This window comes from Pezoporus flaviventris, unplaced genomic scaffold (assembly GCF_033815535.1).
Source record: "Pezoporus flaviventris isolate CSIRO_AGI_PZ_B2104156 unplaced genomic scaffold, CSIRO_AGI_Pfla_v1 ptg000132l, whole genome shotgun sequence".
NCBI lineage: Eukaryota > Metazoa > Chordata > Aves > Psittaciformes > Psittacidae > Pezoporus > Pezoporus flaviventris.
The window spans coordinates 1,693,788-1,900,825 of record NW_026892680.1 but is presented as its reverse complement, the minus strand read 5'-3'; the positions used below and the strand labels follow the sequence as shown (position 1 = coordinate 1,900,825).

The following is a 207,038-nucleotide window of genomic DNA, read 5'->3' as shown; positions in this document are numbered from 1 at the left end:
TTGCGCAAGAGAAAGGCCAGGCCCTGCGTTATCGCTACGGCAAATAACCCAAATTGCTGCAGGTTGTCATAGTTAAGCTGGTTTTCTTCTGACCTGTGCTAAGCTGTTTATTCCAACTAAGCTGCTTATAGCTCTCCGATGTGACCGAGATCCGGGAGCAAAGCCTGGCTCCCTCTAATCAATGCTGAAATAAAGAGGCACTTAGCATTACCTTACTGTCCCCAGGAACGGTGATGGCTGGAGGGCTCGCTTAGCCACGGTGGGAGTTAGGATGTGGGTATGCAAGAGACTTGATGACTACAGCGGCTTAGTGGTAGGCATTAAAGCCATGTATTACATTATAGCAGGGGGTTGGAACTAGATTATCTTAAGGTCCTCTCCTACGCAAACCATTCCGTGACTCTATACCCCACTGTGCTTGCCAGGCTACTTATTTCTCATTTGATAAATATTTAAACTATAAGAAATAGTATCTAGATCTTAACTTGCGCAAGCACACTTCATACTTCTGACTGGACCGGACAGTCTAAAGGGAAGCATCATTTTTCTTGCGTATTACCGTTGCTGACTGTTCTAAGAAGCTTCACACGCTCTTGTCTCCTCTTAACTCATCTACAAAAGCTGTATTTGCTCTTTAAACTCACAGCATTAGGGAACGCATGTGTCAGGCAGTGCTCAAGAGGGACAGAAGAGACCAGTTTGCATTGCACCCATCCGGCAGGCTTCCGGTGCATAGCAGTGTTTCTTCACTCCGCTCTTTTTCTTACACCAAACTGTAGCTTTCTCAGACACAGTTCTCAAGCCAAAACTCAGTTTCAGCTTTATTTATAGAAACAGGAAAAGATACAAAATTATTAGAGCTGTATAAAGCACTGAAAAAAAAAACAACCCAAAACTGATTTTAGGTCAGAAATAAGCATACTGTGGATGCCCTACAAGGTCATTGCCATACTGGAGTTGGAAGTTTGGCCTGCACACAAATTGGAATCCAACTGCTCACAGCAGGCCCTTGTTTCAGGTCCTAACAGTAATGGAGAAGACTGAAGAGCAGACTCACACCTTTCCAATGTTAATTCAACTGAATTACAATGTTTAAGCTTGAGAAACTTCTTGCCCTGTGCTCAGTTCTACTCCAACATCAAGGCCAGACTTCGATCCTTTTAGTACATTCAGAGGCTGAGAGCAACATACTTCTTTGTGGCTGAGAGGATCCCTGCAATCATTATCAATCAATCAGGGGGGCCAAGTCCCTGGCCAGGAAGCATTCAAGGGAAGTCTTATTTTCATCAGTCCATGGTACCTCCTAGGAATGACTGCCAGGGGAGATGATGGCATCCTCCTGGGTGAAAAATCTTTTCCTAAACTTAAAGGGCTGGAGCTTCTGCTTTGAAACAGCAAGAGATGGGCTGCATCTCCACACAAGCAGAGAGCTGAAGCCTCTGCCCTTGTTCCTTCCAGAATAAATGATGCGGGGTGGGGGGAAAGAAGGCTGCATAGTTCTAAGCAGCAGAGACATCTAAGCACCAAGCTGAAGCCTATCGTCTCATGGACTGAATTCCTTGTTGAAGGAATAAGCCATCTCAGACTTGGCTGAAGCTGCAGCAGTGACGGACAGGAGGACTCTCCCTGTGCCCCCCAACAGGCTGAAATGGCTGCTGGGGAGCATGGCACAGGTTTTGACAGGAGTCCTTCTGCTTTGGGGGCAAGAAGTCGCTCTTGGAAGAAGCCCTCTCCAGGCCTGGTGGCCTTCTGCCTGGCCTAGGGGGAATGCCAAACTTCAGGAGGTCTAAAGGTCTTCAGAGCCCCTCTTTTGAAGGAAACCATTCCTAAGACTACCGAGAAAAGGGGCTTGTTTTAAGGTGACGCTTTACATGAAGACATTAAAGACAGAAAGCAGACTTTGCTACAGTAGCTACAAGAGTAGCTTAAGGCTCAAGTGCTGCAGTCGGTGATAACGACAAATGCTCTAGCTCGTATCAGAAAGCAATCAAGAAGAACTGATGAGCATCATGGCCTTTGGGGAGCAGCATAAGTGCAGGGCACAGCCCTGTGTGCCCCTGAACAGAGGCTGTGGGAGATGGGGCTTTCTGAGTGCTGCAAGGTGGGGAACAGCTTTCCCTCTCCATCTCACAATAAGCAGCAAAACACTGGCAAAAATAAAACCCATCTATAAAATCCCCACTGGGAGCTGCTGCTGCCACCAACGGACAGAGTCACAAAGAGGCTGCCTTATCAAAATCATTCCAAACGCTCCAGAATCCCTCCCCAGCCCGGCCACGGCCCATCAGTGTTTCTGGTTCAACTCCTGCATTCACAATCCACAATCCATTAAGTGAGCCTTTGTGTTTAACGCCTTGACCAAAGGCTTGGCCTGGCACATCCTTCTGCAGTGCAGAAAAGCCAGCCACCTGCCTCCCGAATCCCTGCTTTGTGTCATTCCTAACTCACAGCGTGCGTCTGCTCCCATTCGATCCCAACGTGAGCGTAGCAGTACAGGAACGCGAGGACGGTCAGCGTCGCCCATGGCCAGCCTACAAACAGAAAGACAGACAATGCCAGTCAGAATCATTAATGGCTGTTTCGAGTAGATGTACTCTGGGGATGACTTACGATGCTTCTCATTAATGCTGTCAGCAATGCAGTCTCGGATGGATGGAAAGCCAGCCCACCAAATTTGAGAGGGGAAATCTGCCTTGTCTGAGGCTCCAGGGATGCCTGACCCCCTGCAGCCTCAGTCTGTTCCAGTTTTAGGGAACTGGGCCAGGTTTATTCCTGCTCCGCACCTCCAAACCCTCACTGCTGAATTAAAGAGGTCTGTTTCAGTCACCTCCTTCGGGGTGAGTTTGTCTCTGAAGCAGCTCCCTGAATGAACCCCGACGCTTTCAGCTGGCTACAGCACTTCCCAGGCACAAAGGGATGCAAAGCCACAATGCAGCTCATTAGAAACCAGACCAAATCCAGTTACCTGTCCTGCGGAAACCTCTGATCAAGGCAGGTTTAGGTACCCTGCAGCTGGACGTAAAAACTGATGTATGCATTCTACAGCCCCGTAACAGCTAAGGGGGTCAGAGCACCACTGTGCCGCTGCAGAGCTGACAGCCCTATTTGCCCGTTGTGGTTCTTATGTTTTAACTAGAAAGACTGAATCCTCCAATATATATAACTTCTGCTGAGCATTAGGCCCTAGGGATTTTCAGTGCATTTTGGCGGGGAGAAGGGGAACAAAGGTGTTTGAGGGGCTTTTTGTTGCTGCTGCTGACATAAGAGTTTTGGTTATGTGTGTGACTGGTTTCTGTACGCCATCCTCGCCCTACCAGCCCCTGTTCTACTTTTTTGTAGGCTGGCTTTGTCCAGGCTTCAAGCTGATTCCAAGCTGGAAGCTGTTTAATTGTGCCGATGTCCAGCTGAGCCTTAGCTTATGACGCCGCCCTCGGCAGGGGACCAGCCGTGCTGGGACCCTTCCTCTTTGCTCTGAGCATCCCAAGCAGTGTAACATTCACCCTGAACAGGCTCAGAAAATGCTATTTTCTCCCCTTCCAACCTGCTGACTATCCCCAGGCAGAACCTGGTCGGAATATGTAGGGGCGCAATGGAAATCTTTCCTAGATGCCTTAGATTTATGGTAAGATTCTTCCATAGTGCCCACAACCTGGGTTTGTGGGGCTCCCACATGCTCTAATCAGGCTTGTGGCAATCCTCCTGGAGCACAGGGAGCCTCTCCTGTACAGTCACAGGTGCCAGGGGTTGTAGTCAGTAGATTGCCTCCTCCCGACCTAATCAGGATGAAAGGGAAGGGGAAGACAGCGTGACCCGCTGCAGGTGATGGAAAAGGGGAATTTTTCCAATTCAATCATTGCTACAGCTATTCTAGGAGGAGCTGCACACATCCCAAAGCATTTCTTGCTGCACAGGTAAGAGATAGTGAGGGCCACTGAAAGGGGGGACACCTCTGCCTTGCTGGCCCTTTCTTGCTGTACAGGAACCAGAGGTGCTGCTGCTGGGCGTGGGGACATGCCTGTGCTGCTCCCCCTGCTCAGTGAGTGAACCAAAGGCATCCCAGTCTGATGCCGGGCAACTCCAGATTAGCTCCAGTCCACACGAGAGATTTGCACGAGAGCATCCACACCTGAGAAGTGGCCCAAGGACAGCCTGAAGCAAGGAGGGGATCGTAGAACCGTCTTCACTCCTCTATATTATTAGGTATAAAAGAGCTGAAAAGCCTACAGAACTTGGTCTCCAGATGGTGCCTGTGGGAGGGACACACTGAGCACTGCTAACCCAGCAAGGATGCAGTTTCACACTGCACCCAGCATGTAAATGGCCTGTGTGGTGTCCCTGTGTGTGACGTCTCTAATCAAACAGCGGCATGAGATGCTCTCCTGCAAGGTAGGCTCTCAGGAGCCTTTTCCTTGCTTAAAAAGTGTCTCCTTGTAAACCCAAACAAGCAAACAGGACTCTTGCTCTTGGACCTGCAGTTCCAAGGAAGTTCCTCTTCCTGCCCTGGCCCAGCAGCATCAGGTACGTTCTCCCCTCTGGTTTTTGCCGATTCCCATTCTGCTTCTCTCAAACACCACTCAAGGGGCTCTTTTCTCTGGTGGCTCCCCAGCTTTACCTGAGCACCCAAACCCACTCACCCGTGCTGTCCCAGACTCTGCTTGGCAGGGAACATGCCTGTGTTCTAGATCAGTGCCTCTCTACAAAGTCCCATACGCAAAGAGTACCCTTAGAAACATCACTGGAGTCAAATCAAGCGCTAAGCTGGGAGGAAGCGACTGAGTTAACTTTGTCTATTGAAAACCATGTCACCTACCACCTTAAAACTTCTAATTTATTGCCTGTCTTAAGTAGTGAAGGCCCAGTTTCACGAGACAATGTGGAGTTCCACAATCTTTTTTTTTTGGTGGAAAATGAATTACCATTCCTTAGCATGTGCCATTTGTAAATCCAAGCCCACTTCATGTGCTTTTTTTTTGCAAATCCAGCCATGTTTCTCAGCTTTACCTCCAAAAATCTCTTAACCCAGCTGGATTTCCCTATTAACAATGGAACACTGGGCGAGGCGCGTCAATGGAATCACGAACTAATCCTCTAGCTTCTACAGGTACGCTGCTCCACAGGCCATCAAACACAAACTCCTCTGTGAAGAGGCCTGTGAATTCTGAGCAAGGTAACAGCAGTGCTTTGTCCATCTATCACACAGCCTCCTCCCAGAGAAGTAAGTCTCCAGCCATGGCTAGGCATGAGCCCATGCTCAGTCACACAGAGCTCATTTACGGCCCTGTAGCCCTGCTGCTTTACAACCCCATTGTGACAAGTTACAGACTCAGCTCTTTCAGCAGAATGAACAGGAGACTTGTTCTCATTACATGCTCAAGCCAGAATGAATACAAACTAACTGCAACAGGAACAGCTTTTGGAGTTACTCCTTCCTTGCGGCTTCCGATCTCGTCTTCAAGAACACTCCTGGATGCTTTGGGCACACTCTGCATCACTGCTCTCAAAAGACCAGTTATGTCCTCCTTACCTCAGTTCACAGAACTTGAAACAACATTTAACCGTGCATCCACAAGGAAGCTCTTTCAAACTTCCTAATCCCCTACAGTAATGAAAAAGCAGCACAACAGCAGTATTTCGAACAGAAATATCCACTGTGCTATCCTGTCACAGATACTGTTCTCCTTCAAACAGCCCAAGCTCCGTGTTACAACAAGGAGAAATGGAACAGAACGTTTCTCCTGGAGTTCATTCCTCTTCTGAAGGTACTAAAGGAGAATGTGAAAGCAATTATCATTTCCAAATCTTGGTGTTCAAAGCTAGTTCTGAAGGATGTTCTTGTCCTTATATACACCCTTCAAAACACAGCACTGGGATGCTAACCAGCAAAATCACCCTTTACAGACAGCAGTTTCCTACAGGCTCCTCTGAAGTGCCTCTACATACTAATACCTTCGTATCTGCCTCCCTTTACTCACAACTAACCCAGACAGGAAACTGGGTATTTTCAATTAGCATGTGAGGGGAAAGAGCCAAGCACAGCCTCTGTTTTCCAGCTTAAGTAATTTTACCATTAGGTAAAGGCTAACATTTAAGAAAGCTCTATGAAACTGGAACCTCTTAACAGTAAACAACACTGTTCCCAGGTGTAAAGAAAACAAACCAGAAGCAATTACGGAAGTATGACACCTGCTTGGAATTCAGTAGTTACTCCTCATGCTTTTATATGTCTCCCTATCAATAGATATCTCTATCACCCACTTCTTCAGTTTCTATAAGATCCTGTCAGTGCCTCCCATTGCAGGACCCACCCTTAGCCAGCTCTGGAGTGGTTTACAAACAGCTGATGGCATTGCCCTAAGCACTTCTGTGCTACAGCTCACCCCAAGAACAACATTCAGCGAACAACGATGCCAGCAGGGCTGGTAGAAAGCCAGGAAAAGCTCTTGCGTAGGTTGAATTGTCCCCTCTCTATGATAAAGGAAGCTTACCGTAACGTCATGTCACAGGGCCAAAAGCAGGGAAGAATAACCATGTGAAATGCTAAATGAAGACGCCGTGTGGCTGCAGCGTATCTGCACGGGCTGCTGTACCATAGCTACAGCAACAGAATTAGACTGACAGAATACTAATGTACCTAAATTACCCATCCCAACCACACCTGCCCCGTCTCCACTCATCTCCGTACCCTCTGCTTGAGCTGACGCGAGCAGGCAGGGAGCTAAAGCTGGTCTAAAGCCTTTTTCCACAGCTGATCCTCCCTCCCACTGCTCCCCAGGCTCTGTACCACGTAGGGAATTCGATGAGAAACGCAGTTTCTCACCAGTCTCTGTTTTCTAGAGCAGTGCTATTAAAAGACTGCTCCCGCATGCATGAAGTGCTGCAGGAACAGCTCTGCTCAGGGAAGCCATCTCCTAATTATTTCAATTCTTCCTGGCATTTGGTGATCAATTTCTTCTTCTTTTTTTTTTTTCCCCCTATTTCTTTTTAAAATAACCCATATTTGAGGATAGGCCCTTAAAAATACAAGCGTGTGGAGCTGCTCCTCTTCAAAGCCAGCGCGACTCGTAATACTTGAAACCTTAGCCTAAAGGCTAATTAAGGCTCCTAGTTTCTGGGTTTAAAATGTAAAATGAAGAGGCTACTAATATGTGTTATTCAAGTGCCTAACTCAGCCGTGCGAAGTCATGGCTGACTGAGGCATTCCTGTCTGCGCACAGCCTGTGTCCTTGTGTGGGAGCTTTTATTAATAAGCATCTTATTTTTGCACGCTCCCCGTTCAGCTCCTGAGACACCAACTGCTGCTGCTGCTGCTGCTAGCAAACAAGTCTGGAAGAAGGAGCCGACGCAGAGAATTTCACTCGCATTTAACTGGCTTCCCGGCTGCTGTCAAAGCGGGGGTATCAAATCACCTCCAGCTGCTCGCTCAGGGATAACTGTGAGGAGGGTGAGGTAAGACGTGGGTACAAAGAGGATAATGAATCTGGGTGCAGAAGAACACATAGGGCAAGCAAAGCCCTAACCTGAGGCACGACAGAGGGGTTTTGTGCTGCTGCTTTCAGCCTCCACATCGCCCATGTTGCAGAGGATAGCAATACGTTCTGCCAGCAAACGCACAGGCAGCAAGGTCCCAGCTGGGCACCTCCATCCTCCCACCCCACCGAAGCGGCACCCAGGCTCACAGCGTCTCTGTATTCAATGTGCCACCTCGGCCCATTATTTGCCCCTCAGCGAGCAGCTCCCGCATCTTTCCCCTCCTCCATGCACTGTGGAGCCTGGGCACGGAGCAGCTCAGCCTGGGAAACTCCCCATTGACACTGCTTAATCCTATAGATTTCCAGGTGCTGAAGATACTGAAGCTTCAAGTGTAGGCACGGTCCAAATACTCAGAACAAGTAGTGCTGGACAACAGGAGGTATTTCAAAGGAAAACCAGGGGAATGAATCACAGAATCATAGCATCAGCTGGGTTGGAAAAGACCTTGAAGATCACTGAACCCAACTGTTCACTGCCAAGCCCACCACTAACCCATGTCACTGAGGACAGACCGATCTCCCCTCGTGGCTGCCCCTCATAATCTCCAGTCACAGCCATCCCTGATCTGCCCCCTCATAGCGACCCACGCTGCATAGCTGCCTCCCCTACCCCTCATGGCCACTCTCCATCTCCCCTCAAGACCTCCCCTCATGGCCACTGCTCACACCCCATAGCTGCCCCTCACTCCTTACTGAGGATAATCCAAAGGCTGTCCCTAGAGACAAGACTGAGAAGGACAAAATCCTTCATGTTCAGACCTGAACCCCAGCCGGGGGAACAGGCAGTGACCACAGAGGCTTCCCCCTCAGCAGATGTGCAGTAGTTTCCAACCAAAGCCATTAACGAATGTGTAACCCAGCGTCTGCTCATGTGGATTTTAAAGGACAGCATCCCAGAGGATGCTTACATCTGTGCTGGCTGGGGAGTACTTCTGACTGCTGGAAAACGGAAAATGCATAAGTAACAATCCAAGACCATCACGTGCAACACAGGATGACTGCAACTCACCCACATCAGCATTACTGAGAGCACACAGCCATATAGTCCCTTAGTGTTTCCTCAATGCAAATAGGTTTTGCTTAGAAGACAGAGGTCAGAAAAGTTGTGGCTTTTCAGTGTTCTTACTGTGCGTGGAACCACGTTCTACCACAGCTGAAACCCTTTTACTTTGACGCTTGACAGCACTGAGGGAAGTTGCATGCTCACAAGAACTTCCTTGAACAACAAGAGATCAACCTATGGTAGGGCTAAGGATGCTGGACATACTTTTCCCTACTGATCAGATAAACAATTTCATAGGTAGAGCTCAAAAGACAGGCTTATCCTATAGCTTTTATAAAGCACAGTTCCAAAGATGATGCCAAACTATTTGCATTGGATGGAGTATGTATATGAAAGAACAAAAAAAAGCTGCTATTTACACATGCTGGTAAATGCTCCACGGATGCAGGTACCCATGCAGGATGCGCCTGCCTGCACGGATTCTCTGTTCTCTTTGGAGCCTGAACCTCATTTAGTGCTACCTCACTACGAGAGCAGCAGCTCTCCAGGTGCTGTACAATGTAGATCAGAAGCATTATTTCCCCTGTATGTATCCACAGGATGATGCTGCCAACTTCACTCTGTCCTTCTTGGGTTTTTTCCTGTGGCATTATCCGACCATAATTGTACCTTAACTATTTTTACTCGTAAACACTGTATAGAGCACAAAAGAATCATACGAGTTATGCCTCTGCTTCATGTTTTAATAGGAACCTTCACTCTCTACCAGTTCTCAAGGCAGAGCCAGGCAGTGGGGAAAAAAAAGCCTGAGATTTTAGGCAGTAATCCTGGTCTCCTGCGTATCAAGTTGACTCTGGAGTAATTCCACTCAAATCAAAAGAACCATACTGGGGCTACTGCTGAATCTGAATTACCAGTAAGCAAGACTGCTTAAAGCTGCCTGGCAGCATCTTTCTGGTTGCGAGCTACGCACAGGTAATGCGAAATCAAAGCCCATAAAATACAAAGTCTCAATCTCGATGCTTTCCAAATCACTATCGTAAATAAAGATGTGCCTTTGCCCAGAAACAAGGCTAAAGAGCTACCACTTCAATGTGCTATGCAAAGAAAACGTTTTGGAGTCATACATCCGGCTTGCCATGCGTAACAACAGCACTATCCTTCCCACTAAATGTCTACTCGGGTATTCCCAGCACAACCGCCTTCAACAGGGAGTGAACAAGGGATAACACTTGCAAATATTTTAGCACATTTTCCACTCGGAATCGTTTGCTGAGTGCTAGAGCTTGAAATCCAGGAAGATTTCGGTATCAGTCTAATTGGGGTTCTTGGATTTCGATTCCTTCGTCAGCCTTTTTGCAGACAAACAACCCCTCTTTCTCTAGCCTTTTAGTGCTTGGGAGCGCTTGAGAAATCAAGGCTTTATACTCTGAAAAGCAGAGGATTTAAACCAGGGATTCAGGCAGGCACCATCAATCACCAGCAGGCAAACATTTGGGTAAAAAGGTGAAGTATTACACCTTATTTCCTCAACCCGATTTCTGGCTTAAAGTACCCTGGAGTGGTCGTGAATGTAAGATGCTTAAAGGAGCATAATTCAATTCTTTGAATATGAAGGATTATTTAAGGATGAATTATTCAGAGTCCCCTTCCTACCTGCAACGCGCTTTTGACTCTGCAATTTTTCCTTGTCATCCCCAAAGCCGCCTGTGTTCCTAGAGCACTGCAGTAATTTGATGGTGCTGCCTTGTCCCTTCACACCATTAAGGATAAGTAAAAAAGCAGAGAGCGTGACAAACTTAACAACTGTTTACAACCAGCTACACTGGCAATAAACAAACTGCAGCTTCTTATCACGGCGCTCTCGTACCCGAAATGCCGGCTGTAATGGAAACTGTATTACCTGTTAGAGCTTCATGCAGTAAGAGGAGGGCTGAGAATGCATCAGCAATTTCCAGGAACACTGCATTTGGGATAACTGCTGTGCCAGTGTAAAGCTAGCACTACAAGTGAGGCCACCGAACCAAGCTCTTATGTAACAGAAATCCAAACATCTTCAGGGATAGAAGTGCACAGATAGATAAAGTAACTGTAACCAGGCCACCCTGCGCTTGCTTACTGAGCCATAGCAACTGATCCAAGACGAAGGCATTGTTAATGCTGCTGCTCTCAGGCTGCATGAACGGAGCTGGTGCAGGGCCTGGAGCCCAAGTGTGATGGGGAACGGCTGAGGGACCTGGGGGGTTCAGTGTGGAGAAGAGAAGGCTCAGGGGGGACCTGATGGCTCCCTACAAGTGCCTGCCAGGAGGATGGAGCCAGGAGGGGCTGGGCTCTGCTCCCAAGGAACAAGGGATGGGACACGAGGAAACGGCCTCAAGCTGCCCCAGGGCAGGTTTAGATGGAGCTGAGGAACAATTCCTGCCCCAGAGGGTGCTCAGGCATTGGAAGAGGCTGCCCAGGGCAGGGCTGCAGTCCCCGGCCCTGCAAGCGTTCACACAGCGTGGAGACGAGGCCTCAGTGCCATGGGGCAGTGGTGGCCTTGGCAGTGCTGCGGTAATGGCTGGACCTGATGACCTTAAAAGGCTTTTCCAACCCAATTGGTTCTATGATTCTGTGAAGTTACCCCCCTTCCACTGGCGTCTTGTTCTCACAGCACCCCCAAAAAGCCAAGAAAATGGTCAAGGCAGGAACTCCTAGAAGGGCAGTGGGGTCTCAAGGCAGCGATCAGCCAACAGAAAACATTGGCAATGAACAATCTCCATCGCGCTGGTGACGCAGCACATGAAATGCAATTGTTACCTGCAGGGTATCAAAAGGAAAAGGGCTACACAGGGTTGACCGTGGCTGACCAGGTTTTGATAAAAGAATTGTTTCACCTCTCACCTGCACAATCTGCTGCAGCACGTGCAGTCATAACAACTACATAGACAAATTATCAGCAGAATAGTTCCATTACAGACAGTTTGTGGGTAAGATTAAATTCATTTTGGTTTGGGGGAAAAGAAAGAGCCTGTCTGCCATCAAGACCGTTTGAAACAAAGGAAAAAACGCCCCCAAAACATAAACTTACCTGAAAGATATCAATATTTAATTGATTTATTCCAGGTAAAGATTAGACAATTTGCTTATATAGCCCTAGAAAGCATATCCTGGCTTTCAAGAGTACATCTACTGAGTCTGGGGAGGAGAAACTTTATTCCCTGCTTTCTGTGTAAATGAGAAGTGTGCTCGCTGTGACACAGTGAGTATCTGAAACCAGGGGTCTACGTGAGCTGTGCGAGCGTGGAGCTCCTCTGAAGCAAAAGCTAGCAAACCTGTATCACCTATGCTGGAAAACAGAGATCAGAAACAGGCAGGCAGCTACGCCAACACGCACAACGCGCCAGCGCTGCCAAGCGCAGGGAGCTGCTTTCTGAGCCCTGCTCGGCTGTCCCGGGATGCAATCTCAGGCCAGCAAGCAGCCAGCCGAGGGGAAGGAGCCTGATCAGCACAGATCTGGGTGAGCTACCCACCGAGATCAAACGGACGTGTCAGGCCAAGCTCCGTCCTCTGTACACTGAGGGCAGCAATAGCCGTTTGCTCTGCAGCTGCTCAGAGGAGTGTACACGCAAAGATGTAAGCCTGGATGCTCTCCTTGCTGTCCTGTTTAAGCAAGCTTCCCCAGCAGCAGCTGACTGGGATTGCTCACCATGGTCCTTTCAGCTGAGATGGCTGCACTGTCTATGACTGCAAAAAGATTTTCTATATAAAACCCCTTCCTCTTTTTATTATACCTTTAGCAGCACACTCCCTTTTCTAGAAGGAAAAATACCTTCACAACCACCAACTCCTTCACATTGGAGAGGGACCAGAGGGATGCAGCACCTCTCTGATAGAGCTGGGGTTCATCCTGGAGAAGAGAAGACTCTGGGGAGACCTTACTGAACTTTTTAGTTCCTAAAAGGGGCCTGTAAGAAAGATGGGCAGAGCCTTTTGAGCAGGGCCTGTTGTGACAGGACGAGGGGTGATGGGTTTAAACTTAAAGAGGGAGATTCAGGCTGGATGTGAGGAAAAAATTCTTCATCACGAATGTGTTGAAACACTGGCACAGGCTGCCCAGAGAGGTCCCAAATGCCCCATCCCTGGAGACATTGCAGGCCAGGCCGGATGTGGTTCTGGACAACCTGATCTAGATGAAGACGTCCCTGCTTGTTGCAGGGGGTTGGACTAGAGAAGCTTTGAAGGTCCCTTCCAACCCAAACTATCCTCTGCTTACAAGAAACTATAACCGAGCAAACCAGCATTATTATGCCTTGCCAGAAACTCAGTGCCTACATTTACATTCACTTATTTAACTAAATGCAGCTCAGAGATATAATCTTCCTATGTGCTTCCCTGGCCCACTAAAATTAGCAAGCAGAGGATCTGATGCATGGCTGTTGCGCTCTCTGTCCCCCCTGTGCCCTGCTACCCAACGTAACAAAAGCAGTGCCGCAAACTGCTTTAACAAGACTATCGACAGCACTAATATACACACCTTGCTCAAAACCAACACATGCATGCACCTCTCCAGAGGGAACTGGGGACCTGTTTGTATACATCAGCTCTGCAGTGTTCAACCTCTTTCATGTCCCCTTGCCCAGGCATGCAATGAAGCGACACTTCAGTGGTCCACAGCCTTGATGGTGTTTGCTATTGATGCAAAGCAGGAAGACTGGCTGAAGCCAGCTGTACAACCCCAGGCTAAGCAACAGGGTGGAAGCCCCGAGGGCAGCGAGGGCTGGCTTGCTTGATGCCCTCTCCACATATCTGGGCCCTACGTGGCTGCTGGGGACATCACCAGCAGGCTCTCATTGCCCCGAGCAGACGTAGCAGTGGCCTCCACATTGCATTTAACTGTATAAAAGGATATTCTTTACACTTACACTGTATGCACGCTGTGCTCGATCATGATCTGACTTCCCAGCTCCACCCAGCCCTGGCTGGCCCCTTGGCTCACTCTAGTCGATGCCTCTGCCCCTTGCCCCTCTGTACAGGGTGCTGGTGGTGGCAGAGAGCAGGCTCCATCCCCCAGCCACTGTGGGCTTCCTCCTCATGCTAATTCTCTCATGGGAGAGAACGATAATGAGACCTGGCTATGAAGCAGTCATTTCCATTTGTAAATGGGATTGCACAAAGGAAGAAATGAGAACAAATTTCCATATGTACAGTCCCTGCTAAACAATCATCCCTGCAAAGCTCCCCACGGCGTGCGTGGGGCATGTGCCTTCTTTCCACTGCTCGGCCAGAATGATGAATTAATGTGGCCACTATCCCACCAGCTCAGAGCATCCGACGGAAGAGACCTGGAGCTGACTGGTTTCCTTGCAAAGCTCATGGTTCACACGCAATGGTTAGCCCTATTGAGGCTGCACCTCAAACAGGCCCAGACCACGATCACACGTCTCTGTTTATGATCACTACATGTCAAAGCACTTTCTTACATCCCCGTTTTAAACTAAACCACCAAGGTGGAGCAGTAACCTGCCTATAGCGGGCTGGCCGAGCAGCCCAAAGCCCAGCCATGTGGGCACTGGATGGAGCATGTGCTGGGAAGAGCAAGACATGAGGAACAGCTCTACAGGTCATAAAGCAAAGGGGCTGTGCCTCTGTTAGCATCATTCCTCATGTCATAGAATCATAGAATCGTTAGGGTTGGAAAAGACCTTAAGATCATCCAGTTCCAACCCCCCTGCCATGGGCAGGGACACCTCACACTAAACCATATCCCCCAAGGCCTCGTCCAACCTGGTCTTGAACGCTGCCAGGGATGGAGCATTCACAGCCTCCCTGGGCAACCCATTCCAGTGCCTCACCACCCTAACAGGAAAGAATTTCCTCCTTAGATCCAGTCTAAACTTCCCCTCTTTCAGTTTGAACCCCTTACCCCTTGTCCAATCACTACAGTCCCTAATGAAGAGTTCTTCCCCAGCATCCCTATAGGCTTCTGTCAATAAATGATGTGATTGGGCTATGCAGCTAGTATTTTTAGCATGGCATAAGAAATGTGAAAAGGGTCTATTTTAAAAACTGAGGTGATAAAATATCAGATCAGATGCACTTAGATGGGTGTGATAAGATGGCAGAAGGAAAGCCAGCCATGGAAAACAAGCCACTGAGAGCAGCAGCTGTCATTTTGCAGGGATGCAGTAAAAACATAAACCATAAATCCCAGCCTGGTTTGGGTTGGAAGGGACCTTAAAGCTCCTCCAGCTCCAACCCCTGCCACGGCCAGGGACACCTTCCACTAGAGCAGCTTGCTCCAAGGCCCTGTGTCCAACCTGGCCTTGAACACTGCCAGGGATGGGGCAGCCACAGCTTCCCTGGGCACCCTGTGCCAGCGCCTCAGCACCCTCACGGGGAAGAGCTTCTGCTTAAGAGCTCATCTCAGTCTCCCCTCTGGCAGGTTAAAGCCGCTCCCCTTGGCCTGTCCCTACAGGCCCTTGTCCCAAGCCCCTCTCCAGGTTTCCTGCAGCCCCTTCAGGCACTGGAGCTGCTCTCAGGTCTCCCCTTCAGGAGCCTTCTCTTGTCCAGGCTGCCCCAGCCCAGCTCTCTCAGCCGGGCTCCAGAGCAGAGCTGCTCCAGCCCTCGCAGCATCACCACGGCCTCCTCTGGACTCTCTCCAACAGCTCCACGTCCCTCTTATGTTGAATGGGAATGAATGGGGTTAACTGGACTGGGAGGGGGTTCATTTCAGTTAAGCTTGCCAAAGCTAGAGGTTGGCTACCCTTGCTGGTGAAAGCGTATCGCCAAACGAAGATGTCAAGGTGTCTGCCATTTACACTGATTATCTGGAGAATCTCCAAAAGGGAATACGTCCGACCCTGCTGAAATAGGCTATTTTTCTCCTGCAGGCAGTATTTCTCTTGATCTTGGCAAGGAGATTAATGCCAATTTCTTTGACAAAGAAATGAGGACGCATAACAAAGACAATAGAGGGCCCTTCTTCTCTCCCTCTTTATTTTCAGTTGGATCTTCTCCTGGTTCTACATGAATTATTTCTAAAACTCGGTGCCTCCTGCTGAACACATATTGTGGATGAAATGGAAGAGCTCCTCAAAAATGTATGCACGGTTACTGCCTGCAGCTCATTTTTGCACAGGGAAATGGGCATTTAAAGAGAAAAGTATCCATTTGTTTTATTGGTTCCTTGCTCCACCACGTATCACCTTACTCAGTGCTTTCAAACGATCTCTTTGATGGATACCGGCACACCCAGTAGAGACTGTGAAAGTTCTGCTCTTCGGATCAAATTTTCTGACACAAGTTTCAGCACTCATCATATGGGCCCAGGCTGCTCAGATGACCCTCTATTTCCCCTTTGAAGCATTATTTTGCACTGGGATTTGTCTCAGTGTTCCCTTTAGTGCAGAACTGCAAGATGACTACGGGTAAAAGACCTTCCTCTGTCCTTTAGTGTTTCGTTGAGTACCGGACTCAAGTGAGGAGCCCAGCTGCAGTCAAAGTTTGACGTAACAAAGAAGCCTGATTAAATAAGAGTAATCTACCACTTGGCAGAATCCTTCAGCAGGTTCATAAAAGTCAAACACCATACTTAACGTCTCGATCAGGAACTCTGCCTAGGTCTTTGGCTTGCATTCCTGATGACCTTTAAATGGCACGTGAATACATTTCAATTACTAAGGCAGGAAAATTACCCTGACAGATGGACCAAGGTCATTACCAACATCTCTACCTTTCCTTTCGCTGAAGCCCCTGTATCTTCTATGGCTTTAGAATAATAAATTGGGTTCCATTCTTTAGAGTGATGAAGCAGAATTTGTTTTAAATCCTAACCCAAAGTGCAACAGATGTTACAACTGTTGGGTGCAATACTTGAGAGGCTGTGGCACACCTCCATTTTGATTTGCTACTGAAGGCCTCAAAACACAATAAACCAAAGTACAGAGAAGGACAGAAGCAGAAGGGTAACTCAAATGAGTTGGCATCACTCTAGACAAAGGCTGACAAAATAAGGATCAAAGAGATCAAATGGATCTCCAGTAAGAAGGAAGAAATGACAGAGAGTCACTGCGAACCAAACCAGGGAAACAGTGACAGAGAAAAGATGGGAAGCAAGAGTCTCATGAGTACTGATCTAACAGTCCAGGTAGAAAATGGGCAAAGAATGGGCTATACATGATATTAGACAACAAATGGTCTCAATCAAGAGAGAGTAAACCATTCGAGTTCTCTTTTTAAACCATGCTGGATTTTTAGGAGACAGGAGAAAATACTAAATAACAATGTTTGGGGGTTTACTTTTTCAAATCAGGTGCTTATCCTTACTCTTCCAAGTATAAGCAAACAAAGCTTGGATGTCAACAGGAACCTCCCCACTGCTCACGTGCATGCCTCACAGGGCCACTAGCTAGCTCAACTTTGCGCCTTTGGTGCATCCCGTACGTGCAGCAGGGATGCCAAAGGTCATTTGGCAAAAGACACCCCCCAAAGCGACCAATTTGTAAACTGTGATTACTACTAACTACAGTGGCCTTTACCTGACAACAATGGGTGCAGGCTTTCAAGCCTAATTCTGTTTCAGACTCAAGACTCCAGTTAGTCTACAGTGAAGAGCTGTAAGCTTGGTACAGGCTGACCAGCAGCTTAATTATGGCTGCAATCTTACTACTGCCCCAAAATGGCATTGTCCTTCCTCCTGAAGATTTGAGTGGACTTAACCTCGCTTCTCAATCAAGCTTAAGAGCACCTTAAGTACCCTGCTGTCAGTAGCCAACTTCTTTAATGAAGGCAGCAGTACATAAAGCTGAACTGAAGTATTAATTAAATTACTCCTACAGAACTCACATGATGGTAGCAACATTCAGTCGAAAGCGCTGAGTAAATATGACCACTTTCAAACCAAATGACCACTACTTTTGAGTGGCCGAGATCCAGTCCCACTACACATTCGCTTTCAATCAGCTATAAATTCTCATGGACGCAATTAATTTGTGCCATCTTTCAACACCAACACAAATCTGGCAAAGCACCGTGTGTAACACGGAGTCCGGATGTAATTAACGCCAGTGACTAAACCGCTCTTCAAGTGTGTGTCCTTGGCTAAGCACAGCACTGCCGTGGGCTCGGTTTCAAGAGAACTGATGGGTCAGCATTTGCTGTTGTAAGAGAAGAACAGGAAGGTGCCTGGTTCCTACACCAGAAATGAAATGGTAGCTATTTCATGGAACACCACAGGCAGTGGGGAGGGACGGGAAGTGCAAAGTGTAATAAGCAGGACAGAAAATCCCCCCTTACTTTTCCACAGCCACACTGAAGGCTCAGCATTTTGGACGTGACACTGGCGGTGCAGTGGGTTCTCCTGTTTGGTTTTTCACTGTCAGTAGCCGAACGCACAGTAGCGCCTGCGCACCATGTTACAGCAACGACAGCTATTGCATTTGCTGTGTTAATAATTGTATTGGACTAGATTCCCAAAGGGAAAGACGCTTCACCCCAGGAAGCTTCTGCTGGAGGCTTGCACTGGAGCTGCCCCTGATGCTGGGCCCAGCTTTCTGCCTCCTCTGAAAGCTACTCCATGGCTCACTTCTGCATGAGAAAGAGAGGATTTTCTGTACCCTCATGGCTTGCACAATCCCTTGTAGCAGAATGGAAGAGAGAGATCCCCTTGCTGCTCCACAGACTATGTTTTGCTGCTATCCAGTAACTGTTTAAAGTAAATCAGACTTTCCAGGTGGCAGAAACTAAACCAAACACATCCTACAGATGCTTCCAGCTTGTGTTTAGCATTCCCGATGAGGGCAGATCTTCAGAGGAAGAAAACAATGCCACAAATAAAGACAAGAGCATCACAAAGGACCCTTAACGCATGGCAGACACATGCACCAAGACAAGTAATCCTAGAGGTAAAAAGGGGATGGAACAGCACAAGCTATCTTGTCTCACAAGGAACGTTTTGCCATTTCCTCTAGCCTGTCAAAGCAGGTAAATGCTGACTCTCTCTCCTTGCTTCTCCTGCCTTCATCTCCTCCTTTCATCAGCAATAATACTACTTATAAAAGAAGCATGAGCTGGAGCGTGTGTATTTGACTGTAACGCAGGAGCCAGCTTCCCTGAGAGACAGCTCAGCAATGATTACTGCAGTGCAAAGAACACACCTCTGTGTTAGCGAGCAATCATGACGTTTTAAACAAGGACTTGACCTTTCTAAACTTGGCATAGACCAAACGAATGGAGACATGCTTAATCCAGGGCAAGCCCTTCTATAGGCAACCCAGTGGATTTTTCATGCATTGCTAGCACTGAAGACTTCATCTTCAGCTCAAGAAGCACAGAAACCAAGGCACTGAAAGGGTCTTCCAGTACTACTGTGTTTCTGCTTCATGGTCACTTCTGGCTCTTCCTTCGGCGCTACTGTTCACAAACCCCAAAGAAACCGGTACCTAAGCAGGGCTGTGAAAAAGCACATCACAGGGAGGAACGGCTGCTGAACTACTATGGACCGACAGCAGCCATGAGTCCTGCTACGGACTTGCTGTGCCTCTCTGTGCCTCTGTTTCCCTCTGTTATTTGTAAAGCAACCGGAATAAACCAACAAAAAAATACAGTAGAGGACCACGAAAGGAGACACACCTGCCTACTGCCATATTTTCCTGCTCAGAAGCCTGGCAACCTACTGAAACCTTGAAGTTGGCCAAAGCAGATTCAAATGTCAGGAGAAGAAACCATGATCTTTCTCTGCAGGAGAGGCAATGTGGCTTTCTGAAGATGGATGTTTTGGGACATTTCTGAGCACATTTGTCCAGCGTGTTGCGAATGCAACGCAAGTGTTACTGCAATCAAGATAAGTGCTATTTATTTATTTAAATCAATGGCATCATGATATAAAATCTGCATCCTAACAAATACATTAGCTCATACAGTGATGTGCACAGAGCTCCAAGACAGAGTCACCATCAGGCTCACTAGAAAGGATGCCTTAGGAACAACAGAATGATATTGCTGTGGCTAGGAGGTTAACTGCTCTTACTAAAGGCTACTACCAGACTTTAACCCTGGCTGAGGGACCTGGGGGGTTCAGGCTGGAGAAGAGAAGGCTCGGGGGGGACCTGATGGCTCCCTACAAGTGCCTGCCAGGAGGATGGAGCCAGGAGGGGCTGGGCTCTGCTCCCAGGGAACAAGGGATGGGACAAGAGGAAACGGCCTCAAGCTGCCCCAGGGCAGGTTGAGATGGAGCTGAGGAACAATTCCTTCCCCAGAGGCTGCTCAGGCATTGGAACAGGCTGCCCAGGGCAGGGCTGCAGTCACCGTCCCTGCAAGTGTTCACGCAGTGTGGAGACGAGGCCCTCGGTGATGGGGCAGAACTGCACTGAACAAAGCATGGCTTTGTGTGAGATGTCACCTGGTACAACCCCTTCATGGTTATTCCCTCTTTGAGGGATGAGCCTCCAAAGAAATCCCACACTAGCTCCAGGCATTTCTCTAGGAAGTCATTAGTCCTTGAGAAACCTGGCATCTTGAAGTTACTCTACATGCCTCAGGGCTAACCTCTCCTAAATGCAGTGCACCAGAGCTTAATTACTATGGCTTCCACTCTAACTAGAGCTAGCCTCTGCCCCTTCCACCGGGAGGGAGCCATTAGTATTTTCCCCCAAGCAGCACAGTTCATTAGATGCCGCTGTCAACTATAAAATACCTCTTGTCTCTTTGAGACTGTTTTTGTTTTGCAGAGTCACACAGAATAAAAGGCACGATGTGATGAAAGGCACGACTGCCACCGCACAGGCTGAAGCGGCTCCATAGCTGAAACCAGCAGCTTCCTGCAGGGAACTGATGTGACAAAACTGGGCCTCGTTTGGGAGGCGGGCTATAGATCTTCAGCCCTGCACGGAGCAGCGAGTGCACTGAGCACGGGCTGTGGCGAATGCAGCATGCAGCTTCCCCCAAGCCTGCTTTCCCTGAGATGGCCTCACTGCTTGGGGAGGATTTCTTAGGAACAACACGTGGATGGTGTTTGCTACGGCCATGAAAGTGTCTGTGAAAGAAACAAGGCTGGCTGCAGTAAATACAAAGGTTTAACCTATCTGGGCTAAGCTCCCACTGGAATTTCCCTGTTACACTGTAAGGTGCAGCTTCAAATCCTGTGGTCTTCGTAGAAAATGGGCTTCCCTCAGGAAAGAAGATCCAGACAATTAAATCCGGTACTGACAAAGCGGTGTGGGTTTTGTCACCAACCAGAAAGGAAACAGGACCGAGCTGCTGGGAGCTGCTGTGCTTTGGTGTATGGTGACAGCCAGTCCCAGCAGCTCAGCGCAATCTGAAAGCCCTCAATAACCTGGGGGACTTGGCTTGAAAGTAGCTGAAACCTTGAACCCTTGGAAACACAGCATTTGCTTGTGACAAAGGTATGTGACATACACCTCGTAGGTTGTTGAAGGGCTTCACATCTGTGAAGACATGGCAGGACCTCCTCTAACAATGTCATCCCCCCAAACTCTTCCTGACCTTCCCATCTGAGAAAATGAGTGAATTTAGTATCTCGATAAGTAGCAACACTTGGGTACTAAATGATGCATTCCTCCAGTAAAACAGTTGAAGACAGGAAAATATTCCAAACTTCTGACCTACTTCAGTGAAAAAAGGCACAATTTTGCACAGACTCGTTAAAACACTTGTGTAAAATGAAGTTGTTCAACAAACGATTACCAGACTTCTTCTAACTTGCATGAAAAGCATCTAGGAAACAGAAGGTGACGCTTGTGTCTGCTCTGAATGTGTAAATGTCACTTGAACAGATTTTGCTGTAACTCCTCCATCTATCAGCTTTTCCAGGGCAGCATTCGGTCACCGTACAGCTACCAACTTATTTACCTGCATAATCATTCTATGCACGGAAACTCTTCCACCTTTTCATCGTCATTCCCACTGTTCGGCTCCAAAACCTGGCAGGCTCTGCTGTTTGCTCTCTTGTACAGGGGGAAGGCTGCAGGGACTGCAGAGCTCAACAGCAGCCTGAATGTAAATACTAGAGGGTTTAACACGTGAATACAGAGATGTGTAAAACAAGCCCCATCCAGGACAGCAAACACAACAGGGTGAAACAGAAGGAAGTCCAAGTAAAGCAACAGACTGTAAAGGGGACAAATTGGGGCAGGGATAGGAACAAAGGCAGGTGGAACTGTCTATGGAGCAGACAGCCCAAGAGGAACAACTGTCTGCAAAGCAGGCCCACGGAGCAAAGCTGTCACGTTGAAATCAATGAGAAAGACTGGTGCAAAGCAACACAGCATCAGAGTGGGAAAGCAGAAGGGCAAACGCTGCTTTCCACAGCGTGCAGAGAGAAGTCTGCTCTGCTGACTCAGAGCTATGCAATAAATCCAGATATGCTGGAGCCTTACACTGATGACTGACAAGTGCTTACATGCAATGCATTTCTGAACTGACACATGGTAGGCTCGAGCACTGCAGAAACCCAACCTGGAACTAGATGAGCCTCCGAGACAGATGCTAGCTACGTTTGGAGCTTTTTTGCATGTTCTTCCAAATAAAGTCATAGACAAGTTTGCATCTGTCAAGCAGTGGCCACAGCATAGACTTGTACCATAGGAAAATGGCATTCTCAGGAACAGAAACTGCTCATGTTTGGGTTTTTCTGTTGCTGAGCTGATGTTTTCACTGGGCTGTCATTAAGACCGTGCCAGGCTCTCTCCTGGATGGTAACAGTCAGCTCAGAGATGTGAAGACTTGATTTTGTTCCCTCCCTCTCCTCTGTCAACATACAGCTGGCGTGTAAGTGAACTGTAGTTAACATATAAGTGAACTAAATTTCACCTGCTGTTTTACTGCTCCCCTGCTGAAGCCCTGCAAGACCTTTCTGCACCTATTCGTGCTTGCCCCATGTCTTTTTTACAACTAATACTCAGTACCATCAGCAAAGCTGACCACCTAGCACAGGATGTGAGCAGCCAAGTAACGTGTACCTCCCGAGCACCTAGCAGTGATTTCTCCTTCCCCGGAAGCAGAGAAAGATCAGGACAAAGGGGAAGCCCAGTGGTGCCTGCCCTGGCTTCATCTCTGCCCGGACCGGTGTGCACAACCAGCAAGCACTGACAAGCAGGACAGAAGGATGCAAAGAAGCCACAGCATGTACCAGTGTTAAGGCTCTGTCCTGCAGTTCTGAGACAGTTTTAGATCAGAATCCAAAAATAAGTTAAATAACCTTAACGTATCAAAAAAAAGCAGAACTGCCCTAGTGGACTTGAACAGGAATTTCTGAGTAAGAAAAGAGTGACGGTCAATGCCCATATGATGAAGCCTGCAGGCTCTCTAGAGCTTCCATCAGGCACTGATTAGGAAACAGCAGTGGGGAAGATTGGCCAGCCTTGAAATACCAACCACGTACACTATCAAGAACCCAGCTTTCCCTTCACTTGGGATGCTAAGCACACATCTCAGCTAAAAACCACAGAGCCACACAGATGTACTTCTCCAATATGCTCTTGGAATTTCCATGAAGACTTCCCACCCCCATCTTCCCAATCTTCCTTCCACTTTAGAAGACCCCTGGAGGTGGCAGGAGCAACAACTGTCAGGCTCTCCCAAATGAGCAGCTCCAGGCAGAGCTTAGAGATAGCTCTTGATGAAGAAAAAGAGGGTTTGTCCAGAACTACCACTGATGCGCACAAAACAACTGCGACCCAAGGTCGTTTCCCAACTTAATGCTGCACTAACAATTGTAACAGTCAAAAAGAGAAACAGAGGTCCCTTCTGTTGGATCTGTGAATTCAGGGATGCATCAGTTCAGCCCCCTCCTTGGATGGCGCCTGCAGGCTGGCAGGAAGAAGAGCTCTTCCAGTTCTGTGGTAGGAGGACTTCTCCTCCATGTGATTTCCCAGGGTAAGTCCAGGCAGTTCACCAGCCACCCACAGCTGACAGTCACCTTCCCAACACCTCCTTTAATACTTAACTCTGCATTTTACCATTTTAAGCCAGGTCTGGGCAGCAGGACACCGTGTGTGAAGAAGAGAAACCAGAAAGCTTAACAAAACCCAGCCTCCCATGTCCCTGAGAACTCTTAACCTGAAAGAGCCTAAACAAGAATGCCTGGCACTTAAGTACAGCTCCACCATCAAAGTGCTTTCCAACCCAAACCATTCTATGATCCTATAACAGCAGTGGACATCAGCTTCTGCTGGTGTCAATGGCACAGGGCAGGAAGCTTGGGGCACTGCTGGTTAGCGTCAAAATAAAGTCAAAGAAAGTAATTTTTAACAGTTGCAGGCATGGTGGGATTGGATGGAGATTATGGAATTAATTTCAAATGAAGTTTTAGCATGTAAATTATGCTTTAATGCACATTGCTTTTTAAGCAAGCTTGGTTAAATTTTCATGAGAACCAACGAAGACTTGCCTGAAGAGCTGACTTCTTTGTCATCTGCTCAAGTTAATTTAAATGAGAAATATTGTATTACTGAATCATGCTGTGGAGTTTAATAAGTTAAAAGGTGATGATTTTATGCGACTCTAGGAATGGCATAAATAAGAGCTGGAGCTGTAGATGTCAATTCAAGTTCTATAAATAATGCAGCAAATAATCCTGTGACAGAAGCATCGGCGCAAACTCCTGCCCCGTTTTAAGTACTTTCCTCCCACAGATGCAGGAAGTCTCTACTCGGAGCATGAAAATGAGAGTTTTGTCCAAACTGATTTTCAGTTCCCCTTTTCTTAGGAGATAAGCAGGGAGATTTTCTTTAAAGCAGCTACAAGCTAGAAACACAATGTGACCCTAAACCCACTTCAGATTCTTTATCTCTCTCTTCCTACTCACAAATGGAAACTGGCAGAGAGTGTAAGAGCTCGGTGCTAAGGACTCAGTGAGGGCCAGGCTTTCTGAAGGTCTCAGACATCCAAAGATGCTGACGGGTTCTTTGGTGCCATTGAAAATCTCACTAAGCACCAAGCCTCCTACTGTCATTACGTTATTATCTGCTTGGGTAGAAAAACATGAAGTTTTGTACTCAGCATCAGGAGTCTCTCTTTTGGTTTTTGCCTGTTCTTTAAAGGAAAATGCAACAAAAAAATAAAGTTGAAATTAATTAAAGTTTCATTCTCACCTACTGCAAGCATCAAGTCAAGCAAGGATGCAGAAACTCTTGATTGTGATTAACTCACTTTGGACTGAAGTAAACCATTTTCTTTTCAAAAGCAATGACAACTTGGTGACTTAATGCCCACTAGATCTAACAGCTCCACAGACATGTTCACGTTTCACAGAGATCTCTCTTTGAATTTCACACTCTCCATCGCAAGCAGAGCCCCCTTACCACTCACATTGCTAGTACATGCCTTCGAGACACTTCTGCCTACCTCTGTCCTCTGTTCTCCTTCCTGCTGATGCGTTCTCCCCTCCTGCCAGGGCTGCTGTGTCCCATCTTCACCCAGGCGACTGCCAGTCAAATAAACCAAGGTTCCAGCAGCCTGTGCTGCCAAGATGTAGCATTTCCTATGAGTTTCAAGGGGCTGCCCTAGACCTGACTTTTCTGCACCCTGCCTACACAATACAGCCAAGGCGCCAAATCGCTACTGCGGCGATGCAGAGCAACACTAAATCCATTGAAAAACTCATGGATGGGCGTCACGGGTCCACCCAGCTCTCCTTTAAAAAAGAAACGAGACCTCAACGCAGTCCTTACCCTATTCTGTACTAAGAAACTTCTCTATCGAACTGCTTCTGCCACAGAATAAACAAGATATAAATTCACAGCCTACTGTTACTGTCCCCCCGCTCTTCAATTAAATCCATTCATTTAACAGGACACCCTCCATTTTCTGCTAAATTTCCTTAAAAAAGCAATGCAACAAACCCACTGAAAACCAAAGTCAGAATCTATGCATTGAGAAAGGCCACGTGGCCCTAATTATACCGGGGAACAATGACTCAGTTGAATCACTGTATCAGAAGGTTGCGTTAAGGGAACAGGAATGAACTCCAGCATCCTGCGAGAGGTGCACAATTTAAACCTGTGCAGCTTGTCAGCACTGCCCAGCAGATTCCGATATTCCCTATTTGAAAACAACAAGTGTATTTCCCAATGTAACAGTGTTCACATTTACAGTTTTAAAACACTAGAAGCTTTTCAGAGAGTTAACCCACACTCCTGAAACTTCCTTTGCCAAGGATAAGAAGCATAAAAGAAATGAATTGCCTCATCCTCCTTCCCATACTCTGAAAAGCACTTAAATCAAGATTTGCCTTAATTTTTAATGCATCTTTTCCATTCCTAATTTGAAGAAAGAGTAACAAAGCTCTGAGGGTCGATAGGAAGTGCAAGCTTTATTTGCGTCACACAGTCTATCTCATGACTTGCATGGCTACAGTAATCTTTCTACATTTCTATATTCAGATCAGGAGCAATGTCCAAACATTGGTTTAACCTTGAAGCTATGCAAAATCAAAAAGCTCGTGTCCTCTTCCCAGTGGTAAAAAGCATCAGTCCCACCCCTGTGGGATCACAAGGTGCTAAACCATAAAAATCACACCAGTTTTACCATCTCCTGTCTACCCATCACCGCCTTAGAATGGTGAGATGGTTTTAGCAGGTAAAAAAAAAAGATGACCTCAAGACCTGGAAGATAAACAAGCCCTCCTTTCACTGCACGATCTCTGGCACGAGGAGAAATAACATGAAATTCTACAAGTAATAATGTAATGAAGGGATTAGAAGGTGGTTAAAATACGAGTAGTGCTCAGACACATTTACCTACGTGCTCCTAATAACAATGTTGGATGACACAAAACTTCTGCCTTTTTTTTGTGTGGCTGCTCAAGTTTTACCAAACAGCTGCAGCTTTTTCAGAAAACCATTTCAAGGAGAAGTGCTGTTTCCATATGATAAAGAGCAACCCTGCTTATCCCTCTTCTCGGAGGTGATAGGGGATACTCCTTAATTCAGTTACGGAAGAGAAGGGCACCGGTTAGTGTTATTTAAAACTCACGGTTAGATTCTCATTTAACAGCCCAAGAACTGAGATGCGGGACTCAGACACCCATCGCTTTTAAGAACATTGCTTCAAGACGGTTTCAATCACACTGAGCAAAGGCTATTTTCTTCAGTAACGAGCAGATCTCCGCAATCAATGCTTACTGCCTCTTTGTTTGACCCAACTAGTACAATTCCAAGCAGTGCCTGCCTGAAATGCATGTGAAGGAAGTTCAGCTGGAAAGCTGAAGCTCAGCATTTCGTTTCCAAAGGCCTGAGGTCCTGTCAGACGGAAGGTCTGAGGCAGTTCTGGAGGATGCTGTTTATCATACACAGAGGCAACCAATAAATATTACTGCAGCCAGTCAGTTGTGTGACTACTATCAAACCTCATAGGATACCGGTAGTTCAACTGCCTCACTGAACAGAAATTATGTGGATTGGAGAGGATTATAAAAGAATAAATTATCCCAGCTGTTCACATTCTCTTAAGGCACTTTTATTAAAGTATTTGCTGGAGGCAGTGTTGTCCTCATGCTTCATTTTCACAGACACTTGACAGCCACGTAGAGCAGCAGAGCTCTTACTGAGTGGATGCTGCTAATATGTGGCAGCAAATACACACAATCAGTACTACCGTTTTCTTCTCTTTTCTTTTCTAGAACCAAATCAAGGGGGCTGCTGACCTTAAAAGGGTTTTTCTTTTAATGTCTTATTGGTAAATAATTGCAACCCCTTTCTGCCCTGTTTGGGGAGCAATGGACTGGACTGATTGCAAGTTATGCGCTTGTAATGTTAAGCTTTTTATTACTTTAGCTCTTCTCTTTCAGCTGAGACTTTCATTGACACCATTAGAAATGAACTAGTGAGCAGGGCAGGAACAGAGAGGTGACAGATGCTCTGCTCTTCAGCACTAGCACACAGCAGCAGGAAAAAGGGCAATGCCATGTGATGCCACACAGACCTGCATTTCCTCCCTTACACCGTTCTTTAGATAAAAGAACGGTGTTCTCAATTTCTATCAGATTTTTTAACAGCCCCCCCAAAGCAGCAGCTGGATCAAGACCTTTTCTTTCTTTTTTTCCCCTATGAGCTTTTGCAAAAGCTCATCACAATCTACCAACTATTTTTGTACGGAATAAGCTAGGGATGCTCTCCAGGTCTTAAAGGAAAAATCTACCTGGTATTAACCAGCATTACCTGGAATGAAACCTCATCACAGATAAGAGCTGAAAGAACAGAAGCGAGCTGCTTTCTCATCAGTGCAGAAAGCCTCTGTCAGCTGAGTTTGAAACAGGAGAGCACGTGCGTGCACTGCTGCACCTCTTGGGTAGACAAACAGCTTTTCCATCTCCAAATCAGATACTGCACCTTATTTGCCTCGCAGCAAACTCATCCAAGTGTGTGTACACCTGCGAGCGGAGATTCTCTTTTAAACCTGAATACCTACATATACTCCGTTACACAAGAGCATTTAACCATGTTTACTGGTTTTAAACATGCCCAGCAAGCCTGAAGAGTGAAATAGTCTTTGTTTTCCTTCCCTGAGTAGACACTATATTCGAAAGGGAGAACGGTACCAAAACCACTTGTATATTTACTACATTAAGGAAAAAAATATGCTCAACCACACAAGAGCAGGGTAAAGTAGAGAATAAAAGAGCCCCCTCCTTCTCAGTTTGGATCTTTTGTTGTATTAACCACATTCATTACCTATTCAGTGGGATTTTAATGAATGCCAGACCGAGAGAAATAACTTCAATTACTCTAATTAGTTTTCCTTCAAAACTACACATAAAAATGACAAACAGGAATGATAAAACTGATTGCCATACACTTGCCTCTTAGTCCTCAATGAGTGTGGGTTTCTCTTTCCCTCTCCCCGTTTCCTTTCACTTCTATTGTATTTCTATGAAATCTGCAGCAGGGAACAGACTGTCCCCAAAAGAACCATCCTTCTTGCACATCACCGTCAGGGATATGCTATTCTGGTAAAGCCAACACATTCATTAGTGAACTGGCAACTCAGAGTCTTCAAGTAGGGCTCGTGTCCACCTGCTGGCATGAATTAGTACATGGACATTTACTGGGGAACACCTGCTTTTAACTGGGACACTTCTTATGATCAAAACCCCAGGATCAAACCAGGAAGACAATGCTGAAGACTCTTCTCTCCACAGCTGTGTATTTCCAATCTTTTCCGTGATAATTACAAGTTTTGCGTGTATAAATACACCACGTTTTGAGAAAATGGATCTCATTGTCAAATAAAAATACACCGTGTGGGTTTTCCCTTTTAAATGTCCTACTTCTGAATATCCTGCCTGGATGCTTGTGGGAGGAGGAGGTCAAGGAAGCTGTTCAGCATCCTTTGCTGAGCTATTCTAATGAGGAAGGCAGCAGTCAATGCAAGGCCGTTGCCTTAACCCACCAAAACTGCCTTTGCTGCACCAAAAAGAGGTTTGAGCTGCAGTTTGCAGTGTGCTGCTTTCTGGTAAAGAAAAACTGCACTTCGATGCCAGTTGGCACCATGGTGCTGATGAGCGCACTGGTTCATCAGAGAGGCCTGGAGGGCAGCTGAGGGCTGCAGCAGAGCCAGCAGACCCCTGAAACGCTCACTAGTGGGTGCCCACAGCTCCTCTGCTGCGAGACTCATGCCTGGCCAGCCTGGCAGCATTTCCAGGTTCTTTGTTTCTTCAAAAGCCTGATGCCTTCAGGGCCACATTGCTCTCCAGCAGGCACAGCTCTGGCTGCCGCTGCGTCACCCCGAGACAGGCTGCAGCATGCACTGATGGACACCCGCTGCTCGGGGTCTTCCCTTCACCTGCGGCACAGGCACAGCGTGACTCACTGACCAGGTCACAGCCTGTTCTGGGGCATTTTGATGCCACTGCTAAGCTGACTCTTTGCATTTGGAGCTCGGGACACTGCTGCCCCTGAGAAGCGTCACCGCTTCCTATTTTGATTACAGATTCGTATGCAGACAGCAACAAAAGAACACATCTGTCTGCCAGAAAATTAGCAAAGGGAGGAGAACACGATACAAGAACAGGAAGAGTGCGCTGAGCTTCGAACCTGCTGGAATCCTTCCTCATCCAATGATCATTTAATACAGGTAAAAAATCATCCAGCTACTCAAGGCAGAGCGGAAGGCACACAGCGGAAACACCAGCCAGTGCAAAGTATGAGGAAATAAGAAACAGTTAGAGGCACATATATTTATATTGCACTACATGCCTGTAACTGCACCCGTATCTAATCTTGTGTCTTCTACAGAGCTATTAGAAGGTGGTACCTCTTGTTACAGATAGACTACAACCAGCTGAAAAACACTGAATTGGTTGCCAGTGGTTAGACGCAAAGACTGATGAAGGGTTGCACTTGGAAGAGGGACCATAGGTGACCTGCTGGTTCTGCAGCCTGCTGTCTCCATCCAGACTTCTAATGCTTTATAATCCTGACCAACTTCTCTCCCTCTGAAGAACCTGATGCTGAACTTGCAGGAAGGAATGTTCAAACTGAACAAGCACAAGTACGTTGCAGTAGAAGCCCACTGAAACGTCCTGGATTCAAAACAAGGTACTTCTAGCATAGTAGCTGGCTGAGAACTTTTCTGACCCAAATAGAGTGCCACAGTGACCCTGCAACTTTATATAGGTGAAACCAAATTCATACAAACCTTTTGTGTGTGGTCTCTCATTAAAACCCACAGAACCTTTTACCATTCCCTACAGGAGGAGAAAAGAAAAGAAACATAAACCTTTCCCCCCAGAATCTTGCTTTGAAATGCAAGCTAACATTTTAGTTTTCAATTAAAACAATTCAAGTCTAAATGAAATTTAAACCTATGGTAAATGCATCTCCCCGCACCCTACCTGACAGCTAAGGAAAACTACCTGGGTTGTGGCTGGGTTTATGCCACATGACGACTGGAAAGATTTTGGAGCCCATTTTCTGTCCTGCTCTGGTTTCCAAGACTTTGCCGGATTAGGACAAGTGCAACACAGAATGCTGGCCAAAGATTGCCCACTTGAATGGAAAGAGTGCCCGCTGCCTATCGGGAGGAGGCAAAGTCAGGGCTGTTACCTCCAGCCTTATGCTACCCTGAAAAGTCCAGGTAACCGCTACAAATCTGGCTGTCAGCATCCAGGCCAAAGCGTTTGCTGTTGCAGCAAAGGCGGCTCCAAGAAGCCAAGCAGCCAGTACTCGCCAAAGCACAGAGAATGAAGTGGTGCAACTGCCCTACCTGACTGATCATGCAGCTCTTTCAAAGCTCTTCCTCACTCACTTCTCTTACATCAAGCCCTGACAGAGAAGCTTTCGCAGTGCACGCTTCCATCAAGGGTACAAACAAACGTGACAAGCTTTCAGAAGCAACCTGTTAGCACTGTCCTTGCATTAGCAGGCTATCATGGAGAAATGCTCTCCGGCCATTAAAGATGAACAAAGAAGTGCCTCTTCAAAGAACTAAAGTGCTCAAACGGGGGAACTTAATTCCTGCTTAGTGATGTTGACAACACTGTGTCCCCAGCAGAAGACTGGGAGCGAGAATTCCTCGCAAAGGACTGAGAATCCTTCAAGTTCTTTTACATGGCTCTAGCAGCAGAAAGAAAACGAATAACTAGACACAGAAGCTTTACGACTGACACAGAGTGTTGCAGCTTTCACAGGTCTTTCACATTCAGAGACCTTTAGGCAAGCACTCTGTTTTCAGCGGGAACAAGACTTGGGAGGATTTGCTCCCAGCAGCTGCAGTGCAGCTCACGGAAAGTGAGGCTGCCTCCCTGCATGGTGTGATTACTGACTGTACCAGCAATCACCTAAGTGCACACTGAGCCGAGCTCTGATGAACAGGAGGATGCCAACACCTTAGAGACCTGCCGATACAGTCCACTGTAGAAGTACAGGCGCAGCGTTGCAATCCAGAAGCATGCAGGTGTGTGCAGGATCAATGTGCTCATCACCTGAAGCTTTTCTCGTTCCTGTCTTGAAGACGCACTTTGAGCACCTTAAATAGAAGAGCTGACCTTAAGAGAAAACTGGAACAGAAACTGCTATGAAAGAGCCACACGCACACCAAAGCTTCCTGTGCAGCAGCCTTACTCACAGCCAGCTGCTATGATGAGCATCAGCACTCTCATCAGCTCGTGAGTCAGCAGCACCTGCTCCCATCACCTTCCTGCAGGGTACATCAGCAGCACCATGCTCAGCAGCCCGCTGTCTGTGCTAGGACCCAGCCCACAGGATATGCACTGCATGTCAGCCACTATTCCCTGCTAAATACAAGCACGCCTTTTACTACTGCCTATAGTATCCATCTTGCACACGTGAAGGAGACACTGAACACCTCACGAGAGCATCATGTCTAAACACAATCAGACAGGAGCAGAATTAGTAAAAAACCTTTGAGAATACTCTAAGAGTTTTTTGGTTTCAAGCAGGAAATACCTCAATCTCTGTGTAGTCCTTCAGTGCTGTTTCAGCTTCAGCGCATCTCTACACAGAAACCACATACGACTGCTATTCAATTCAAAAGGGGCCTTGGAGATCATCTAGCACCAAAGGACCCACCAGCACCTTTGGATATCTGGGACCTTCAGAAAGTCTGGCCCTTATTGAGTCCTTTAGCACCGAGCTCTTGCACTCTCTGCCAGTCTCATGAGGGTGGTGAAACACTGGCACAGGCTGCCCAGAGAGGCGCTGGATGCCCCATCCCTGGAGGCATTGCAGGCCAGGCTGGATGTGGTTCTGGGCAGCCTGATCTAGCTGAAGATGTCCCTGCTCATTGCAGGGGGTTGGACTAGAGGAGCTTTGAAGGTCCCTTCCAACCCAAACCAGTCTGATTCTGTAACAAGGTCTCATCTAAACCAACAGCATAGATGATCAGCAAAAGCATTTGCACTGTACTGTGTACGCACTGCTTAACTGGCAAAATTCAAAGCTGGGTAACAGGATGCGTTAGACCAGAATGAGAATCTGATTTCCATGTGTGGCTCCACTCCAGCCTCGACAGCAAACGCAAGACAAATCCTTCACCTCCCTGTGGAGCCTACTGAAAGCAGAACTTCTCTGCAGGAGCAGAGAAAACCAGGAAGTCCATGGAAGCAACCTCTGAAAGCTGCAGGAAGGTAACGGCTTGGAAACTCTCAGCCTTTCAGGGCAATAAAGGGGACTGATGGCCAGAGCCCACCCCCATTAAGCAGTTTTTGCAGTCTCCTGAAACGACCGATCTAAAACTCACACAGTATTTTTGGCAAAGCAAGGCTTGCAGGTTGTATTTGTCACAACAGAACCGCCCAACCACAGAAACCCACCTGCTCTTCAAAGAGCACCAGGAATCGGCTAAAAACCAACGTATTTGGGAAAGAGAGAACTCAACACTGGCACGTAGCGAAGAATGCATTTCTCCTACGGCCTCTGCAAGTCCACTTGGGTGTTCCTGATTTGATTACTCCTACTTTCGACTTTGTATTTCCCTTCTCGAGCTAGAAGTGAACTCCAAGATGGAGACAGAAAGGAACAGTAATGCTCTGCTTCTGCCTGGAGCTATCAGAATCCGAACCTGTGGCTTGGAAAAACCAGATTTCTTTTAAAAGTCCCCAATGCTGGAGTTGCCTAAAACTGTCAGAGACTGCTTTCAGCCATCAGACTTGTCGAAGGCTACCTGAAACACAACTGGGCTGCAGCCAAAGCCCAAGAAACCAGAATTATGATAGAAAAAGCAAACAGAACAAAGCTCTAAAATGGTTCTCGAGGCATGAACATGGTTTTTGCCATCAGACCTCCGCTATTTGAATACTCACGTTTGGCAATGCTGAGAAGGTCCAAGTGACACCAGGTCACAGTCCAGTGTAAAATGGGTCTCCCTTAATCTGTGGCCAGATCAGTTCTTTTGGGACATCTTCCCCATAACACTGAACAGTGTTTATTCAGGTAAGGAGGGGAAGGCAGATGGGGAGTGCCTCAGTCATCTGAAATAACCCCTGCAATTCCAGCCTTTGTTTTGAACCACCGCTCTGAAAATGCGTGGTAGCTGCTTCACAGCACTAGTACAACAGGAAAAAGGAGAGGCTGTTCTTCAGGAAAAGCAGGCAGCACATTTACCAGGCAAAGCGCTCAACAACCAACACGGGAAGGGGAACTGTACAATTCTGGTTCACATCGCATCAAGTTTCCAGCTGAATTTCTCATTAGCTACAATTTATTCAAACTTGGCCTTCACTGCATTTAATAAACTATGATGTTCCCTTCTGCCCTTTAACAAAACCACATGGCAAGAAGAAGTAACAGAGTTAATGAAGGACAGCATGGAAATAGCACTAGACAAGCTGACACCCTCATCTGTACATCATGATATAGCTACTTTTCCCCCAGTGCCTCATTTTGCTCAATTAGAGAAGAACTTGGAGATGTGCTGAACTTCATTGGAAAGCCATTGTCAAACATTGTAAGATACGAAGTCTGGCTCCCTAATGCAGTTTGCATCCAGAAATCAAATGCTGGGGAAGCGAGGGTTTCACAGGGGCAGCAGCTGGAGCTGAGCTGGCAGAGCAGCACGAGGACAGCAGTCCCTGCTCCCTAAGCCTGAGTTGTGTGAAGTGCCATGGCCACCGGCGTAGCGCTGCTGCCAAATGTGTGCCACTACTGATTGTAACTACTGCAAACAGGAATGAGCAGAGAGAAGCAGGGACCCATCACTGCAGAGGAATACTCCAAAGCACGGCCTTACTTTACCTAATGAAAGACGCTTGTCACTCAATAGCAGCGTGAGCAGAATCCCACTGATTTCCAAGCAGTAAACCCAGCACCAAACCTCCTGTGGCTCATGCTCTTTCCTTCAGAACAGATGTACTAGTTAGGTGCTGCAGTGAAGTCCCCTATTCCTTTTTTATCAGCTGTGTAATTTGGGTTCAATATCCTGAATATTGTGTGGCCTTGCTCCATTTTATCCATTAACTTGGTGAATTCTGTAATAAACGAGTAACCTTTGCCCTGAGTTTTATGGATGTAACTCTTCCACTTAGGTGCCAGCCACTCAAACACTCACCAGTGTCTCCTCCTCTGTGGCTTCTGCAGCTTGAGAGCCATTTGAGGATGACGGTGCCCCGTCTAGCTAGGACAGAGCAGGAGGACACTCCATGTGCTGCATGCGCACTGTCACTGCATCTTCCTGAAGGGAGAACAATCCCTACAAGGCTCATTTCCTCTGTCAGAACTGTGGAACAGCCCTGACGACCTTACAGTTGTATCTCACGGGCAAGATGCAATTGAGGCAGGGACAAAGGGCTCCTCAAAGAAAGGTTTCCAGGGTGATACCGCACGCTCCAGCCCTGCACTACAGTGATCCTCCGCTCCTCTGACTCCAAGCACAGAAACACAGCATTCCCAGCAACTACTTCCAAGAGTACACACGGTCACTGCTCTTCCTCAGCTCCTTCCTTTATAGGACACCAGGGACACTTACCTGCTCTGCACCTTCCACCATGCCCCCATTTCTCTCCTTACCCTCAGCACCAGACTTACTGTGAGCACCAGGAGCTGGCACTGCCTACCACAACAGCGTAACAGACCTGCATTTAGCTCATCCCATGCTCTCAGCTCCTTACACTTAACTTCAGCCCTTACAGCAAGTCTGCACAAGGCCAGGATGCAAACCCAAGGTAGGAGGGGGGCTAGAGGGGTGGATTCTGCGAGAAGCTTTCCCTATGTCCAACAGAGCCAATGCAGCCGGCTCCAAGACGGACCCAGCACTGTGCAAGCCTGAGCCAGCTGGCAATGGTGGTAGGGCCTTTGGGATAACGTAGCTGGGAGGTGGAGAAAACACCTTGCACAGCTGCAGCCAGGGAGGAGTGAGAACATGGCAGAGAAACAGCTCTGCAGACACCAGGGTCAGTGCAGAAGGAAGGGAGAAGGTTCTGCAGCAGAGATTTCCCTGCAGCCCATGGTGCAGCCTATGGGGATGCAGCTGTGCCCCACAGCCCGTGGAGGTTAATGGGGGAGCAGATTTCCACCTGCAGCCTAGGGAGGACCCCTCACCAGAGCAGGGTGATGCCTGAAGGAGGCTGTAATCCCATGGGAAGCCTGCACTGGAGCAGGTTTGCTGCAGGAGCCATGACTCTGCGGGGGACCCAGGCTGGAGCCTGTGGTTTGATTGGTAACAACTCAATGTCCTCCAGTGGGGTCTGTTCTGCCTGTGCTGGTAACTGGTGAGTGTCTCTCCCTGTCCTTGTCTCGACCCACGAGCCTTTTGGTGTCTTTGCTCTCCCCTGTGTGGCTGAGGAGGGCAGTGACAGAGCAGCTTTGGTGGGCACCTGGCGTCCAGCCTGGGCCAATCCACCACAGTGTATGGCTTCTTTGCTTCCCTAGAAGCCTGTCTGTGCAACAAGCCCCAGGAGTACACACCAATGCTGATCAATACCCACCAGTGAAATGCTCATTTCATTAGCAGCGGAGGGAGCCTCTCCCACTGTGAGCAAGGTGGATGCCACCAAGGGCTGCTCTAAATTTCATCCCATCACTTGATGCATCATTGGCAGACAGAGGACGACAAAGGCAGGTAAATCGTGTTCGTTCTGTCACTGACTTTACCATTAAGAAAATAAGGCAACTTGGGAAATAAAACACTTCCTCAAGTTCTCCTTTTTAACAGGTGAAATTCAAGTCAAAACCAAAAAGGTTTTCTAGCCTGCAAAGCCTTGTTACTCACAATGAACATGACACGCACTGGTGATGATGGGCCTCTGGAAACTTCCAGTATCATTGTACTGGCTTCAGGCCTGACACTGACTCATCCCACACCATGGCTGAAGCTACAGCCATAAAACCAGGAGCTGAACACACTCTGCTTCCCTGCTCCCGTCTTCCTAAGTACCAGGTTCAGGAGCCAAAGCCGTAACTCTTTGAAGGTCTACGGCTGACTGTCATTTAGATGCATGCTCCAAGCAAAGAGGAGCAGAGAATGAAAAACCGGGGGGGAAGGGGGGCAAGCAGCCATTTACAGAACTAAGTTAGGATGCAAGACTGAAGCTGAGCAATTAAACTTTGAAGAAGCTGCCCCTGATCAGAATCCATCGGTGCAGTCAGAAGAGTGAAGAAACACGTTTTCGTATCGGGCTCATCGGAGGTGACAAAGAAGAGAAACCTGCTTTGGAAACGGCTCCTGGAACAGGTCACGTTTGACACGCTATTGTACCCCAGTAACGACGGGTGCAGATGAACCTGGGCTGGTGCATGTCAATGCTGACGATGGCTATAAAAACTGGCAGAGAAGGATAACAGAACAAAGGTAGTGAAAAACAGAGGAAAGAAAGGAGAGGAGGAAAGAGCTGCAGGATGAGCAAGTAAGCACACAGCACATCAGAAATTCTAGGGGCAGGGTGTGAGAAAATGGATGTGCAAAGGGAAAAGGAGAAGTGAGAATGGAAATAGAAAAGGAAACAAAGAAACCCCCCGAAAATTAAATAACCAAGAGAGCAGGTATTTGGGTCAGAATAAAGAGGAACACTGAAGTGTGTGCTGGCATCCTTGCACTGCACCCATCTTTGAGGTACCTCCGATATTAAGAGTTTCAGCCCGGATGCCTCTGCATCCTGTTTGCACTGTTTTGTTGCACTTGTTAAGACAAAGCTAATCCTCTGTATTGCTCCCTTTTGAAATGAGAAGCAACTTTTGAACCTGTTGAACAAAAGAGCAGAAGAGAAAGAAGCCTTTTATCTGCCACACTCAGCTGCAAGCCTCCCCAGAGAACAGCCACATTTCATTGTTACAGCAGCTCAAGTAAATCTAAAAGCTAAACTGGAATCTCAGGAACCAAATATCTATCACAGTGCCAGACAGCATGAAGACATATGAGTATGAGAAGCAAGCTGGAGCTTTTCCAGCCTGCTGCAGACTGCTGACTCTTCCAGACTGTTACACAGAGTGGTTCTGCAACAACAGCTCTTCACCTGTGATTCATGTGCAATAGATCTGCTCCTGAGTCAGTGGTACTTATCCAGTTGGTGCTGGATATTCCTGGCACAGGCCGTTAGGGCGAGTTTAGAAAAGACTAATGACAAAATGATCCTTACAAAAGGAAATACACACTTTGGAAGTGAACCCTCTCCTTGCCTCCGCGTACAGCACTTGGGTTTGCGTCACACAGTGACAGGATCTGCCTGAACTGCATTCTTCTCTGCTGAAAACTGCTATCAACAAACCCAGTCTGGAGTAACCTCTTCTCTTCACGAAGCACACCACTCAGGGATGTGTGGCTGTGCTCTAGGGCTATGGAAAAACTTAGGTCAGAAGGGACCTCTAGAGGTCACCTGCTCCAGATGCCAGCTGCACCAGCTTACGTTGCCTCTCCACATCCCCTCTGGCCAATCTGTTCCAGCGTTTAAATACCCTAACTTCTGAACCCAGCTACCGGCTGATGGAGACACAGGCATTCCCCACCAGGCTGTGTGCAGGAAGCCCAAGGACAGCATGCCCAGCAGCACTGCAGCACACTTAAACAACTATTCACTTGGAGTTCGGCTGTAAGCCATAAGAAGCTGAAGTACATTAGCCCAAATAAGCCATTCCGCACAACCTTTCCAGGAGCCAGCCGACAAACACACCCTTGAATGCAAACTCACCCCTTCGGTATTGGTTCTGGATAGGAATTAAGGAGAATTAAAAATACGGCACTCGTCTAAATGGCCAGTGGGATTTTGCCACAATTTCGTGGCCACCCCTGACCTCAGCACTAATCCAAACCTCCTGCGATGCAGTTCTGAGTCATCGCTACTTTTTCGAGGCTGAAAATCTCAGTACCTTCCAGCAGCAACTAATTGTTTATTAATTCCACTACAGAAGATGCTGTAAGGGATTTGCAGTAATTAATAGAAGCTAATTTGCTTTCTGCCCTGAACTGTCATTCCTCAACGTGAACTAACGAAGCACTGCCTGGCCCCCCAGCGCCAGAGCTGCACATATGAAGCTGTGCTCCCTTTTCCCTGCTCCTTGGGAAAGCTGCGGGCTTTGTGCAAGATGGTAACATAAACCAATTCCTCCCCTGCTCTCAAAGAAACCGAGGCAGTTGCATCCATCAACTCTCCATCCATCACCTTCCTGTCATCTTTCGGTTCCTCTCTGTCACTCTTTGTGGGAGGCAAGGTGTGTAAACGCAGCTCACAATCATGAGCCCTAGTGACTATTTATAACTGCAATCCACTCCATCGCTAATCCTTTGCAATGCCTGTTTCTGGATTCATTTACCTTTGCAATAAAGCTAAGATACTCACAGAGCTGGCTGCAGATGCAGGGCGCTCTTTGTACTGATAGAGAACAGGAGCAGAGAGATATAGGGGGAAAACTCCCTGTGAATCAGAGTCTCAATCGGCTCAGCTTTCTCCTTTAGGCATGCAGACAGCATCGGTCCCTGCCACTCATCAGATACTGCATTACTCAGCTGCACTCGTGACTAGTAAGACAAGAAACAGTCAAAAGAAGCTGTGCTTTCTGCGCTTGACCCATCCAACAGACACATCCTTGCTAACATACCCAAATGCTGCTCCATCGACCTGAGCCCTGAGTTTCCAAAGAGCTAGTTGATACACTCGCTAGGGCGCCAAGTGAGTTGATCCCCCTTCCAAATCACAAACCAGTCTTTCCTAAAGGATGAAAAGGTGGCTGCAGAGAGGTTAGGCTCATTTTAATGGAGAGCAGCTGTAAGTTCTGGCAAGTATAGTCAGCAGAAGAGCGCAGCAAATATTTAGATAACAAAACCTCTGTGATGACAAAGGTACGAGTGATAAGCAGCTATGATTTAAGCCAAACTAATCATGTCAGATAAATCTATTCTCTTTCTGGATAAAGAACATAGGATATTCACTAAATCTGCTCATGAGGAAAACACAGTGGGATGGAGTGCAGCTGCAGAAATGTCAAACTATCCTCACAAGGTTATCCTCGACTCCAAACAACAGAAACTCAGAGGAAGAATTCCTAAGTGTCCTTAAAGAACTATAATTAGTTATTGCAGGCCAAAACTGCACCAAATAGTGGGATGGTGATGAGAGCACAAGGAAAGTGGATTCTGTCTCTTCAATTTTGCCAGTAAGCAAAGCAAATAAATGGCAGGCACCCCAAAATTCAGATAGTAATACAATATTCTAGTGTGAGGTGTCCCTGCCCGTGGCAGGGGTTTGGAACTCCATGATCTTAAGGTCCTTCCCACCCCAAACCAGTCTGGGATTCTATGATTCTGGAGCAACCCCAACATGGCAATGACCATACTGGCATGCAAAGCTGAACAACTGGTTTTTACTTCGTTTCAGATATGGAATGAGATCTCGTTCTTCAACACAATTTCACTTCAGCTTCAATTCAATTTCATCTGTGCATTTTAATGTGACTAGCCAGACAAAAATGCAGGTATATGTACCTAATTGGTTTTAAATGGTCTCACAGTAACTGTTGCCTGCTTTAGAAGTAAAAGTCAAGGGAAAAAAAAAACAAAACCCAACAAAAATCTCAACAAAACCACCACAGGATATTATTTTTGCTATGAACTTCCAGCCTATGGTTTTGACAGCAATACAGACTGGATTGCAATATGAAGACAGAGTGAAAGCACGGCCTCAATGAATGACTTCAACGTATGTGCTCTTGTGTACAGTCTTCGCTTAACATCCATTTAGCATAAGGACCAACCTCATTTTCCCATCCCCTAGCAAGTTCTTTCTGCACTACAAGGGAAAACAGTACCCAAAGTTGAAACCACAACTGGGGGGGAGCAGGCTCAACGCCTTAAGGTTCTACTGTCCACTGTCTACATGCCTGACATGTAGATGCGCCGCAGGTGAAAGCCCCAAATCCTTGGCAACTGTTTTTATGTTAAACTCACATTCTGAACGATTGTATGCTGGCAAGCCTAGGGGGAAAAATCCCACAAAACCCCCAAACTGGCTGCATTACCATGGGCATCTATTTGTGGTGTAGCTATAGGGCTCCTTCAGTATTGCTCCAACAGTCAGAATAGAACTCTGCTTTACAAGAAAAACACACTTGCCCTCTGTGTGGAGTGACAGAGACAACCAAATCTCTAATGAAATACATTTTAAAGCATGCTTTTTAGCAGGAAGAACACACTCAAGAATCCCCACAAACAGTCCCTCACTCACATCTACATTGTCAAGTGACTTTTCTCACTTGCCACAACCAGGTTGACCACGACGTACCGGTTTTGCGAGTCCTTCAGTGTTCCGGGATATCAAACTCTTTGTTCAGATATAAAGCTCCACGTCACGTCTACAGCAAGCTGTTTTCTCTTTGTCAAGGGGAAAAAGCCACATTATTAGAGCTCCATTGCCAGAAAAGCAGTTTACATTTACGATCTGGAGGCCAAACACTGTCTGGGCTTCACCTCAAATATAACAAAGAACGGAGAGCTGTCTGCTCAGGAGCACTGACCAGGAGCGGTCTATTCTCTAGTAAATCCAGACTGAGTCCTCAGTTTGGAATTGTGTCATTACATTTCTACACAGACGGGATGTAAAGAGCCACTGAAATTCAAACCATTGCAACAGAATGCTTATTTTAAGAAGCAGAAACTGGCAGCGTGAGAGATTAAGAGATGAAGCCAGAAAACTAATTTCCCTCATAAAGGAAGATGGACTCCTCAAGTATGCCCATAACGTTTCACTTGAGTGATGTGGAAGTAGCAAGCAGCACAGTGACTTCCCCACTGGCCACTGCTCCGTGCGAGATCTGGGAAGGACCGATAAGGCAGGAGGTCAGGCTATCAGAAAGCAAGCAAACACAGAGACCACACAATGTAAAAAGCAAGGCCAGCACATCCGAGCCAAGCAAAGTTCCATGCAAGAAGGTTTCTTCAGGGCATCTCGGCAAACACATGGAGCATTTAAACACCCCTTTTCTCTGACAAGTTGAGCATGACAAAGATTTTCAGCCAACACTGAAGGCAGACTTGTACCCTACTTGAGCACAGGGGTAATCTCAGACACGTGATCAACCCTTCAAAGCGGCTGGGAATGCATTAGTGCGTGGCCTCGTGAGATTTCCCTCAGTTTCAATCATAGAATTCCAGGTTGGAAGGGACCTCAAGGAGCATTCAGTCAAACCTTTCTTGGCAAAGCGTGACCTAGACTAGATGCCCCAGCGCTCTGTCCAGCCCAATGTTACAAGTGTCCGTCATCGGGGAACCCACCACTTCCCTGGGGACATTATCCCAGTGGCTCATTGTTCTCGTTGTGAACAATTTTCCTCTTATGTCCAGTGGGAATCGCCCCAGGAGTAACTTGTGCCCATCACCCCTTGCCTTTTCCGTGGGACTCCTTGTAAAAAGGGAGTCTCTATCCTTTTTGTAGCCACCCTTTAAATACAGGAACATGGCGACAAGGTCTCCCCTGAGCCCTCTCTTCTCCAGGCTGAACAGTCCCAGCTCTCTCAGCCTTTCCTCATACAGCTTCCCAGTCCTTGGATCATCTTTGTGACCCTTCTCTGGACTTCTTCCAGCCTGTCCACCTCTCTCTTGTATAGCGGGGACCAAAACTGAACACAGTGTTCCAGGTGTGGCCTGACAAGCACTGCACAGCATGGGACAATGACACCCCTACCTCTGCTGGGGATGCCCTTGCTGATGTAACCCAGCACCCTTGCTGGCTTTCTTTGCTTCAGCTGCTCACTGTTAACTCACATTGAGCGTGTTGTCCACAAGGACTCCAAGTTTATGATAAGTACAAGGAAATATGGGAGAGCCATTTTAGTTTAAGATCTTGTGTATTTCTAAACACAAATAGATCCAAATATATCTATCTGGATCATAGTTACACCAGTGCTGATATTCAATGCCTAATTTTACCTAACCAAAACTCTAGCTCGATATCAGCCTAATGATGTTTTCAGCTCATTTTGGTTAAGCAAATGCAGTAATGACCATGTGAGCGCTCCTACCCTAGCCCAGTAAAACCGATGCCAGCAATGGCATAGGCAAACCTGCTCCTAATCTGTTCAGGCTAATATGAAGTACTCGGTCAGCCTCTCTTTACAACAGCTCTGGGACTGTGATTAAAGCTTCTTCCAAACGAAGTACCTGACTACACTCATAAAGTAAACCTGGTTTACCTTCATTACCTGAAATTAGCCTGTGGTACAATGATGCCAGGCAAGCATTTTACCCTTCTTCAGTTCGTGGGAGGGCAGCTGTATTCAAACCAGTTCTGTGTGGGCAGAGATATCAATCTTGAAATGACCCCACTGTAACTGGGCCAGACCATACCGCTGAGATGTTCATGAAATACAAATACTGTCTTTTTGCAGCATCACTACGTTACCCCACCTGAGCATGCAGGCAGGCTGGAAAGCAGCCAGTAAGAATTATTAAGGACCTGGAGGAAACATAAAAGAAAGACTGATGGAAAGACACATGGAAAAAATAATGGAGGGATGCAGTCAAATCTGTAAAAGGCCACCTACAACCAGAAGGAAATAATCTGCCCTATTGGCTTGTAGGGGCCAGGGAAGAAGAGCTCCTTGCGTCAGAAAGGATGCTAGGACGTGCAGGCTCCAGCAGCCTGAAGAGCAGCCTGGAAGCACAGTGCTGGAGGGCTGTGGGAGTACCTTGTACAAGTACCAGCTCCAAGTTAGCTAGGAAAGGGATGCGCATGCTGCTTGGGGCAGCAGATAGCAAGTACATTTGTTTGAAGGTCCTGCCAAGGCCTGTTTAGCCAGCTCCACACAGAGAGAGCACACACAGTTACAACTATCTACTCAATGCATACTCTCAATTACACTTTCTGGTTTGTGATGGAGTGTCTGCACTCAGTTCAGTTCTCCCTCTCCTCACCTGACACGCTCGTGTACAACAAGGAGGAGAAGAACACGTTTAATCTGCAGAGTCACACACTGGTAAATACGTACCCAGTGAACTGAACCTCTTGGTTCACTGTTTTCCAGGTATTTCCACTTATTAATGCAGCATGGTTTCATATAACAGTATTGTCATCGGTATTACAACACCAAGACAGTGAATAAAGGAAACCCGATCGCCATACTTCACAGGTATAGGCTTCCAGAAGACTTTCAATAAGGGGATTTGCAAGCAGGTACTGAAGAACCCTAAGGAGTCCAGCAGAAAACCAACATAGTTTGAAACCAGAAAGAACTGTCCAGAGCCTGAATGCAAAGAGGGAAGAGCAATTCCTGCCTGTGAGAACTACCGAGCCGCAGGCCTTGAAGATTTCACATTGGTGCCGTCTGCTTTATCAGCTTCTTCATGGAGCCACTGAAGGACTAAAGAAGATCTGGTCTTTCTCGCACCATGGGGAAACCTACTGAGGGCCCTGCAGGAATAGAGTGAATGGTGAAACCTATCCAGTGCTCCACAGAGTTAAAAAGATCTGAGGATGCTGTTTGCAGCTCACACAAAAATCCTCCCTGCTCCTGTAATATCTATAGCTATTTGGTGACACCTTTGTGAATGTAATTCATTATACTGAAATCTCCTTTTGTTCTTCTGAAATCCCATTACTGATTTACTTCCTCCCGAATACATTAGCCAAAACAATACTGCTAGTGGTGCCAAATGCAGCATTTCATTGATCATTTGTATGCTACTCAGTCTGCTCAGGCACTTGTCTGCTCTTCAATGTCCTCAGACCTCCTATTCTCCTATACCAAGCCATGTTCAGGGTGATACCAGGGTGATACCGGGATCGGGAGGGGATGACCCACAAACCCCATGATATCCTCTATGGTCACTGAGCTGCGACAATGACTGAAGAGCACTATTACAGTGACAGACCACCCATCACACATGCTCTAGCCCAGAGTGAACTCCGACATCTTTCAGTGACCACCAGGAAAATCCCAAACGGCCAAAAGGAGCAAGCTGACACAGAATTAGCAGAAATAAAAGTAGCCACAAAGCCAGTCAAGCATTTCTTTCTTCCCTGGAAAAGACTAAGAGAAAGGACTTTAAAGGATTAAAATATGAACAAACGAACAAAATAAGGGCACCGTGCCTGCTTTCATGCCTTGCAAGCACGCTGCCTGCTAAGCACAAAGCCTCGCTCATGCCCTGTGGTACTGCAGTAAAACCTAAGTGGTGATGAAGTCAAAGTTGTGGGTGTTTTCCTGGAGCCAGCTGTGCTAATAATGATGACAATGAAGGCTCACCCCAGTAGCTGTCCGTTTGTTGAGGGAATTAGGGAAAGCACATACAGAAAGAGATATTGCCAGGGACAGTGTAAATTTGGAAACATTCCAGATGATTGAGCTGTATTCTAGATGTCACTGTTTTGTAGGAAAGAACGTACTTTTTGATCCTTTGTATTCCCTCTAAGGTAAATGAAAGAGAAATACAGGCGAAAGGTGTTACACCTTACGTTCCACTTCAAAATGTTGGACACAGCAGAGAAACAAGTCACCCTACACGTGATAAACACATTTTCTTGTTGTTTAGAAATAAAGCAAAAGAACCAATGGTCATGGGTAGCTCAAGCAGAATTGATGGCTCTGCATCTTTGCTAGACCATAGCTGGACTCCATTCAACTGTGGTAGAATCTACTGCATTCTGCAGTCTCCAGCCTGCTGATAGCTGCTGTACGTTATGGACTTCAGCAGGAACTGAAAAGCTTTATAGGGGCTCTAACCTCTACCAGCAATGAAAACCTTGTCTTCATTACCAGAGAGACCGAAGAGCTGTTTGTTTCTCTCCCAGCCATCCAACTTCCTTTGAGAATCAACCTGGACAAGAAAAAACCCCGTTTCCAGCTGTAATGGACACGAGAGCTGTGGTTGCTGAAGCAACTTTCACAGGCTGGCTTCCTTTCTCTAGGTGACATTAAGAGTGATCTGGAATACTCCGTTTCCACTTCAAATAAAAGTCAGCATCCATGCAGTTCATAAACCACACTAATGCACCCTGTGCTTTGGCCTCTCAGGACCTACAACACAAACATCAAGCCCAGTATTAATCCAAACTAAACCTTTTACACAGAAAGTGGTCTTTCAAACGAAGTGTTCTTGGGTACCTACTGCATTCATTAACTAGAATTCATGGTTATGTATTGTGCTGGTCCACATTCCATTTTTAAGTAGGTGCAACTAATTGATTCAACAGAACGTGCTCTTGCAGTGAGGTGCTGATCCCACTGGTACCTAGCACTGCACAGGACATCACCCATGTACCTTGTGCTGCTTCATAGTGGGACTATCTGCTCCAAAAACCAGACCGGTTAAAAGAACTGGACAACAGCTTTTCTCCAAGCAAAGAGAGGAAGCCTGTGAAAGCCAGGGAGAAATCTGCAAAGACAGAGTAGGCACCAGGGCAGGCCTTGAAGACAAGGTTTATTTTGCATGAATTTGCAGTGAAGAAAGACCTTTTTCTTTGGCTGGATGCGCCTTGCTTCCTAGTCATTGTCTTTTGATCTCCACTGGAGCTTAAGAAGGAGCAGAGAATAGAGCTCCATTCCTTCAGAGCAGCAGTCTAAAGAACACTAATTAGCTTTTGTCTTTTCTTGTTCTCAGGCTTTAGTTGTACTTAAGCCAAAATACCTAACTCCTCTTTCAACAGCAGAAGACTGCAGAGACCAAACACGTATTTGCAAGATAAAGAAACAATGACTGTAGTTCCATGAGAGTAAATAAATCCTGCTCCTTCAGGAAGGTGTAACATTATGTACTGCCCTGTCCCTGGAGAAGAGGAGCTGTGTGGAGACCTCAGAGCAGCTTCCAGTGTCTGAAGGGGGCTGCAAGGATGCTGGAGAGGGACTCTTCATCAGGGACTGCAGTGATAGGACAAGGGGTGATGGGTTCAAACTGAAACAGGGGGAGTTCAGGTTGGATCTAAGGCAGAAGCTCTTCCCTGTGAGGGTGCTGAGGCGCTGGCACAGGGTGCCCAGAGAAGCTGTGGCTGCCCCATCCCTGGCAGTGCCCAAGGCCAGGTTGGGCACAGGGGCTTGGAGCAAGCTGCTCCAGTGGAAGATGTCCCTGCCTGTGGCAGGGGGTTGGGACTGGAGGAGCTTTAAGGCCCCTTCCAACCCAAACCAGGCTGGGATCCTATGATTCTATGCAATCCCACGGTACTGCCCAGCCCTACGGAGGAGGGTACTTGCTGTAGTCAGTCAGCAACACATGCACTAATCAGATTTTCAATGATGCTCAAGTAGCTTCCATCCCTGCCCAGAGCTGCCCCAGGCCCACCAAAAGAGAAGCATGTTTAGACAACCCTGCCTCCCCCCAGCTTGCACTGCTCAGACCGAGGTGTGCACTGGCTTTCCCTGTAACTAAAGCTTTTGCTGCCCTGCGCTCTCCAGACCAGGGCTGCTCCTTGCTCATTTCTCCCCCGAGCATCTGGTAGTAGGTGCTAGCATGACGCACTACACCACAAGAGACAGACCTTTGACTATGCTAAGACTTGCCAACGTACTAGAACTCTGTTCACGTCTGTTCAAAGTCTGCCACAATGCTGAAAGAATACCTGCACTTTTGGAAAGCCTTCTGAGGGTCTTTAACCACAGACACCCGAATCAGCCCTATCTAACTCCCAAATACGGCTTTCTCTGCTTCCCCTGCCGGCTCAGCCCAGAAAAATGAAGACAGACCCTCACTATTTAGCATGAAACATCTCCACTGGCCAAGTCAGCCATTCCCAGTGTATCTATCGCACGGCTGGTCTGCAGCGAGATGTTAATTACAGACTTCAAGCTGTAACCATCACGTTCCCATGGAAGGAGGATTTGGGGAACAGGACTCATTATTCCCGAATCCATCACCTACTCGTGCCCTTGATTTCAATCGCAACACTGGCCAGCTCCCGCTTTGAGGGCTGTGTTAGCTGGGCACAACACTGCTCACACACCTGGGTGAGAACCAGGAGGGCTTTTGGCAGGTGGACAAAGAAAGAAGGGGTGCTGAAAGAGTAACCTGCGTTCAGAATTAGGAGTCAGACAATGTTAAAAGGCTCTCTGGGGATACCGATGGGCTTCCCCTGAGGGTTTTTCCTTCTTTTGGCTCCATATAAACTCACAGGGGCACTTTCCTTTGTGCAGATACGCAGATCTATTATATCTGATGAAGCTTTAACCCATCTGTGTCAGAATAATGCTGGAAAAAGGAATCTCGTTGTGCCAGGACATCTTTAGCAAGGCTAGGAATAAGATCAGCTAGAGTGAGATTGCTTTTGCCCCTGGAAGCAGCATCTGATCTGCCACACAAATACTGCTTCTGGCACACCTGGGGTGCGACAAAGAGGAATCTCTTTTTTCATAGTTTGTATGCCATAGCTGCGGTCTCAAATAGGTCTCTCCCCTATTGACTGGGGAAGAAGTTCAGCTTCCAAGCTGGAACAGTCTGCAGATCCACCTTGATACTGCTGAGCTTCTGCTAAACAACGGCACCTTCATCCAAACTCTGCCTCTCAGGTTGTACACCGGAGGCATGGAAAAAACTATCAGACAGTACAAACTCCCACTTGCTCCCGACCTGGAAACCACGGGGACTAAAGCTAAGGTGAAAAACTGGACACGCCATTAGCAATTCTCTCGAGCTTTTCAACCGTTTCATTTTCCACCTTTAGCCAGACTGACTGTTCTTGAACACTTAAACACGCTATCTGGGCAGGAATGAGCAAGTGGTCTCCTGTCTTGATACTGGAACGAAAAATGAGATACCCACAAGTCGGATTTCATCTGAAATGAACGATGCCCATATCTCAAAGACTATCCCATTCCATGCAGATATACTCATTTCTGATTTGCTACACTGAGCATGTAGCTGAGGCAGTTTGTTCATAGGGCAATGAAGGAACGTATCAAACATTCTGAGCTGCATGTGCCAGAACATGCCAGAACAAGGACACTGTTTTAAGCATCTAAAATCAATGGTAACAGGAAGCGGGGTAACCTTCAATTCTCTGACAAGCTGGTTTTTAACTATTTACACACAAACTGCTTGTTAAATACAAGATGCCTTCACTGTAAGTATCAGAAACAGACAGGGGCTGCCAAAGCATTATGGTCACGAGATTCAAGTTGAAAACATTTTCAGTGAGGTGCAAACTATTCCTCACTTCAGGGCTGCAAATTAACCTGCAGCTAATGGAGCGATATACTTCTCTTTCCATGTCAAGAACTACTAAAGATGATGCTTTTCCTTCTGCACAACACAACTACTTCAACTAACACCTTACTACTGTTTCTAAGGAGACAAACAACCCTCTCCCACAACAGTACGCCCAGCAAACACCAGGATGTGAGAGGTTTTGTCTAATCCAGAAGCGATATAAATCTTTATTCAGACATAAAACGGGACAGTTTTTATGGAGAGCTTGTATTATATTATAATACAAGTCACTCTTCTCCCACGATTGCTTCAAAGCCTGAGGTAGAATTTGCAGGAGGATTATTCTATTTGATAGAAGGCTTACCTCGGGCTCTAATAAAAACCACATGGAAAAGGGCAGGAGTAATACAAGTCACAAGTCCAACGTCATTATACGGTTAGGAGCGCAGATGTTAACAAGACAGAAAACCCCATCATGTTACTCATCAGTTTTCACAGGTGAGCTGCAAAAATAAGGAAGCAGCCTTACACAACAACAACAAATCAAAAGAACAACATAAATTATTATCAACAAAGCCTTTTTTCTGCTCAAGACACTTAAAGACTGGCGTGCTGCTCTGCAGCTCCAAACCATTCACACCATTTACGGCTAACAAGTAGCATGGGCAGGAATACACAGCTCTGGCAGCTTGACAGGGGGTTGGGGAAAGCATCTGAACAACTGTGAGAAATAAAACAGATCTTGTGAAAACACGGAGGGCTGAGGCATTTGTAGCAAGCTTTTGAGCTAAGCTACCAAGAGGGAAAATTCAACACCTAGGGAGACAGCCCCAACTAGCAAGTCTCCGCCGGGTTTCAGTGCCTTCTTATTTCTACATTCCCTAACGTAAGTGAGAAAAGAGGAAGCCAAAACAGAAGACAATTTAAGGAATACAAACTCCCCTAACGTTAGGAGCCCCTTGCTTTCTGGGAAGAAACGTTCTCAAGGAATTTCCCTGCCCTGAAGTTTAAAACTCTTTCACTGCAGACTGAACCGTAAGCATCAGATGTAGTTTGTGACAAGCACTGGGAACGTTCACTGTGATCTCTGACTTTACAACTACATTTAAGACATGAATGGTCTAGCGTGAGGTGTCCTTGCTCACGGCAGGGGGTTCAAAGTGGATGATCTTAAGGTCCCTTCCAACCCAAACCTGTCTGTGATTCTATGAGTCTGTATTTCCTGCATTTAGTACCCCAGCCACAGTCTGTTACTTACACACACGCACACACACGCTAACAGAAAAACGTCCCCGCTCCACGATTACTGAAGTTAAGGCTGGAACTGTGCCACTGAGTTCCCCGAATGGTCACACAGAGCTTAGGCAGACCCGGACCGTGCACTTCAAAGCCACGTATTCAGCGGTCCTCAGGAGGCACCCACACAACAGCACTAGAGAACACCACATGGGTACGGGGTGCAACCTCTGCGGCAGGCATAGCTGAAGGGTTCTGAGGTACTGAGAGGTCCCTCTCCATTTCCAGGGAAAGACAGTGCTCAAAGAGATAAGAAAGAAGCAGTAGAGCCACGTGCCTCGCTGCTCATCCATCCCGTACAGGTACCGCACTAACCAGCAAGGTTACCAAAGGAGTTGCCTAATGCTGGGCAAAATACCCCAGCTGTTTAGGAAGGAGACACACACCTATGCTCATGGGGCTTCCTCAAGGACACGAGGGCTAAGCTTGCTGCACCACATGGTGCCATTTCTCACACAATTCGATCGAGTCCACGTAAAAGGCTGACGCATTCCAAGTCAGGCATGAACCGAAAGCCCAGCTCTGCCCAGTTTCAGAGCTGCGGGCTGCAACCAAGAGCACCAAGAAAACATGCCACAGCAAGTTCGCAGGAGATGTAATGACAGGAGCTAGGAGACGTTTCACAGGACAGTCAGCATTTATGAGGTGCAAGTCTATCAGTTTTATGGAATATGGTACAATTTGCTTTCCCTCTCATTAAAAGCCCAAGCTGCAAGCCCTATCCAAAGAGCCCACAGTCAAGGCAATGAGACAATAAGCAATGAGGTTTTTGCAGGATTCTTGTACTTTTAGTTTTCCTATTCTTTAAAGCAGTGGCTATTTAAGGATGGTTGAAGTCAAGTCATTTGAATATAAAAAGAAAGCTCCTGTAATAGTCTGAGACATCTGTCCTTGCTTGTAAACCTGCAACAGAATCACAGACAAAACAGCCTGAGTGTAAAAACGTTGCCTACTTACACAGCAGAACCGTGCTGTAGCAGACGAAAACTTCCTGTCAAGCCTTCTCAGGGAGAAAAATGAGCTCTCAACTGCTTTTCACCCCTGCTGCACAGGCAACACAACTTCTAGGAGGGGATCAGCCTCCTCTGCAGCCCGTGCACCTCCACAGCAGAACCGTTAAGGCCAGCTCTGACTCTGATGCTGGAGATGCAGGAGCCAGAAGGAGCACAGCTTCAATCTGCCATCCCCAGCTGGCAGGCAGGGCTGGCATTTGGAGAAAAGGGGGCTTTTTTTCCCCTCTCAGCTGAGCAAATTTGCTCCTGCAGGCTCCGAGTGGCAGCGATTGTGGAACCCCACAATGCTGCTTTCACATCACCTCGCAGGCCATAAACAACTCGGGAAGTTGGGCTGCAAGTCTGGATGATTGCAAAGCTAAATACAGCTGCTGTTCCAGCCCTGCTCTTACACGGCCAAGTTCACTTGGGAACTCAGTGAGCATTTGAAACAAGAGTCAGGATGGGTCCAAAGCTGAAGACAGATGAAAGGAGCTGACAGAAGGAAGAAACAGGATTCAGTGATGAGAAAACAGCCACAAGACTCCTGGGAGATTCTGAATTAGGGAAAAGCAGAAGATTGCATCATTTTTCAGGCTTTTTTCGATGGTTGCAAGTCTCAGCTGAAGTTGTGGCTCTTACCGATCATTAAATACACGCCACCGCATCCACGAGTTCACAGATGTGTAAGTTTCCCAATAAGCACAGGGACACAGTAAGCATAAAACAGCAATTCAAGTCATTTCTACCAGGTTAAGTGACTGTGAGTTGTTGTGAGACTTTTGCTGCGTATGGCAAATCCGCAGGGGAACGGGAAGGTGAAACCTGCAGAGGTTCTTGGCTGGAAAAGAAAGCTAATGGTCCTCAACAATTACTCCTGCTGGTAATACAGAACCACAGCATCAACCAGGTTGCAAAAGCCCTTTAAAGTCACCCAGTCCAACCACGCCCCAGCCCTGCCAAGGCCACCGCTGCCCCATGGCACTGAGGCCTCGTCTGCATGGGGTGTGAACACTTGTGGGGATGGGGACTGCAGCCCTGCCCTGGGCAGCCTGTTCCAATGCCTGAGCACCCTCTGGGGCAGGAATTGTTCCTCAGCTCCACAAAAAAGAAGGATGTGGCATAACTGCAGCCACACTCCCATCTTCCAGGGTTGCTTCTGGAAGCAACGACGTGGCTCCTTCTGGCAGCTCTCAGCCCCAGGCCCTGCAGGTAATCTACAACTCATGGAGGAAACGAGGAACGCTGCTGCTCTCTTGTTAGCAATTCCCAGAGAGCCCTTTAAAGAAACCATGCTTCCAAGGGTATTCCTACATGGCCTTTTCATGTGCCTGTCATTGTACATTACGTGCATAAAGAACCCAAACACGACAGACGTTTTAGAGGTGTTACAAGATTAATTCTTTGGAAGAGTTCTCCTGTGAATTCTGAAACCCTTCCCACCCTCCCACTTCTCTGCTGAGCTCTGCTATGGGAATTACAACCTGAATTACAGCTGACGAGTTGTCAGGAGGTCACAGCAATTTGAAGCTTTTTGAGGAAAAAAAAACCACCCAGTTTTCTTTTTTATGTTCACACTACGCTTAATACATCAAGACTCCGCTGATCCAAACTGCTTCAGGCTCTGACAGACTGTGCTAACTCAGCACCTTCTTAACCTGCTGCACTGGCAGAACATGCACAGTTAGCTGTACCATTCATTCCAGCTGCCACACCACCACCTCGGTATCAGCAACGTTACAGCTGCAAGATGGTCTTGGCCAACCCACTGCACCAACTGCTCAACATCCATCACTTTACTGGCATCATTAGAACCCCAGAACCATCAGTGCCCTCTGGAGATCATCCATTCCAAACCCTGCCAGGGCAGGACCACCCAGAGCAGGGCACGCAGGAACGTGTCCAGATGGGATCTGAATGTCTCCGTGACGAGAAAACCATGAACCTTGCCCAAGTCATTGAAATCTGGGGGCATTTTGCCTGTGATCAGCACACCCATTAAGTAGCAAGCTTGTCTTTTAGAAAGGATTGCCAAGAAGGTAGCAGGACGTAGGAACAACTCCCCATTTCCTGGGTGCAGTGCAAGTTGACTTAGTTCTGTAAGTCATGTGCGATATAACACACAAGAGCGAACTCCGTACGTGCACTCACAGCACAGACTCCCCTGCGTTTCTGTACTTGCACATGCCGTATGTAAAATGAAGTCTTTAACACGGTATATGAGAGGTGACTGCAATCATATTGATCCTGGCAGATGTGTCCTGGGACCTTCTAGACAGAAGAATCCTTCTGCACTGACACGACTGCAGGATCAGGTCCTAAGACCGTAAGGCCAAACAGTAAACTACTGAGATTCAATAGCAACGGCTGCATTTAAACAGCAATGCTCCAACAGTTTTCACACAGAATGGAACCTCAACCCAAAGCGGTTCAAGAGAAAAGGGCAGAATATGCCTGATTGTTTCAGCGCTAAAGAAATCCCCTAAACATGCGAATATTTCTTTTATACAGCTCTCATCCTTTGGGAGGTGAAAGGCGAAAAAAACAAATCCCTGCCTCCGTATGACTACAGACCAAAATCCATTTCTGTTGGTATTTTGCCAGTTCACTTCCCAATGACCTGCACCCACCAAGCAAGGTCACATGAATGATTGTAAACACAAGCTTCCTTTGTGCACAAAGAGGAATGAATCATGGGAGGGAACGTGACATCTTCAGTGCTGTTCCTGCCACTCTGCAGTATTTCCCTCAATTATGCAACCCATCAAGATAGCATTTGAAATGCATCACTGGGAAAAAATGACCTTAAGTGAGTTTCTGCATCACAGCAGCAAGTGGGATTTCTCAGTGAGAGGGCAAACCTGGAGGAACAGGGACACTGGGAGAGCGCATCCCAGCTGCCCTCCAGCAGGAGCATCTGAACCACAACAAGGGCCATCTGCAAACACAAACACTAACTCTGAACCGTCAGCCACTGAAGCAACCCTCCTCTTTCTTTCAGCTGCAAAGAAATCTGAATAAAGGCTTTGCAAGAGAGGCACAGAAAGGACAGCAAAGTATCGCACACCTCAGCTGACAGGTCTTGTGGCCTCCTTTGACACCTTTCACTGCATCATTTCGTTCCTCCTGCACTTCTAAAGCCCCTTCAGAGCTAGGAATTCACAGGTATTGCTGCTACCCATCTCAGAAGCTGCTGAAGTGCAACATGGCTCCTAATCAGTGCTCCTGGTCTAGTTGAAGGTGTCCCTGCTCATTGCAGGGGTTTGGACGAGAGGAGCTTTGAAGGTCCCTTCCAACCCAAACCATTCCATGATTTTAATATCATTGTCCATGACCTGGCAACACCAGGTAATTCGAATTCTCATAATAATAATACCAATAATAACAATAATAGAACTTAATAAGAAGTTCTAACTACTTTGCTCCAACTCTTTTTGTTAGCTTCCTTCCTTAAAACGTGTAAGATCTCTTACTCAAACTAACTAGCAATATTCAGATAGTTTCTGAAGGGAGATATGCTGTTGTATGAACCTCTGAACCACCTGAAAGGTTTTTCCTGCTCTTATTATTGGAGCACATGAGGCATGTTTATATAAAATGAAACAAATAAGAATTCCAAGAATAATCTCCAATACTGTCATATACTGTAATTAGCAAACAGCATCCTTAAATTAACATGATGCCAAAAGACCTTCTTTGGCGGTCTCTGCCAAGGCAAGCCAAAGTTTATGCATGCTACATGAAACCTGCCACACTAAACCCCTTGGTGCACTCAAACCTCTGAACCTTGTATGCCATTACCATGGAAATTCCCGCTTGCAAATCAATGCCTAAGATGTCCCATGAAGCACACTCTGAGCTAGGGCTGCACAGCCCTGAAGAAGTCCAAAGGCTTTTCTGCCTCCATAAAGTAGGTCAGGTAATTGCCTAGTAGTGATGAGAAAACCTTTTCCCTATAAATGAACCGAATAAAGGAGTTCTAGCACAAAACCTGATTTTGCTTCAAAGCAATCTGAAAGAGAAAACCAGAGGCCAAATAAGCGCTTCGCCATCTCAATGAGTGCTCAAACACTACAGACATTGAGAAACAAGCTTTAGTTTTGCATAGTACGATTGGGTTTAAATGCTCCTAGAAATTCCCCTAATGAAATACTCACATACAACACTAGGCACTCCGCCCTCGATGCTAGAAGTATGAAGCAGCAAATCATTTCAAAGCTGTCCATGGCTGTAACCACCAGCAGTTTGAAAGTGCACCTTGACTCCCACGGAGGTGCACCTCAACCACAGCACTCTGGGCTTTCCCCCACACCCAGACCATCAAACTCAGAACGGCACTGTTAGAACATGTTACTGAAGCTGCATTTCTGAGCATCCCCATTGCCCCCAACCTGCTGGAGAGCTATCAAAAGCCAAACAAGAAGCCGGCTGTGCTGCGCAGATTTCCCTTCCACGTAAGCAGCTGGATCTGCTGCTGAATGCCCAGGGAGAACAGGGCTCGGGATGGGTCTGGAGGCCATGCCAAAGCTCCTCCTACACCCCGAGGAAATCAGCACTTTCTACATTGCTTGACAGATTTTTGTCTGCTTGGAGACTGTTCTCCCGAGATGGCAACCCAACACAGCTCACCTAGTGCTTCAATGCTTTCCATGTCTTACAGCTTGAAAGGTTCTCTTGCCTCAATTAAAGCTTCCTTGTTACACTTTACAGGAGGTTATTTGTCTTCTCTGGACCTATAGTTGTTACTATTTCCTTTGTAGAAACTTCTAAGTACCTATTTCCCACTCCATACTTCCCTCTCAGAGCAAAACAATGCCATTTATTTCATCATCTTGGCTCCTCCACTTCCCATCTGACCACGTTGCTGTCAGATGATGATTATAATTTCTTTTCAATTGCAGTAACAAAACCTGCACAAATTAAAACTTTAGCCTTCAGATCATCACTAGAAGAGGTTATTTTATGCACCTTACAGTGCTGTCAATGCATCCTGGGGTAAGGTTTATTTCTGTCCTAAGTGGAATGATGCTGTTGATGCATCAAGTCTGCAGTGTGGTAGAACAGGCAGATACCCTTCACTGCAGGATTTCTGTTAGCCAGGCATTCTGTACTCCTATGGTGAATCAGGTCTAACTGAAGGTGAAATTCACTCTGAGCTGGATAGCTTCCTAAAGGACATCTTCCCAAATGCAGGACATCTAAGCTAACCTGTACGAAAGGCTCCTGAATTGAGCAGAGTGACAACGCATCCCATCCCATGCTACTGTAGATGTATATGGGATGAACTGCCCTCAAGAAAGGCACTCCTCATGATGTAGCAAGGTAAGCTGGATAGCTGAAGTACCATTTAGTGGGAAGTTAAATGATGCCTGTCCCATTTTCAGAGAGCTATTGAAAGTAAAATACACCTGACACGTACTGTGTGCTTTCCTCATTGCTCTGGGCTCTGCTCCTCACAAACCAGAGAAGAGCAGGAAGCATTTTATACTTTTATCACCCACTATACTTGAGTGCCCTTCCAGCTTGATGCCTTTGGCCATGCTCGCTAAGATAATTCAGTCTCTTAACCAAAAGCAGTGCACAACACCGGTCCCAGGAGAGCACCTTTCCAAAGAGAACCCCTCCTCAGTCTAACCCCTAGTGTTTAACTGCTTTCATCCCCATGTCCTCTCCTCCCCATGCTTAGACAACTGTCCAGGTCTTTCCTAATACTCAGTCTTTGCAGAAGAACACAGTAGATCCTCTTCAGCAGCCAAAAAGCAAAACTAAGAGTGCGTTTTGTACATCTCCAGCTTCAATAAAGCTTCCTTTGAAGAGTTAGCCATGTTAGATTTGCACCACTGTCACACCCGTGCTAATGGGAAGCTGCTCTCCAAGCACTGTTTTAGGTATTATAAAACAGAACTCCATTTCTGACTATAAAGTGCTACACATTAGGCATTTATGGCTTTAAAATACTAATAATCTGTGATTTACTTACTTGCCAGACTTGGAAAAAGCCATGCACAACACCTGAAGTTATACCTAACCCTGGAGATCTGACTTCTGCTCCAAGGTGCATTTTACTCCTCGAGTTTAGCATGTATGTTCTTGACTAATTTTGTAGTGCTCTACAAATGCCAATTCTATTTACAAACTGGGTAATGCACACCCCTTCTCCCACTTTCTTCCTCCAAGTATAACCTCTATCTTTGTGACAGAAATCTGTGGGATTTAACAAAGGAACCGACTACTCTTTGCAGCTGATGTGCAGGTGGACAGCTTTGTTTCCTCAGTGTTCTGTTCTTTACCTTACAGGGATGTTTATGTCACACTATTGCTCCAGAGCCCTGTGCCTCCTTGGTCCACGCAGCTCAAGTCCTGCTGCCCAGGCTGCTGAGAATGCAGACGTGCTCTCCACATGCAAATGTCTACTCTCTAGATTTGGTTCAGGGTGGTGCAAAACCCTGCTCAGGTTTCCTAAACTAAACTGAATTTCAAACAGATCCAAAAGGTTATAAATACAACAAGGATATTAACATTTTAACCTGAAATTCACCAAGTAACTTCTCTCTTCTCAACCCAAAGCTAACAATCATTGACTCAAAGTAACTAGATGGGTATCTAGCACATCTTAGTAATGCACTTAACATTATAACACTGATGATAGGAGGTCAGCATCTGCTCTAATTAAAGCCCTTCAACATCATATTGCACAAACAGAAGACCTTCGTGCCTGGGAACTTCATATTGCTTGCATCACACCAGAGAAGAAGCACAAAAATACCCCCTCCCAAACACACTGTGCCCCAAAGAGCAGTCACCCACTGCCACCACCCTTCCTTCTTCGAGGGAAGTCAAACACATTCCCACTTAATTCTTTATGAGCTTAAGGACAAAAACTGAGGACAAGCAGCTAGATCTCATCTGTCATTGGGTGGGCTGCCAAAGGAATGACCCAAGAGTGCATACTCTAGTATTTACTTTGGTCTGAATATACTGAAGAATTGGCTTCACCAAAACAGTGGAGACTAGGCACAGATTTATCTTTTAGCACTGCACTCTGCAAATACATGCGTAGACTTTTCTTACATCTCCTACAGAGATGCAGATAAGGTACATTCACCTTAAACTGAACACCATCGTTCTGAATAGTCCTTGTATTGTCAGTGCTTGTATTGTCCTTGTCTGGCCTTCAATGCTCAGCACTTGTCCCAGAGTAGGAAAATCCCAATGGAGCAGGAGTGTTGATGCAATAAAATCCTAGCAGATTTCAGGTTGTACATATGAGTACATAAGAATCACGCAGCAATAGAATACCCTCACGGTCATCTGCGTGATCTAAGGATACATGCATATAAAGCTTAACACTGAGATTTCTACAGCAGAATGTGAGCTGCACTAAGCAAAAGCTTTTATGTTCTAAAAGTAGTAAGTTTGGTTAACACATCATGGAGATAAAGCTGCAAATGACTGAACTAATTTGCTACTCCTATCCTAGACCTCATACTGGTACCTCATACTGAAGCAGCCACACGTACTTAAGCTATATGCAGAGCAATAGACTAAAGAAGCATTAGGAATAAAAAACAATCAGTACTTGATCTAGTTTAATGAAATACTGTTCTGCTTGCTCCAACACCGTCCACCAGATGCAAACCCCAGCATGCTGCCAACTGCTAACCCTTCTGAAGAGGAAGGCGTACTTTCTCCATTACTAATACACAAATTGCATGATGAAAATTGAGATACAAACCTGAAATGGACAGTCTCACTAGTGCTTTTTTTGGTTGTCGATGGAAAGAAGAGACAAACTTACTTTCTCAGCTATTTTGCTTCTTCTACTGAAACTATTTGCCAAGAGTTTCCCATTTAGTTCCAATAATAACGATATAATAATCGTTCCAACAATAATAATATTATAATTAATAATAATAATATACAATAATAATATACAATAGCAAGAGTAACAATAACAATGATATAGTAATAGTAAAATAGTTCCGATAATAATAAGATACTAATAGCTTCCAATAGTTCCAAGAAACTATTTGCCAACAGTTTCTTCCAACTGGGAAGAAACAATTTAAGGGAACATCAAGCCTTTTAAAGAAAATAAAACCCAAACATTTTGAGTCTTAGGAGCAAAACCCAAACACGAGCAAGTATTTCACCCCATCTTGCCTGCCCAATACCAACAAAAAGCTTCACTGTATTTTATGCTAAAAAGGTACATTTCTTAGAGTTGTTTGAATGCTTTGGGTTTTTCTGCTTGAGCTCAGAAGATAAATTGCTCCTTTTCTGTACACAACTTAAAAGAGTTCCAGTATTTGAGACGTTACATAGAACCCTGAAACCCCAGCGCTGATCTCTAAACCACTGCAAGCAACAAGAGGAGGAAATGCTGCGTGAAGGAGCAATCAACAGTGGTGGCTCTTCCCAGGCACAGAACCCTACTACAACTTCCCTCAGCAGGAAGAAATACTCCTCTACAAGACGCTTCTTTGACAACGTGGGCCTCTGGCAGCAGTAAGAAAGCTCGTCCTGCTTACACTGAGCTCTGGCTTTGTCTCCTGAGTCAGCTCCCACACTGCTGCGTACTGCTCAGTCAGCAACACCACAGGCTGACGCTGTCATCCAAGGTCCCCTGTCCTCAGGCCTTGTTCTCAACACTCAGAAGGTCCCTACCCTGACAGGCCCGCTACAAAACCCACCTCAACTGCTCAATTATGCTGTGTTCTGCAGAGCTCATTCACTACGCTTCCACAGAAGCTATGAGGTTTGCTTTAGTCTGCCTGTTCTCACTGATGTACATGCAATGCAAAGCAGAGAGAAAAAATCCAACCTGGCTAACCTGTCACACATTTATTATTCAATCTTCAGTGATTCCACTGACAGAGGAGCCTGGTAACTCTCGTTAGAGACTTGATGGGAGAAAGACAATGTTTCTTTGTAGTCACACAGCCTGCAGAAGAACCCGGCTCAGCCCACCCAAGGCAACAGCAGCAAAGTTCTGTTCTCTAGAAAGCACATAAAACCGAACTTGCCTTCCATAAAGATCCTGTTCCAGTAGATTTTTCCAACGTGATTTCCTCCAAGAAATATTAGATTTGATAAAATCAGCATTGAAGTGCTAACAGATGCGAGGCCAGCGTGAAGTCGACGGCGAATACTTGGCGAGAAGGAACGCTCCTGAGGGGAAACAAAAGGCACAGATGAAGTGAACAGCCCCTGCAGTTTTCCAAGCAACGTTAGAAGAAGACAGCGCAGTTAATAACAAACAGCTTTTATACAGAAGTTCAAATCCTTATGGTCCAGATCCCAAAGCTTTTAATATATCTAGCAGAACTCTCACCAATGCCATGGAGGTTTGGCTAAGACTTCATTCAAGGCCTGGCTGGATGTGGTTCTGGGCAACCTGATCTAGTTGAAGGTTGCAGGGGAGTTTGACTAGATGACCTCTAAGGCCCCTTCCAACCCAAACCAGTCTGTGATTCTATGATTCATGATAAATGGGGTGCTGAATAAGGTTGGAAGGATGCTTCTAGGAGGCTACCTAGAAAGGTCATTTAATCAGGGTCAGCTAGAGGTGGGGGCTCAGGATTGGGTCTGGTTGGGTTTTGAGCACCTCCAGCGATGGAGACTGCACCATCTCACTGGGCAACCTGTGTTTGATGGTCCTCACAAGTAAAAAAGATTTTCTTACATTTAAATGAAATCTCTTTTACTTCAGTTTGTGTCCCGTCACTAAATACCACTGAGAAGAATCTGGCTTTGTTTTCCTCCCCCCCTACAATTGGGTATGGATACACACAGACAAGATCCCCCTGAGCCTTCTCCTCTCCAGGCTCAACAGTCTCAGCAGATGCTCCAGTCCCTTCACCACCCTTGCAGTCCTTTGCTGGACTCACTCCAGCCACGTTCATGTCTGTCTTGTAGTAGGGAGCCCAGGACTGGACACAGTTCTACATATTCTATGTCTTAATTCTTTTCTTATTAAACATACTCCTTGATGAGTTTTTGCCGAGGGATGTACAGAATAACAACACGCTTCTGGGGAGGATAATACTGTACACTAGGTTCCAATATGGAGTAAAGCACTTCAGTACAAAACGAGCACAAAACCCCAGTACAAAACAACTTGACAAGTCGTTCGTGCTTTGGTTGATTAGTAAGACGTCACTGAAAGATTCTAGAGACAGATCAGAACTGGTTACCACAGTAAGCCTTAGGAAACAGATGCTTCCACATAGAAGACAAGAAGATGCAAATACACACAAAATCCCAATCAGAGAATCACAGGACAGGTTGGAAAGGACCTTAAGATCATCCAGTTCCAACCCCCCTGCCATGGGCAGGGACACCTCACACTAAACCATGCCACCCAAGGCTTTGTCCAACCTTGTCTCGAACACTGCCAGGGATGGAGCATTCGCAACCTCCCTGGGCAACCCATTCCAGTGCCTCACCACCCTCACAGGAAAGAATTTCCTCCTTAGATCCAATCTAAACTTCTCCTGTTTCAGTTTGAACCCGTTACCCTTTGTCCTACCACTACATTTCCTAATGAAGAGTCCCTTCTACCAGCACCGTTATAAGGCCCCCTTCAGATATTGGAAGCTGCTCTGAGGTCTGCACACAGCCTTCTCTTCTCCAGGCTGAACAGCCCCAACTTTCTCAGCCTATCTTCATATGATATATTCATATTCAATACTTCTTTTCAGTGCAAACATTATTGCTCATGTTGTAAAGTTTGGGTTGCTGCTGTTCTAATGACGCAAATAAAGGAGGTCTCTCTCCACCATATACTAGTTTGCTTTTGTTGTATTTCACATTATCACCTGAGGTGTGAGGGCAGCACAGAGACTACAAGAAGATGGTGGAAGAAGGATGAGGAGGTTTTAGCTTCCTCCAATATTCACTTGTTAGAACAAATTTCCAAAGCATTACAGCACCTCATAAGGAAATATTGCCTCATTACTGCATGAAGTAAAATGCCTTGTTCATCATGGTCCCGGGCTGAAAGCCTCATTACATAGCGCCTGAATCTCCTAAAGACTGCATGCTTCGAGTGAAGTAATGAGCGTTTGGCAAGGAATGGGAACTAAGGAAAACATCAGGAGCTGCTCAGCCTTCATGTCATGAACGGGGATGTTGCAGGGAAGAGTCGTGTGACTGCAGCATCAAACCAGTAATTAATCTTTAATAGCTGCAGCCAGACTAGGATTCATGCTCAGACACCTGAAACAACAAACAGGCTCAAACCAGACCTACAAATACATCCCCAGACAATTAAGCTGCTAGTTTTGTAAGCATCAAAATAAACGTTTCAACTACTAGATTACATAAAGTGACAATTCTTCAAACAAATGACACTTACAAGCATAAAACCACCATTCTAACAAATTACTGCAAAGCAAATCTCTGTTAAACTGAATGTTAGCCCCAATCAGAACCACATCTAGTGTATGAGTCAGCCTGAGCCAGCACAAAAATGGGGAGATACAAGCTCCAAGGAAAAGCGTTCTGTGTCAATCTGTGTGAGCAATGCAGCAACAGTCAATCCCCCAGACAATGCTATGGAAAACACTAAAATATGAAAACAGGGACTGAGATTTCTCTCTGAAAATTCTAGATGAAAACTAGGGCATGACAGGATAAGGCAAGAGAATATATATAATTATAGAATCATAGAACCCCAGCCTGGTTTGGGTTGGAAGGGACCTTAAAGCTCATCCAGTTCCAACCCCCTGCCACGGGCAGGGACCCCTTCCACTGGAGCAGCTTGCTCCAAGACCCTGTGTCCAACCTGGCCTTGAACACTGCCAGGGATGGGGCAGCCACAGCTTCTCTGGGCACCCTGTGCCACCGCCTCAGCACCCTCACAGGGAAGAGCTTCTGCCTTAGATCTAACCTGAACTTGCCCTGTTTCAGTCTGAACCCATCACCCCTTGTGCTATGGCTGCAGTCCCTGATGAAGAGTCCCTCTCCAGCACCCTTGTAGCCCCCTTCAGACCCTGGAAGCTGCTCTGAGGTCTCCACGCAGCTTCTCTTCTCCAGGCTGAACAGCCCCAATGTTCTCAGCCTGTCTCCATAGGGGAGGTGCTGCAGCCCCTGAGCATCCTCATGGCCTCCTCTGGACTTGCTCCAACAGCTCCATGTTCTTATGTTGGAGATGCCAGAATTGCACGCAGTACCCCAAGTCTATAAACATTCACAGACACCAGAAGTTCCTCAGTGACACAAGTTTTCCCCTTTCTAGTCCTTTGCACCTCCAAAGCTGCCCAAGGACTTCCAAAGCATTCTCCTTAAGTTCACAACAGGGAGGGGATCTCTTCAGTTTGTCTCCTCCTGAAATCATAAATACGTGGTCCCATATGTGAAAAATACGTGCCTTTTAGGAACGTGCAAGCATATGCACACAGACAGAATGTTTGAAATCTTGCTATTAAACCCATGCTATCAACCAAGTTTAAACAAAGAGAAGTTACGATCACGCTAACTTGAGCTTTTGTTTAAGAATCACCAAACTTACCCTCTTACAGCATGCTGATGAGCTGTGCCTGAGCTGTAGCCTATCTGTAGCACACAGCCTACCAGTGGATGGACTTATACCTCTCCCTTTGTCTTTCAAACTAAGCCACTAACCCTACAGAGAAACTTAAGAAACTTAAGGCTTTACTTAAGTAAGAGGAAGGGAACAATCTTGTGGTAATGCTGCAGAAAGAGGTAGAGCTGGTGCTGGGCTGCATTCCCCACCAAGGCACGGATTAGACCCAGGAAGTTTGTGAGGTCTGCCTGCTTTACAACCCGAACCAGTGCGACTGAACCAACACGAACAGATACAAAAGCTCTGCCATTGAAAAAAAAATGAATTAATACAGTCACTAAAAGGAATAAATGAAACTGTCATATCCAATACATCACTCTCTACGAAAGTGCTGTGTCAAACAAGGCAAGCTAACTGCGGCACAGACCATAAAAGCCTTCAGTCATTTATAAAGTCTAAGAGAGTAGACTAAGACAGAAAGAGTTTAGACAAACACTGGATCCTTTCTGGGCTTTGTGCAGTTAATTTCCATTAACTTTGCTAGGCATTGATCCAAAAAGCAGTACACATTTTCCTGGGAGTCCCTGATGTCAATGCAGTTTTTACCCAGCTGCAAAGAAGGTAAAAGAAGACAACATGCTTGAAACATCTCATGTCATCTACAACAAGCTAACTCTGAATGCACCTGAGCAGCTCTTGTGCTCACATTAATACTCTGAAAGCATTAATTTACCCACGGAAAATGAATAAGGCTACTCTAGATAACCCAGAACAACATTTGTGATTTAAACAGCTCCCCACATATGGATTTTTCGGAGTATACAGCAAGCTGGCTTCATCAAAGCAGACAAAATTCAACACACACCCCCCCCCCCCCCAACTGTTCATTATGCTATTTAATGACTTAACAATGATTTAACAATGCTCCATTCCAACGGTAGAAGCAGTTGCCACGGATTTGTGAGGATTCTCTGGATTTTACTGCTGCTTCTTTTCCTGTTGGAAACACAGCCAGAAGACTGGGTGGCAAAAGAGCACCTTGTGTTAAAATGACAACGAAGCCACGGCTGCTGGCTGAAGCCCTTGTATTTGCATCCTTCCTCCGTGCTCCACCTTAACTTGCAATCCCACATCAACTCTTCGTCATGCTTTACTTTCAGGGACACCCCCACCTCCACACACACCGAAACAAACGGCCTGTAACACTTAAACTACACAAAAGCCACTGTCAAGACCCTCTGTCCAAAGGTATGCAGCATGACGTGGGAGGTGATTTACACAGGCTGGCTCAGGCTACCTTTCCTGGGACTGAATGGAGTTGGGAATATTATTCCAATCCAATTCCTGCTCTAAAAGGACAAAGACATTATAGTGGGATGTTGGGAAAACCCTCTCTCTGCACACAGCTGGGTCTAGCACAATTGGCTGCCATCAGAGCTCTCTGAACTGGGCCTCCTCAGTCATCCTACAAAAATAAATGATACTATCATGTAGTGGGGTACCTTGGAAAGTAAACCTGTGTACGTGGTTGAGAGGGGTGGACGAAACTAAGCTTGAAAAGGATTTGCATGGTCCAAACATACCCATCCCTAAATCCGTTTCCAGCGACACTTGCATGTCACATTCAGCTTCCGAGCTCAAGCCAAGCCAGACACAGGAAGCTTGTGTAGTGGCTGTTTTTGTAGAAAAGATAGCTTATGAAGGAGAGCATGTGCCAGAACAGATCATTTAGGTTAGAATTAAGAGTCAAGCTAGAGGACGGGGTGGAATTTTGAAGTCGGAGAGGATGTGAGAGGAAAGACTCATTTCATTAGCTTTGCAAGACCATTAAACCACTATGAGCGTGAAACAAGAAAGCATGGCAGGAGAAGGGGCTTCAGACAGCAGGGCGTCTCTTAAAAGAGCTTCTTCCTAAGGGGAGTTAGAGCTAATCAGCAATATATCCCATTTCCACTGATTTACAGGGCAGTCTAAATGACATTACTGAATGGCATGAGAGATGAAGTCAAGGGACCAGAAATGTTTTCCTAATTGCATTTACATCTCCTAGCTAGCCAGCACCACAGAAAAGACTTTGGGGAATCCTGACCTCAGTAAGTCATCCACCCTCCCATGTGGAAGTTGAGGAGATACCCAAGACCAAACTGCACAGTAGTCAAAACCAGGTAGTCCTACAGAACTATATTCCCCAGTGTTTTCCCGAGGACCCACTCCTACATCTTCCCACAGTGGCCATTCTTCCAAGCTGTCTATCGACAGCAGTGACACCATGGTGACTTGGCAGAGAACCATAGATTCAACCAGGTGGAAAAGACCTTCAAGATCAACCTGGGACAGGTGAGAGAAAACTTCTACATAAAATCAGCGCCATTCTCAAACTTGCTTACTAAAAGCACTTTATCAAGTCCCATATAAGAGAATTAAATTGGCTGCAAGTCAAAAAGCAGCCGTCTTCATGGAGTAAAACAGGGACTCAACACGTTGAGTTTTTCTTGAACTACGCTTCCAGAGACGGGATAATCCAAGCACGCAGCAAAAATAAGGGGGTGTGGTAAAACTGGAGAAGCAGTTGAGTATTTCTTATGGGAGTGCATGAACTGTGGAATAAGAGTGTCAGATACTATGGCCAGAGTGACATGAAATGTGCTTGACGCTGCAAACTGCAACACTACAAATTACATTATCCCGAGGCTCATCTGCCTTTGGTTTTTAAAGGGTCAGAATAAACTAGCTCAGTTTTTAGAAGAGTTGTCTTTTTTAAATACACTGCCCTACAGAGTTCATCCTCTTCCTCCTAAACCTACCAGCAAACTTAGCCACGGTAACTTTAAAATAAGATACATAAACCGCGCTCTTTTTTGGGTTGAAGAAAGCAAGCAAATTCACTACTACGACTATAACCCCTAGTCCTGCATTATCTTTCACTGCCTAGTGTACGAGGGGAGTAAGTGTACTTCCAACAGTTATTAAAGCTCCAGCCTTTCAGTTTCCTGAAGGTTTTTACTAGAGCAGCAATGCTTAAAAGCTGATGTAATGCCGACTCACCTTCACGTCACAAAACCTAAATTCAATGTTCTTTGCAATGCTCTGTTCTATAGGGTTTGGTGGAGGGGGGGGACAGTGGGTAAAATGCTTGTGGGTAAAGTTACTGCAAGTACAGGCACTGTTGGTGCCATTATGCCTATCAGGTAAGTGCTTGGAAAAAAGCTTAAATCCCTTGCTGGTGTTGGTTTTCCCAGTGCTCTTTAAGGATGTGAACTCTGTTCTTCACCTCCACTGCATCACAGCTGAAGAGTACAGCCCAAATTTGTTTCTCTCTCTGCAGAAGCAATAGAAACCAACCAGCCAATGTTAACTTCTAAGCATCAGAAGTTAAGAAAGCACTTCTAAGGGCTGCTTTCTTTTAGAAACTGCTGCTAGATAAATGACAGGCCAACTCTTCGGTGTCTATCCCCAACCCTGGCGATCACCCCATCACACGAGAGCGAACACCTCAAGCATCCCTGGAATGTGGGTCAGCCGCAATGCAGCACAAAGGCAGGAGCACGGGTGAGAAGCTGAAAGCGAGCGAGGAGCAGATGGGGTGGTGGGAAGGGAAGCAACACATCCTGACTAACAGTTCCTGGCTATTTTCTCTAGCTGCAGTTAGGAGCACTCAAAGTGGAGGGCAGGGTGTGACTGAGCAGCTGGGGGAGCAGATGGGATGGAGGGAGGAAAGGCTGGAAATTGTGACAGAGCTCTGCCAAACAGAACGTCAGTGTCTTCAAATTCCAAAGTGAGCAGTAAAGGGAGGATGGGTTGGATCCAAGCAGAGGGGAAACTTCCACAAACCGTTGTTAATACACATTGTCAGCGGGTAATAGCCACAAAAGCGTGTTTGGGAGACCGCAGAAACAAAGGGAGGGAGTGCACGTGCTCAGTAACGCTGGGCAAGCTGGGCTCAAAAAGCAGCAGGAGCAAGGGGAACCCAGCTGATGAGGGGCTGGCATGGCAATATAAAGCCTCCTCCCGCACTCTGAAGCTGAGGGACAGACGGTGAGTAGGATATGAGTAGCGACTGTACCACACCACAGAAAAGCAACAAAAATAAAGATTTCTGGTTGAACACACAGACAAAACAGCCATTTATGAGAGAATCCAAAAGAAACTGTGGAATCCCCAGCGCTATACCGGTAACAAGATAAGGAACAGGCTGCAAGCAGAAAGTGAACAAGATGTGCTACCAGATCTTAGCCATCAACAACTGCCACACCGAATGGAAGAATAAATACCATTTCCCACCAACAGATCCTGTACCCTTCAGTATTCACGGCAATCATTCCTGTTTGCTCCTCCTTCCTCTAGCTCTAAGCCAGAGCCAGTCCCCTTTACTTTGCTTTATTGTTCTGGCTTTTCATTTTGCTTGCAGTCGTTCCCTCCCTTCTCTCCAAACTGACCGGAGGTCACCTCCTGTTTCTTTCCAAGGCACAGACTTCCCTTTCCAAAGCAAAGGCAAAAATGAGCTCCTGGAAGGTTTACACACGAAGGTGGGAACCGGCAACATTTTCCAAGGGACAGGACGATGCAAATGACCTGTAATTGCCTGCATCGCTCCCAGAAGAAGAGGACCATGTATTTAAAATCAAGCAGCTGTCAGTTAAGACCTAGTCTCACAAATAGAACTTGTTTCTGAATTTAGGAATAAATGCCATATATAGTCTTTGAGAAGCTACTCATCTTCTGTATTGATGCCTTACTAAACATTCACTCGACAAAATGCTGTCTTGCACTAGCACCAGTTCATTTTTAGATCTTCCAGAAGATCTGCATTTATAGCATCTCTCAGCAAGAGCCAACCCCCCCTTCTGTTTGAAGACAGCCTCCTACCAGCTCGTATGTATGCACTACACTTGGAGATGCATGTGTGACAGTTTGACATACACTGAAGGAAATTTCTGTACTTGCTCCTCCACCTCGCTCCTCACCCTCAAAGAACCTGCCCAAACATATTTTTGTTTTAAGAAGTGACAGCTTGTGAACACTACAAAATGAACAGCATGGAAAGGCACCATCCTCCTTCGTGGTTTCTGTTTAAAGCAGGGAATTTAACCAAGTGATGGCAATGTACATGCTCCTATACACAGCTCTCACCAAGGAGGACAGGTTGAGAGTGCCACACACTCGTCCTTGACGTCCTTGGTTTTGTTCCCACTCTGGCTCTCTCGGTTCCTTCATCCACATTTTTAACGGGTTTACCTTTTAAACTGCAATCCAACTGGGAAAGGATGTAAGTTCACCAATCGCTGGTGCTGCATGGTGATTCTGCCCCCGTGCTCCTCCCACACTGCCATGGGGAAACTGTGAACAAATAAATACTACACAGGAACAATCCCTATGGAGACTCTCAGCAAACACAGACTTGCTTTCCCCGTGGCAAGTTTCTGTAGCATACGGCACAGCAGGAAGACCAGAGTGCAACCACTCCTCAGCACTTTTAACTTGTATTTCCATTAAATGCTGACATCTATTGCCTGAGTCAGAATTATTGCTGGCAAAGCTAAAACGACTTTTAGCATCTAGGGGAAAAATCCCTGGATGCATCAGCCAGCCCATATTCACCTTTATGGTCATTCAACAGCTCGGTACAAAGCAGCACCTTGATCACTCAGCTTGCTGCTTCCAGGTACCATACACAAAGACAGCTGGCACAAGCCTGCTCTGGCTAATGCTCACATCCAGGGAAAGCAGTTTCCATTGGTTTTGAGACAGAGGGTATCTCCTTTGGATAGGAGGGATTTCTGGTTAGAGCAATGATATGGCTGAACTCAAGGCTGGGGTGGGGGACAAGCCTCATCCCCTGGTCTGGGTTTGACATTACGGGCGACACTTATATCTCAAAAGCCAATTCTGCACTAGAAAATGAGTCTGATGAGGGGACTTTGCTCAACCACCTCCCTTTCCGTTCTTACAGACTCTCGGAGAGGGAAATGACAAACCCAACAGAAGTCTACAGCAAGCACATAAAATGTTATGAATATCACTGGCAATGCTTGCCACTAAATATAATCACCGTGTTGCACCTAAAACCATGCATGAATTACATAAAACTATTGGTAAAAATGGCAAGGCCAGACAGGCTTAACAGCAGTAAACCAGTAATACAAATACTCTTCTCACCAAATGAAGCAAAACAGAGACCAAAGCCTAGTCTGTACTGAAGAACAGCTGAGAAGGGTCTGTTGTTATTACAGAGATCTTATTAAAGATCAAGGTGGTCAACAAACATAATTCCCTTGAACAGGTTCCTAATATGTGGCCCCTTCTTGCCTCAGTCAGCTGCAGGAGGAAGCTTTACAGTTCAGAGCGAGTTCTACTTGCTAAGAGAAATTCTGTCATTAAAGGAGATGGTTCCACATTTGGTCAATGTGAAATTCAAACAGCCTTTACCTTGGCTAGGCTGAATTTGGGCCCCAACATAGGTACTGCAGCAGAACCTACTTGGTTTCTCTGTCCCACCGACTTCAAATACGGAGGCTCAAGCTACTACCCTGGACTGCTTATGCACATCAGCAAGGGGGAGGTTACAGGTAGCTGAGCTCCTCCTTTTCCATCTTCTTCCCTCAGCTTTTGTCTCATAGACTGTATTGCCTGGGGTGCTGCTCAGATTCCTCTCCATGAGGCACATCACCTTCCAATAAAATAACCAGAGGACATAAAGCTTTCTGCTGGGGTAAAGAGCTAGGTCAGCTCCGTGAAGATTCCAGCAGGGAAGTCTGCAGAGGAGAAAGCGGTGAGACTGCAAAGGAGGGAGGAAAGAGATGGAACCTCTTCCCCTGCAGGAGCAGGGAGCTGTTAGGCCAGCTTAATTCCCTGTGGGACCACAACCCAGAGGTCAGGCTCTCCAGTCAGTGCTTTGCCATGCTCCGCACCAGCTGGCTGCAGGATCACTGCATAATGCATAACTTATTCGGAATTAACTGTAGGCATTTTAATGCACCTAGCAGGGGAAACAGGGCAAATCAAATCAAATCAAGGAAAAACCAGACAAAACCCCCTCACCACACCCAACTTTTTAAAAGCCATCTACAATTCTGTTCTCTGCAAAGCTGAGGATGCCTGTGGTCACTGAACACATCTCTGGTACCCAAAGCAACGGTGGTATTTAACTACAGAGACAAATACACAGATTCATGCTTCTGGAGGGGAAAAAAAGCAATCTAACAGTAACCAAAAGCACGGGCATCATACAAAACATGGGGTGGGAAGGCAACTGGAGTGCACTGAAATGGACTTCATTAGAGCACCTCGCTACAGCCAGGCGTGGAAATGGAGAAATCAAAGCATTTTATACTTTAAAAACCCAAAGCACTCACAAGGATAGCTCAAATGACTGGAAAATAAGCCATGCTTAAAATTAGTTGGCTTCAAAAATTGAATCGTTTCTGGTGTATTTAGTTTCCTACTAAATAAAGCTAGAAATAAGACTTGGAGACTAGAAATTCCTCATAGCATTATTCTTAGAAGGGAGATCTTTATGTCTTAACTTAAAAATTCTGGCTGGATTGAATGGTGTGTTTTCACTTCCCAAAAGAACTAAGAAGATCCATGTTGGTGTTTCAACTCAAACACTGATCATAACAACCTGCCAACTTCAACTCCTTTGCTCCACCTTCTTTAGAATGATTCCCAAAGACTTCTGGTTTACAAATCCATTGATTCAATGCTGTTGTCACCTCTTCTAAGGTTTAAATCATTCTAGATCTATTTTTATACTGACACCTAGTTTCTTGTATAGATCTGTAGCTTGCTTTCCTTAAGGAAAAAGGAGAAGGAATTTAAATCACTGGATGATGGCCATTAGCATTTCCTTTTTGAATTCTGACATGTTATCTATTAAAACTCAATACAAATTCTGACACTGATTTTGAACCAGTTACTACTGTGCATCTCTAAGAAACACAGAAGCAGTGAAACAAAGCACTTCTCTGCTCAATACAGGTCTAAATAGCTTCTGAAAAAGTAAAACAAAAGAACTGATAAAACCAAACTAAACTTCTCCAGTTTGCTATAAAGCTCCCAGATATGCCTTGGCTTATGATGCTCAGCATTTATTGCTGCTTTATAGACAATGTTTTAATGAAAAGATGGTAATTCAGATCTAATTTACTGATAGCTAACAAGTAATCTTTAGGGGAAAGAAGATACACAACTCACTGAAACACAGAAGCTCACAGCAGCCTAAGCTGAAAAGTACACAAGAAGGAACACGAGCTGAAATCAGGAAGCCAGCCCTGGTTTGCAGCCAGCGCAAGTGAAGTTTCAGCTCCAACCTTCTGGGTCAGGATATTTAGCGTTTTCAGTAAATATTACTCATGCCACGTTGTTCACTCTGGCTCAACATGCCTGAGATGACATTTAAAACCTGCCGGACTGCTACAGGAGTGTTAGCTACCCGTGTTGCGCTGGGTTTCGAGTGCCGAGATTTAAACTACCAGAAAATCTGCAGCAATATAGGGTCCAATTCTTTTTATATATATTCTTAGTCAGCACAAGGATTCAGTGAAGGACTAGACTCAAATGTGCTTCCTTTAGATTTCTGTATCTTCCTGTGGCTACAGAATTAACCCAATACAGTGGGGGAAAAAGGGGAAGCAGTTTTGATACAATTATTGTCATCCTTTGGGATCAATTCCATTTTAAGCCCAGCAAGATTAAAATACAACTTACTCTTTGAGCTTTTCTTAACTAGATTTTACTGATTAAACATCTGCTGCTCAACTCAATTATGGAACTCAACATGAACACCCATAGATGAGGAGGTCTGGGGAACAGAAGGGGTTAAAAGAAGCAGAAACCTGGGCTTTGTGTGTTCTTCAGAAACTCATCTGCTATTCTGAGGACAAAAGTGAACTTTCCTTTTTAAAAACAGCCTGCAAGAGCAAACAGAGCAAGGGAGCGAAGCACAAGAATGCAAAGGATTTCACCTGGCCAAGAGATAAAATGCGAATGCCACATCACCTCTTGACAGGGAAGGGTCAAAGTCCAACTGCTAGTCTGCTCCCCAGTCTCAGCGCTCAAGAAGTCAATGGGTATTTGTTCTAAGTGTGAGGAGAGAGTATGCAAAGACTGGAGCTCATGTTGCTGGAGAGAAACCTTCAAGGCACAAGGCAAACCAAGCATGATTCAACCGCAACTGAATGCAGGAAGATCTGCCTAATGGGTAATGCAGATGCCAAACCATTCATATTACAAATACTGGTGTCAGAAAGAGTTCAGGGAAAGATGGGAACGTGTCTTCTAAGGAAGGCCTGCAGCCATGTTTCCAAAGAGAAACAGGAAAGAAGGAGACATGGAAGACGTGGGATAGGCCCTTAACACTGGATGAAAACAAAGGGGAAGGGTAAAAGGCATTTGGTTCATTGTTAGGGAATTCATTTACACAAGAAAGAGCCCTACTGCCAGCATATAATTACAACTATGCTTTAGAAATTAATCCAACACATCTAACCTCCCCCTCATAATGCAACATCCTTCCCATTTCTATGGAATTTAAGCACTTAATCAAGAGTTCTTTTAAAATTTCTGATACAGTGACATCAAATACAAAGAGCCTCAACACTCGGATTTCCTCACAGCTGCAGGCCTGAAAAACTATGCTGTCTTCCAGACCAGAGGCAAATGTATGCAGCTGAAGCTCCCTTTCACCCTAGAGGGAGGATTAATGGGTCTGATAAACTCATTCTCTAGGAAGGAAAAAAGCTGCTTCCAGACTGTCGCTGAATTCATAGTGATGGCCAGTTGGATGACACAAGCTAGCACTGGCTGTTATTAGCAACTAAATGACTTTGCTCTATCAGTTGCCACACATGGGATGCCACAACAGTGAAAACTGAGATGGGCAGGAGGGACAACAAGCAGAATTACTTGAGCATCAGGACTTTATCAGGCTGCAGAGTGAGTCACCACCACCACCATCACATTATATAGGAAAACAAATTATGTGCACTTATCACTACTAAGGAAGCAAGACACAGGAATTACTTATCCTTACAAAGTCATTAGAAGATCTGGGATTTAAGGGTGAGCAAACCTGCAGACTAAAAGGACCCTCAAGATTAAAAACACTGTGTTTTGCACATGCCTGGGCTTCAAGGACAGTTTTGTCCTTTGGAAGTGACATCATGAAGGTCAAAATTATAAATATCAGAGGCCTTTAAAGCAAAATAATATTTTCATTACTTGGCTCTTGAGTGGCGTAAGATTTCCCAGTGTAAGCTTGTTCCCAGATGCAAGCAGCTGCTCCATATGTATTTGTCCAGGAAACACATGGTTAGAAATACATACTCCTAATTTTAGTGAAGATGACTATTTTAAGGGCATCCTGAGTGAAATCCAAATACAAATGTTAAAACTGGCTTCTGTTCAGGCAATGTGACAAGCAGCTTCTTACAGCAGGACTGCAGAGGAAGCTTTTAAGACCGTATTCCAGCATTTTATTTGCTGGTACTTTGCAGAATTCTAGTTACATGGCTTTCCTTAAACACTGAGGGTGGGCAAGGGAATGCTAACTCTTAGCTGTTATCTGCAACTTCTAATCTAGACGGAATCAAACTAGCAGCCAGAAACTTCAGAGGAGCACGGAAACAAGAACACGGCAGGGGGTTGGAACGAGATGATCCTAAGGTCCTTTCCAACCCTAACCATTCTACGATTCTATGAAATGAAGAAAGATTCAACTTACAATTAAATCTTGAATAGGTGAAATAGAAAGTATCTTCCTGATGCCACTTTCCACAATTACTCCAAGCCAGTTCAGTGCTCCCCAGTACCACAGGTAGCTCTGCCCTCCGTGCCAGTAGCTGACAAAGGCAAAAGTGAGGGCTGTGGAGAAGAGTGTTCCCAGCAGACTGGACTGAGATCCTCCCATTGGAACATAGATGTACCTGTAGGGGAAACAACAGATCAGTGGCATTATTTGGGGATTTCACATAAATCTGGGAAGAACGACAGCTACAGAACAGATCTGCTATTTTGTGGCATAAAGAGAGAATCTGAACAATTACCTGACATTCTCCGTTTACCTGCCCTAGTTTCTCCAAAGCTGTAGACTGCTTTACAAAGTATGTGCACGTACCATTTGGTGAAGAGACAATTTTGTAGTCACAGGAACTCCGTATTAGGCAAATACCTATCATAAACCATTCTCAAGTGCGAAAGACAAATGTTCAGGTCTTTCAACTGCAGTAGTTGTAAGTTAACTCCTATACACACAGAAATTACATGTAGTCTTAATGTGAGGGTGCTGAGGCGCTGGCACAGGGTGCCCAGAGAAGCTGTGGCTGCCCCATCCCTGGCAGTGCTCAAGGCCAGGTCGGACACAGGGGCTTGGAGCAAGCTGCTCTAGTGGAAGGGGTCCCTGCCCGTGGCAGGGGGCTGGAACTGGATGAGCTTTAAGGTCCCTTCTAACCCAAACCAGTCTGGGGTTCTATGCCTGCCTAAGGACCTTCAGAGCTCATGTACCAGCCCACCCCCTGCAATCCTATATGAAGCACCCTGCACGCAATTATATTCTGTATTTAAACTAAATCCAGGATTCAGAACCTTAGTCTCTAACTGATGCTTGTAAGTGTCCAGACACCAGTGCTCGTTCAGTAAGATTACCAGAAGCAATGTCATTCTGAAAGCTGACATTGGTTTTGGGGTCACTTCTTCCTGCCTGGAGAGCTACAGCCACTCCTGGTATTTTCCAAGTAAGGCATGGCCACTCGCCAGCCAGTCACATATTTCTGTTAACACCTGGAAATCATCAGGCAACAGAGTCACCACCCAGCTGCTGGGTACCAGCAAGGAGATGAAGTCTAGGTGAACTGGTGGCGATGGTCCTCCTGAGCTGTCATTCCTCTGGCATCACGCACTGTACTCGTATTTGAGACTATTTCTGCTTGCTAAGATAATGAAAGGAAATCTTTTTGCAATGAGATTTCTATTTCTGGTTATCAGGTTTTACATTCAGAGATAAATACCAGCTTAAAAATTTAAAGGGGAAATTAATCTGAGTGCTTTATTCCTCATGTTAGGAAGTAAGAAAATTCAGTGATGGGAAAACAAACTGATGAGAGTGACTAAAACCTAAACAGAAGAGTCATTAAAAAAAAACCAACTCTCAAATTGTCCCATTTCTCTATAAGCCAAACATCAACACAGCACTTCAGCCTGCTACAGGGAGCATGCGATTACGTTTATAGCCATTTTCGGTACCAGTGTGCTTTTTACTAGGCATATGAAAATAAACAGAAATTAAGATCAATAGTTTTCATTTCTGTTGTGCCTTTCTTCCCCCTCTCCTCCCTATGTTCTCCTCAGGTCTACTCTTTTCTCAGCACATAGATATCAAGACAAACTGACACAATCGTGCCTTCTTGACACAAGGGCACTAACTGCCCTCAGGCAGCATGCTCTGCCCTCCCTGGTTAGTGCATTCCCACCATTTCAGTAGCTATCAAGGCCTGATGGATGTTGAATGACTTCTCTCAGCCAGGGTGAAGAGCAGTTCTGCATGCGCCTGTGGGGTTTGTGCAGGAAAAAAGTGGGAAAACCCCATTACCACATCACAGAACACATCAGGAGCAAACCTACTTCTTGCCTCACTATCCACCTTGTGATCCACTTCCTACCTCCCCCATATCCACGCGTGCACACACGCTTGCATGGGCAGTCCTGTGGATAAGTAACAGGCAGCTCAGCGTGCAGCCAGGGACACAACCTGCCTCCACGCCTGGCACTTTGGGCTCTGACAGAATCCAAGCTGGCCTGCAAAAGAACCACCACAAGAGCCCTTGTTGTTACAGAAATGCGTTTTGCTTTCTCCATCTGACCATCAGAATCTTCCCAACGTTTTTCCTTCTTCTTGACACTACCATCTACCTGCAAGCTATGCCCCAGTCCCTCTGTACCCTGACTGCAAACTCAGGGTTTACACAGAGAGGTTGCTGGAGAACACACGGATCTGCTGCACCACATGCAGCACAGCATTACATAAATATCTCATGTTAAGCTTCCACGCAGCAGTTAAGACTATTCCCATCTCTAATCACAGAAAATCCACAGAGAAGCTCAAAACGCCCATTTCAGGGACTATGAGGACATAAAAGTCATCACGGCTCCTCATGGCAGACTACCACAACTCAAAGGGACACCCTCCTAGCAGAATTTAACAGCTCACAAGCAGATTACACATGTACCATCGATGTGCAGGAAAGGCAGGCAATGGCCCAAAGACGGATAAACGAAGGAAAGCAATAAAGTGTTTTTTAAAGAGAAAAGGGTGTCAAGGCAAGTAGAGTTGAGGATGATCATTGGTCACATCCCTCCAGGTTATTTGGGAGGGATGGGTAACACTGGTGCCCCTTACAAGCCGCAGAAATTACAGACAGGAAGATCAGACCTACGGAAGATGCTTAGCATCAGAAAATGCAGGCTGAGAGTATCTAAAGATAAAGCATCGACTTATGGGATCTACAGTCAATTCCTACCAGAACTCCAGAGGTGAAAGAACAGACATTTCTAGGCAGGCTGTCGGAGAGGAACTCGGGAACACCTTAGGCCAGGCTTTGCCAACCACTCCTAGGCTGGCTAGACCTCACGTCGTCAGAAGAAAAAGTTGCGCATATTAGATGGAGAGAAGAGAATGGGGAAGAGAACTCTGTGCACATTAAATATCTCACAACATCTGGGAGATATAAATACAGACAAATACTGAGAGAATGCTATGCATAGTAAGAATTACCTGAAGACACACACAGACACACCTGACCCGAGTACCTGTCCTTAGCCTTTCCCTGGCAACGATGCTGCCAGCCTGTCCCATATTTCCACAGACTCCATTCTGATTTCAACCCAAAACTTACATGCTATTAAACAGGCTGCTTTCACAAGCCAAGCATAACCTGGTGGGTCTGCCTTTTAGTCCCCCGTCCAGCAGCTTCAATCAGCTTCTCCACAGCCAGCAAGCTGTTCCACTTACACAACTGATCTTAATTTTAGCTCGCTAAGTGAACATTTGAGAATTGGATTAAATACGTAAATGGTACCATTTAAATCCCTACAGTAATGCAAACACAAACATAATAGCTGAGGTATTTAAAAGTGACATTTACTTACAAAGCATAACTTTTCAATCCAATAACCATTTTGTTAGTTTTCTTGAAGTGGGAATCTAGAGAACAATCACAGGAGAGCTGGCAATCATGCCCTGGGAAAACACAGCTTTTCTTTTAATGACATTTACATTACCAAGATTTTACTCTAAGAACTTCAGAAAAACACTAAGAGGAGCATTTATAACCAGGGAAGAATCGCTCTAAAGGGCTTTTATTCCTCCAGGCCTCAATACACTGCTTCTACTTCCCCATGCACGCAATTTTAACCATATTTAAATCTTGAAGTGCAAGTAAAGCACCTGTTTGAATGGAGTTCTGTGCAGGGGCTGCCTTCAACACTTGCTTCCATTTCTTCCTCGGAGGAAGCCATGATTTTTGTTCCTCTCTCCTTAGCTATTGCTCTTGCAACGTCTTGTCCAGAACCAGGTGAAATGTGGATTTGTTTGTAACGGCAAGCTTCCTGTAAATCAAATCAGCTCCTGAGCTGTGTTTTGTTTCAGGGCACAAATTTGATGCCTGAAATGCCAACGCCTCTCTACATTTCTGAGCATTCAAGGGTTAACCATACTGTGTAGAGCTGGACAGCAGAAGAGCCAACAGAGGAAACATTAAAAGAGCACCACTAAAGTCTTCCATCTCACATCCCAACAACAGCCGTCGCCTGAGGTTCTCGACCTCAAGTGAGGGTGCCCATTTGTGGATGTGCATACAACGAAAGTGACCCTTTCAGTGGATAAAAAGTTCTTCATCATCAGCTGTGAAAGCAATGCTCAGCATGAGCCTGAACAGCTTTGAGGATAAACAGCCAAGTTTCCACTCATGTTGTTACCCAAATTATCCCAAGGACTGTCACCACAAAAGAGATCTGATTGAAACGGAAAGCGTGGCAGGACACAGGGTGAGAACCAGAGGGGAATTCCCTCTACAGCTGGGGCTGGGCTACTTCCATTTAGTCCTTTTTAATCCTGTGTTTTCTTCTTGTGGCCCCTGACTTCAAACTTCTTCTCTGCTGCACCATAAAAAGATCTCAGGCCGGGTTCTACAAATTTACGCTTCTGGGTGAGCTCTTAAGACTCCCGTTTTGTCAGTTTGAGCTCTCACTGACTTGGATGGAGCTACAGAGGGCAGAAATAAAGCACACCTCTAAGCCTTTGCAAGACTGCGTCCTACATGACAGGCTTGGGGAAGAGTGGCTGGAAGGCTGCCCATGGAAAAGGAGCTGGGGGTGCCCATTGATGGAGCTCAATATGAGCCACCTTGTGCCCAGGCAGCCAAGAAGGGCAACAGCAGCAGTGTGGCAGCAGGGCCAGGGCAGTGACTGTGCCCCTGCACTGGGCACTGGAGGCTGCACCTCAAATCCTGTGTTCAGCTCTGAGCCCCTCGCTGCAGGAGAGACATTGAGGTGCTGGAGAGGGGCCAGAGAAGGGCACCGGAGCTGGTGCAGGCCCTGGAGCCCAAGTGTGATGGGGAAGGGCTGAGGGACCTGGGGGGTTCAGGCTGGGGAAGAGAAGGCTCAGGGGGGACCTGATGGCTCCCTACAAGTGCCTGCCAGGAGGATGGAGCCAGGAGGGGCTGGGGTCTGCTCCCAAGGAACAAGGGATGGGACAAGAGGAAACGGCCTCAAGCTGCCCCAGGGCAGGTTTAGATGGAGCTGAGGAACAATTCCTGCCCCAGAGGGTGCTCAGGCATTGGAACAGGCTGCCCAGGGCAGGGCTGCAGTCCCCGTCCCTGCAAGTGTTCACACAGCGTGGAGATGAGGCCTCAGTGCCATGGGTTAGGGGTGGCCTTGGCAGTGCTGGGGAACGGTTGGACTGGGTGAGCTTAAAGGGCTTTTCCAGCCTGGTTGATTCTGATTCCACGAATAAATCCAGTTTCAATCACAGAAACATCTCCCGTAAACGTGACTTTAAAGGCTGAGCCTCACGAATTTGCACCTGAAGTAAAAGAAATAACCAGAGGTATTTGGAATACCATGGGAAAAACTTCTAATAGAAGAGATTCTTACTGTGAAAGTCAAGCTTTTTCCAAGGTGCAATAACTTTGCTGGGCTGTTGGCACAGCGGTTTAAGCTCTGTCAGGTCCTCTCACCTCCCCAGCTTAATGCAGTGTTTAGAGGCACTTTGAGAAACGCAGACCCTTTAAAATCCCGAAGCTAATGCTGGCTCTAGGCAAGCCTTGCTAAAGTAGCTCAAAAAGGTTTAATGAGAAATTAAGGCCATTTGGGTTACAAAGCATTAATGAGAATATTCACATGCAAGAACACTGGGCTTTACAAATACGACCTGAACTGGGGTCCCCCTCCCAGTTGCTAGCATGCTTCCCAGCAAAGACCGAGCGTGCTGCTCCCTACTGAAATCTGAGATGTGTTCATTGGATGTTTCTTTCCTTGCATTCAACACAAAAAACGATCCAAGTCCCTACGTCAAGGGACAGGTAACTGGTGAACACTGAACACATCATTTTGAATTCACTCTTCCAGGGGAGGTCATGTTTGCAGAGATTCATTAAATTCAAATGGAATTCTAATGGAAATCGTAACGCTTCCTTTTAATAGGAAGAGTTTCATTCCTGATGGAGCGCTGCGTTCAGTTTTCTCCCAGCCACATCTAGGAAAGCAAGGCTACCGGCACGCGCGTGCACTCAAACACAGAGCTATCAGTCAGCTGCCTTTGATCCCAGTGGAAATGGGAGAGGCTCCCGATGATCAAAGTGCCCCAAGACTGGTTAAATCATTAAGTCCAAACCAGGGCCCCAGGCGTAGTGCTGAGGGTAGGAGCCTAAATGTTAGCTAACAGATTCCCAAAAGAGCCTTAAGTGCCTACAGCTCAGTTCCTGGGTGGGAAGGGGCTGTGTCCCCAGGTGATGGAGCAGGAAGCAGGCACCTCCTGCCTCCTTCCACGAGGAGCCTGCAAGGCTCCCTGGAGCTGTTCTGAACATCACTCCCCTGAGGGGCCCAATCCATTCCAGCTACTCTCAATGCACTTACCGTGCACTTACTGTGCTGGTAAGACCTAAGGGCAGCAGCGCAGGAATGGAGCTGCGTGCCTTTGAAAACCTGGCTGGAGGAGGCACCTATTAATAGCACTGTCACCCTTGGCTTATAACACGGTAGAGGTCAGGCTCTTTGCCAGGGAGACCAACGTATCTTGTCTCCCAGAGGAGTGCTCCAGCTCCCTGTTACCAGGCTGCCACCGGGCAGAAAAGAAAACGAGATTCAGAAAGTGAGTATGCAGGAAAGCTCCAGCTCTGCAGCTAGGGCATAACCCAGAGGCACAGAGACCCCAGCCCTGCTTTCTGCACCAGGAGTTGCTCACTCTGCCCAAAGAACCATTACACAAAACGGAGAAGCAACACCATGCATTAAAGGATTATCTTTCCCCCCTCATTTTCTTTACTTCTCCTGACTCCGACACTTAAGGGCCCAGCTCAAAATTCAGAGCTCTGTATATACCTGCACCAGAGGCCGCATCGGCATCATTTGCCCACACAAATAAAGCCTTTGCAGCAAATCTTTTCCCTTGCCATCTGCATGCATGCATTCACCACAGCACATTTTACAGCAGGTTTCAACTACAGCTAAAGCAAGAGACCACCTCTTCCTGTGCTCGTGACTGCACATATTGAACTATTTGTGGCTGAGGTAGTGAAAAACTGTCAGGTACATGTCATTTGTTGCTTTGTCCATGTCAAGAATGAAGCACTACATTTTCTTCCCCCTCTTAGAAAGCCACTACTAATTCCATAAGTGTAACGCATAAGCTATTTGGCCATCCTGCTGACGTTCGTATGCCAGGTGCATCAGCCAAAACGCAGATCCATCTGCATCTTACCTTCAGATACTTAAAATACTCATCACTGTGCGCTTAACAGCTACCTTTTCCAGCCCACCTGTGCCCAAGGAGTGCACGAAATGTAGTCACTACAAGAGAATCTCTAGTATTTTCCTTACTAAAATGTTTCTCCTTAGACACAAGGGGATGAAGCTGAACAGCCCTTGCAGTTTGCTAGGTAACAGAGAAGACTCTCTAACCCTCACAGATTCCTTCGTGGACAGCTTGATGAGTCTTTTGCATTTGCACATCACTTTGTGCACACGCATGTCAAAAGGCCAGACCAGATTTTCTTTTACTGCCAACAAGATTTTCTTTATCAGTCGATGGATAGGGATCTGTGCTCTGTGCTCATCTTCATAGGGTACCTTTTGCACCAAGCCCCCTCTGCTCCAACCCTAAAACCAGCCAAACCCAACCTCTTCACTATTTGAGGCCTGAAGAATCAAAGATGTTTCAATCCTTCCATGGTTGCTCACTGCTATTTCAAGATAAGAAAGCAGTGAATAATGGCGTGTTTGTATTTCTTTTTCTGTGTGGGTTCACATACAGGCTTTGGCTGGATGCTGCTCTGGTTTGTGGAGTTTGTGGATGAACGGATGCTTAGTAGAGCAGCAAGACAAAAATCAATTCTTTCACCACTAACCTTGTCTGGAGGTTGGACTGACAGAGTGAACTGGACTCATTTCTTCCTGTCTCAATGCGATTTTATTTTGTTCAACTTCCAGAAGATGCTCATTAAACGACTGCCATTTTAATGTTAAAAAGAACGTCTCCTACATTACGACCTCTTCATTCTAAAAGTCTGCTACCCCGTGCAAGATACAATGGCTTTCTTGTATCCCATCCTGGTCAGAATAGCTGGCCAGAATTCGGACCTGCCTGGCCAGTTTTACTCTTCTAAGCATTCCTGTATAAGAACTCCTCCTATGCTCCCCTAATCAATTTATATTTCTAGTTCCATACTGACTGAGAAGTAATCGTATCCATAAGGTGGAGAAAGCATCAAGAAAAACAGTGCAAACTAAACCCAACATCCATCAAACCTGCCAGTTACACCCTCTCCTGAGCACATGCACAGTACTAACTTTGCTGCTAAGCACCGAGGTGTCACTGGTAAGCTTAGGTTCTATTTAAACAACAAATATACTGACACCGTTCTCTGTATCTCACACTCTTTTCTGTGCCTTTATGGGACAAGTGAGCATATGACAGAGCCTCCTGAGGTAATCCCTCTTGGATAGTTGTTCTTCCCTCACCTCTCCTTTGAGCCAGAAAGCACAAGCTGCTGGGGCTACTCCTGAGACCCCAGCAGGTCATGGCTTTCCTGCTCCTGCCTGGCAGTAAGGAGAACCCAGCAGTAAGGCTGGAATCAAAGGATCTGATCCCAGACTCATTTAAGCATCTCCAGTCTCCCTTTAAAGCTACAGGGAACAGCATAAAGCCAGCTGTTAAGAGCTGGCGTTAAAACCCTGAGAGCATCCACTGCTGGCAGAAGGATGAGGATTTTAGGTGAGGCTGCTGCCTCTGGGAGCAGGAGGCGATTTTTAGCTCCTAATGTAACAAGAACAAAGAGCGGACACAAGCAAATGCAGGCAACATTTAAATTGTAAATTGAGCCCTCAGTTCCGTAATACACATTTCTTAACTACCATAACCCGTGCGAGCAAAAGGATCTTTGCACAGGGTCAGTGTTCTTCTTTGCTAGCTGTTACGTGAGCAAGAAAACCCGTTTAGTTACCATACAGCATTTTTCAACCTTGTTAATGGAGTCTAATGTTACATAGGAGTACATTGTGGGAAGGAAGCCTAGCTGCGACTCTTTGTTTTGCTGAGTAGGTAGTGTTTAAACCAACGGTAAGTGCATTCTTCCTCGTCCCTCATGCACCTTTGCTCTGCTTGTGAACGTTCTGAAGGAAAACAGCAATACAAAACACCGCCACGCTGCTCCATTCTAACGCCGAAAGGTGAGATTATCGAGAAAATGTATTTATGACCAATCTTTTGTGAACAAAACACGCAGCCAATACTTTGTGTACGCTCCAAAGACAAAGGAAGTACGGGCCGAGTCCTCCATTCAAGAAAGAGAGAGAAGGGAAAGAAAAGCCATTTATTTCCTTGATAATGGTGTTTGATACACTCTAACAATAGTCAGCCCCTTGCAGGAAAGAGCTGGTTGGCAGTGTGACACAAACATACTGCAAATAAGCTGTAACAGGTCAGACTGCTAGGAGAGAGGCAGAAGAGCCTGAGAGCGTGCAGGCTTGATACCTGCCTCTTGGGGTTTTTGCACTGGGTGCAAACAAGACAAAGGGACGGGCTGCATCACCTCTTTACTGTGTTATCTATTACCAGCAATCAATCCACATCAGTGCTGCTTTAGTTAAAATTGAAGTGGAACACAAAAACCATCCCAGCCTTATGTCAGTACCACTTCTAGTCAGGTCATTGAGATTCAGTAGTTACAACAGCGTCCTCTTCCCACATTCCTTATAGCGAGAAATAAAGCAGCAAACAGTTCTTTCCTGAATCCAAGCACCTCATCTTTTCTGTACGTAATCCTGCATGGATCAATGACACCACACAGCCTCATGAGGCTCAGGAAGACTGGCTGTACAGCATATCCACCTTCCAGCAGCAGCCTGGACAGAGAGCTTGACATGCAAGGCAAGCCTGTCCTGGCCATGCTGCAGATTTTACACCTGATGTGATGTTCTACTTAGATTTAGCATTTTGCCAGTTCAGATAAAGCCATTCTAGTACAAATGCTGTTCTGCTGTCACTGGCTCCAAGAGCCCTTCTGTGAACAAACAAGTGATTCCATAGCAATGGCATATTTAAGCTCCATTGATCCCATGTCAAGCACAGGCTCACCTCGCTTTACTGGGACAGTGTGTACACACTTAACATCAGGCATGTACTAAACCAGCATGTAGTACCCGAATCTGGTAAAGAAGCTTTCCACTTCAAAGGAGTAGTAACCAACACTCACCACTTTTCCTGTTTCTTACAGGCTCCTAGACTGCAGACACAGTATTTTTTGCACGCTGCAAACCTGCCTTTTAGTTACCATGCCTAGAGGATTCCCTCAAAACCCAAACCTTAGGATTACCAGGCATTAAATCTCAAACACACAGCCAGATCCAGCACTTGGTGTATTCAACTGTCCCACCTCTGCCTCGGAAAAGGCCACAGACTAGGACAACAGCATGACTTAGACAACACAGCAACATCAGCCCCGACACATACCCTGCATCCCTGGCTCAACGCTCACCATCTCTCATGCTTCGGCAGGAAAGCATTGGGCAGGATTTTACAGTGCGATCTCGGTTTCACCTCTGACAAAGAGGAAGACTTCCCGGCTTACTGCCAGGTAACGCTGCACTGGGCTTACCAAAGCACCACGGAGCACAGCAAGGCCTGTGCACCCCACCTACCATTCAGTTGAGTCCATGCACGTTTTTGCGTGCGCATGTGAGAGGGGAAAAAGGGCCGAGAGGAAAGCGGAGAACGTTTTACTGACAGCGCCTGACCAGTCCAGAGGCAGGCATCAAGCAGCGCCTCTCACTTCTGTGCCTCTCACTTACGTTTGCTGCTGGCAAGAGATGATCAAACACACAAAATATTCAAGTTATCAAACGTGACCAAGAGCTCTATCGTAACGAGACAGTAATTGCCTGACACGTTCACCGTCAAATGCTCGGCTTTGAGGGTTGATGATTCCAACATTAACGACAGATAAAACATGACTAAACAAATATCCAAACCTACTTTATATAGACATACAGTCCCGAAGTCTTAACCCCTACCGCACTGCACTGGGATCAGCTTCATCTAATAGTAACTGATTGAACGCATCCCTGAAAGCAAACACAGATAAGGACATAGCCAAGTGTGCTGGCACCATTTGCAAGCACCTTCTTGTTTTCATCAGCAGTTCTGCAGAAATGGAGAAAACAATATGAAAAGGGTTCTACGTGGAAACGAACTGCACCCACCGTGCTTTCTGGTCCTTTTCAGCATCTTTTTCTTCCTATGCAATTAAATGCAAGCCTTAATTTATGAAAATTAAGGCAGAGATGAAGACGGAATGGGACACAGAAATTAAGTGTATCTCCGAAATCTGCCACTTGACCCATAATGATGGAAATGGTTTTACTGCCCAGATGGTAATTATATTTTCAAATGATACCATAATTATTCCAACGCAAGTGACCTTGCCGTGTGTAGGTCTTAAGAACTGCTTGTACACTCGAAAGAGCAGATTTTAGACTGCCTGCAAGCTGAAAGTTGATTATGCTGAAAAATTGCATACCGAGAAATAATGAGCTCTGGCCCAGCGAGAATGAGCTGACTGGAAGCAACGTGAGGCACCGGTTAAAATCTGTGCAGTCCCTTTCCTTCTGCACACTTGGGAAGGGAGAGCTGCTTGCAAGGAAGATAAACTTCCACATTGCAACCACTCTCCAAAGGCATAGGAAAATACCTTTAAAGTATGCAACCTGATCTGGTAGGACTCAGCTTGTCCACATTCTCTCTTTACTGAGCTCTTCAGTAAAGCTTTCTGTACATTCAGCATGGGAAAGTTTGGTAAAGCTTCCCTTACACTGCCTGCATGAAACAGTCGTGCAAACCCATATGAAATCAGATTCCAATCAGATTAAAAGGTAAGCAAAAGAATATTTGCCAGAACTGTAACGATTACCATTGCAGATTCTATTGTTTCCATTTACATCACTCAGACACTCAGAAAGTTACACTGAACATCATCTTAACATGCTGTTTATTCTCTACATGTCGTGTGGGAGCCAGGATAGTATAGCTATTAAAAACAACACTCCAATGATTTCTGCTTGTTCCAAAGTTGTTTTCAGGCACTGGTACGTGTTCTGTGTTTTATGTGAAACAGTCTGTGCTTGTCGAACCACACGCTTGCTTGTTCTATAAAACCACTTAGCCTATCCCCATCACGCCAGCATCTGAATTCATTCTGGTACTGTATTAACAACAAAAACACACCACCAAAACCCCAGAACCACTATACCCCAGTTCATTCACTCACCACAGAGGGAATGTGTGCAATACAGCATAGCAGCGTGGCATGGAGGGAGACTATAAACACAGTTGCAAAGTGCATTTGGATAGGAACGAAGTAAGGTCTGAGAACCCTGCTCTGCCTACAGACTAAAAGGTGATTCCACGGCCCTTCGTTTGGGGAGGTGCTCACTACAAAACCACGGCTATATTGCCACAGAGAATAATCTCCTGGAAAGATCATCTTTAACCTGCACCCCGAAGGATTCATTACCTTGGAGGATGAGGGTTACTAACCCTGGTCTGCCTTCTAGAGCTTTATAATGGGCTCAAACCCTTGATCTTGACTAGCGCTTAGGAGGGCAGAAGTATAGAGAATGCAGACAAGCTCTCGCGTGCCAGTAGAAGCCCATGGCAGTGAAAACCACGCTAGAGTATTCAGTGCCAAACGGGCCACAGCATGTACATCATCCCACTGTGGTACCCAAGCTAGGAACCAAAGTTATGAGGCAGAACACTCCACAGTGTAACAATATCATTCCAATGGCACGAGACATTGTGCTGCTGAAGATAGCTTAGCTAAGGACTATCTGCATGATATAAAAAGCAATCAGTGAAAAATCCCTGCACAAAATCAAGCAGTGCTGCCCTAGAATCCAGTTCCAAACCCTACCCTGTCCTCCCCTGACTCTTGAGTTGTATGAGCTAGTAATTGGCTGCACCAAAGGAGGAAATTGCTTATTATATTACCCATTATACTTCTGTAACTATGTATGAAAATAGGGATGCCATCTATGGATATGAAACGTAGCATAATGACAGCCTATAAACATACTATTTCACTGGAGAAAAAAACAAAGATGACAAGGAGGCTGTAAACAACCTAAATCAATCTGCTGCAGGGATACTAAGAACCATCCTCAAAGTCACCCTTCCAGGGGTAAAACCAATCATTCATCGTTTGTAACTGGATCTAAAACACTTATCCTGGAGGTAGGAAAACATGAAACACCTTCTACTGACAGAATGAGCAGAGCTTGCCCCTATGATCCTCCCAAACCAGCCACTGCACTAACAGCAAACAACCTGCATGAACCCTATGGAGCCTCGCTTACATCTTCAGTGTTTCATATGCATTGGATGCTTATACATTGCTCAACACAGGGATTTGTAGAGAAACTCTGAACTGTTCACCAGGATATAGGAACACTTCCCCTAGGGTATCACAGAAAACACGGGGACTTAACAAATGCTTCCAGAACAGCCACCACAATGCCACATCCGCTGTCCCTCAATGCTACACCCGCTGCAGCTCCCTACATGGAAGATAATGAGGTGGAATTGTGGAAAGTCAGAAACCAGACTGGGAAGAATGACCCACTGTCACGGAGCAGACACTGGGATGAGCTGGAATTGCTGCCCACCTTTACTGCTGTTGTTGTTTTAATCACAGAACAGTCTGCGTTGGAAAGGACCTCAAAGCTCACCCAGCTCCAACCCGCTGCCACGGGCAGGGACCCCTTCCACTGGAGCAGCTTGCTCCAAGCCCCTGTGTCCAACCTGGCCTTGAACGCTGCCATCATCAAGAACTATTTTGAGACAGTGGCTAGATAAGGGCACCACAGCACTAAGCAGACCAGCTAAGGGGCAAAACCAAAAGCTGAGGGGCAGAAATGATAAAGGCTAGAAAAAAAACCCAGCTGACTGAGAATGAGGAAAAGAGAAAGACAGAGATTAAGTGATCAGGTGTTTTAAAGAGACAGCGAATGAATTTACCCACTACCCTCAAAATCCCAAGCTGTTACATGCACTGGAACAGGTTCTGCTAAAGAATTCAAGTTGGTTTAAGAGGCAGAGATAGAGCAGCTATCAGAGGAACACAAGCTACAGAAGCAGCTTAAAGTAACTCGCGCTGCAACGGAAAAGTCACCTCAGTGCTATGATACAAAACTACAGTTTTCAGTGATTTTCCTTGGCAGTTTTCCTTTTTCAAGCCAAAAGCCTCAAAACCTGTTTTGTCTCAGGCAAAATTTGGGACTGACAGCAAGGAGGCACAAGATGATAATGCCTGGCTGTGTAGAATTCTCTATCATGTAAACATGCTGTAATCCTATTTCTTGTCCACAAGCAAAGGCTTCTGCATCCCATTTTCTGCAATTCTAGTCAGTAGATGTACACGATGCAAAGAAGACGTTAGCAAATTTTCATCGTGTAGCAGAAAATGATGATTGGTCCCAAGTTTTCTGTAATACTAAGTGCCTCAGTGAAAACAGCCTATTTCAACATGGAGAATTTCAGCTAATTCTGTAAACACATCAAAAGTAGGATATTGAAGCTACAGTTCTTAAACCCAGGGTAAGGCACTTTATAGGCATCTCTACTATTTAATAGTATAAATAGGCAGAGGGCTTGGAAAAGTCTAAGAAAGGGAAGTATGATTATAAAAGAAAACCCTCCATATAACTAATTTACATTCATGCCAGGGCAGTGATTGTCCCCTGTGCTGTGCACTGGTGAGGCTGCACCCTGAATCCTGTGTTCAGCTCTGGGCCCCTCACTACAAGAGAGACATTGAGGAGCTGGAGAGGGGCCAGAGAAGGGCAGTGGAGCTGGTGCAGGGCCTGGAGCCCAAGTGTGATGGGGAACGGCTGAGGGACCTGGGGGGTTCAGTCTGGAGAAGAGAAGGCTCAGGGGGGACCTGATGGCTCCCTACAAGTGCCTGACAGGAGGATGGAGCCAGGAGGGGCTGGGCTCTGCTCCCAAGGAACAAGAGATGGGACAAGAGGAACCGGCCTCAAGCTGCCCCAGGGCAGGTTTAGATGGAGCTGAGGAACAATTCCTTCCCCAGAGGGTGCTCGGGCATTGGAACAGGCTGCCCAGGTCAGGGCTGCAGTCACCGGCCCTGCGAGTGTTCACACAGCGTGGAGACGAGGCCTCAGTGCCATGGGGCAGTGGTGGCCTTGGCAGTGCTGGGGAATGGATGGACTGGATGAGCTTAGAGGTCTTGTCCAAGCTGGCTGATTCTATGAGTCTATGCTTCACAACACGGTCACATTTAAAACATCCTTCACCTCTTTCATCTCAGTCTCTGATACATAGCGTGAAACCCTCGAGAGCCAAGCAGAGCAACCCGAGCTTGAACTCGGCGTAATTACCCAGGGAGCAGACAACGCTCATGCCAACAACTCCTTCCCCTTTCCTCCCATGGCTTCCACATTGCAGTGACTGAACTGCCCCTTCTGTGCAACTCGCTGGCCAAACAAGGAGGCAAGAAACCAAAGGAAAATTGGTCCCTGGAGGACTTCTCAGCTAGTGCAAGGCAAACAGTCATAAGGTGACTGGAAAACACTGAAAGCTTCACTCTCGGTTATACAGTCTGTAGCTGAAAAGACTGGTATGAACACTGAGTTAAAAGTAAGGCGGGCTATTGCAGTTAAATGCTTAGCATCTACCTTCCTTAGGATACAATGAGAGGTTTTCAATGACTAACAGTACAAGTAATTAATGAGTTGAGATCCTAATACTAAAAATAACCAAAGAATACAAGACCTCGCTGTAGAAAATCTCCTAAATCAACTTACAAATCCTATACAGCTCTTTTGGAGCATCCACAATAGCAGGAAAGGTAGGGACAAGGAGGATCCATTGGCTTTTCATGTTTCTTAGTCCAGAAGATAGTAACACAGGTCAGCACACTGGCCTCATTAGACAGGAATTCTGGATCAAAACAAGGGCTTAGGGAGGAGGCACCCAAGAAGGCCTAGAGACCCATCATAACACAAAAGAATGAGTTAAGCACCAGGAGAGGATGGATGAACAGAATTTAACAGCCAGACTGCTGAAAACCGGTCACCGGAGCCAAATGTTCCTGACACAAAACTGTCCCACGGCACCGATCTGAGATGAGGATTCACAGCCAAAAACCTGGTTCAGTCAGATGCAAAGTCACAGCCTTTGGTGTGTTGCGTTAGAAAAAAGGATTATCTATAGGCAAGTAAGTAAAGCAGATACTGCATCTATAGGCAACACACTGGAGAGTCCTACACAGACACCTATTCCTGTGAGAGTCAGCAGGCCCATCAGTTTGGGCACCCAGGAGCACAGCCAGCCAGGACTCAGCCCGCAGTACTCACCTGCTGAGCCTGCAAGATAAACCCATCACGTTTCTCTATTCATACAGCGCTTCTTGGCCAGCCTGCGTGATTTCCCAGGACTGCAGAACCCAGACGTTAGCACAATACTGACAGCAAAACGGAGGTGAGCTTTAAGGACCAGGGAAATAGAGGGTGCTGCTCTAACAGCACACGGTGCAGAGATGCAGGACAGCAGCTGGGAAGAATACTCGTGCCTAAAATGATCAACAGAAACCTGCTTCAGAGCAGGTCTTGAGTAACCTGGAAGGAGACTTTCTGTAGACCTTTTCCAAGCAAAGGTCTTCTGTTCCCAGATCAGAAAGGCAGGCTTGGAAGATTTATTCATCTCTGCCTTTATTTAAATAATTGAGAGCCTATTAACTACAGTAATTGTGGCAGTCTCCTGCCAGGCCTGAAAGACAGGGTGATAAGCCTCACATAGCTAATTACAGCCGCAACCATCCTAAATCCTCTCAGAAGCTCTTTCATAGAGATACCACTTTTCTGTGGAATAATTACCTCGTACATGCCCAATCCTATTCCTGACATGCATATTTTAATGCTCTGACATTTTAATGCCATCTGCTGCAAAGAAGCCCAGCCTGCCACGCTGTCAGAACTCAATCCACGCACCAGCTTCCTACTCTCCACCATTTCACTCTTCCCCTGCATGCAGAGGAATTGCTTTTCCAGTGCCCAGTGTTACAGTTTACCCTCTGGCATGGGTAAAAAACACCACCAAAAGGAAACAACGGCCATTCTCAGCCTATTTGCACATTTAGTGGCTATAGTTTCTGTAAAGTGAAGAGGAATTAAAGCCCGCTGCTCTTGGATCATGTTTTGTGAGGCACTTGTGGACGCAAGAGAAATTATGTACCGTCCCTGAGAGTGTTCAGGGCCAGCCTTGGATAACATGGTCTAGCGTGAGGTGTCCCTGCCCATGGCAGGAGGATCACCTTAAGGTCCTTTCCAACCCAAATCATTCGATGCTTCTGTGATTAAATGGTTTGTCTGCCTGATCCTAGGACTGACTTGCAGAGCAGAGCATGGAACTCCACTGCATTTGCTTCTGCAGCTGAAACACCTTACTGAAAGCACTCGTTGTACCTGTAATTTACCTGTGAGCTCTTCAGAGACACCATGAGCTGAAGCGAGACACATCCTGCCTGGATACTGCTTCCTGAGCCCTTTGTTATAAACCACGCTTAAGGGGAAAGGAGTTTGAGAACAATAATCCCAGGCTTTCCCTGAGAGCACTTCATCAACGCTTGTGTCACTGCTCCCTGTCTGAGGTGCACCCAGTTTTCATCTTTGCTCTGAGAGAAGAGGAGCAAAAACCCATTTAAAACTGTAATGCGAGGCACAAAAGTCATTTAGGAGGAACTAAGGGCACGTGTGGTAGCAGACACTCACCTTTGGAAACCCGCTTTTGAGCGCTGTGCCTCTGCTTTGCACACCCTGCCCTAAGCATTGTCCAAGAAGCAGCAAAGGTTAATGTTCTGTAATATAGATACTTGCCTCCTAGCACAAAATAGCTTTTAACTGGGTTAACATTAAGCAAGTAAGATCATGTCTACTTTGAGCAATCCATGGATCACTGCACCACACGGGCAGGGGTTTTGGCACATGCCATAACTCTTCTTCACAAATCGTGCCCAGGAATTCAGCCACAGACCATTCAATCACAGCTTCTCCCGTGGTTATAGCTGTGCTAGCTTGACGCTGTTCTTTTCTGAGAACAGAAATAACCCCCACAGACACTCTTGATATTACATCTATAGGAGAATACAGATATGAGATTAGCCTGCAGGAGCAATTTCTGCATGGTGTCGTCAACATTTTGTCCCTATTAAGGCTATTTCTCATACAGAAGGGAAGCACTGATTGCTTCTATGCAATTTTTCACTTGAAATCAGGCTTAATTCCTGTCTAACAACTCATAAAGGCAACTAGAAACCTGTGTAAGACAATGCCCTGCAGTACCACAAACCAAAACCAAAGGCAAAGCCATGAATAAGAAATAGCAGAATTACTCATTATAACTTCTGCTCCTTAACTGCTCTTCAGTCAGGCAAATCTCTGAGCAGACACTTCAAAGCATTAACAAATACTCAGTTCTGGAATCAGGAATCGGAGAAGACAGGGAAAACCTTGCAAAGAAGGATATCTGAGTAAACTAGAACTGTTACCTGTAACAGCTGGGGGGGTGGGTCAATGACAAACTGAACACAATCCAGCTTCAGTGTGGGCTTGAGCTCAGAAACCACCCATGTGCTGGGCTGCATCACCAGCAGCAAGACCAGCAGGTAAAGGAGGTGATCCTGCCCCTCTGCTCTGGTGAGACCCCACTTGCAGCGCTGTGTGCAGTGCTGGTGTCCTCAGCATTAAAAAGGACATGAAGCTGTTGGAGGAAGTCCAGAGGAGGCCACGAGGATGCTCAGGGGCTGCAGCACCTCCCCTATGGAGACAGGCTGAGAACATTGGGGCTGTTCAGCCTGGAGAAGAGAAGCTGCGTGGAGACCTCAGAGCAGCTTCCAGGGTCTGAAGAGAGCCTATAAGGGATGTTGGAGAGGGACTCTTCATCAGGGACTGAAGCCATAGCACAAGGGGTGATGGGTTCAGGCTAAAACAGGGCAAGTTCAGGTTAGATATAAAGAAGACACTCTTCCCTGTGAGGGTGCCGAGGTGCTGGCACAGGGTGCCCAGAGAAGCTGTGGCTGCCCCATCCCTGGCAGTGTTCGAGGCCAGGCTGGACACAGGGGCTTGGAGCAAGCTGCTCTAGTGGAAGGTGTCCCTGCCCGTGGCAGGGCTTGGAACTGGGTGAGCTTTAAGGTTTCTTGAACCCAAACCAGTCTGGGATTTTACGATTCTAAAAGCAGAGACAAAAAGTGATGGAAATCCTGGCAACAGAAATTCCCCAAACCGGACTGAACGCAGCACAACCAGTACTGTATTAAACAGAGTAATGCTCCAACCACTGGAAGACCACTCTTCTCCAACTCCAAGTCGGAGAAGTCAAGGGACAATAAAAGCCTTCAGGTAACTGATGTCTCGTTTTATCTAATCACTGAAGCTTAATCCAAGAAAAGATTTGGTTTTATATTACTGAAGTCAGTTGTTCCGTGTGACAAAACTTGAAGAGCACCGAGCCCTTCTGCTCAGCTGAAGCCAATAACTGCCATGCCACCATCCAGAGACTCAGCTTGAAATAAGAGCCCAGAATTAAAACATGAATCTGAAGCGTTGTCAAAGTTTTACATACTTAAACTTCCCTTAAATTGCCTCCCATTATTTAACATATATATTTTATATTTGCAATTGTTGCTTTGTAAGGAATTAATGAGAAGGGAAATTATACCTAGTACCAGTCTGCTTTCTTCCAGTATAAAGCCTAATGACTTCTAACCAGAAAATGTTATTTCCTGTCCCATGTTCTTTCAGTTCTCTACATTCAGGGATGCTCAACTCTGCAGAACCTGCCTCTATTTTGACACTAGGCTGTATGATCCCAAAAGCAAGCAACCATCTCCCGTTTACAAACTGCTCAGTGACTACAAGTGCCAAGAGCCTGCAGCTCCTACTGGGATTGCTCAAAAAAGAACCAAGTGCTGCAGGCAGCCCTCTCCTCAGGGGGCATTTCATCTGCACGGGGGAAATTCCAGTCTAACCCCACAGAGCCAGCATATGCTACAGACCATCACACGTGAGAAGGTCTCCCAAAATCTAAGGAACTAAACAAGACTTCAGGCGACCTTCATTACTTCAAGTGGAGTTCATTACTTCATTTAAGAATCCCTCCCCCTCAAAAGGTACAATAGTCTTGCCTGATGATGCTCTAATTGTAGCCAAGTTAGCTCTCCTATGCTTGAAACAGCAATAAACCCCCCAAATGATTGCTTATCTGTTTTGCTCATCCAGCATTTCAGAAGGGAAAAAGGCACTGCAATTTGAAGATGCCACTCTTCAGAGCTGCAGAAATGTGTTTTATCCAATCACGGCTTGCTGATAGCAAGTGCCAATTGTTTGGTATCAGTTTATTCTTGTGGTGCTACCCCAAATAAACAGTATGAGTACAAACTCTTTATACTGATCATACAAACACTGGCTTGTTGGTTGTGACTAGATAACCAACAACTTAAACTACATTTTTATGGGTTAATTTTGTTGGTTCAGTTCAAATCACAGTGAGGAAAAGAGACCATAAATACCACTGAAAAACACTTCCACAGAGAGAGGGAGAGAAAGAAGATGAAGCAGGTTTCCATGGTTACTGGGTTAACCATCTCCAGTTTGCTGTTTATATAGTTTAACAACTACAAGACAGTACAAACAAGAAGAAATGAAATATTTATTAAGATCTACATTCCAGAAAGCTCCTACCAGATGTCACTTCTGTTTCATCAGCTGACTGTCCAGTGAAGCTCTAAAAGACACGCCGACATCGACTAGCTCCTGGTGCTCTCACGGGCATTACACAGAACAAACCCTTCCTGAACGTACACGGGGGGTTATTTACTAATATTTAATCTATAATTTATTTTCAGTAGAAGATGACCCCTTTGCCTGGAGACCAATATGGAAATTGCAAGTGTCTCAGAAGGAAAAGCTCTTGCTTGGCTGTCAGCGGACCAACTGACTAACTGACCATCACAGGCTGCTCTCAAGCTCCGTCCATTCCAACAGCTGCAGCTTTAATCACTTCCAATGCAAAAGGAGTTCCTCTTGAGTCATCACCCTAAATGAAAGGTTAAAGCTGCATAACAGCACTTTGCAGCAAAAAAAAATGTCATCTAAATCAGGCCATTTTTATTTTGACCTCCTATAGAAACAGGCTTCCTATTGTCAGGGGGAGGAATGACAAGAAACTTTGCTACCACTAGTACTGGGAAGGCTCCAGACTCACAGTCAAAAGCCCCAAAGTTCTACACGGAGTCCCCAGTGCAGGAAAGTTTGAAGTATTTGGCTGTCAGCTTCCTTCAGGTAAAGGCAACACTTCACCCTAAGTCCTGTATGCATAGTTATCACACAGCAATGAAACCAACTCCAACAGCGAAAGCAGCCCTGCAGTACTGAATTCGGTGGTACATAGAACCGCTGAATCATTTGGGGTGGAAAAGACCCTTCAGCTCACTGCGTCCAACTGTTAACCCCGCACTGCCAAGTCCACCACTAAAACGTGTCCCTAAGCACCACATCTCCACATGGTCTGAACACCACCAGGGATGGTGACTCAAGCAGTACAGTACCATCTATTTAAATAGCATACGGAGACTCAGACAGACACATTTTTCCAAGCAGCAATGTTTTTCCTGCTGCGTCCTAGCCAAGAAGTGTCCTGGAAACTGCTACTGCAGCTTCAACACTACCAGCCTGTCTATCATCCTACAGGCAAATTTCTGCATGTCATTGCTGCTGCTGCCTGTTTGCTCAAGTTCCCATCAGTAAGCACAGTTGTTACCCTTTTAGGCAACTGAGAGTCCTGCAGAGGTCAGCTCATCTCTCCTCTACGGCAGGATCGACTTCACTTAGGTTACTTTTCAACAAGATTTGCTCCTGAGATGTTACTACACAGTAAGGGCACCAAATGGCCTGCTCTGGCTCCCCTTTTCTAGCCAGCCAGGAAAAGGTATTTGATCTATTTTTATCCATATCCATACTTGTCTAGAGATACTCGAGTTTGGCAGAACTCGAAGAAAAACACTACTGAAGTTTATATTGCAATGTTGGCTCCCCCTCTCACGGGTCAAACAGTTAAGGTCAGTATTCAAAACTACCTCACCTTACTAGCAAGCTGTAAAGGTCTACTGTTTAATATTTTCAGAGCAATAGCCTAATCCAGATTTGAAAAGCAATTCATTGAACCAAAATGCTAGATACATTTTGCAATAATCTCTAAATCTACCAGAACTGGCCCTGAAAAGCACTAGCACATGGGATGCCGTTATCCTTACAGCTAATGTTCATTATATAATATCAATATTCACCAACCAAAAAAAAAAAAAGGAGAGCACTACTTGTTCCTTATACATCCTGATTCTCTCCACATCATTCAAGGGGGAATTCTGCTTGCTTTACTGCTTTTTCAGGGTGGGCTAAGCGCCTAACTCAGGCAAGCAAAGTGCCTTTTGCTGTTCACGGAGGCCACAGCAGCAGAGCCTGCCTGCCAAGTGGAGGTACCTTGCAAGTGTCCAGCTATGCTGCTTGCAAGAAAATGCTGAATCTTCTCCAGGAGAACTGTATGACAGCTGATCAAATGGATTATCCTGTGGGTGCCACGACCTTAGCTCATTCTGCAGCGCTCCACAGTGTTACTGCAATTACATTTGTAGGCTATACCGGGAAGCCTACAGCATGTTCCTTCACTCCCTTATTTGAGACAGCAAGATAAACAGAAGGCTTAAGGTTTTGACCCCTCATTCCTTCAAAAACAAGTTCTACCCAATTATTTGTGACCTTTAGTATGGAAGCCTGCATGAGATTTTCATTCACATGGCCTAATTTCTTTCGGAGCTAGGGGAGGAGTGCTTCCCCTTAAACTGCACCTCATAAACAATATCTAGTTTACTGCAGCTGCTCAATAGAACACTTTTTACTACCAGTTCCCTTTCTATACTTGTAATCCGCCCAAGTAAATGCAGTGAAGAGCGCATACAGCCTGCAACAAATCACACTATTTCCTTTTCATAACCCAAATTTACCTCTGTGATAGAACGAGCCAATCCTTACTTCCTGTCCTGTTTTATCATCTGTTCTTGATGTTACGTAAAGAGCTTATAGTAAATATCAACGTTGAGCTCTTATACAGCATTCTTAATCCATAGATCCCCACGCATTTTACAAAGGATGATCATTATCCTGCTTCATCCACGGAAGGAAAAACAAAACAGAGAGATCTTCACGGTGAAATTCGGATGTCACCAAATTCCCACAGACCACAGTGAAGCCAGGACTGCACTTCAGTTCACGACACCACCAGTCAGCCAGAAGAGCACCCAAGGACAGACCCCAGAGCCGTCCGGAACACCAGTGGCCTGTGATTTCCACTCACTGACTCCATGCACCACTTAGGCATCATTGCAGAGATAATGTGGCCCTCAATGTGGTATCTTATTCAGCCTGACAGTCACCAAACGCCTCCCATCCCACATGGGCAGCACTTTTCAAGCCTTCTCTGCCTTCTCCCAGGTATCCTGCTTTACTGCTCCAGACACACAAACATTGCCATCAGTTGCTGTAAGTAACTGCAGCCAAGTCCTCTACTTGGGCTTTAATACTGCCATCAATCCAGCTGCAGACGGATACACAGAGATCAAGGTCTCATGTCACCACTGAGGTGTCTCAGAGTATTTTTACATCCACACTGGAGCCCTCAAATCCCCTGGTCTGTGTGTCACCAGACAGGAGTTGTCAGGCCTCCTGCCGTCAGCTTTTCCTCCCCTCTTCTAGATTTGTTTCTCATACCCACTCTTTGTACCTTGCTTTAAGGCAGCTGTTTCAACCCACAGACTTCCTAAACTCTATAAACTCTCCTGGCCTAGCCAGAGAACCTAGAGCCAATACTGGCGCTTGGAAGGACAAGGACTGAAAGCAGGTTGTGTACTGATGGCCACACAGGTTACTGGGGCATCGATCTGACTGGGAATGCTGCGTGCTACCATACAGCCATAAAATAAGCAGTAAAGCTACCTCCTTCAGTAGCACATCAGATAATGTACCATCCAAACACGATGATTTGAGAAAAACCTTAACTTATGACTTCAGATTAAAGTTAAGGTGTTACTGTTTTGACATACTACATAGCAAGTACCTCAAGAATGCTTTGGACCCAGGGAAAGTCAAGCAAGCTGACCCTGAGCACAAGGACGAGCTGAAGAGCTGGGATTCTTCAGGAGACGATTCAGAACACACCGCACAATCAAGTAGCCAAAGCATAGAAACGCAGGCGAGCTTTCCTGCCCACAAGGAGAATGGAAGTCATTCTGTATTCCACTGTTGACCCAGATAGGTTATTCTGAACAGCTGCTCCTAGAATCCCATATAGCAGATGAACCACCAGCTTTCTGAACCAGTACTGTCAGGAAGAGAACGCACAAAAGCAGAGGCAGTCACATAACAGATTGCATCCTCTAGGACACGCATTTCCTAGTATGATACTGGCTTCCAAGGAACACAGTGGTAGCCTTATGGACTCCCATGCCACTCCCCAACACATTTGCGACACAGAGAAAGATGTTGTAGGGAAAAACATAGCTGAAACATGCAAAGCTTCAGCCATTTCCAAGCTTAGCCAGGCATAAGTCAAGTGCAAGACAAAGACAAACCGCAGCACTGTGGATGCTGCCAGGCAGCTCTTATGCATGTGCTTAGATAGAACGCACCAGAGCAGGCAGGAAAAGCAGGCGGCAGGCTCCTCGCATGTTTCTTCTGAAGGGGAGGATGAAAGGTAACCTCAGAGCAGCAAGCGATTCAGATGACAGTGGTTGAGTCCGAGGCATGTGCTGGCTAAGACGTGCCACCTACAGCTGATTTGCCAGAAGCTAGAGTAGAAAAGAATGCTCCTCCCATCCTATTTTTCCCCCCACATTTTTCTCCGGGACTGCTCTCCACCTTATTTCCCATATACCATCACACAGAAACAGCACGTGCCTTTCTGAAACATGGCTCAAACATAAAACATGCACTAACTTTGAGACTGAAGCTTATACCAACCACCTCCTGCCATCTGGAAGCTGTAAGCATGGCTCTCAGCATGCCAGGGTACAAATACAAATCACAACATGTGGAAGAAAATAAGACAACACTCAAAGTGAGGAAGACAAGAGAATTAATTAAAGAGAAAAAAAACTAAGGAGAGGAGAAACCTGTGAATTTATACTCTAGGTCATGTGAAACCTTTACACCTGGTGTAGTTAACACTAAAGAGGAAGTATTACATAAAGAGTATTTTTAATCTAAGTGACGTATCTTACATACCCAGTGGTGTGACTGTGAAATACAGGTTGCTTCAGTTACAAAAGGTGTAAAGTCCCTCAGACTGAAACCACACTTAAACTCCAGCCAAATTCTGGCCCTTAGAGTCAGTCAGGGACAAAAATGTTCCAGTGACATAATTCCCTGGACTTCAAATGGAATAAATTCAGGATCCTTACAAGCGCAGGTGGTTCACGACTGCGGGGCACGTACTGCTTCTATCATACTGAAATACAACCTTTGATCCAGCTCCATTAAACTACTCACTAACATTATTTCAGAGCAGCCTGAAGTGGATTTCAGAACACTTCATGTTCCACAAACTTACTTCTTGCTCATAGACAGGGACTCAAACACCCTGCAACGAAAACAACAAACTGCTTTAATTCACAGTTGCAACACCTAAACACGAGGAGCTCTGTACATAGTTAAGCCCAACTTCCCCACTCCAACAGCTGAAGTTAAATGTCACATTTACATACCATTTACATAAAGATTCAGGTTTGTTTATACAAAAGCCAGCCTCGGCTTTGCAGCACACTTGATGCTCATGTAACAACATTATGTGCCTTGTTTTGTAACACCAGATTGTTTGCTCTACTTACAAAAACAAGGTTCCATTCTGAGAAGGTGCTTGGGAGGCTGCAGTTGCTCTGAGGCAGTTCAGCATCATTCTTCATTACTGTCAGACCAAGTCCTGCTCTAAGCAAGTCACCCCCCTTCAAACCTCACCCCCACCAGCAAACACCTCAAAACCCCCAGCGGGTCCGACACACGGCTCCCAGGACCTAACTGCTGTACTGCATAAGAGCAGCTCTACCTTCCAGCCTCTCCATGGAGAGGTCTTGACACACGGCTGCTCTCTTCTGTATTCTGGAACTTTAAAACGATGTCTGCAGAAGCCCTAAGGCCCCATATTGACAGTAAATTTGAAGAAGAAATAATTCCTAAGCTAAAACCACCGTCTCTTCAAAGGAATCAACACTTGAACCTTAACACTACACAAGAACTGGACACAACGCCACTGAATCACAGCTGGTGACAACTACAACTGCTTTTATTAGCAACAAGAATACGTACTTGAGCTCTCAATGTGCTAACTTCATCACAAACTTTCAGAGAAGTCTCTCCAAGGGCTGTCTCCAGCACAGCACATCCACATCGCCAGACGTACAAAAGACAGTAAGAATCACCTTTTATTCTTCTTAGCTTCTTGGCTAAGGAAGTATTGTTACAGTGGGGCTTTTTTGCCCAGAAAGGAGGTTTATATAATGTACCTTGGAAACAGCCTGCCTCGGTTTTAGTCTGCTTTTGAAGTTTGTGTCACAGCCGGACACCCTTGACTGAAAACTCTGTTTCTGTTACTGCCACTGGCTTTATCTGCACTGTGCCAGAAGAGAACGCCGGTCCACGGGAGCCAAGACTGGTCAACACTTGCTAGAGTCTCATGTCCTGCTACACCTCCCTTGGTTTAAAGGCATAGGATTGCAGGCAGAAAAGACCCAGAGGCAAATCCAAGTACAGCAGCTGCACATATCCCACACACATCCGCACGTGGCAACCTAAGTACCAGCACCACCGAATCCTTCCTCAGGAAGGATCGCAGAATCAACTGGGCTGGAAAAGCCCTTTAAGCTCACCCAGTCCAACCGTTCCCCAGCACTGCCCAGGCCACCACTGCCCCATGGCACTGAGGCCTCGTCTCCACGCTGTGTGAACACTTGCAGGGCCGGTGACTGCAGCCCTGCCCTGGGCAGCCTGTTCCAATGCCTGAGCAGCCTCTGGGACAGGAATTGTTCCTCAGTTCCATCTAAACCTGCCCTGGGGCAGCCTGAGGCCGTTTCCTCTTGTCCTATCACTTGTTAGTGCATCACTTGTGATGCAGCGTGTCACATCTCCAGCAGTCTTTTACCCTGTATGTTACTTTGATAATCACAGATAGAAATAACCTGCTTGCCTTCACCCATATATGCTGCTGCTTAATTAATACAGCACCTTTGTGCCACCACTGATCCAAGTCAGAGAAACGAGACAGAAATTGTTAGAGACATACTGCAGGTTACATTAAAGAGTATTCCTTATTCAGCAGGTGCCCCTAGCCTGCACCTAAAAGTCAAACACATCCTTTCCACCCAGTCATCTGGGACTCGCAGGCAAAGCAGTACAAAGATTTGGCAAAAGGGGGTAGGATTGATCTCAATCTGAATACACCACAGTTTTCATAAGGTGTCTGAAGGCAGGCATGGGCAGGCACCACTGTGGCCATTTTATGGCAAAAGAGAAATGTTACATGGGGTAATGGTTTTAAACTAAAAGAGGGGAGATTCAGACTAGATAAGGAAGAAGAGTTTTCACAATGAGGGTGCTCAGGCGCTGGCACAGGGTGCCCAGAGAAGCTGTGGCTGCCCCATCCCTGGCAGTGCTCAAGGCCAGGTTGGACACAGGGGCTCGGAGCAAGCTGCTCTAGTGCGAGGTGTCCCTGCTCATGGCAAGGCTTTGAACTAGAGGAGCTTTTACAGGTCACTTTAAATCCAAACCATTCTCCCATTGTTGCGTGTGCAGTAAGGATGACTGGTGACCAGGACACTGAGTGAACCAGAAAGACAAACTTCTTGACAGAGCAGAGAAGGAAGGATGCATCCCTGTGAGACTTCACACCCAGTGATCTCAAAGGCAAAAGTGATTATCCACACACTTCTATCAACCCTGTTCCAAGAAAAGTGGGATCTCTAATACTGTGCTCTCTAGCCCAACTCCAGTATATTACAACATGAAGAGTATTTTATGGGCAGCCACATTCAACACAGCAGCAGAGAGACTGTATAGGATTAGCACTGGTATTTGGCCCCCAAGAGAGGGCAATGCTCTATGCTACATCCCATGCGGCACCCCAGCAGGGAATCTGTGTCTAACTGCTGGAGCCCAGCATTACCTCTGGTGATTACACCTAGCAGTGGAGTGGAGGAGGGATGAAACAGAGAGCGAAAGGCACTGCTGCCTCAGGTATTGACTTTCAAAGACCTGGGTGCACTACAGAGAATGTGCAATCTCAGAACTGAGTTTCAGGGGGGCTTTTCTGGTTGCTTGGTTTGGGGGTTTTTTCTTCTTCTTGTGAGGTTTTGGGGGACTGAGTGGCTTTGCTTTTAGAAACAAAACTGTGGTAACTGCTTGGGGTTTTAAGCAGGGGCACAGATGTCTTCAGCTCGGGGTGGCTTAAATACTGTTGAGCTTTTCAGTGAGTCTACATTTCTCATAGGGGTTACACTTATATTGCCACTCCTCACCATCTCAGTAACAAGTTGCAATGCCTTTTGGGAGCAAATCTCTGCTCTTTTAGAAAAGGTCTGACCTCACAGCAACTGATCATCTCAGCTCCCTTCTGAACAGGGGAGAATAACAAGGGAAAAAACCTGCCTTTAAAAACCCCAGCTATCAGTTCATTAACATTATTCTGGCGCTCCTTTGGGTACCACGGAATTGTGAGGGGCTCCACAGAGAATGAAAACAGCCAGCTGATGAACAGAATTTTCCTTACTTTCTTCCATGGGTGTACCTTATTTAGAACAATAACCCCTCTTATGCCATGGGACCGTACTGCCCTTACCCGGGGATGTTTCTAGGTAAACATAACTAGAGGTGGCCACATACCCTCAGTGTGGATCCCAGAGCTCAATTGTGCCTTGCTTCACCTGAAAAAGCTGGAGAAGGGGATGATTTTCCAGTTTTGTATTCGGAGAACCCTTGCACCAGGTAATAAGCTCAACTCAAATAACCTGCAGCTCTAAACAAGCCAAAGCAATTGCAAAGCATGTGGTGAGCTGCGAGCACTGTTAGCAGATGGATGCTTCTGGGAGACTCTGGGGGTGCATGGTCCTGCAGCTCTTTTCAAAGCCAGATCTGTACTGAGAGGAGCACAATTCACTGCCCTTCAAAGGCACAGCAGTGCTGACAGCGTGGAGAGTTTTCAAAGGATCATGCCTCCAGGAACTGTCACTCTTCTCCACTGCCCTCACCAGCATTGCCCTAAAGGAAGCAGTCTTTGCCATTAGGACAGTAAATACTCTCACATGCCTGCAATTTCGTTCTGAGCACTGGATGAAATGCCTGGGTGAAATAGCTCCAGCGAGCAAACAGCACCAGGCAGTCTCTCTCTTGCTCTTTCCCCTTTAAGAGCACTACCCCAAAGGCTATTTTCATGCATTCTGAAATGTGAAAATCCACCCACTGCTCCACTCTGAGATCACTCAGATTTAGGAGAAACGGCTGTTCTCCCTGTAGTCACAACGAGGAAGAAAATATCACTGCTTGTACAGTACACGTGTGATTTAAATAACACTGATTAATACATTTGCTGATCCTAAAAGTAGCACAAAGTACTTTCTTTTCTATCATTGTGTGAAAACAATGGGCAAATGACCTTCCGAGTATGGCAGCACCTTTTTAATGGGTAATATCAAACTCCAGTCTTCACCACAAAATTACTGATCTTTCTTTCCCCCATGGATTTCCAGACTCCCTGCTTCAAACAGTACGGTGCAGCTAACAAAGGCCCAGACCCTGCCATACTCTCCTGCACTTTAATTTCACAAACAGTAGTTCCATGACGCCAGCACGATTTCAGCATGTAAGCAAAGTGATGAGGAGTCTAGCCCCACAGCCCAGTTCAGCCCAAGCCAGTAACCACCACTTCGGTGTATCTACAGCTTCCGATAATACATTTAAAAAGAGGGGATTTTCATACCTGAGCCATCTTAAAAACCGTATCAGCAGCACAGTTCAAGCCACAGCCAGATGGATAGACAGGAATGATTTCATATTTGGTTTTTGCTAAGAACACAGAAGCCGTGGAGCTGTCATTCCCTGTCGTATTTGTGTTACGCTTCACTCGGGCAAGCCATTGACTGTGTGGCACCAGGCTACGGACAGCCCTAGGCCCTTCCAGCAGCACTTCCGTAAGTAATTAGGCACAGACTGTCCTTTTAGCAGAGTTCTAACTATGCTTTCAGTTTCATTGGCCCCACACTGTGTATGTGAAAGCAGCAGACCGGGCTCCCCTTCCACTGCAGGGTGCTGTCCGTGTATTTAAAACAACATAGGATCTCTCCAACAGCTCAGACCTCGATTTGTAGATTTTTCAACACTTCCTGCAACTCTGCTTTGTTAGGGTTTGGGGTTTTCTTACCCCCACACACACTGTTTGCATTTCACACATAGAAAACCAAGCTGTAAAGAAGTCAATTTATGACAGACACCATATGAACGCAGGAGAAGATCTGCAGGTTCTCAGGAGCAGAGATTGCCTCAACTGGCAAAACCAAAGGCAGTAACTTTTGAAAGGTCACACGGCAGACCAACAGCAGAGATACCACTAACTCCCCTCTTTCCTAGTCCAAAAGTCATCCACTAAACGAGGAAAACAATGCTTTTTTTAGTTAAGGAAACCCAAGCAAAACTCATACTGCTCTAACAGAAGGGAACAGTATTTCCTCCTTCGCAGCACACTTACAGAGAAGGTATCTGTTGGCTCCCCAAGCTGCTAACAGGGGTGACAGACTGAGAATGAAGTATTTAAAGCTAGGGCTAGAACACCACACCGCAGAGAACCCACAGCTGGCTTGTCAAGAATCAACTCGTGCGGACTCAGTGGCTATTTGTGGTCCAAGGACTGCACGAGCATACAACTCCACTACCGCATCTCCACAGAATGAAAAACAATACAGCAACAAAAAACAGTATCTTATTCCATTCTTTGTATGAAGCAAGTGAAAGCATGTTTTCTGGCAGAAGGGCTCTGAAACATTAGAAAATGCTTCAGAGGAGCAACCAACCTGTTAGAGCTCTGGAGTCTGTGAATCAGTACCAGACCTTCTGCATTGCGGCCACAAGGACTCAATGAGGGTGAAGGCTTACAGAGTCTTTGTAAGTAGCCTGAAATAATGAGTTCAGTAGCAAGGGCAAATTAAGGAAAACCTACCATCACCTGATGCTTACAGCGGGCCCCAAACAGCATGCTCTGGCTCACACACCGAGTTCATTCTTCCAAGGCAAAGAAAGCTCTTCACAGATGGATACTGCAACATTTTCGTGGGATGAAACAACGGATAGAGTGGATTCTCTAAGGGCCTGAAGACAAACTTCACCTTTCACACTTCTTTGTAAAGACCAGTAGACAGTGATAGACATGTTATTAAAAACGAACGCAAACCCATTCTTAGTGAACAGCCATGGCTTTGCTCACACAAAAGAACTCCAAACTGCAAACCCAGTTCCTCGGTGTAGCATTCAAACGCATTAACCTCCCTCTTCTTGTTGAAGTGTCCTGCTTTAATCACCGCATTCCGCTAAATGTCAGCAAACAAAGCATGCAACAATTATTCCACCTTCCTTATTCATTTTCAGAACACAGTGTATCCAATCAATTAGGTTTTCTATGGAGGAAAATGCTACGCTCCGTAGTGACATTCTTCTATACAATTCAAGTCCTGGTTAGAAAGTAAGAAGGTGCTCGAGTTAGCAGTGGAAAACACTTGAATGGTTTTCTTCAGTACAAGAAAATAACAGATTTCCTCAGGAGCGAGTAGGACACTGGCACTGAAAATTCCTAAGTCAAGGTTCTCCTGGAGGACGCCTGAAGACGTTCCTTAGTGACTTCCGATAGACAGCCAAGCCAAAGAGTTAAAGTTTCTCAAACTAATACGTAAACGGAAGAAACTAATATGTAAATGGAAGACAAAAGAGGATCTTGCTCTAGAAAACACCAAGCAGCATTAGGTTCACATGGCCACCTGTACTCCCAACAACAGAAATGCTTCTTGACATGGAATTCCAAATCCAAAAAAGTATTGGCTTACCTGACCAGAAAGCGATGGAGCCCAACGTCAAAGCTTCTGTAAGAAAAGAGTCACCATATTTTAATTACTAAAAATTATTACTACTGTACATGCAGAGCATTTCAAACCAATCAACAATGCTAAAGATAACTATAAAATTACTAGCATTGATAAAACAGAAGCAGAAGTGAAATATACTATTTCCTTTCTGTAATGGCAAGGATGTTGGACTCTTCATCAGGGACTGCAGCCATAGGACAAGGGGTGATGGGTTCAAACTGGGTGCCCAGAGGAGCTGTGGCTGCCCCATCCCTGGCAGTGTTCAAGGCCAGGCTGGACACAGGGGCTTGGAGCAAGCTGCTCTAGGGGAAGGTGTCCCTGCCCGTGGCAGGGGTTGGAACTGGAGGAGCTTTAAGGTCCTTTCCAAATACTCTATTATTTCTGCCACATGCAGGTAGATCCTCTCTGCAAAATTACTGTGGAATCCTTTTTCTTTGCCCATTTCTGCTCTGAACTGCACTAAGATGGAAGGGATTGCTGTGAATTCTCTCCATAATACAGAATAATCAAGGAGCCCCGTTATTTCTCTTTCAGATACACAGAATATAGCTGGGCCTTGCAAATGTGTTCCGCTCAGATCTGGTGAGGAAAATCACTTTGGGACTTTTTGACAGCACGGACAAGGTAGATCACATTAAATTACAAGCAGCATGCCTGAAAACCTCAGCCCTAACAACGTACGTGGGCAGATAGCATCACTGTTTCTTTCCCTTTCCTACTGCCTCCATCGCTCAGACAGCTCAGGAGAATCAAGGTCATGAACAAAGGACCAGCAAATCCATGACATCAGAGGAAGGTAGGTGCTGATTTGAGACATTTACCTACGAGCTGAAGTACGTGCTAGTTTTATGGCACTATCAATATCATCCCAGATTAACTGTGCGCATAATGGCATAGCCGGTGAATGCAAATGGCTCATTCCCAGTGCTGGACCTGCTCTGAAATGGCCTTACATTCTGCACATAGAAAACATTCTGGCACATACTAAGCTCTTGAGTATCCTGATGCAAAAAAAAAAAGAGCCTAACTGGTCATTTGAGTACAACAAGGTTTTATTTTAACAGTATTGCTTGCAGTGTGATGCCTTCTACCTGAAGCAGCGAGAGAAGTCAGCAGACAGTTAATGGCATCCTGGTAATGGCCGATAGGCAATGGACTATAGAAATAGGAGTTAACAGGGAGGGAAAGACATCTGGTTCACCAGGGTGGAGAGGAGAGGAGCAACCGGCTTGCTTAAAAGCTGCCTTGCAACAGCAAAAAATATTAATTAAACCTGTATATTCATATTCCTTTCCTAAAATCATTTCCCATTTTACATTATTGCTATATTACTGCGCAATTACAGTGCATGAAGAGCATTCAGTTATCTTTCTACATTTCCCCCTGCCTGGGGACACACCTTAATTTGCTCCCCCCTCTTCACTAAAATATTCAAACTGAAACAGGGCAAGTTCAGGTTAGATCTAAGGCAGAAGCTCTTCCCTGGGAGGGTGCTGAGGCGCTGGCACAGGGTGCCCAGAGAAGCTGTGCCTGCCCCATCCCTGGCAGTGTTCAAGGCCAGGTTGGCCACAGAGGCTTGGAGCAACCTGCTCTAGTGTGAGCTGTCCCTGCCCATGGCAGGAGGTTGGACCTGGATGAGCTTTAAGGTCCCTTCCAACCCAAACCAGTCTGGGATTCCATGATTCTGTGTTGTACATACACTCTTCTGTAGCAGAGCTGCCCACAGTCTGCGCTTACAGCTCTGAACATCTTTGCTCCCTAGGATCAGGCACTTCAGGATGTTTGTTCTAGGATGGGGGAGAAGAAGAAACTTCAGTTTCAGGGAACAGCTGCATGCTGAACAGACACCTTACACATCTTCAGCCAAGCTCATCTTTCCAAGTTATCCCATCTATCCTTTATAGCAATGACCCCATATGCTATTGTCTCTGAGGGGACACAACAGCTGAACTTCTTGTGGACAAGGATGCAGAGTATTAAAATATCATCACTTTTGACACTGAACCAAAAGCCAAAGGCCTTGGCTTACATCAAGCACAGAAACTGGTCCTGCTAACTTGAGGTGATCAGAGATGAAGAAGGTTGGGGCAGACAAAGCTGAGCCAGAGTGGGTTCAGACAGGGAGGGAAAATGAGACAGTTTGCTGTGGACAGAGATGCCATCTCTCATTTTTCACTCTTTCCAAAACATAATGTATTTTCTATTAAAGACAGATTTACAAGTCTATTGCATATAGGCTTTAAGTATTAAAATATTTCCATAAAATATTCTATCGGTATTAAAAATGATCACGCACAGAACCAACTTAGTAGAATAAATATACAGGACGAAAAAATTCAGAGCCTCCCTAGGTATAACTTAGCATAGACAGATAGGCTCCATCATTCCCCAGTTTGCATCGATACATTTCAACTGATCCTAAATTCCCCACAGTGTAAGCTGTCAGTTAAAGATGTAACTACACTGTGACCCACAAAATTAGGAGAACATTGAGCAGCATCAGTGTGCACTTAGATCTTGAAGACACCTCAGGACAGTATCGTTTATCAGGTCCAAAAGCAAGAACAATTTCAAACTGTAAATAGGAGACACAGCTGCATTACTTAAGGCTACTGATACTGGGTACGTACACTCCTAAGCACGTAGGATAATGAACAGAGACACTGCACAAGGCAACAAACAGTGAAAAGCCAGGATTATGGGAGGCTGGTTTTGACAAAAAGCCACCACTGCCACTTGCAACCATTCTGCTTACTCATGTTTAAATACAGGCGGCATGTAAGGCTGCAAGGGAAGTGAAAATACAGTGAAGCAGCAATGGAAACAGATGTGCTAGATGTAACCAGTCCCTCTGTTCTCAGATGGAAAAGTTAACAAGGGGTAAAGAGGGTCTGCGTAGCACTCTTCACACTGCAGCTTGGGGGTAGAAGAAGCAACCCTAACTATTCTATTATTCTGCAGTTCTATATTAAAAACTTCAGTGAATCCTTCAACATCACAAGCAATGACAAGACCTCGTCACAATCACTCAGAATTAGACCTGCTAAATGCACATGATTATCTACTGCTATAAAGCACACCCACATTTACTTGCTATTTGGTATGAACTTCGCTTGGTCAACCCTGAGCCCCTCTGCAAAATCCAGGAGCCAGCTGATAGCCCTTGCAGTTCAGGGTTCCTCGCCTAAGGCATCCTAAAGCGCCTTGAAGTTCCACAAATGCTTTTTGAAATCCTATAATGAGCACAATTTTCTGATATGAAGGGTTTAATTCCAATCTAAAATAACACGGGAAAGGAGATCCGGTTTATCAAAGTAGTAATGGTAGTCTTTAAACAGGGCGTAATCTTGACTAGTCAGTGGAACAATCAAGGGGAGATATACTTAACCTCCAGTTCATAATCATGTTACTCATTGCAGGCAATTTGGTCGCTATTTTATCCAAAAGTCTTTAATTCTGTTCCTCTGAAGGGCAGTTTTGACCCACAGTTCTGCACGCAGCTTTAACGCCCTTGGTAAGCATGGAGGTTTCAGTTTGACACATTTCAGCAAAAGATTACACATGTAATCCTTCCTAATCAAATTTATCTTTTCCCAGTACATCAACTAGGAACTGCTGTCCAAAAATACACACAGACTAAACCAACAAGGACCTTCTCCAAAACACAACCTCTGAAATCCTCTCCTCAAGGTACATATTCAAAATTACTTCAGACACGCAGTTTCTGCTTTGAAAGCTAAATGCATAATGCAACAACCTGCCTCCAAGTCTGCATTCAGCCCAAAGCTGGGAGGTGGGGGGGGGGGGGGGGGGGGGAAGTCCTCTTTTATAGAAAAGATATGAAAGGGCTGAAACACGCTGGTATGAACCACAGTCAGCAGCAATTGCGCATGCACTGAAAGTGTAATCCTGATGATTCCCAGGAAAAACAGAGTACAAAGCCCCTCCTTTTGTCCCCAGGATGCAAAAAGGCATTTATATACATCTGAAAGCCCAATGAGCAAGACTGGTGCAAGCTCCTGTTCGTGCAATCGGGGTATCAGAGTAGCCAGTCACCCGTTTCCCCTTTGTGTAATGGATACTTTGGACTTGCTCTGAGATTTCCATCTATCCCATTTCCTTACAGTTGGACCTTACTGTGAAATCCTGTGCCCCACCACATGCTAGCTAAAGAGCGCTGTAGCACATGGCTCTCCAACTGCAGCTGCCTAGCGCAGGCTGGCAAATAAACATATAAATCAGGACCAAAAACTAGTCAGGACCTTCTCCTAGGAGCTGCTTCACGCTTTCCTGGCCACATGCCCTGAGCTCAGCAGACACGGTGCCTCCCACTGGAGCTACACGCTTACATGCAGCGACAGACTCTTGTTTCCCGAGCGTCACCAACCAAATGCCCACGCTGGTCCACACTCCTTATAAGCATGCATTACCCGATGGATTGCTTTCCACAAAGCTGTGCTTTCCCTAAAAGAGCACTGTGTACAGTTCTGGTGTCCTTGGCATTAAGGAGGACACAGAGCTGTTGGAGCCGTGGTCCAGAGGAAGCCATGAGGATGATCAGGGACTGCAGCAGCTCCTGTACAAAGACAGGCTGAGAACATTGGGGCTGTTCATGACCGTTCTGAAAAGCGGATCACGGCATGGTTCTAACTTTGGGCACTACCTTCAGGGGCACAGATCTAGGCAGATAGATTGCCATTTGTAAAGAGCTCAAAATCAGTAACCTGGATGGAGACATGCGGATGTGATATTGCGTGCCCAGAGAACACACTGCAGTGTAGACAGACATATTCCAGCCACCTTCAGAACAGTCATGTTGCTGCTAGAACATAACCACTTCTGAATGCAGAGAGGAACGGTGTAATTTACACATTACAGGAAAACCAGTTCAAGCAACAGCACTACCTCACACTTCGCTGGAGCGAACAATATACTGATAGCGCTTAAATCTCTTCAAATCACTTAGACTACCTGCCATTTATCGTGGTGATGGAATCCAACTAGTGGGTTGTTTATTGCAGCTTCACTACTCTCTCCCCTGTGGCGATCCACCACCTCTTAAAAGAAGCATTGCAGTTGCTGCAATGTTCCAAGAACGGCTCTCGGGCCTTGTCTTTACAAATGTGGCTAAACTTGACACTGGAAATCCTAACTCATTCACACATCCTCAGAGCAGCCCGTCCTGTTTAACCCTAGAACACTGCCTGCAAGACCAGCACTTCCATTAGCAGTCTCTGCAAATCAATCTGGCATTTTGCTGGGGAGCGGCTAGACTCGGAGTCTCTCCCGCACCAGAACATTCTGCGCTGGAGACCGAGAGGTTATTGAAGGCCAGCTGCTTTCACTGACACAGCGCTCTTCACTCGCTTCCTTGTCCCTCTCTCTCACGCAATGTCTCACGGCGGGGTGCCCAAAGCCTGCGTAAACAAGAGAATTCCCCTGGCAGACACCCCAGCATCTCACGGTTCTATACTGCTTTTCTGGATCCTCCTATATCCGCTCATCTTTCCTCGCATCCTGCCTGCGGCAGCCTCCCTGGCTGGCAATGCCTCAAAGATGAAAGCTTCCAAATCACAAGTAATCACAAGCGTGCAACATAAATCTAAAAACGTGGTTCAGCGTCTTGCCTGAAGAGTAAGGTTACTACAGGGAAAGCAGATAGCAAAGTCTATATGCTGGTTTTCTAAGTGCTATTATTTAATGTCTCAATGAACCATAAAACTTGCTAAAGCAAATCCCATAGAGGGCCTTGCCTACCAAGCACAGTAAGTATTTCTCAAGCAGTGACTGCTACCAATTGATTCATTATCATCTTCATTATTAAAGAACTGGGAGAGCCATCCATCTTTTTAGAAGGCAGTGTTGACACTTTATAGCTTCCATTGACTCAGACAACCTGCTTTCTGCAAGTCTGCTTGAAACCTACACCTTCACCGTCTCTTCAGCAACTATCAGCACCCTTCTTCAACAGGATCGCTGCCACCACGCTAGGATACACTACTTAGAAAGCAGATGCACAACTTAAAATAGAAAAGCAACAATTAAAATGTCACAGAGGACATGTTACAGTAGAAATAAATACAGCAAGCAAACTGAAAACATTCATGTAAAGAGCCCAGACTGTTTAGTGCTGTTAGATATTAAAACAAAGATGGGAGGATGCATGAAGAAAAGGGAGATCCAATCCAACACAGCAACTTGTTTGGATGCATCCGTTACCCACGCTATGGAATATACTTTTGGACCCCAAGCCTTGAAAGTCACATTGCAACATTTTCTGGGCACTCCTGCCACATACAAGCCTGTTCTTGGAGCTCTCATTTTTCACTTGAGCCTTCCAAATTCATGTAAGAACCTTGGTGAATTCCACCCACATCCAGATTTTACAGTCTGCCCACTAACACGGTGTTGAAATCAGGAACAAATATATACATATATATATATATATATATAGGGAGCTCTTTTGGCATTCTTTCAAGATAAACAGCAACAAATCCTGTCATTTTCTACGCAAAACCAAAAACATCTCCATTCTTACCATGCCACATACAGTGACGCAAACTCTGGCTCATCCCAACGAGAAAAATCCTGTTTAAATTAATTCAATGGGCTTTTCAACATCAAGATCTTAAGAACCTGCTTGAGCCTAGTTCTCAAGCTTTAATGGACTGTCTTTTCTTTACAAGATTTGGTTTTAAGTTTGAACCATCTGCCAAGCAGCAAACTTGTAGTAGCAGCTTGCTCTTATCTCAAGGTAAAAAGACAGCTAAGAGTAAAAAAGATACATCTATGTTATTTGAAAGAAAAATATGAAGACTGTCAAATACTTTTATACCGCATCTTTGACAAGTAACTTCTTGTTACAGCAATAATAAGCAGAACTTGTATATACATGAAGAGATCTATCATATTCTTTGACACTTGCTTAAGGACTTACTAAAATTTTAACACTTCTTGCTTAGATAAAAAACATGTGGAATTTCTGTTCCGGTCTTCCCTGGAATGATTCGAAAGTACCAAGTGCCTTCTGGTTTCCTCCATTAGCAGGACAACCAAAGCTGCTACTGCATGCAGCCTGTGCTGGAGAGCTCCTCAGCACCCATACAGCTGATGCATAAACATTCACCTTACTTACAAAGCACTCTTTTTGCAAAGTATGGGATTACTTCCAGGTTGATCAGGGCAAACCCTAAACCTTTTACTTGCAAAATAACTGCTGCATAGCATCACAGGGAGAAGCTAGGGCTTCCCTTACTCATGAGAATGGTGGAAAGCCACCATGAAACCCTGACCAGGCAAAAACCCTGATTTCAGTGGAAGCAGAAATACCTGCACTGACTGCAGACAGCATGCAGAATGAAGGATACAGTCCAACTCTGGTATACAGCTTGTCAGAGAGACCTTCAACTCCAAGCAGAAAAGATCAGTAAGTCCCAAAGCTTCATTTGTGCAGTTTCAGTTATTAGCTGGGAGCTCAGGCTGGAGACCTGCGTGGCAAAAATAGCCTGCAGTAAGATAGCCGCAAGGAGAAAGCTCTTCTGTGGACAGCATAAAAAGACTTCACGAACGGCGAGTGGCCTCCAGCCTACAAACTGGATCCATGCTCTAGTATCTTTTGTGGCTTCATCTCAATTTAAACACACAATTCCTATTATATCAGAAAGCCTGAGGGGAGTTTTAATGGTTCTAGGCAGTCACTCCCCCCCCCACCCCACGATCTCTCAGCCAGAGAGACAAGCAGAACTTTAAGCAGGCATCAATCACTGCCAGTGTTAACAGCAGACCCGGGTCTGCCTGCTTAGGAGGCTTTAAGACAACAAAACTAACTCTGCTTCTCACCTGCCCACCACACTGGATCTTGGAGATTCAGTTCAGCAGACACGTTTTAGGACAGAGCAAATCTCGTTTGTAGTCTGTTAATGTCTCCTAGAACCCTTCAGAAGAAGTATTACTTTAATTTTACACCTTCCCTGATTCTTCAGACGCCGGTGGTAGCTCATGGAGAGCTGATGAAACCTAATGCCCATTAGTGGCAAACTCCCATAGCGCAAGTTCTCCTTCACTCTTCCTCGAGTAAGATTCTCGCAACGCAGTATGACTGCCTAATTACTGTAAGATCCCTATCCTTACCTCAAACAGAACAAGGGAGTTTATTAACAGCCATTACTCTTTTTCTACAGTGGCTGCAAGCAGGCAGAGTGCTGTTTGCCAAACGGGAGCAGCAGTTATAGTTTCTGTCTATGCAGAGCTCACGTCGAACGCTGTGAAGAACGGGCTTCATGGGTGATCAGCAGCAGGTGGGCTTAGCTGGTGTGTTAAAAAAGCCCAGCAATTGCACATTACGGTAACAAAGCAGTCGCTACACAAATAAATTCCCAATGATTATGCAATTTAGACCCAAGAAGGATTAGGGTGCCTCATTATTGCCTCTTTTTATACTCCAAAGAGCGTACTGAAGAGATTTAAGGAGCCTTTTAAAGCTTTAATCTAACCAGCAAATTGAGCTGTACAGTAGATAAGAACTGTAGCATACACTGATTCGGCTGATGTCAAAAGCAGTTAAACCTTTTGTCTCTAGCAATGAGAAAACGACTAACCGGTCCAGAACTACAGGGCCTGTCATACATTCGGGTGACCTGTTAGCTACAAATAATGTGTCACACATCAATGCTCAGTTTTAAGCATCACAATAGTTAGGAAAAAAGATAACAAGGAAATCAGGAAAAGCGTTATTTTTCAACTTGGAAACATGTACTCCACAACTGAAAAAAGCCATGCACTAATTCCGCAATTAAATGCCCAGCTTTTGGGCAAGGAGCTGAAGTATTCTCACACTGGCAAGCAGGTGTAACATTTAAACAGGGGTTGTAGATGGCAAGGACATATAGCAAGACCCGTCTTAATCCAGCCCTTGTCCTTACGTACCAAGATGGAAACAAAGATCCCTTTCCTTTCTGAGACTCTCACCCAGTGTCTTCAAAGACCATGTAACAAGCTTCTCAAGAATGAAAACTAGTATTCTTTCAGTTTTTCAAAGTACATAATCCACAAATACATGTAAAACCACAAGTTTTACTTGACAAAACTGTTCTTAAGCATGTTATTTTTACTACGGATTAGGGACCCGATTCAGTGCCCTTGCCCAGACAGGACACAGCTCAGATCTTACAGTTTCAGGGAGCTAAAATCTGCAAGAGAAGGCTTAACATGGCTCATGGGCATTGATGTATTTGGACTTCTGCATGCTTTAGCAATTTCGATTTCTTCTATTATTAAGATTTCAGTACTACTTCCCCTTACTCATGAGCACCAGGCCGTTTCAACACTGTGGATGTAATTCTGTTTAATTCAGCTATCATCTTGGAATTGGGGTTTGGTTTTTTAGACTTAAGACATCGCCTACAAACATAGGGTGGGGGGAAAGTGCCTCCGGATCTTTTGATTTTTAAATAGAAATGTTGCAGCACTAACATTTTCTATGATTAAAACCAGTGAGATGCTAGAGCATTAAGAGACATTTTTGTTTTACCTGATAAACTGTCTGAAACACACTGGACAATTGTTTCTTTGAAAATGAAGGCTGAAAATACACCAGAAGTGACACTTGGTCTCCAGAGGAAAGGAAAACATGCATAAGCCTGTCCTTCCTTCCTTTCCTTGTGTCTCAGTTCCAGCTGTTGGGCAAGTCCCACCGGAGGCATGGAGTAGAAAGCTTTCAAAAACACAGTATCTAGAACTATAGGACAGATACAAGACAAATCACCTCAAAATACCCGATCCTGTTGAAGCTGACTGCTAGATCGTTTATAGCACTTGAAAATGAGACTCTCTGTTCACTGCACAGGTAGGCTTGGCCCAGCATCCCCGCTCTGATCCCAGACAGCATCATCTCTCCAGGCACAGGACCCCAGTAAAGGTCCTCCTATAACTGTTGGTACCGTCACAACCCCTTCCACAGCCACGTGAGCAGCAGATCTGAGCCACGAATTCAGATGTGCCGTTGCGCCCAATCCCTTCTTCACACTGCCATGGAGATGTCGATTTCCTTCTCACTGCCTTCACTGCCCCTTTCTATGCGCTAATTTCTCGAGGACTTGTAACTAAACTGACTCCTGAGGATACCTGCCACGGGAACAAGTTTATGACCCATCATTTAGCATCCTTCACTCTTCCCCTGTAATTGCCTCCAAATGGCAGGTTGCATGACAGCAATTTGCTGTTATTACTAGCATGTAATCGGGGAACTAAACTCATAGGAAGGAGAAAAATCAGAGAGAAAATCTGCTCTCTCGAATTTCAGATCATCCATCAACTAAAGCAGAAACACCACAGCAAAAGAGCACCACGATACTCAAACAGAAAGCAAGAGCTTTCTACAGCAGTTTAAGAGTAGAACCCCCTGAACTTGGAAAGGCACTTTCTCCTGAGCCCAGAGGCAGGGGTGTCATCCTGCCCGGACATGGGGGTTGCGTGGTTATGGTTTGACAATAGAGCCCGTGTTAACTTGGGCTATCTGGGAACTTCAGGAGAGGAGATTCCCAAACCAAGCACTGACACAAGCACTATTTCTGATCCTGAATTTCCTTCATGATATCTTACAGCAGAAAGCCTTTCGGCAGCTTACCCATCTTGATGTATTTAATAACTCCCTAAATTACTTATTCCAATGCAAAACATCAGGATCCCAAAGCAGCAACATACGTGACAAACCAGGCTGAGACCGCACGGAGCACAGGTGTCAATGAACTTAAATAATTACTTTTTTCCCCTACAGATCAGAAAATCCATTTTCCTTGTTTAAAAACCTGCTCCAGTCCTGACCACAGCCTAAGCCTAGGCAATTAGATGCAAACGGTACCGAGTGTTTAAGCCAGAAATAATTGACGGCGAGGTTTTGCTGCTATTCCTCGTTCTACCGTTACTCCGTGTGGCCACACTGATCTCTTGTGCTCACACTCACACATAACATCAGTATCAGGCTTGCCTTTTCCTAGGAAAGAACCTGAAAGGAAAGGAGAATGCCTCGTATGGTCCTTTCTGACAGACAGACACAAGGAACTGTTTCCAGAGGGAGGGGGGGTTCCAAGAACAACGGAGAAGGTAGACAAAAAGGAGGAGGAGGAGGAAGGAACAGGGGCAGAGGAGACGGTATTTTTATGGCACTGTTATGGCCGGGAATGCGATTAGCCCAAGGCAAAATTCTAATCCATAACTTGAAGCAATTCACCGAGACCCTGCACAGAGATGGCTTTTCTCAGAGAACGGAAGCAGTACTCCTGCAGTAACGAGGCACGTAAACCAGAAATCACAGAATCATAGAACCAGCTGGGTTGGAAAGGACCTTTCAGATCACCAAGCCCATCCATTACCCCAGCACTGCCAAGCTCATCACTGACCCACGGCACTGAGGGCAAACTGATCCCCCCTCAAGATCTCCCTCCCCTCATGATCTCCCCTCGCAGCCACCCCTCATCTTCCCCCCATAGCGGCCCACACTCTACAGCTGCTGCCCTTACCCCTCATGGCCACCCCTCTCTCCCCCATCTCAAGCTGCAGTTTCTGTCAGACCAAACCCACACCAGTTTTCGACATCACCAGAACTTGGCAAACTCAATCACATGAATAAACTCGCACTGCATTCATCTAAGTCATGTCTGTAGGGGCAACATACAGCCCTGCCAGCCCACCCAGTAACGTGTGAGAAAATGGGAGCGTTGACTTATGTCAGGTTCCTGTCTGGTCAAGAATAGGGGTGCTAAATAGGAGGTGGAATCTGGAACTTACAGCAGGGAAGCTGGAAACGGCCAGATCTTCTCCATCACTGCACTATTTCCTTTTTATCCGGCAGCATTTCTTCAACTCCATTTGCTTTATTCTGCATGAAATTCTGTTCCCTATGAAATCCACTTTTCAAATACTGCTTCTTACTGCCTCCCTGAAGAACCTCCGCCCCTGCTGAGGCTAACCTATATGAAACACATGCAGGTTTACCCTCATTTGTCCCCAGCACACTTGCCTCCAAATCATTCTGGGATAATCCATGAGGAATGCCCACGAGGATGCTCAGGGGCTGCAGCACCTCCCCTATGGAGACAGGCTGAGAACATTGGGGCTGTTCAGCCTGGAAGAGAGAAGCTGCGTGGAGACCTCAGAGCAGCTTCCAGTGTCTGAAGGGGGCTCCAAGGATGCTGGGGAGGGACTCTTCATCAGGGACTGCAGCCATAGGACAAGGGGTGATGGGTTCAGACTGAAACAGGGCGAGTTCAGGTTAGATCTTAGGCAGAAGCTCTTCCCTGGGAGGGTGCTGAGGCACTGGCACAGGGTGCCCAGAGAAGCTGTGGCTGCCCCATCCCTGGCAGTGCTCAAGGCCAGGTTGGACACAGGGGCTTGGAGCAAGCTGCTCTAGTGGAACGGGTCCCTGCCCATGGCAGGGGGTTGGAACTGGGTGAGCTTTAAGGTCCCTTCCAACTCAAACCAGGCTGGGGTTCTATAAGATACTTGGGAATGCACAAATGTTAAGGTGGGAGGGCAAGAAGGAGCTGTGCTCCTGCACACTCCCTATCAATCTATGACCAGAGATAACCAGTTTCTTACACCATGCTGCTCCCATACCACGTCAAAACCCATCCGATCAATGCGTCCAACACCCCTGCAGGAGAGCGCTCACTACACTCCCTAACATAGTACAGACACCTACAAATGGAAGCATGATTTCCCCCACACCCCCCCCCCCCCCCCCCGCCATAAACAGCAACTGTGCTAAACGTTGTCCTAATGCATGAAGTGACAAGTTTCTTTGTGGAATGCACTGCCAAAGTCACTTGGCGAGATGTCCTCACTGACACAGGATTTAGTTAGGTGCTAGCAACTGTTTCTGTACTTCCCACACCTTGATTCTTACACCAGGGTGTCAGCAGGAGCAGGACTATTTCCAGCTGCACTACACAGCTCTAGCTCCCTGCACACACACCCGATAAACTGTATGCCAGACATCAGCCTTGGCTAACTCTTCAGAAGCACTTACAAGCCCCCAACACCACTGGTTGCTCTCTCATGATTCATTCCCTTGCTTTTAGCCTCGGTAACACCACCCAAGTTTTAATTCCTCATGAATTAAGATGAAGCAGACATTAAAACCTCTGAGGTGGTGTGTCACGGAACTGCTGCCCTCTCTGGAAACCAGGAGCTCAGAAACTCCTTTTCACAGCCATAATCAAGCTTTTGAACAGTAATACATTTATCAGGCATTTACTAGATACGCAGCTGCAGATTTAGCAAGATAATGATATCCTGGTAAAAGGAATCACAGTAATACATTCAATTCCTCTATTTGTCTTCAGACAGTAAGTAAGATTGATGATTTTGCAACTCAAGAGACTGTCTTGATTAAATAAAATGCAAATTAGGCAGAATCCACTATAAAGCTGATAACTCCTTTTTAATTAAAGCCTGTTATTTTTAAGTTTGAATGGACACAATCTGCTTTGCTGTTTAGTACCACCACCAGAGAGGCAGAGTACCTGCTTTGTTATTCCCATTACCTGCTTTGCTTTTCAGCTCTAGAGATACTTTAGACACACTATGGTCCTTTTCTTACCTTGCAGAATGAAAGGTCTTCTATCTGCAATATCACATAGCGAAAGATGTCAGCATGTACTGGTTATAGACAGTGTCTATAGTATACACAGTGGTGTGGATGCATGAGATCAAAAGCTTTGTTGTTATGCTCAAAGGGCACCAGGTGGTGGTGGAAGACTCCTTAGCAGTGCATTTGCCTTCCTTACATTATGACATTGATGTTGTCTGTCTCTCCAGGCTACCTTCTCCCCTTCAAAATCTGCATTACTAATAACTTTGCCACACAAAAAGCGCAACACTGGACCTTCCAAAAGCCTAGCTGCTAGCACAATACCCCGTCTCTGATAGTAACCTAATAGGACCCTAAAGCAGACACGAGCAGGAAGGGTAGCAGCAAGCCAAGCACGCCCAAGCACTCTTCTGCGAGCAGCCTCCCCAGGACCAGCCAGGAGGTACCGGTGGTGCACTCCATGTCACGGCTCATTGCATCACTCCCCTGGGGTGGAACTCCCAACCTGACCCAAGGAGCCTTTAATAAGCTTTACCAGGCTACCTGGAAACAAAGCCTGATGCAAATCTCCTCAGCCTGCCAGCTGAAAACTAGGCACTGGGTTACCGACATTTAAATCTGACGGCCTCTGGTAAAGTTGGGATCATTCACTTAAAAGTCCACATATTCACAAAGTACAAAAATAATTATTTAGCACTTTAAGGAAGGAAACAGAGTTCATAAGGTGTCACAAAACACAAACGACTGACTTGCACCACTTTTTGCTTGCTTTTATACTAAACCCATCATTTTCACACTTCCTGTCCTGTTCAGACATCCATATGGGATAGAAGCAAAGGCTATTCCCACTTTCAACACTGACATTCCTATATCACGTATCAAAACACATAAAAAGACTGCAAAACCCCTGGGTAGCAGCGATCAAAGAGTTTAACTGTAAAGGCATAAGGGCATTGTAATTCAGGGATTCAGAGGGCAAGCTACGTGAGATTACTCAGATAATGGACAATGACCCCGAATTCACTATCAGCCATAGGAAATTCCAGTATCCACACAGCCTTGAGAGCAAGAAACCAAGTCAGCTGAACATGAACCGATTTGTTAAACCTTCAAAATAAACAAATCCAGTGCTGGTGTCCTCAGCATAAGGAGGACATGGAGCTGTTGGAGCAGGTCCAGAGGAGGCCACGAGGATGCTCAGGGGCTGCAGCACCTCCCATATGAGACAGGCTGAGAACACTGGGGCTGTTCAGCCTGGAGAAGAGAAGCTACGTGGAGACCTCGGAGCAGCTTCCAGTGTCTGAAGGGGGCTACAAGGATTCCAGATACATATATGAATGGAGTACTTGGGTAAATGGTGAATATCTGCAGCTGAATTTTTTCCTTCTGGAAAAAAATCTAACTGAACTCTCTCCTTAGATCCTAGTTTCAATTTTCTTTAGCGTTATGAATCGTTTTTTAAAGAAAACCCAATGTTTTTACTGTGATTCACCACCCACCTTTGCAGGCACAGGGCACTTTTTGATGGTGTTACAACTACCTGACACAACAGCGTCATTAGGATTTGTGCTGAAGTGCAGTTTCATTTGGCACCTCCAGAGCAAGACCCAGATTGCTCGGAGAGGAGGAAAAAACCACTGTTTACAGCTCTGCTTGCAAGGGCCAGCAGGTCAAGAGATGCTGCTCTCAAGAGAGAAGCTGGTAAAAACCAAAGATTTCTGTATTAACTCTGTAGGTCGCAAGTTCAGTTCAAACTCTGAAAGAGAATTTAGACCAACACCTGTGCAGGTCTGGTGCCCTCAATGTAAAAAGGACATGGAACTGTTGGAACAAGTCCAGAGAAGAGCCACAAGGATGATCAGGGGCTGGAGCACCTCCTGTATGGAGCCAGGCTGAGGAAGTTGGGGCTGTTCAGCCTGGAGAAGGCTGCGTGGAGACCTCAGAGCAGCTTCCAGTATCTGAAGGGGGCCTATAGGGATGCTGGGGAGGGACTCTTCATTAGGGACTGTAGTGACAGGACAAGGGGTAACGGGTTCAAACTGAAACGGGAAGTTTAGACTGGATCTAAGGAGGAAATTCTTTCCTGTGAGGGTGGTGAGGCACTGGAACGGGCTGCCCAGGGAGGTTGTGAATGCTCCATCCCTGGCAGTGTTCGAGACAAGGTTGGACAAGGCCTTGGGTGGCATGGTTTTGTGGGAGGCGTCCCTGCCCATGGCAGGGGGGTTGGAACTTGGTGATCTTAAGGTCCTTTCCAACCCTAACGATTCTGTGATTCTATTTGTTAGTAGCTCAAATAATTGTCAACAGTTCATCTGGTTTCTGCACTCTGCTCCTGCTGCATTTGAATACCGCATATCCACAGTTGCCAACTGCAGAAACTATAAAACCTTCTTGTTACAACCAGCTTCAAGCTGAAAGCAAAATTAAAATTTCATCCAATAAAGCTCTGGTAATAGCAGGCCTGCTGGTTTCATGACTAACATGAAAAAGCTTTATTCATACTGCAAAGCAGTCGGGAACCAAGCAGGGTAAGCACCACTGTGCGAGGCTCTGCATCCAACACAGCACAAGAGAGGTCTCTGCACTAAAAAGCTGACGAGTCTAAATCATTTTAGGCAATGTTTCTAGAAGTCTGAGGCACTGCATCCCACGGACTGAAAGCATCAGAGACAGTGCAGAAGAAAACAGCGGAGGGGAGACGTCAACTGAAGCCACTGTTACACACAGGCTAAACGCCAAGCAGGATCCACCTGGGAGACAGTTTTCAGGGAAACAACTGCAGTGAACACCGATTTAAAGCAAGCATAAGGTCCAAAACTGGCACTTCTTTTTGAGAAATACTGTGCTGAAACCCTTTCAAACCAAAGGGGATCCTGAAGTTCACCCTACGTTAGAAACAATTACTACTGTTCATAGTATTTTTCATGTGTTGAAGACTTTGTCTGCTTCATGACTCTACATATTGAAGGGTTACAACTACAGCTTTCCTCATAGGGTGATTAATCAAGCATTTCTTTTCCTTCTCTGGAAGGGTACCTAGCTGGAAAGTGGGGTTTAGACCAAGACTCAGAAAATGAACCATTTAAGAGGCACCTGGAAAAAATAATTGCTATGTTAGTGAAGCTAAGTAGTTCTAATAACTAAGAGGATGAAAATGCTGAAAGGAATGCTTGCCCCTACCCTCCACGGTGGCAAGAGAGTAACCCTCAAACTGAAGTTCATTTAGAAAGCGCTATAGATGAATCACGGGGGTGAGGGGGAAAAAGCACAAGGACATGAAAGCCAGCATGTATGCGACCATGACAACACACAGGCATGTTCTTACTTCCTCCCTGCCGCAGACCAGCAATAAGCTGTCTGAAAAGCAATAATGACTTACCTCCACATTTTAGTGAAGCTGTGCATCAGGCTCACACAGCAAGGCAGAGATGGGGGTTTGAGTCCATCCATTTGAAGGAGGAGGGCAGGAACACCGTACAGAACCAGGTACTTCACATAGAAAAACAGCACTTGAGCTAAAGCCAGGCCACCTAAAACAACATAATAATGTCAACATCATGCCTTAACCAAGCTCTGAAAGTGTTTTAAAACCTCTTAATACTGACTTACTTCCAAGCCCTAAAGCAAGCATCATGAGGCGATGGGATATACAATACCTACTTTTGCAACAGCTACAGGACACAAGCACACAGAGAACAGTACCATCATCCCAATATGAAGGAGTAAGTAAGCACCTGTAGCTCCACCTTCAAAATTCTTTGGCCTGTGTGGTTATTTATTGCTGTGAAAAACAAACAGTGACTTATGCTGAGCTAAAAATCAGAACATACCAAAGCAGGCATGGGGATAAATGTTACCTCTGCAAGTAACTCCAACCAACCATGCTCCACTTGCTCTTCCCGCACAGGTATCTTTGCAGCTTATCCTGACCTGCTCCACACCCATCTCATGCACCATCAGGATTATCTGTGTCCCCCAAAACACCCCCTACAAGACCCCTCCTGCTCCAGCTGAAGCACAGAAGACTGTTACTCCACTTGGCAGAATGCTTGAGGCACGTACCAGGTTTTAAACCCCAAGACAAAGGACTCCTTGAGGTGCTTTAGCTGCCCGATTGCCAAAGGAAGTTTTGGCAGTGTGTTTGCCCACAGCTTAACCCCGGGGCATGGCCCAAAACGCAGCATCTTGCACAGGTGTGAGATGAAAACCATACTGGCTACTCTCAGAGGTATTCCTCTCAGAAGAGTAACAACCATAGAACGCATAAATAACAGTGACTCATATTAACACTCTAAATGTTTTCTGCTGAATAAAATGGTATTTCACCAATAAATCATACGAAAAAAAATCCATATAAAGCAGCGGCCAACACCTTTATTGAAACCGGGGAGAGCCCACTCCTAAAGTGCCACTGATTTTGGGGAGCTTTTCCAGCTGACAGCTGACATCACTTAAATCTAATCCCAAAGGAGGGGAAGTAAAATTGTTACAGCTTGGAAGAGTAAAAAAAAACCCAAACTTGTAAAATACAATCGTTAAACCTCCTTTCCAGTATTTTGCTTTCCCTCCCTGACACTACCAACCAGTGATTTGAGTGCAGTTCCTCGGATGTTTAATGTGATTTTAGAACCGCCCAGCAGCCCCTCCTTGGGGACACAGCTTTCAATCTGACTCCAGCAGTCCAAGGCCGTGATCACTTAAATAATCTGCTTTGATTTTCGCTGGCAAAGCATCCCTCTTGCATTCTGCTGACTCATGGGTACACTATGGATGCCACCCAAAAGCTAAGCATTAAAAATTCATGCCGTATATATAACAACCTAGGGTGAAACCTTGGCACCAATACTGCAAATTGCAAAACTCCCACCATCCTAGGCAGGGCCAGCATTTTGCTACTACAATACAACGTTTTTACGTTTAATATCATGATCCATGCGCACAATCAGAAACAGCTGTGCCATGCAAGATGAAAACTGATGTTAGAACAAAACACCTAGACATGAAGCTCATGGTGGTTTCCTGCAGGGAAGCAGTCATCTAGTATTCAGTAGCATTCTTCCCAGAGGAAAACAATCAATCAGAAGCACAATTTGGATACCAGCCAATTAGCCACACATTAGATTACTGCTAAATCATCTACACAGCCAACTTTCTGCTTTAATTCCTATCTCAATTCAGTTTCTCATTTCTCTTCTGACAAATTTCATTGGAGAGCTGAATGCTGACACCCACACAAACCAATTATGAAGATCACAGCTGTCTGTGCACCGGTAAAATCCAAAACCCCTTTGGCTGTGCATGATGGAATGAGATTTACAGGAAGAGACTACCACTCTCTTGAGACCTGAGAAAAATCACAGCACCCCAGACTGGTTTGCGTTGGAAGGGACCTTAAAGCTCATCCAGTTCCAATTCCCTGCCACGGGCAAAGACACCTTCCACTGGAGCAGCTTGCTCCAAGCCCCTGCATCCAACCTGGCCTTGAACACTGCCAGGGATGGGGCATTAATGGAGCGACTTGAGCACTAAAGACCAAATTCTGTGATATTGGGTGTTTGAGAACTTGAGCCCTGATGGTAAATTTCCCTTTGTGCTCCATGTTTCAAGCTCAGGTGAAGCAGTGCACACTTCTGGGCTGCAAGGGAGCAAATGCAAAGCAGCTGGAACGTCTCAGGTACGCAGGAAGGGTTAAAGTCTGCCTGTTGCCAAGGCGGCCCGGCTGTTATGATGCTGGAATTTTGCCCTTAATTTTCCATGTGTGGCCAGAACTCTCACACAGCTGGCATGAGTTGAAGACCAATAAGGACTTAGCCTACATATTTTGATAGGCACCCTCACTGTTGTGAGTCTTAGAATTGCCACACACGGAGTAGCTACTGCCTGCCAGGTAATGACCTGTGATGTGATGCCTACATGTATTTAAGATACCAGTGGTATTAAGCTGTCTGCTAGGGAATGGTCATGACAACTTGGGTGTATGTTAATAGAGATGGCTGGGTTTCAGTTGTTTTCTTTTTTTTCTTAAACTTACCTATTATAACTTTGTATTTGAGAACCTGGAGTCTTTCATCACTGTACGTAAATGCTGGAGAGGGACTCTTCATGAGGGACTGCAGCGACAGGACAAGGGGTGATGGGCTCAAAGTGAAACAGGGCGAGTTTTCAGGTTAGATCTAAGGCAGAAGCTCTTCCCTGTGAGGGTGCTGAGGCGCTGGCACAGGGTGCCCAGAGGAGCTGTGGCTGCCCCATCCCTGGCAGTGCTCGAGGCCAGGTTGGACACAGCGGCTTGGAGCAAGCTGCTCTAGTGGAAGGGGTCCCTGTCCACGGCAGGGAATTGGAACTGGAAGAGCTTTAAGGTCCCTTCCAACCCAAACCACTCTGGGATCCTCTGAATTTCAAGCTTTACAAGAACTTGCACAGAAGCAGCACCTTTAATTAGAAACACACTATGGCAAGTGTATATTAAAAATACCTGTGAGGGAAGAAATTCTACATGTATGCTCTCTTTTCCCCAGAGTAAATTAATTCAAAGCACTCAGGGTTAATTTGTAGCTGAAATGTTTTAAGGGATAAAACCAAAACCAAGTTAAAACACTGGTACAATCTTAAACCCGTGCACTTCAGCAGCGAAGCTGACATCCCAGACTAAATTAACCAATTTGTACAGAAACGGGTATTTTCAGTCTGTCATCTTGCAAACCCTTAGAACGTTCTACATTTTCCTATGCTGTATAAATTGGCCTTTTTCTATTGGCCTTCACAGTTTTACCTTCCATACGTTTACTGCAAAGCTGCATTTTGCAACTTTCACAGGGCTTTGCTTCAAGAGTAATTAAAAGTCAGCATATCCACAGCATAGCAGCATTATTATTATTAGCTTTAGCTTCCACATTCTCAAAACTCTGCCTTGGACAGGGGCTCTCAAGCAGAACATTCTCCTAAGTAACTGACAGATGATTTGGATCCAGGTATCAGAAACCACACTTGGCATTTTTCTGTCCATTACCATCACCAAAACTCATGGGCGAGACTTGTGCCTTAACAGGCAACTTTATGATGAGCACAGCAGCACAAACCTACCCCTTCCGCAGCTACACTGACCCTATGGCATTAATGATCGCAGAACACTCATCTCGGAGACAAACAGACATTTCAGAAGGGTTCCTGGCACATGGCACAAGTCTGGGAGACAAAGACATTTAAAACAGCCCAGAATTTGTGGCCATGCTCAGCATATAGAGCTGGGGAAGCAGGAAGAGGGGATGCTCAGAGCGATGGCATTTGTCTTCCCAGGTTACACTTGCATGTGATGGAGCCCTGCTGTCCCGGAGATGGCTGAACACCTGCCTGCCCTGGGGAACTGGGGGGAATTAATTCCATGCACTATGGCTTTTGCTTTACCTGTTACACTGTCTTTAACTCAACCACGAGTTTTCTCTCTTTTACCCTTCTGATTCTCTCCCCAGTCCTATCAAAAGACTGACTGAGCAACTACGTGGTGCTCTGTTGCCATCTGGGGTTAAGCTACAGCACATGAGTAAAAGAAAAGGAGCCAATACTGGAAGTTTAGCCTGCAGGAATGCTTATAAACCATTCACACACACACACACTTCTTTGTATAAAGCAGTGAACTACCCAGTGGCTTAGGGAATAAAAATCTTACTAAGCTTTCTGAGTCACGTTTGTGTTTCCAGTTTTCAACTGACATCAAGATGCCAAATATTTTATCAGTCTCCCCATCATTATCTTGCAGGATGAAAAACAAACAAACAAACCAACAGATTGCTGCTAGTATTCCATGACCATGTTTTTCTACAGTATTTAGCCCATGGAAGATGTGGATGCAGCCAGTTTGGGGTTTTTTTCCCATATTATGGACAAAAAACAGTTTTGACTGAAACCCCTCAAACTCCAGGGGCCACGGTGCAATATGACGCTTCCCTACTCATTAAAGGATCAACACGCAGAGGATGCAACCTGGTCTCTCTCAGAGGAGGCCACTAACCATGTACTTTCCTAGCTCCTTGATCCACATAAACTGTCCTTACTGACCGCTGCCAGGTTAGGAAACACAGGGAGAGGAGTAATCCAGGAAAAGATATGACCAGGAGAGAACTGAAGGTTCTACCTTGACATGAACTACAGGTACCCTTCTGTTCACAATTCCCAACATGCTTATCACCCAGTTAATGACCTTGAAACTCGCCACTTCCCAATATAACCTATACATAACAGCAATTAAAGACATTGCACAGATACTTCAATCACAGCAGTTCTTCCATCGGTTTATTCAAGGGACAGGCTTCACCTACCCACACTACATAGCCGATAAAGAGACAAGGGGGATATTCAACAAGCAAAGGGGGAAGCAAAGCTACAGAGCCCCTAGAGCCTTTCAGACACCATGGTAACCCAAAAGCACACAGCCCAGCGGGGTTACCTGGACAGAAGGTGCCTTCCTCTCAAACAGGAGAAACTCTGCACTGCCTTTGACATGCTCAAATTCAGAAGAGCAGGAGAACATACAGAACCGGGCCTCTGCAAGTGAACTGGAAGGAATGAGGTAACATAACCTATAGGGTAAGAGTACGCTTATAGCAACTCGGGTACCGGCTTCTAAAGGGCACGGAGAACAGAAGAATCTGAACATCTGACCTAAGAAGGTACTTGGTTTGGTTGCAAAAGGACCCAAGTTTGAAAAGGAAAGTTTAAAAACCGACCATATAATTCACAGACTGTATCAACAGTAGCTAACGCTAAACAGTGATATTGAGGGCAGCTTGCACCTCTGTTGCAGCTAAATACACAGGCTTCAAAGCCACCCATGCACTGTTTTGTATATTGCTGCTTCTAGAACCTCTCTTCCCAATTCCTTTTACACAAAATACTTCTCTTACTGCTGGGTAACGCATTCTCCCAGGTACTGTTTCTTCTTCCTTTTATCCCTGTGTGCGCTCAGTAATGTTTCTTTAGGTAAATTCAGCATTTCTGCTCTACACAGCCATAAATAACATTGTGCAATGACATTTTTAAACATGCACTGCAACTCAAGTCAGGGTTTGGGGTTTTACTTCTTTGCTGTCTCACCTCACAGGTACACCAGACAAAGTGCTGCGGAACACAGGACAGCTTCCCACTTCTGAGGTGTAGACTGACCATCATTACCCTCGAGCTGCTGAGAGCAGGATCTCGCAGCACTGCTGTCCTTACCCACACCGCTGGCATTTATTGTCAAAGACACCCCAGAAGAAAAATGCAGGAGCAGTTCTAGTCCCCCCAGTTAGGGCTGACTGCACAACAGCCTCACACCTAAGCTTCCCAGGCTATGGGGGCAGCCAGGGATCACAGGGTAAGTGGATGCTCCGTACTGCTTTGAAGCTGCTGTAGTTAAATAAGAAACCCAAAATGAACAGTAAGCCCAGCAGCACAGAAAGGCTGATGTACCATGTGGTTAATCCTCCCGAGCCAACAACAAGCTGCTTCCTTGGTCTCAAGACTCAGCTATCTGATGCAATAGGTTTTAATAACAGAGAATGCAAGGTAACAGAGGGGTGTGTTTGGCTGTGCACAAGAACTGCCGTAGAAGCATGGGAAGATCCGTAAGGATCAGGTAAGGATCAACAGAAAAGAAACCCAAACCAGTATCCTTACTCCCATATCAGTGGCTCCCTAAAGCAAGTGGCCTGTCACTGGTTTGAGTCTGAGACCGGTATAATCATTGTGCCAAAACCTGCAGAGAACACACTGTCAGAAGTGACAAATTCTGCCTCACTCTCACTTGCAGTGTATTTTAACCACGGGCTTTCACTGCTAAAAAGACAAAGCTCACCTAGAGCAGGGTCACACTTTGAAGAGCAGGGATCCCCCAGAGGACTAATTCAAATGATCATATTTTAATCAGGCGGTTTCAGAGTCCAGACTTACTCGAACACTGTCTTTCATCACCTGTTGCTTTGAGGCATCTCAGCCTTTCCTAATCATTTGTTCAAAACGCATTTTAATTGCTTTCAAATAAATAAACACACAGCCTACTTAGCTACTGCCTGGAAAGTTACTCCCCCCCCTTAACATCAACCCTGGTAGCCTTGAAGGGAAGGAGAGATCTGCCAGTAACACCAAAGCCAGAATGCTCTGTCCCTAATTCTGCAGCCTTGCCTGCCTTATCCAGTGGCCAGCTTTCTGTCAGACATACAGACAACACCAGGAGCTAACAGATTTAACTCATCAATTCCCTGACATTTAGAATAGGAGATGAAAACTCAGAATCCACTTTCTATACAGTGACTGAGTTAGGAGGGGTAGAACAAACCATAGAGGCAAACCTCTCACTTTCTGTTCTCCATCTGCTCTTGCTCTTTTTTTTTACATATATATATATAAATACACAAATATAGATTGTGTATGCATACACAGAGTGCACACATTGCCCTCTGCTGACCAAAGTCCAATCCACAAGTGCCCTCCAACACACACTGATCATCATACATGATGTGCAATGAATGTTTGCCAGGACCATACAGTGTTGGTATCAGCTCCTGGTACTTGCTGGTACAGGAAGAGGCGCCTCGCTCTATTCAGCAATCACCAAGGCTTTTTCAGAACACAATTTTTTAAGGCCTGGGGTTTCTCCACTTTGGTTCCTCCTACCTGGTGATCCAAAGAAAAGCCTTTCCCTGTGAGGAGGCTGCTGAGGTGCTGGCACAGGGTGCCCAGAGAAGCTGTGGCTGCCCCATCCCTGGCAGTGCTCAAGGCCAGGTTGGACACAGGGGCTTGGAGCAAGCTGCTCTAGTGGAAGGGGTCCCTGCCTGTGGCAGGGGGTTGGAACTGGATGAGCTTTAAGGTCCTTTCCAACCCAAACTATTCTGTGATGGGGGGGGGGGGGGGAAGAATCAAACTAACCACATGCAACAGTTGCTTACGGGTTAACCTACACCTATGGAGCACTCTAAGCCCTTTCCAGTTACATTTATCAGTGCTCATTTTAGTTCCCATCACAGTTGGGCATTTTAATGAAACACCAGAGAGGTGGGAGGGGACAGAAGTGGGCGAAGTGAAGCAGGGGAAGAGCAATTCCTTCTCCCTGCTCTTTTCACGAGTGCTGTCATTTTATCTTTCAATATGAATACAGAGCTGAAGCATCAAACAGAAGGAGGCCAATAAACACTTTAGTTCCTAACATCTGCCCTCCTCCATCCCTATACCAAAACTCTTTTAAGTGTCCAGTTCTATGGGAAACCACTTTAGACCAAAGTTTCGACGCACACTTTAGGCTGGAAAATATACAGAATGGTTTTTAATTTAGGAAGCAGCTCAGTCAGTTTAACCATAAGCTTCTCAGAGGATCTACATGCTACATGAAGTCCAGAAGACTGCCTTTCTGACAGTGACTGGCCATAATGTACTATTCCTAAGTTCCAACAGACGGACACGAGAGAAGTAGACTGGGGGTCTTGAAGCAGGGGGGGGAAGAAGATTTCTGCTGCTGTTTCTGTACTCACCCAAGGCCCAGTATGATACAGCTTCCAAAGGAGGAGCACTGCTGCAGAGAGCATGGATATACATGAGGTGAATCATCAGCTCAGCCAGGCACCACCAAAAGAAAATACGCATCACGCCCACCATTAAGATCCTAAGATTGGTCTTCAAACTGAAGGCTTCTTGGCTCCTCATCTGAAAAAGAAACCCAGAGAGGTGATATGGCACGTAACTGTGGTACTCACATACCAACCCCCGAGAACTTGATGAACTTTGCTGTTCATTCCCAAGGGGACCACCTGACAGTGCCATTTGCTAATTCCTGACCTGGCCTCTCCATTCTCAATCTCAGTAAGCTGCAGAAATCAAGAGATCACACATGGCCATAAACTGCACCTAACTGTTACAGGAAAGGCCAAGTGCTGTTAACCTGAATAGGATCCAGACACGAGACGCTTTTTAGCTCCTGTGACTTGATCAATCTTTAGAGATGATCAAAAGAAGCTTAAAGAAAACACAGCTATGAAGGAGAAGGTTTTCCAAGCAGCAGCCCTACCAGAACACAAACAATTAACTGCTGGCTGTTAAAGTACCTCCAACTTCTACTCACTACATGGGATTGATTTCAGGACAGCTCTCCATTCTTCTCCTGTAGCATTGCCAAGATCTGCCAGACCTATATGATGTGCTGAGCAAATGGCAGTTAACCACAAGTTAAACACCAGGTAAGAAAAGGTTTGCTGCTGGCAGGTTTCTTACGATGTCCCAAACTATAGTAAACACACTGACATGCTTTTACCCTCTTTCCACAATAAAACAGAATATGCTCAAACAACAGAAACATAGGATTGCCTAAAAACTTATTCACGTTTTGTACATCTATTACTGTGCATGTCTGCTCATCCACTTTATCCCAGTGATGTTAGCTACAGACATCACAGAATGCTTTGAGTTGGAAAGGACCTTAAGATCAACCAATGTCCGGTGAGCAAGGACACCTCACACTAGATGGTATCACCCAAGGCTCAGTCCAACCTGGCCTTGAACACTGCCAGGGATGGGGCAGCCACAGCTTCTCTGGGCACCCTGTGCCAGGGAAGAGCTTCTGCCTTAGATCTAACCTGAACTCGCCCTGTTTCAGTCTAAACCCATCACCCCTTGTCCTGTGGCTGCAGTCCCTGATGAAGAGTCCCTCTCCAGCATCCTTGCAGCCCCCTTCAGACCCTGGAAGATGCTCTGAGGTCTCCAAGCAGCTTCTCTTCTCCAGGCTGAACAGCCCCACTGTTCTCAGCCTGTCTTCGAATGGGAAGTCACACATCACAGGTGGTGATTCCACTTCTTACTCAAGTGTGCAAGAAAACCAGGAAAACATTAAACAACACGGAAATGTGGGGTTTTCCCTCGTCATGTAAAATCAGGCTTGAAAAGCAACCTGCAAGGCCCTAAGAGAAGACGTTCAGTAAGTTAGGTCAGTCTTTCACATTTTAACATGCTAACCACCTCATTTAGCCTGAAGAAAAGCGTTCCAAGTAATCATCAGCTGTTTTCACACCACCAAGATGGGAAACTCAGGAACTCCCAACATAAACCAGCAGCTTTCTGAGGCTCTGGAACCTGTTTCAGAGTTAACAGCCAGATGCTGCTGACAATGTTACCTTCTTCTGCCTGAGGAGAGGCAAACAAAAATCCAGCCCAGCAGCTGCAAGCTAGAATTATGAGCATTTGAAGACTCTAACAACGTGTGTCACTGGGTTCCTGCTTGAAGGGATAAATCTGATGTTGGACAAAAAAACATCCTGTAAAGCAGAACTTGGGGAGGAAGGTTCGTCCTCAAGTTGATACCCAGGAGACGGTTGAATTCCCAGTGCTACACTCAAAGTCGTTCCTAGAACATGATTTTGTATTTTCAAAACCATGCTGAAGACAGCTTTAGACACCCAAACAATTGTTAACCTCCAAGGAGTCCAAGTAAAAACTGAGATCTTTCAAACCATCAGTAAGGAGGAAAGCTATTACAGCAGCAGTTAGAGATGTCTGTACTGAAGTCAAAACGGGCAGGACTGAAAACTGCTTTTCTGGAGGTTTTTTCTGTTTCCAAAGTACCTCATTGAGGGGAAAACTATTTCAGACAGAAACAGCTATCACAATCTGATAGGGGAAACTTATCAGCCAGCCAGGAAAAGCTGCTTGGCTTTCTTTCCACCTTCTCTAACACTGGAGTCTAACATACCCCTCTCCAACCAAGCACTAGATATAAACACTTTGGACAACATATGCTGACTAAATATGTTAGTTACCAGCCCAAAGCGAGTTCATTGGGCCATGGCTGCCATACAAGCGTGAATAGCCAAGACTGGTTTCCAACTATGGCCTTCCCTTTCACATGCAGCGTACTTCAACACTTAAAAGGACAACAGATAAAGAGTAACACTGGGAGCACCTTCTGTCTGAAAGTCTCATCTGCATCAATTTCTGTCAAGTAGGAAACCAGAAAACAAACAGAAACTCAGGCTTACCAGTAAACTGCATTACAAAACACACCGATAAAAGAGCATCTCACGGAAAACTGGATGAACCTGCCTACCTAACATTCTCGTGATCGGTATTAGAATCTCTCAAGATCACCCTATCATGCTTTAATCTATTCTTCAAAGCATGGGGTCTGCGTCTAGATTTGGCAGCTGGAAAGAGATCACCATCCACTTCCAATAGCTCTTCACCCAGTTCACTCGAGGCACAGACACACTAAAAATCAGTAACTGTGATCTAAAAAAGCTCTCTTACCTGCTTACTGAATTCATCAAAATTCATAAGGGGCCCGTTGTGGAAGGTGGGGTAATAAAAGACATATGCCAGCATCCAGAGGAATGAGTGGGATGACTTCTGGGCAGGTCCATGCCAGCAGTACTCCAGGCTGAAGCTAGTGCAGAAGAGGCAGCGGACAGACAGGGTGAAGAGCAGCAGGTAATACTCATTCTCAGTGTCGTACCACTTCCTCTGCAACACAAAATAAAGCCAGAACCTGATGGGGCAAGTCTGGGATTTCTGTATGGCTGGACAGGGATGGCCACCCACATCCTCCCTTTCAGGGTCACCAGCAGCAGGAAGCAACCACATTTAACAGCAGTTGGCACAAGCATCTGAAGTGAGCATTAACACATGAACAAGCAGCACCGGAAGGATGGAACTGATGGAGAAAGGGGGCCTCCAGAGCTACTGCTACCAGCATAAAGAGCCAACAGTTTCAGGTTGTGCATAATTGTGATAGCAGGAGACCTATTCTTACAGGAACGGCATTATCTCCCTCAGATTTGGCCCAGTACTACAATACCCAAACCAGCTGGCAGCACTGCTGTCAGCAAAGGGACTGCTAGGGCTGAAGCCAAAGGCTGCAGTTCAGATCCGAAAAGAATCAGTCACTCCTGAGAAAGCTCAAAGCTGGAAAGATGTTACTGAACCTTGTGCTTGACTAAGGATACAAACCCAAAAGCTAGCACCTTAAACTGGTACAATTACAGCTTCAAAGAACTGGAGATGCATTTACTAGAGCACTAGTAAAGCACTGTCATACATCAGCTCTGCTGAACATGACTTACACATACTTCATCTCAATGCACTGACCAGCATGACTGAGAAATAAAACCAGTACTTTGTCAAACCAGAGCTGCCATAATGGGCACCCACCACCATAATTAATTCAATGCTTAATCAGTCCCTCTCTCATTACCTTGGCTTCTTCCACAGCTGGTATACGTAAGGTGGATAGCAGGGTAAGGGAGCACAACCACGTCAGGACCGACAGCTGAAACTGAGCCACAGCAAACGAAATGGTTGTATGCAACAGGATGACAGCAAAGCCCTTGATTCCCAGTAGCAACCAGCAGGCAGCCATTCCATAAACCATCAAGCACCATGGTTTATACTGTCAAAGAAAAATGAACAGGCTTTAGTTTGATTATTTCTAATGAAAAACAACCAACCAACCCCTCAGTATCTGGGCTGTCCTACACAGAGTCGACAGTGGAAACAAATGCAGTCAACAAGGTTAAGAACAAACATAGAATCATAGTCAGTTGGGTTGGAAAAGCCCTTTAAGCTCATCAAGTCCAACCACTCCCCAGCACTGCCAAGATCACCCCTAACCTATGGCACTGAGGGCCTCGTATGAACACCTCCAGGGACGGCGATTCCAACGCTTGCCTGGGAAGCCATATAGGGAACCCATAAAGGATGGGGTTTCCAGAAGGGGTTTCTGTAGCAGCATGTATGAAATCCAGAGTCTCCCTGATCTGGAGGAGAACACGAGTTCCTCCTTTCCTTCCCCAGACCAGCAAGTGGGATACCACATGCCAGTCACTTCTCACAATCATACATTCATTGAGCAGCCATGCCAAAACCCAAGCAGTCATCACCTCACAGTCTTGGAAAGGAATACCTACCACCTTCTTTGGTGCAGAGGTCAAATGACACTGGTTAACGGCTCACAACAAAGCACAGGTTTTCATGGGCTGGAGGCTCACGTCTCCAGACACTGAGGCAACGCGCTCACCTGAACATCATCACAGACCCACTCACACAATTCACCCCCCAGAATGGGATTTTCCACACTCAGTGGGCTCAGTGCCACGTTTCCCATGCCCAAGTAAACCGAAACCCACAGAAACCCCCTGCTGCGTAGACACGCCTTACATACCTTCTCCACCAAGAGCCTGGACACTTGTGATACCAGCAGGTGACCAGCCAGAAGCCACAGTATACGTTCCCTTCCCCATTCGATCCAGTAGCTCCACTCGAAGTCCAGGGGGTCCTGGGGCACCAAGGGAACCGGTCACTGTGTGTATCTGGCCCTAAAAGCATGTTCTTACAGGAAACACCTACACACTAGGTCCATTACCCAACACCACAGACCTCCGCATCGGCAGAATGTCACTTCAGCAATCCAACTGGATCACTTACAGCAGTGAGCTCTGACAGCATCATTCCGACTTCCAATGGTGTGAAACGCAGAGAAAGAGCTTTAGGTGGTGTCACAACTCCTAAGCCCCTCAGCTGGTGATGAGCCTGACCAGTAATCACTGCCTTGCCCCTCCCAGATGCCAGGGAGTTTCCTAACTACAAAGACAGGCACCCCCCACACACACCTCCTCCCCAGGACATGGGGAACAGGCTGGTGACTGCACAGAGATGCAGACTGCAGCAAGGGTCCTCAAGGCTTCCTGTCCAGCAGGGCCTCACTTGGGTTCCTCATTAGAAAGCTTCTCAGGCAACAACAAATTACAGTGTGCTACCACTGATCTGCGTCATCTCTTCAAAGCCAACAAAGTCAGGTCTTTGCTTGCTCCCATCCTTTTAATGTTAGGACTCTCTTTTCCATGTACACAGGAAAAAAAAAAACAAACACATTCTGAGCTACACTGAAGCCGTGCAAAGTTTAGCCAGGAACTTGTATTTATTTCAACTTGGCTGAAAAGGCACCTTGATGGAAGTGGAGTTTCGCTCCCCATTTCAACAAAGCCCAGGTGGGATCACATGAAGTGAGGTCAGCTGCAGGTTCCTGCGACATGGGGGTTTTATCTACATTGTTTAAGAGGGAGCAGCTGGTGGCCTTGTGTCCTATACAAAGCCCCACCAAAAGTGCATCTCCACAAGGGCTTTATGGCTTCCTTGAGAGCACATGTGAAGGGTCCCTCACCAGGGCCTGAACACCAAAATACTTCCACAGCTGTGCGTGCCTGGTCTTGTGCAAATCATTCTCAGTATTAGTAACATGTATCAGCACTACTTCAGAAGGACGTGAGGTCAAAAGCACATGGTGAGGTTGCTTTTCGGCTTTCTTATTAGTTTGGGGTGTTTTTTTTATACCAGCCATGTTTCTTTAAGCCTGTATGCCTCACAAATCTGTTCTCCTCTATGCTGTACTACAGACTGAGCAAGAGGAAAACGTGTGTTCACTGATCTTAGGCCAATGTTACCCAGAACACCCAGCGAGAGGAAAAAGAGGGAAAGGCTGCAGGAAACCCCAAAGGGGACGATAGGTTTTAAGGCCAAACAGCAAACCAGAAGGTTATTCAGTAATTAACAAAGGAGAAATGCTTAGTGCAGGGGTCAAGGAGTCAAACTTGGGTTGTGGTTTTCAGACCTAGACACACCTGGTAAGTTCCTCAGGAGACACAGACTGAAACTGACTATGAACACCCATATCTGCACAGTTACTACAAGCTCTGAAGCTAGATCAGAAGCTCAGGTGAGCAGAAAACATGGAGACGTGTTTGCTGCCACAAAATAAAAGATGCTGTTACCTGTCACCCATCCTACCTTTTTGAGGCCCCGAAAGAGAGTCCCTGGTTCCAGCCCAAACTCCGTGTCCATCGCAGCTTCATACTCTGCAAAGAAGAGTAAACCTTTGCTAAGGACACAGCAGCCAGAGCAGGGAGAATCACAGAACGGTTTGGGTTGGAAAGGACCTTAAGATCGTCCAGTTCCACCCCCTGCCATGGGCAGGGACCCGGCACACCACACCATGTCACCCAAGGCTCACCTAATGTGACGGTCAGGGCTGTGGCCTCTGCTGCACGCTCCCGCAAGGCCTCCACTGATGGAGGCACTGAAGCACTTCACCGTGTCACCGCTCACCAGGTGAGCTGCCCAACCAAGCCATAGCTCTGCCCTGCAGCAAAGGCAAGGGCACTGAACTGCTCACAGCTATGCTTGCCCCTGGCCACACGGGACCTGTGCTAATCCTCATTTCCCCTCTTTAAGGGCTACCTGGTTTCTCCCAGCAGAGCAAAAGGGACACACAAACCTGACACTGACCAGTACAGCAGAGCTGGGCTAAGCTGCTCTGAGAAGCCACCTCCGGAACCCACCCGCATGCAGCCTGTTGCCATGGGTGGGTGCAGAGCCCTGTACCCAGCACCTCCTTCAGGGCCCTGCCTTTCCGGCACTCCTGTTCTTCCCTTCAGCTTTTCTGAGAGCCAGCTAGGGTCATTAACGTAGAACACCTGGCTGATTAAACCCGAACAGCAGGCAATACCCATTTCCCTAACGAGGCTCTCTAACTAGCTATACTCCTACCAGGTAATACCACCTTAAAACACCAACGGGCTAGAACACAGCTGCTTTTCACACGGAACCTCTACATAACTTGTTTACCCCCACCCCGCACAACACAGCCCCACCGAACCAAAACCACTAGAGCAGCTACCAAGAAATTACTCGAGGCACACGCAGGTGTCTGGAAACAAACCGACCCCAAAGCTGCACAGACGAGGCTCTGAGCCCCCCTCTCCCCCGACACCCTTGCCAAGAGCCCTGGGACCAAGCTCTCCGCCCCGCTGGCACATGGCTGCTGCCGCTGCTTCCTCGCACAGGGCTGGCTGGCAGGCAGGAGGAGCACGGGCGCTCCGTGCAGGGCACCAAAGCAGACCCCAACTCGGAGAACAACTCCAGCGAGCTCCGGAGCGCGCACCCCCGTCACGGGCTTACCTCGGGACGCTCGGTGCGCCTCGTAGAACGCGTAGAGGTGCGAGCCCACGGCGAGGAGCCCGTAGAGGCGCATTTCCCAGGCCGGCAGCAGCATCGAGCTGGTTGCTGCTCCCGGCGAACCCGCCGGCCGCCTCCCTGCGGGGAGACGGAGCACGGCCACGACACCGGGACTCCGGCGGCCGCCAACCAGCGCCCCTCAGGCCGCCGCGCTGCTGGGCCCCGCCGGGAGGCCCCTGGGCCGAGGGCTCAGCACGGCCCAGGCCCGGTGGGGAGGAAGCGGGCCAGGGCCGTACCCCGGCCGCTCCCGCCGACCCGAGACCGAGGGGAACGGAGAGGGGACCCCGCTCCCCGCTCACCTGAGCAGGGCTCCGCCGCCGGGAGCCGAAGGAGGAGCAGCAGCAGCCGCGGGCCCGCTGGAGCCGAGACTCAGCCGCGCAGGCAGCGGCGCGACCCCGCCGGCCCCCCGCGAGCGCCCGGACGGCGCCGGAGGGCGGGAGCGGGGCGGAGCTCAGCTGCGGCCCTTGCGCGCCCTCTCCCGGCCGCTTGCGCCGGCCCCGCCGCTCCTCGTAGCGGCCTCTGCGGGGAGAGCGCGGCCGGGCGGCGCCAGAGCCGTGCCCGTTAACACCGGAGCTGTGTCGTTAACACCGGCACCGTGCCCGTTAACACCGGAGCTAGCACGAAGGACTGGGACCAGACCAACCGGGTGTGTGCGGCAGCCGCTCGCAGACTGCGCTCGGTCGCCCGCCGGCCGGAGAGCAAGGTACCCTAGCGCAGGGATGCTGGGTTTACAGTCACCACTACACAAGCTGAGCTCCTGGCGAGGCTGAAGAGCATCGCCAAAGCTGGAAGTGCTGGGACTGACAGCCCCTTCATGGATCAGCCTGCGTTTTAGCAAGGGTTCCCTCCTCCTGGCACTTCACACGCAGCTAACAAACCTCACTGCTCCTAGTGTTGCAAACAGGTTGACTCACAGAACAGTTTGGGTTGGAAGGGGCCTTCAAACTTCATCCGGTTCCAACCCCCTGCAATGAGCAGGGACACCTTCATCTAGATCGGGTTGCCCAGAAGCACATCCAGCCTGGCCTGGAATGTCTCCAGGGATGGAGCATCCAGTAATTTTTAATGAGGGAAACAGTTCATATCCTTTTGGATGCTGTTGTGCCAGACCTTCAAGATCCTCCTATAAAAGAGCACCCCTGATCTCCCTGAGGCCTGCTTTGCTTATTCCAATTCCTGATCTTGGAAAGCCAGGCTCATGTCTGATGCTCCAGGTGAAGTCCCATCAGTACAAGGGTCAAGTCTTCCCTATCTGAACCCAGACACGCACCTCTGGCGCCTCTGAGAATCACATCTGTCCATCAGAGCCACGTGGTGGTCCTTAAGCATTTTGTCTTTTGCCTCCAGTTTTCCTTCCCACCTCTCTTTGCCAGGGAATGACTCCCCTCCCGTTTACAGTGCCAGCTGTGACGGCCCCTAGGTGGACACTGCATTTGCTCGGTGGAGCTGCTGTAAAATCTCAAGGTCAGGTGCGTTCGCCTCTGTAATACCCAGACCCTCGTCCCTGCTGACACCGCTCCCCCAGTTTCTGCCCTCGACAAGTTAGTCAGTCCCTTACCCCCTAGAAAAGACAAATATGTGACACCACCTCAGAACAGCCCAGGAGCAGCAGTCCTGGCTGTGTAAAACCATTCCCACTCGGCACCGCAGCCGCTAAGGGTCAGCAGAGCCTGCGTTTTCCTGCAGCTCTGCGGTTTCTGGTCACCGGCGTGAAGTCGGCGCAGGCAGCAGGCCCTCTAGATGGCTGCCTAACACAAACGGTGTGCGTGCAGGAGCCCTACTGCAGCCTGAGGTCTAACGAGTTACAGCTTTCACACCAATCACACTGAAAAGGGCAGCGTTGTCATTAGTTATGGGGTGACATGGAGCTGTTGGAGCAAGTCCAGAGGAGGCCACGAGGATGCTCAGGGGCTGCAGCACCTCCCCTATGGAGACAGGCTGAGAACATTGGGGCTGTTCAGCCTGGAGAAGAGAAGCTGCGTGGAGACCTCAGAGCAGCTTCCAGTGTCTGAAGGGGGCTGCAAGGATGCTGGGGAGGGACTCTTCATCAGGGACTGCAGCGACAGGACAAGGGGTGATGGGTTCAAAGTGAAACAGGGCGAGTTCAGGTTAGGTCTAAGGCAGAAGCTCTTCCCTGTGAGGGTGCTGAGGCGCTGGCACAGGGTGCCCAGAGAAGCTGTGGCTGCCCCATCCCTGGCAGTGCTCAAGGCCAGGTTGGACACAGGGGCTTGGAGCAAGCTGCTCCAGTGGAAGGTGTCCCTGCCCGTGGCAGGGGTTGGACCTGGGTGAGCTTTAAGGTCCCTTCCAACCCAAACCATTCTATAATTTATGACATCCAAGAGCCCACATATGCTCTGTGGCCAGGTGAGCAGCTACCCTTCCACAAAGGTCACTGCCAAGCCCATGGAGCAGAAACACTGACAAACTCCAGCAGTGGTCCCAGTGGAAGCCTCACTGCCAGGACTTTTCTACTAGATGATTATTTTTTTTCCTGCCTCTTATATTGAGGATATTGTATAGCAAAATGTGACCAGAACCTCAAGATTAGTTGTAAACCAAGATGCTGAACAGCCTGGCACAAATACCTACACATTAACACGGTCCTCACCATTTTAGATGCACAAATAAAAGCGAGTTCTGCTGCTGCTGCTGCTACAGTCACTGGCAGGCAGTGGAGGAACCAGAGTGTAACAACCCTAGAAAAGCAGCAGCAGAAAGCCCCACTTCTCATTTGATCTGCAAGAAGCAGAGTGTTTAAACGTCTCTTGCCCAGTGTCCCAACAGCTGCAGAGGCCTGGTATCCTCTCAAAGCATCTGCCCTTTAGGAAGAAAGCAGGGTGATGCTGTCTACCCATGCAGCAGGTTTCTCTGAGGCCAAGAAGAGAATCCATGTGGGGCAGAGGGATGATTTGTGATGGTAGGTTTCTCTGGGACACATTCGGAGCACCACTCTTGCTGCCAGAACGGCTACAGAGTGCAAAAGCACCAACTGCCAAAAAGGTCTACGTCTGTCTTCACTGCTGGGAGCCAGCAGGAAGGCGTCCAGCCCCCACCACAGCCTTGGTGAACATTGGAGGGTGCACTGCCAGCCTCTTGCAGGCCAGTTCAAGCATCACTAGAAAACGGTCTCTAGCAGATGTTCATGGCCCTTTTATTATTCCTATGCTCTTTTGAAGCAACCGCACGCGAGTTGAAAGCGTTGGGCTTTCACTGTCAAGTAGTGAGAGTCTCCTTTCTTATGTGATCAGCTGTAGGCATGATCAGATGAAAGTGAAGCAAACAATTCTGGAATCAAGGAGGAGAGAGGCAGCAGGAGGCTTTTGGAAAGGGCCCTTACTCTTGCCTTTCGTGCAAGTTCTTCTGCGGTCTGCTCGCTGCAGAACTGTACGTTTCTAGGGTATGGGCATGGGCATGGCCAAGGGGACGAGGCAGGGTGGATGTGTAAAAGGCAGGGAGGCGGCCAAGTGGGCATTTTGCAGCTGGGAAGGCAAAACAAAGCTTGTGGTTTTGAGGGAAGCCTTATTTTCAACTTGTCAGTTGTTTCACATGCAGTTAAGCTGTCAAAATGAGTATTTACGAATCCAGCAGTACAGTCCTCAGGCAGACTAAAGCATCGAGCTTCTCCCTGCTTTGCTGAATACAAAGTCCCTGTGGGAATTACAAGCAGTGCCCCTAGAGCTCTCCCTCACAAGCTGAGAGCTCACAGTATTGAGCCAAGCCTCTTGTTTTCATTCAGCCTCGAAACCACACAGTAACGCCCCCCGTGTGCAACATCTGAATGTCGGGACAAGATCAGCACCCACTGAGAGTCTGCAGATTAGAAGTCCAGCAACAGACAGGAGGATGAGCCATGTACATTCACACAGCTATGACAAGAAATCTCCACGTAGCAAAACAGCAGTATTAAAACAGGGAGAGTCAGAAACATTAAAGGTGTGGCATTTACAAAGAGAGCCAAGTGAGCCTTCCGATAGCCAAGTTAAATATGACACAGCCGAGGTTAACACCAGCCCTCCCTTTGGGGATCTCAGACAGGAAGTTATGGACTCTAGGAAGAGAACATCAAGTTTGGCCTTTTTGTCTTGTTGGGCTTGGCAAACGTTACACTAAATTGGTCAGCACTGCAGGTGGCTCCATCTTTCCAGGTTCCTCTCTCCTCTGACCCCCAGCCCTCAAACTGGCTCTTTATGAAGTGCAAGCCTACCCCCCCCCCCTCACCTTCAGTTGTATCTATGTAGGTATTGCCTATAAAGAGACCCTTGCAGTCACAAAGTCAGTATTTCTGTACACACATATATCATCATTTTCCTGGCTTCCTTTTAGTGAATCACTTGCATCCTTGAGAACTTGCTTCAAGCTCGGGGGCTGGAAAATTCCCAGCTTCTGACTGGGGATTCACAAAGTTACTTTTGGGAAAAAAATACAGTAAATTTGTATTGTAACTAAGCAGCTCACTGCAGGATCCATGCTGAACATCTCAGAGGCTTTCTTGTCCATATGCTGCCTGCTTTGCTGAACTAAAGAGCCTTTCCATGGATTTCCTTGCCCACTCTTCCCTCCAATGAAAGCAGTATTGGAAGCAAAGTCACACAGCCCTGCTCTCACCGTGGATGTGGAGTCCACTTGTGTACAGTTACTATAGCTGGCGTGAGGTTCAACCCTACTGCCTTGATCGTGTCCGAGTCTAAGTTAACCACGCTTGAGCCTTAGTTTCTAACTAGTCAGCTATTAAACACAAAGGTGGGTTTGGTTTTTCTCCTTCCCACAATACTCCTTAGAAGCTGTCTAGCTTTAAGTGTGGAATGATGGGAATTAAGAGGATGGCGAGTCAGCTCCCATGTACCTCAGTGATCCTATTGAAACCTGCCATGATTATTAGCAAGGAAGCTGATAATCCACTATTGGAGTATTTAAACCCCTCGGTATTTCGGTTTTAGTGGTGGCCTTGGCAGTGCTGGGTTAATGTTGGACTCGATGACCTTAAAGGTCTTTTCCAATCTAAATGATTCCGTGATTCTGTTTCAGTATCTTAGCCATCCTTGGGCAGAACAGATGGTCTAGTCCAAACACAGAGGAAAGGATTCTTAAGAAACATCCCTACTTCAGGTATTACATTGGTTACCATTTTTAATGGTTATGTTAGTGGAATAAAATTCAGAAAAAAAAAATGGCCAGGTCACAGCCAGTTTACTTATATTAATATTATAATAATTTATGTATAACAGCCAGTCTATTATCATTTACATTATTACAAACGACAGCAAGACTCTCACCTGACCTCCAACAGGGCAAAATCTAAGCGGTCCAAAAGGTGTTCCAAATTTAGTTGTACTGAGGCTGTAAATCAGATGCAAATCTCATTCTATTACACCACATTACACACATCTTTTTCGGTGGCATAAGGAATCACTCCTATGTGTGCACACCTGTATTTAATCCATAGCTATCTCGCTGAAAGCGTTGACTTTTGAATCAGCTCAGTGAAGGGAATAAAGGTAGAAAAATACATCTCAGATTACTATATGATAAGTGACAAAACCTGTCCAGAGAGAATGGCCTCTCTTAGTGCCTACCGAGCAAGTTTCCAAACTTCCCATCTCTTCACATCGCTTCCCTACATGAGCAGCCAATACAGGATCAGTTCAGCTACCACAACCACCTTAGAATCACAGAATCCCAGACTGGTTTGAGTTGGGAAGGACCCTAAAATCATCCAGTTCCAACCCCCTGCCATGGGCAGGGACCCCTTCCACTGGAGCAGCTTGCTCCAAGCCCCTATGTCCAACCTGGCCTTGAACACTGCCAGGAAAGGGGCAAGCCACATCTTCCCTGGGCACCCTGTGCCAAGTCATAATAAAGCTGACTTTGGGATGCAGATGTTTTCTGTTTTGCTTCTGTGTTTATGTAACAGGTCATAGATGCATATAAGAAGTGCTCTGTCATACTGGAAGCCTTTCTTGGATTGCTCTTGGGATTACGACTTTCTATAGGAAAAAGAACTCCGAAGCTCTCCTGGTGCCTGTGTGAAACGCCAGCAACATCCCACCCTTTGCAGATAATCTTTTCTTACAGTGGTGCTAAAAATACTAGCAAAAATTGCATTTAACTCATAAATATTTACAGCTATTTGAAATGCCAGAATTTTGCTCTGTGACTAGCACAAATCAACTGAGTAACACTGTGTACAATAAAAAAAGTGGGTCATTGCCAGCTGGGGCTTATAACTGCAACATGATTTGCAAATACATCCAACTGCTGCCTCAGGACAAGGTGCTGCTTTCAATGCACAATGTCTTCATTGACAACTTGAGAGTTGGAATAGGGTTCAAAGCTCACATCCACCATGAGGTGCCATAAACCTCCTGCTTTATTTAGGCTGAGCTGATAGGTTTTTACTGGAAAATGAGAAGAAGATTCGCCTCTTTAAAACGGCACCTTGACATGGAAAAGGACCAGCCCATCCAAACAATGCGAGCCCTACTATACAGATCATACTCTAGGCTGCCCGGAGGGGACAACTTGGAGCCATCATCTCTGGAGAGTGGTTTACACAGTTGAGTCAGTGGAGATTTAGTGCCAAACACAAAGACAATTGTGTGGAAGCCTGAAAACCAGAAACATCTTTTTCCTTGTTAGTGCTTTTTGTGAGATGAGAGCCCTTCCATGGAAAAGCGGAGAGTTCTCTTTCCCCAGCACGCTGTTTTTCCCGAGCTCACTTCTCTTACAGAGACAGGTAGGAAAGCTGAAGACGAAAAGAATGCAAGATCTGTCCCTCTCACATCCTGAGGTTTGCTCTGAGCTTTACATTGTGCCAAAGGGGCCTAACTATTCGTATTTTAAACAAAAAGAGGCAATTTCCTTTCAGGGAGTGGAGAGCAGGACCTGCTCTGGCTGGGGGGGGGGGGGGGGCAAGCATCACTCGGGGTGCACAGAGGGACCATCACAGATCCCAGAGTCACCCTACAAGTTTTCTCAGCGCTCCTAGGACCCAGAGGCGCCTGCAAAAGAAATAAAGCAGGGCTCCAAAAGCCTGAAGATATTTTTGGGTCCAACAGGGAAATGTCAGAGCATTTCAGCACCACTGTCATTATGTGGTTTCAAGAGGCAGTGTTCATGTACCTCCAGTTTACCCAGTCTGTGGCTTAGATGCTGGTCCTTCTGTGGAATGAGCCCATCATTCACCTGGCTGTTCCCAGCCTTTTCTCCAGAAGGCCAAAAAGACCCTCCTGAAGGACCCTTCTAGATGAAGGGCCAGACAATAGATCTGACTCGACAAGCCTCACCATGCAGAGCTGCAGCCCATACACAGAGAACAGGGCTAAAAAATAAAGGTCTTCCATTCCATTTGCGGTTGAAATTGCTTTTTTGGTTTCAAGTGTGGTCTCTGAGAAAACCCTGCCTTCTCCTGCTATGTTTTGCTACTCCCATGGTCTGCTTTGTTCTGCTCCAGCCTTGCTGCCACCTTAATCCATGGCTACTTTGCAACATCAAAGGAAGTCACTCAAGCCACAGGACTGCTGCCGACCTACACTCGGAGGCAATTGCGTGCCCAGTACTGACAACTCTCCGCTGAGCTGTCAGTGTGTTTTCAGCTGAAACACTCTGGACATTTTGAGGCAAATATTCTCTTTGCCATTTCTATTGCAGCATTCTTACCACAAGGAAACAGTGGGGAGCATTTTTGGTTTCTGCTTTCCATGGCTTTTTCTAAGGAAATGCTATTGTGGATTGCTCTAAAAACACAGTTGTAGGTCCTGCCGTATGACTTAAGCATTTAATCTGTCACGATTACTTTATAACTGAGTGCAGAACACCATTCTTATGAGCTCTTTGTATTCAACCTCACACTGAAAATGCACTTTTTATCATCAAAGCAATTTCCAAGCATTAATTTTCCAACATCTTGTAAAATTACTCAGCAAAACACAGGGATATTATCACCCTTTGACAGATAAAGAAACTGAGGTGAGGAGATTCAGTGATTTACACAAAGGCTTGGAAAGAATCACGGTCAGAGGGGACTGGGTGTTTCAGGTTTTGGCTTGTGCTCAGAACAATACCTCATGCTTCCTCTCTAAAGACCATTGCCAGTAATACTCTGGGGCGTTATCATCCTTCAGGGCATGCCACAAGGCACATTTGCTTTCCCAAACCAAGAGAAGCTGGGAGAATGGCTCTGGTAAGAAAGCCAACCAGCCTTCCTTCAGCCATGGTTTATTAATGCCGGGGCGATGCCTGCTCTTGGAGGAGCCTATTTGGATAACTGTGTTTTAAGAATGTGTTGGGAAGTGCTTTGAGAAAAGCGTTTAACTAACGAGTGTTTACAGGGAATAAATATGTTAAAGTAACACACTGGCATTCTTCCCATCAATAGCTACTCTCATTTATGTCCATTTTCTGAAGCGGGGGCGATCAACAGAAAAGAGGCAGATGAAACAACTCTAAGTATGATACACACCTTCTTGAAGGGCATAAATGAAGAAATTGTTAAGCTGTTATCGCTTGAAAGCGAGTAATTTCTTTTGTGTTTTCTGAACAGGGGAGAAAATAGGTAGAGAAGTATAATATGATGGCAAAAAGCGCTTCGGGAGGGTACTTACATTCCCCTTCTGAGACGCCTGCTAGCTGCGACTCCTCAAAACATGACTGTAAAGATGAAAAACATCCACTACAGCCTCCGAAGAGCTTAAAAATTTGCACTGTTTCAAGAGAATAAATGCGACCTATTAGTGAAGAATACTTTTCAACAGTCATCTTCAGCAAATTGGTTTGTTTGCCACTGCTGTGTAAAATCAGCGCCTTTCCTTTCCCGTTAGAACGAGTCAAGTTTGGAGGCTCTGAGTGGGAAAAAGAAAGCAACCGTAAAAGGAAGAAGAGCATAATTGTTCAAAGCAGCTTAAGTGCACACAGCACAAATCTCGATCATCTACTCTGTCACCAGTTTTCTTCTTGGTATTGCTCTTTCCGCCGAAGCAAGTCGTGTTGACTACAAATACCTTTGCGTAGCATCCTCTGTGAATGCCAGCTGTTCAGTCACAGACCGTGCAGGAGCAAAGGTTGCCCATTGCCAAATGACCTTTTCTGATTCCCATTTAAACAAGTGCAGTCCCTTCACCCTCGCCTGCCTGACGGTGCACACACCCTCACAAACAGGACATTGTTCTCTATTCACCACGCTTCAAAACCGTGTCTGAGCTTGTGCATTACAAACAAATCACGCGGACTTAGCTGGAAGGGGGGGGTACATATTTCTTGGGTATGGCCCGCAGCACATTTTCTGTTCACAGCACACAGAATAGGTGCAGTGTAGTTTTAGAAACTGGGACAGGATAAAGCCACTTTGCCAGGGCAATGCAGCTCTCTCCTAATACTGTTTCAGGAGCACGCTGATAGCATGTATCGGCCACGTAGCGATGCAAGTGTCTGGTTCAGAAAAGCTCCGTGTGCCAGAGTCTCTACTACCTTACTTACACTAGAAAGTAGCTGTATTCAAAGTTTAGATTGAGAGTAAGGAGGATGTAGATCAAAAGGAATGGTTCCAGTCGTGATGGCTAACACCACCTGTAACACAGGGCTATCACAGAGGACACGGCCGCAGTCCATGGAGCCAGACCTGGTACCGCAGAGACAAACGCTGAGGCTGAGAGTAGAATGAGCTACGAGAAGTCCTGCAGCTGAGGGAGAGCACACAGCAGGAGGCAGTGGGGCAGGAAAGCACGTTTAAAACACTGACACGTTGTTCAGGGGAATTCAGCCAAACTGGTACAAGCACCATTTAGTCTCACAGCTGCCTTCATGTAACTGGCAGAATCCTACAAGCGCAGTACCACCAAAATGGGATATGATCTTCTGCCCCTCGGTAACACTTTGGCAGGCAAACAGGCCTGGAAAAGTACATAACCGTTCCCTGCTTCAGACTAAACTTCTCCAGATTAATTACTTCCCAGCTAAGACAATTTTTTCCTAGCTACAAGGGGGTGGGTTTTTTCACGTGTTCAGGTAGGAACAACATACAGGTCCAAATTACACTGTTCCATGCGTATAAATAAATCTGCTAAGTGTAGAGCTGCTTTGCTTCATTTGGACAGACACTCCTTAATGAAGGAAAAGATATTTCTTCACCTGGCAGCCGAGAGGTGTGTTTCATCAGGCACACTTACATGACAGGCTTCCAGGAATGATGAAATTGCTCTTTGAGAGAAAAACTCCAGGTTCATAATGGCCCACAGGAGCCTCGTTTGACCATGTCTATGTTTTGAAGGGAGTTCACTTCCAAACCGGCCTAGCAGCGGACCAGTTTGATTTGGGAGGTGTTACACTGCTCTCTGTTAACTCTCCTTCACCCAGCAGCCGTTCTCTGCGGATACCAACAAGCTGCTCTCACAGGGAAACGTACACAGCTACAGAGGAGAGCATTCCCATCCCGCTTCACCCTGACACACACACACATACACTGTACTCAAACCATTTGGTCCTACCGCAAAGAGCCTAAAGCCCTGTGTGGCTACGAGAGACCTTTCAGCCTCTGGGTCAGAAAACCCTTTGAATTAATGGAACTTGAGAGCACGCCCAAAGAGTCCGTGCTACCAAGGCAGCTCTCCCAGGCAGCCTTACAATGACAGAACACAGAGCGTGTTCCCTCAGTACGAGCAGGAGGATGCCACCAGGCGAGGGAGCAGACTGCAGTTCCGATAGTGTTTTCATCGCAAACACTGGGAATTATTTCTGTCATTATGAACAGCTCTTTGGTGGGGTAATTTGAAGGAAATCATTCTCTACAAAGCTTTTCTGGCTATTCTTTACGATTCCCATCACCAGGTATTACCCTCCTCAAAGGAAGAGTGAGTTGTCAGGAAGAGAAAAGCCCGTTTCAGACATTAATGAGAACATTAATTCTTTTTTTCCTCTGAAGAGGATTATGATTGCGATGGGGGAAGTACAGGGAATAATTAGCCCCATTAGAGAGCAAACTCCAAACGATACGCTTTCCTTTCACAATCCAAACTGGGCGAGCAGGATATGCTTTTGGTTCACCAACCAAGGAAATTATTAGGAAACTCTAATTGCAAAACCTTTATCCTGTTAGATCTGCAAACCTTAAAACCCAGCGTGGCTTTCAGATCCGCCAGGCTGCCTCTAAGGAACAGATATCCTTTCACTCCTGGCTTCTGAGTATCACTGTGATTTCACATTCAGGGCTCAAACCAGCTGTACAGCTGGAAAGGCAAGTTGCTCCCTCTGTATGTGAAATGGCACTTGATTAGGCTGCAAAAGGGTTTTTAGCTTACACGAGTTCAGCTGCTCAACTGGTATAAACCTGCGCAGCACTGCAGACATGAACGAGCTGGCGCTTTTGTCCTTTAATCCCAGAATCCTTAAATTAGACATAACACAGCCAAGGGATCACAACAGACTGAGGATAAAGCAAGAAGTAGCTACACTAATGAACAAAGCAGAACCTCTTCACTCTGCTTGTTTCAGTAAGTTTTCAGTTTCATTAAGAGCAAATCCCTTAAAGTGCTGAGGGATTTTTTTCGGGGCACAATCTGTGGGAATGGGTAGAGCTGTTCATGAGAAGGGACAGAGCAAAGACCGAGGATAGCATAGAATCATGGAATCAACCAGGCTGGAAAAGCCCTTTAAGCTCACCCAGTCCAACCGTTCCCCAGCCCTGCCAAGGCCACCACTGCCCCATGGCACTGAGGCCTCGTCTCCACAGTGTGTGAACACTTGCAGGGCCGGTGACTGCAGCCCTGCCCTGGGCAGCCTGTTCCAAGGTCTGAGCACCCTCTGGGGCAGGAATTGTTCCTCAGCTCCATCTAAACCTGCCCTGGGGCAGCTTGAGGCCGTTTCCTCTTGTCCCATCCCTTGTTCCTTGGGAGCAGAGCCCAGCCCCTCCTGGCTCCATCCTCCTGGCAGGCACTTGTAGGGAGCCATCAGGTCCCCCCTGAGCCTTCTCTTCTCCACACTGAACCCCCCAGGTCCCTCAGCCCTTCCCCATCACCCTTGTGCTCCAGGCCCTGCACCAGCTCCGTTGCCCTTCTCTGGCCCCTCTCCAGCACCTCAATGTCTCTCTTGTAGTGAGGGTCCCAGAGCTGAATACAGGATTCAGGGTGCAGCCTCATCAGTGCCCAGTGCAGGGGGACAATGCCTGCCCTGGTCCCGCTGCCGCACTATTTCTGCATGAGAGGAAGGGGATGCCACTGGCATCAGCAGAAAACGAACTGGGGAGGGCTGGAAAACCAGAGCTGAGCAGCTCTGCAAGGGAGCTGATCTCTGTGTCAGGGCTCTCACGTTACCTCAGCTCACAGCTACATTCGGTGAAAGCTTTTGCTGGCCTTCAAAGCCTCTCCTAAGTGCTCCAGCGTAATCAAGTGGGATTTCAGTGCTCTCCCACTGCTCAGCACACGGAGGAGGCTAACGTGACACAAGCAGCACACAGATAGCCGTGACACTATCCAGAGCCCTTCGACACAGGCCCTGGGGAAACTACATAGGAATTTCTGAGTCTCGCTGTCCTGATTCACAGCCCAGGACCCAGTGCCAAACTTCCAGGCTTGCCTGGCTCCCAGAGAAGCCTCTGTCATCCGCAGTATATGTTGAAGTCATCTATAAGGAAATGCAGTAATAGATTTATTTTTTTTTTCCAGAGTGGGTATTAATGTGGAAAAATATCTGGGAAGGACATGAGTCCCCTGGGAAATTATATTCCTGACGTTCTATTCCCAAGATGATCCCCTTTTGTTAGCAGGCTTTGGGCCCTTTGCCTTCTAAGTGTGAAGGCTGGTTACGACGTGAGAAAGGATGACATGTCTCGTCCCCACTCCAAAGAGCAGAAAGCAACCAACTTTCTGCTCCCAGCTGTAAAGGACGGGGGGCTGGGAAAGTGAGCGGCTTTCAGGATAGCTGCTCATTCCCCTCTGAGACTGCAAACTAATTGCTGCAGCCACAGAATGCAAAAGGAAAGGGAAGCAAGACATAAAAAGGCAGGCAGTTACAGTCGTGGCTGCTAAATTAACAGAATTATATTATCTGTCTGTGAGACCATGCTGAAAACTCGCTGGATTGCCAGCCCGACTCCTGCTTTACGATGGGCTGAGGCAGCATCTTGCTTTAGCTTTTCACCGCGAACGTCAGAAAACAAATGCTTTAAGCCAGACGCATGATATCTGTGCCCATTTCGGGGCAGCTCCTATTTAGCAGATGCCTTGTATTAATAATTTACAGTTGTGACAGGAAACGTGGTTTAGGCTCCTGGAAAAACATAAAAGCTAATTCCATTACTCCACTTCATGGTGCTTTTCCTCAAATGCTAAACTGGTTTTGATTATACTGAAACCTTATAGTGAGAAAACTTTGTCAAGAGTATTAACTTATCGGTGCTTATCCTCCTTCTTCCACGTCTCCTCCTGCTGACCTACATTCTGGGCTACCTGTGAACAAGCCTAAAACACACAGACAGAATCGTCCTACAAGACCTGGCGATGCTGCAGAGCCCTTTTGCTATTTCAGTTATGATTTCCCCTTACAGACACCGTGCTCTGCTCCCCGTTCTGGTTTTATTCTGCCTGAATAAAAGCATTCAAACCTCTTCCAGTTTAACAAAGCTTTTCAACAACAACAACAACAACAACAACCCCCCCAAAACCTCTTACCCACAGTAACTAGGCAAATCATGGTAATTGATCTCTAGAGGGAGCTTATTAAAAGCCTAAGCACAAACGCTTTCCAGAACACTGCTGTAATAAGCATGAACTCCAACAAATGCTCCGTTTGCTATCTGCACTTCGTCACTTGATACATTTGGAGCAACTGACTTGAAAAGGGTTGGGTTTTTTTTCCAGGAAAAGGAAAGCACATTCTGATGCAGTAAGAAATAATACTGAAACGAAGTCACTTCAACTGAGTTTGTCTTCAACGCCAGCAAACTTCTACAGCTTATGGATCACTGCGTGTAAACCACAGTTAGAATAAAACTGTGTTACTTCCTATGTATTTAAGTACACATATTTCTCACCAGTAAGCCTCAATGAAGTCCTGAATTCGGGAGCATTGGTCTCATGATGAAGCAAGCTATTTTACAGCTCAAGAAGGACCAAATATTTAATTGATACCTGACAGCAGCAAAGGCTAAGCCAGACAAGCAGTAACGAACCAAGCCACACCACAAACACAAACATCTACATCTAATATTGTGTTTGGAGCAAAAGCAAATGTCTGGAGCTGAATTACATTAGAAAAAGCTGAGTTTAATCACAGCGCAACTGAGCTGCCCACAGTGGAAAGAAAGTGCTCTGAGGTTCCACAGGGCTCAACCCTCCCCTCCCAAAACCTCTCCACCAGGCTATCAAGTGACAGCGCACTTAACCCACAAAGAACATCATCAGAAGCATCACAGCGAGCTTTCAGTAGTTCATTGTGGCACAGCGACACAACACTGGGATCTTCGGAAAACTGGTGTGTAATTCCTGCCCCCCACCAGGGCATCACACCCACTGGTGGGTTTGTCCTTACCCCCTCAGCAGTATTTGTCACAACACAGCTGATCCCTCTCAGTCAGTGTTTGTTGTGGCTTGTGGGAGCTTAAAAGGTTCCGAGTAGTGCAGCCTTGGGCTTGACCTGCACCTTAGCTGTTGGGTGAGCACGTGTGTGAGATGATAGCCTCAGCAAACTTAAGGCTTTACAAAGCTGGGCCTGAACCTGCTGTGCAGCTGACCGGTTTTCACATGTGGCCATGGTAGACCACATATGGTAGAAAAATGGAAAATGAAGACAAGCCATGAATTCACTTAAGTGTACCAAACAATGTCCTAACTCTGACAGTAGGCATTGCAGAGGAAGATTATATCCGATACCAGAGAAACACGTGCACAAAGTTGAAGCTGGTAAAGTTCAGGTAACAAACTGCAAGTTAGCAGCTGTGAGGATTGTTTTCTCTTGGGTCAACCCTCCCCGTTGCTGGGGCACACACTGCCACCCAGAATCGTTACAGCGAGACTAAATCACTTCCTTACAGTGTACACAGTCCACTACGAGTCAGTTTTGTCAGGGTAAAGTTCTGTAGTGTGCATAACACAGGTGATGACATTATTGCCCTGGTCAAGTTTGGCCTTAAACTATGCGAGATCCCCAGAATGATGGTACAGAAACGTCAAGGGAAGAGCCATGTATTTTGCATGAGAAAACAGAAAACCTTAGTGGAAAGGAAGGCAGTATTTCAGCTGAGCAGTTTCAAGCAAGGAAAGTTTCAAGGAAGCAGATTTCAGCACCGCTCTGCATAACCTATTCCAGAGGTAAAACACCCTCGTAATGGAACTTTTCCCAACATCCTGTCTGAAAAATGACATTCCCAATACCAACAGACTTAATTGATTCACTAATCAAAGCCTCCAACAAAGAGGCTAGGAAAAGCTAAATGAGTGCTTCACAGCGCGTGAAGAGCATCCTGGGAGGCAGAATGGCACTACGGGTCTGTCTTGAGACTAGACATAATTTAACAGGAACATCTTCGTTTGAGTAGTCCATAGATTTTGGTAGCCTTCCGTACACCATACGTTTGCGCAACTCGAATCAAGTAAACCACCGTGGAAACACTAATGTGCATGTATTTGAGTGCTACAGCCAGTACTTTTAAATATGGAAAGTTATTCTTACAACTTCAGATAGTGTTACTAAGGGGAAACATATCCTGAAAAGGCACCATAAGCAATCTGATAGATAAGTGTTCATAAGACACATGGTGATGCAACTAGAGGTTTGAATGCTTCTGCTTGGTGTGACATCAGCCATTTTTCTCTGATAACCACTCCATACTCCCCTCTACATAGAAAGATACATGCCTACAGTAAGACTGAAACTGGATAACCAAAGACTTCCTAAATGTTGTAGCCGTGTTTCTCAGTTGCACTGCTCTACTAATAGAGCTGGAGAAAACCAGACACTGACTATAGCCACTTTGATATGAAACGGAAAGAATGGAAGGAAGCAGAAAAGGGACTCTTCACCGGGGACTGCAGCGACAGGACAAGGGGTGATGGGTTCAGACTGAAACAGGGCGGGTTCAGGTTAGATCTAAGGCAGAAGCTCTTCCCTGTGAGGGTGCTGAGGCGCTGGCACAGGGTGCCCAGATGAAGCTGCGGCTGCCCCATCCCTGGCAGTGTTCAAAGCCAGGCTGTACAGAGCCTTGGGTGCCATGGTCTGGTGTGAGGTGTCCTTGCCCATGGCAGGAGGTTGGAACTCGGCGAGATGGTCCTTTCTAACCCAAACTAGTCTGTGATGCTATGATAAGGCCCCACTCATAGTGCCTTTAGCACAAGATGCTCCCTCAGCAGGCTTACTTAACTAAGCGTCTGAGCAAAGGACCAAGCACCACTAAACCTCTGAGGTGCACACCTGCACCTACAACCACAGTGCAGAGATGGCCAAGCTGGCTTTAGGTGAGCTTGCTCAAACACTGCTCATTGTGAAATGGCAGACTAGCCCGACGAGAAGTTGGATAAGCCCTCTGCTCATCTTCAGGCTACTGCCTTTAAACTGGCCCCAGTATCTGAGTCAGCTCAGGTACTTCCCCAACACGCTGCAGCCTGAAGTGTGAACATGTCCTTTAAAGTAAAGAACAAGTCAAGGCTAAAAGAAGCTGAGAACCTCATCAGTGCAAACATGGAAAAGAGCTGACTTGACTAATTTATGGACAGTTGTACTCAACAAAGTCTCATTAAATCTAACACTTTGGAAAGGTCAACAAACACTGTTGCAGTTGGTGGATTTCCACCCATGACTACTGAGATTTATTAAGAAGCTTAGTTTTTCCGAGAAAGGATTACCAAAGAGAGAAGGCTGCCAGATTCTTATGCTTTACCAAACTAGGGAGTCTAAATCATTGTATCACAGCACTGCATTTCTGCTGAAAATTCTGCTTTTCGGTAACTGGGAACTATAGAAGTCTCAACAGAGGCTGAGGATTTTCAATGGAATCTGATCACTCGGTCTGATCTGAAAGGAAATCTCTGGGAATTTGGCAAGGGTACAAGCACAGTGAGCTCCTGTACTGTGAGAATGACAGTGTACAAGCAGTCTTCCAAGAGTTCATGAACTGGAGAGACCCAGGGAGGGGGAGAGCTTTGGGGCATATGCAGGACTACCTGATTTGGTTCCTCTAGGCACATGCAGAATTATGGATAAGACGTGGCCAAAAGGAAAGTTTGCTTAATTAAGGAATATAAAATGGTGCTTCTCCTTGGCTTGCTGGGATTATTTGACTTTTCCGCTGGAACTGATTGGAGTCCCTCCCTTTAGAAAGGGTAAATTTACTGAACAGATGAACTTCTGGCAAGAAGCATGGTACGTGCATGCCCAGGACTCGGGATACTCCTATGAAGTGGCGTTTCCTTTGCAGACCTTTGCTTCCATAGAATCCTTGGTCAGGAGGAGTACCAGACACTGTCATTTAGGAAGTGATGCAAAGTGCATTTCATCTTCATTTCATACCAATTACAGGCTTCATATGCAGTCTTCAGGAACTTTTACTTGTCATTTAGATTGCGAAAGAAAAAAATATGGGTACCAGGTGGAGGCTAATAGCTCCTGATGAAAAACCAACGTATGCTAAAGGTAAAGGGTTTGCTGTGTGCACAGGTATCGCCTGCTGCACAATATACAGCAGACTAAAAAAGCCCAGTTCTCTTCTTGCATCTGTGGGAGTCACAAGTGACGCCAAAGAAGTGACTCTCATCTCCACACCATGGAGTTGGTAAGTACCAGCTCGTGGTGGACTAGCCATTTGTATGTACAGCCTTTCCATGTTCCACCCTCAAGAGCAAAGACAGCTCCGTGAATGAAGTGACTCTGAGCCCTGCAAAACTCCATGAAAACCTATTCAGCGCGGAGATGCGGCTACAACGGGTGGCTGAAGGAACCCCTGGCTGCACACTGCCAGAAACTGGAAGGGTACACTGAGAGAAACAGGACTGTATGCTAGTCTAGTATTTAAACTTTTTACCCATGGCCCATGCCATGCACTGGAACAGGCAAAAAAAACAGCTGCTCTTCGGTTCAAAGGGGAGAGAACGTGGCCCTGCTTCTGCTCAAACAGATTTGCAACACAAGAAAAAGCAATTGCCTTTCATTCTGGTTTCATTCACCATTTCAGTCCTTCACCTTTCTGCCTGTGTGAAGCTTCATCATTCTCTCATAGAGGTAAAGTGAATGTGACATCAATGTCCCCGACCTCTAGCTCCTTCCCCCCCCCGGACACGTACTCGCTATTTAGCCTCCTGTACGTAAGGGTTTGCACAAAAGAGCACTCACAGTCTGCCACAGCATGCGGCTCTGAAATTAGAGGCATAAGCTAGCAATAATAACAGTTTGTGGTTTAGTTTTGTGCTGTTCATTTAGTTTAACTTGCCAGGGTTAACCAATGGGGTATAAAGGACGGTTCTGTCCTGGGAAATAGAGAACCAAAAGGCACAGATTGCTCCTTATACAAAGTTGATGGTGAAGATCTCAACGTAAATCCCAGGCGGAGCTGGTGTTTTCTAGCCACATCTTCCTTCTGGCTGACGGTGGATGAGTACTTCAGAGCACTATGCCACACCAGTATAAATAGTCTGTGCTTTAATATGAGGCCTCGTTGTACAGGTACATGCCCAAACACAAGCAGTAGGAAGCAAGGAGCAGGATCCTGCATACACATGCTGTGCCTCCCAGGGCTCTGCTCTCCCCACAGAGCCCCTTTCCACTCCACAGGACAAAAGCAGGGCACATAAAGCCCCCTTCATTTAGCCCTGTGCCTTGCAGTCACTGTCACTGTGCAAGATTTGGCAAGCAATGGCCTACACAAACTTCCACCCTCTCATCTTGACATGGAGCAAGCAAATATCACTCAACCAGCTGACAAGGGGAAGAAAAAGCTTTGATACACCGACTTAGTAAAACCCAGTGTCCCGGTTGCAAATCCACGGTAATCCCATGTTATCGGAAGGAATTCCCACTTGTTTGAGAATCAGGAAGCTGTCTGCCATGCTATTATCCTCCCTAACACGCACGCTTTCCCTGCTGCTTTGCTTTCCTCGTGCAGTATTGCAACACATGGAAAATCATGGGACTAAACTGCAGATAACATTACACCTTTAACCAACTTGCTGATTGATGGGCTCCTACCAGAGACTGAGCAAGCTTTCCATTTAGAAAGGCAAGCACGTAGCTTGACTGAAGGGAATGTCATCCAAGAACTGATGATATTGTTAAATAAACGCCTGAAACTACCCACTCTAGCAAAGAAAAAGCTCTCATCATCTTTGCTATAAAAAAAGGGGGGGTTTATTATTCCAGTCTACTACAAAAACGTGCTATCATAGCACATCATCAGGATACGCATGAAGAAACAGGAAAGCATATGCATGGCAGCGTACACAGGATGCACACATGTATGGCAATGTCGGTGTAAGACCCAGGGGAAAAAAATACTTCCAGGATTTCAAAGGTGACCAGTAAGTTACAGCATCAAGTGATATTTGATTGCAACTCTGCTGGAGGGAAACTGTACAGCTGCCATAGATCACAAACCCAAAAAGCAGCACAACGGAAACCGCAGCCCCGCTGGGAAAAACAAATGAACAAACCCACGCCACCGTAAATGTTTTTTGAGGTCTCTGTCCCTGCAAATATTGGGCAGTCTCCGGCTCCCGATCCCCAGAAATACAGAAATGGCTCTTTCCTTACACACAACTCTTCAGTGCTTGGGTCTGCAGAGAAAAAAAGACCAGATCTCGGAGGAGGACCGAAGTTTGCCAGCCAGACCTCTGGTTTGGATTTACTCTCTTCCATCACATCCTTGTCCCAGCTGCTTGTTCAGTAAAAGCAACACCCTTCTCTCTCATTACGCTACCCCTTTGCACAGGGGACACTCTCTTAGCCTAGATTCTTTATTTTGTACCAAACATCTCTCTTCCTTCCCCTCTCATTTCTCCCTTCCAGTCTTTCAAAGTGGATCTCCCCCCCACCACAGCATGGCACAGCCCCCTCAGGCAGCCGGGCTCTGCAGTGCTGCCATGGGGGCCCCTTGTCCCTCCATCCCCTCCGGGCGCTGCCAAAGGCAGCCCTGCTGGTTTCATTCCTGCCACAGCCACCGGCAGCAACACCAGAGGAAACAGTGCCCAAAAGGATGCCAGGTTCCCCCTCTCCCCCTTCCTGCAACCATCCTGGGGCTGGGCAGGCCAGGAGTAACATCTAGCAGCCCAATGTGACCCCACTGCCTCTGCTGCAGCCTGCAGCAAGTGCTGGCGGTGGGCAGGCCTGCTGCTGTGGGAGATGCCATCATAGAATCCCAGACCAGTTTGGGTTGGAAGGGACCTTAAAGCTCACCCAGTTCCAATCCCCTGCCACAGACAGGGACACCTCACACCAGAACACATCACTCAAGGCTCTGTCCAACCTGGCCTCAAACACTGCCAGGGATGGGGCAGCCACAGCTTCTCTGGGCACCCTGTGCCAGTGCCTCAGCACCCTCACAGGGAAGAGCTTCTGCCTTAGATCTAGCCTGAACTTGCCCTGTTCCAGTCTGAACCCACCACCCCTTGTCCTGTCGCTGCAGTCCCTGATGAAGAGTCCCTCTCCTGCACCCTTGTAGCCCCCTTCAGACACTGGAAGGCTGCATTGAGGCTCTACACACATGTTTCTGTGGGCCATCCCTTGGATGGCGTTGAGCTGCAACTGCTGTGACTGAAGTGTCACCTCAAAGCCCCATCTCTGCAGCCCTGGGCATCCTCACCCCGGTCTGCCCCTCCACAACGGCTGCATGCAGAAGCTTAGTAAAAGAAAGTACTTTGAAAGCATGGTCACGTAACAACCAGTGTGTAAAGACCATACTGAAAAGAAAAAAATCCAGACATCCTTTAGTTGTGATGGTTTCATTTCTGGAAAAGCTGGGGGGGGGGGCACGGGGTTTGAGTTTCTAGTTACAAGCCAAAAACCTACATTTCCACACTCCGGATATAACAAAGGCCCCTGAAATTGAAACAAAGGGACAAAAGTGACTTTCTTTTTAAGGATCTGGTACTTGACGGGGAGCTACTACAGGAAACAGATGAGAAACACCGACTTCGACTGAGCTGCTTGAAACAGCCAGTCCCTATTTGTTACTAGACAAAATGGCAGGCACAGATTGCTTCTCTTTAGCTTTGCTGCCTCTCCTGCTAGGCTCTAGTTTATGTTTCTGTCACGAATTGCAAGGAATTCCTTTGTCTGGAAGGGCCATGCTGCCCTTACCTACACACGGTGCACACGCACCTAGGAGCGGCACTGCTGGCCCCACAGCCAGGCAGTTAAGGGGTGCTCGGCTCTGCACCCAGCCCAGGCACATGGGAGGGATGAAGCATGCAGCTTGGCTACAACCTGTGTGCGAGACAGCACAAGCACACCAGGGAGGACAGTTGCAGTGATATGAAAAAGAAGTTGGCCCACGGAGAACCCAAGTCACCGACAACCAGCTGGTCACCGCAGGCTGGGTGGGACCCGTTCCCACAGAGCTCCTGAACAGTTGTTCAACAGGAAAGCAAAGTTAATGCCTATTTTTGCCAAACAGTTTAATTGAAAAAGGAAGAAACGTCAGTTTTACAGGCTGTTCATCCAAATCCCTTTTTCCCTGAAGAGCACGTATTATCTGCATGCTTTAGGATGAGTCACCGTGTCCTGCTATGTCTGGAGAGCAAGCAAATTGGAGAGCCAAACCTGCTTCAGAGCACTGGGGAGCAGGCAGCTGCTAAAGAGATAGCTTAGTACTGGCACAGGTTAGCAGAGGAGTCTGTGCAATTCCCAGCCTCGTAGATTTTTAGGAGCGAATCAGACAAAGAGCTGCCAGAAATGATGGGCGGGTGTAAATCAGGATGAGGGAAGGCCCGTACCTCACAACCCCTTGTGGTTCCACATAGCTACGAAGAGACCTTTCAGGAAGACACTCTGCGTTTCATTATCAGCCACAAGGAAAAAAAAAAACCCAAGCACGACAACGTTTTCTATTAATTTACCATCAGAGCACACAGCAAGAACTCTGACTTTGAGCAATTATTTCTGCTGTTACCCAGAAATCATGTTCATGGGACAAGCTTACATCCAGGATTTGGCTCCACGAAAGTACGCTGCTGCCCGCCTGTGTAGTAACTCACTCTGATGAAGGAACATAAGGTATGTCAGCAAACCTGGCCTCCATCTAGTCTAGGGCTGAGCAATTACAGCAAATCAAATAGGGAAAAAACATTAAAACTTGAATCCTTGAAAGTCTAATTGATAAGGGAGCTTTATCACCTGCTACGAATAGCTATGAAGGTTTACCTTCTGTACAGAAACGGCTCCTTGGTTCTGTTAATTGGGTAATGATGCAGCAAGACTTTTGGTCTTTGGCTTCATATAGTAGCTGGACAGTTAGAACATGAAGGACTTTGATGAAATAGTTGCAGGATCCTACAGATGTTGTTAATATTCAAGTGCCGTAATTAGAAACTAATTGATGTTCAAGCAATGGAATTCATTTCCCCTAGTGCATGCGGGATGTATGGCCATATATGATTTAGAGTAACTACAAAGTAGCTTGAATTATAAATAGCTTGTGTAAGGAGTTGTTCTCTGCAACTTAACCCCAAATTGTCTTTGAATTTCTCGCTCACCTGTTTCTGCAGGAGAAGGAAATTATGCAAAAAGAAGTGATGAGCTGCCAGAAAGGTGCTGCTTTGCATGAGGATTTCAGCAATAAAAGGTTATTGATGTTGCACCCTGGATCCTGCAGAAATAAACCAGTGGGGTTTTCATCATAACTTTTGTAATAACTTCAGTATGAGTAGCAAGAGATGAAACTAGCAAGAAGTCACAGGTACTATCTGGGGTTTTTCTACCCTCAGCCTAGCCTGAGAGTACACGTGCTGGGTCAATGGCTTCTCGCCGAGACCAAGTTTTCCGTGAAGGAGCTGCGAAAACAAGTGACACTCTGTTGTAGGTCAGAACTGGGTGGCAGATATACCTGGAGAGCACAGCTGAAGAAGCCCTCATATGGACTTGGCTTGCTCTGTTGACCAGCTTACTGTGGACATACTGTAACCTGCTTCAGGATTTGTGCCATCCTTACTCAATACATTCACACTTTGCAATACAGGAAAAGCCCACACAGCGTGATACAGGGTATAATAGGTAACTGATGAAATTCAACAGGAAGTCTACAGGAAGACCTGCAAGCCAGATGGGAAGGAAGAGAGACATACAAGAATACAGCCAGGTTGCTGAGACAGCTCAGTGGCTCGAAAGAGTAACCTCAGTTCATTTCTTCCCTAGTATCCATGTGTCTTCACGTTTGCTAGGCTTTGAGAAATCCTCGTTCCCAGCCTTCGAACCTGTTCACAGTATGTGGCATACGGTTTTTATGCAGAGGTATATGATCTCTGTTACTAAATACCCCAAGCTCCTCGTCACAGGAGGAGTGGCACGGTGGAGGTGCAAGGCACCATACTCCCCCCAGGATAGAGGAAAAAGCCAAAACGATCTCATCCATCCTACAGCTCCTGCCCTAGAAAATACCCTCTCAGAGGGGAAGCAAGGAGGCTGAAGAGGTCTGACTAAACAAAGAACTGTATCGTGAGTAAAAGCTGAAAGAGTGGGTGGGTGTTTGCCAGCCGCTGCTGAACTAAAGATAGAAGGCTTTGCTTATGCATTGACCCAGAAGATCTGAACACATGAAAAGAAGGCATTTTCCACTGTCTACAAATGGAGAAATTCTGGAAGGAGGGCTCGACGCCAAATATTTTTCTAAGCTTGGTGTGTCAGAAGGGCTCTGGCAAGTGCCTTTAGAAAAACAGCTCATGTTTGCACATATTCACCAACCTCTTTGGGAGACAGTTCCTTCAGGCTGCCAGTTGGGTTGTGCTTGGCACCTGAGACGTTTTGCTGGAAAATACAACATGTTTTTGTTGCTGTAGAAGGTAGTAAAGTTTACAAAGCTTATGTTTTGGTCTGAGGAAAAACAGTAGAAGTGCGGGGCTGGGGACTTCAAGTAGAAAGAGCTGGCATTTCTAGCTAAGGCTAAACAAGCAAGAGAATAAACTCTCTCTAATGAAGATAACATACTTGGGAGAAAAAGTAACACAGAGAGGAATACAAGCAGAACACAGTACAGTTTGAGGGCACCACAAATTTGCCTGGACCAACGAACAAGGAAATGGAATGAAGATTCAATGGAATCTCTTTTTTTAATGAATTACATGAAGATATTTGTGCGTAACTTAGCTAAAAATGCAATCTTTCTGATCGTCTCAGAAGTACCTCTTTTGCAGCTTTGGTACCAGGATGTCAGGTAGTTATACAAGACTCATTCACAGCCTATCACACATTCAGCCGCTTTTTGAAAAGGCAGGGATGCTTGCCCAGGACTAACTAAGGATTTCTCTACCAGGCTGCAACTTTGCACCAGGAAAGAACTTAGAAGCTGTAAAGCAGTACAAACGGCTTTGTCTGTAAGCAACGATCTCAGCTATGCCCTTCAGTAGCATAATAGCCCTAAGACCATCCCACAGTGTCCTTGTTAGTCCCTGCAGCATGCCCAATTTCCTCACCTACCTCCAGAGTGGGTCATGCCCTTGGGCTGTGACTTTGTGTCAGCTGTGCCAGTAGACAAGTTTCCAGGGGCTACCTGTTGCTGTCATTTTTGTGGTGGGCTGCTTAGCTTTAAGGATGACATTAGCTGATGAAGCCTTGTTATGAGACCTGCTTGGATCTGGACAGTAAGAAGGCGCAGGGCTAACTGCAGTACAAAGAAGAGGAGAAGTCGGAAAAGTCAACAGCAGGGAAAGTTCTCCTTGACAACAAGGACCTACTGTCATGCAAAACTCCGCCTCAGCACGCTGCAGATTTTTATCCATAATGCAGCATCTGTCTTCACTGATCTCTTCATTTCCAATTTCACTTAAAAACACATGGCTAATCAGTTTGACTTCTCAGTTGCACAATCCCTGTGATCTGCCTGGCAGGCTGCTCCCAAGAAAGCCAAAAGCCCAAGTTTCGCCTGTATGGCGCCTGCCTGTTCCTCACACGGTGCCCAAGGAGAGCGCCATGGACAACGCCAAAGCTAATAGCTGTGGAAGGGCTTTGACATTCTTTGTATAGATCAGCAAGAGATCTTTTGGTATAATTTGCTGTGGTCACAATTGCAACATCCCATTTTTACGCAACCGTAACACAAGTGATCGTTTGAATTGGGGGGGGGGGGGGGGGGGGCAGAGTGAGGAGAGTTCCCCTTACAATCAATGGGGACACTGAACTGCAGAAGAAAGAGTCAGTTGTGATTCTTCATGTAATAGTGAAGACTTGACCTGGATGTCTGATACCTATGCTTTCTACAATGGGTTCCTTTCCCTAAGGCAGTAAAAACCCCAAGTGGGTGGACCAAATCTGTCACAGTTGCATGTTTAGCAGCAGGAACCTAATTTATATGCATGACTATACGCACTGGGCATCGGAGAGGCTTATCGCTGAGCACACAAAGCTATACTCAGTCACCAGATATCTCAAGGTGTGGGCTCCATCCCCAAAATGAGATTAGAAATGTGCTCTGTTAAATAAAAGACGTTTGCGTGTCCCATAGTAGAAAAAAAATGTTTACCCCTGAAAGAGACCACATATAGGAACAGAACGGGATGGAAATGGGCATAGAGAGGGGATCAAGGTCCAGCAGAAGGCTGCAGCTGTCTGCTGTAAGAGTCTCCGGCAGTACTGACCCATCTGTAATGACTGGGACGCTCCAGAGCTTTTCCGAGTTGCTCCACTATGCGATTTTCCTACATCACTGCCATAAGCCGATCATCATTAATAACATCAAGTTATTAACGAGGGAATCGGATGGTTTAAACCAATCAAGCTCTAGTGACTTTGCCCACGCCACAACCCTCCCCCTTGGCTGTGACAGGTTTGCTTTTGCTTCCCGGGCTGCCTGACCACTGCCATCCCAGGTACGCATCAGCAATTGGTCCATGAGATACACAAACGGGTCCTCACCACGCAACTGACTTCAAACACCTCATCCCAGCATCGGCCAGAGACAAAAACCTCACCACCAAAGGTAGGATTGCTGAGCACCAGCCCACAGCTGAGAATAAGACTGTACTAAGAGGATTCCCCTCAAGCTTTCCTTGCCAAAGCTGAGGTCAGCCCACAAGACCTGCCTTGACACCTGCTCCAGCAAGCACACCCGTGAGACTAACCAGCATCACTAAAACGGGCTCAGCGGTGGGAGGGAGGCACGCTTGTTTCCCTGACAGAAAGCAAAGATGGACAGAGCACTCCTCCCAGCCTTCAAAACGTACCAGACACCGCTCAGACTCAAGTGCCACACTTGCTATTTCTTCATGTTTGGAGAACCTCCTGTGGTTTTTGTCAAACGTGGCTTTTGCTTGTTTTCCCTCAACATTAAATATTTGGGAAGTGTTGCTACAACACAACAATATCCCCCAAATTAATACTTGTCCTCTTGGTCTCAGATTCTCCCCCTGCCCTGTCATGCTACTCTTCAATCACAGTTTTTCTCCCACCGCCCCCTTGCCCCCATGTAAGGATCTTTAGACATCAATAGACACCTCATGCTTTGTCCATGAGTAATCTCGTAAGGCGGTTTGAGGATCTTTGGGCAAACTATTCTCCATTAGTAGATGTTCCTATGACACATTCTGTATGGCAGGGACATCCCCAGTATCATGCCTTTCATCTTAGCAGGTTATCAGATTCTGTGTAAGGAATTACCCTGAAAATAAAGGTGCACGGAGTTCAACCCTGCAGCTTGCTGCTCCAAGCGGCAGGCAAAATGGATCAATGGATAGCAAGTGTTCGCTTTTCCATCATGTTTTCCCTTCCGACATAAGGGCAGCAAAGCTTCGGTCAGCGTTTCCTATAGGGCCAAAGCACAACCCTGAAAATCCTGTGAATTGCTGAGGATATTAAACACCGCAGATAAGATTACAGAGGAACAATGCAGCCATTTTGAGCCGAGCTTTCCCACAGTGAAAGGTTCAGCGAGGCCCAGCTGGTTGTTTTGACTTCAGACACTGACTCGGGGATTGGAAAGTTGGACACCAAGGGTGGAGCGGAGAAACGATTTGGCAGGCAAAAGGAATATTTAACCTTTTTCAGCCCACATGCTGCGTACTGCACCTACTAGCCACTGCAGGGGCTAAAACCAGATCAGCTGCTGTATATATCTGGGTTTAAGAGCATGCAAATGATGATAACTATTCATCTTTCTCCTCCTTTGTCTGTGTCCCGTCTTAAACTGGGGGCCTGCAAGCAGCTTATGTACACCGTCTATCTTAGAGGGGCCCAATCCTGTCTAAATAGCTCGGTAGTGCCATGACACAAACAACTGCAAGTCGCAACTGCAGAATAAAAGGGGGCAGAGAGCCAGCTGAGGTTCTGCAAACTGAGCTTCAGCTTTTAGAAGCCTTTATTTCCTTGCATTTCAAGCTCATCTGAATGCTTCTGGGGAGAGGGGGTGCTCTTGGAAGAAAAGTGAACATGCTTTCCCGCTGGTACCTTAACAGAAGAACAGCTATTTTAACTGTCTTCTTCCTCACATGGTGTAGCATTTGCTCACTTCTGCTGCTTTCCTGAACAAAGCACACTTGATAACATACACAGAGATGCACTCGGAAATGCAGGCACGCTCCTTGCGGATCGTTTGCACGCTGCTTTGCCTCGCTCCGGAGTGAGCGCTGGGGCACAAGGGGAAGTGCCCCCGTCGGGGAGCCCTGGCAGCCCTCCGGAGCTGCTGTAGCCAGGCTCCTTCATGCCCTCGCACTGCCTAGAGAGCGGCTGGGCTTTACAGCTGCGTGCGGGGCTGCTGTTGCATCTGCAGCCCGTCCCGGTGAGCGGGGGGCTTGCAGGCACCTTGTCGCTGATTTATAGGCACCGCTTCGCTGTGCATTCCTGGTGCCTGCAGGATTCTGCTGACTTTACGCTTGCTTAACTCCCAGGAAGATCAGTGGCAACTTTGCCTTCACCGAGATCATAATCCTAGAGCCTCCAAGAGGGAATACCGACAGACGGTGCCAAACCACTTGGTATGCTGTGTTTAGAAGGCTCTGCAGACTGGTGGGTAGAGCAGAGGAGAGTCATTCAGGGCATATTTATTGCTGTAGCGTGATTCTGACAGGACCATCTAACCTCCCAGTGCGCCGGCTTGCCCAGCTGGGGAACACAGGCTTTGGGGGGTGTGAAATCCCATTGGAAAAAGCATGTTGAGATGCTTCAGAGAGGAAAACAACTGTTTCTACAGTTACTGTTCTCTGAAAAGAATTATTACTTCTACAACCGAGAACTACCAGCTTTAAGCAGAGATTTCTGTCTTAGCCTCTCTCTTCCCGCAAGCCAAGTATTTTTTTACGCTGAGGAAGCCTCAAAGGCATTATTAGTCACATGTTGGGGTTTTTTTTCTCCCTCCTTCTAAAATCCCACTTTTCAGTTTTCTTTCACTGCGCACTCTCAGGTTAGTGAGTACTGACAAATACTATCAACACATCCCGACAAAGCATAAAATGCCGACTAGAGCCATTTCACTCCTTCAAACATGCTGAATAAGAAAGATAAAGAAGAAGCAGGGGTGGGGGAAGAAGGAGAGAAATGAGAAGCATTTCCAAACATAACATAAAAGGTCTTGCCTTAAGACCATGGATTTCCTTTTTGGTACTTTCAAAGAATGCGTCTTTAGTTCTCCTTGGCTGTGTGACCAACAGTTGTGGGGTGTGTCTGTGGTTTGCTTCTCTTCACAGTAACTCTATTGTTCAGAAACTGCAGCCAATTTATGGAAAGAGGTGGAATGTTTATGTAACTTACTTTGCCGTAGACAAGAAATGAAAAAGAATTAAAGAAAAAAGGCTGGTGGAGGAAGGCCAGTCAAAACAGGAGTTTTCTTCCTTTCTGGACACAGATGTTGGAACAAAAAAAAAGCCCGTTCTGTCTTCGCGCTAAGCTAAACACCATTTCCATTTTTAGCCACTTTTTTTTAATTAAGTAGGTCAGGAAAACAAAATCAGCCACTAGATTAGTGCTATAACTCACTTGCTTCAAAACGTGCCGTGGTTGAGAGCTGCCCTCTTAACACGCTTACAACACCATAAACTGAGAAATAGATAGATTGGGGTCAGACGATACCACTTTTGCCTAGACTGCTGTCCCCCAAACATACAGTTGGCAAGTGCTGCTAGACTGCAGATGGCGAGTGTCTCTTCAGAACTAGACTGGAGTTCCCTGCCATTTCCAAATTAGCTGAGCTACAAACACAGTTTGCAAATTGCCAACCAAAACAAGGTAGCCAAAAGAACAAACCTTATTGTTTTGTGTCCCCGCTGTCCGTATTGCAAAAGCAAGCAAGTTAGTGTCACTGAATTTCAGCCTTACCCACCCAGCTCACTAATACCTGCCTTGAACTCTCCTTTAAGTGCAGTATCCATCTAATAACTTGAGGTCAAATTCAGCTTTTCTAATCGGACATAACTTTGATTTACTGCAAAGGTTTTGATTAAATAAGAAGGATCTTTAAGCTTTGGAGTATCCTCAGGTGGGCCCTCACGAGCTTGCATTTGTTAGGTTGGACCTGACCCGAACGAGCCAGGAGGAACTCACCCGAAACCAGCACGTTTGCATTAAACAGATCTCAAACCCAAGTTCTGAATGTAAAGAAACAACTTCCAGCCATCACACACCACCATCGCAAAACGTACCCGACTCGTATCGCAGTCCCACCGACATGAAACCAAGTGGGCATGGAGCCAGGCCGCACAGACACCAGTACTGGCAAGACTGGGCTGCAGAGTCCACATTCAAATTTCAGTCTTTGTTTCAGACATATAAGCAGAAGTCCCACTAAAAAAAATACAACATGGAAAATATTATAAATAGAAAACAGAATGGAGTTAGGTGGCTCAAAACCCAGAGCGAAGGCAGTGTTCTCTCAAGACACAAAAAACACAGAGCTTGAGAGACGCTGAGGAAGCTGGCCCTGCCAAAATATTTCAGCCTTGACAGGGAGAACAGTTTCTGGAAGAAGATTCTGTTGCTATAATTGTCTGGTCCTTTGCCTCACTCAGACCACCAGTTTATTGCACTGGGCCAATAAAGACTTCCCAGGTGCCAGGAACATCCAAGAGTTTCCAGCCTAGCCCAGCGCTCAGGTGGCAGAGAACTCAACCTATTCCCAAAATTCCTAAGCTTTCCAAGTGCTCTGCAAGGCAGGGCTGCACCAGCGTGAGCGAGGGCTGGAAACGGTTCCAGCTATATTATTCAGCTTGAAACCCCTGCTCGAGTGTGCAGAGAGTTTATTTGACCCAACGGGCCAGATTGAGCTGTGATTGCCTTACCTCCGCGCCAACTGCAACAGAATTGCACAAGCATGAGCAGAGTCTGGTCCAACAACAAGTAATTTGCCATATGGAAGCTACTGAGCAGACATCTGCAGGACACTGAAAGTGCTTTTCTATATGCAGCGCTGAGTGCTACAGTTGCGCATTCCACAGAGACTCCGTTTGCAAAGGGAGAGAGATGAAACATTATTTAGAGGTTTGGTTTCTTGGCCTTGAAAAGCGAAATCTGAAAACAATTAAAGCCCAGTGCCATACCAAATCAGTTATGCAGTCATTCCTGGATTTTCCCATGGAATTTTTACATAAGAATTAGGCTGTATTTGATGCAAACTAACACTCGCACAGAGAATTGTGCTGGTCAGAGGCAGGCCAGCTTAGAGATGAGTTTCAGGAGGTTTTGTAAATGCACGCAAAACTCAGTCAGAGGCATACTGAAACACACTGCTAAAGTTTACTAGAAACGTGATGACAGCTCACCCATTAAAAGCTCTATCACGCCTTACATCTTGTCCCTGAGAGACCGCTTTCTGCACCCTCCCATTCAGGCATTTCTTATCTTCTCTGTCAATGCAGATTTCCCTCTCCAGCCCGTCCTGTACAGCCTGTCCCACAAACAGGGCCACAGGAAATACCCTTCCCATCTCGCTTTGGACACCTTTCAGCTGTGGCATTGCTGGGGGATGGAGCGGGCCCTGTGCTTTTCCAAGGAGTGAGCAACCTTTGATGGCAGGTTGGCCGCTGTCCAGGAACACACAAGGAAGAGGCTTCCTGCAGCTTTCTCAGCTCTTTGTGTACCCATGTAGCAGCTGGGCAAAATCTGGCCTCACAATGGTGTGTCTGTAACGACACAACCAAATCCAGTCCTAGCACGGAAGGGAAACACCATCCAACTGGAGGCCAAGCTTTGAATTATAATGGTGCCCCTCCAGACTCCAGATATCTGCATCAGCTGCTTCCCCCTTCACTCAGAGCCCTGTAGCTAATGTTCCTTTATCCCATTAAAAGGCCAACTGCTCTGAGAGGAGGGGATTTCTCCGATTCTTTCGGAAAAGCGAAACTTTTGCTCAAGCAAAACAATAAAAAAAGACAGCCCATTCACCGGGCGGGAGAGCCAGGCAGTGAAGTCTCTCGTTTGCCTTCATTGCAAGAGACCTGGGGCAAACTTCCAGAGAACGCGGCTGTGCAAGAGTAGGTCTCCGATTATCGCCTACAGCCCTGTTAGTGCGTTTGATTCTCCTCTCTTGTCCATTCATGAGTACCAAGCCCACTGTATAAAACTCACTAGATTTAGTTCAGGCGTTAGGACTGACCTGTAGAAGAGTCCTGGAGGCAGGTCTGAGACGGGGACACAGAGGTGTGGGGCACAAAGTGCCGACCATGGCGGTCTGGACAAAGGAAGACAAGAGGGTGTTCTATTTTGAGCCTTTTATGGTTAACTCAAAGCTTCTCTTTCACTGAGCCAAATGTTGTCATAATTTTCACTGCATTAATCTCTAGAGTCCAAATCCCTTTTTTAACATGACACTTTGGATGTGAGATGACAAGTGTTAATATTCATTATTCTACAAAGCTATAAATATCCTGAGGTAAGGCAACTCACTGGAAAGGACACGACCAAAATGATTTCCTCAGCCCTGTGCTTACAGCGAGATCTTCATCACAGATACCGTTTTTCCCATACTGAAATGCTTTTGCTGCACTTCTTTTGGCACTAAAGTTCACTCGTGTACTTTTATTTTAATAGAATCTATAAAGTTATATTTAAATCTTCAGTCAGACTTTCCAGTTCAGGGTAGGCAACTCGCACACACACGTGTACAGATATTCAGCCTATACACCACTATCCTGCTGCAGTGCGTGAAGAAAAGCAGTCGTTTCAGAAGCTATTGGAGTTTCCCTACTGAATTTCTCCTGCAGATGCTTTTTCTAGCAAGATCCTACTTGCAGAGTGTTTTCCCATCAGAGCCTTGCCAGACTTTTGGGGCAACGCTGAACAAAGGTCTTACCACCTTTGTAACACTAAACGGCATTTAGTCTTTCATAAACTTGATAGCCTGTAAATCCCAGCTGGTCCACACCCTCTGCATTCCTATGTCGCATACTAACAGCCTCTTCTTTAATTACAAGGTGTGGCATTTCTGGACAAGAGACAGCTAATCCTCCAGACGTGTGTGTTATTTACATTTACCCTAGAATTTCTCCTTCACGCAAAGCTTTGGCTCTGAATCTGCAAAGGTCAAACCTCACCGCCAAAATCTCTAGCTCATGGCCACGCTTTGATGCCATTTAATATTCTGGGTTACTAATGAATAAGTAGAAGTGTTCTGACCACACGGGATTCAGATCTAAAAAGCTGCAAGGTATTTGGATCTAGGAGCTCGGTTCATGCCGGTTGCTGTTGCAAAACACAACCATCTGCAAAGCTAAAGCTTCAACAGGAGCCCGTATTAGCATGTTGCTTTAAACCACCCTCAGCCGCAGTTGTCCTCACGGATACTTCATTAGAAAGAAGACGAGCTCAAGCTCTGCGTTTCTTAAACACCGTCAGAAGACACGCGGACAAACGGCGATTGCGGCTTCTGCAGCTGGGAAGGGAGCAGCCCCCCGGGCCACGCTGGGCTGCAGACACCACCAGGAGACTGTCCCGCAGGAGGGCGGCCAGTGCTCCTGGGCCCGTGTCCACCACGCGCCGTTTCCTCCCCTCCATCCAAGCCCGACGCCCACAGTGCTTCCCACATCCCACAGCTTCAGGAAATCCAACCAGCCTCAGCCCAGCCTTCCTCGCCACCCTGCCCTGCTTCTGTGTTCCAGAGCCTCTCTCTTGCTGACATCTTTTCAATCCAGAGGAAAAAGCCACCCTCACGTCCTTCCTCTTGGCACCGAGAGCTCCCAGCCAAGCGGCACCCAAGGCTGCAGCAGCACGGGCAACACTTGACGGACAGCAAGTGCCAGAGAAGGACTTACTTGGTGGCAAGATGCGACTTCAAAAGGAAGAAGTCTTCTGGCCCTGGCCATGCCCACAAGTGACAAACATCCCCAGTCTGTAATGCAAAAAGGGGACTTGGGGCTGAAGCGCTCTGAGGCCAAGGTGATGATCTTGCCATGGCACAGCACACGCTGCGCGCCCACACGACCGCATCCAGTGCAGCAGCGCAGTGCCTGCACCACCAGCGAGCTGCAGCCCAGGGTTTGCATTGCCCACAGCCACTGCCACCCCTCCAAGCATCCGTCCCCCTCCTCCAGGGGGACCCCATTACCGCACCTCTGCGCCAAGGCAGGGTCTGCCCTGCTGCATGCCCGCACGCCACGTTCGGTGTCCCCAGCCACAGCACCTGCAGCAGCACCTGCTCGAGGCAGCGGCAGACACCCACAGCACGTCACTGCTGCGTTACAGAGAGCAACAGCACGACTTCTGCCCCTCAGAAAGGGTTTCCCGAGTGAAAGTCATTGCGCAGCCTCTGTGAGGAGAGAGCGGCATGCACCATGCTGGCTCCAGCACACCCATGGCAGGGCACGGCCGAGCCCCGCAGCCAAGATGGTAGCACCAATGTGATGAAGAACATGAGACGGAGCCCTGAGGACACAGAGGTCAGAGGAGGAGGTGCTGCGGGCGCTGAAGCAGGTTCCTCTGGGAGGACCATGGCAGAGCAGGGTGCACCCCTGCAGCCTGTGGGGAGAGCATGGCGGAGAAGTCCCTGAAGGACTGCAGCTCCCAAAGAGGACCCCATGCTGGAGCAGGGAACAGCGTGAGGAGAAAGGAGCACCAAACAGGAACCGTCATGGACTGACCGCAACCCCCATTCCCCAGCCCCTGCTCTGCTTGGGAGGGGAAGAGGTAAAGGGGTTGGGAGGGAAGCTGTGCCTGAAAAGGAGGAGGGAAGGAAGGTGCTGTTTTCTCACTAGCCAATCTATTTTAATTGGTTATAGGTTAGTTTTCCCCAAGCTGAGCTCGCTTTGCCTGTAAGAGTCACTAGTAAGTGATGTCCTGTCTTTATCCTGACCCATGAGGTTATTTTTCTTCACCCCATTTTCTCCCCCAGACCTGTTGAGGAGCTGAACTAAGATCACTCCTGGGTACCCACTGCAATCCCAGCAAAGAAAGAAGAGAGAGAAGGATAAGAAGAGAGCAGATTTTCCCTGACGCCAGGTACTCATGATGCCTCCTGATGAATCGGGCCGTTACCTGAGCGCTGCCGTGGACACAGAGCCCTGCTTCAAAGCGTGCTCTTCAGGAGGTTGAATCTGTGGGTTTGGACGCTGGTTATGTGCGAGGGAAAGGCAATCCCTGCCTCCTAACCAGGAACGGTTCTTAACCAGGACTGTGTCTTTATTGAAGCAGTCCAGGAAAAGTCCACTGAAGGGAAGGATCATGAAAGCAATGAGAAAAGGCACAGATCATAGGATTATGGGATCGTTAGGGCTGGAAAGGACCTTAAGATCACCCAGTTCCAACCCCCTGCCAGGGGCAGGGACACCTCACACTAGACCAGGTCCAACCTGGCCTTGAACACTGCCAGGGATGGAGCGTTCACCACTTCTCTGGGCACCGTGCGCCAGCGCCTCAGCACCCTCACCCATCAGCAATCCTCAGCGTAACAGGAAAGATGGTGAAAAGACATCCCCTTCTGGGGCCACTGAGAAAGCTCAGATAAAGTACCGGGGTGGGGTTCAGCTCATAACTTTTGCTAACCAGTGAATCTGTTGGCAGACGCAGCACTACTACCCTAACACACTCCTCTGCTCTTCCTCCTTAGGACTCCTTTAGCCTGACTTCCAACTCCACTGCTTAGGAATGCCAGGCAAGCACAGAAACCGCCTCTGCCCCATGGCTGCATGCAGCAGACAAATTATTAATGGCAAAAGAAGAAGTGCAAAAGGAAGATCACCTCCGGACATAGCCCATGCAAAACGTAACTTGCCATAACACAGCCCTGAAAGGCACTACTACCAAAATACCCTGGCATGTTACAGCATCCTCCCAACTTGCATAAAAGCTGCTTTATTGCTGATCTCAGTTTACTTTATTCGGAGGCATAACTGAGCTGTGGGTTTTTTTATGGGTTGTCTGACCTCCCCTGTAAGTGTTCTGGGCTATCATTAAGGCTGCGTAAGGCAAAGCTCTTTTCTTCTTCTCTTTTTGCAGGGCTTCTGTCTAGTCTTTTATCAGCTGATCTGCAGAATGATATGCGGTCCCACTCCTAAAGCAAGCCATGGATAAGCAAATGCTGCTTCTTCCCCTGGAGCCACCAGCAATGAGCCAGGGGCTGGGGAGGGTGGACAGTATTACCATCATTGCGCTGTCTCCCAAGACCCAACTGCCTTAGCTCCTCCAAACCTCCCCCTCTGCACCCCAAAAGCAACGCTGGGAAGAAAAGGAGCACGCATACAGAATCCACACGCAAACTTCAGAGCATGAAGAAGGCTCTGGGTAAGACCAAAAACCAAACAGCCAAACTCGGAATGACAGTCTTTGTAAGCAAAACTGCTTCCTTCCTGTTCCTCCAGCTCCGCCTGCTTCCCATGCTTGACACAGCAAAAAATCCCACGAGAAGCCCATCTATTCATACCCAGGAATTGCTCAAGTTCCTAATGTGTACTAATCCGCATCCAAAATATCACAGAGACATTAGTGCATTTTTGAACCATATCCTGCCGTCTTCACCGCAGAAAGCTCAGAAAAAGAAGTAGGAGCATTAACTGGTGCAAAAACCTGACTTCTGTTAGCTGAGCTGCAGGTAGTGAACACGGAATACTGAGTTCACAAGGCGAGTCAGAGTTACCTTGTTTGTCTGTCAGGTCCCTCTGGTAATCTGGCAAGGAAAAGCGAATACCTAATAAAAATCTTCAGGAAGTTGTGGTTAAGGTAGGAACAGGGCAGGCCTCTCTGCCCCTGTGGCTGCACAAGGACTGTCCCATAGGTATGGAAAAGCACTGCCAGGGAGAAGACCAGCTTAAAGAAAAGCAAAGGAGGAGTGATGTGATACTGGTGGTGAAATGAAGGAGGGAAGCGGGAAGGGTGATGAGAAGCTGCTTGTCCATGACTATATTCAGAGGAGGGAGGCAGCAGATTTCAGAGAAATAAGAGTTTCGGCCCATGACCCAGTTACAGCACATTTCTCTCCCACATCTGTGTCCTTCCAGGCCATTGTCGGTGGCCCTTTTGCCATCACCCCATTCTCCAATTTACAGACACCATCCAGCAACGAGCCTTTGATCGGGGGGAGGACACCCGAGCTATTTGCTTTCCTTTGCACATGCTCCACACCTGAGGAAGAGCAACACAGCACAGCCCAAAATTCACTGTTATTTCTGGAATACTCTTAAGTTTACAGCTAGCAGGGTGATGTAGAAGTCATTGCTGTGCTGTGCAAGCCTACATAGTGCCAGGGGGTTGCTAACAGATCTACGATCATCTTCCAGAGTGACAACAACAAATGTCTGGACTGCAGCTGCCCCATGCACCTCAATGCTTTGCAGCTCACAAACCAGAGGAAGTGCTTCCTGTAGCTCCAGGAAGACGGCTTTATCATGCAAACCGCCTGGATTCTCTTTTGGCCACCTCTGTCTTCATAGCATCCAAGTTCCAACCTCTGTAATTGTGAAGAAATGGTAGGGGAGGCTGCGCGGCAAAATAGTGCAAGGAAAACCCAGGCCCCATTCACACCCTTGCATTCAAGAGGTCCAAAGCTATTTGCAATTGCTAGTCACTGTCACTGCTCTGGAAAAGGACCCGTCACTGATTCACTATCTCTGTCTCTTGGCAGCAGTTCCCTACAGCAGCACAAGGCAGAAACAAAGAAGAGCTGCGTTTCAGGTCTGCCCCTTTCAGAGATACAAAGTTCGGTCCCAGATCCAAACTTCTGCCTGTAAAATCATGGCTCCAAGCCCACTGGCGGCATAATTTTGGATTAAACCCCCTAGGTTTATCCTCCTCTAGAGAATATAAAGTTTCACTAGTTACATAGAGGCTTAACAAATGGTCTGAGCAGAGATTTCACAATGAACATGTGATGATTAACTGCGGGATCACAGAGATTAAAGGTGGGAAAGAGCTATTAGATCATTGCAGCCCTATGGCAGTTGCAGAGCTGCTCTCTGCAGCATATCCATCCCAGCACCTTGTTCAGGCTAGTTTTGAGTGGCTTAAGCAAAGGCTCTCCCAGTTTCTTTCTGGAGGCTGTTCCACACTCCAGCAGATCTTGCTGATATTCACTTGGTATTTAATTTCACCTTGCACCGTTCTATGCCTAAGAGCCATCTTAAATGATCCTTTTCCCCCACTGGTGCCCTCAAGTTTTCCGCCCTTATGTCACTTGGTAAATCCACATCTATTTCTCTGTTTGCCATCATCTCCCATGATCAAGATCAGCAGGGAGCAAACAGCATACTTCCATGTACGCTAAGCCCTTTCCAACCTCCACTAAAGCGATCCAGTCTTTCTTTGGACAGATGACATTGAATTTCTGTGGTTTGACTCATCATATCATCTCCTGCTCCTGCTTTTGACTCTTCATGAGGTGCCAGCACGACAGAGAGCAGGACCCACCAATTAATAAGATGTAAAGATAGAAGAAAGGGTTTCTGGAGAGAATTGTTTTTGGCAGCTAAGTACGACAGGAGACAGATGTGGGCTCGACCTGAGACCACATGGATGGCCCCAAGTCAGTTCCTATAACCTAGGTCCTGGGTGTAGGAGTAAAGTGCCACAAGCTGGTGCTGATGAAAGGAAGTTTGATTCAGTCTTAGCATAGAGGAGCAGCACACTGCAACTAACTCCACAGGCTGAGGCTGGGAAAAATATATCCCTCTCTTCAAGTCACGTTAATGGAATATTTTCTGCTGGATCAGGATCAAACATTATAAGGTAGACATTGTCTAATACAGAGAAGGATGTGGGATGAACAAATGCCAGCGCGAACAGTCCTAATGACCCTTGCTTTAAAGAGCCCCAGAGACAAGACAGAACAAGACCAGAGCTCCAGGAAACAGCCCAGTGAATGCGTGCACACACGTGTGTCCTCCAACAAGCTACACCCAGCCTCCCTCCGGCACACCAAACAGAGCCTACCGCTGCCTGCAGGCGCCCTGCTTCAGAGAGGTTTCACGTTCCCCCAAACGACAGCGTACACACGGAGCTTTAGCTCCAAGAGCTATCACACGTGGGAGCGGCTGGTGGTGATCCCAGCACTTCTGAATTCCCTGCTCACTGAAGGGTGAAATTAGACTCACCGCTCACAACTTCCAGCTCGCGGGAAAGCGGCTCAGAGCAGGTAGCGGAGGGTATGGAGCACAGAGGTGGCCTCAAAAGAAAAGAAATATATCCCAGCCACACAGACTTTGCTGTAGCAAAGTTCAGACTGGGAATTTGCATATGTAAATTCTTTAGGAAGGTACTCCTATTAACAACTTGAATTGCACTCTGAAGAGATTACAGCAGTTGGGGAGAGGTAAATGAGCTCTGTCAAAACAGGAACAGCTCTAAGTGATTCCCCAAAGCAGGATCGGGGCACGCACCGTAGCATACTCTGGCACTGGCTAGGGAAATGATGGAGGTGTTTCTCCTGTGCTTCAAAGCAGAGGATCTGGCAGCGTTTCTTGTCCAACGATGCAGGGTTTGAAAGAGCTGGAGACAAAGCAGCGTTGATGCAAAGAAACAAAAACCTAAGAAAAAGAGTTGAGGCTCTAGGGCAGACACCACCAAATCACCTCCAGTTCCCCAGGTACAAAGGCACAGGAGCAGAGGGCTGACCCATGGGGTCACCTGCAGCAGAGGGCTGCACCCAAGATGCATCTTCCTGCAGGAGCAGCTACTTTGGGTGCTGTGCTTCTGGGAGCCTCAGCATGACTGCGGCTCTTCTTGTACCATATGAGAGCCATAAGGCAGCTGTTTCTTCCCCAGTTAAGGCCCACTCCAACAGGAGCACAGCTCTCGAGCAGAATCTGCATGTCCCAGGTAAGTCGGGTCGCAGGACAAACGCAAGGACAGCCAGATGCATGGAGGTCCTTCACACTGCAGATCCGGCTGTCACCAAACAGCTCCGCACATCTGCCACCCCCCATAGGTGTCAGAAGCTGCACACAGACACACCTTCACAAAGCCCACACAGAGAACTCTCCCATCTCCCTAATCTTCACCCAGTTCTCAGGTTATGTCTTACAGACCTCTGTAATACCGGCCTGAAGGAAGCACAGTGGGTCTGGCAAGCATCAAGGGTTTAAAAGCCCTGCAGCCAGCTGCTCTCGCTGACCCCCAGACCTTTCCAATCCTGCTCAATCCCTGTTTCTTCTGTTCATCTCTGGGAGGAGAAGGAAATAACAACTCCATGGGTGTCCTGGTATGGTACGTGGCCCAGCAGATCGCTGACCCACCCTTGCTCAGGGGGCTGCCCCCGTGCTGGGTTACTGATCTCCCTGGAGGTGCACCAGGGTGGATTATCTGCCTAGCCGGGCATGTTTTGCTTAAATTCATCACATTTTTGATCAAAGAGTGAAATGAGGACAAGAGAAGTTGTAGAGCCTGTTTCCCCATGGAAGTAGTGCAAGCTTTAGAACACGGACACTGGCAACAGAGTTGGTGAAGCCGTATGGTTATTATAGAAAGGAACAACCCATTTGCTGAAGTGACAGAAACAGGCTCAGAGGGAACAGCCCTGATGGTGCCTCTCCGAGCCCCAGGTAAGTGCCATTGGAGAGCCTAGGAAAGATTTCTCACAGGTGGGGCATACCACAGAATGCAGAATGGGGTGGAAAGGACCATAAGATCACCCAGTTCCAAGCCCTGCCACGGGCAGGGACCCCTTCCACTAGAGCAGCTTGCTCCAAGCCCCTGTGTCCAACCTGACCTTGAACACTGCCAGGGATGGGGCATTTACCACTTCCTTGGGCACCCTGTGCCAGCGCCTCAGCACCCTCACAGGGAAGAGCTTCTGCCTTAGATCTAACCTGAACTTGCCCTGTTTCAGTCTGAACCCATCACCCCTTGTCCTGTTGCTGCAGTCCCTGATGAAGAGTCCCTCGTCCCTCCCCAGCATCCTTGTAGCCCCCTTCAGACACTGGAAGCTGCTCTGAGGTCTCCACGCAGCTTCTCTCCTCCAGGCTGAACAGCCCCAATGTTCTCAGCCTGTCTCCATACGGGAGGTGCTGCAGCCCCTGAGCGTCCTCGTAGCCCTGATTCACCACACTTACAGGATCTCACCACCGTGTATTTACTATGGACAGAGGAGACTGCCTCAGGGTCTGCGCTGTGCCCTGGGAGGGCAGGACTGAAGCCCTGTGGGCTGGCACTGCCTCACGCTCCCAAACCTGCAGGGAGCTTACCCCAGATTCTCACTTGTTTGAACTTCATCTGTGCTCATGTGCTGGGCTGTGCTCTGAGGCAGCACATAAGCCTGCTCTGCTCTTAAAAGAAACAGCCTGTTTAAGCCTCTTTTTTTTTCCTGCCCTCTGAAACGAATTACTGTCAAGCATCACCCAATAACACTCCCTACCGCTGAATGGGTCGGCACTCTTTGTGTTTCCGTGGCCATGTTTTCCTTATGAAAACCAGTCCTGTTTTCTCCAGTGCTACAGGAAGGGCTCAGACAAACGTCAGAACAGTGACTGACAGACTGCACGGCAAGGAGAGAACCTGCCTGTGTTCGGAGGCTGTCAAGTGCACCAAGTAAACAAAAGGCTGGATCTGGGTAATTTTTCCTCACTGATCTCTTTCAACAACAACTCCCGTTTCCGACGTTAACTTGTGAAGGAAAGCACAACACAATGGCAGTGTGCTTCAAGTATAAAAAGTCATCAGTTTTGACAAATGTTGCTCTGATAAATCTTATTATAACTGTGAGAGGCATAAAGCCTACACACTGTTGTGATTTTCGGAACTCTTTACGTGTCACGGCTTCCTAAAACTGCCATTTAAGAACCATAACATGTTACTGTAACGCCCTGGTTTTGTCCTTCCTCAAAGCCAACCCCCAGCTCTTCCCCCAAAATTCTCTCTGCTTGAGGCTTAGCAGCCTTCCTATCCCGTGTACAACCAGGACAGAGCACTAGGATCTTCCATGCTTTTTGCTCAACTTATCATAGAATCCCAGCCTGGTTTAGGGTTGGAAAGGACCTTAAGATCATCCAGTTCCACCCCATGCCACGGGCAGGGACACCTCACACCAGACAATGTCACTCAAGCCCCTGTGTCCAACCTGGCCTTGAACACTGCCAGGGATGGGGCAGCCACAGCTTCCCTGGGCACCCTGTGCCAACGCCTCAGCACCCTCACAGGGAAGAGCTTCTGCCTTAGATCTAACCTGAACTCGCCCTGTTTCAGTCTGAACCCATCACCCCTTGTCCTACCACTGCAGTCCCTGATGAAGAGTCCCTCTCCAGCATCCTTGCAGCCCCCCTTCAGACACTGGAAGCTGCTCTGAGGTCTCCGTGCAGCTTCTCTGCTCCAGGCTGAACAGCCCCAATTTGCATCTCCCTACTTGATGAGGTTGTGCTGAATACAGATACCTGGGTGAAGAATATTCAGGTTTAGCAGAAACCACCACCACCACCATGGATGACAGAGCTCACACAGCTCCCCACTGCAGTACAGACTGCCTGCAGGGCTCAGAGATCTAACCTCCTAAACTGGGATTTATGCTCCTGCCTTGCCAGGGACTCTCAATCCAAGGGAGCAAGAGAAAGAGCTGCATACACAGGTTAGATTTTTAAATCCCTCTTTCTGACAGCGTGGTGCAGCTGTGTGCTGCAAGCACGTCTGACAGACCAGGGACTCGGGGGAGGATCAGCTTTGAAACACCTTCCCTGGGATATTTTTTTCTCCTTCTACCTCATTCTCTGCACTTCCCTTAACTCCTGGGGTGGGTAATTTTCCTCAGCCAAAAACCAGACAAAAGAGGGGCGGCGGGAGGAGGGAGGTATGCTGCAGTGAGTGGGCAGGCACAAAGCAGCTTATTTCACGCAAGCCAGCGCAGGGAGCGGGGTTAGCAAACGCCACAGGCCACTGCAGGCTCCGTCTGGCCTCTGCCGCAGGGCAGGAGCACCCGTGGCTGCGAGCAAGGTGGCAGAGGAGCACCCCATCCCCGGGCGCTCCCATGGGAAGGGACCCAGGCAGGGAGAGAAGCTTCCTGGGGGGGGGAGGGGGGGTGTTGTAACCTCTTGCACAAACCATTCATGCTCCCCCAGCGCAGTTTAGCCGTTTGTTAGTGATGAAAGCAGAGCGAACCATTAAGTGCTTGCACCCACAGCTCTCTCCTTGGTAACCCACTGCCCACGGCTGGGGCCGAGAGGGGCCGTCCGGCTGCTGTTCCAAGCCCACAAGCCTCGCACCCTCCATCCATCCGCTCCTGTTCAGCGGGAAGGATTCACCCCGCATCCCACTCGGACCTTCCTGCCAGCCAGGAGAACCACGCTCCCTCTGCACGCCCGGTGGCCACGCCGATGGCCCCCGGCCCCTGGGTGTAGCTGCCTGCGCTTACAGCATGCCTGCGCTGCCGACGCTGTGCATTTGTGTTTGCCATCAGACTATTCAAACTGTTTCCTATTTATTTTCATTTTACTTCGTGTTTCCCCGGTTCTAGCTGGAATTCAGCTTTATGCAACACGCAACGCAACGTGTGAAGGTATCTGAAAGCTCAAAACGTACAATGCAACACTAGAACATAGCTCTTTGTGATGCTAATGATTTCTTCCTCCCAGCTGCTCCCGCAGCGAGTGCCAGGGGGAACAAACCCTTTCTGCTGCGAGGTCCCTTACGTCTGTGCCCCAGGGGCTGCGGCTCTGCCGGCACCTGCAAACCGAGCCCAGAGGTAAAACAAAACAGCCCCATACCGCAGCTCCACCGCCACGGGGAGCGCAAGCTAGGAATCAAAAAGCGATACCCTCTTGACAGTCAGGTTGCCATGATTTACATTCTCCTCTCGGGTCCCCTCCCCCTCCACATGCATCTTCTCGGCACTTGTGGGCAAAGGGGGGAAAGCCGAAGCAGTGTGGGGAAACATCCATCCAGTCGAACCTCAGAGGCTCTGCCGAGGCTCTGATTGCGGCACCCGCCGGGGGAGCGCCGTGTGAGCACCAAGGGTTGTTAGCGTGCTGGTGTCATCCTCCTGACAGCCAGAAAACGGTGCGCCTGCATTATTTAAAGGGAAATTAAGCTCCCAAATAACAGTAATAAAAAAAAAAAAAAAAAGGGTTTCATGTATTCAAAATTCAAAGACTGAAATTACTGCCCGGCTTGCCTTTCGATTATTTATGTTGATCTGAGGTTAAAAGAGGGCTTGTCTTGCCCCTGTGTTTCTTTCTAGAGCCTAGAAAAATATGTTATGGATAGCATATGAAAAAATACCAAAGGAAAAAGGGAGCTCTGGCAGCTGGAAAGGCTCACAGGACCACTAGGAACACGGGGCAAGCTCGCTAGCTGAACACCTTGTTTATAATGGTCACTACCGAAAGACCTCCAAAGCTGACACTACACTCTCATCTTTAAGCATCAGAACTAGCAAAGGGGTGCTTTCAGTGCAGGGATAAGTTCATACAATAAAAACCCCCGTCTCAGCCCACATGCAGACTAAGGAAAATGGTCTGACGGTGCCTTCTGCCCTGTCCATAGTTAAAGATTTTCTTCGTGACTGTGATGATGATACAGGTTATTCTGAAGTTTCAGTATCGCAGCAATTCTTCGATGAAGGTACAAGCCAGGAGTGTGCTAACGCTTCGTAACTTCCCATACCAAACACAAAAGGAAATTTGCCTTTATTGTACTGATTAATAAACCAGAATCCAATCTGTCACACAGAAGAAGGGGTCAAAGAAGGAATAACAGGTACGCAGCGCCAGCAGGTAAAATGCGAGCTGCTCAAGATCTAAAAATCAGTCAAGCTGTATTTTCAGGTTAATAACAATGACAGTATCGATAGAAATTGAGAAACACAGGTCCCTTTGGTCATACTTGGTGAGATTTGAGGATTTAATTCCTTGAATTTGAGGCAAGCATACTACTAGTAGTACATTACACGTGCAGGGTAGCAACACGTGATGTATGCGCACTGTCTGATGATTTGTAATATAAAGGACAACTGCATTTTAAGCCAAAACCACACTACTTTGTTCAAAGGAATAAACGGCCCCATGGCAGCTATATGGCTAAGAGGATGTGGCTAGTAGGTGGAGCCTACTCACAGGATAAGTACAGAGGATTTCACCCTGAGAGCAGCAATGGATGGAGGCAATAAAAGCATACAAGGGATTTTAGGGTTGCTGAAGGAATAAAGCACAAAACTTACACATATACGGAGAGACAGGCACCATCTTGGAATTGAGGAATTAAACTAGATTAGAAAATGATCTGCTGCTCCACTCCAACTAACAGAGTCTCTCCCTTCCTAAAGGGGTAAATACGGAGCAGCTGGTCCCATGCTGTATGGGGTGGAGGAGGGGGATTGCCATATGAAACTTGTCCTGATTAAAAACTAAGACAAGAGGGAAAGGCAAAACCAACAATAACCAAAGCTGTGGGTGGTCAGCTGGTAGAAGCAGGCACAACTTCTCCTAAACTCAGGGGCACAGCACCCTCTCATTCACTGCAAGGGTCTCACTGCCCATCACCCAGCTGCAGAGTGTTTCTGAAACATCAGCCAGCAAACTGCCAGAGAGCACTGGAGCCCAGACGCAGGTTACAAGTGAAAGTGCTGAATTGGAAATACAAGGCAGGTAGGAGAAAGGGCAAGCAATGCTGTGCTTCACCTTCCAACCGATGGAGACATGCAGCCACGATAACTACGGACCACTTTCTCATGGAGAAGGCACGGCCACCAACCACTGCCACTCCACCGACCTCCTTTGCAGCAACCAGAGCCCTTAGCTGCTTCAGGATGAAGATACAGCACACAGTACAGAAAGAGGAGCCCAGTGGGGTATTCCACAGGGAAAGCACCACTGCAGGAGACAGCACTAAACAGAGTGCCCCTGAGCAGACAGACCGTTTACCTCCTTCCTCTGACTTCTCCTCTCGCTGCCCGCGTTCCTCAGCAGGGGAGATTGAAGACAGAGATTAAAATAAGTTAAAGCACTTGCCTACCTGGACTTTTGGCTGGATCTGGAGAGAAGCCTCCACACACCACGCAGCCCGCACGGCTTCTGCAAAGCTGAGGAACTAAAACCCCACCTTCCCCAAGGTGGGCTTAATTCCCTGCTACGATTTAAAGACTAGGGAGAGCAATTAACAGGCCAACTGTTTTCACATGGGCGCTCCCCTAGAGCTTAATCTAACCTTCCACACCTGACCCCAGGCCCCCTGCCCCCGAATGGTGAATTCAGTCTGCTCTTAACAGCCACAGCTGCTTGTTTCCTGCTCTCTGCGGAGAGCCCATAGGAGCGAAGGTCTCAGCCTAACCCCGCTCAGCCCCGGGGCCGGTTTGCGTTCCCCAGTGTACACCGGGTACACCCCATATTAGCAGCCTTGAGCTGAGCAGGATGAACTGCTGCAGAGGCGCTGGGCACCCTGCCACGGCTGTGTTTACATTAGAGAAAATGGACCTCCCAGAGACAGTTTGCAAACAGCCCAAGACGAACCCTTGTAAACTCCCTGGGTTTAGTCATCTTTCCCCATCTGTCAGAGGAGTTAAAGTGAGACTGAAAGAACACAGGAAATCACTGTGTATTCCAAGCAGTCGTGACTGAGCGGCTTGGCTGTTACATGGGATGCCTGGCGGAAGATTCACATCTCCCGGCGTTTCCAGCGAGGTCCTCTGCAGCACTTCCCTGGCTAGCATCTTTCAGCAGGCTCTGCACAGCCTGCCAGGAAAAGCCTCTGGGGTGCTTTGTGCAGCTGCAGAAACACTCATAGCAGTACTGAGGAGCCCCAGAGGTCACCTCCAGACAGCAGGGGCAGCCCCTTTATTGGAAGCTGCAGAACAGGGGACAGGCAAGGAACGGGGTCCCTTTGGGACGCTTCCACGTGAGAGCTGCATTCACTGAGTGAAACAGCAGATGAAATCCTTCATCCCACAACTGTTTAAACCTTTTTCTGAGGTGACTGACTGGCTCTTTCTGTGATAAAAACTTAAGAAACTTCTTTTATCAAGGTTCCTGGCACACGAGTAAGCAACAATTGCATTTGCTGCGCCTCTGGCTACAGTCTTTATCTCAGGGAAGTCAAAACACAGGCTAGAGATCACCTTCACATCTCCGCTTTGGCCATAGCTCTTTAATCGCTGCATCACTACCCCGGCAGCGGTCTGAGCTACTGCCAGCTGGAAAGGCCATTTAGGCGAATGGATCACAACCAGCACGGGCCGCCGGCGTGGCCACGGAGCAGCCCAGACACCCTGCACCCTGGTTAGTGTCTTTATACCTTCCTTTAGCTCATGCTGCACCTCCGAACCAGCTCCCTGCTTCCCCTGAGCAAACCCAAGAGGCGGTGGTACCCAGCCGACCGCCCCGGAGGCAAAAGGGCGGACCGTAGGTGAGAGGTGTGAGAGGAGGAGGGAGGGCACACAGGAAGATGAAAGGTGAAAAAAGAAGCAGCCTCTTCAGCACAGCTTTGCCTTGGGGTGTAACACCTCCGGGCCTGAAAGCAGCGCCTCACTGCTGCGGCTCCGCCTGCCTCTTTCGCCTGCGGAGCCAGCTGCAGCGCTGGCACTGCGAAGCGGCGCCAGCTCAGGCTGTTTCAGTGCTGGGATGCTTGAGTAACCGTGTTAAGCTGTTTCAACAGATTAGCTAATCCAGTAAAAAAAGTCAATTTTTACCCCAAAGTATTGACTATACGTGAAGCACAATGATACTCTGCGGCTTGTTTTGAAAAGGGGACATGATTTTTTTACGCTGGGATTAGGAGCTAGGTGATCTTAAGGTCCTTCCCAACCCCAAGCATTCTATGATTCTAAGTCAAGTGAACTATGCATTTCCGTATTACCCGGTGGCAAGTGATCCTGAGGGTAAAACAATGCTTCTGTTCCTAGTGAGAGTAAAACAGACCTGACAACAGAAACATCTCCTTTCTATTGCTGTTTTCCACGTATGATTGAAGTACCACTATTAGTCTGCTGAACGGCACAGCTCTTCAGTCTTATGCCACAGGAGCAAAGTATCTTATGACAAAGAGTAAAGCGATCTCCCTAGAGAGAAGCTCTTCTGTCCAGTTATCCCAGGCAGGTAGGCCAGGATCGAGTTTAGGAGCATCCATTTAGCATTTACACGTGGGACCTACGGATGAAAGGCATTACAATAATCTATTTCTTGAAAACTTGTGATACTACCAGAAAGTACTGGGGTGCGCAATGGGGAAAAGGCCTGACAGGTTTAGGCTGTTCACATGCCATAAATCAAATGAAAACCATGAAGTACATTCAGCCTAGCCCACGTTGGACATCCTGTCAAGGTCTGTTGCATTTCTGGCAATTGCACAAGAGTGTTTCCAGCTCTAACACAAAATCCCTCTGTCTCTTCTGAAGCAAACAGGATAACTCAGCGGACTCCCAAGTCCAACACATCTGCTTTCAGTATTCACTATTATTTTGCGAGGCGGGATCCAGAGAAAGCCACGAAAGACCACTCATCCTTCGTAGGCCAACCTTCATTAGATGACACTTCATCCCTTACTGACCCTGAGAGCAATCAATAGGACTGTCCAGAACTGTAACACGTTAACTCTAGGTGTCCCCGGAACTAAAGAAGCTATTAGAGAGGCCAGCGTAGACAAAGAGTTACACTGATCCATCGCTTCAGCTGGTACAAATCCAGCCCGGAAGACTCTGCAATGGTTATGTGTGCAGGCTTGATCTTGAAGACCAAGAAGCCCCTTAAGGTCAAAAAGCTTTCAGCCACCCAGATGTTAGCTGGCTGATGGTTCGGAGAGCATCTGGGCAAGCGTTCTCCTTGGCCATACATGCAAGCCCACAGCAAAGTCTGGTGCTTCTCCTTCGGACTGCCCTAAGGGCTCCTGCAGCCCCGAGAAGGCTGAGCTCCATCCTGGACTCAGCTTGAGGTGCAGAGTCAACTGCGGGGAGCATTCTGATTTAATGGCATTTCCTTGGGTGAGGGAGGGGAACGGGGGGGAAAGGACCCAGTAGCCGTTGGAGATGTAAAATAAAATTAATTTTGGTCATTTTAATAAATATATATCAAGGAAATTTCACTTTACTACAACAACACATTAGTATACAAGCATCTAATATTTAAGCTTAAAACATCAAGTGTTTATCAAATATCGGAAAAGAGCAGACATTTACTAGACTTATCTGGGTATAACACATGAAAAAAATCAGGGTTTTTAAAAAATTGGTCCTTGTGGACAAATGTCTAACTGGTGATCCTACTCATACACTGTATGAATGAGATCTATATTTAATATTATTATTATCTTTAATACAAAAAAAAAAAAAAGCTTCTGTCTTGGAGAAATCAGGTGGGACTTACACTTTATCTGCTGTTCTTCCCAATGACAACCCTTACAAACTTATCGGCTCCAGCTCCCCTCACTGCATGAAGGTTATCACCGGCTGAGGTCCTACCCTCTTGCTGGTCACCCGCCCAGTTTGCAACTGTGGGGTGCACGCAGTACCCAAAACAGCCATGGGCTGAAGCCGTGAAACCCCGAGCGAGAGGGCTCTGACCCAGAGACCCGGTGGCTCCAGCACCAAGCCGGGGCGGCTGCTCCCCCGGCACTGGGGTGGAGCTCATCCTCTGGGCGAGTACCAAGCAGAAGATGCTGCCGGAGCGCATGGTGCTGTGGGAACAGGCAGCTGTTATGAGTCAGCTGTGGCTTGGATGTGGCTATTTGGCCGAGCTCATCCTGCCAGTTGCTATGAGGACTGTGGGAACTGATTAATTCGGTGGATCTAAGGCTCACAATGCGCTCGGTCCAACCCCAGCTAACGTCTTCTGGGCATTTCAAACAGCACGCTTTGCAGACGGTGCACCTAGGGATGACTCAATGTTGTCCTCGGCCACTGAAATCTCAGCTCATTTCTCCAAAATGTTCTTTTCTCAAATGAAACCCCTTACATTCATTCGGATAAAACCAAGTTTATCGCCACATTATCTGTTAACATTGTGCTTTTTGCTTTCTTTTCCTAGGTTGGTTTTTTTTTTCGTTTTAAATCAACAGCAAAAGTCATAGAAAACTCCCGCATGCTTTTGCAATCTAAAAGAGAGAAATTATGCGAAACAGAATAAAGTATAAAACATGCCACTGGTTCATGAACTTCATTATACGAAGAAGGAAAAAAAAAGAAGAGCCCCAGCAACAGACAGTTGCCATAGCAACTCAAGCATCGAATGCTTGTTTACAAGAGACATCTCTCTATTGTTTCTTAAATCCCTTCCTAAGGATGGCAAATCAAAAAGCAATTGAGCATCAAAAAGGAGGAACAGAGATGTTTGAATAGGAAGTTGAACTCGGTACTTCAAAGGTTAAAGGTTTCTAATAATATTGATCCACCCTGTGGGTTGGTTGTGGTTTTTTTTTTTTCCTCTGTTTAAGGTTAAATCCCTGCTGTAGCACTGATATATACTTAATTTTTACGCTGGCAAAAATTAAGACAAAAAGTAAGGCACCGAAACAAAACCTGCCCTGTGTAACAGCAAGCCTCATTAGTTATTACAGCCGAGGTGAAAACATGCAAGTACTGAAGCTGCACGTTGTGTTTCTGATCAAAATCCCATAACCAGATTATTTCTTTACGCTATGTCCTGTTTTGTCCGTTGAAGGAGACGAAGAATCCGGGGAGTCAAAGAGTATCAGTACAAAACGTGCGGATGGTTTCCTCCCGGTCCGTGAAGACAAGTCCTTTGTCAGAACAAATACTGAGTTACAAGGAGCACATCGCCCTTGCTGGTAGCATCAATTTGTTTACCAGACTTTTAATTCCTCGGCAAACATAACGGAGATTCTTCTTAATTAATGGCAGATTTCTTGGGGGCAGGGCGACAGAAAACGGTATGTTTTCCCCATCTGCCTGATTGGCGTTTTCAGCAACGAAAGCCACACCAGAGCTGCGCAGACCACGGGGCTAGGCAGGAACGCAACTGCGCTCTCTATGAAGTCTCCGCGCTTATAAATAGCCCTCTGATGCATCCGATCGAGGCGCCTCACACAATCTGCTCTCCAGTCATTGAAAACTACACGTAGCGTTTGGGGCGTGCTTGTACCATTTGTTGAAAACTATAAAAAATCCATTCAACATGAGAAGTTGAGAGACAGACAAACAGGCTGCGCGCGCTTCCGCAGGGCAGGACGCCTCAGATTTTACTTCCTTTGCTGCAGCACGTTTTATTACTTGGTAAAGACTCCTTTTTCCTTAAGGTTTTTTTCCAAGATTCACTGATGCTGCTCTTGTCGTTACATCCGGTCTCAAAACAGTCATAGGGTTTGCCTTTATACTCGAGGGCATGGGGGCCTCTTACAGGTTCACAGTTTAGGGCTGCGCTGTCCCGCTCAGGTTCGTTACCGCCTTTCTCCACATTCGATTTTGCCTTTTCCTGATGACTGTGAGACCTGGCATTAGTGATGAATATTTCATTTGCAGGTATCTGGTCATCACTCCTGTAAGAAAAGGCACTGCCAATGTCATAATCCACCTGCTGGGAACAGCTTGGCAAAGAAATAGGGAGGGAGGAGGAGGAAGAAGAGGAAGTATTTTCTGTACTAGCATTAACAGGGTAGGGTAGATTTAAATAGTGACTGCCACACTCTTGATAGAAGCAGCACACGTGGAGCTTCTCGTACTCCTCCTTTGCCATCCGAAGGCGTTTCCTGTACGGACAGTCCTGAGGCACGAACCACTCCTGCGGTGGGGTGCCACCGAAGGAGCAGGCGGAGAAGCACCAGTTGTTCTGCATGAGGATTTCGCCGTGGATTCTCTTCATCAGGTTGTTGATGAGGACAGATCTCCGCAGGTAGACCTCAGGATCGTCGATGAACTTCAGCTTTTCCAAAGACATGTAAAGAATATGGGCCCGCTCCTCGAACACGGAGATGGTCTGAAAACGCAAAAGACACAGGATAATGGAACCGAAGGCCAGGGGGGTTGTTATTCCCCCCCCCCCCCCGTACCACTACATTTTTAATTCTCTTTCCGAGGCTCCTAAAATTGGCTTTTCATTTTGCACACCCATGTACCTGGGGACCTGCTTTCTCTTGGCCACAGCACTCACCCAGGGTTAGGAGGCAAGTAGCTGAGCATTACCCCGCAGAGGCAATCACGGGGCACGAGTCCAGGATGGAAGAGCGAAATCCAGATGCGCACATCTGGCTCTTTATTAGCATTTGGGATTAGAACACAAAACCGTTGTGCAGTTTTGATTTCCTACATAAATGGGCCCTATTCAATTGTCCCCTGTGGGCCTCTTGGAAAGCTCTGAATCCGAGCGAAGGTCCCCTCCAGCAGCCCTGCAGCAAGTGTCAGAGCTTTCCCTCCACTGCCAGTGGAAGAGGCCCACCAGCGAGCAGGTCTCCCTTTGCCAAGCTCCCTTCTTCTGCTCTCGTGCGCAAACGTGCATGCAGGGAGGGAAGCAGGGAGAAACCCATCTCAAAGCGTCGCAGCATCTGGAGAGCAGCTGTCGGCCCGCGTACTACACCCTGCGCTCCACGGGACCGGTGGGAACGCAGACAGGCAGGGACGAGGTCAGGAAATGAGCAGAGGATAGGGATTTGCAGAAATCCTGGCTCGGCGCCCGCGGATTTGTTCTCCCTTCCGTGGTCCTTCCAGGACTCCTGTTTCTCAGCGCTGGCGAGCACGAGCAGGTTACTGCCCCCGGGAGCCCCCGGCTCCTGCGCTGTAATCGCTACCCTGGGAATCCAAACCCGAGAGGGGGCAAGGCGTGCTACTGGAAGCACTCTTGACTGATTCTCATTTTTAGTAAGAATTGGGTTTGCGTAGGAGGAGAGCAGCACGGCACAAAGAGAGGCTGCTCGAGATCCTCCCCCCCCCCCCCCCCCCCCATCTGTGGCTTGATCATTCTTCCCTTTCCCACATGGTTACAGCATTTTTGCAGAGTGGAAGTCGTAGCTATGAGGACTGAAAGAGCTTAAAGCACAGCTGCTTTTCACATCCATTCAGCTCTCCTCAGCCCTCCAGCTCTTTCCACAGCCTGGTCCTGTCCGCAGGGCTTAGAAGCAACACAGTGCCTGGTAAAACCAAAAATTGGCCCCATTTCCACGTGAGTTCCCAGCTGAAGCTCTTCTTTGTTAGAGAGAGTAATTTTCTATAATAAATGACTCATTTCTAATCATATTAAGCCTATAGGTTAATTTACACCCTTTATACCTGCTGCAGCAACAGCCAGCGAAGCCGTAAAAGCCTGGAGCAAACCAGCAAGCCTTCAAACTGGGATCCTCCTGGAGATACATCCTGGAGGGCCACCGGTAAGAACAAGTTGTCAAACCACTTCTGCTACAAATGTTTGCCCACAGCCCTCTGCAGAGAGGCTCTGGGCCCTACCGTCATACCCTCCATGGAACTATCACCTCAGCACATAACTCTTTCTTTATCGGGCAGCAGGGGTATAGTAATGCAGAGAAAGCTTGTGGCATTCTCCCTGCTCAGAGCTCAGCGCTGCAAAGCAGGAAATGCACTTGTGCCAAAAGGAGGAACGGGTGGTCCAGGGTTTCTGACGTGCTGCACCCCCGCAGCAGCGCAGAGCGACGCCTGGGACGGTCCTAGCACCCCAGTACCTCTACGACTGGGTTCTATGCTGCTAGAAAAGGACAAGGAACTATTCCTCCTCCTCTTCGTGAGGAAATCAATCACTGATCCAAAACTCCAACCAGCTAGGCAAGCAAAAAACCTGGCTGAAATCAGAGCGATGTGACACGTGGGAGACACAGTCACCGACCAGAGCACCGACCTGGTGCTATATATTCATTGCTCTGGCAGCAGACCGGACACCTTCCGGCATTAACAGCGGGGCAGTTCTTCACCTTCCCGGGCAGGTCTTTATTTCCAGCCAAGACTATTTGTAGCTGAAAATCCCTTCGGCTGCTCTGAGGTCCTCGGGAAGCGAGCTCGGCGCTACTGCTCGCTTCTCCTCTGCGGAAACCCCTCCAGGGAAACAGGATCCCCTGGGCAGAGCTCCCTGCCCCGTGTCCCTGGCAGGGGTGAGGCACTCGGTTCTCCTCGTGTCTCAGGCGGCTGCCTCTGTGACACAGGCACAGATAATGTATAAACTCACTCCGTGCCTTGATCTGGCTTAGCTTTCTGATGCTCTTGGGGCTCTTGTGATACTGCTGCCTCCCAGAAACTGTGCTTTAATCAGATTATATTGGGTCCTCTCCATCGCCAGTACTGCATGGGTGGCCACGGGCCAGGTACGACCCAGCAAGGCGAGGCTGGTGTCCCAAGGCACAAGTTGTCTTTAAGCCCATCACTCCAGGCACTCCCTTCCCCACAGGACTGAACCCTCAGGGAAGAAGAGCGTCAAACCTCTCATTAAAATAAAGAAGTTAGATTTCAATTTATGTATTCGCTGGCCTGGGAAATGTGTGCTCTAATGCCTCCCCTGGCAGCTTTCATTAGGCAAAAATACTGTTTACTAATCTGTTCTTTTGGAAGTTATTAGCTTTTTAACAAACAGGATTAAATTCTGAAAGGAGCTTGTACTCACTTTCCAAGTCACTCTGTTTTTCCAGAGGATCCGTAATCCATTTGGGGTACATGGAACCTACTGCTGTTTCCTCCCTTGAAAAAAGTTTTGACTGAGCGGGGAATCGCGGGCTCTCTCTATTTATGCCCTTCCTTTCTGCTGTTCAAACGCTGTCCTGGAGCCGTTTCTGTAGGCATGCTCTAAGCTAAGAACAAAATAATCTGACAAACCCAAACCAGCTATTCTCAGCGTTTCCATTTACAGTCATTACAAACGAAGAAACGCCTTTGCTTCTTAAGCAACCCGATGACAACAGAACAATGAACGCGAACAAGTGACAACTATTTGTTTCTGACCAAACAGCTGGATCGCTCTCCCGATTTCAGCCTCCTGGAAATGGGTCAATCGGGTGTTAGTTACCAAGCATCTGAAACTCGGAGTGAAAACAATGACTGTTAGAAGACATACTTTATGCGCGCAGCTGCTGAGTGGCGGGTGAAAATCCTCTTCTTCCACATATTTCCTTTTAAAGTATGTGATCTTGGATGCTGTTACAGGAGTTGAAATTCCCCTGTAATGCGATCCTGCGGGCGGTAAATCAGATACGACAAATGACACGCGGCTCGACGGAGGTTCTCCAAACACAACGCTTCTCGTTTCCCTTCCCCGCGCTACGGGAGAGCCCCGCCGCCTATTTCCACATCTACCTGCGGCCACAGCGATAGCCCCTGCCCGGCCAGCGGGGAACGGGGGGGGGGGGGGGGAGCTGCTGCAGCGCTCCCAGCACCGGGACCCTCCGCGGCCCCCGGCCCGGCGCGGTGCCTACCTGCGGCGGGGGAGCCGGCGGCGGCGGGGCCGGGGCGGCCGCAGCAGGGCGGCTCCCAGAGGGCGCGGTAAGCGGCGAGGTCGGCGGCTCCCTCGGCGGCGATGGGGCGGCCCAGCCGCTGCATGGGCAGCACCAGGGTCATCGCGGGCGCCGGCACCTGGAAGCGGAGGAAGCAGCGCGGTGAGCGCCCCGCAGCCCCCTTCACCGGAGCCCCCGGCGCTCAGAGCCCTCCGCTACCCCGCATAGGCACGCGTTCATCTCGCTTCCCTTCGTAGGGCACGGAAAGCACCGGCGCCCTCTCCCCACAAAGGGCGCGGGGTGCTCGGGAGTTGCTGCGCGCTGCCCGCTCCCGGCCCCGCTGCTCACACACCGGCACGGATCCGATCACTCGCTTCCCATTCTCCGCCGGCGGTGCTGGCACGGCGCGCTCGGCACCGACGGGCGTGCGAGCCTGTGTGTGTGTATGGTGTGTCTGTATGTATGGCGTGTGTGTGTGTGTATGGCGTGTGCGTGTGTGTGTATGGTGTGTGTGAGAGCGAGCGAGCGCGCCCAGCAGCTGGGGATCGCGTTTCTTTCTTCTTCCTTCCCTCCCGAGCGGAGCGAGACAGCAGAGACTCGGGTAGCTGTTTCCACCAGCCCCGATCGGGCTGAACTGGATCTGCCTCCTGCCGTCAAAACACTGCGAGACTAAGGCAGAGAATTGGCCGCGGCCTCTCGCCGCGCGGTGCAGCCCCGCCGGAGCCAAGCACAACCCCGGCGGAGCGGGCGGAATGTTAAGCAGGAGCGGGGAGCCCGGGGCCAGCGCCGGGAGGGGAGGAGAGGAGGAGAGGAGACGGGAGGGGAGGGCACGGCGGGGGGCAGGCAGGGGAGGGAGCAAACTTTCTGCGAGGGGCTGAGTTCATCGTCACCTACTTCTTGGCAGAGGAGCGCGGAACAATGCGCCCAGGCACGGCCCGGCCCCTCCCTCGCCTTCCTCCTCCTCCTCCTCCTCCTCCTCTCTCTAAGAAAGCGGCTGCCGCTTCCCGGTGCGCAGCCCTCCCGGAGGAGGATGAGGGGCCGCAGGTGGGCAGGTGGAATTCCGGCCTTGCTCGGGTTAGCGGCTGCGAGCTCTCTGACAAGAGGCAAAACCCAACCGCAGCACGGGAGGGAAGGACAATAAATCACCCGCATCTGCCGCTTGGTTTCCTGCGTTCGGGAAGAGCGCGCGAGGCCGCCGGCGTTACGAGGAAGCGGGATGGATTCCTGTGCCTCGGGTGGGGGCTGCCCCACGCTCCTGCCGGCTGGGAGCGGGATGCGGAGGGGCCGCAGCTCCAACCACCGCCCTGGAGGGTGCCGACCCGCCTCCTCAGCATCGATCCACTCATCCTGCACCACATCTGTTCCCTCCCAGCAGCCCGTTAACGCCGTCTCGGTGGTCCTGGGCATAGGAACAAAGAGGCGGGGAATGGCAACCCGCTAGGCTGGCCCGTTGGAAGTTACCCCAACACAGCCGACACGTTGTTTCTTCCCCTCACCTTTTGTGGCCAGCCGAGCACCCGCACACGGGAAGACTGGTCGAAACAACAAGTGGGTCGGGCTGCTGCCTGAAGAGCAGGGCCAAAAAGTGGCCCAAGAACCAGGTAAAAAGCCATATATTTTGTGGCTGAAAAGATCACGCCAACATTAGAAAGCACCCATGGACTCTCCTCATTAATCTGCAGTGAGGAATCACTCACAGGAGGACATCAATCTTCTCGTGTTGGCACGATGTCAACACTCAGCGGTTGTCTTTAGAGAATAAGGGTTGGAAGAAACCCACTGCTGCTTCGGGAAAGTCGGGATTTCGTTGCTCCTAATGAATTCGGCATCTCTTTGTGGGATTTTGTTTAATGAGAATATGAGATTCTGGCTGTGCTGCTTCTTATGTCGTATTTCATCACAAACAGGCCTTTCTGTGCTTGAACAGGGAGGGAGGGAGAGAGAGGAAAAAAGGGAAGAAGGGAGGAAAAAAGGAAGGAAGTAAGGAAAGGAGGGAAGTGTCAGGATGCCTCCTGCACAGCGCTGCTGGTTTATCTTGAAAACTGAGTGTTCTGGACAGCTGGTAAAATAAATGAACTGCTTCTGGTATTTACAACGCGCAGAATTAACAGAGGCGAGCCAGCGAACTGCCACAAACAGCTACTGTCCGCGCACACTCCTCGTGTTGCCAAAGTGCACAAAACCAAGCCATAAGTCATAGATCTTCCCTAGGAAAAACAAAGCAAACCAAAAGCCCAGAGAACCAGAGGCCAGACCAAGCCCGCAGGTCTCGGTGGGTGTTGCACTGGTGGCACTCGGCTACAAAATAAGCCCCACTTTATAGTGAAGGAATTGCTCCAGCAGACAGGGAACCAGGCCCTGAGAAGGGCTTGTGACTCTGGGTACGCTGTTTGCTCCCATCTGGTTTTCCAGAGCACTGATTTCCAGCTGCTGCAGAGGAGTGGGAAGGGAGCTGCACTTGGCACATGGGAGAAGTCAGTCTCCTCGAAGGCAAAGCTGGAGGGGGCAGAACTGACAGCCTGAAGTACGAGATGGTGGTTACTACAGAAGCACTGCTAGACCTAGCTCCCTAACCAGGACCTCTGGTGCTGCTCCTGCAGAGCCAGCCTACTGTTTCTCCCCGTTAAGGGTGGCCAAATCCCCTCCTGCATACCCAAGCAAATCAGTGTCAGAGCCAGAAACAGAACCAGATCTCGCCATCCTCCAGCCACCAGCCCAACCCATTTATATTACATCATCCTAGGCAGTGGAGGGATTTCATCCCAAATCCCATCCACTCCAGTGAGACTTTGCAGAACAGCACGCGCATTGTTACATTCCCATTAACGCCACTGGAAATAAGGGATGAAAGACGCACGTTTGAGCGTACAATACATGTACTGTACAAAACTCCAGCAAAAGGTTGACGCTCAGGGCTGGATTCAATTTTGCAAAATCCACTTGGGAGCCTCCTGTGGGCTCCGGTGGCATGGAAGCCAGGCAGGGCGTTACTGAAGCCAGCCCTCCAGCCGTAGGCTACCACAAGGTTTCCGTTTTGTCAGCCACATGCAGGCGGTGTGAGGACACCCCGAGGCATCTCCAGCAGCCTCAAGGTTCAGACGCCAAACTTCTTCCGCGTGCAGCTTTCCGCAGTCACACTACTCTACATGGTACATGGCTCCTGCTCCATTTGCTGGGGTTTGCACTCACTATTCCTCCAGAGCCATTATGATGTTAATGAGAGAACCGTAATGATGCCATTCACGTTACAACAAGCCTGATGCCATGTCAGTGAAAAGGGCTCTTTATACAGTTCCAGAACGCCTCTAAGAACCCAAACTCAGACATAAAATGCCCGTGACAAAAACGCTGCAGGTCTTACCCAGATCAATAAGGACAAGGGAACAGACGTAAGCTGGCTATTCCTTTCTGAACCGCCGGGTTTGTACCTGGGTACTGCTGCAGCTTGAGGCTGTATCACGTATTCTGGAGTGCTTCCATTGTATACTGATAACGACTTGAGGAGAGAATAGCGTTTCTTAGCTGCGCTATGCATTGCTCACATCTGGATTTCAGTGCTTAGGAAACACAATTGCCATCATTTTGGTAGCTGTTACCTTCCTGGCACTATAGGAAACGTGCACTGTGGAAGCAATCAGCAAGCCTGCTGCATGAGCACCGCACGCAGGCTCCGCAGAGCGCAGTGACAGCCAGGGAGGGGAAGGGGAAAGGCACAGTCACTTACCCATGCTGGTGTGCGTATATTAAACCCAACAAACCCCAGCTACATCACACGTAAGCAATTCCAGGCTGACTTGGCTGTAAACCACCTACTCTTCATGGTTGCTGCAACAAAGTTTGGTATTGCCAGCTCAGCTGAGGGAGGCAGGGCAGCCTGGGGGCAAGAGCATCATGGAAGAGGGCATAAAGGCTCCCTTGAGAGCAGCAGGTAAACGAACGAGGACACCGGCATCACAGGTGAAGAGAGCAGAGCTGTGTGGCAGAGACAACGGTGAAGCAATGACAGCCAAGGCAGAGCTGTGACCACCTGACATGGAATCCTACAGTCCCAGACTGGTTTGGGTTGGAAGGGACCTTAAAGCTCACCCAGTTCCAGCCCCCAGGGACCCCTTCCACTGGAGCAGCTTGCTCCAAGCCCCTGCGTCCAACCTGGCCTTGAGCACTGCCAGGGATGGGGCAGCCACAGCTTCTCTGGGCACCCTGTGCCAGCGCCTCAGCACCCTCACAGGGAAGAGCTTCTTCCCTGTGTCTAACGTAAATCTACCCGCTGTCAGCACGTGAACATAAAAGGCAGGAGGTGGATTGGCTCTGACCGCAGCAGTGGACAGGGAAGAGGATGTCGGGAGCTTGTGTTTGAATAGATCAAAGTGGCTGATATGTCACTAAGTTCAAGGAGGAGGAAGCTACTAACAGAGATGGGAGATAACGAGGGCCTTGGTTAAAATGCTTCTTGTCTGGAGAGATGCGCGTGGAGTTGTAGGAGCATTATGAATGAGGCACTGGGAACACTGGGACGCTGAATTGCAGCCCAGCCACAGCAAATGAAAGCAAAGAGTCAGAGACAATCCCTTTGCTCAGAGCTCTGCAGGCAAGGTGAGCAGCAAGGCTGCAAGAAGGGGAACAGCATCTAGAACTGGCCATGCTGGATGTACACTGAAGACCGGGCTTCCAAGAGACAGTCCATGGGCTGGGAGCAGGTGGAGAGATCCCCTTCTTCTCTCATTGATATACAACAGCTGAGACAAACTGCAGTACCCCATGGTGCCGGGGCACAGAGGTCCCTGGTCTGGTGAAGGGGAAGCTGAGCAGCAAGCTGGAGATGGCAGGGGAGAGGCAGAGGGAAGAGGGGAATGATGTGGCAGTGAGACAGTGTGGGCCCCGAGCCACGGCGAGCTCCTGTTCACCTCATCCCAGCAACAGCTCTAACAGCAGCTAAATATGACGCAGGGGTGAAGTGAAAGGGTTAAGGCTGGCTGGAATAACCAGGCTGGTGGAACAACGGGTTCTGTGTGCCAGCGGGGTCAATTCAGCTTTTCATCCCTCAGAGGTATAGATAAACTGCAGACCTGCCAAGTCCAGTGTTTGTCCCTGTGTTTCTTGGCCCTCACTTCAGGGAATTTCAAGGAATCCACTGTCTTTTCCATTTTGCTCCCCCCCCCTTTTCTTTTTTTAGAGCCGGACTCACTGTTTGTTGGAAAAGGAATTAATCTGAAATCAGAGGCCGGTTTCTGTGTCAAGACCCAGGCTCCCTTGAAAGTGGCTCAAAGGTAGCTTCGCTCCGCTTCTGTCCCGGTTCAGATTGTACAACTCCGGATGCTTGTGTGCCTCTTTCTCCAGAAGACAGAATTCCAAGCAAATACCTCTCTGACTTTCCCAATTCCCACATGCTTCTTCGAATCTTTGTTCTCCTTTGCAGACTTTTTGGTTAAATTCCTGACAGAAAGATTTTTCCAGAGTTCTGTGTCCCAGGTTCTGGAATTCCTGGTGTTCCTCAGGGAGGAAACAAAAAAGATAGAAAAGAAAATATTCCTTTGAATTCTTAACAGTTGTGCTTCCTCCTGCTTTGGGTTTCTGTGAAGCAGAACTAGAGGAGGTTGCCATACTGACAGAAAAGAGGCTTCCTCTGCCAGCTCTTTGTAGGTACCCATCACCTATCAGCGCTCTTGGTAGCCTATACGACCCCTTAAGTGGTGTTTGGTGGTTCTGAGAGAGTCTGCCCCAGAATTGATGCAGATAGATGACAATAAAAGCCAATTTGCAATTATGCTTTTTTGCCACAGGGCTCTGGTCCACATCCCAGTGACATCGAGTTTGCTGCAGCCGTGTCCCGGAGGCCGCTTCACCCGCCTGCCCTGGGAGAACAGCAAAGCCCTGTGGTACTTAGTAAGTCTATCTCCCAGTGTTCCCAGTCTGAACGTCCCATTCACTTCGTCCCATGGCTTCGACACAGAACGCTCCTTCCAGGACCCACCGCAAAGCACTTCAGTATCCTGAAGGTAAAAGGTGCTCCTTTTGCCGCAAACTATAACCACCTCCTTCTGATTAGTTAACCTTTGCAACAGGGTTTGGCACTGAACAGGAGCTAGGTGTTGTTATCGGGATGGAAGCCAGAGGGAAAAAGGGGTCCCAGCAGTCAGGAAGGGCTGAGGGAAAGCAAAGCCCTTCTGTTATCTAAGGAGCTTCCCCAGTGACAAGGCAGTTCTCACTTGTTCTGTAGCAGAGGTACCAGTTAAAGCCACTTCCCCACTTAACGTGCACTGCGGTGCAGCATGGGGTTAATGATGTTGCCTTCTTCACGCTTAGCCTGCTGAAGAAAGTAAACAAACCAAACCAAAAGTGTTTTGGAACAAAGAGCGAGTTGTCTCCCGCTCCGCTGTGTGTGACTTTCCACCAAGAATGAGAGCTATTATTATGCTTTTACAAGTTTCCTTCTAAGGGAAATAAACACCAAAGGTAGGATTCCAAGGAAATGACTCACAAATATTGGCAACGGGCTCCGAAAATTGGATCCAGTCCTTGCAGAAGCCTTCAGCAGAACGCGCACCCCTCTTACTGCAACATAAACTTGCCCCAGATGAGCTGCACACCCGCTCGGTGCGCGTGTGTGCACGCATGTGTGTGTGTGTGAGAGGAAGCAGAGGCAGGAACAGAACCCATTTCTCTCGTCTCCCCCTCTTCCCTGTGGGGCACGGCTTCTGATGCCGTTTTTAGCTGGAAGCTGGAAATCTTTAATAACCACTGAGTCATCCTCAGGAGAGGGGGCAGAGGGATGCTCCTCACCTCGCCGAGCTGCCGGCCCCACACGCAGAGACCCCATTCACTCCAAGCCCATCCACAAGAGCCGGCAGGAACCTCTGTGCTCCAGCGGTAAAAACGAGGGGCAGAAAGGGGAAGGGAGTTGGTTTTGTTTCAATCCCCTGACTTTGCACTGAATCCGTGAGGGCAGGAGCAGGCTCTAACACTGTGTTTTCAGCCTTTCAGATGTGCAGGAGGTAACCGCGCGCCGTGACTCATGGTTGAGCTCTCAGCCAGGAACCCCAGGAACCAGCAATGCAGGCGCTGGAAAATCAGGCAGCTGAGCCCAATCAGCGTGGCAGGACTGCCATCTGCAAACAGAGCAGTCTCCTTTGCATATGTATTCCTCAGCTGGTTAAAATCTCCGCTCAGAGATGCACGTTCTGCACCGCTTGCGATGCACACGTTCTAAAAGGCTCCTGTTGGCTTTGGGGATGGGGCTGTTTGTTTGTTTGTTTGTTTTGTTTCTGAGGATGCAAATCTGGTTAGACAAAACTTGCAAACCTCACACTGGATTCCTTTGTCGCTTGGGTCTACTCAGACAAGCCTTTCAAATGAAAGAAGCTGGTCCCCTTACTCATTTCCTTTGCAAATTCCTATTTAACTGTGCCAAATGGAGATGAAACAAACAGGGACTCTGGTCCGGAGTCAAGTATTTTTTATAGCAAGTCCCTTTACAGCCTGCCCTAAAACCCGCTGGCAGCCAAGTGCCTCCTTAGGACGCTGAAGGTTGCGGTAGTGGCAGTTTTGTGTCTGCTTCACGGTCTCCAGCATTGCCAGGTAGTTTCTAAAGCCTGTAATTCACTAAGTGCCCAACAGACACTTCTTCCAACGGGAGCTCGAAGGAGGAATGATATTTATATAGCCGGAGACATCGGAATTGTGCTGAACTCCAGCCATCGCTTAACCAGCTACAGCTGGCTGCCAGGGCTGGGAAGGAAACCAGGGGAAATCAGAGCAGTGCTGCCTTCCCAAGCCTGCTGGAGGGTGGCACAGCAAGCTGGGAGCTCCTCTACCCCACATCACCGCAGTGTTAATGGGGAAGAGTCACAATTGCACGGCTGGGTGTTTTAGGGACGCAAAGAAGGGATCAGCTGGGAATGGCAGCTGCTGCGGGGAAGGACACGAAGAGGAACGACCACCAAGCCAAGGAGGGGAGAAACAGGAATGAGAGTGCAAAAAGGGAAGAAAGGCAAAAGGCTTTTCATCCTGTAATGTATGGACTTCATGAAAAAGAAATTATCTGTCACCAGGAATAAATCCATTGTGCTAGCACATGATAGGAAACACTTATCCCAAGAACAAGGGATGGGACAAGAGGAAACGGCCTCAAGCTGCCCCAGGGCAGGTTTAGATGGAGCTGAGGAACAATTCCTGCCCCAGAGGGTGCTCAGGCATCGGAACAGGCTGCCCAGGGCAGGGCTGCAGTCACCATGGGGCAGTGGTGGCCTTGGCAGTGCTGGGGAACAGTTGGACTGGATGAGCTTAAAGGGCTTTTCCAGCCTGGTTGATTCCAGGGTTCTATGATTCTGTTTATCCACAAGTCAAAAAACACTGCGATCGCTTTGGCCGTACCTTCATCAGCCTCTTGCACCACTCAGCTTTTCCCAGAGCAGCCACAGCAGCCAGCCAGGATCCCATCCCATCCCATCCCATCCCGACTTCTCCCCTCGCTGCTCTGCAAGGGCAAACAGCACTGACCTGACGTCTGGTGGAGGTGCCTGCGGGAAGCTCCTTCCCGGGGACTGATGCTGGGATCCCTCTTCCCAACCACTCCAAATACCTGAGAACAAGTTTAGTTACAGGGTAAAGGTCTCCCGGATGCACCAACATGGCACGACTGCTGAGAGGAGGTGGGAAGGGAAGGGGGACAGCCCAGCTTCCTACAGGAGATAGGCAGTGGTTTACAAACATATATTAAAATGTTTTCTTTCCATAATAAATATTTGCAATGCACAGAGAAGGCATCAGGAAAAAAAAAAGAGAACTGTCTAAATAATTAAAAAAGTATAAAATTATGATACCAGGGCTGCTCAGTGTCCATTCCTTATGCTCACGAGGCTACTGGGCAGCATGAACAGTGGAAATCTGCAAGAGGCACTTTTGGGCAGGGATGGATTAGTCATAGAATCACCGAATCCCAGACTGGTTTGGGTTGAAGGGACCTTAAAGCTCATCCAGCTCCAACCCCTGCCATGGGCAGGGACCCCTTCCACTGGAGCAGCTTGCTCCAAGCCCCTGTGTCCAACCTGGCCTTGAACACTGCCAGGGATGGGGCAGCCACAGCTTCTCTGGGCACCCTGAGCCAGCGCCTCAGCACCCTCACAGGGAAGAGCTTCTGCCTAAGAGCTCATCTCAGTCTCCCCTCGGGCAGGTTAAAGCCATTCCCCTTGGCCTGTCCCTACAGGCCCTTGTAAAATTCCTTTACCTCTGTGCTCTGGCGACAGCTCCCAGACAGGCTTCCCGGGCCACCATCACGCATTAAGAGAAAGGATCCCATTTTGATGCGGACCTTAATATCTGACTGTTTCTTTCAGGACTTTCAGCATTCCGATTGTCTCTTACTGACACGACTTTGCCCATTCATTTCTCAGCCTCTCTGCCTATGTTGCTGTTTTTGGGCTCTGACATTTATGATCTGTAAAAGCAAGCAAACAAAAAGATCAATTTTATCAGTGTTTAAAAGGCTTTATTTCTGCCCAGTTCACAGCTTGGTGCTGCTCACAGCTGCCAGCGCACACCCAGAGAGACCACAGCTTTTGAGAAGGAAATATTATCAATTCAGGTTTCATTTCAAGTCCAACCTCTTGATTTAAGAGCTGAGGGAAAAAGTAAGTCCTTTGAAGCAGGAGAATGAATGTAGAACACTTCTGTAAGTGATGATCGTGCAACCAAGGAGAGGGAGGGGGGAAAGAAACCTGGTACAGGCAAAACTGAGGTGAGAAAAGCAGCTGAGGTGATGAGAGGGTTCATCCAAGCAGATCACAGGCATTCCTTGCACAGTTTGCCATTGCAAAAGCAGAGGTGCAGGTTTAGACGATCCTTGGACCGATAACATGCTGCCGTGATCTGCATTCAGCTATTGAGCTGGTGCTACAGAACGGGGTTGTTCCTTGTACCTGAGCAAGGAACTACTTTGTGTGACAGTTCCTTGTCATTTAGGGAACTGGTTTGAGGCACGTCCCCGGCGAGGCTGGGACCCGCAGCTCTGATCGACACGCACGGCAGGGACAGCACAGTCCAATGGGGACGATGCTCCCGGGGACCAGGAAGGACCACGCATCCCGGCAGTCTCCTGTGCCTGCTCCTGGCAGAAGGACCAGGTAAGGATGTGGGAAGGAGAAAACGTGTATTCAGCTACAGCAACCCAGCTCTCTGCAGGGGAGTACCCCCTCCTCCAGGCAGGGCCAAAAGGAGCCCAGGTCACCTAATGCTGAGCCCAGCAGTGAGGAGGATTTGCTTTCCTCTGCCACAGACCTGGGTACTCTGTAATGTCCAGAAAGGAGGAGAGTGTCGATGTGTGGGACAGCATTTGAAGAGCAGAACCTGGTGCAGCAGCAATTACCCAAAGCCATTCCTGCTTGCCTGCTCCAAAGCCACCTTGTAGCCACTGCACAGCAGCGTCCACCCTCTTGTTTACCCATATGACATGACATCTGAGCTCCAGGGACTGGGCAGATGCCCGAGCTCGGTCCTGTGAGGTTTCCTAGCTGGTACGAGTAATGGCTGGGGACATGCAATTGCTTTAGTTTAAACCAACCTGTGCAGCAATATTCATGATTTCAATGGAATACACTAGTCCCCAGACTTCAAAACACAGAAAGAGGAAGCTATGGGGAAGCACTCGAGTGTTCCCTTATATTTTCACAGTAAACTGATACTCACTCCAGCGCCCATATCCACTTCCATCTTCATCCGCAGCAGCAGTAGTGAAGAAACTGAATATTCAGTCTTGCTCAAGCATGCACTCAGGCCATGAACAGTGACTGGTGTTATGCTGAAAGGAGAGAGATGTTGAAACTTCACCATCAGTTCATCCATCAAGCCACCAGGAAAACCTGAACAACGATCAGCTTCAGCTCAATTATTCAGTTGATTCAGTTCTGTCATTGCAGGATGAACTCTAAGATAGAATCCAGATCTCGTGTTGCATCTCTGCAGTATTTCTTGGCCCCAGCTTAGCTGCTGCTCTATGATAATGATTAAAGACTGATTTCCTTCCCGTGTCTACTTCTGCTTGACACATTCCTGTTTGCCATCCATCCTTCTCAGTTACACACACACTCTGCTGCTCACAAGAGGAAGAAAAGCCTTTCCTCTCCCTGTTTCCAAGGACCAGATGTTGCCAGCTCAGCTCCATCCAACTATTCCTCAAGCTCACCTTACTCCATGCATGGCTTCACTGGGTGATGAGCCAGGGAAATACACCCCGGTTGCCTTGAGCAGCAGTGCAGCACATCCTCTGAAGGATACATCACCCTAGAGAAGAAATCCCAACAGCTGAAAAGCTGGATGCTGAGAAATGTACCTTTCAATTACAAAGTAAATTAAACGAGCCTCCTGCGTGTGGTTCTGCTCTCAGAACTCATGAGCAGCTCCTTTCTACTTCACTGCAATGAGACCAATTTCTCTTCTTAGAGAGGCACAGTAAATCCGAAATGAAAGCTCCTCAAGAAAAAATATCCTGGCAGCAATTCCTAATCCGAAGGGCACAAAAGGAGTTCAGGAACAGGCGACCATGGCCAACAATTAAGAAATAAACTGGGAGGAGAAACGATTCGAGGAGCCAGAGTGGGTCACACTAAGTTAAACCATAGACTTGGTGTCTGAAATGATTCCAAAAGGAAAATTACTCCAAGAGAGCAGGAGAAATATCCCCGAGTAATTCAAACCAAAGCCCGGATGTAAAAGCAAGGCTGTTATTCAGTCGGATTCCAAGTCCTTGTCTGCTTGAAGGAATTAACCACTCACCCAGGTTTTGTGCTCTGTGTCCAAGTACGGAGGCCGGAGAGGATAGCTCTAGGGGAATGCAGGGAATCTCAGGCAGGACACTAAAGTTTCTTATTCAGTTTGCACCCCGTGTATGTGTTTGAACAGTTGATTTTGCCTCCCAAAATGGGATCCGGGTAACTCGGAACACATCACAGACTCTGTTTCAAAGTATATTTGGGCAGAGGAAACAATCACTTCAATAAAATCTCAACGTTAGATGCACACATTTGAAAGCAGACTTTAGAGCTGGGGTTTATCCTCAGGGACAGTATACCCTGCAGCAGGGTCCTGCTCAGCCTAGGACTGATTCACAAGGTGCCACTTCAGCAATTCCACACGCAGGTGTAAACGTGAAGGTTTTCAATAAGCCCAATACTTGGTATGTCAGCTCACTCTGTGTCTGTGTGCGAGGAACTACACACCCGCTGCGAGGCTAAAACCACAAGTAAATGGTTAAAAGTTGAGGAAGGAACAAACCAGCCACTATCACTGTGAGAATCTAGCTTTAACAGACAGCATTGCAGATCCCCTCTGTGCCCACAGAAACTTATGCTCCGGGCTTCCCCAGGCTGACACGATTCCCTTCACCTGGAAAGGTTCGAAGGCAAGGAACACCAATACCTGTAAAGCATCAGTTTTCCTTCACTTTCATGCTGCCGAGGACTCTTCCAGTCATGTTTCTTTTCCAACCATTAGCTGTATTTAGAAATAGACACATGTAGGAAGTCCAAAAGGACTGATGGCTATGGGAATATCCATGGAAAGCAGCAAGCCTGGAGACCTTCCTCTTGCTCAGTCTCTCTGAAGGGCTTCATAAACTTGTTTGGAATAACAAGATTTAACATCAACAAGATTTTTCAGACAAATAAAGGAAAAAAAAACCCTTCAACTTAGCTGGATTCAATGCAAGCCAGCTCAGTTTAGTGGAGGGTTTCTTTACTTGCTCAGTGGCTATTTCTCAGTATCCATGTGAGGGTTATTACTAAGATCCATGAGCCAGCTACTCCTCCTACAGGTCAACCCGTCGAGATCGTTGTTGAGGAAATGGTTCTGGGGTTTCAGAAAGGGCCAGGTTTTCCAACGCCCCGGCCTGGTTGCACTGTATCTCTGGAGGGGAACAAGCATCTCCTGCTATCCCCTGCAGAAGGGATAAAACCACGATCTCAACTGTTTGCATTCATTAAAGATCCTCCAATACGTTTCATAAGAGTAGGTTCTTTAACCTCGAGGCTTTGGCCAAATTCCAACTCAATTACTGTCTACCTGAAATTCCTCCTGTTAAATTAGGATTGATGGATTTGTCTCCACCCTTACACTGCTGAGCAGCAGCGGCTTGAACTGCCAAGAGCTTTCTAGGCTTCAGGTTCCAGCTGGCTCATTACTGGGGTAAGAACACCAGTATGCTCGCTTGACACAGGACTATGTACTGCAATTAACATCTGTTAAATGTTGCAAAAAGCCATTTGCAAGAGGAAATATTGGTGTGCTAAGCATAGCTC

The 207,038-nt window shown here is 47.3% G+C and overlaps 2 protein-coding genes and 1 long non-coding RNA gene across 3 annotated transcripts; 1 reads left to right on the top strand and 2 right to left on the bottom strand.

Annotated features, from left to right (window-relative positions):
* Positions 1 to 2,170: 2,170 nt before the first annotated feature.
* HHAT (hedgehog acyltransferase) lies at positions 2,171 to 139,280 on the bottom strand. Its single transcript, XM_061478850.1, has 12 exons — positions 139,257 to 139,280; positions 138,901 to 139,035; positions 137,731 to 137,798; positions 136,109 to 136,222; positions 135,143 to 135,337; positions 134,200 to 134,412; positions 131,439 to 131,610; positions 123,320 to 123,470; positions 106,314 to 106,349; positions 74,078 to 74,279; positions 59,855 to 59,999; positions 2,171 to 2,531 (listed from the first exon to the last, which is right to left on the bottom strand). Exons 2-12 carry the CDS (start codon positions 138,992 to 138,994, stop codon positions 2,440 to 2,442), a joined length of 1,482 nt encoding a protein of 493 aa, XP_061334834.1. The 5' UTR covers positions 138,995 to 139,035; positions 139,257 to 139,280; the 3' UTR covers positions 2,171 to 2,439.
* Positions 139,281 to 173,752: 34,472 nt separating this feature from the next.
* On the top strand, positions 173,753 to 174,769 carry LOC133282671 (uncharacterized). Its single transcript, XR_009747690.1, has 2 exons — positions 173,753 to 173,998; positions 174,092 to 174,769. It is a non-coding gene; the product is annotated as an uncharacterized LOC133282671 (long non-coding RNA).
* A 13,199-nt stretch (positions 174,770 to 187,968) lies between these two features.
* SERTAD4 (SERTA domain containing 4) lies at positions 187,969 to 194,190 on the bottom strand. The gene is made up of 4 exons (XM_061478824.1): positions 194,105 to 194,190; positions 193,735 to 193,891; positions 193,377 to 193,492; positions 187,969 to 190,307 (listed from the first exon to the last, which is right to left on the bottom strand). The coding sequence occupies exons 2-4, from the start codon at positions 193,874 to 193,876 to the stop codon at positions 189,567 to 189,569; spliced, it is 999 nt and encodes a 332-aa protein (XP_061334808.1). The 5' UTR covers positions 193,877 to 193,891; positions 194,105 to 194,190; the 3' UTR covers positions 187,969 to 189,566.
* Positions 194,191 to 207,038: the final 12,848 nt, after the last annotated feature.

Coding starts and splice junctions, on each gene's coding strand:
- HHAT (XM_061478850.1), bottom strand. CDS start 138,994: ATGCTGCTGCCGGCCTGGGAAATGCGCCTCTACGGGCTCCTCGCCGTG. Junction 123,471..131,438: donor TGTATCATACTGGGCCTTGG/GTGAGTACAGAA, acceptor ATGTTGTTTTAG/GTGGCCTGGCTTTAGCTCAA. Junction 74,280..106,313: donor CTCCATCGCTTTCTGGTCAG/GTAAGCCAATAC, acceptor TTTCCCCTACAG/GTACATCTATGTTCCAATGG.
- SERTAD4 (XM_061478824.1), bottom strand. CDS start 193,876: ATGACCCTGGTGCTGCCCATGCAGCGGCTGGGCCGCCCCATCGCCGCC. Junction 193,493..193,734: donor CGCCGGCTCCCCCGCCGCAG/GTAGGCACCGCG, acceptor TACCGCCCGCAG/GATCGCATTACAGGGGAATT. Junction 190,308..193,376: donor TCAGCAGCTGCGCGCATAAA/GTATGTCTTCTA, acceptor TTGCGTTTTCAG/ACCATCTCCGTGTTCGAGGA.